The sequence below is a fragment of the Pagrus pagrus genome, assembly GCF_965226575.1.
Source record: "Pagrus pagrus genome assembly, chromosome: 15".
Classification (NCBI taxonomy): Eukaryota; Metazoa; Chordata; class Actinopteri; order Spariformes; family Sparidae; genus Pagrus; species Pagrus pagrus.
Genome location: NC_140199.1, coordinates 27,586,780 through 27,830,517, shown reverse-complemented (window position 1 = coordinate 27,830,517; position 243,738 = coordinate 27,586,780). Strand labels below are relative to the sequence as shown.

At 40.1% G+C, this 243,738-nt stretch overlaps 7 protein-coding genes across 12 annotated transcripts; 5 read left to right on the top strand and 2 right to left on the bottom strand.

The window, feature by feature from the left end:
- Positions 1-24,952: 24,952 nt before the first annotated feature.
- Positions 24,953-32,119, top strand: fgf8a (fibroblast growth factor 8a). Its single transcript, XM_084375905.1, has 5 exons — positions 24,953-25,593; positions 25,687-25,723; positions 26,606-26,786; positions 28,583-28,689; positions 30,960-32,119. Exons 1-5 carry the CDS (start codon positions 25,415-25,417, stop codon positions 31,242-31,244), a joined length of 789 nt encoding a protein of 262 aa, XP_084232031.1. The 5' UTR covers positions 24,953-25,414; the 3' UTR covers positions 31,245-32,119.
- A 32,195-nt stretch (positions 32,120-64,314) lies between these two features.
- On the top strand, positions 64,315-148,413 carry fbxw4 (F-box and WD repeat domain containing 4). Its single transcript, XM_084375994.1, has 11 exons — positions 64,315-64,683; positions 66,344-66,439; positions 67,311-67,493; positions 67,782-67,914; positions 68,200-68,285; positions 98,010-98,075; positions 107,067-107,207; positions 116,468-116,609; positions 131,291-131,393; positions 138,262-138,423; positions 144,725-148,413. Exons 1-11 carry the CDS (start codon positions 64,499-64,501, stop codon positions 145,201-145,203), a joined length of 1,776 nt encoding a protein of 591 aa, XP_084232120.1. The 5' UTR covers positions 64,315-64,498; the 3' UTR covers positions 145,204-148,413.
- Positions 148,414-149,806: 1,393 nt separating this feature from the next.
- nt5c2a (5'-nucleotidase, cytosolic IIa) lies at positions 149,807-179,235 on the top strand. Of its 2 annotated transcripts, XM_084375987.1 has the most exons (19): positions 149,807-149,949; positions 151,725-151,846; positions 154,031-154,069; positions 158,539-158,612; positions 159,427-159,544; positions 159,691-159,786; positions 161,156-161,247; positions 163,279-163,336; positions 163,986-164,079; positions 164,190-164,243; positions 166,383-166,466; positions 166,729-166,770; positions 167,018-167,125; positions 167,289-167,355; positions 168,366-168,536; positions 168,948-168,999; positions 171,960-172,020; positions 175,917-176,093; positions 176,211-179,235. In XM_084375987.1, the coding sequence occupies exons 2-19, from the start codon at positions 151,746-151,748 to the stop codon at positions 176,439-176,441; spliced, it is 1,719 nt and encodes a 572-aa protein (XP_084232113.1). In that variant the 5' UTR covers positions 149,807-149,949; positions 151,725-151,745; the 3' UTR covers positions 176,442-179,235. The 2 variants fall into 2 exon arrangements, with proteins under 2 accessions (XP_084232113.1, XP_084232114.1); XM_084375988.1 differs by lacking the exon at positions 154,031-154,069 and having other exon boundaries at positions 149,808-149,949.
- A 5,645-nt stretch (positions 179,236-184,880) lies between these two features.
- borcs7 (BLOC-1 related complex subunit 7) lies at positions 184,881-188,010 on the bottom strand. The gene is made up of 5 exons (XM_084375993.1): positions 187,846-188,010; positions 186,291-186,353; positions 185,500-185,543; positions 185,386-185,406; positions 184,881-185,266 (listed from the first exon to the last, which is right to left on the bottom strand). Exons 1-5 carry the CDS (start codon positions 187,975-187,977, stop codon positions 185,215-185,217), a joined length of 312 nt encoding a protein of 103 aa, XP_084232119.1. The 5' UTR covers positions 187,978-188,010; the 3' UTR covers positions 184,881-185,214.
- A 2,415-nt stretch (positions 188,011-190,425) lies between these two features.
- cyp17a1 (cytochrome P450, family 17, subfamily A, polypeptide 1) lies at positions 190,426-197,854 on the top strand. The gene is made up of 8 exons (XM_084375989.1): positions 190,426-190,804; positions 190,905-191,043; positions 192,524-192,759; positions 193,189-193,275; positions 194,585-194,803; positions 195,228-195,397; positions 195,577-195,680; positions 197,387-197,854. The coding sequence occupies exons 1-8, from the start codon at positions 190,490-190,492 to the stop codon at positions 197,662-197,664; spliced, it is 1,548 nt and encodes a 515-aa protein (XP_084232115.1). The 5' UTR covers positions 190,426-190,489; the 3' UTR covers positions 197,665-197,854.
- Positions 197,855-200,282: 2,428 nt separating this feature from the next.
- snai3 (snail family zinc finger 3) lies at positions 200,283-215,612 on the top strand. The gene is made up of 3 exons (XM_084375990.1): positions 200,283-200,565; positions 212,713-213,321; positions 215,193-215,612. The coding sequence occupies exons 1-3, from the start codon at positions 200,487-200,489 to the stop codon at positions 215,369-215,371; spliced, it is 867 nt and encodes a 288-aa protein (XP_084232116.1). The 5' UTR covers positions 200,283-200,486; the 3' UTR covers positions 215,372-215,612.
- A 10,607-nt stretch (positions 215,613-226,219) lies between these two features.
- Positions 226,220-241,766, bottom strand: rnf166 (ring finger protein 166). Of its 5 annotated transcripts, none has more exons than XR_014624304.1 (7): positions 241,150-241,766; positions 235,008-235,164; positions 233,375-233,487; positions 231,740-231,854; positions 230,180-230,287; positions 228,882-229,393; positions 226,220-227,611 (listed from the first exon to the last, which is right to left on the bottom strand). XR_014624304.1 is itself a non-coding variant. In XM_084375991.1 (6 exons), exons 1-6 carry the CDS (start codon positions 241,326-241,328, stop codon positions 229,328-229,330), a joined length of 738 nt encoding a protein of 245 aa, XP_084232117.1. In that variant the 5' UTR covers positions 241,329-241,766; the 3' UTR covers positions 226,220-229,327. The 5 variants fall into 5 exon arrangements, 2 of the variants coding, with proteins under 2 accessions (XP_084232117.1, XP_084232118.1); XR_014624305.1 differs by having other exon boundaries at positions 226,220-228,958; positions 229,244-229,393; XR_014624306.1 differs by having other exon boundaries at positions 229,244-229,393.
- Positions 241,767-243,738: the final 1,972 nt, after the last annotated feature.

The following is a 243,738-nucleotide window of genomic DNA, read 5'->3' as shown; positions in this document are numbered from 1 at the left end:
GAGCAAGTCCACCCTATTTTTTGGAAGGAAGAAAAACGTACAACAGGTGCACTGACCTCTGCGGGTATTGTTTAAACCTCGGAACACACCCAGCATTACAGCTTGTGCTTGTGACCACACCTAGCTGTGATGCAGCTATAATGCCACAGTCCAACACACAGAGCACAGTGTCAACACTACTGGACTATTTCTTCCTCAGTAAACCCATAAATCTGACTCTGGGTTCACAGCACACATTTGGCCTCATGCAAGAATGTTTTTCATATTCTTATCCTAAACCTCTCTGACTCTTTTTCTGTGAGTTTACTCATACAAGTTCCAAATCAGATTAACTAAACTCTCTTAGCTGGGCACAGTTGTTGTATTGGCTTGTTTCAGCCTGATGAATGCCATCTGTTCATGAGGGGATGATATTTGATAATTAGCATAGCTGACACCCCTAAAAACCTCTCTGGTCCATGTGTGGGCAGGTATCATTCACAAAAATGAAAAGTAAGAAAAAGAATTATGCGGAGTTTAAGTTAATGCTATCAGAAATCAGTCAACAATGTTAGCAGTGTCAGTGTAGTAGTATTGGAGGACCCCAAAAAATGATAGTGCGGCTGTCAATGTGATATATGGTCAGCTGTAACAGAAAATAAATTGGGGATTATTTAACATGAAGTCTCCACAGAACTGTGTTAGCGCTTGAGAAAGGTCTGGCTGCACAAATTGCCATTCTGGTATAGGGAGAAAAAAAGCTCTGGCTTGTTTGTGTTTTTTTAAACCAATCACAATCACTTTGGGTGGTTTAAAGCCCAGGATGCAGCAACAGTGCCCCTGCAAAATAACTTCTTTTGCAAAATCCCTGCAGAAGAAAAGGTTACAACTGTCAGCTTGTTTAGGTTCATACCATTAGCGACACAGTTAGTGTGAGGTTAATTTGCTATTTTCAGCACATAGGTTGCTAGCTCAGAGGTTGTTGGTGCTTTTTCCTACAGTTATAGGGATTTTAAAAATAGAATCAGACAGAAAGAATGAAATAGGCAGCCAATGGCAGACTTAAACATCTACACCTGGTGAGTGGGACAGAAGTTGAGTGTTTTCCAATAGGTTTCTGTATGTTTTTCCCCATTGAAAAGGCGGACCGTCTGTACATGACTTGTACAACAGGTCTAGACCGATTGTGAAATTTTGATAAATACCACAAATTATCATGAATCACTCATATAGTACATGCCACTTAGAAACAACTATGTTTGTACAGCTATCTTTTGTATAAGGCCCACTGTGTTTTGTAAAATGTTGGAGTGCTCCTTTAAACAAATTGTGATACTATAGACCAAATCATCGTGACGTTGTGCTAACAACAGTTACTTCCAGGTAGAAAACTGCCCATTGATTTGCGTTGTGGGATATGAGAAATTGTCAAACTTGTTTATTTCTGTCATTTTAAGCTGTAACTGTAACATGAAAGTGTTGTTATTAATGATATATAACAGCATCAAACATGCATTGAAGATGAATTAGATGCGCACACTTTGAAAAAGCATCTTTTAAAAAAGACAGTTAAACTGTATTTAAGCTAATGTGTGATGCATGGGTTTTCTACCCAGAAGTTGTTCTAAACAAACATTGTGATTCAGTCTATAAATCAGATATGGTAAAGAAAGGTGAAATCAGCTAAGATCAGGTTTTGTTGTAAACTCAGGTCAGAAATCTTGATGTAAGTTAATTAGCTTAGTGACCATTTCCAGGTGTTATTGGCCTAAAACTCCTGCCCCTTTTTCTCACAGAAAACAACTGAGCAGTAGCAGCTGAAGTGTGTGTTTGCAGTGATGGAGTGACTGTTCTCATTATCATACAGCTTCAGCCATAGATGGATTGTCCTTCTGTTGGTCTCATCGTACAGGTGATTGATCTGTTAACATCTATTTCCCTTACAGACCTTTGACTGAGTGCTGCTTGTCTTTGCCAGAAAAGGCCTGTGTGTGTGTGTCTGTGTGGTGCTGGAGGCCGGCCCTGAGAAGCCTCAGCTGGGTGTCTTTTAGCTCTCTATTTATGAGCTCTTCTTTACATATTCATTCTGCTACTGTTAAACAAAGCCCACAGGTTGCCTTTCTCCTCTGTGACTGTAGTGCAGTGTGCCAGTGTGTGTGTGTGTGTGTGTGTGTGTGTGTGTGTGTGTGTGTGTGTTTTGAAGACAGAATGGGAGAAAGGAGGAAAGAACAACAGGAGACCATATTGCTCCACATTTTTAACTTTCCTTCCATCATTCATTTGTTTTAGACTTAGACAGACTTTATTGACATTCAGTGAGCAACAAGTGAACACAGAACACAATTTCGTTTCAGAGGCTCAGCATAGAATTAAGATATGAAAGTATATCAAAAAAATACCACAATAAGAATAATAAATATCAAAAACAGAAACATACTGAAAGTGCAAATTTGTTGGTTAACTTGATTTGATACAGTCAGGTATATATATATATATATATACACACACTGTATATATATATATATATATATATATATATACATACATACATATGAAACTGTTGAATGTATTTTGATGTTAACAACAACAACATCATTTTAATAGGCAAGGTCAATAAAAACCAAATAGCGTTACAAAGTGCCAAACTGATTTATGCATATTTGTTTCAAGTTGTAATTTGATAAACATAGTCTTCCTGGTCACCTCAAGAGAGAGGCCTCAGTCTGTAAAAGTTAAATATCTAATGTATGTCTTAATTTATTGACAAAGTCTGTTTCCGTTGCATGTTGTTGCATTTTGTTTTCAATTACACATAAATGTTTCCACCTCAGCCAAGCATAAAAATATTTTTGTACTAGGGCTGACAATATAATGCGTTCATTTTGGTTATTAATTAGGCTATAGAAACAATAACGCGTTTTTTTTTTAAAAAGTAACGCAGATTAATCACATTCTATGATGCCCCTTGACTTTACATCACTTAACACATTCCCTTTAAGTTCCACAGGAGCTTTGTCAACATGATAGAGACAGATGACTAAACGTGCTGAGCATAGACCTATTGAATGGAAAAATTCCACTCCAGCCAGTGTTAAATAGAAGTAGCATTCTTTCTCAAACCAAGAATCGGTTGTGTTTAGTAATCAGAAGTTATAGAAGTTATACCATCGGACTGCCATTTTAGCATGATCAAGCATGGATATTCACAGTGATAGTGATAGCGATAGCCGTCACTCAATCATGAGGTCTTCTTGTGTATTAAGGAGCTGCATAGTTTATTCATGAATAAACTGTACTGTACATTTACTGCCACTAGACAACTTCATTGCTTTCCGTCTGCTACAGTGGTTAACAGCTTTCTGCTCTGAGCTCAACCGCCAACGTCCATCTCCACTCACTCACTACAAACTGACCTATTCTTAAAGGAGCCATGCCACTCCTAGAACAAGCTTGCTGAATGACATAAAAGTCCCAGATTCTACTGTAGTCCATTACATTTTAGCATCAGCTTAATTTTGTTTCAGCTTAAGCACATAATTCAGTTATTTGTCAAAAATTATAAAACATTGTAAAGAAAGATTAAAAAGAACCAAAACACACTGGAGTGGGGTTTTAAAGATAGCCCAGATGAAACTGTTGACAGGAGCACAGTTTTGTACAAACCGCACAGCAAGCAATTTTCATGCCATCGGAGTACTTCAACCTTGAAGTAACCCGCATTGTGCTGCCCATAGAGTGTGTGCAGTAGAGACTTCCATTAGTCGAGCAGCTCACTCAGTTTAGGGCTATACCAGTTAAATCCAGTTTTGTTTGAGTGGGAAAGAAATATTTTCATGGTACATCTCTTCTTAACTGACCAAAGGACTTCAATTCTGATAGTTGAAGAGTCACTTTACAGGGGTTGTGAGGCTTCTTTCACAATGTAAGCTCATGGAAAATCTTTTTGGTTCAGTGTGCATCACGTGATGTTGTTATTACACAGATTGGCCACTATCAAATTGGCTTCAAAGCCTGGTGCCCGTTCCTGGTGGCTTGTATCATGGGGGGGCATTATATCAACCTTAGCTGGAAAATCTCCATTAACTAGCTTTTCCATTTTCCTCATCAGCAAATAGAGTTTTCTTAGTTGTAAAGCAACTGGCCTGTGTTCAAACACAGGATTTAAATACACTAATGTTGGCATTAGCTCTGGTACAGTTAATGTCTTTCATCTGTCACATGATGAGAGTGATCAGTTACCCTGCTTGTTGTTATAGTTTTATCGGGATTTTCATTTACAAATTAAAATACTCAGAGGGATCATGGACCAATTAGCTTCTTCCCAACATAAATCATTCCTCAGTGAGTCTCTCAGTGTCGAATAAGATTTGATTGTATCTCTTCAAGGTTTATTATTTCCGGCCCAGATGAAGGCTGTCCCATCATGTTCTACATTTGGTTTCTGAAAGCTTTCTACCTGTATTAGCGTCTCAACCAAATCTGTTATTTCGTTCTCCATGTTGGTTGTTTTGTCCCGCACAGGTCCAAACTCAGGGAAAGACAGAAAGCTGACAGCTGTACTGTGTAGATAACAGGACCCTGGTTGCCATGGTGAGGGGATTTGATTGGCGGCTGGGGGGGGCGGGAGGGGGTTGATTGATAAGGACCCCCCTGCTATTCCAGTGACAGCTCCTGTCAGAAAGCCAGCTCGTCTCACATCAGATGTATCAACTGGTACAGCCCGCTCCCACCCCCAATACACACAAACACACACACACACACACACACACACACACACACACACACACACACACACACACACACACACACACAGTTTTCTAAAAGGAGGATGACACCAGTTTAAGAACACTACATTGTTACTTTGCTGCTTCAGCAAACTAATGGACAGCAAATGGATGCTGATACTGTAATGCTTCACTTTATCTTACAAAGAATGTATCGATGTGTTAATACATAATTCCTTGTGTTTGTATCAATACCCATTGTCTTTAAAATGTGTTTAAAGTATTCAGTGTTTTTCCCCAAAATGTTCTTCTAATCAGAGTACAAAGGCAGTCCATTCACACAAAGTCTATTGTTTAAGAGCAGGTGACCCATCATGGTGCAGGAAACTTTGCACAAATCACTGCACTTACATCAGTAACAGATGAGAGGCTTGAACAGTTTATCATTTGTGACTAAAATGTTCACCAAATGAAATATTTGCCATGTTCTCCAGGTGATTTTAGCTCAGCCATATTAGAGATTGTTGATACTGACTGAGCAATATCTAATGTTCAATAAAATAATCAATGTCCCAACACATCCAGCCTACCAGTCTCTCAGTGCACTAGCTTTGAGGTCAGGCAGGCCAGGTGTCAGACTGAGCTCCTGCGCTGGAAGCTATTTCAGTCTGCTGATAAGCACAAATATATGCAGAGGGTCCTACAACATGTTCTGCTAAGGTGAAGAGAGTTAACTGTCCAAATCAGAACAAATGGGCTGGATGAGGCATTCATAAAGTCACATCCTTTGGATTGTCACTGAAAATCTGACCCAAGTCCTTCACAAAGAAATCCACAGTCCTGCAAATGCAACAAATCATCCACAGGCTTGTGCTAGGCAGGACCCCCCTAGCAAGGTAATTAATAGACATAAATTGCTACAAATCGTTAAATGGAGCTCCTTTAATTATAATGAACTTTATCAGTTTCATCTTTGTGCCTCCAATACACAAACAGGACCAAGGTGTGTTTGGGTTCACCGCAAAACTAATGGGGTTTTTCCTCTGGCACCGAGTCAGACCAAGCCACGCTTATTCACTTTACTTTCGCAAGTTGAGAGGCGCCACACATAGGATGGGCCCTCTCCAGAGTTTGGTCTATGCGCACTTGGCACATCTCCAAGCAGGCTGTGGGGATGTCCCATGACCGCAGCCAGCCCATGACAACCCCCTTCTCTCACTCAACTCATGTCTGTGCAAGAAACCTGAGAGAAAAGTTTTTTAAATATCTGCTTTATTTTACTGTTTCATTGTGTTCGCTTTCAGGAAGTCATGATAAGCTTCCTGATTTTGCCGTTTCATCATAAAAGCTTTAAAATAACGAGGGAGTCATGCTATGCAGGGTCGAGGTGAAGTCTGAACAAGTGAGTCTTGAGTCTTTTGCGGAAGATGGCGAGGGACCCTGCTGTCCTGACATTGGTCGGGAGTTCATTCCACCACTGAGGCACCAGAACAGAGAAGAGTCGTGACTTCGCTGAGCAACCTTTGTTTGCTCTCAGCGATGGCGGTACCAGCCGGCCAGCTGATGTAGTGGAGCGAAGTGCTCACGCTGGGGCGTGTGGTCTGACTAGTGTAGATGGATGCACTTCCATTGTCATAGACCATAGTCATCTCTATGAGGCTGGACTGAAGCACAGTGGTGCTCTGAGCTAAATGCTGACATTGGCATGCTCACATGCTCATAATGCCATGCCATTTCATAATAATCATGCCTAAAAGAGAAAAGAAAGTACCTGGAAAATAATGCATGAATAATTATTATATTCATCACTATCATCACCCACTTATTATTACTGATTCCTGAGTTCTTGTGCAGTTACTGAGAAGATGCCAAATTTAAATGTTTCTTTTTTAAACAAGCCCAGAGTTTTCCAATCAGCTTCATGGTTGAGATCGTGTTGAATGCTGAGCTGAAGTCAACAAACAGCATCCTGATGTGACTGTGCTTTATACTCCAGGTGTGTGAGTACTTAGTGAAGAGCAGTAGAGATGGCATCCTCTGTGGATCTGTTGGTTCTTGTCCAGGCATGTCACATTAGAATCCATGATGGTTGAAACCATCATGGGCGCACCTGCTGCAGACTCTGCTGCTCACGTTACAACACGGGTAACAGATGAGGGCTGTGTGTGTGTGGCAGAGGTCCTGCTTCCAGCCCCTAACATAGTAGCAGTAGTTGGAGATGAAACGAAAGTCTGTTGGTGACCCGGGGTATGCCCTACATTCATTTCATCCTACGCAACCAAAATGTTTTTCCTACCAGCAGGACATATTTTGTGAAAGAATAGAAAATTCTGTCACCATCTACTCGCCCTCATGCCAGTTGAAAGGCAAAAACTCTGTAAGGACACACCCACACAGAGTTTAAAAGCCTGCAACTCCCCTCCAGTTGGTAAGAAGTACAGAAGCCTCTTGGGTGATAGGTAAACCACTTCAAGAAACTGAAACAAGTCCAATTGCCTACAATACAGCATTTAGAATTACCATTACCTGGATGACTAAGAACCTTCATCAACACGTTGCTTACCATTTTGGGAGGAATGCCCTTCAATTGGTATGGTAGTATGAAAGAACATCCAGAAAGCTGGCTGACTACAGGAACCACCTGCGCTTCAACTTGAGATGCAGGCAACACAGGATAATTCCTAAGAGCTTACGCCTGGGTTCCAGCATGAAAGGACACAGGGCCATAAGGATCCTTCAGAGGGCTCAAAACCAACTACTCAATGAAAAAGTGTGAGATTAATTTCACCATCGATGAACTCACTACTAAGACTGACCAAACATTTGAGGAACTAACATTACTGCTACCAAGCAATGTCCTAGAAAATATCTCCAAGTTTGTTGAGAAGGCACAAGCATCACAAAACACCAAAGCTAAAGAATGGCAGACACGAAAATTCCAAACATTACAAGCACAACACAGCACATCCGGACATACAATTGAAGTGGGTGGAAGACTTGTCCAACAGAGAGCTCACCCAACCAGATTAGGATGTCCTTGCCAAAGGACTGAACTTTGCAGTAACTCCAGAACAGATATCGGTAGTAGATCAGTCAGCCATCAGAAACAACAAGTTAGCAGACACAGAAGCAGAACAGCTACAGTTGAAGGTATCAGCTAATGGTATCTGCTAATGCAAAAGCACACCATCCTCACTACTGAGGAAAGGAAGGCCCTGGCATCACTCAAAAGAGGCCAGAACATAACCATCTTGCCGGCAGAAAAAGGGAGATGCACTATAGTGCCACACTCAGCGGACTACCACACCAAAGTCACTGATCTGCCTCGTGATACTAACACCTATGAGACACTGAGACCAGATCCTACCAGTAGCTACAACAACAAGGTTATAGAATATCTGCAAAAACTGGAGAAGGACAAAGCCATTGACAGGCCATTATATTACCGACTGTACCCCAGGGAAGCCATCCCATGTATCTGTGGACGCCCCAAGATACACAAGGAAGGAGCACCACTCAGACCCATCAGCAGCAGCATTAACTCAGTTACCTATAACATATCCAAGCACTTAGCCAGTATCCTAGCTCCTTTGGTCGGTAACACTCAACACCACATCAAAAACTCACAGGATTTCGCCAACAAGGTGAGAGAAATAACACTGGACTCAGACGAAACAATGGTTGCTTATGATATCACATCACTTTTTATTTGCATTCCTTCTTGGTGCCCTTCTTGGACTGGAGCACAAGCTGGGGGTCATCAGAACCCTAAGCCATCGGGCTGAGACTGTGCCCACAAAGAAAGAGGGGAAGGAGAAGGAACAGAAGCACATCAGGGGGGCACTTAAAACCTGTGGCTACCCAAACTGGACCTTTGTCAAAACCGCTTAAAGATCTAGAGCAGACAGAGAGACTCAAAACGCCAAAGGTCTACAATATGCACTACAATCTGACCAAACCTTAGTTTGTCTTGTCTCAATAGGCTCTGGACAAGACAGCAAACAAATAAATCAATCTCTGATATTCAGAAACCCATTAGCACTGCACCTCTTTGTTTAAGAGAGACTGTGTTAGTGTGAAAGTCAAGGAGGTGGATGGATGTGTAGCCTATGTCTTACTGTTAAACCAAGTGTTTTAGTTGCCTAACTGTAATTATACTTCAACAATAGTTTATTTGCTGTAATTGTGATCTTTTCTGTTACTGTAATGATACTGTAGTTGTGTGGCAAAGATAATGTAGAAAGATATTATTAGCTCAGCTATGGAGGACTCGTGTCCATTTGTTTTTTTGGTTGGTTGGCTGGTTGGTTGGTTTGTCTGCAGGATAAGACCTTTTTTTTTCATTTAGATCGATGCATTATTTCCTGAGAAACTAATCAAATGTAATAATAAATATTCATATATGTGAAGAGACTGTCTGATCACATGTTAATGTTAATGATTCCTCACAATTAACAATGATTTCCCATGGTAGGAAAAACAGATATATTTAAACATGCAACATTATTTATTTCTGTTAATCTCAATCTGTTTCAACATTTGAAGTCAGAGTTATCACATCTCTGATATTTTTGTGAATATCTTTCTTGACAGTTTTGTATTAATGAGCACATTTGTAGCATTTTATTCAAAAACACACCTATTATATTTTTCTACAAATAATCACTTCTGTAACATCTTTTAGGAAATCATTAACTGTCACATCTTCAAATCATGTCCCGTTTGTACAAACAACTACCTTTGTTACATTTTTGAACAAATCATGAACTCTGTCCCTTGTTCGTACAAATGATCAGTTCATCAACATCAGCTCTTTCACAATTTTAAATGAATCATATCACTTTTGTACTAATTACCAATCTGTAGCATTTTGACAAATCATCACATCTTTTACACTTTTTGAACAAATAATTTTCCACATATTTGAGCTCCTCCAATAGCACCTTGAATGTCCTGTGTTGTTTGGCTTTGGAGCAGATGCCATTTATGATCTTCACAACGGGAATCATCACATGATCAAAGCCGGTCACTGCACATATCACCTGCTGGTGAATGATGTAGTGGTAACGCAGAAATTTTGGGAAGTCTGTGTCACCTCTGCATAGCAAAATGAAGAGTGGAGATGACATCGGGACCATTCTTCTCGGTGTTTGCAATAATCATCATTGCTCCTTTCAAGACCTCCCTGTCCGAAAAGGCTTTCTTTAAATGTATCAAAAATTGTGTAGCTCTAAATTAATCTTCAGTTGCTTTTTGCGAATTTTACACCGGCCTTGTGAAAAAAGACTGCTGTTTGCCCAAAGCTGCCTTTAACTCACAGGTGTTTCTGCCTGCAGTGTGCTGCCAGGTGGGTAGCTAGCTTGGAAGTTTTTGTGACACGTACTGAAGTGTCTTTCCACATTGTGTCATTTTGCTGTCACCACAGTCACCCCACAAATGAGACACACACACTTCTCTAAAAAATAACTCTTCCTCCCAATCAAGTTTTCTTTCGCTTTTTCTGCCATGTTTTTCTTTAGTTTTCCGGGTAAAAAACGAGTCTAGCTCCCCATCATAGCTGTGTCCGCTTGCTTGTCTCAGAAACGACTGAGGTTTGTTTTGCGTGCAAAATTGAACTTTGACCCCAGACAAGGTCAGAGTTCATATATACATAAAACATTTTTGTTTTTAAAATTGTATATTTTATATTTTCATTTTCAAAACTACATCAATGCAAATGTTATTGATTAAAAAAGAACAGCAACACAATTAAATAAAATTTTTAGCCGAAGCTCCACGTGACTAGTGCTTTTTTTTAGAACATGCTTTATGTGTGACTCACGTGGTCTCTGCAGGCAACCAGGTGCCTGCGGGCACCGTGTTGGCTACCTCCGGTCTAGCTGGACAACATGGGTCTTTGCTCTGTAGGTCCTCGGGTTGTCAGCCTTTCTCAGTTATTAGCAACCTTCTCTGTCGCCACGCAGGCGTGATAGGCTTGCCGACAGGTCAGAGCAAAGATAATGCCTCCTTAACTGTAGCCCTCCTGCTACGTTAACCTCCGACACCCGCCAGGCATCCCATTACCACCACAGAGTATTCCATGGCTCTAGTGCTGCCCAAATACGGACTGGTGACTAACTAAGGCATCAAAGGCAGGTGGAAAATAAAGTATGTCAATATGCCTGTAGTATAAAGGAGGCAGAGAGGTCTTTCGGATGGATTTAATACCTCTTGGTTTCCTGTGGACTTTTTATTTCATTGCAATCAGTTTAATTTAATTACTTCTTCTAAAATAAGTCATAAAGCCTTAAGCAATAATTAAATTCATAGCAACAACAAACAGCTTGTGCAGAAAAAAAAATGCAAGTATACCACAAATTTGTATGTTTTAATTTTTAATATTATGTTAAATTATAATTCAAAAGAAGAAATGACACATTTTACCTCTTACTAATAAAATGTTGAATTTTGTTTTGAGCACACTAATGTACAGGTTGTAACCTGTTGGTTAGCAGTTACTGTGACCTCACCAGCCATTGAGTGATGTACAGAGTACTTTTCAGTTTTGGACAACCTCTGCAGCCATCCAAGTTTAGGTTTCTATGTTTACAAGGCATACTTGAGTCCTTTTCTGCAGCATGGATGTGAACTGGATACAGTGTCGGAGGTGGGGTCTTGTTAAGTCTGATCAAAGCTGCTCTGTGATGCATGAAGAAAAAAAAGTTCAACATCTGGGTATAAAATTGTTAATTTCTTCCGCATTATGCAGCCCATAGAGCGTGCGCACCACTGACTTCTGCCCGGCTGAGCACTTTAGTCTTACGCTAACTTGAATGCCAATAAAATTATTGAATTGTGCACCTCTTCTAGACTTTCCCAATGTTGTTGGACCGAATGGATAAAACATACTGATAGTGAAACAAGTAATTTTGCAGGGGTTGTAGAGCCACCATTTTCACTATGTCAGCTCATGGGATAAAGTCATTTAGGGACAATCAGCATCGATGCAAGTACATGGTTTGGCCACTATGTCAAATTGGCTTCAAAGCTCTGCCATACAAAGCAATGTAGATTACAGAGGCAAACCTGATTGCATGTGGTAGAGACGGAGAGCCATCTGAGATTTAGTAAATGTCAGACCACGTAATTATTTTGCCAGCCACTTTCTTGTTTTAACATTGTGTAACTATATGGCAGCTGTATCCTTGATGAGGGTTAGGGTTAATGAGAGATGAGAGACTAGATAGTCATTGTCTTCTATCAGAATTATATGCCCCTATTAGGAGTGACATCATGCCTATATGCTGTCTGGACTGTCTGGTCTCCACAAAAGGGTGCTGCTGGAAAAGGCGAGTTCATGCATGCACATATGAATGCATGTTCTGACAGACAGCTTAATTCACTAATGGTTGATGCTGTAGATTTGTCGAAAAAGCATCTTGCACCAGTGTTCATAGTATATACAGTTTGACATTCTTTACTCAGTATTGCAACACAGAAGCGAAATCTGCATGTCCTAGCAATGCGCTCAGTCGTCAGTTAGCTGTTGCTGTGGGGAACACCCATTCGGAGGCTCAAGGCTGAGGGGCTGTTTTCACAAATGTGTACAAAAATGATTTTATTCTCTTGTGAAAAAGGAGAGTATGCACAATAGCTGTAGTATCATTACAGTTTGTCTTTCCTTGCACAAAAGTGAGGAGAATTGAATTTTAGTTAACTTTAAAGCAAGTATATAAATAAATTCAAGATAATACAGATTTTGCTGAATGTGCATACTGTATGCCCTGTGATGTACACCGTGGAAAATAAAATGACAAATAAGTAACAATACATACACAATATTTCAAAAGAAATGGAACTTTACCACTTAAAACGGTGTGCAAAGTATGCTGAGAGCGTTTATAGCTCTACCACAAGCAGTTTCTCCAGGAATAGTTAACCAGTGTGAGCTGAGAATTTCACTCACCTGGAGTGCCATGCTGAAGCTGCCTGCTAAGCTCTGTCTGGACCATCCTTGCAGCTCCAGTTCTTTAGGTACTGTGCAGTGTTGTGCTCCAGCCTTAACCCCCAGAGCAGCGTATGGTAAAGCCATCAGGGCCAGCGTCCCTTTGAAGAGGGGGACCGAAAGAAACAACAGCTCTGAACACGATGCCGCGTCTCCCTTTTCTACAACTCACTTTTTTTTTCTTTTCCTCTTCGAAAAAATTCCTGCAAGACCCCATATTACTCTCTGCTTTTTCAATTTAATTCCTGTCTTTCTCCCTGCCCAAACTCTCCCACCCTGTTGGTCTCTCGTTCATTCCACTTAACCCTAAACTGCCTCTTGGTTCTGCTCTCCCTTTCTGTCTCAGCACCTTTCTACATTAACCCCATTACTGAAGGGTTTTCCTTCAAACAGATCAGTGTAAATAGCAATGGGCTGCAATGTGTCCCATTTTTTCAGTTACCATTTGGGGTATAAAATCACCTGACAGCATCACTATGGAACACTTTACACATGTACAGTCTCTCTTGTTCCTTTATGTACCGTAGCAGAAAATAGAATTGGAATAGCCACAGATTTCTCCTAAATGCTAGAAGTATGTGGTACTTCATAATAACAGAAAATTCCCTTTAATCTTCCTCCGACCGTTCAGTGTGTGTGTGTGTGTGTGTGTGTGTGTGTGTGTGTGTGTGTGTGTGTGTGTGTGTGTGTGTGTGTGTGACGTCTGTCAGAGATTTCACACATGCTGCTCCACTCAGCATCAGGCCCATTTGGTGGTCTTCCTCTCAGGAATGTGCAGACTGTCACCTGATGTTGTCCTGTGTGCTCACAAATGTCATTGTCATGAGACGCTGTCATATTAGCTTACACTTAAGTATGTAATTGAGTGGCAAATAATGAGATATCAGTATCAGTGCTAAAGATTCTGCTGATTGCTTGTTTTTTTGGCATTTTCATGCAAGAGGACAATAGTCAACCATTATTCATTTAACATGCTTTTTCTTTCAATTTTGGCATTCCATCCAATCGAATAGTGCCTACACCACATGTATGATGACTGTTCACAGTGGATTATTAAGAGTAACAATTAACTAAATGAAATACTAAATTCCTTTCATCTCCTTGTACCAGTGTGGAGGCAGAAATTCCCAGTCCTTGCTAACATAAAAGTCCTCAAGTGCCCAAGAAAGCACTAAGGAATAGAATTAATCAGTACAACTGCACTGTATTAATCAGAGAGAGAACAATAATTCATGAACAGCTGGAGAGGCAATTTTGATTCGCTTTACAAGGATCGGGTAATGCTCTGCATTAGCAGCTGCGCATTAGTAGCTGTCATACACACACAGGTGTTACAGTGCTTCTTGACCTCAGGTGCCATTTTAGGTGTACTTTCTCCTGGACACGCTGCAATCTGATTTCATACAAAGAGGACAGACAGGGAGGTGTTGAGTTGCAGGTGACAAAATTAATCTGTGACCCAGTTATCAGTGCCATGCTCATACAAAGACTAACTGAATCAATTTGACTCACCAAGGTGTGTGTTGATTAGAAACTACACATCTCCATCTCTCTCAATCCACAACACACACACACACACACACACACACGCACACATACACACACACACACACACACGCACACATACACAGAGCTGTGGTTGGGGAAATTTAGGACCAGTTGGGATTTAAATCAAGTGAATAAACCCCACCTCACATACACACACACACACACACACACACACACACACACACACTCCTCACACCATGAGTCCATCAGTGTGAACCAAGCACCTTCCGCCTTAAACCCACGCTGCTCGCCTCGCCAACTGTGGGAACAGTTTCCCATGGTGGTTTATACTCGTCTACCTCACCACCTTGCCCACGCATCAATGTGTGTTGGGGAAGTGGCTATGCTTAGTACTTTGTGTGTGTTTTTAGTTCTATATTTGATGAATATCTGGGTGCTGATGTAATGGCTGATTATTTCTAATTTGTGTGTGTTAGTGTGCATATTGTGGACACACATTTCCCTCTGCATGTGTGCATTTAAAAGCATAGTAGAATGTTGTAAAATAGTTCACACGTGTGTTTTAGTACATTTGAGTCTGTGTGTGACAGTGCATGTTTATGTTATTAAATGTCCTTGATTATGGATGTTCATTTGTGTAAATGTGACATTCACGTATAAGTGTGTGGTCGTATATGCATTTATGTGTGCGTGTACTCACAGACTGGTTGCTGCAGGGCTCTGTGTGTGTGTGTGTGTGTGTGTGTGTGTGTGTGTGTGTGTGTGTGTGTGTGTGTGAGTGTGAGTGTGAGTGTGAGTGTGTGTGTGCATGTGTGTGTATAGAATGTATGTGAAGCAGCCCAGCAACGTCCAGGGGACTGAAGTTAAGGCGGAGGCAGCACTAGCGGCAGGGGTGGGAGACCCCATTGCATTTGTGTCTCATGTGTGCTTACATTAGTGTAAAACATTCCAAAAATCAGGTGTAAGAGTGCAAGTGAGTGTATTTTTGGCTGCATTTTTGCAATGCACCAAAGCAGAGCCAGCCATGTAAACTGTACTGAGTGATGAATTTACAGTATTGGTTGGTCAAGTGTTAGAATTTCCCCATTGGCCGTTGCTCTTTCAAAATAATTAGGCGTGAACAATCCTAAATTATATCCTCAGGAGGCTTTTAAGATTTGTTCATGCTTGCGCGAGAACCCATTGCACAGGCCTCCACTGATGGTACGTGAGCTACGAGCACATACACAGGTATTTTTGCTCAGCATGCTGTCTGTTGTAGTATGCTCAGTAAGGCTAGGGACCATACAACAAAATGTTCTGTGAAGAAGCAAGAATTCAGCCGCTGTTACTAGGGGTACACTATATTATTATATTTATATATTCATGGACACTTAATTGCTGTTATTAAAGCCATGTAAAGAAATTCAATTCTGATAAAACAAAAGTCAAATATCTTGTAAACAATTTGATTTTGCTGTCAAAATGGTATTTACTCAAATGCCCAATTTTTTCATGGCTTTGAAGCATTCATTTGTGGCAATATTGTTCTCAGTTGTATTGTAATAGACTAATGTCATGTTCAACAGACGCTTATGTGAACTGTTGTTTTAATCAAAGTGAGAAAATTAGAATAGCACTTAGTAGCGCACCTACCTCCGCCAAGGTCCAACAGTCCCCTTTAATTCAATAATCCAATATCAAACTCGATAGACCTGTATCACTATAAATCTTAAATCACCCATAACTGCTGTACCTTAATTCAAGCTCAGAGGAGCTCAGCTTCAAGGATCCAATTACCATTTTTTAAATCCAGATCCATGCATTATTTCCTGAGAGATTGATAAAAATGTCTAGAAACACCCTCTCACAATGTTATATTAGATGAGAAAAAACTTGCAGGACCTTCACTTGCGGGACCTTCACAGAGCTTTACAGTGAGGCGTCTTGAATTACGTTTTGAAGAGCATAATTGCCATACATGGTCCAGCCATATACTCTATATACTTATTTACAAGGCACAGACTGTTGGAGCAGCATGCTTACCTTAAACAACAGTTAACACATCCAACAGCATTATGCATGGCTTTAATAACACGGCATTCAACACCTTTCAAAACGCATCACACACACCCAACAGCCAACAATTTGGATAGCAAGACAAGATAAGACTAGACAAACGAACAAGCAAAAACAAACTGGGATATTGCATTGTATGTTGAGGGTGTTGAAGGGCCATTTGTGTGTGTGTGCGCGTGTGTATGTGTATGTGTGTGCATGTGCATGCATGTGTGGGGATGCAGAAAAGGGGAGTATGGCTGTCCTCCACTACCCTCCTCTACACCCCTTAATTCAGTGGCATTCTTAATTCTTAATGTTATGAAATACTAATCACACACCCAGCCAGGAGAACCGCCTGAGCCAATGGGAGGCGGCTTGTGTATGTGGATGGTCAATTCATTCATTCATTCATTCATTCATTCGGGGGGTTTTTACTTCTTTTCTTCTTTCGTCCCTTCAGGGAAGAAAGAAACTGGGGCAGGGGACAGGACCCGAGAGGCTGGGAAAACAGATGAAAATAAAAAAACAAAATAAATATTGGAAAGGAACTGGGAGTGCTGTAACAATGTTCTGTGTATGTTGCTATAACGGGCTGTGTAAGGACCCAGTTGCAGCACACAGGATACAAGGAGTTGCTGGTAATGATGTTTAATGACAAAACTTAGCAGGAACAGGGCAAGACAGGTAATGATACAGAAAAGTCTCTGGTCACTGGTGTACCAGCTGATATGGCAAGCCGAATCTGACTGGGAAGCAAGTGAGTGAGCAGTGGAATTTGCCCAAACACACATACAGTTCAATACAACCTCAGACAGTGGTACCAGGCACGAGTAGGCAGACGACGTGGTGGTGAAGGCTGAGGATCAGAAAGCCAGCAGGTGGGTTTTCGCAGGGTGCACACATAATAGCAAAATGTGGCGACACAGTGAGAGTCTCTGAACCACAGGAAACCACAGGTAAACTGACTGAAACACTCACAATGTAGCGTTGTGGTGGAAAGGTTACGCCAGGCAGCCACAGGCAAAACACGAACCAAGGATGCAGCAGAAAATCTCAAGGCCGGGGAAGGAAGGTTGGCGCATTTACCAGTAATCAGATGAGTCGAGTAGGTGAGAGGTAGGCAGGGTCGACAACAGGAAATCAGTCAAGAAAAGTGCATGAGTGGTGAAGAACAATCTGGCAAGGAGTCTCTGTGAGGCTGGGGTATATATACTGGGACAATTGGTGATGAGGAGCAGCTGTGAGAACAGGTGAGTGGAGTTGGCTGATCACAGTGCAGGCAGAAATGAGCAAGTGACAAGTGATGCAGAACTGACAGTGCTGGTGTGCTGTGAATTTTGTTTGTATTGTTTGTATACAATCAAATAGTGTAAAGTTTAGATACTATAATTATAATGATAATATTTATAATAGAGAAAGTATCTTTAATGATGATGACGATGATGATGATGATGATGATGATGATGATAATAATAATAAGAAGAAGAAGAATATTTTCAGTTTCTTTTGTAAAATTGTAACGATACCATTAACTGCAATTATATTATTGCTATCATTACATCACCATCAACATCATCAACATTTAATTTTCATCATGCTATATGTACAATTAACAATAATCTTATCATACATTAAAAACTAAAGTGATAGTATAATTTATTAATAATCATAATAATAGTCCAGTTGCCTAAGATACAGCACTTAGATTTACAATGACCTGGATGACTGAGAACCTTCATCAATAATAATAATAATAATAATAATAATAATAATAACAACAACAACAACAACAACAACACCAAAAATCATGATAATAACATACCAATAAAAAAGTAAGAAGAGAGAGAAAAATAAATATAAATTAAAAAAAAATGTAACAAAACAAATATAAAAAAATATATAAATAATAGACTATAATTAAAAATGATTCACATAATCATATAATTATAATAATATGATGTAATATAATTCACAAATTATAAGTTTTCACCACTATGATAAATAGGTATATAGATAATATATATTAATATAGCAATAAAAGAAAGCGAAAAAGAAAGAAAGAGAAATATATATGTGTGTGTACATGGATTTTTATGACCTCTTATAATCAGTTTATATGTGAACGACCTGCCACTTGCGTGCCCTGAAGTCAAAACCCAAATGTATGTGGATGACACGACTCATTTTTGCATGACAGACAGACATGAAGTGGCAGCCAAATTAACATCAGCAATGGCTAAGATTTCCAATAGGCTTTCAGAGTCTTGCCTGGCACTTAATGTGAGTAAGACTGCTTGTATGTACTTATATATGAGGAAAAATGGAAGCCAATCAGATATCTTTGTAAAGGGTGAAATGATTCAGACTGTTTCACATTTTAAATTCCTCGGAATTATTACTGATTCTCAGCTGTCCATTAAGAAACATGTGAAACAAGTATGTAACACTGTAAAATGTTATCTGATGAATTTTAGGTTCATTCGAAACCAGCTACCCGCAAATGCAGGAAAGGTGTACATGCATTCGATGATTTTTTCACATATCTCATATTGTAACACAAGTTGGTCACAAGCTGGAAAAAGAACACTTGCTCCTCTGCACACTTTAAAGGCAAACACTCAAGGCTCTGGACAAAATGCTAACACTACTGTTTGTTACCACTACTGTAACATCATTCAGAGGTATAACCTCCTAACCTTTGAAAATTTTTTAGTGTCTTGCTGATGCTTGTTTAGTGTACAAAGTGATCAATGGTATGACTCCTCCTCCATTATGGAGCTAATGGCTAATGAATATAGGTCAGCACTTCAAAGAAACAGCCCCAGATGACTAAACTCTTGATGAGATGCTCTGTGGAATCATCTCCAGCAACAACCAGGTGAATATGGCTTCACTGTCAGACTCAGTGTTGATTAGATCCAGGCAAACAGGGGTTGCTGGTGATCTTTATTGGGTTTAGGTGTTCATATGGAATGGGTATTACTAGCACATGTTCATTGATGGAGGGTATATTGGTCAAACCTAGCAGGGCAATCAAAGGATTTGAGACTGGAAATGTTTGTAAGTTCATAGATGCCAGTCTCTCTCTCTCTCTCTCTCTCTCTCTCTCTCTCTCTCTCTCTCTCTCTCTCCCTCTCTCTCTTCAACCAGATGGATAAACAGTTGAAGGCACACACACACACACACCTAATGACTGGGCCCTGGGAAAGTGTCTGGAGGACCACAGAGTTACTCGGCTCTGGCTTTTATTTGGATGGTTGTAATTGTTTTTAAAGTAAAGCAGAAAAACAGAACACAATTCACCAAGTAAGAGCTGACAGCAACTGTGTGTTATTAATGAGATACATAGTCACACAGAAAAGTACAAAAATCATTACTATGGTTTCTCTCAGTCTGTTCTCAGTTAACTAATCATTATCTATCCAGAGTTATTCAGGAACTACTTGATAACAATTCATTAAATATCAGGTCATTCCTGATTCTTACCTCTCAAGTTCTTTTGTAGCTATTCACAATTTTGTGTGCTGTATTGTAACGTGTTACAGATGCCTGATACATATTGTTTATTTACATCTTTGCAACACAGAGCACTACTTTGTCTTTCACTACACTGTAAAACAGCATACAAGAATTTAGTGTTACCTAATCATCTTTGGTCTTTAACTCAATGTAAATAAATATGTTGTATTAATTTAAAGCTAATTTAACCTAAAAATGTCTGGCTCTTTCTTTCAGACCACTTCAGCACTTATTAACATCAGTCCACCTGTCTTGAATGAACCACTAACAGTACAAAGCAAATTTTGTGCATAATAGACCGTGTCTGTTCTGTCAAAAAGTAAATAGAGAGTGTCCATGTTACATTGTCCTTAAAGTTCAATCATTCCTGTACAGATATCTCAGCTCCCATCACAATCAGGTGTGAGCCCCCCATATCAGGGTCTTTCCAATCACATATAGACAGTTAGACTACACAAGTGGTTAGGGTGAATTAGGAGATAATGCTGTGCCTGTGATGTTTCATTATTGTATATTAAATGCAGGTGCGTTCACTTCTTAGACCTGAAGAAGAAAAATAGTCAGTCCTCATCCGTCATGTCCATATGAATTTTTTTTTTTTGGTCTCTACTTCTCTGTCTCCTTTCATCAGGTTATACCAATAAGCATGACTAGGTTATGCATGGCACGAGGTGTTCAAACACCGTTAGCTTGAAATTTTACATTAGAATAAAAGGCAGGAACAGTGGCAGTAGTTTTGAAGCATGATACACTGTGTGCATATTTTATCAAAATTATTACTACAACACTTACAGCTCTCTGTCAGGAATGATGTTCTACTGACTTCATACAACTGCAGCTGCTGCGCTGTGCCCTGGTAATTCATCTGTAAATATAAGCGGTTAGCTTGATTTGGAAGCCATACTCCTGCTGTTTTGAAATGAGTCATGTGTCACCTGGTCATTCCTAGCATCTTTTTAGAAGAATATAAAAATGTCCCTAAACCTTCAGCGATAAGCTGGAGCAGCCATTATCTACAATAAGCCACATGCAGCTGTGTTGAATTGTTGAATATGTCACCAGTTGGCCTTGAACCTCAACTGAGTATTAGTTCTTTGCAACAGCGATATCAAAATTCATGAGAACTTGTTTCAAAAAGACAAACAGGATTTCTATATAGTTGTACATCAATATAAATCATTCACAATAAAGGTTAATCATCTACTGACTGTCCATCCATCCAGTTTAAACTTTAAATTATCATTTATTTTGGTTCATTACAAAGCACAGTTGTAGACTATGACTTGAAGGGTAACACAACACCTTTCATGTCAAGTCAGTTTCTCCTTAGACCAGGGGTGAACATCTTTTCCATAGGGCCGCACTGACTTACAAAATGTAAGCGATGGTCCTCAAATTGGGAAATTGAATCAAAACATTAAAGACATAGTGCTGAATTATGATAAACTACATGAATTTGGTACACATTATATCTTATACCTTGCCAATTATCTGATATGTAGGCCTAGATCACTAATAAAACCCATTACATTACATTAGAGGACATACTTACACCAATAAATGCAGAAAATATTAATATTCACAGACAGTATTAATAAATGCATGGTCATATTCACGAAATATTCATTCATTTCACTTAAATCAGTTTCTGTACTGTTTTCACTTGTGCAACTGACTCAAACTTTAGCACCTAATGCAGAACAGACCTGCGGCACTGAATGAATAAAAGACCACATTAACTTATTTTCTGTTTTACATATATAACTATAACTAACCTAGGAGAATTAATCATAAGATATGTATGAATAGCAACATGAAAATCAATGCCTGCCCATGTAATTTAGCCTAATGGGAACAGTTGATACAGTCACCAGTTTTTGCAAAACCATCAAAGTCAAGCGTCATGTCTGATGTTGAAATGTGCAGCACAGAGGACATATGCTTATCAGTCAGTCATGACTTGTTGGACTTCATCACAGAAAAAGATTGTTCACACACAAACATGGAGCTAAACAAAACAAGCATCCTCTGTGCATGCCTGCGCAGGTTATTGAGTGGTGAGCAGTAGAAGTTGTCCAGTGTGGATGTAGTGAACTTTTCTTTGAGAGCAGGGTCGTGCTGTACATGTCTATCAGTTCTAGTAGCACATCTGGGGGCACTTTCTAACTGTCAAATGACAGGGGAGATGACACCAGCTGCAGTTCTCCTTCAACATTAGCAAAGTCAGAGAAACACCGGTGTAATTTGGTGTGGAGGTCTGTCAGAGTAGTGCCGTATCTGTCAGTGTGGCAGGGTGTCACATCCAGGGTAGACAACGTTGGGAAATGTGCAAAGCACTTGTTGACCAGTTGTTGGGAAAAGAGGGTCAGCTTGGTTTTGAATGCTCACAGCTTGTGCACGAACAAATTCTTCCCATGCGACTTCAGATTGAGGTCATTCAGATGGCCCATTACATCTGTCCCAAAAGCCAAGTCACACACAAGTCTAGGTCCTGTAACTCCGCGAACTCATCAGCTTTTCTGACAGTCACCAGAAATATCTCTATCTCTATTTTTAACTCACAAGTTTCACCACCGTCTTTCGGCGACATGATCAAGTTGCAACACAAATTTACACAGGGATTCCTGGTGAATGGTACAGAGAAGGAACATCAAATCTGGGTTAGGGCTGTCCTCTCTTACTGTATCCTGCGCAGGAGCCCGATGTTCTTCCCAGTAAAGTCTGGAGATCCATCAGTGATCACGTTCAGCATTTTAGTCCAGGATCAGCCTCTCCAGTCATCATGACTCTCTGTGGTACAGGTCCAATCCCTGTGTTGTCCCCATCATGGTCTTCTTTGGCAATTCAGCAGACAATTCTTTGTCATTTACTTCCACACGCCGAGTGACTGTGTGACGAGACAGACTGGTGAGTGAACAAAAGTCAACATATTGTCCAATCGAAATGAAGATAGTGCCCTTTGTTGGAATCAAACTAAATAGCAACACAGAATCACTGTATTTGTAGCGTTTTTGAGGACGTGAGATTGTCCGGGGGTTGGCCGCATTTTACCCATGTGTGCCTTAGACCCTCAAAAAAAAAAAAGGTGAAAGCCATAAAGAAATGAAAATTAAACCTCAGGAAGAGCAACTGAGGAGGGATCCAGTCATGGAGTAGATGTCATGTTGCAGAATGGCTGGTACCTATAAGTGACTACAATTTGATGCAGATCTCAATAAACATAAAAAATGAAAAGATCTAATCATATTTTAATGTGGCTTAGTCTTTTAGTCTTTTAGTCTTAGTGGTTGGCTGTTACATGTCTGGTGAGCTTAAGTTGCGGTTAAGCTGTTATGGGTGGTTTAAAATTCAGAGTGAAACAGGGCTATCAAGTTTGATAATGGATTAGGCTTGACAGATTCACCTTTATTTTAGCAGGATGTCCAATTGAGATCAAAATCTGGTTTACAAGAGAGATCTGACAAAGGTAGTGGCCATACAAAACATATTAAAATGCAACATTTTGCAATAAAACAGAAGAACTAATGCTACATAGAGAATTAAGAATGTGATTCTGGAGGAAATCTGAACGATGGACTATTCTTTAGCATTAATATTGTCAAATATGAATTCATTTTTAATTTCATGTGTAAATATATGTTTTTTATAGGCCCACACTGCTGATGCTGTGGTCATGAGTGGAGGAGCAGGGAGAGGTAGAGTTGGAGCAGAGGGGGGAAGGGTGTTTGCCCCCCATAGGGCTGCTGATGGATGCAGGGCTCCTGGGGTTAAGGGGAGGGCAGCCAGGCCCTGAGCCAGGGTACGAGTGGCAGCTACCTGCCACTCATCACACACACACACACACACACACACACACACACACACACACACACACACGCAGGCTCCAATAGCATTCATTAGAGGTTTTAGTCAAAAACCTTTTGCGCATCATCTAACACACACTGACCCACTTCATGGCATATGTTTTAACATGTTAAATGTTTCACTTGTATCCTCTCTCACACATACATGCGAGGGCAACTGACCCTGACTACTCCTAATCATCTCCTCTGGACCGCCCACTGGTGGCTCAACTGTGTATGACAGGCTGACAGTGAAAGCATCTCCGATGGTTGAGGCTGTTTGAGACAGTTTGATATGCTGGGGCTGTAACATGTCTTGTCACCGTTGGTCAAAATTGCTAATATGAACATTATTCATTAATAATTCTCTAGCCTGTAAAGTCGACGTAAAGAAACGCTTTACTAATAAAAAAGCAAAGAGTCGTCTTTTGTTTGGCCTGCACCTTCAGTCTTACCTCTGCACAATTACCTGGGCTGGTTTTACACTACAAACAGAGCTGAGTGCTGTCCTCAATGGGCCATCTCAAGCCTTCACAGTTCATTTAATGACACATTAAATTATTTATTAATCAGACTGCGCTGAGTTTCTGTGTCCTCACTGAGGCCGATACTGAAGACTAATTAATGGTCAGGTCATTCAGTGAAATCTGCTGGTCGCGTTTGATGGCTATAATAAAGGGGCGGTTTGCAGATAATTAATGTTTAAACTCAGCGTGTGAGGTGTGAATGTGCCATACTTAACCACTGCTGTCTGCCTCATGACGTGATGATTCACTTTGACATTCTCAGCTGCTGTTTTCCACGAGTTCATCTGGCCTGTTTCTGTGGATAAAGCCGTCAGTAAGTGTTCACAGGACTGTTTGCCTCTGTGGCTGAGTTAAACCTTTAGAGACAGAATAAGGCGCTCTTTATCAACTGAAGGGAGGGGGTGTTTTGAAAACGCTAATCGCCTGTAATCCCTTTAATATGTCTCAAACTTTACTCTGTCAATACACAAAACTGAGCAGCTCAACCAGCTGCATCCCAAAACTGAGTGAGTTTTAATGAAGGAGAGGAGCGCTGAGCAGGAGGGTCAGGAGGTTACAGCTGACCATTCATCACCAGCAGCTCATACACTCAGATGTGTGTATGGTCATGCAGAGATGTGGTCGTTTTGTGTTGTGTGTTCTCTACAGAGTTGTGGCGGTGGCAGTGCGCGGGGGACAGCCCAGGCTCCTCCTCGCCCCTTCTTCCCTACCAAATGTGGAGGGCTCCTCAGGTAGAGAGATGTTTTAAATCGGGGGAGGGAGGGGGGAGTGGGGCTGGGGCTGTTCGCTTTTGTTCTGCAGAAAAAGGGGGCTTGTTCTTTGCAGATCAGCCTGCCATTTTAACCGGGGGTGTGTGAGCGCCAAGCGAGAGGCTGACACGGGAGTGGTGTGGGATGGGAGCAGAGAGAGGAGAGAAGGAGCGTCCTGCCTGCAGTCCTGTCACAGCCGAGCGGAGCAGCAGCATCGAGCTACTGTGAGGAGAGTGAGGAGCCCGAGCCCGGAGCGCACACACCTGAAGGAGTACCACAGGGATTACAAAGCAGCAGAGCGGTCTGACAGCGCGGAGAAACTTGTTTTACAAAGAGGAGAACCAAACCCCGCAGCGCCTTTCCAAAACCTCACCTCACCGCACAGCTCCGCTTCTGCAAGTGCACTTAGACGCGTGTCTCCTTCCTACAGAAACACTCTTCATTTGAGTGATAAGTATCATTTATCACTGCTGTGTGAGCGGAGCAGGAGGTTGCCTGTGATGGACATTGATTTGATGAAGAATGTGTCCGCCGTACGTGCATGAGCCTCTCTGTCAGCACCTCTGACCTCTCTGTGGATTTCCGTGGACTTGTGTCTGGACTTGATTGTTATAAATCAGGTGGACTTTGCAGCTCTCAGAGGATCCTGGTCAGAATTAAGTGGAAGAGCTTTTCACCTCCATCCAACATGCGACCCATCCCATACAGATTCAGCTATCTGTGAGTACCACTCCTCCGTCACTGTTCCTCTTAGTAATGTTGCCTCATGCAGCTCCACAGTGACTTAATGCACGTACTTCTTCTTCTTCGCAGGTTTCTACACGTATTTGTATTTTGCTACTATGCTCAGGTATGTCACTTCTTTTATTTCTCTTTATATAAATGTTTTAGAATTGTTTTCTCTGATTTATTTTGTGCGCTAAAAGAAGGATTCGCTTCAAAAATAGTTTAACATATGGCAGTCAAAGCTGTGATGCACAGCGCAGAGGAGGAAAGGTGAGGGATCGGCATAACATTATGTGATACAAAAATATCGGATGGCTCCCACGGTGAGACGGGCAGCGGGGCGCGCGGCCTGCTGGCAGGTTGCTGATGAACATACCGGCCCTGGCACAGGACGCGCGGGCACAGGCGGGGCACAGGGGCAGAGGGAAATGCTTGCTAGTCTTGTGAAAAATGTCGTGGGGTTCAAAGTAAGCAGGGCCAATGTTTCCGTCAGCAGCAGTCATTCCATCACAGCGGAGCGCGGCGGAGAGAGAAGTAAAAAAATAAAAATAAAAACCGTCAGACTTTATAAGAATTGAATTATGCCCCAATATCTCGTCTTCTTCCGTTAAGACTAAGAAGTGGAACACGTTCCGTTCATTAAGTGTTTCTGCTGTCCGCCGTGGCGCGCATTCTCCTGTGCGCACAACCTGTAATCACACGGTGCGTCTTTTTCGGAAGCTGATCATTTAATTTGGCAGCAGCTCTCCTGGAACTTGTTACACTTGTCATTCGGGGAAAAAACAACAACAAAGCTGTTGCTGCGTTAGGATATCTTTCCCTCTGTGTTTAAGTGCTTAAACCATTTCCTACAGAAACCAGAAGACACACAATTGGCTTCACTCTCAGTAATTCACTCCGGATTTTGGTCTCCGTGCACGATTAAATGTCAGTAAATTAAATTAAGTAAGAAAAAAAGACAAATGTACACATACTGATGATTATGATGACATCTAATTTCTGACAGGTAACCAATCAGTCCCCGCCTAATTTCACGCAGCATGTAAGCGAGCAGAGCAAAGTGACGGACCGCGTGAGCCGCAGGTTGATCCGGATCTACCAGCTGTACAGCCGGACCAGCGGCAAGCACGTGCAGGTCCTGCCCAACAAGAAGATCAATGCCATGGCCGAGGATGGAGATGTGCACGGTAAGAGAAGCAACAGAGACAGCAGTTCCTTCTGTACTAGGCCCGAACTGAAAACTCGAGGAGGCGCTTTAAATAAAGGGAAACGGATCAATTTGATTTATTTTGTATTCATTTTTGTAGGTTTAGTTTTCATATAATCACGTTTTCTTTTCTTGAAACGTCCCACCAGTGCAGAGAATAATTAGGCACTTTAATTTTCCATTTATGCCCCTAATTCTTTTTAAAAAGCGTCTTTCTCACATTCTATTGTGGTTTGCCAGAAAATGTGTACTATCTAAGTATTCAGTTTTTATATTTAAATGTATTCTTCTAATTTTATGATGTTTTACAGTGTAGTTTACAGACTTAATTTCTTCTTCTTCTCTTTTTTACTTTGTTACTGAAATTATTCCAAGCATTTTTTTCCTAACATGGCTCAATGCCAATATCCTAATGTTATCAAGCAAATGAAATGGGCACTGCAACATTTTATTCTATTCTTTAATATGTGTAAATCAGCAAGTTCAATAACAAGGGATATTTCTAATGCAAATCAGTGTATCCATCTCAAACGTATTCCCATTCATTCAGTAGGTCATGTCTTGTATCAAGATGCTGAAATTTCCAGGCAAAGGTGAAGCCCCTCTATCAGCAGCATTTTCTTAAAGCTGTGATCTCTGAATTGAGACCTCTGAACTACTTATGATCTCAGTCTGTGCTGCTGAAGGGGAAAAGGCTCAGAGAAACTGTCGGTTGGATTGTAGATGGTGCTGGAGGTGATCCTCCAGAGATCCTGCAGGTCTGGAAGAGCCATTAAAAGTCATCTTACTTGTACCTCCTGAACATTTCCTGCATAGCGCCTTCTCCCCCCTCCCCCCCACCTCCAACCCCTCTACGTTCAGCCTCAGAACCGCCTGTCGAGCTGTGCTGCCAGACTGGCCTATACATTTTTTGCATTTAGAGTACAGTGACTTCCTTAAAAAACACCCTCGTCCACTAAGATACTTGATGATGACGGTGTGTTTGTTTGTTTTTTGTAGTCTCAAGAATCTACTAAGGTCACATGAAGTCATTTTGTATGAAATGAGAGAGAGGGGCCAGTTTTATGAGACAGTGTTGATTAAAATGGAAATTATAAAACATCATCTGCTATTGGCTTTTACTGTTCTGGATTAATATCAATGAGAATGTCAAATCATTGAAAACACATCATAAGTTGATGACTGGACATGGCCTGAAAAAATATGTACTGCCACTCAGAAATCTACTGACATTGTCTTTTCATTTTCTCTTCTTGAAAAGCAACGTAAATGCACAAAGATCTATTAAGTCATGCTCTGTGAACTGTCCGTATTTCCGGTTTCTTTCAGTGCTTCTCAGGATATAGAGATAAATGACCCTAACCCTTTATGTGTGAGGTCAATGCAGATTTATTTGAAAAGGAATTCTTGATGGGCCTGCCAGGATCGTCTCTTTAGCTTTCAAAGAATCAGGAGACACGTGGTTTTATCATTTTGCAAGAATTTCAGCATAAATCCCCAGGAATGGTCCCACAGGTTTTGGTGTGTGTGTGTGTGTGTGTGTGTGTGTGTGTGTGTGTGTGTAGGTGAGTGTGAGTGAGGAGAGAGAGAGAGAGTATGCATACTTGGAAACACACTTGAGCATTTCAGCGTGTGTTGTCGAGGCTTTTATGTCAACTTCTGTGCACTGTTAAGTCATTCATTCAGGACAGGCACCAAAGAGAGACATCACACTGAAATCATATTCTGCTCTCGGCTGTAGTTGCTAACCAAACTTTTTCTGTTTAATTTCTATAGCTAAACTCATTGTGGAAACAGACACGTTTGGGAGCCGAGTGCGCATCAAGGGAGCTGAGACGGGCTTCTACATCTGCATGAACAAGAGGGGGAAGCTCATCGGCAAGGTGAGGAGAAATATTGACCTCAGCCAACAGAGGCAGAGCCAAAAGGTTTGCAGCCTTATTGTAGCTGAGGTCAAGATGTCATCGGCTGGTTGTAGCAGCACAGCGAGAGGAGTTAGTGGAGAATTTAGAGTTTGTCTCGTGGACTTCTGTGTTGTAAAGGAAAAACTAAAGGCAACAATTGTTGAGCACAGAGAAATATAAATATAAAATATAAAAGCCTTTGGTATTAACATCTTGGATCACATTGTTCAAAAGGTGAAAAAATAAGATGTTTTAGAAGCATCAGAGCACAATGGAAAGTCATTTAGGAAGATTTCCAGGAGATTCCTGTTTAGGGTCAGTCAGATTCACATTAAACAGAGCAAATGAACATTATTTTGAACTAGCTGGTACTACTTTCCCTATGACCACACTAATCAAAAGTGGTGGATGATTGCTCAATATCGCTGCACAGCAGATGCATCATTACCCCTCAGCTAACATATAGTTCTATTTCAGCTTTCATGAGTTTCTGATTTCTTTTTAAACAAAGGTTGTTAATATTCTAAATGTTTCTAGTCTCAACAAATCCCTTTAAAATATCAAAACCCACAATGAAATGATCATACTAACAAGTATTACCGAGCCCTAATATTGCTCATTCCTCTTACCAAATGTGTATGTGTAGTCCACAGCTGAAAATAGTCCCCAACAAATCCACAATTTCCTCCTGTTTGTGTAACATTTGTTGAAAACTACAGTGACCAGCTGTTGAAGGAAATTACTGAGCCTTCTTTAAAGACTAGAACACAATTTAAAAGCTCAAAACAAGGGTTTGGCATCTGCACAGGCAGTGTAGAGAAGTCAGGAAGTACTGAGAGACGGACTGCCCCATTTCTGGTTTGGTGTTTTTGTGGGATTTGCTGACAATAAGAAAATTAAAGAATGATTCCAATGTCCAGATCTCATCTTCAAATCCACCAGCAGCTTTGGCTTTCTGTAGATCATTATAGTAGAAGATAATGATATATTTCTAGCATGATGTATGTTGTCATGACCAGCTATATAATGTAAGGTTTTTCCTTCATGCTTCTATTACCAGGAAAACGGGACTGTTTTGAGGCTAATGGACACTAATGACAGTTACAAAGAAGCCTTACATGATTTTTGTTTTGCAAAACAGAAGTTGTATAATTCAAGGCTTCAGGTTCAGGTTTACCTGTGCTGATGTTGCTGTTATGTGAGTGAAGGTGTCCATTTCAGGCTATCTCAGTGCCCCACTCTCAGGCTAACCCCCCCCACACACGCACACACACACACACACACACACACACACACACACACACAAACACACACGAGCACACACACACACTCCACCCACCCAGCACCCTGCCTCGTACACCATCTGCCTCTAGCTACCAGCCCAGTCACAGCCTGCCCTGGCCCCAGTGTGTGTGTGTGTGTGTGTGTGTGTGTGTGTGTGTGTGTGTGCGTGTGTGTCTTGTACAGAGAAAGAATGAACAGAAAGTGTGTCTTCGGGTGTATGTATGTGCACAGGGGAGTATCATGACTATTATTAACACACAGTTTTGTCCAAAAAGGTGGGTGCTTGTTACAGTAGGCCAGCACTGTGTCAAAGGCCAGCTGACCTTACTGTACATGTTATCACTGATGCAAACTGTATTATGTTTCATCTTCACCTCTGTCACCAACTGGAGGTCACACACCCATCTTTTCTTTTACCTCCTCATCCCCAAGCTGCACTGTTGACTCCAAAGTCAGCACCCTGATTTAACAGGACCTCAAATGATCACAGCAGAGGACTCGTTAGGTATATTTAAGGATATATTGATTGTTATTTAATTTAAGCAGACCTGGTCGATTAAATTTTGCCACAAATGCACCAGGAGATCAAACCAGGAGTGAAAGTGACAATCAGGGGCTGATTAAGGCTTCATGGCTGGAGGATCTGTCCTGCAGCTCCTGACACCATAAGGGCTGCTTTATGTTTTCTGAAGGGGGAGAAGAGTCATTGCTTACTGTCATCCCCCTCTCTCTGATCTGTAATGACTGTAGCATATGCTTCATGTATGAGGGGAGGGCTGTGTGTGTGTGTGTGTGTGTGTGTGTGTGTGTGTGTGTGTGTGTGCGCGCGTGTGAGCAGCATGCAGGGGGCAGGCTGCACAGGGGAATCTTTATACATCTGATATTTCCCATCTGTAAATCTTCATCGAGGAGTCTTCTCTGAGCATTCCCACTGACTGTTTTCCTGTGTGTCTGTATGTCTGCAGAAAAATGGACAAGGCCGTGACTGTATCTTCACCGAGATCGTCCTGGAGAACAACTACACGGCGCTGAGGAATGCCCGCTACGAGGGCTGGTATATGGCCTTCACACGCCGTGGGCGGCCAAGGAAGGGCTCACGGACGCGCCAGCACCAACGCGAGGTCCATTTCATGAAGAGGCTGCCAAAGGGGCAGCAGCCCGCCCATCCAAGCCACCACCGCCCTTTCGACTTCATCCACTACCCCTTCAGTCAAAGGACTAAACGTACGCAATACTCGTCAGGGCGCTGAGGAGGAGGAAGATAAAAAAGACAGAGAGAAAGAGGAGAGACTGAAAGACTGACTGAATTACCAGCAGCTGACGCACTCCTCTACTCTCCAAAAGAACCTCTAGAGACATTTTTTATACTGAGCATTACTATATCTTAATGTGTAGTTCTATTTTTCTCAAAGTAAAAGAAAAACCTGTTCATAGACAAAAAAAAAACATGAGAAATCTATTTTTGTACTCCAGACTTAGTACTGACCTGTGTAAAAAGAAAAAAACAAATAGAAAAGTTTGTTTTTAGATGCACATAACTCATTGTCTTACTTATTGGGGACATCTTAGTAGAGTGCATTGTGCTGTTGTTTTTTTTTTTTGTTTGTTTCAATTTGACCAGTGGAGTCAATTTTTGGACTCTTGCCTGCTGCTCAAGGAGACTTGAAGGGCCCTGATTGACCGCACTGCCAGGGAACACTGCGTTCAGAGTCACAAACTGTCACACACTGCGTTGGAGAGCGTTGGGGTTCAGTAAACATTGCATAAGCATGTGATGGCAACACTTAAGTGTTTAGGCTTTTTGCTAGATACTGCATCCTTTCTTGGATCCTTCTGTATTTTATTCACACAATTCAAGTGAACAGAGCTTTAATAGCATCTGATGGAACAATGTGGCAGCTATATTTGATAATCCCAGGTTTCCTGTTCTGACTGTAATTTTGATTTGTACAAAATGCATTGAAGTGTAAGGAACCCCTCGACACACCAACTACCGCTCACCCTCTTGTGTCCTTGTTGCCCCTGAATGTCTGTTTTTATACATATATAAATATATTTTTATTTGAGGATGTGTAAAATAATTTTAAGGATGGAATATTTATTTAAAATGTGTAATAAATGTATATTAAATACTGATATTAAACTCTTGTTTGGTAAGTGCTTGCTTTGGACCCATCTGTGAAACCCTGACAAATTTACTTATCAGCCTTATCGTCTATTCATAGCCTATGTACTTAGCTGTGTGTAAATACATTTTAGTTTACCATTAGTGTGATAATACCTGAAGAAAGCCTATGAGGTGTAGAGGAAATAAAAAAACAAATTTGTGTACACAAATAACTTATTTCATGCTCTCAAATACATTACACAGCATTTAATAATGTGAAGGGTTTTTGCGCTGTGCTGGAAGCCAGTCGTTAGTTTATGTTAGCGGACTCCATTTCTAAGCTAACGTTAGCTACTATTGCTTTCTGTTAGCTGAGCCGAGAGAGGCACTGAGACAAGACACTTGAGAACATGCATAAAGTCACATTCTTTGGACTGTTGCAGAAAATCCTTCACAGTCCTTCACGAAGAAATCCGCAGTCCAGCAGCTTTAAACAAATCCTCACCACAGGCTTGTGCCGGTCAACTGAGAGTAATGAATAAGGTCTCAGTTTTCACATCATGTTACAATCTGCTGACATAGAGCCAATAAAAATGTGGTTAACACATGTTAATTGCTACAAATTGTTAACATTTTAACGTTTGGTTTCATGATATAATATATTACACAACATTTGTACCAGCAAAATCTGAAATAAATAAATGACAGTTGTCCAACCACGGTCTATCTCATCTAAATGAGCTGCTTGGATTTAATACAACAAGATTAATGAATGACGCCACCAATCACCAATGATCTATACATATGTGCACATTCAATACTACATGGAGAAAAATTTAAATTGAAAAACTGAAAGGTAGCGAATTCATAATCAAGTTACTGGAAAGTACATATGTATTACATGTCCTTTACAATTACTATGCCATTTCTTGTCTGGCTTGTGATGAAGAGTCTGATGAAGAGCAATGATGCTCAAAACGTCACCACTTTGCTGCATTAAATAAGTAGATACTGCAGCCCTGCAGTGTGCAAGCCGTTTTTTTTTTGTTTGTTTCATTTTTTGCTCACTATGAACTCAGCACCTGCTTTTTTTGGACTGGATGTGCATGAAAACACCTATATTTGCAACGTTACCCTTGTGTTGCATGACAGGAAATAGTTCCAACATGTAACTCCCCCTTAAAATACAAACAGTTGATTTTACATTTCATTTTTAGAACAGATTAGACAAACAAGATATTGGCGATCTTTAGAGATGTAAGTAGGTGGATTTGAATGTTGAACAGCGCCAAGCTAGCTGTTTCCCCTTGTTTCAGTCTTTACACTAGGCAAGGCTTACTAGCCTACATCCTGACTCCAACTTTTTTCTTCACACACATAACACATTGATACCAACTTCTCACTTTTACAAAGAAACCAATTAAGCCTGTTTCCCAAAATGTTGAATAGCTCTGAATGGTGCACTGAAAACTTATTCAAGTAACTTTGTATTACTACGCTTCTTTGATTCTATGTGGATAGGAGTACCTGAGAATCAAGCCCCCAACCCTGTGATCAATGGATGACTGCCTATTATTATACTCTTGAGCAAGTCAGTAACCAAGCTAAAGTATGAATACTTATCTGTTCTGTGTAATAAAGATAGAATAGATATAATTAACCCATTTGTATTTATAAGTATAGTTATATACTAGAATAGGATAGAATGCTGTTATTTTCATTGCACACATTTGTATTTAACGAAATATGTTATGCAGTGCCAAAATAACACATTTCACACACACACAGCTCTTAATAATAATCAAAAATAAAGTATATGGGATGGAGGGGCAACGTTTATTAGAGTTCAGTTCAGTGATGACTCTTGATGGTGATGGTAAAAACAGTTTTTTGGTATCGAAGTGCAAGCTTTTAGGGCTCTGTAATGCCTTCCAGAAGGCAGTAGAGAAAAAAAATGGTGACGGGGTGGGTGTCGTCCTTCAGAATGCTGCTGGCACTGCAGAGGCAGCATGATCTGAAGATGTCATTCAGTACAGGCAGGTTGAGTCCAATTATTTTCTGATGTGTTTATGACTGAAGAGTTTTCTTATCTGCTTCAGTACAGTTTGCATACCATGTTGTAATACAGTATATCAGTACACTCTACAGAACAGTGATAAAAAAGTTTTGAGCAGCTAAGCAGAGAGGTGGGTTTTCTTAAGTGTCCTTACAAAGTAGAGCCGCTGTTGAGCTTTTTTGACCAGTGCCATTGAGTTGATGTTTCCCCTCACCGGAGCTGCTGACACACACACACCTGCAGCACTCTAGCACTCTACCTGCTGCAAGATGATTTCATCAGTACTGAGTGGTACATGGCCCCTGCTAGTGCTAATCTCTTTAAGAGTTTTCTTATGTTGTTCTCTGTGCATGTCTCAAAGATATCTGACTTAGTTTTTGCTTTTTTGCCTTTAGTGATCTACCTCGTTTCCATCTACCAGTGGCTCCATTTCCAGTGACCCATCCTTCATCACCTCTGCAGCCAACAGCCTTGCCCTGAGTTCTCCTGAGCTCAACACTCAAGGCTATCCACCAGCGCCACCGTGAGCTACCTGTCCGGCAGATTCTCCAGCCTGAGCCTCTCACTACTCATACCTGAATACTCCCTGTGAAGCATCAATACATTTCCTTACTACACTGCTCCCTGCCTTGTTGTCCACTTCTGGGTCCTACTACAGCTACGCATTGTAACAGAATCATGGCCAACAATGGACCCAGTGGATCCGGAATCCTTCCACCTGGCATTCAAGGCACAAGGCATCCTCAGTGGCAGGCATGAACACATGCTCTGGGAGGTAATGGAGTCTCTCCAAGCTTTATGCTCAAACATCACTCAGCTCAGCCACCAACTCAACCAGCTTACCTCCCAACCACCTGCACCCCCCTCTGCTACACCATCTACTGTGAGTTATCTACCTGTTTTGAACTCTGGCCGACCTACTAGTGGTCGTTTTTTGTTACAATGTTCACGTGTTTGATTTACAACCTTCCAGCTACGCAAATGATAGGTCAAGGATAGCTTATACAATGAACTTGTTGAGAGGAAAGGCAGCACAGTGGGGAACAGCCTAATGGGAGACGGGTTCAGCAGCTCTTGATTCTCATGCCACTTTTGTTAATGAGATGCAGAGGTTGTTTGATCACCCTGTACAGGGGTCAGAGAAAGCTAGTAGATTGTTTTCCTTACACTAGGGCTCCCAGTCAGCAGCAGCTTACTCCATAGGCGGGGGTTATCTGACAGCGTACAGAACGAGTTAGCCTCTAGAGAGGACTCAGACTCCTCCACGTCCCTCCTGGATCCCCAGAGCTCTCCCTACTGTCCTGGAGGAATCCTATGCAGGTGGGAAGAACTCCTCTGACCCCTGAGGAATGTCAGCGCCAGCTGGTGAATAGACTATGCATCTGCTGTGGCCAACCTGGACACTTCCTACATAAACGACTCCCTTGCCCCCTCGATGCTGGCTTCTTCTATGTGGGCAAGAAGGATGGGACCCTTCGCCCCTGCATTGATAACCGAGTCTTCAATGACATCACAGTGAAGAATAAGCGCCCTCTTCCTCTGATTGATCCCTCCTTCGAGCCACCGTGTCATGCGAGGATTTTCACAAAACTGGATCTTCACAACGCCTATCATCTCATTCACATTCAGGAGGGCGACGATTGGAATACTTGGCTTTTTGTCTACTTGGACGACATACTGATCTTCTCCAGAACGCATTGAGCAAGTGAGGTTGGTGCTTCAGAGACTCCTGGAGAATAAACTATTTATTAAGCCTGAGAATTGTGAATTCATCTCCACTGAGGTTAGTTTCCTGGGATTCGTGGTAACCCAGGGAAGGCTTCAGCCTGATCCTGCTAAGATCCGGGCGGTGGAGGAGTGGCCCAAACCGACTTCACGTAAGCAGCTGCAACGTTTCCTGGGGTTTGCCAACTTCTACCGAAGGTTCATCCACGAATACAGCCGAGTTGCAGCTCCACTCACCCAACTAACCTCAACCACCTCACCATTCACCTGATCTCCCGGAGCTGACGCAGCTCCAGAGGTTTATTCACAAATGGCCCCATTCTTCTGCATCCTTACCCGGCTCGTCAGTTTGTGGTAGAGATGGATGCCTTGGATTCTGGCATGGGAGCAATACTCTCCCAGCATCATCCTATTACGCACAAGCTCCATCCCTGTGCTTTTTTCTCCCAACGTCTCTCTCCAGCAGAGAGAAATTATGACGTTGGAAACCGGGAACTTTTGGCAGTGGTCTTGGTTCTTCAGGAGTGGCGACATTGGCTGGAGGGCACCAAGGAGCCGTTCCTCATCTGGACTGACCACAAGAACCTCTCTCACCTGCGCTCTGCCAGAAGGCTCAACTCCCACCAGGCTTGCTGGTCCTTATTCTTGAGTCACTTCAATTACACTCTCTCATACCGACCAGGCTCCTGTAATGGTAAACCAGACACTCTCTCTCATCTCTACTCCCCCGACTCACTCCCAGTTGACCCCGAGCCCATGGTGTCTAATCCTTGGATCGTCGGAGCCGCAACTTTGGAGATCAAGACCATCATGCGGGAGGCTCAACATATTCAGCCTGACCCTGGTACAGGTCCACCTAACCACCTGTTCGTGCCAAAGGAGGTCCGGTCTCAGGTGCTACAGTGAGGCCATTCATCCAAACTTACCTGTCACCCTGTAGTCCAGCGGACGCTTCAGTTTTTTTGCCAGCACTTCTGGCTGCCTAGCCAATCCAAGGATGTGAGTGAGTTTGTGGCGGCCTGTACTGTTTGTGCGTAAGGCCTCTCATCATCTTCCCGCTGGCCTTCCCAGACCCTTGCCTGTTCCCAGTCATCCCTGGTCTCATATTGCAGTGGATTTTGTTTCGGGTCTCCTGCTTTCTGATGGAAACACCACTATTCTCACCATAGTGGACTGCTTCTCCAAGTTAGTCCACTCCATTCCCCTGGTCAAGCTTCCATCCGCCTCCGAGACCGCCAACCTTCTCACTCTCCATGTTTTCTGGCTCCATGGCCTTCCCTCGGACATCATCTCAGGATCGCGGACCCCAATTCACATCTCAAGTTTGGCAGGCTTTTTGTAAGGCGCTTGAAGGGTGTGTGGAGATGCAGTCATATGTGTAAAGGGAGTATTGTAGTGGAGCCTTGTGGTGCACCTGTAAGGAGAGACAGACTTGAGGAGAGGTGTTGACAGAGTCTGACTGTCTATGGGCAGTTGGACAGAAAGTCCTGAATCTACATGCACAGGGAGTTGTTGAGACCCAGGTCAAGAAGTTTGGTGACCAGCCTACTGGGGACAATAGTGTTAAATGCAGAGCTGTAATCAATAAAAAGCATTCTCACATATGTCCCCTTTTGGTCAAGATGGATCAGTGCCATGTGTAGCGCTGTGGCGATGGCATCCTCTGTGGACCAATTTGCTCTGTAGGTATACTGGTGCTGGTCAATGTATGGAGGAAGGTTGGATTTAATGTGCTTTAAAACCAGTCTTTCACACCCAGCAAACACTGTTATGCTAGGTGTGAGTGCCACTTGCCTGTAGTCATTCAGACAGCCGATGTTGGTCTGTTTTGGCACTGGTATGATTGTGTTGGATTTTGGACAGGTAGATACAGTAGCCACGGACAGGAACAGAATAGAAATGTTTGTAAACACATTTGCAAGCTGGTAGGCACATTCCCAAATCACTCTACCTGGGATCCCATCTGGCCCCTCAGCCCTCCTAACATTCACAGTGCTGAGGGTTCACTTCACCTCCCGCTTCATTATCAGACCAAGTTGTTTAAAAGTGGGCACAGAAGCAGTTGAGCTCCTCAACCAAAGAGACATTGTTGTCTGTAGGAGATTTTTTGTTACTCCTGTAGTTGGTAAAATGCTGGATGCCATGCCACATCCGTGTTGGATCCCAGTTGGTCTTCGCAAATTTTTTCCTTATATGCAGACTTAGCACACTGGATGCCTTTTTCAGGTTATGTCTTGAAGCACTGTATTGTTCTCTGTCACCTAATCTGAAGGATGTGTTGCAGTCCTTCCAAGGGGTCTGGACCTCCTTTGGTATCCATGGTTTCCTGTTGGGGAAAACACAGATGTGTTTGTCGATGGGGACGTTTTGAACACAAGTCATGATGCAAGACAGTACTGTGTAGGTATAAGCCTCTTCATCTTGATCAGAGAATAGGTTCCAGTTGGTGCAATGGAAACAGTCATGTAGTTGTTAGAGATGCCCCTTCAGGCCAAGTTTAACATTTCTGGTGGTTTCTGTTTCTTAATGATGAAAACAGTGAGAGAATTGACCAAGACGTGAGAGGGGAGAGGCTCTATATCCTTTAGTGATGTAAGAGTAGCCACAGTCTAGCATGTTTTCTCCTCCAGTTGCACATTTAACATGCTGGTCATATATTGGAAGCACAGTCTTCAGATTGGCATGATTAAAATCTCCAGCAACAATGAAGACGTCCTCAGGGTATGCATTCTGTTTGTTTATAGCCGTTAGCACGTAGTCAAGTGCTAGCTTAGTGTTAGCGTCTGGTAAGATATACACAGCTGGCACAACACACACTGAAAACTCCCATGGCAGGTAGAAGGGTCTGCACCTTACTGCTAGAAACCGCAGATCTAGCAAGCAGTACATACCATCCCCACAGCTCTTACTGGAGGCATCATTCCAGTCGCTTGGGTGGGTTGAGCAGCCTGCTAGCTCGATAGCTGCCTCTGGGACTCCTGGTTTAGGCTATATTCAGACCAAATCCAGAGTCTAGGAGTGTCACTCCATGGTTCATGTGTGTGAGAACCCTCGCTGATCAGCGTTTGTCCAAATCAACAGATTGAAAATAACAATCAACAACCAGGATGCAAGGCATATCATTACTGTGTGCTTTGACCTGTAGCAGGACCAAACCAGCTGACCACAAGTTAAACATATCACTACGCAAAGTTGCGTACCCTCTGTAGAATTTATCCATGCTAAATAGCATGCTCCGCTACTAACCTATTCTACTCTGCCTCTGATTTACAGTCATGCCTCTGCCATCATTGACTGTTGCACAATGCCGAACTGAATGAAAACACATGACCAGTACATTCACGGCACTCTAGTTTGATTGCCTGCTTACATGATTGGCCAAACTGCCAGTACCCTTTTGCCTCCTAAATGTGAAGTCATAACTGTAAATACTGCATCATTCAGGTCTGAAAATCTGACACAAGTGCAACCTACACCACACTTTTAATCAGTATTTACATAATGTCAGCATGTTTGTTAGTTAGCTGTATGTGGTCAGCTATCCATCACTGTCTTACTGTCTTCAGAAGCTACAGTAGCACTAGCAGCATATCATTTTAGGTCTGAGGTCCCTGGCCTGTAAATATTACATCTGAAACAGGAGTAGTACAAAAATACAGACCCAGCTTGAACAGACCAACAAGAAGGGGACCAAAGCTGGAAACAGGAGCAAAACAGACCCAAAATTACCCCATACCAGAAACTGTGGTTAACATTCAAAGTGTGCTGATGCTCTTCCTCCAATTAGATTGAAGTCGAGCACTTGCTCAAAGACATTCCCTCATCTCGGTAGCCACATAGGTCACATGAGATGACGTTAAACATATTACAAGGAGTTTTTAACCGGTATGAAACAGTCTCAATTCAATACTGATGCCCTCATATGACCTACATAAGCAAACAAGACTATTTCTGTACAGTGACTGTTAATGCCTGCCACCGGGACAGCTTCTGAAAATGTGAACTATTTTTTATGGCAGCGTGCTGAGGATGAATTGAGGAGTCTCACAGAGGAAAGAAGCTGCTCTGTAGTTTGGTCGTATGGCAGCAGATACTTCTGTATTGTCAGGCAGCAGCAGAACAACTGGGTTATAATGTAACAATTTATGTGGCATTTGTTACTCATAACATTACTAAGGAATGTTGTTGTCATTAACTTGTATTGTACTTGTTGTAATGTAACCTAGGTGTATGAACGGTAATGTTACTAAAACAAAGTTTACGTTGTTTCACCATTAACATACCACAGTTATTAATCTTACATAGCCATAGAAAGATACATTACCTCATCGCCATGCATCCTGCAAACAGCTGTGTTTATAAAAGAAAAATAGATTTCAAAATATGTTTTGTCTTTCTTTCATTTGCTTACAAAACTAGAAAAAAGAAATAAATACAAATTCTCCAAAACAGATAAAAACAAAACTATCTCCATGGTGAGATATTACTAAAGGGAAGTCAGAAGATGTATTTTTGTAGTTTCAACCCCTGTCACCCAGAAGTTATGTTGACAACAAGTAATTATTAATATAATTGGAAAGAAACATCATGCTGCTGTTGAGGCTAGCTAATTCAAGGAAAAACTCAGTAGCGTCCGGGCCAAATCACTCAGTAATTTGTTGCATTTTGCCTCAAGAATCAGGAGGTTTGTTGAGAAATAAACATGCTTCTAATGTTGGTGTTAACCTTGTTAAACCAGCACCTCTGAACAGGACAGAAAGGAAATGCTGTGGATTTGGTTTCTACCCACATGAAACCTGACCAGGGAAAGCTAACAGGGAGAGTATTCTTAGTCTGATCCCATCAGGAATAACAAGGTCATTTGAAGTCATGAAGACCCCCCCCCCCCCCCTTTTTAGCAGATAGCAGCATGTCAGTGTCAGGGCACTTTGCTGTTGTATGGATGACACCGCTGTGTTTGTTTTTAGGCTTTAGCTTCCTTCAGGTTCTGTAACTCTTAGTATCTCCACTATCATTCTTTCATCTTGCGCCTTTTAACCCCACAGCTTTTGATCTGATTGGACAGCCTCAGCAGGTGATATCAGCCTCTTATTGCTCCAGTTACTTACTACATTACTATACTTTACCTGAACTAAATAGTCAGTCAAACAAAACACCAGTTTTGTTCAGGCAACCTTCCACTGTAGCCTTGGATGTATGTCTGACGTGTCTATGGGTGGATGTGTGTCTCTGTGTTAGTTTGTGTGTTTGTTTGCCAGCAGGAGAGCAAATAGTTCCAGCTCTGCTGACTGAAAGTTGGCCATAAATGTCCTTCAAGAGCACATTTGTTGCAAATTGTTTTCTCACACTGTCAGACTAGATTTCTGAGAAGTGCAGGACTGGCAATTTATGCTATGAATAGCATGAACCTGTTTCAACAATTAATTATACACTTTTTTGAAATCTTCTTTTAAAATTATAGATTTAAGTCAGTGTAACACCTTTATACTGTAGTGAACTTGTTTTAGTCTAACCACAATGAAGGTTTGCACAGAGCAATGTCTCATTCCTAGGTCATTAAATACCAACATTTTGTCACACCACCCCCCAGCATCTCATACATACAGACGCACAAGGTACCCTTTAGTGTCTGTATGAGACTAGAAAGCATTTCTCACACATTGTTAATGTGAAATCATCACAGTTTGGTTAGGTTAGGCATCAAAACTTGGTTAGGTAAGGGAAAAGATCATGGTATGGGCTAAAGTAAGTATACTGCGTTACATTACGTAACGTACATGAGGGGTGAACATGCAAACTCCACACAGAAAGTGAATCATTCTCACTTTAAGGCACCAGTGCTAACCAATTAGCCACTGTGCTGCCCAAGTATATTACAGTTAATTCACGTATTTAAGTTAAAATGAGTCAACATTGGCTTTTATTTTCATATAAACAGGACACAACCAACGTTATCCTGTGAGAAAGGACAGAATCATATATATATATATATAGTTATATACAGTTATATTGTGTGTATATATATATATATATATATATATATATATATATACAAAAACAACAAGTAATTGTAAACATTAATTAATAAATTACTATGATAAAATATAATTAATTAATTAATTAATTAATTAATTAAACAGCTTGGTTCCCTGAATTCTTCATCTGGTATAAATAATGTGGTGTTTATGGTTAACCAGACACAGTATTTCAACAATTTAACACAGGCGGAGAGAGAATAAGATTTGGGGAATTAAAGTTGTATAATTATAATATAGATTCTTTGTCTGTACTTAATGAAAGATAACTGGGTGTTTTCAAGTTTTGAGTTTTGTTGTTTTAGAAGAACCCAGAGTGTCTCATCAGTGATATATGAAATTACCATCTTTCCAACATGTTATATGCATGCTAATCTTCATAGCACATATGTTGTCATGCAAATTCATCTCATTTTTAGAAAACTATCTTTGTTGTGATAAAAACAATTTGTCACCCTGCACTTCTGTCCTGCTGAGAAGACAGAGCTGAAAAAAGAACCACTTCCTTCACTTGTTAATCCTGACCTATGAAAGGCTGTCTAACCTAAAGCACTAAATTAAATGGTCATTGACAATACTTGACATTAATCTGCTTAACTCCTTCCACATTGGATTAAGAGAGGGATCTTTTCTTTGGGACTTCCCATGTTAGCTTACAGACCCAAGATCAATGCATTCTATCCAGTGTTTTGTGATAACTTGATGATTTAACCTGATAACAAACATAAAATGCAGTGTTAACATTTTTAAATAGAGGATATAGCCTCCATTGGTGACTCCATTGGTTTATGATGTTGCTTCTCAGTCTCCATTGCAGCCACCATCCCTCCAGTGCCTTTAAAGTCCGACTAAACCTCAAGAACTGGTTTGTGGGAAAAATCACACCTTTTGTGTCGTCAATGCTGCCAAGCAAGTGTGGAGCAACTCCAGTGCAGAAAAAAAGGGGGAACGCTTTCATCCGTTTTAGTGAGCCTCAACCACCATCCTTAACCCTGAATAAACAAACAGAGCTACCTTCTTCATTTGCTTAGGGAGCAATTTAACCGCTGTCTTGAACCCCCCTGTGGAGGCTGTATAGCAGGGGTGAGCAGAGAACATGACCCTGCCTCCCTAAGCAGCCTCGAATGCCACAAGCTGACACAGAAACTGCCCTCATCAAAATGCACTTACAACCTCCAGCCACTTGTATCTGCTCTCAAACATTCAGGAAAATTAGGAGGTTCCCAGGGAGCAAACAGCCAATGTTGACCCTCATGGTGGTAGAGTCAGAGAGTAACATGAACCTCTTTCAGGACATTTGTCAAGAGTAAAATGTGTAAGTCCATCAGGTATGGTGATCAATTCAAATTTAGTGTATTTGGAATGAATGTCTTCCTTTTATGAAGTAATTACCTAAAAAATGTAATGTTTTTTACAAGTTTTACAGTAGGCTTTGACTTGGTATTGAATTATCATGATATTATTTTCTTTAGGTATACAAGTCTATTAAATGTATAATGAATAGTCTGGACTGGTGTCCAGGTAAATAAAAACATCAAAACATTCAATGTAAACTAGATGAGCTGTTCTTTTATTGGACTTTCTAAGCTTGGTCTCAAAGTGAGGTGTGGTCAGGCGCACTGGTGGCGGATTGCAATCTTGAGGCAGCAGAAACCGACATAGACCAACAAAAAGCTGGTCTTAAAGTCAAACGTGCAGTGTGTTTCCTGCTACTTAAAGAGCGCATTAGATGCGCCTACACAGGAGCGTTCACACCGTATACACTCTGATTTCATGATTTGAGAGGCTACTTTCAGTTATTTTAAACATTTCCATTCGCAGTTATGTACTGCGACAAATATCGTGGCACATTTAATCAGCAAAACTAAAAGCTGATGTTTTAAACTCTCCTAAGGAAACAGGTCAGGAGTTCTAAATAATCAATGAAGTTTATCATCTATTCCTCGTGCGAAAATGCGCATGTTATGTAGAGAAGCACATATCATTTCTGCTGCTGGAGGATCGCTGCAGGTAATGTCATTAATATTTTTCTCATTAAGGACGTATTTCACTCCTCTCATCACAGCGTTACTGATCAGGATGACCCGTCCTGCCTGATCCACAGACTGAGATCTGCACACACAGAGGGACACAGCAGCGCTCCTCCTCCTCCTCAGTTAAATATCAGTTTATGTTTTCATATGCAGTCAAACAGGGTTGTTGATGGGACAGATGATTGTGAAATGATGGGGCAGAGGGTCCAGCAGCCGAGGACCACATCCCTGTCCCTCACTGAAGACGTGTGACAATGTTTAATATGTGTCAGGTCCTGACGCACCTGGCTCTTAAAGGGAGTGGGAGATGACACTCGGACTGATGTGATTTATGTTCCACCCAAAACAAACCCATGACTAATTCAGAGTCTAAATACTACGTCTTTGCGCCCAGATTATCCGCCGTTTAACTAGCAAGATGGACTTGGACACGCCCTAAACGCACTATCGGGCTGCGCTTTAGACCCGTAGACCGCCTAAACAGGGCCCCATATGTTTCTCATCAGTATCTATACATTATTCTCTTAAAAATCAAGAACATTTGAAAAATGCCCTATTTAACTATGTTTAAGAAAGTAAGAAGAATTCTAGATCCAACCTTTTATCTTGATTCGCGCCAGAAGTTAATGGGTTTTTTCTGGGCTGAGACCCATTCTTCAAGTTTCGTGGAAATCTTTTCAGTAGTTTTTGTGTAATCCTGGTGTCAAACCAACAAATGAACATGTGCAAATTAAATAAATATTGAATAGCCTACTTAATGTAGAAATATCAGTAAATGTATTATACCATTTTACTTTAAAAACAAGAAATTTGTTTGAAATTCTGTGATCAGAATTTTCATCTGAACCTCTGTGTTTAATCATCCAATGGACATTACATAACTGATAGGGGTCCCATTCAGGCCGTACGGTGTGTATCCTTGGTTACTGAGACGTTTTTCATCTTGAATATCTGTGTCTGAATTTGCTCACTAAAATCTAGTTAGATCGAGTTAATTAATTTTTAACTTATCTTTTACAGATCCAAATATGACCAGTTGGAAACTTTATTTCTTTTCATTTGAATTTGTGGACCTTTAAAGATGCATATCTGTTTGCTTTTTTATTATTATTTCACAGAGAGAAATGTATTTTTTGTTCCATTGCTTACCTTCTTATTTTTACTGTGCCTACTATTCCACTATTAGTAGAAGTAGTACTATTGTTCTCATATTGACTGTTGACTATTGACTACTTATGCACATTTAGATAGTGTGCATGGGTTAAAATGAAGAATGAAGAAGAATCTTTATTTTGTCAGTTATTTAACATGCAAACACAGCTGAAATTTGTCCTCTGCATTTGACCCACACCTAGCTACACATTGTAAGTACACGCACACACTGCAAACTAGGAGCAGTGGGCTGCCATGTCAGGCACCCGGGGACCACATGGGGGTTGCTCAAGGGCAGTAACCCAGGAAGTGAACTGGCACCTCTTCAGCTACCAGTCCACTTCCATATTGTGGTCTGTAGCTGTGCGCCATCACTGTGCATCATAAAAAAAAAAGTAATAATCTGTAGTCTCAGTGTTCAAAGGTTTTCTCATGCACCACACTGGTTGTGTAGTCTTGTCATTAACCTTAAGGGTTTTGTAGCATGGCTATTGTTTGAACATTTCTAATATTGATAATAACCCAGTATTTTTTTCATACTTTCACACGGTTGAAAAACATGCACAAATTAAACATGTTGTATTTTTAAAGTCAAAAGTCAATTTCCTTTTTTTCTGCTGGAAATGTCATCCTAGCAATACAGAAAAAGCTTTGAATGAACAAGTAGACAACTAGACCCTTATATAGAGAGACAAAACTTACAGGTTAGTGGTCTTATAAGCTTTTCTTAGGGGGCTGTGATTCCACTGGCAGCCTTATTGCTCATGTCTTGACCTCAGTATTCTAAAATCCTGGTTACACCCCTGAATAATTCAAACACATTTCAGCCTGTGCTCACAAAGTATTGAATTCTTACATACCCAGCCCTAGTGTTTTAAAGTGAGAGTTGAAGTGAACAACAGAGACATTGTTCATATACTATGCATTGGTCAAATATGGTCCTTCCAGGTTAATGTATATTAATGTTAATTTAATTATACGGAACTATGGTAACACTTATAATAACCATCATTTATAAATGACACATTTCTAGGTAATTAAACATGAGTTAATAATTATATTAGTGGTAACAAACAATTAAATACTTTATAAACCATGTATTAAGCAATTGTAAAAGATCAGTTGCAACTTAATAATAAACAATTGCTTAATAAATGGTTCATGATGTATTTTTTTATTGTTTGTTAACAGTGATGTAACTTTTACCTTAAGTTTAATTTACTATTAATTCAACATTTATTAAGGGTTATTATAAGTGCTAACAGAACTACAATTACTTGATATTACTATAAATGACAAAACAAATTTGCACTACCAATAAAATTGGAAGGTGAAAAGAATAAATCCAATTTAGAAATAATGTAATATTGGCTTTGTCTCTTTGTAGCAGTTATTATAGAGGAACTTTACTTTAGAAATCAAACTCTGATTAGTGACTCCCGTACTGTACTATACTGAGCTGCTAACTTGATGTACAGACATAGTAAGGTGGATGGATTCTCTATCAAAAATGACAGACAGCCCATTATATCCAAGCCTCCATTCAACAGTATTAACCAAAACCACCAGTCCAACCAAGCCAGATAATTGAAACGCAAACAACTGATCAAAGTGAAGCTGCAGCTCAACATTGTTTATGTACGGGCCTTATGTGAGACCTGTTGACTTTTCCAATTGGAGCTGTAAACCTTTGTTTGTCCATGCATCTCCAAGACCGATTGTCAGTCTGATCTGAACAATTACTAGCTAAATGTGTTTGCCAGCTCAGGCAGAGCCCCCTCCCTCTTTGCTGCCCTAAAAAGATCAAAAAGAAAGACATCCCCCCACCCACCCCCACCCCCCACTTGAAGCACCCCACCAAAACCCCCCAATCATCCCTTCTACACCCCATATCCCTCCTCCCGACCTCTTCATTTCCTTTTAGCCATGACAGTTCAGCTGGAAAACCAACCATAAATGATTTTTTTCGACGGCCCAGTGTTTGGGACATGGCCTGTAGAGAGCACAGCTTTCATGAAGGGGACATGTCTTTAAAAAAGAAAGAAAGAAAAACGACCTGCATTTTTCAATTATGTGCGGTTGTGCTCAGCTGATCAAAGAGCTGCAAGGATGCCACTTCTTACTGAAGACTTAAGACGCTCATGATGTGAATGAGCCCAAATTGACACTACTGATGCTAAACGGTTAAGCACCTCACAAAATGTTATAAGGTCAGTCAACTTTTAGTATTCATTTGACCGTGACACAACCACAGGGTTGTGATGGACTGGTTTACTCTTTCATTCTGCTGCACAGTGTAAAAATCACAGTATGAGGTGAGAGAGAAAGCTGATGCTTATTTGTGCCAGTAAAGACATTTTGATCAAAGCCACTAAATCACAAAATGATACACTGAATTGTCATACACTGTAAAATATCATATTAAGATTTAGTGATATTAACTAACTGTCTTCATAAAGGTTAAATGTTAAAGGCTCCTTTGTCTGGAGCTTTCAACCCAACTCATAGTTTTCCTCAGATGATGATGTTGAGAGCCTTGGAAAAAGCTAGTAAGTGGATCTCAAATCAAGATGTTTTGTTTTTCAAGCTCAATAATCACAAAACAATCTTCTTATTTTGGTGAACTAGCCCTTTCAAACTTAAACTTTTTTAGATCTATTATCAAACTTTAAATGATGAGTGACTGTCCTGCTGAGTGCTCATTGAACTCTTGTCATGTAAAAAAAAAAAAAAAACCCTAGAAGCTTTTCTGCTTTGAAGAAAATAACATGATGAAAACTTTTAATATCTGTAACCTGTCAACATGTTTGTGTTCTGACCCATGACCCATGTCTCTTCAGTTGGGTCACATATCACACCACCCCCACTGAACTGTTGCCTGAAATTCCTGACTACCCATTTCGGAAACACAATCGTCGCATAGACTGCTCCACTGGCAGTATTCTGGGTTGGAGTAGTTTCCCTCATTCTTACTGCTTCAAACTTGCCTGGTTTACTGCACCATTGAATATCTCGTCTCCTGAGTTTCCAGACCTTTCTGGGTTGCCTCCAGAATATTTGGACTTTAAAGAAGTTTTCATTAAGTTTACAGATTTGTCCTTGCCCTTGCCAGAAAGTCCCTTTGACTGAGCTATCAACCCCTTTCTGTTGGTAAAGATTGACATCACCATCAAGAACAGGTACCAAGCTCATTTCACCTGCTTTTGAGCTGTGTCAGGGTGCCACTATTTTCACTAAACCCAGGGTCTGGGAGGTGGATGAGAGGTAAACAGCCTTTAAGCCACTTCCAGTGGACATTACAAGTATCTTGTTATGTAATTTGGCTAAACTAAAGCCCTAGCTGTCTGGCTTTGTCTTTATCTATTGGGTGACATTCTGATGTTCTCTTTGAGTGAACAGGAACATGAGCAGCACTTGAATCAGGTGTTGTGTTTGGCTCCTGGAGAACAAGCTGTTCATTAAGGCTGAGTTCCATGTCCAGACAGTCTCCTTCATGGGCTTCATCATTTCTGTTGGCAGCATCCAAATTAGACCCCACCAAGGTTTGTGCTGTCATCTAGTAGCTTACACCCACTCCAAGCAGCTCCAGAGGCCTGGGGTTTGCTAATTTATTTATATTATATATTTAACCATAACTACAGCTCAGCTGGTACCATGCTGCATTCCCTTACCTCTTGTGGGTCCTCTTTTCAATGGTCTCTACATTTGACTCTCATAAGTCAAATAGCAGTTTGTCACCAAAGTTGACACATCTGAGGGAGTGGCAGCCTGACCAAAACTCCACCTGTGTGTCATCATGATAAGGGTTAACCCTCTCTACCAATTTGCCCTAGCGAGTACTGTATCACCATAGGCCGGAGCAAAATCCTGCCTGTATCCCGCATCGTTCCCACATCCTCCAGTACGATCTCTCCTCCGGCCTACCTGGCTTCCACTGCACTTTGTCTCTTTCTGAAAGTGATTCTGGAGATGGTCCCAGGTTTTTGGCTTTCTGTGTTTAAGTTGAGAGTGACAGTGGCTCTCAACTCCAAGCCAGTTGATTTCTACTGAAGCCATAGATCTTAAAAAACAGCTCACAAAGGGTGAGTTTCATTTTGTGTGTGTGTGTGTGTGTGTGTGTGTGTGTGTGTGTGTGTGTGTGTGTGTGTGTGTGTGTGTGTGTGTGTGTGTGTGTGTGTGTGTGTGTGTGTGTGTGTGTGTGTGTGTGTGTGTGTGTGTGTGTGTTAGCTCATGTTAATGAAGGAACATGTGGCGGCTGTAGCTCAGGAGGTAGAGCAGGTTGTCTAGTAATCGTAAGGTTGCTGGTTCAAATCCCTGGCTCTCCCAGCAAATGCAAGCAACTCACTTTGCAGTATGAAGTGTCCTTGAGCAAGATACTGAACTTCAAATTGCGCAAAACCCCAAAATGAGCAGTTGGCACCTTGCATGTATGGGTGAATGTGACAAGTGTTTGAGACAAAAACGCTATAGAGATGCAACTCCATTTACACGTGTGACTCACTGATGTGTTTTTAAAAAACCATGGAGCTCTGGAGGAAGAAGATATATCAGGCTTGACATACACACACAATACTTAATTGGGCAAATTAATCAATTGTTTGTTTGGATCTGCACATGAGAATGTATTATTTTTAAGAAAAAAATACAATATCACCAGACATTTTAATTGAAGGCTGTCGACCTTGTTTATGATGAGCTGTAAGTATGAAAATGCTGGTTCTTTAATCTGCTTTTGTGAGACACAACAGGACCATGAGGAGCTCTCACACTCCGCTTCCTTTTCTCTCAGCACCACAGTCAGTTTGTTGGGTCATACAGCTACTTTGGCCAAAGCAAGAAGTGTCACCTACCGATCACACGCCTCTCTAATCTGCATTTCTTTATCACTGTGTTTGTTTGTGTCCACCAGCACAGTTGTGCTCTCTCTCTCTCTTGCTCCCTTGTTTTTCCTCCTTGCCCTCTCTATGCACTCCGGCATATGTGCTTAACTATTTGCCGTCCCTGGACCTGTCTCTTTGCCCTGGCTGTCAGTGCCACGTTCCAGATGTTTTGGATCTAGATTTTCCTCCTCCAGAAGATTCAGCCTCTCCTCATGACCCTCTTGCCCTCTCTTGGGAGGATGTTATGCTTCTCTCTCCCTCCCCTTCTGGGTTTCTCTGATATATTTCTCCTGCAGTCTGTAGCTAGCAACCTATGTTGGGTCACAAGAGACCAGGGAATGGGCCAGACAAACCTAGATCCTTAGCAAAAAACAACTTCTTCAGAGTCTACTTGAGTCAGAGAAAATGCTCAAGGCATATCACTTGAGATGTGCAGAGTCTGTTGCAAAAAAGCTTATTGTGTTCTCCAAGACAGCAACACCAACAAACCCGAGCAGGTTCCCGAATCCTACTAAATCGGAGCTCTCAGGGCACCGCTTTTATTCTCTCGGAGACCTCCTCCTATTTCTTTAAAAAAACACTCCTACTGAGACTCGTCTCCTTTGATGTAATTTGCAGCCCTAGACTCTGCCGCCTCCCTCTGATCATGGCAACAGCCCCAACAGCTCTTTCTGATCAGGGCCATCGGCCCAACAGCCTTTTCTAATGAGGGCAGTGGGCCCAGCAGCCTTTGTCTAACTAGGGCAGTTGATAGAAGATAGAGCAATGGGGCCCAATGGAGAGAAGGAATGGAAAACAAATACGTGATTAACAATACCTTCTCCTACAGGGTCAGGGCAATATACAGAAGCGATATGGCAATAGAAGAGAGCAATGGAGCATTTATGATCGACATTCCCTCTCCCCTTTCACCCAGTTAACATGAAGCATATATGATTTTCTTCACACAGAGTATATGTCTCATTAAAACTTGGTTACACTGGATTAAAGTCAAGTTTTTCACAACATTCCCCCTTTGGGACTGTAAAGTCCCATTCTAACTCAAACAACCAAACAATCAAATGTATGTATGTAAACCGTGTAGGGATCGGGGAACGTGAACTTGTCCAGGACTCGATCAGTTGAGGTTACTTTAGCACCTTGCCAGGTTTATGTAGCTACATTATTCAGAGTGATGGATATAGTAAAAAAGACTTCATATCTGCTGCTAAATTCATCTTGCCAGGCAGCAAGACGCTAGCCAATGGTAGACAATGATCATCAAGACGATACTATCATGTTGGGGTTTAACAGCAAACCTAAACATATACTACATCTCTATATGTACTGATTACAATAGGAACAAAATCATAATAACATTTTCTATATAATGGAACCTGCTCAAAATGAACCCACTTAAATTGGAGTATACTAAGTCAACAGTCAATGATTACATCAAACAATAAATCAGTTTCCATATAGTTTCAAAATGATCAACACCCAGGGCTTATGGCCCAATCATATTGCAGAATATGCTGTTTTTGTGACCTTAAGTTGTGAGTATAGCAAGCTTATAAAACAGGTTATACAATCATAGTTGACATTCGTTAGGGTTTACACGTTTCTTAAGAAATGATCATTACTCATGAAGCAGGAAGTCCATTTTCGTGAGGACCTTTTCCTCCATTTGCCAGGCTGTTTGACTCTAGACTGCCTGTGGCATTGTCATCTCTTCCAGTGCTGACAACAGTCTTTGATGCATATGGAGTAGAATTTAGGGAACATCCAACAACCTCTCACGCATTTAGGCCAACTATTGTTATTGGTCCCGGCAGCATACAGTCATACTGTACTATATCATGGCAGTCTTGAGTTTCACTGATTTCTTCAGCTCTCATTGTTCTGTGGTTGAATGAGTGAAACACAGACTACTTCGTCCGAAAAACATTCATGACATTTGGTTCAGAAATGATTGTATGTCTTCTGAAAATGTGACCAAATCTGCTGTGTTAACAAGTACATCCAATAATTTTAACATTTATTTAAACGTCCCTTGCCCATTTTCACCTCACTTAGGTGCTTTTGATAGCCATCCACATGTTTCTGGTGGTCCTCAGGCTGAACTTTTAACCACTCCTCTTGACATAATCAGTCAAGTTAGACTAAATTCATTAGCATCCTGGCACAGACTTGTTTCTTCAGCACAGTCCACATGTTCTCGATGGGGTTCAAGTCAGGAATTTGGGAAGGCCATTCCAAAACGTAAATTCTAGCTCGATTTAACCATTCCTTTACCACTTTTGATGTGTGCTTGGGATCATTGTCCTGTTGGCCGCACCAAAGACCCAATCTTCTGGCTGATAGAGAAATTTGGAGATAATCATCCTCCTTACTTAATCCATTTACTTTCTTTAGAGCAGCAAATCCACTTGCAGCCAAACAGCCCCACAGCATAATATTTTTACCACCATGCTTGGCAGTAGGTATGGTGTTCTTGGGTCACCCTCTTGCCTCCAAACATATTGCTGGTCTTTGTGGTCAAACAACTCAATATTTGTTTCATCTGGCTACAGAGTTTTCCTCCAGGAAGAAGGAAAAGTTCCTCTTGGTCAGGATGGTCAAGAGCAGACCAAAAAACACCAAAAATAAAATTCACAATGAATTAGAAACTGCTGGAAGACAGGTGCCAGTGTCTACATTCAAGCATGTTTTGCATTGCTACTGGCTGAGATGCTGCCATGCAAGAAAGAAACCCTTGCTCCAGACGAGGCCCCTTGAAGCTTGAATGAAGTTCTGGACGAAAACTCAAAGCTGCTGCAAATGCTGCCTCCCTTGTTACCCCTAGGACTGTCTGGTTTCCTGGTGTCACCTGCCCCTTTCTGTGGTGTCTCTGATTCCTGTGGGGCGGCAACGCGTTCCCCTTCTGGCCCAGAGGGAGCTCCCCCTGTTTGGTCGGGGCCGGGAACCGGGCCTCTCTGGGTGTGTGGTCTGCAACAGTGGTTGAGGTGAAACCAAGCACTCTTACCTTCGAGTTTTAGTGCTGTTGGGGACCTTTCTGTCTAGGTTGGTTTCACTTCCTTTTGAATACCTTGACATACACCAGTTCTCCTGGGTGTATCCCCTGCAAACTGTCTGGGATTTCAGCCCCTCTGTCTTCAGTGGCACCTTTTACCTTTGGGAATATAATTATATATAAATATAATTAAATGTTGCAAGTACCTACCCATTTTATTTTCCAGTTGTTCAAACAGGGACCATTTACAGGGACCCCTGAAATAGGGGCCGAGGCCTGAGTCAGCCGGGCCAATGGGGAACCAAAAACTGATGTTGGCTGTGCCATCGACCAAGGAGCAGGAACTGAGGTCGGCCGTTATACGAAAACTTAAAGCTCTATGGTGGTCTATGGTTGCAGCTACAGTAGAGTACTGAGTGAGTGCAAAATATGAGCACACTATAACACCAGAAAAGTTTTTTCAGCCCCACTAGAGCACATTCCACCACCAGATGACCCATTCAGACATCTCATGATGGATTATGTGGATATGGGAGCAGAGACACAAGTAAGGAAAATTAGATATATCCTGGTAGTGTTATGTAGATTCAGCAAATGGATACAGGCAATACCAACACAGCACCAAGATCTTAAACCAGTAGCAAAAGTTTCTGTGACTTGACGCTACGGCGCCAAAAGGTCAGAGAGGTGACATCTCTCCACCTGTTGGAGCAGCTAAACTGGAAACAGTAATAGTGGGCAGGTTTAAAGCAACAAGTGATCAACTACAAAAAAGTGACATTGGCAACTGATGTTGGTCTTTTGCGATCATTGCACTCCTATGTTACCATTTTACGAGACCAGTTTGCAGAGCTGGAAGAATCAGCACACTCTGTCAGTGCGACACAAGACTACCCGTTCGACACTTGGTGTGTGAGAAAAAGAAAGAGATTTGCTGACGAGTCTGATGATGACGGTAAAGTAGCTGTTACTGATGGTAGTCTGAGATTTAAGGTTGAAACCTACTATGTCATAATTGATAGGCTCAGTTCCTGCTTATCCAAAGGGATGGATGCCTACAGGTGAGTGTGGTGTGCATGAGAGAGCTGCTAAGCTGAGCTCCACTTATCTGACAGACCTGGACACGTCCTTGGCGGACGAACTCATACAGTTCACTCATTGTGTGCAGAATGAGACTTCCCCAGTACAGTTGCTGCATGTTCAACATTTCCTAATGTTTATGTAGCATTACAAATGTTTCTAACCTTGCCAGTCTCAAATTGTGAGGGTGAGAGGTCATTTTCCATTTTAAAACAGGTTTAAAATGTTCTAATGACAACAATGTAACAGGGATGGCTCTCTGCACTTTCCCTGCTGACCATCGAGCATGAACTCGTCATGGGTCTTGATTTTGAGGATATTGTACACCAGTTTGCATATTCAAAGTCAAGAGGGGGGGCCAGTGTGTAAGATGTGTTTGCCAAATGAAACTGAGCCATGACATGATTGTGCATTGCCAGAAAATGTATGTTAGGTAAATATGCTCTTACAGGTACTTTCTAATTATTTAGGAGAAAAGACTTTATATTTTTGCCAGATTTATGTTGATGCCGATGTGTTTTAATGCAGAATGTGACATGTGAGTGAGTAGCCTTTGCAAGACACAGTGGTGTTTGTGAGTGTTTTTACTTTACCCTGTAGAAAAAAGTTGAGACGCAATATACTTTTGAGTTTTGGACACAACTTAAACTCTGACATTTTTAAATAAACCAAAAAAGTTTTGCCATTCTCAAATCTTCATTAGATAGACTTTGATCTTTGAGTTCTAGAAACTAAAAAAAAATATTTCAAAATTACAGTGAGTTGTGACCTTGCCATTATTTGAGTGCCTGAAAATCAAATGGTATTAAATATTCAAAATATTAAAATGTTGGCCATGATTCATTTAAACTTCTGTGAGTTTACTTAATTTTTTTTAATTACATTACACAGGGGTTTCTAAAGCTCAAAGATTCAGTTTATCTAAAGAAGAAAAGTAAATGATTTTAACAAAAGATTTGTAGTTCAACTTTTTTGTTTTTACAGTGTATTTGGTTCTATGCATTAAACAAAGTTAGATTGACCATTGGGGCATTGGGCTTCGTTCATACTAATTTCTCTGGAATTAACTTGATGACTGTCAGATATTGAAGCACTGGATATATTTGTGCTGCTGTTCAGAGATCTATTGACAAAGACTGATTTGTTGACCATAATTTCATTACATTTCCGTCATTAAAATACTCTTGACAGTGAGAATAATGTCATTAATGTGATCATTGGCTTGGGGAGGGGCCCTTGAATGTTGTTGCCCAGGGGCCCAGTGAAGTGTTAATCTGGCCCTGGACTGGATTGAGAATGCCTGAATTGTTGTGTGGATGGGCCTCTTCTCCACCCTTCACACTGTCTTGGTCCTCCCCTTGGTATCGTTCTTCCTCGTCCTTGTGTGGAGAGGTTGTTGCTTCCGCCTTGAATGACATGCACATGGATTGGCAGCAATGATGTAGTGGGTTTGGGTGACTGGGTGGAGCTGTCTGCCCAGATCCTTGTCTGCTGGTGCTGCTGCATGATGGTGTTTTCTTCCCTTTGTTTTCCCTTACTTATCTCCTCTTTCCTCTTTTGTTGTTCTTTTGTTTTTCTGCCAGGATTTAAGTAGAGTTTCCTTCCAGCTGCCCATCTACTTCTAGCATGTCTGTGTCCTTTTTCCGTATAAATACAGGAGGCTGGCCTGTCTCAAGGGGAGCTATGTTCTGTGTATATGGGGGTGGCCCTGCTGGCCATGAGGGGGCTGTGGGGCCTGATCCCTTTTTCTCTATCTGCCCCTTGTCCTCCCTCTGTGGCATCTGACTTCTCTTGGTAAATTGGTAATTTCCCATTGTTCTTTCGTGCCACTTTTTCAGACAAAGCTGGATTTGCTTTGTGCGACAAAGATGTTGTTGCATTATTAATTCCACTGGCGCTGACTGTCTCCTTCCTCTTTTCCCTGTCCAGCCCACATGTAGCCTTGTCTCAGCTGTGGCTCAGGGGTAGAGCCAGTGTCTTGTTATTGGTAGGTCGCTGGTTCGTTTCCCCTGGTCTGCATGTAGAAGTGTCCTTGGGCAAGATACTGAACCCTAAACTGCTCCTGATGTGCTGCTCAACACCTTGCATGGCAGCCACCATCATCAGTGTATGAATTACTGTAAGTCACTTTGGACAAAAGTGTCTGCTAAATGTAAATGTGTCTTGGAATTTTTGGATAAATGGAATTTTCGTAGTATTTTTCGTATTAATACAATTATTTATTATACTCCAACCTCTCTGTCCCATCTCCTTCAGGGACTGGTTAAATTTGCCTGTTTCCTACTCAATTTTCCTCGGCATGATGGACATGCACAGCCACGGAGATGCAACCTCTCTGTATGCTCCCCTTAAATCTATGAATTGATTCAGATGAAGTGTGGCTACTGCACTGAGATTTCTGCCTTGTCCATGTTTAGGGCGAGCTTGTGGGATCTGCTACATGCTCTACCTCCATCCTGTATGCCGCCACTGTGTTGTTTCAAAACAGTCCTGCAATGCCTTAATTGCTTCCTGAGACTGGTCAAAATCTCCTGCTGCTATGAAGAAGGCATCGGGGTTAGCCACCTGTTGCGTGCTGATGTTGTTGTAAAGTTCAGCCATAGCCTCCTTCACATTAGCACTCGGTGGTACATAGCCTGCCATTATGATGATGGCTGACAGCTCCCGCAGCAAATAGAAGGGTCATAGTTTCATAGTTAGTAGCTCTATGTGTGGTGAGCAGAGTGTAGAAACCACCACAGCATCCTGGCACCATGACTTGTTGATATACATGGCCATAGCTTCACGGCTAGGGAAGATACTCTGTCTGCTCTGTGTAGTGTTAGAACCTCCAGTTAAACCTGGAGTCCGTGATATTCTGGTTAAGCCAAGTCTCTGTGAAAACCAAGACATGCGGTGGAAGGCCCTCCAAAGTCTGATGTAATCCAGTTTGCTGTCCAGTGAGCGGACATTTGCCAGTATAAGTGAGGGAGCTGCTGGCTTGAGTTGATTAGTGGTTAGCCTCACATGTACTCCTCTGCGCATCCCCCGCTTCCGTGCCCTGTTGCACCGCCTCCGGTGCCTGGTGCTACTGCAGGCGATGCCGCAGGCTCCTTTGGGCCCGCACAGAGCCGAAGACCAGGCTCGCTAAACACACTTGGCTAGTGCTCCTTGTGACAAGAGACAATGTTTCAGATGTCCAACAGAACCTGCCACTGTCTTTCCACACATTTTACTTTCACATCACTCGTTCCACACGCTAGCGCTGCATAATCGCTGGGAGAGGCCGCCTCAAACTTGGGTCACGCTGCCGAACAGAACTTACATACATACACTCATCCCATTACTCAGCCTGTGCTTGGCTGCATCTTACTAAATGCCAGATTATTCCACCCAATACAACATGACATCCAACAATCCAAATTGTTGTAACCACATTCAGCAAATGGTCATAGCTGCAACATGGTACATGAGTTACATAAATTACATGAATTGTACACACACGTTTGCAGCAGACTCTGTTATGCCAGTGATGCTAGTTGCACTTCAAAAGTGACAGTTGTCTGTGTTTAGTTGAATTCAGCAATAGTCAATTTTAATAACTTTAGCTTGGTTATTTATAGGAGAGATGATCAGATACATTTAGCCTGGGTGGGGTCCTGACACATTAGGATTAGACACATTTAGTATTTGCAGAAAATAGCTCTGCTTACCTTTAATTTTGGTGGCCATCGATGGACTTAGGTGCAGGCAGGTCCATCCTGGTGTCAGGCTCCCGTTTCTCTCTCTGGGCTGGGCTCACCAATTAATGTTGGGTCACAAGAGACCAGGGAATGGGCCAGAGGAACCTGGATCTTGGTCCAACACTTTTCCAAAGAACAACTTCTTCAGAGTCTACTTGAGTCAGAGAAAATGCTTAAAGAAAATCACTGGAGATTTCTAATAGAGTCTATTGTGAGTTTATTGTGTTCTCCAAATTAGAAAGACCAACAAACCCGAGCAGGTCCCCAAACCGTACTTAGAGTTCTCAGGGTCCCTGCTTTACTCTCGGAGATCTCACCCAATTTAAAAAAAAACCTACTGAGACTTGTCTCCTCTGATGTAATTTGTAGCCTCTGATCAGAGGGGGGTTTCTGATCATGGCAACAGCTCCAACAGCATTTCCTTTTCTTTTTTTAACACTTTGTTTATTGGGCTTTTCAATGGGCAAATTAGCAGAGGTGGGAATTGTGGAGTCATCAAGTCATCTCCATGCCATGTATTTGTTCTGTTCATGCACTAAACCAGCTGAGTCCAATCAGCACAGCTCTTCAGCCAGGAAGGTGAGCTAATTAGTGAATGCACCTGGTTCAGTGACTGAGCAGAACAAATACATGGCATGGAGATGACTTGATGACTCCACAATTCCCACCTCTGCAAATTAGTGACAACAGTAAACATATATACATTTGAAATAATTTGTCACAATTAAGATTATTCTAAAACCCAGTTTGAAAAAGAATAAAGATGGGGAAAAAAAGGCTAATCTATAACAGAAAATAACACCCTAACAAAGAAAAAGAAAACCAAACACACACACTTGGTGAACACCAAGAGCGAAAAAGGAAAGAAGACAAATTTATTATAAAGACTAAATCAAAACACAAAGAAAGAAATATAAACACGCATCAGACAAAAGATATGGAGAGAATTTTATTCTTTTGAAGTGTGGAAAAATAGACCCCAGATGTCATCATTTGAACAATTACATCACTTTTCTGATTGACGCTACAACGGCTATGAGGTTTGGTCATCATTGACACATTTATGTGAACGTAGCTACGTATTTAATGAATGAATGAATGAACATTGAAACACTTGAGTCTTACTCTGCTTGAGTAGTTTGAAATTTAATATTGAATGTTTTTGATGAATTATAAAAGGTGCATTTTTTACTTTGATTTTGATTTTTTACTTTGACTGTGAATATTAACATGGTACTGGGGTACTAGGGTAAGGTGGTTTGGTTACTATTGTAACTTTGATTTATTAAAGACAATTAATTAATGAAATAATTAATTAATGCGTTTGTATTTAGCATGTATGTTTATGCATACATTGATTTTATTTTTGATACTGACTTGGTTATTTCAAATGGAATACTTATGTGTATTTTTGGCTTTTTAGGTCAGGTTTTTTTTGGACCAACTTTGGATTTTCTTCTCATGGACCTTGATCCATTCATCTCAATTCACATGGCGAGCTAGATCAACGAACTGGTAGGACAAAGTCTCACACCCACCGATCTGGACAAACTTTTTTGGATTAAAAGGATATGAACTAAACAGTTTTCCTTGAGAACTTTATTGTGAACAACAGAACATTTGATTTATTATGGGTAATCCATTTTTTTGAATATTGGAATGGTGTATTGTTTGTATTGGTTGTTTTTTTGTAAATATTTCTCTGAATACAGACACTCAAACTGCACTACTGTCTCATCCATTCATTCACAATCCAGGCTCCTTTAAAGAACAGACTTCTGTTGCCGCTATTGTAGCCGTAGTCAACCGCCTAGCCCATATGCGTTACAACAAGCTGCTGCTTCAAAGCCAAGTCTTTTCCAATTTTATAAAATATAGAACATCTCTTAGCCAGCGGTGTGAGAGGGAGGTGCCTTTGATTTCCAAGTCATTAATATCAAACATCTGACTAAGAGAGTGGTAAAAATACTATGGACGAAGCTGCAAACTTGTGTTTTTTGGGGAGTAAACATTTTTCTGAAAGCTGCTGAAAAGATGCAAAGATATTGTTAAAGTAGAGATCTTTCAAGGTTTTCATTCCCAAATTAAACCACCAAAAAAGCATGATGGACTTAAGATGGCTGAAATACATGGTTAGAAACCAGTGGAGCATTGGCGGAAAAAGACTAAGGTCTAAAGTACAGCTTAAATTGGAACCAAGTTCTTAACCAACAAATTCCTTGTAAAGGGAGAAATACAAGAAAAAATGGGGGCACGTACTAGGGCCTTGAGAGAAACAGGATTGGCAGAATTGACCGCTAAAATCAGCCATAGTGGAGGGGGATCAAAGGCCTCATAGTCAAGCCAATATTTTAAGATCCTGATGTTGGTGGCCTTGCAATAAAACCTGAGGTTTGGCAATGCCATCCCCCCTTGAGGTTTAGGTCTCTCTTAGTATAGTTTGCACAATCTGGGAACGTTTTTATTCCAAATAAAATCTAGAATCACACTATCTGATTTACGAAAGAAGCTCTGAGTAAGAAAAATTGGCATACATTGAAAAAGGTAAGAGAACAGTGGGAGGATATTTATTTTCGCTGAATTAATCCATGCCGCGAGAGATAAATTGAGGACAGACCATCATTCACAATCATCTCGGGTATCGACCAGGAGGAAACAAAATTAGCCTTATATAAATCTGTACGGTTGTGAGTGACCTGAACCTATGTCTAACGACTTTATAAGGCAAGTTGTGTAGAGGGTAATTAACTGCAGCAGCATTAATGGGAAATATTTCACTCTTATTCAGATTCAATTTATAACCTGAGATTTGGCCAAAAGGCTTGAGAGTGTAGAGAGCAGCAGGAACAGATACTGACAAGTTTAAAATGCACAATAGTAAATCATCAGCATAAAGCAAGATCTTCAATTCAATACTGTACCTATGTATACAGAAAATGGGGGTTAGATCATAGTACCACTATAGGGGTTCAATAGCTATTAAGGGAATCAAGGGGCAACCTTGTCTAGTGGAAAAATAAAGACGAAAATAATCAGAGTGGATATTGTTAGTGTTGATTGAGGCTGATGGTTATGAGTAGAGCAACTTAATTGCTCTACTCAATTATTAAATTGAACATTTTATAAAATTGAGTAGATTATTAGTGGGGCCCTCCTGTAAGCCATGTAAACCTTTGCCATTGTCGCAGTCACTAGTGCTTCCACTACATTCCTCCCTCCTTTAACATAGTATGCTCCATCTGACAGAATATAAATAAGAAGACCTATACAGAAGAGAATGACATATAAACAAGCAATATTTAGCTTATTTACATCAAGCACTTTACTTAAGTACAAACTGAAGAAACTTTCACTTCACCTAAGTATTACCATTTTATCCAACTTTTCTTCTTCACTGCATCCCAGAGGCAAATACTATACTGTTTACCACACATTTGTTTGACAGCTTTAGTTACTAGTTGGTTTTGAATGCTGGAAGCATTATACAGTTCTTCTACGGACGGAAGGGTTTTATTATTCTTCACGTCATGTTTTCCACATTTTTCAACATATTCACTCCATTCAAACTTAATTAGGACATTATCGCTATCACTATTTTGATTGATAGCTTTCATAATTTTAGAAATATTCAACATGTTCTGCAAATTTTCCCCATTTAAATGAATGGGGGAATGTTAAAAAAAATCCCATTGTTGTTGTTGTTTCAAGCATTTTCAAAACATAATTTCTCATTCATACCTTCGGCTAGAAACATAAACAAGTCACAGGTCTTCAGACTATGACACTTGTATTCATCTTTTTAAAATCTTTTATAGTTTTTGAAATATTACAGTTTAGGTGTAATGGGGTTTTTTTTAGCTCGTCTTCAGATTTTATAATGTGTGTATTGGTGTCATTAAGGTGAGTTTCAGCACCTGTGATGCTGCACGCACTGAACTCTTCTCTTCTCCCTTCCTGCCTTCCTTCTTTTTGCTCTGTATGTTCCATAATTCTCACTTCTGATACACAAATTAATCATTAAATGTCAGGATCCTTCTCTTCTTTCAGCTGATGGACTTATTTCAGCAATAGGACTAAGCAACAAACCCTCCAACCAACTCCCTCATAAGGCCCAATGTTATGTCATTTCCTAATTTTTTACTCTACAAAAACAAAATCTACATGAGTGTGTCCAGGTACTTCTCCTGGCATTCGTGATGTAAAAATATAACCAATAGAAGCATTTTTTCCGCCTTCTTTATGCGGACTTCTTTCGGCTCTCTCCCCATTTCTCTCTCAATGACACAGCCATTTCAAGCCTAATGGTGTGTTCAGACCAAAGGCGAAAAAGTCAACGAAAACATATAAATAGGCGCAAATTCACAGTTATTCGCCATGGGTGGCGTGAAGTATGAGAATGACGCAGCGCAAAAGATGCGAAGACATTCGCATGAGTTGAAAATATTGAACTTATCAGAGCCTATCAGCATTGACATTCACACTGAGGTCATGAAGTTGCTGATGTCCGGACATTCATGAACAGCAATGGAGGAGAAACACTGGCTGGAGAACCACTGGCAGGATCAGTACTTGGCCGGACCTCCAACCGAGGGACAGGGTCAGGACTCAGCCGGACCTCCGACCGAGGGGCAGGAACTGGACTCGGCCAGGCTGCTGACGGAGGAGCAGGGTCAGGTGTCGGCCAGGCTGCCAACGGAGGAGCAGGAACTGGAGTCGGCCAGGCTGCCAACGGAGAACCACTGGCAGGGGTCAGCCGGACCGCGGACTGGGACTCACTGCCAGGAGTCGGCCAGCGGCTGATGAAGGAGCAGAAACAGGAGTCGGCAGGGTCACCGACGGAGGAGAAAGAACAGGTGCCGGCAGGACCGCCGACCACCTACAATGCAGTTCCCTCCCCAGACAGCTTGACAACCATTCACACCTGGGCTCACCTAGCCCTAGCAACCCACATGAAGGCTGGTTGGGTCAATGACCCACAGGTGGCCCTAATGACTCTGAAACTCAGAGCTCACATGTGTCCTTAACGACTCTGTAAGGACACTCCCACACAGAGTTTAAAAGCCTGCAAACTCTCCTCCAGTTAGTTAGAACTGAAGAAGCCTCTTGGATGAGAGGTGAAACGTCTTTAAGAAACTGAAACAAGTCCAATTACCTACGATACAGCACTTAGAATAACCTATACTGATGTTGGATGGACTTGAACTAACAGATTTGAAGTGTAATAACAAGCATGTTTGCTGGGATTTTGATAGAAATATTAAAACTGTTCCTGGAGCAAAGTTTTAAAAAAAATACCCTGCTAACTGTCTTAACTACCTATTTTTTGACTGTGAAATATCCAAATAATTCTGGAGAGACCTTCAGTCTCATTTTGTTAACCTACCTAGTCTACTTGCTTAATCTTAAAGATATTATTTGTCACCATAATAATCCAGATAGTAGCAATCTTGCGTATGTGATCAATTTCATCATACTATATGCTGATTTATTCACAAACAGAAATTCTCCAGATCTCTTCCCAAATGTTCAGTTTTTTTAAGAATTAAACTCACTACTTTAATGAATTAAGTTAATAAATAAGTTAAAATGCAATACATTTATGAGTAATTTCAAAACCTTATACCCTGAAACTTCTGACTAATGATATCTATATTAATCTATATCCATCCATCTGTCCCCTCATTTTATTTTCAACTTGCTTTATGTTATATACATATATTTATTTGTATTGTCCTTGTTTGATGTCCTATGCAACCTTATTTTCACTTAAATTCGATTGTATGTGCAACTGTTTGAGTTACCTGAACTTGTTGTAAATTTTTCTGTCATAAATAAAAGTTGTTTGTAAAAGAACAGTGAAGCACTGCTCAAGAAGTTATCCGTCTCCACCCAGCTGTCTCTTGTCATAAAGTTTAGTCAAGTTATCACCAACAAACCATCACGTTACATTATTATTATCATTGTAAGCTTGTGCGAGCCATTCAGCGTGTGTGTGCACTATACGTGTGTTGTAATGTGTTTGTTTTACTATGATATTTAAGCAGAAATAAGACTCCGGTTTGACTTTGATTCTGTTTCTGGAAGTGGTATTGCAGCAAGTACTTCAGTTAGAAATGTTATCACATAGGTCAAGCTGAAGAAAACAAATCATCAGCACCAAATGACATTTCATTAAAAAGATAGCCTGGTGATAATCTGGTGTAAGTTTCCTTAAATGACTTGACACACATTTAAATCAGAGATAGTTTTCAGTTAAATCAAATTACAATAGTAAAATAATGCAAAGTACTCTGAAAAATGATATCAAAATATGAATAAAATAGCTAAATACAATAATTTATTTCATATCATAAACACACATGAATTCACACAACAGCACTAAAACACAACATACAGGTATTCGTAACGTTCAGTGTCCTTGTTGTTCCAAATAAATAGAAGAAATCTATGTGTTTACTTGATGTGAAAACCACTTGCACCGGAACCTAGCACCATACGTCATCACGTCCAAGCACGTAGCGTCGTCGTCATCCGCTGTCACGTCTTTCCTATGATGGCTTCCTGTTTGCACTGGTCTGCTCCTGTCTGAAACATGGAATATTGTTTACTTTCTCTAACACCCGTTTTTAAAACGACCACCGCGTGCGGGCCAACACACCGCCGGGAGCCGAGCATAGGCTGCACGAGGGGGAGCGAACAGCGGTGCTGTCAGAGCGCTCACCATGTTGTTATCCCAGCTGCCAGAGGATGTTCTCTATCAAATCTTGTCTTATCTGGATTACAAATCTCTCAGTCGCCTCTCTCAAGTTTGTAAAACTATCTACCACTTTGTAAACCGGGATGCTGTGTGGAGGAAGATTGCTAAAGACTTTTTGAACACTGGAATTACCCGGAATGGGACGGACATGTAAGATAACCGTCACATACTGATGAGAAACCAGTGTATTTTTAGCGTTGCGTTAGCATTAAGTTGGCCACATATACTTTTGGGTATTAGGAGCTAGTCGGTTTACATTCCTATGTACAGCCACAGAGTGTTCGAGGGGACCCACCTACAGTAGTACTGCCTTCACTGTAGCTAGCACTATAACTATTACCTCTCTGAATTTTGGCCTCAGGCAGTTTGAAAGTGTTGTGGTTTGTGACATCAGGGCCATCACAGGTCTCCAGCCTAATTTTACAAGAACCAGTGAACATGACTCCTTTTAATTTGAAAAAGAATAAGCTGACTTCATAGACCAGATTTTAACATTGTAAATGGACGGATTGTGAGTAGTTAGCCTATAAAATAGAGTACTGTATGAAAATGAAGTTCTTTTAGCACCTTAAATGACAATTTATATATTTTGGGAACATACCAAACCAACATACCATTTGACTGCCTAAAGTCCCAAGGGCATTCTTTTATCTACAGTGACATCAGAATCCATGTTTCCTTACAATATCACCTGCCATACTGTTGGAGGTGCAAATGAACACGACAGGTGCCTTTTTGAGTGTCCAAAGAAGATATGGAGTTGATATTTATCTTTTTTGTGTTACACATGTCCACATCTCATCCAGCAAAGTGCTGTAGTTGCCACAATGTTCTTCTCTCATCCTCCAGTTTACTGTGGTTTTGCACTGGCACAAAAAAAAATGAATGACAGTGCAATCTCAACGCTGATGACCTCTTCCTCTGCACCTTGAACAACGTGGTGGATTGGTCACCGCCCCCAAATAACTCTATGTGTGTTTGACATTTTTGGAGCAGAGTTGATCAATTAATTAGTTAAAGACCAATTCTTGTTTATTATGACTTGTATCTAATATTGGCAGATATGTCAATCATTTCCACCAGGACATCAGTCTCAGGAGATCAGGAACATAAGAAGCAGTCAGACAATCACACAGGTTGTAAACAAACCTCCAGTTTAATCAAACCGATTTCGAAGTAGTAAGTGAAGGAGAGAAGTACAATTATTATCCAAACTGTCCAATCTAATTTGTGATGAATGTTGGAACATTGCATGTTTGACCTCCAAGTGAAGAAGTCTGGATCATTTGGATACATTGGGAATGCCTAGGATACTGCCTAAAATGTCAGATCAGGTATCAGCAACTACACAAGTCTATGCACTGTTCTGATACCACATCATTTATTTCTTAGAAACTGAATCCTGTTAAATTATATTTTTTTACTGCATAAGTACCCAATATCTAGAAATGGCAAGTGACTTGTGCAACTTCAAGCACATCCATAATATAACAACCATCCAGGCTTAGTAGTATACAGCCGTTAAAAATAATATACAGTTTATCCCCTATCACTGAACCATTATAGCTATGACATGACGCCTGTAATGAACATGAAGTCTTTATGTGTATGACTGTTGTCTGTTGTCATTTAGTGTCATTAGGTCAGTTCGGTCAAATATCAGAGTTAGGGTTAAATTTTATTTGTATATTTTACTGTTTTATTGTTGTTGTTTTTTGTCCCATTTTCATCATAAGTAGCACTATAACAAATATTAAGCCTTCAGTATCCACAGTGGCCACAGTATAGTAATGTTAAACTGTCACTGCAGATATCATCACATCCCACTGAAGGAGCGAGTCAAGATAGCTCAGAACTGGTGTGATGGGGTCTGCAACAGGGCTGTACCTCTCAAATGGAAAACGAAGTGAGTGAGTCATTTGCCTATACAGTGTTTAAGGCTGAAACACTATGACCTTTTGTTTTTACAGTACATCATCAAGACAGTAGACAGTGTACTGTAAGACACAAGAAATGGAATATGTTTAAAATCAGAGAATTTTTTTGTTTGTTACAGTGTTAATTTCGTCAGACGAGACGAAAAATATTCGTCAACGATGTTTTTTTTATGACGAAGACGAGACGAAGTCAATGCTCTTAAACACTGACTGTGACGAAATTAACACGCATTATTTGTTGACGAAAAAAGACGAGACGAAATCTACTTAATCAAATAAAAACTTAATAAAATGTCTCTTTCTTTTTTCGTCACAGACTTTTAAATTACAATCCAAAAAGTGCCTTTGACTAGATTAATTGTGATTAACATTACTGTCAATCTGCTTTCAAAGACTAAAACTAGACTAAAATACTTTGGATTTTCTTTGACTAAAACTAGACTAAAATGCACAGACTTTTCGTCGACTAAAATGTGACTAAAGAAAAAAAGAATACAAGCTGACTAAATATGACTAAAACTAATAAGGGCATTTGACACAAGACTAAGACTAAAACTAAATTGAAAAATAGCCGACAAAATTATTTTTGGTGTAAAGCTAGGCTAGCGATGTCCTGACAGTAACTCTTAACAGCTAACTACATACTTCACACACAGACACACTGAGATTGATATCAATCTTATTATCTTTCTCCATGAAAACATATATCCCCAAATGTTGAACTATTTCTTGAACAAACATAATCTATTCTTCGTCATGGTTACATTTCTTTCATGTTACCTTTACTGATCATATTTGAATCACTTAAATGTTTCTTCAATCGTGTTATCTTCTCTTCAGACTGTTGCCATGGGTACAGCTGGATAGAGACGTGCTGTTTCTGTCTCAGGCTGCTGTAATTGGAGGGTACAGTCTTTGCCAAGACGGGAGGCTCCAGCGTAACCCATTTGAAATCTACTCAGGCCACAAGGGTGATGTCTGTCGCTTTGTGCTGACGGACACTCATCTGATCAGTGGTGGAAGGTAGCTCATCCTCTTTATTCTCCTTGTGACTTTACTTGGCACTGACACCATGTATTAGTCATTATGTAATAATCAGAGGTACTACATAAACATAAGTCCTTGCAGAAGTAAGACTAGCTTTGGTCAGGGAAGAAGTACAAGGACAGGACAGATAGGGAAATGCTTCAACATGCATACTGGAGAATGATAGTATACAGAGCCTTTTTTGATAAAGTCTTTTGTCTCCATATTTTGTTTAGCTAAGATATCAGGCTAGTCCTAAAATAACTGCCCTTTGTCTTGTGTCAGTGATGGGAAGATCCTAGTCCACCACAGGAGAAGGGACATGATGCTGGAGTTATCAGGTCATAACCAGGAAGTCAACTGCCTGGACTCTAAAGATGGGCTCATCATCAGTGGATCCAGAGACCGAACAACCCGGGTCAGAACACCTCTTCAATTCAAATTGAATAATGTGATGCACACAGCTGTGGTGTTTAGAGTACACATTTATTTCACCAAGAATAATAGTGAAGGAAGTTAACCTCATTGCTTTGAAAATTTGCAATTCTTCAGAACAAGAAAATGTTATATTTCACTTCAGATTCAATTCATTACCATCTTTGTTGATGTTTTAGCAGAATGTCATATATCATGTCAATATCATAGAAAATCTGTTCATGAATGCATTAACAAACATGCTAACTGGTGGCTTTTGTTTCTCTAGATTTGGACTTTAACCTCCAGCTGCCCCAGAGACACAATTGCCATGCACGACAGAGTGTGGTCCGTTGCTATTAGCCCTACACTGAGGTAAGCATTTGCTCACTACAAGAGTTTGTTTAAATGGGAACTTGGGATTTTCAACAGCAATGTTGGTAGTTTTTGCAAATAAACAATGGTGAACCATTCTCCATTTTGCCTTCACACAAAGCCTCCCACTCTTTCACTGACAAAAATCCTTCAAATGACGTAAAATGTGTCATCTGGAGGATTTTAGGGCTATTGTATCAACTACAGGTTGTAGTTGATAGTCTTTGTGATATACTGTAACTGGAAAGGGCTGCTATATTGTTTTCTATATTGTGAAAACGGAGGCTGGAAACTGATCAAACTGTAAAACAATACAGTACTGATCAAATGTGAGACATGATCCAGTTAATTTCTCCTTAGTTATTATTTAGCTGTAATACTACATTGTTGTATAATAATATGATATTGCTACTACGGCCACTCGCAGTACATCACCAGTATGTTTCAGGGCTGATAAGGATATTGGTTATTAGTAATCAAGGGGACCGACAACCGATATTTGGAACCGATATGCATTTACAGTAAAAATCAAAATTTTGGTGTCAAAACTTAGAATTTAATATAACACAAAGTCCAACACAAAACGAGCTGAAATGCATTTAAGCATATGTTTAATTAGAATAGAACTAGTTTATAATTTAGTTTTCCAAAACATAAAAGTGCACTTCAGAATAATATACTACTGGAATATAATTACTAATGCATTACTGTGTTCATCACTTTAACTGGTTAAGGGAGAGCTCATATTAACTGCTTTTATATGGCTGGATAGCTTAATCTATAATAGTAGTACTATTATATTAGCTAATAAATTGATGTACTATTATAGTACATCAATTTATTAGCTAATTTTTGTTTTATATTAATAATCAGTATTGGCAAAGTAACGAGTAACTTAAGTCATCAAATTAATTTAGTGGAGTAAAAAGTATAATATTTGCCTCCGTAATGTAGCAGAGCAGAAGTATTAAGTATACTACTATGTTAGTCAACAGGCTAAATAATGGACCAACACATGCACTTGTTGACATTCGCTTACGCATTCAGAAGAACTCTAAGAGACTCCACATTAACATACTTTATTATCAGCTAACATTACATGTAACATGTAAAAACACCAACTCATATGGGCAAACTGTCGCTTTCAGACAGCCTAACGTTATCACTAACATTACACCAAATATTCAGGCTTTTGTGTTGCTGGGTAACTGGAAAACTGGACATGCTTGGAAACAGATCAAAGGATTGTGGCGTTTTTGGAACATCAGTGTAGAGGATTTTGATGTTTATAACTTCAGAAATACCTGCTGCTTTACCCTCTTCATGCAGCTCCACCAGCTCACCGAAGCTTGTCCCCCCTCTCTGCCGTGCCAGAGACACCAACCCTACATTGTTGATTGGCTATTACCCCTGTGACATGTAACCAGTTAGACAGTGTTGTGGGAGGGACATTAAGTGTGACCACAGAGGTGAATACAGATAGAGAGGCAGGGGCTGCAGCAAAGCCAAAGTAGCACACTTTTAAATTAATTAATTCTCATCGGCATCCAAAAAGATTATATGCCGATACACATAATGGGCAAAATGACGGATATCGGAGCAAACAATCGGCTAGGCCAATAACCGGGTGACCCATAGCAAGTACGTCCGCCATCTTGGATAGCTAGTTACGGCAACATGACTTACAAGCTACATACAGAACTGCACTTGAAGCAGAAATTTAGAAAGTTAGTTTATGATTATGATAACATTAGCTAATTTTCTCAGATAATACTGAACAAGAACAATTTTAACTAATAGAACAAACAAACAAAGTTTTGCTGTACCTTGCTGTCCAAGATTGCTATTGGGCAGCCACTCACATTTGGTGGTGACACACCCATCAGCAGAAGTGTTTATTTGTCTGGGACGGCGCATTGCATTTTGGATGTTGTATGGATGGTTGACCATCTTAACCAGTTTTCTCTCAGCAGCAGGTGATAGTTTGTGTTTTCTTCCTGATGGTGGCAGTGACACAACTGTGCCATGCACTTTATACTTACAAACAGTTGTTTGTACAGTTGATCTTGGGACCTGTAACTGCTGAATAATGGCTCAAAGTCACTTTCTTGACTTGTTCAAATCAATAATGCGCTCTTTCATATTAATGCTGAGCTCTTTAGACTTTCCAATTGTAGTGTTTTTGGCTAAGTCTAGTGGGTGTATCAAACGAGCCCTATTAAAATGGGCCTGGAAAAGTCATCAGCCGTTATCAATCAAAATCACTCAGAAGAAGTTAAGAAGACATGTTTTAAAGCAACTTTCTATAATCACCAAAATAGGTTAATTAACAAAATATTTGTTGTATGTATATTTTTGACCCAACAGATTTGGTCACATTTTCAGAAGACCTATAATAAATTCATCATTGAACCAAACTTTGTGAATGTTTTTTGTGACAAAGTAGTATGTGTTCCACACATTCCATCACAGAAAACATGAGAGTTGTAGAAATCATTGGAACTCAAGACTGCCATGATATACATGTTCTTTACAAGTGTGTGTAAACTCTTGACCAATATTCTCAAGTAGGTTGGAGACTGCCTGCTTGACTAAACTTGCACTTGCAAATCCAACACAATGCATTTTTTAAGTAATAGTATAGGAATTATTAGAATAGGAACTCTGCACTTCTTTGAAATCTTGGCTCAAAGTGTGTGTGGCATGGCACTGCACTACTAGAGTACTGCTGTAGAGAGGGCAGAAACACATTTGTTGTAGTGGTGATTTAGAAGTGCCTTTGATTTCTCAGCCATGTTTACACCCAGGTGCTTAATAACACACACTTCCACATACTCACTCACAGCATTGCTGACATGCAGAGATGCAGAGCGCTGTAACACTATCCGGACTATATCACCTGCTACTCCAGCAGAGAGGCAACATCACAGGTCCGGGGTTTCCCATCTCATTAAAGAATGACCTGCTCTGTATACAACTTGAGGATTAAGAACAGTAGTTAATGTTAGCTCCTGTGGTTTCAGCATAGCAGGACACTGACTTGGTTTTATGTATATATTTTTTCTGGTTTAGCAGCAGGGTTACTGTTGACTAAAGTACATGACAGCTGGTGATCTACCTAAAAACAATACACTAATTTTTCAAAATAATTAATGTTCAAGAAAAAGAAGAAAGCATATATTATTAATCCCTTTAGGAAAATGTTTTCACTCTTTTGTTATTTAACACACACAGGCACAAAATGCACACATGCACAAAAGTATCTAAACACATGCATTAATGCATAGAGAGATTTTTTTTTTTTTTACTCCTTGCTATACAGGACTTCCAACATTGGCATCGAATGTTAATTGATACATACTCGTCCAATATGAAAGGAATCACTATTGCTCTGTGCTGGTTTGGAACAGGATTTGGAACAAGATTTTAAAGACTTTTCCCAGCATTCCAGAACCCCTGAAATCTAATTGCTTAACTCTAAATCAAATAATTTGAATCCATAAAAACCTATCTTATTCCAGTCATAGCTTTGTCAAGCCCCGTAAATAAATGAAGAGCAAATTTCCAAATTTCTAACACTTTGATTGGATACACAAGAAGATAAGAAAGCCAGTATACCAGCATATGTGCTTGGGGGCTTGTCTGGCTGACCCAACCCTCAGATCTAAGAGGAACAGAAAGATTATCTACATCATTAATTCTCCAATTTGCTGGCTGAAATAGCAAACCATGCCTCAGCCCGCTGCGCTCTCATAATGGAAACCCATCTCCCTATTTCTCACTGACCAACGACCTGCTTAATTAAAACTCCTCTGGAAACCAGGTGTCAACTCACTGATAAACCTATTAAACCCACTGTGCCACACACCAAGTAACTAAACCTCCAGCTGGTTCATGAAAGGAAAATAGACTTTTCACCTCAGTTGTTGAAGCATAAGTCAAGCTAAAAGTCACAAAGGATATAAAAGAATAAACCATACAAAATCAATTGAGAGAATACTAAATAGGCAGGAGTGAAATTTCTGCACAATGCTGTGAATGATAATTAAGTCTGGATTAAAACAGTACGGTTACACTTCCAGCATAATGTGTGATAGCAATTGTTCTATGACACGATAGCCATTGTTCTCCTGATATTATAATGCAGAATTAAACAATAATTTTATAACGTAATGTTATTTTAGACTTGTTTTTAGATAATTATCCACTTCATATAGATATAGTTTTGATTCTTGCATTGCCCTCAAATATAGTTGAACCCTGGTCCCAGCAGCCTGTGTGGTTTCCAGTGAGGAGGCTGATTCTCTTCCCAGGTTTTTGACTCAAGACAGTTGTGATAATTCACTCTCTTTAACAGTTAGTGGCATGTGTGTGCCACTTTGACTGATTTGGGAAAATGTTTAAAGGTTAGTTCTGAGTGAAGGTGAATGGTGGCTTCCTCCATAGCTTGCCTTCCACCACAGAACAGAAGAAAGAGAGGGAGAGCAGCTTGTGCTAGAAATGTGTTTTTCTATATAAACAGTGATTCCAAATGCATCCCGTTCTATTTAAGTTTAACCAAGCATTTCCAAGTCCTACACAACAAATCCTTAATTAGGTAAAAACAATGAACAAACTGAGTTGTCATAAAAAGTAATAGTCTGCCCATTATTAAGTACGTTAGTATTAGCAAGATACACTGCTGTTCTTATTTTTGGCTTCAGACCTCCCCGTCTGTCCCCTGGTCTTTGTGAATTGTGGGTTGTGTTGTTGAAGATGACTGGATTTGTCAATGAAGATACAATCAATTGGTGCTCATTTGCTCAACAGTTTTCTCCCTGGTTGATGTATGTTTCAGCCATATTGACCGAACCAAAGAATAAAGGTGAAATAAATGGGCACAGACCTATTCAGTCACACGGTCAGGGTTCTATAAAATCCTAGCAAACAGATTACAATGCTATCTCGTATCTCTCCTCTACTCTGTCCGTGTCATGAGCTGCAGGTCTGTGTATCTGTTTGACCAAGGGCAGTGCAGAGATGCACACACACACACACACACACACACACACACACGTACACACACACACACACGTACAGCAGATCAGCAAAGAGCGAACAGGATTAAGCTTTTAGTTCAGCTGAATTCACACAAAATCCAGCATTGCGGCACCTTGTCTGGAGGACGCACTTGTTTGTATTTTGGATCGCAACCACTGTGAAACAAAAACAGAAAAAAAACTTTAATTTCTTTTATTCACGTCTAGCTTGTTTGACCACTGCTGCTCTCTCAATGTAGTTGATATGGGGAGTAGGAGCGAACTTTAGATGTTTTGTTTTCGAATAGCAGTTGACAAATCCCAAACGCAGACACACAGGCAGGAAAGTAACTTGAATGAAAAGCGAGCTTTAATAACAGATGCTGAAAATCCAAACTACAGAATGTAACTAAAGGCAGATAAAAAAAAACAGGATGAACTGACAAAGAGAGGGGAAGACAAGGACTTAAATACACAGCGTGTGAAAACTAATAGGTTTGGCTGAAGGCTGAGGCTTGGGTTATTGAGGAAGTCTGTGAAAAAGGATGGTACAGAGTTTCTCAGCCAGGGCTTTGAAAACATCTTTTTATGTGCCAGTGACAAGGCAGCATCTTCCTCCAAAAGTCATTTATGCATATTAAGTCCTCAGTAAATCTAAACACAGACACACATGCAGGCTGCAATTTGAATGAAAAGCAAGCTTTAATAAAAAAGGCTAAAAATCCAAAATGTAGCAACTAAAAGCAGATAACAAAACAAGAGAATTCCAAGAAACAAAGCAAAACAAGTACAAACCAGAAATAGTGCGAGGAATTAGGAACCAAAAGCCTGACAAACTTGACGGGAAGATGGGACAGGGGAAACAGGAACATACGGGCAAGACAAGGACTTAAATGCACAGGGGTTAATAACTTATAGAACACAGGTGAGGAGCAAAAAGGTCAGGAAAAACAGACAAAGGGAGGAAATGAAAAGCATAACATGACACATGACAAACACTTGACCAGCTGAACTTCAGAATAAAACAGGAAATAACAAAATGAAAAACTTAAACTATGACAAGGACTCCACTTCACTGTGAAATGTGTGTAAATTTGACAAACTTGAAATTTAAATTGATTTATTGAAAAAAATATTCCAGTGATTTAGTTTTCCACTTCCCGAAAGTTGGGGGACTTGCAAGAGACAGATCCTCTTTTAGTCACTCATATGGTTGAAGCTCCAAAAACACTGGGACAGATTGGGACTTTAGTCATAAAGCAACTTCATAGGGTCTTTGGTTAGTTCCTGCCCACATGTTTTAAACTCTGCAGCCCCAGTTTGCAATGTAGGCATTACCCATGTTTTTGTTATTCCACTAGATATCATCTCAAGTTCTGTTACTGAGGACAATTGTGGCTGCGATGAAATACCAAGGCTTGCACAGGATGGCTGCCCTTGTCCACGCTCCCTGCTGCCTCGGAAAAGATATGGATCCCATCAGTAGCCATGGACCATGCCTTTTTACATTTTTTTTTTCATTATTTATCCCCATTGAGATTGCTATCCTCATTCATAATCGATTCCAGACCATACTGAGGGCTCACAGTCTCTGATCAAGCTTATATTGGGCAGGGGCAGTGAAATATGACGAGGCACAACAGCAGGTTGCTGAGGTACAATAGGGTTAGATACATTTTTCTCACATTGTTTTGTCTTTGTTTTGTCCGTTTTTGTCTCTGTGGCTAAATCTCTACTGTACATGGTTTCTTCTACCACAATATTGAGAGACTGACCATGCTAGAAAACGCAGCGTTTTCAAAGGTTTTATTTGATTTAAAGTTGATCTGTTGTTTCTCCTTTCCTTGTTTGCTATTTTTGCATCAAAAATGTTTGGTTTCAGACCCATTTTGTAACTTTTTGATACTTTTTTAATTAAATAAACAAAAATAAAAATAAAATCTTATTTTTCAGTTAACCAAACGGGAAATAACTGAAATAACGTGGGTCTAAGAAAGAAATCTAAAATTACAAAACTATTGATACAAATGTCTCTTTTAGGTTTGGTTGAAGAACCCAACTTTATTGTGTCCCCCCAACCAACCCTACACTTTTGATTTGAGTCTGTTATTGAAATTGCATCGTTGTCCTTTATTGACCTCTACTGTAGAGAGAACAGACAAATTGAAACGGTCCTCCATGTTTACCTGTCAATCTATTCCATGGTGTATAATGAACATTTTCCACAGCACCAATTTCACTTCATACTCACCACTCTGCTTCTCTCACTTTCTCCTTTTAACACGAAAAAAATTTGTATTCAATAATTATTTCCAGTCACTTCCACTTTAACACTTTTTGGGTAAACATCTGCTGCTGCTTCTGTTCATTTAATGTTACTGGAATCATCTGATGTTTTGGGACTTTGAACATGTTACATCATCCTGAAAGGTGACCTAGCTATGGGCAGATAAGACCTAAGCTTGTGTCTAGATGGCTATCTATACTTGCCCTATGGGTCTCCTCTATTGCACCGCAGTCAGCTTGACTGTCTCTCTGCCCTATCTCTGGTATGGTGTGTTTCTCCCTCAATACCCCAGGTACTGTAGACTCTGGCCAAAGATCACTCCTCAAGCCCCTGCATTCAACTTAAAACGGGAAGCACCTTGCTCTCCGGGCACCATGACTGCTTTTATCAGCCCTTGGTATTTGAAAGCTTCCTCTGGTAGGCCTTAAACCCACCCATCTTTTCAGGGTCAATGAACTCAAGCATATTGATCTTACCTCAAGGATTTGGACACAGTTCAGAAACGATATCCAGTCTGAAGGTGGTGAATCCCTGGCAAGGGTCAAGGTTCCAAGCTGAGGGTCACGGCAGCACCCAGTTCTGAGGAAGGTGAGGGCCTGTTTTGAGGGGTGGAACTGCTTGCTGAGCTCAGAGTGGTTCTGATGGTTTCCAGAGTGACCTTCAGGGCTCCCTCTCCTTGGTAGTGTCATGTGGTTTTTCCAATAGCACTTTTGGCCGCACCGAGTCAAACCGAGCTGTGCTGATTTGCTTTTCCATTACCAGTTGTACTGCGCCAAGTTGAGCCGAGCTGCGCCAGCGATGTACCGGCTCCGGAGTAGGGCCAAGGGCCGCCCTGCCTCCAAGAAGGTTGCGGTGACATCTCATACTGCAGGCAACCCATTACAGGCACTGATCTCCCCCTAAAATCGATACTCAACTAATGTCTGTGGAGGAAACCTGAGAGAAAGACGTTTTTAAAAGTCTGTGTTCAGCTCTCAGTACTTTTGTAGCTTCTAACTGAATCTCTTTACTTTCTCTCGTCCTGTTTATTCTTTCAAAGATCTGCTGTGTTTTACTGTTTCGTCGAGTTCGCTTTCAGCTGTTTCAGGAGTCATGTTTAGTTACTGCTGCTGAAAACACAATGTTTCCTTTAATGCTGCTTAATAATAAAAGCTTTTATATGACTTAATAATGTGAGGCTTTTATTGTGAAGGAAATATGTTTGTAACTGAATTAGTGGAGCCACTTTGTTAGTGGTGATTCTTCAATAGTACTGCGGGGATTGGGACAAGCGCATCATTGTTTTAAGACACACCTTCAAACAGGTAGTCCAGTTGCGGTGGAAATGCAAATTCCAGGCCGCGCCGTGTCAAACCAAGTAGAGCCAGGCCGGCAGATGTAATGGTCAAGAAGTTGGAAAAGATCCCAGACCCACTCTGCCTTGAGTCACTCCTACCAGCTTGCTTTGGTGCAAGCAAGCACTCTGCCTGTTGAATCCCTTCTACTGCTTGCCATTTCCTCCTAGCCCTGTACGCAATTCTGGCTTTGCCACCTTGAGGGTAACAACTTCCTTGTTCTACTTCTGAGCTTGAATTTCTCTTTTAAGGATCTGATAGTTGCAACTTGTTGTTATGCCCATATAGTGCCATGCTGGCCAAACTTCTGGGTAGCCCAAACCATCTTCTGAGGAGAGAGCTTTTTTTTTCCTCTCCAAGGTCTCAGGTGAGAGACTGGCACCCCTTACCCCAGGAGTGGCCACAGGATTTAGGGCAGAATGCCATGGTGGTAGAGCCATGCCTTAAACTAATGATGATTTATTGTTGAGTCTCCTGCTTTTTTATACGTCTTAAGCTCCATCTTGTCTCTCACACAGTCTTTCTGCTTTCTCTCCCATGCTGTGTATCTGGTGTGTACGGGTTGAGGATATATGAAGTGGGGCAGATGGTTAGTTTGTAGTTGACTTTGGGGATTTCCTGCAGACCCTACTCTGATTCAAACAAGACTCAACAGGTTAAAGTATGGGCTAGGCAGCAGCAGATGTGTAGTAACAGGTCAGCTCTTTGAGTCATGGCTGGTTTCTTGCACAAGGCTGTGCTTGTCCAGCTTGTACTGTGGACATGAGGTTAGGTTCAAATTTGCATATTTCCCATGACCTTTTTCTTCCAGTGCCAGTGCCAGTGCCCAGCGCTTCCATGGTTTTGCTAACTGCTGCTAAATATGACAGTAGAGGAGATGGGTTTTTTTGGGGTTTTTTTTGTACAATTACAGTCCTGTGAAATAAGAAAAGGTGCAATCCTTCTCAGCACAATGATATAGGCATTAATGTTGCTTTGATGGTCCCTCATGCCAAGTAGCAAACAGCCAGCAATGGGTGTGTTAATATGAACATTAGTATTCCAGTTTTGAGGCTTACCCTGGATTTGATTGTATTCAGGATATGGTGTTTACTTGGAACATATAGAGACCTGATTATTAATATCTTTGTGTATGTGATCATAACAGTAGCCAGGTTTCATAATAAGTTCTTAGTTAAAAGAACCAAGTAAAACATGTGAGTGCTGTGATTTTTTTTCTTACATTGACAGAGAACCTTCAGCAGCCTTCATCAACTTCTTACATTGTATCAACTTTGTTAACCTGGCTGTCTAAAGAATGTTGCATTTTTAACGCTACGATTAACTTTTCCAATGAGTGAAAGCTACAATTGCTGAAGTCAGACATTCACTTTGTTTCAATGTGTTGATCATTATTACGTAATTTACCAACATATTTGTTGTATTAATGACTAACTTTTATATTATAGACCCCAACTTGTAGTCGATTTTTGGGGCTGATACTGATATAAGGGAGTAAAAAATTATATATACACTGTTTTTGCAATAATCCCTCAAGTTATAAAATACTTGACAATGATATGTACTAGAGGCACAAGTATTTTACAGTGTTACAATAAACTTTATTTTCTAAAATTACACCACTGCACTGAAACAGTAAACTTGCTGTAAAAGTAGGCTTCAGTTCCTTTACCAGTGACTGTTGATTTTGTATATTCTATTTAACTTTTGCTCCTAGGTATCTTTGCCTCTTTCTGCTCTTTTAACTGTCAGTTTGTTTGATCCATTGTAGTCTTTTTTTTCCATGTTGAAAACTACTTTTTTTTTGCTAACCATTCATTCGAACATCTTCTGGTAGAGAGGACTTTTTACAACCAAACAGCATGAATCATTGTTTAAAAATAGATGTCTGTACTGAACTGAACTTTTGTGGCAGAAGATACCAAACTTTTCAATGGTACTGTGTCAGAATGACAAGGAGCCACCACTTTAACAAATACAGTCGTGGTCAAAAGTTAAATGACAGTTGTAATTGTAATTACATTGTAATTGTAAGGGTCATGGCAGTCTTCCAATGATTTCTACAGCTCTTATTTTTCTATGATGGAATGAGTGCACATACACATACTAGTTTGTCACAAAAAACATTAATGAATTATGATTCAATAATTAATTTATTATGGGTCTTCTGAAAATGTGACTGCTGGGTCGTAAATATACATACAGTAATTCCAATATTTGATCAAAAGTACCCCCGGCCATCTTCACCTCAATTAAATTGCATCCACAAGCTCCTCTGGCACAATTTTTAACAACTCCTCTTGACAGAATCAGTGAAGTTCAACTGAATTTGTTGGCTTCCTGACACAGACTTGTTTCGTCAGCACAGTCCACAAGTTGTCGATGGGGTTCAAGTCAGGTCTTGGGAAGGCCATTCCAAAACCTCAATTCAAGTCTGATTTAATCATTCCTTTACCACTTTTGATGTGTGTTTGGGATCATTGTCCTGTTGAAACACAAAACTGCGCTCAAGACCCAATCTTCTGGCTGATGAGTTTAGGTTTTCCTGAAGAATTTGGAGATAATCCTCCCTCATTATTCCATTTACTTTCTTAAGCGCACCAGATCAACTGGCAGCAAAACAGCCACACAGCATAATACTACCAGCACCATGCTTGTAGGTAGGTGTTTTGGGGTTAAAGGCCTCACCTTCTCGACTCCAAATGTATTGCTGGTCATCGTGGCCAAACAACTACACTTTTGTTTCATCTGACCACAGAGTTCTCCTCTAGGAGGTTTTTCTTTGTCCATGTGATCAGCAGCAAACTTTTAAGGTGCTGCGTCTAGAGCAAGGGCTTCTTTCTTGCACGGCAGCCTCTCAGCCCATGGCGATGCAAAAGACGCTTGACTGTTGACACTGACACCTGTCTTCCAGCAGCTTCTAATTCATTGCAGACTTGCTTTTTGGTGGTTTTTGGTTGATTCTTGACCATCCTGACCAATTTTGCAGCAGCAGGTGATAGATTGTGTTTTCTTCCTGATCATGGCAGTGACACAACTGTGCCATGCACTTTATTCTTACAAACAATTATTTGCATAGTTGATCTTGGGACCTGTAACTGCTTTGAAATGGCTTCAAGTGACTTTCCTGACTTGTTCAAATCAATAATGTGCTCTTACAAATCAATGCTGAGCTCCTTAGACTTTTATCATTGTAGTGTTTGTGGCTGATTCTAATGGATGTATCAAACAAGAGACTATTAAAATGGGCCCAGAAAAGTCATCAGCTGCTATCAATCATGATCAGTCAGAAGAAGTTAAGAGGCCATGCTACAAAGCAAATTTGATTGAAATGACTTTCACCAAAATTGATTGTTCAAGTTCAGTGTATATTTTTGACCCAGCAGATTCTGTCATATTTTCAGAAGACCTATAGTAAATTAATTATTTAACCAAACTTCATGAATGTTTTCTTGTGACAAAGTAGTATGTGTTCCACTCTTTTGACCACAACTGTAGATGAAGCTAGAGGTGTTACAGACTGAGCATTTCAATGGATTAACAATTAAAGTCCTGTTAAAAAAAGAAACATTGAAATCCTTCTCACATTAAGAAAGCAGGGATTTGCCTGTTAATTTGACATTGATGGCTGCTTGTGCCAAGCAGCATAGAGCCAGTAATGTCTGCACATTGCCTTGTGCCAATTTCCAGACTAGGTGGGTATCCTGACTTGGAGCTGGGGTGGGGTTTTGTATAGGGGGTACGCTACACTGACCACTAGTGTAGAGAAGGGGGGCTGGCAGAAGCCATTCAAGGGAGAAGCTACCCTGAAGAGAGGTGAGAACAGGGAGGGGGTTTTGAGTTGTTTTGTCTAGAATTCCTCAAGCACAACTACAAAGATGTTGCAGGGGCCAAAAACGCTTTTGAAAGTTTCCAAAAGGAGAAATATATTGTTGGATAAACCGTCCCCAATTCGGCGCTTTCTCACCACCGCCGGGGGAGGATGACCTTTGACCTTCAGTATCAAAGTACAGGGTGACGCCACAGCAGCCACCCAGCCAGCCAGAGCCATCCCTCTCTGACTGGACCCTCACCACCACCACCACCACCCAACCTCACACACTCCAATTTCACCCCCACTGCTCTGCCCCACTCAACCGCAAGATAAAGCCTGAAATTCACGTCTTTCTCTTTGGTCTCTCCCGAGCTGTCCCTGTGGCTCAAGAGTCAAGAATTCAATTAGTTAAAAAAAGAGAAGAAAAGAGCGAGGCTGCAACAATGCAGCAATAAGGGGGCAGAATGTGCGTTCCCACACGCTAAATACAGGGCGCTTTCCCTGGGGCCCACAGAGCCAGAGGACCCACACCGCAGGAGGCGAGAATAATCACAGCTCCCTCTGAACCCCCTCATTACACACACTCTCACACATACATACACACACACACCTTACATTCCTTACACACACAGATAGCTTCATGCAGACATGCATTACAGGCAGACATTCTCTTGAAGAGAGACACACCTTGCAGACGCCCCACACTTACTACACACATAAACACACCGAGAGAAACTTCCAACATACACACGCACGCACACACACGCACGCACGCACGCACGCACGCACGCACACACACACACACATAAAGACCTCTCATTATATTCTGGCCTCATACAGGTGTTCTCAGGTCTCAGGTTTACAAGGGAAGAGTGTTTTCATGTATTCATTCTGCAAGACAAACTGTCTCATTTTAAACATGATTCAAAGGTAACTGTGGACAAACAACTGTCCAAGTCTGTTTCCAAATGTTCAAAACAACGAATACTTGCAGAATACTATATAATAGAGATGTATTTTACATATATATATACACATACATGTATATAAATATATACATATACAACAGGTCACACAGAACTATAAGGATAAAAAAGGACTAAATTTACTGCATAGAGGTAAAATCCCAAAAAGAGGACAAATGTTATTTTTCTGCCATTAAAGCTTACTTTTACTTACTTTTTGTATATTAATGTTCTTTAGTATTTCTTATTTAACACTGAATAAATCAAATACATTTTAGTAGATCTGCAACTAACTAACTAAAAATTATCCATTAATCTACTGATGATACATTTTTCAGATTTATGCTTTCATCTATAAAATAAGGTTGGGTTGTATGGTCAAAACAATATCACTGTTATGGTTAAACAATACGTTTTCATTTGAGAGAATATTCAACAATTTTGTTCATTTAATCATTTAAGTAGTTTATCAATTTTTAGTTTATCAAATATTAATGATTTATCATGATATAACAGGTGATATCACAGATTATCTGAGAGAGAACACAATCATTATCTTCAGCCCTTGTCCCAATATTATCAAGGATTAAAGCCGAAGATATTGATCTATCCCATATAGATCGGTATTGCTGTATGTATTGTCTGTTATGCGCCATTATTAACAGAACATAATGCCGAAAAAGATGCTTGGGGTAATTCATGATTATAAAGTTTGACCAATGAAGTTTGAAGATTGATGTCATTTTGGACTATGAAGTATTTTGTTAAACTGTAAAATATCCGGCCTCCATTATGAACATATCTTATTCACAAGCTTTTGAAACCACATTTGAGGGATCATTGTAAAAAATATATGTTCATGTATATATTCAATGTATATAAGAATATTGCCCGATATATCGATTTTTCTACTCCCCAGTGTCAGTATAATTGGCATCGATCCAAAAATTCTAGTATCGGTTGGGCTCTAAAAAGAATATCTCAATATGTAAAAGAAAAGTATAAAATGTCATATATAAATTAGGGGGGTTAAAGGAAAGTGTTTACTACATTACATATGCTTCCTGCATACTTTACAACAATATACTTGGAATCATTGTAAAACAAAGTGTTGTACAAGTACAATTTCTTGGATACGAAATGATTTAAATGACTATTGAATTATCAAATTTGTCCTGAATTACTTTGGACAACTGTGTAAGCAGTTAATTGTTTCCACCTCAGCTGAGTTTTGAGTTTAAGCAGCAGGTTATCTTTCCAGTGGAACATATTGATGAATCTCTTCAATTTGTTTAATATGTATATTTGGTTTACATTTTAAATTATCAACAAAAATCACTGGACCCAAAGTGTTTAAGGAGACGTGTATTTGATCCAGGCACCGTGGAGGCCAAACAACGTGGGAGTTTGTGATGTGTACTGGCGGCAGTGTTATTCATACAGCACATTATCCTAATGAGCGTCACTCCCACCACATTTTGAGCAGGACAAAGCTCTGTGATCACTGAAGCTCTGCTTCTAGTGCTTCCCAATTTAAAACTTGTCAGTCGCGCTCCTCACTGACCCCTACCATACAAACACTTATTACAGAGACCTCCTTTCACTGATTCAAACCAGAAATGTCACCAAATCATTCTGGATTGTTACTTTAACTCGTTTTGGCTTAAAATACTGTTTTCTCATTTGCTTCAAAGGGTCTGTGGTTTTTCAATCTCTTTCTAAAGCACCCACTAATTGAATTGCTTGTTCAAAAATGTCCAAATAGTTTTTCTTCGCTCTGGTCTTTATGGGGAAATAGTTCAGTGCAGTGAAGTGTATTAGTTCCTGAAGAAATCATTAGGTAATTTATAATTATCCATCAATTAGTATACATTAATCCATTAATCAGTCAAACCATCATATAGTTAAAGAAATGGAATGTAGAATTTCTGCATGAAAATGTCCAAAAACGACTAGATCTTTGTTATATATATTTTGTTGAGTTGTGTATTTACATTATACCTTATGTTTCCAGCCATGTTAAAACCCAGAAAAATCTGTAATTTGATTCAGTGTAATGATTTCATTTGAATGCGTGTTAAAGTCAGAGAGGAAGGAAGTTGGCAAACGAGACTAAACATAACCTAAATAAACTAAAACATTACCACGTCAGATAGATTTTCATTGGCAATGATGACAATAATGAGGCCAACAACTACCATGAGCCCACCTTTCTTCACAACATCATGAAACTACGTCTTTGGTAGGGGTGTGAATCTCCTGATTCAAAATTGAATTTCGATTCAAAACTATTCTCAATTTCAAAATTGACTATTGATTGAATGAATAGAAAAAGGGGCACTATTTTCAGTCTTTTGCTCCATTTTATTGTGTGCTAAACTATTAACTTGGGTCCTTAATCTGCTGAAATACAATATGAGACACAACTGGAAATTAAGGTAAAAAATATGCAGCTTTTTTATTTTAAAATGTCAATAGCATTAATAAATGAATTATTTGCTTTGAAAGTCGCTTGCAACTGTGACCTTATTTGAAGATGAACTTCAACATAACTCTGGCATGTGCAAGCTGTAAATTGTCCAGGTGCTGCAATACCCTCAATGTTTAGTTCTGCCTTTTTCATTCCATCAGCATCATGCTACTAATTAACATTTAGAAAATTGATTTATGACTTATGTGAATCGATTTTTTTTGTTACCCACTTTAGTTTTTCATTGTTTTGAATGAGGGACCCCATAGCAGCAGAAATTACATGCTGTGTGTTTAATGATATCGTAGTAATGATTTATTTATACACATCTGTATCCAAGAATAAACACATACAGTTGAAGTATGACGGTATGGCAGACAGAAAATTCACAAAAACAGTGATGAGATTGTGTTGTGCTGCTCTACTAATCCATCAAATATGTCAGCAACTTGACATCTAAGCAGGAAGTAAAGTTTTTTAGCTTTACACGAACACTAAGCTTCAACTTGCAGGATTATTTCCTGATATTTTTGGGTACGTTTGATGACATTTGCTTGACAGCCAGCAGTACTGGATTGCCTGGAATCTCTCAAGACACTTGTTGTTGTGCAACAACTGAAGGCTGTGATCAAAGAAAAAGAAAAGAAAATTGAAGCCCTTGACAGAAGAGTGGAAGATCTGGAACAGTACACAAGAATGGATGACCCAGTGATATCTGGACCGGAGACAACCCACCACGCCTATGGATGGATCACAGCAGGTGACAAGGAGGGTGAGGATGCACCAAGAGGTGAATTGCACTCACTTGAGCAGCAAGTCATTAACTTCTTCAACAACAAAGACATTCCTTTAGACAGTAAAAATATAGCTTCTTGTCACACTATACCCCCAAAACAAAACAACAAGCCAAACATCATTCGATTTGTGAGCAGGAAGCTTAGAATTGAGGTGCTAAAGCTTACAATAATGCTGAAGGGCACAGGGGCATATGTAAATGAGCATCTTACAAGAGAAATGCTGAAGTTGCACGACAAGGAGGAAGGAAAAGCACAAGACTGAATGGTCCACCAGAACAGGCTATAGTATAGTAATCAGTATAAATTAAATTGATGAATATCGTGGTGGAGCGGTGGAGTAGGGGGGAATTGGCATGCTACTTTTTTTGTTGTGAATTTGAGGCTGAATGTGTGAATATACAGATTTCAAGTCTTTTGACTTTCCAGATCACAAGCATTAGAAGTTAGAAAATTTAACTGATCCAGACACACTTCTACCAGAATATTAACATGACTTGTGAATATTATTCTGCAGACAAGTTCAGTTCCAAAATTAAGGTTTTTTTTCTGTGACTCACTTTTAATTGTCTCTCAACAGTTTCAGCAAATATTGAGGGTAACAGCCATTTCAGAGACTTGGCTGAGTGGCGATAAAGAACTGCAGGTTGGAATAGAAGGCTATGAAATGTTTTGGCAAAACAGGGCCAACAATAGGGAGGGGATGTTGCCCTGTTTGTGATGTCGCTTAAATGCAAGGTTAAAGGTTAAAGATCTTAAAACATATGAATTAGTTTTTTATAGAACACCAAGGTCCTGCATTGATCGACTAATAAGAACATTTCTGAGTTATATAAAAAAAATAATGATAAAGTGATTTTAGTTTGCGGTGACTTCAACATTGATTTGCTAAAATCTAATCAATATTAAAACTGTAGAATTTGTTTATACCATGTTTAGTTTGAGGTTTTTTTTTTTTTTTTTTAATATAACTGATGGGAAGATAAAATGTGGACTATTAGTGACTGATCATAAGTGATCATTTGCCTGTTTTTGCAGTGTTAGAAATGAAGAACAATGAAGAATGAATAGGCAGATGCATAATTTGGTTAGAATAGAATCACCAGAAGCAATTATGGCTAAGTAAAAGTAAAACTTATAAATCATGAGGACACCAACAACTCATATGATGCATTTTTAGATTCATTTTTGATGCTTTATGACCAACATTGTCTGCTGAAAGAAATTGGACAAAATTCTAAAAAAGTGGGGGGAAACCATGGTCGATGAAGGGGTTGGAGAAAGTTTGTAGGAAGAAAAATAGGCTATACAGGGAATTTATTAAGCGTTGAACCAAGGAAAAAGTATAAAACATATAAAAACAGATTGACATCTATTATAAGATTGAAAAGAAAGACTATTATGATCAGTTTTTACACACTCATAAAACTAATATTAAGGCTACCTGGAGTGTGCTTAATAAGCTGATTAAAAATTGTGATAAAAAGGAAAAAAGGAAATGTTTCAAAATACAATGAGTTCAATGACTTTTTGAGAATGTAGGCCAAAATTTGGCAAAATAAATGAATCTTCCTAGAGATGAAGACAATAAATTTGATTTTGCTTCTGATAACAGCAATTGAGTGTTCCTTGGTGGAGTCTGTGAGAGTGATGTGTTAGAAGTGGTCAGAAAATTTTAAGAATAAAACATCTACGGATGGTAATACTGTTTGTATGTCACTTACAAAAGAAGTTATTGACTGTGTCCTCAAACCATTTACTTACATAGGTAATAAATCCTTTCTAACAAGTGCTTTTCCTGATAAAATGAAAATGGCTAAAGTGGTTCCAATCTATAAAAATGGTGGCAAGCATATTGTATCAAATTATAGACCTGTGTCATTGCTACCGAGTTTTCGAAAATACTGGAAAAACTTCTGTAAACAGACTTGATGAGAAATATGAGTTACTGAGTGACCATCAATATGAGTTTAGGAGCAATCGATCAACATCTTTAGCAGTGATGGAACTTTTAGAAAATATAGCATCAGCAGTAGATAAGAAAAATCTAAATATATTGCTGTTCTTTATCAAACAAGGGAGTTGCTGAATAAGAAATGTCTGTATACAGTATATTGTGATTCACTTGTAATGCCATATATGTCTTACTGTGCATACAAAACAAATATAGACCCTATAATTAAACTTCAGAAAAGAGCTCTGATAATAATACATCAAGGTGGTTACCATGGATCTACTAATCAATTTTTTTTATAGGATCCTACACCTTAAAGTTTCTAGAAATTGTATATTTAAAAACATTGGGAATACTTTTTAGAGTTGTGAACCAATGTCTTTCTGTCTGTATTTAAAAAACTTTCAAATTAAAGTTGTTTATTTTTGAAACAAGTAAAGCGAGAACCAATATAAAATACAGGTGATCTCATAATGACATGTTTTTATTTTGTTGAAGTGTGTTGAGATAAATGTGACACTAAGACACTGACTTTTAAGAAAGTGACTCATCATACTTTTTACAAATAAAATACCAGTTCAATACCAGAGCTGGTGTTTGACAGCATTTTACTGAATCTTAATCAGTTAATATTTTGGAATTCCTTGCGGAAGCTATTAGAGCATGGCGAGGTTAGATCAGGTGGACTGTCAGTCTGAAAACATTGATTGAAGTGAATCCATAATGGAACCAGCTATCAGACACCAGTTCTGCTCAATACACTGGTTTGCCAGCCTGTATTGGTCTGATAGGACTCACAGTTTTTGGTGGCAAATGTGTTACATTCACTGTACCATTATCATGTAAATATCACTTGTGACAGCAGTAACCATTGTTCACCAAAAGTTTCATATTCTTGCTTTAACAGATGTATTTATTTATTATTTATTATTTATTTATTTATTTATCTTGGACGGTTGTTGTTTGCATAAACAAATGAACAAACGTGATTCCAGAATCAGCTGCCTCTTCTCTAACTTTAGCACGTTGTTGTGTCTGCTGTGTGTGTCCGGTGTGGAAGGTTGTGTTGGTCCCGGTCTGTTCCAGCTGGATGAACAGAGCTGAGGGGCCGGCTGAGGAATGTCCTGGTGACCCAACACACAGGAGACACAAACAGAAGCCAAAAGGACCACAGGGGGGTGGGGATGGGACAACAGAGTCTGGGCATACGTGTGTGTGTGTGTGTGTGTGTGTGTGTGTGTGTGTGTGTGTGTGTGTGTGTGTGTGTGTGTGTGTGTGTGTGTGTGTGTGTCCAAGCATAACATTGTGAATTTGTGAGAGAGAAAGTGCATGTTTATGTGCATGCTTATGTTTGTCCATGCTTATCAGTGTGTAAGAAAGGGCAAGAGGGAGCAAGGGAGAGGAGGCTGACAGAGAGAGAGCGAGAGAGACAGACAGAGAGAGTCAGCAGGGGTCAGCAATTGCACCCTTTGACCATTAGCCCATTTCAGACAGAAATTTCGCAATAGCACCGCAAAGAAGGCTCGCCTCTACGCCACCTTTGTTTGTTCACACTGAACTAAGCAGTGCCGGCATAAAGCCACTCAAGTGTGTCAGTTCATACAACATGCTGGTGTTGCAGAGCCAAAAGAAGCATGATGGTTCACATCATAACTTTGAGATCAGTGTTTTTTTTTTAGCATGTTTCCACCTGGTTTCCACCTGTAAATCTAAAAATGTCTCAGCAAACTGTTTGATATGGATATTTTAATGTCTTGTGATTTGAAATCCTGACCCACCATGAGTCATGGAAAGCGACAAATATAAGTTTTATGCTCTAAATTTCCTCCCATGATCACCACCAGTAAAAAGCAGACCCTGTCTGGCTCTCACTCGCGGAGAGGGATGCTGCTTTCCAGCAAGAAGTTCACTGAAGACTCGTTAGGGTAGGCTGATGGGTCACAATGACTTTTCCACATTAAATTTGGTGATTTAATTGTTTTATAAGTTGGCAACTTAGGTAGGTTGACAGTACCTACAATAACACAACAGTGTAAGCAACAAAGACATTAAGAGTTTACATTTATTGCGCAAAATCACTTATAATCCCCGCAAGTCAACAGTGAGAGCTTCCTGGCTATTGCTGCTGGGGACAGATGCTGTCTTCCATGAGAAAGTGTGATGAAGAGTTGATAGGACAGACAGGGTGACAGTGAATTTTCCACATATAAATTTGTCATTTTTTTCCTCATACAAGTTCCTAAAGACCCTACCTGCTACTATATTACCGTTGTTTGGTCTTGTAACATTGCTTTGTGGGTTGAAGTGTGGGACATTTCTCTTTTATTTAGAGCGATATCAAGTGAATGATCTCTTCAGTTGTCAGACTGTGAATGCCATCAGACTTCAACACCCCATCCCATGCTGCCGGCTTACCCTTACACACAGAGGTCGATTCCCCTTTATTGCGGCTCTGTTACTACCTCTGCTGGCGTATAAGAGGCGGGACGAAACTCTCCCACTGTTCTGCCTCTGTAACTTTCATATGAGGCGGAAGAACAGTGCAATATTCTTGCCTTGAAAAGGCAGTGTGAATGGGACAATCGTCTCCCTCCCTGACTAATATAAAAACATCATAACCCTTTGAGCTCAGACATATTTAGAAAGCAGATAAAAGCACGTACAAACTTCACTGCTCCAAAAAATTAAGGGAACACTTAATCTTTGCAGTGTAACTGAAGTCAGTTAAACTTCAGTGATATCAATCTGTCAGTTTCGGAAGCACAAGTGACTGTGAATCAATTTCACCTGCTTTGGTACAAATGAAAGTGACAACAGGTGCAATGGAGAGGCAAAAGCAAGACAACCCCCCAAAAGGGCATCGTTTTGCATGTGGTGGCCACAGACAATTGCTCTCTCCTTATCCTTCCTGGCTGAACTGAATCTTCTCTAGTTTTGTGTTCTGACGTGTTTAAAGTGGTTAGGGGTTAGGGTTAGGCTAACCCTAACCCTAACCCTAATTTTTCTGAGCAGGTACAAAGCCTGGGGTCAAGCAAACAAATTAACAACCCTCTCTCTGACGGGAGGTGGGGGTGGTGGTGACTGGGCAAATCTAAACCGCCCCTGGAGTCCAGAGCCAAATGCCTCCACATTCCCAGAGCGGGGATGTGGGCTGTTCTCTTACATTCATTTGTAATTGGTCCTCGGGGCAGAGGCTGAGATAAATACTGACTTACTTTTTGTGTTTGTATTATGTTCTCTTAATGGAAGACTTCTTCGGAATTCCAACAAAATTCAAGACAGCCATTATGAAACAGAAGAATTTTAATCAGGCTCGCAAGTTCCATCATAGCCAGGTTATACACATTCGCATCCCAACCTTTCACATTCTGAGCAGTTTATGTAAGCTTTTGCATTTTACACACACACACATATATATATATATATATATATATATACACATATATATATATATATGTATATATATATATATATATATACATATATATGTGTGTATATGTGTATATATATATGTATATGTATTTTTTATTTTATTTTATTTTTTTTTTAAAGAAAATCTGTTACATGAACTGGGAAATGTTCTAAATTGTGGGTGAGAGGGTATGGAGGGACTTTAAGAAGTAAATGATTCTGATATCGAGATATTGGCTGATATACAGCCTTTTTTTTTGCAATGATCCCTCAAATGTGGTTATCAAACACTTGTGTCAAAGAATGGGACAGAGGCAAGATATTTTACAGTTTTAACAATAAATTTTATCGTCTAAATTGACATCAGTGGACTGAAACAATAAACTTACTGGAAATGCATTCATTCTAAATTATCCCAAGCACCTTTTTCTGCATTAAAATCTCTAAAAAAAAAGATATATTAGACATAGATAAATATGAAAAGATCAGAGTGTATTGGACAACATACATGCCAATACCAATATATTTGTGATAGGCCATTATCAGCCAACCAATATATCGGTCATACTCTAATGGATAATATTGTATTTCAAAATGCATCATTAATAATGTATGACAAGTTATAGGAACCAAATTACACATACACATATGACTACATATTTTGAGGGGTCCCCGACCTGTAGAAGATGGTACTGAGTTGGGATCAGAGAGTAGTTACAGTCTGGACAGCAGCAGTGAATCTGTGGTGGTCTTGGGAAAGTGGCTCCTTGTGCAATCAGCATGTTGATTTGGAGCTAACAATGTTGGTACTGTTGGACTCAACCCCCAGCAGGGGCTCCCACACTTTTTATGTGTGTATAAGTATGTTTGTGTGTGTGTGTGTGTGTGTGTGCGTGTGTGTGTGTGTGTGTATGTGTGTGTGCGTGCGTGTGTGTGTGTTGGGGGGGGGGGGTAGATAATACAGCCAGCTGATGAGGTTATCCAAACGGCAGCAGAGGCCCAGCATGTTGCTAATAATGAGAGGAAAGGAGGAGAGAGAGGGGAGGCAGCACAGATTGGGTAGAGGAGGGTGACTCAGTTTGGTCAGCGATATGACCGTATGTGTGTGTGTGTGTGTGTGTGTGTGTGTCTATGTGTGAACAGTTGCCCCACATTAGGCGAGAGAGGCTCTGACCTTAGCAGTTATAATATCAGTGCAAGCTCTGACCCCAGATCAGGCCTGGTTGGTGCTTCAGAAAGGTTGAGAGAGCTAGGGGAGATGGGGGGGGGGGGGGGGTTATTGTATGGCCTGTGTCCCCTGCCCTGCCTCTGCCAGCATCGTGGCCCAGTGAGGGGTGAGTAATGTGAGTAATGGAGAGTAATAGGGTCCAGATAGTGAGTGTGACCGTAACCCTATTGTATCCTGTGTCAGCAGGGTCAGAGGTCACCGACCGTGCATACTGGTCCTGGCCCTGCCCGACCCATTTGGACCATAAATGAGTTTACCCAACACTAATTACCGGGGGGCCTGGCAATGGGCCGCGCTGTAAATGGGTCTGACAGCTGCCTGTCAGGCCCATTAAGCTGCCCCCCTCCCCTCCTGCCCTGTCTTGCTGCCACTTTAACCCACCCCCCATCCCAAACACACCTCATCCCTGTGTTTTGATGCCAACAGCATCCCTCAGTCACTGCTCTGTTTGGTGCTGTCTGGTCTGCTGCGTAGCCTTTGTCTATCAATATTTTACTAAGGATGTTGTTGGAGTATTACATAATAATAACTACACTTTGAATAGAACATGTATATAAATACAGTCTACATCTCCAACCATTTTGGTCCAAGGCAGGCATGTTTCATATATGCTGGGAAATGATAGAGTGGCTCTAGCATTTCAAGGTTCAGGGTGATTAATTTGTCATTATACAACACAGGGTTGCATAACGAAATGAAAAGTTAGCTTTTTTTTTCAATTTTCATGTCCTGACAGACATGAAAAATGAAATGAAAACATTGACTTGGTAAATTTCAATACCATAGATAAGCAATTTAACATAGTCAAATAATCACCAACGGTATATCGCTGCAACCCTATAGTCGGCTTGGAACACAGTCCACCTATATTTCCTCCGACAGTTTGATCCAGGATGTTGGGTGGAGACAAGTCTCTGTAAAACTGTTGGCACAACAGTCTTCCTGTTGTTTAGCCAGCTATTTGTCCATTTCATGAAATGATTGAAATATGCTATAAGCAGTCTATAAATCTGCTGCTCTTAATCCAAAATCTGTGCTTTATTCTCTGAAGTAGCGAAGGTTGAAGGAGCTACTGGCAGCCACATCTACATGCACAGCCATTGCCATGGTATTTATCTATTTATTTATCTAGATAAATAAGACACTTTCATGAAATTAGTTACTGTGTTGGGCGTCTAAGGGCATTGTGCTTTAAGGCAATTACCATAAACTGCAGCATCCCTGGTTTAGGTCAGGCCTTGGACCTTTTGTTAAGTCATTGCCTTTCTCTATCTTACCTTCCTGTCAGCTACTACTGTACTGAGTACTACCACTATCTAATAAAGGCATAAAATAAAAAAAACTTTAAAAATACCAAAAATGTACCTTCCTGGCACCAAATGGCATTCCAATAAAATTTTATTTGAAATGCTATGTTAACTGCTGTTTTATTAATGTGTAATTAAAATCATATTTAGTTTCAATAATAGAGACCACAGTCCTCTGAGATTAATTTCAACGATTAACAGAGCTACTTCAAGACAACAGTCTTTGTTTAGTAAACTTCCAGCATAGACAGCCTGTATGGATAAGAGGAACAATTACAGAGACCAGTGAAGCCTTCTTCACTCTAGATTATTTTTAAAGTCATCAGATCACACTCCAAAACGTATGTCATACAATCAGGAGTCTTGCGGTCTTTGTGATTTGCACACTACATAAATGATCAGCGACAGGGGGTCTCACATTAAATAATTACATAGGCGAGATGAGGAACAGGATTTACGCAGTCCAAGCAGTCTAAGTTCTTTGTGCTTTGATTTGCAGTGAAAATGAGTTTCTTTTTTGCTGAAAATCAGTACTCTCTGCTTTGATTGAATGTAGGTTGTTCATGACCATCCAACCCATCCCCAGTGTGACAAGATATTTAACTTGTTAGATATCTAGCTGCCATCAGAGGCATCTACAAGCTTTTGGATCATAGCTTAACAGTCTGTACATAGGGATCGTAACTCATGGGACCGAGCCGATTTGCCTCTGAGCTGGGGCTTTGTGTTGGCAAGTGGAAAATCAGGTCTAAAATCCTGTAGTGCAAACAAGGGGTGTATATTACCAGTTTCATCACAATACGACTTTATATTGATTCTCTGGACAACAATACAGTATTTTCTGATACCACAAAGTCTGCCACGATATAGGTTCAATTCAGTCCACTTCAGGGGCCTGAGATTGATATGAGACAATATCAACTGCCCATCTAAACCATCATTTACAGAAGAAGCTGCCACCACTTTTGTTTATGCTTAGGCTATAACACATAAATAATAATAATAATTCTAACCTAACTTAAGATCAAGATTAAAATCATGAATGTGTTACAGTTTAGGGCCTTCAACAGATACAGATGAATATTCCACAACTAAAATATCAGTAAATTTAAATGTCTTCCGTGTCAGCAACATAACATTTTGGCATTGCACGTTTCTGCAAACCACCAATATATTTAATGTGTATGTTTCATACATACCATGTCAACATTTCTACAATATTTGTCATATCATGTTCAAATTACATATATGATATGACAGCCAGGCGAGACTACTGCCAAGCTAGAGACCAATGTTCCAGACATTATTTTAAAATTAATAGGCGCCAAACCACTTAATATTTTAAAAAATGTGGGGACAATTCACAATTGGCTTTGTATCAGTTAAATTAGGTAATTTAATCGAAAACATGATCAGCAGATCGTTTTTACAGTGCTTATAGAAAATATTGACCCCCTTAATTGTTTTCTCGTTTTATTGCTTTTATAAATGGAATCATGGTTAATATACAAAAAATTTATGAAACAAAAAAATGTACAAAATAACCCTCTGTAATGTCAAGATGAAAACGGATTTCTACAAAGTAATGTCAGTTAATTAAAAATATACAATGAAAATATGTGATTGTATAAGTATTCACCCCCTTCAAGTCAGTATTTAGTTGATGCACCTTTGGCCTCAATCAAAGCACAGAGTCTGTGTGGATAGGTCTCAATCAGGCTTGCACATCTAGACACTGTGATTTTACTCCATTCTTCTTTGCAAAACTGCTCAAGCTCTGTCAGGTTGCACAAGGATCGGACATGAACAGCCCTTTTCAAGTCCAGCCACAAATTCTCTATTGGATTGAGGACTGAGCTTTGACTCTGCCACTCAAGAACATTCAAGTTATTGTCTTTAAACCATTTCTGTGTAGCTTTCGCTGTACGCTTCGGGTCATTGTCTTACTGGAAAATAAATCTTCTCCCAAGTCGTAGTTCTCTTGCAGACTTAATCAGGTTGTCCTCCAGGATTTCCCTACATTAGGCTGCATTCATTTTACCCTCTACCTTTACAAGCCTTCCAGGGCCTGCTGCTGAGAAGCATCCCCACACCATGATGCTGCCACCACAATGCTTCACAATGGGGATGGTGTGTGTGTGGTGATGTGCAGTGTTTGGTGTCTGCCAAACATAGTGTTTAGTCTGATGACCAAAAAGCTCCATTTTGGTCTCATCAGACCAAAGAACCTTCTTCCAGTTGATCTTGGAGTCTCCAACATGCCTTTGGGTGAACTCTAGTTGAGATTTAATTAGCTTTCTTCAACAGTGGCTTTCTCTTTGCGACTCTCCCATAAAGCTTTGACTAGTGAAGAACCCAGGCAAAAGTTGTTGTATGCAGAGTCTCTCTAATCTCGGCTGCTGAAGCTTATAATTCATAGGTGTCATAGTAGTCATAGGTGTCTTGTTGGCCTATCTCATTAGTCTCCTTTTTGCACAGTCACTCAGTTTGTGAGGACGGCCTGCTCTAGGTAGATTTACACATGTGCCATATTCCTTTCATTTCTTAATGATAGATTTAACTGAACTCTGGAGGAATTTCAGTGACTCGGAAATGTTTTTGTATCCATCCCCTGACTTTATACTTTTTTTTCACAGAGTTGCTTGGAGTGTTATTTTGTTTTCATGGTGTAATTGTAGCCAGAAATACTGATTTAACAGTTATTAGACCTTCAGACACAGGTGTCTTTATACTACAATCACTATCAACTGTGTTGATGCTGAAATGTACAAAAGTAACATATCCATGGTTTACAGAATTTTGCGTATTAGTGCTGAAGTTGTGTTAGTTCACGGTCAAGTTGGATCACAAAAATTCAAACAATCATAAATCTGATCATTTATCGTTTTAAGTAATTTAGCAGAAAAAAAAAATCAAATGTTTGGTCTAATCCTGTCAAATGTAAGACGTTGTTCCTGTTCTGAGTTTATAGGTTTGGGTTTTAGGCCAGCCCTTGTAAAGCCCTTACAACATCTCTTTGGTTCAAGTACTAATAATTGATGTTTTCATTATTTATGATGTTTTAGATATTCCTTAATTTATCTACAGAATAATTGATTAGATTTCAGGTTGATTCAAAATGTTTTTATGGTTTTGTTCAACAATCTTTTCTTAAACATGTTTGTGTTTTGAGGTCGATAGCCTTTGTTTGCATTTTAATTTTTGTCTCAGTTAGCTTTAGTATCCTGTTTGTAGAGACTATATTTTTAGGGACAGTGCTGATACAGATACACAGGAGAAATTCAGATATCTATATATGGGACAATATAAACACATCTTTGCAGTGATCCCTAAAAATGTGGTTTCAAACACTTGTGACAAAAATATGTAACAGGCAGGCTTGTTTACAGGACAATAAACTTTATTTTCTAAATGACATCAGCGCACTGAAACAGTAAACTTCAATTACCTTAAGCATCCTTTTCTACATTATAATCTCTTCTTTCATATCAAGGCATATAGGACAACATATGTTGATACTGATATACATATCTGTGATATGCCAATATCAGTTGATAATATTGGCCAACAGATCTTTCAGTCTGGCTCTACCCTTTTGCATTTGTCATGGAGCCTCTAGTTATACACCACTCCTTTTGGTTTACCAACCCATTGATCTGTTGGGGCCTCATCTTAAAAATGGAATATATGTCTAGCAGTGTTGCTCCAGATGGAAATTACAACCAAGTTTCAGAGGTGTCAGTGTGTAAAGTGTGCCATCAGGGCTGCACAACCACCTGTAGAATTCAACAGGTATGACTTCAAGTGAAGATAGTTTGAAGTGTTTTTAAAACACTGAATATCAGGACACTTTCTACCCACTTTATAATTACACAGAAATGGGATTGAGTGTTTGTCACTCTGCCTTTGTCTCTGTATCGCCATCTACAGTATTCTACTCTAGCCTTCAGTATTTGCCAGTAACTATCTCTCTGTTTGAGAAAGTCGGGGTCCTCCCCCCTGTCCGTCAACCCTGTAGGAGGGCACTAAGCCCTGACACTCTGGCCCGGCCCAACAGAAGCCCCCCTACCACCAGCACCCCTGGGCACCACCACACCCACTACATAGCTTCTAACACCCAAACACACCTCGTCAGCCCGCTCCCACAGCGCTCCTCCCCTCTCCTTTCACAGCTCCCCCACCTCTCCACATGCAAGGCATTCACTGTGCATACCTAGGCTGCTAATTCCAACCTGCCACTGCAGTCAAAGGATCAAGACTGTTGTAGTTTTCTTCTCTTTTCTTCTGCTGGGAAACAATGTGTGGTGGATGGAGGCAGGGACGGGTGTGTGATGGTTGAAAGGTTGGACAACAACAACAGATGTGTTAACATTTTCGGCGAGTTGTCCTCTAGAAAAGAAACTTCAATGATGACACAAAGATGATCTTGTTTCTCTTTGTATAATGTTAACTATTAATTAATTAAGTAAATGCATGCAATGCATGCAACAGTTAGTGGGGCTTGATAAATCAAAAACACTTAACACAAAAATACTGCTTGTGACAACATGAATAAATGTTTAAAACTGTAATATTTATGATATATCCCATATATTAAATAGATATATGAAGTTTAAAACATTCTACTGTGGAAATCAATCCATTCCACTGTATCTTTATATTATTTGTAACTGAATATATTGAATATTTTGATTGTTGGAACTATCGTACAGACCACAACAAGGCTTTTCAAAATGTCACCTGGATAGATACCTCTCACAAACTCTTGGAAAGAAGATACTGAGTTAACAGTTGGTCAGGAGTTGGTCAGTTTTTGGTGATGGTTTATTAATCAGTGCTAAATGAGGTTGTGTGGTAGCTGGCATCTGTGTCTTGTATTCTATTATACACATCATGAATATATCATATCTGATTTTGTTTGTGGCACACTGTGAGTTTTAGTGCCAGGACACTGACAACTTATATTGACTCATACATTTGCCAGCCAATGCAATCAGATTATTTGAATGACATACTTTCAGTCAGTATGAAAAGCTTGAGATATGACTTATAAGGTCTAGATGATAACATATTTATTCTGCTGCTGTTAACACTTTGGGTTTTAATTTATTTCTGTCTCCCCTTCTTCCTCTGTGTGTACAGCTCTTTTGTAACAGGCACTGCATGCTGTGAGAACTTCTCCCCTCTTAGCATCTGGGATGTTGAACGGTAAGTCGGAATGCTACACTGATTTACTACAATATTAACCACGTTTTCAAGTGCAACTGTTAGTTCCAGGAACTACTCCTCAAGGAACAGAGATTATAAATATCCTTGAAGATTAGGTAAAATAATCTGCTGATGTCTGAAAAAGCAATGGTTGTTTTCACACTGTAATATTTTCACACAACTATACAACAATGACAGATGGATAGACTTTGGCGTTGGTCCATCCATCTGTCATATGCTTTCTCCTGTAACTCCATTGTTGATTTGTGAAAGTAAATTGAATGAAAAAACAAATTGGTTTGCAGCTGCAGATTTGTACAAATTGTGGCTGAAATAAAATGCAGCAAGTACTCGACCTGTCAGAAATGTTCTGGGCTGCAAGCCTCACCCCCACAGTTCCTGTACTTTTGGGGAGTACCGCATCGAGCATGGAGTTTTCAGGGGTTATAATAATATCCCAGTAACTTAATTTAGACCCTAGTCCCTGAGATGGAAAGGCAAAAGTTTCCCTGTCCCTAAAGGAAATGTCTTGCTGTGGAATCGCAGCTAATGCTGTATTGTAACACATAAAAAGAATTTTGTTTGCTGTACATGGGATGTTTTGTCATTCCACATGCTTCTGCGAGCATGCACTGCAATCCTGCTGAATGATTCCTAGTTCCTAGTAGAAGAGATCAATCCATCTGGGTACTTTGCCCTTGCATCACTTCCCCGCCCCCTTTTGGGTGAAAACAATTCTACTTATTTGAATGGTGGTCAATACAAATTCTAAAGATTCTGCTAAATTAACAGCATAAAATAAGAAAACTGTATGTCTTTTAAGGTATTAGGGGCAGAAATACTATGGCCAGTCGAGCAAGCAATTACATTATGTCATTCATCGATCAGCGTCGTTACATTGAGTAAAAAAAGAAAAGAAGAAATAGTGGATGATGAGTGTCCTTTCAGTCCTAGTCTCCATCAAAGTGGATGAACCTGACACACACAACTACCTTATTAAATGTCTAGGTCATTTTTCGGTCATCTATCATCTTTTCTGTCATTAAGACTCTTTATGTTGCCGTTTTATATTCTGTCAAACTAAACACATCGCTGTGGTGACGCAGAACCGCTGTCTCTGTTTTGACAGCCATTTGTGCTTAATTATATGACCGTTTACTCCGAGCTGAGAGTAGGTGAAAACAGGTCAGTTTAGCTCCACTTCCAGTGTTACTTTATGTTGTTTACAAGGTTCATTATTAGAAGATGGGTCAGCTCAATTTCTGTGTATTATTAACATTAAAACACCCTCTGTCAAGTGGACAGACCAGTAAACCAAACTCCATTCTAAAAGCAGGTGTTTTATAGTAGGGCCTTATTATTTCACCGTCAAAACTGTAGTTACAACTTTACAAAGTCTCTTTTTTGATTCACTAAGATCTACAGACACCATTGGATGTCATTCACTCAGTATTGTTAGCTAACCTGTGATGAAGTGTTTGACACAGACGGACACGTATTGACTGGCCGGGTCCCACGGTTTGCAATTTTCATCCTCTCTGTGGATGACCTGAAGCCACATATCTCTTCTTCAACTGCTTTGCTTTTGGATTTTTTATTGTTTGACGTGAAAAATGCAACACAGCGGCTTTTAGGCACGTCACTACTAGCAGTTTTCCGTCTGGAGCTTGCACTTTCACAGTATTTGTTTTAACCCAAAAGGAGGGCTTGGTCATTCTGGAAAGACTTTTGGCTGATCTCATCTATTCCCTTTTTTCTTTTACCTGGCAACAACCAGCGCACAGCAAATGTAACCTACTGTGAACAGTGCTGTACCTCTAACATTTAGCCTATTGGGTAATGGCCTTGTAATCCAGATGACACAAGTTGTTAATTGCATGAGATGGCAGTTGATGATATGGGTGGGAATAAATTTAATATGGCAGGAAATTGCATTCAGAATTATCCTAGTCATGTCTAATGCAAACAGATAAGACATAGCGTGTGTGCAACTGCATTTGTGTGCACCAAGATGTAAAAGTTAGTCTTTTCAGTCTTTTAAGATGTTGCTTAATTGTATCAACAATTCCACAGTCCACAGAGTAACATTGGTATCATTGAAAAGATAAGTGATATACACTTGCCAGCATCTTTTTGTGAAGCGACCCAGCATATCTGTAGTATCATTGAAATGTGTAAAATACTGTGTAACGTTTCAATAGTAGAGTGTCTTTAGGGCTCTGAGAAATTCTCTGTGATGTAGACTCCCAGGTACTTGAAGGTACTCACCTTCTCAACAAGTGTGATGTCAATTCCCTCTGCTGCTTTCTCCCAAATTGTAAAACTAGCTCCTTTGTTTTGCTGATGTTCAGTAAGAGCTTTTTGGCCTTTGACTCTTGAATCTAGATACACTTAGAGATACACTACTACTACTACTCATTCATGAAGGACTTTTTCATTCCTTTCATCTTTCTTTTACACATGTACAAATTCTATACAGCAGCAATATTGGCCCCATAAGCTAATCAGCTAAACCAATAAAAATAACATTGAAGTTGTGTATCTTATTTTACAGTGTCACTGGTAAGGCTTACTAAATGTATTGAATAAAAAAACAGCAAGTAAAGCACAGATTTGAAAACACCATGGAACGCACTTGTTTTGAGCAAAGAGCAGTTCAGAATGAGGGGCCTCAGAAAATTCCTGTCTCTGAAAGGAGAGGCTTTAACCTGATACATCCCAGCCAAGGCTGTTTGATTTTACAGCTTTACCTGTGCCAATTGAAACAGGCTGACATGACACAACACAGGGTCGCCCATAAAAAGCTGCTTTCTGCTCCCAAATGATCAGGAAGTCTGAGGAGAAGACAGGAGATACACAGGGAGAGGGCGTAAGGAAGGGATGGATGGGCAGATTATTCTGAAGGTTGCAGGTGGTGAGGGAAATTGACATGGTCACAAGTTGTAAAAGAACATGTGTTCTTTAAAGTCCAAGTATTTTTTTTTTTTCTCCCTAGCCAGATGTGTCTGTCCTGACATGACACGAAAAAGTATTAGTGACGAAACAAGATCACAAAACCATCCATGACACCACAATAATGTTAAAATCAATACTATCTCGTCAGATGCAGATCTAGATCTGGTTAGTTTAAATTAAGGTTTAATAGTTATAGATGGTTTAAAATAGGGATGCCCAGATCGATTGGCCACTGATCAATATGGGCCACATTTATCTAGTGGTATGCTCATCGTTTCTGGCAGAAAGCCCTGAAGGCAAACAAGTAGCCAACTACACGTCTGTGGTTAAACACTCTGGCACATGTGCGTCATGTAGCCACGTCGTTTATCTCCAAATTCTTCAGGAAAACTTAACATCATCAGCCAGAAGATTAGGTCTTGAGTTGGGTGTTCCAACAGGACAATGATAAATCAGGCTAGAATTAAGGTTTTGGAATGGCCCTCCCAAAGTCCTGACTTGAATCCCATCGAGATTATGTGTATTGTACTGAAGAAAGAAGTTTACAAACTTTCCCTGAATGGAGTTTGGATCAATCAGAGCCATGCTGTGCTGAATGTCATGACGTCAGTGTGAACGTTAATGCTGATAGGCTTTCACGACACAGCTTCGCACAAAATATTTGAGTTCAATATTTTCAACTCATGTGATTGTCACCTCACCTGACATGGTTTTTTCATCATCGCTTCAATCGCGTCATTTCAATCACGTCATGTCAATTTCGCCACCCGTTTTATCATTGACTTTGTATGTAATCTAGTTGCGTGAATATTTCACGTTGCGTTTGGTCAGACTGCAGCAAAGGTTCCTCGGGCAGGGAGTTCCAAAGTTGTGGAGCTCCAATGGAAATCGCCCCGCTTTCCTTTTGCAGCAAGTCAGGCTGAGGGGACAGTTAAGAGGGTCTTGCCTGAGGATCGAAGGCAGTGGCTCGGCTCATAGGACACAAGTAAATCTATGATGTATTGAACAGTTAGCCAATGAAACATTGCAAGGATTGGGGTAATATGGTCATATCTCTGTTAAAAGTCTGGCAGCAGAGTTTTGAATGAGCTGGAGACAGCTTGCCTTGTGGCTTACACATTTCTCAATAGATTTCTTGATATGCTCATTTCTCAGTTGTGCAGAATAGTAACTTGAAGGCACTTGTAAAGAGTGACACAGACACTACAGGCTGTATACCTTCTCCTTCTACTGTAGGACACATTACCATCAGCACCCACACCTTCCAGCACAACCCACCATTCTTGCGCATTAGCGTAACTGCATATCTCTTTGATTCAAGATCAACCTGAGTCAACATTATGAACAAGACACTTACGCCTGTGGCAACAGCAACAACAACCAGTGAAGCAGCTGCCACAAAAAAGATACTGCAAGCACTTTCTGTCTGTGTGGAAAACAGTGACAGTATGAGAAATATTCACAGGCTGCAGGGCAGACAGAAGTCTTTCCTTTTTGTCATAATCCATTTTAATCAAATCAATCAAATCAATCAAATCTCCTTAACATGCTGTTAAGGAGTTGGCTCACCATTCATGTAGCGGGAAGTTGAATTTAAATATGGTTGATGCTGAAGGATAAATAGTCTAATCAATCTAAGTAAGTGTTATATTAACATGGTGATTTGAGTGCAATTTTCAAATCCAACGAGATGCAATCAACTTTATTTTCTTAACAACTGTGATAAGTAAATGGGAAGTTTAGACAACAACCATCAACTTCAGAAATAATTATGGTTGTATTAAGGGAAATCTGGAGAAGCGAGTGACATCACAATGTCCATGGCCCGAAGCTAGACATGTTTTCTGCATATGCACCAGGCGAGCAGTTCTGATTGGACTGAATAAGCAACATCTTTGCATTCGATATATAGTTCTCTTTATAAATGTATGAAAATTACCTCAATCGTTCTATAGCTTCCGCATTGTGGTGCCCATAGAGGATTTACACAAGAGACTTTCACCTGCTGAGTGGCTAACTTCTGGTTAAGCTCTCAGCTAACTCTAATGTGAATTCAATTATGTAATCGCTGTTCTAGACTTTCTAAATGTTATCTGCCTGAATGGATCAAATTCGTCATTTCGCGTGGTTTGTGATGCTCAAAAATATTTATCCACCGTTTTATGACAAACCCTTTCACAATGTAAGCTTATGTGGAGAAGTTTTTTTGGTCAGTGTGCACCACTAATTCAAATTGGCCTGGATTGAACAATTTTTTTCAATAATTGAATTTATATCACAATCACAATATCGTTCAGAAAAAATGCAATTACATATTTTTCTCGAATGTTCAGTGCTATTTGATGCTTTTCATGACTGTTATGCTCTTGTAACATAATTTTCTTCTGGTTGGCGCCAATATGCTAACTGCAGGTTGTAAAGCTTGTATGGTAACGCGTAGAAAGGACAGGGCTCCCATTGAAGCCAGGGCTCCCATTGAGCTCTTGTGGCTTTGATTTCAATTTCATTGAACACTTTCTCTTTTTCCCTCTATTGCAATTATTTCTGTATTTTTTTTTCATCTCGGCTGTACAAAGAGATCGTATGATCAGCCATATAGAGTGGGATCCAGCACAAGTGGCACCATTGGAGCAGCACCCGAAGTTTTCACAGCGTCTTCGCTCATGGCTAAACACAGAGGGGGAAAAAAGCATCAAAGAGAAGGGACCTAACCATCACTCCCAAGATTCCCCTCTGTTCCTTTAGGAAGGGAGCCCTCCTTTTTTTTACAATCAAATGGCCAGGCTAGGATTCCTGACATTCCTGAGACTGAAAAGAGCGTGGTGATATGTCTGCATTGAGGTGGACACTGTTATACGAAATGCAATGGTATTGTCTTGGCAGTGCTCACATGTATGTGACATTTTGAAGGTGGTATTGTTGATGGGTCCCAGCAGCCAGTGCCCCTCCTCTCCACTGCCTCTCACCTTCCTCCTGTTTCAGCAGGCTCAGAGGTGCAGGATAAATTGGGTGGATGTGCAGCAGGTTCCATGGCTCCCCTCTGTTTGTTTTAGGCTTAGTAAAAACCTCAGCAGGGCTTCTTTTCTCTACCTGTCTGATGGCTTTTGACAAGACAGCCTGTTCCCAGCGCGTCCTCAGGCTCCTGTTTAGGGCTCAGACTTTACAAGAGCCTCCAACCATCTCTGTCACACAAACACACACACATACTGCTTTTTTCAACAATGTCATTAATTAATGATTCCTTTCACAACTTTTGTGTGTGTGTGTGTGTGTGTGTGTGTGTGTGTGTGTGTGTGTGTGTGTGTGTGTGTGTCTGTGTGTGTCTGTGTGTGTGTGTGTGTGTGTGTGTGTGGTCCCGTTAAGCCAACCTGACTCCTGCAGTGAGACCAGACAGGACTTAGACCTTGTATGTCACACAGCCAGTAGCCACTCATAACAATCCCAAAGTCTGTGCCCCCTAGGACCTACCCATCTCACACAGTTGCTGCTGCACTGCAGTTCAGACTGCTTTGTTCTCAATCAACAAGACTATTTCTTTAAAAAAACATTTGAATTGTTGTCATTTGAATAGCAATTTTGGAATCAGACTTAAAGGATCATTCTCATTAGGGTTGGGCTGATGGTTACAACCTCTGTTCTCTTTCGTGTCACTTTGACCACTTGGGGTTTTTGACATGATTACATTGTCCATCCAGAGTCAATAAGTTGCATATTTTCTGAGACTGGCGCTGGCCTACAAGCATAGGCATCAATTTGCGTATGGACAGTTGGGACATGTCCCAAACAATGTAAAGGCAATATTGAATTGTCTCTTAATCAGATCAGTCAGAATATTTCTCTCAAAAGAGTCATTTTAAGGCTCAATCCCATTTTCAATATAAACCACTACCCCTCATTCTCGAGTGCTCCCTCAGAACAGAGTTATGATGGGTAGTGGTAGAAATGTCCCCCTCTGAAATGAGACAACCCTCTAAGACCTTCATACATCATCAGTTGTCGTAGATTGTGATTACGTGCGCAGATAGGATCAGATATTTCCCATATGTAGTCTTTAGCTGTGGTGATTTCTCTTGAATTACTGTGACAATCCTGATATTAATACGATGTAATTTTGCCATTTATCTGATGGAGATAGAATTAATTAAAATACACCAAAATGTGGAATTGTCGTGCTCAAATCGGCAATAACAATGTACCGTTAGCTAGCTGGCTAGTTAGCTGCTGAGACATCAAACTAGTACAGATTGAAATATTAGACACATTGATATCAGTGCAGTGTGTCTAAGGGCTAATGAGTCACCATTAATTGTATGCATTTTTCAAGATACATAACAAAAAAATATTTTTTACTTATAACGCCTGCATGTTCCACATGCAGTGTAGCATTACTACATTTCCACTGATTTTAGGGTTGATGACTTATCTGACACAAGATTGTTATGACTCAGCCAGTCAGCTATGTTTTAGAGCCATGTGACACTTTCCAGTAAGGCATGCTTGAGGCTAGACTCGGGTATTCAACATTATGGAACCAGACAAGCCATAGAAATGATGGTCAGATCAGAACATTGTGCCACTGCTCACTAACAGATACAGTCATTTTGACAGATTACATGCTTATGCCTACATCCTGTAATCACACGCTGCCCATAAAAGCCAATGACCTACCAATTTGAGTATCCCTGCTGTTTTGCACTGTGCAGCTCATCGTGTGGTGCTATTACTGAGTTTAAGATCCATGTACAATTGTCAGGTTCATTTTATTGAAAGCTAGCTTTTATTTTCCTCTCACATTTGTTTTATTGTTATTTCAGAGCAGCATAAGATTATACTACTATACTATCTCCTTTAAAGCAGGCAGGGTTATGAATTGATGATCTCTTTTTAGTTAGAGTGGTGGTACTGAGATGGAGACATTATTTAGTTATGAATGAACAGGCTCATACCCCTTCAGCTTGAATGAGCTTCTTTTTGTGTGGCATGTGCTAAGCTACTTGGTTTTAGTGGTGAGGGGGAAACGAGGGGTCACTACCCCACACAGACACAAACTCAGCCTCATCATAGACTCCCCATTGGCTCAGACTTAGTCATGAGACTCTGGCAATGAGAAAGCTCTCACCCAATAAGGCAACCTGTGGGGAAAGCCCTGGTCCAATAAGAAGGCCCCCTGGGGTAAGGCTGGGGGATTACCAAACTGAGCCTGCAGACTGAGCTCCAGGGCGAGGGAGGGGGGCACGAGTCGAAGCACAGGGCTGCTTGGTCGCCAAGGCCAGCGGCCTCCCTTAAATGGTTGCTACGGGGCAGGTATCAAACATTCAAGAGTTGCACACAGTCACGGTTATGGAGGGTATTAAATGGCAACAAAGAGACAGTTATTCTGCAATAATCCGCCCTGCTGACTGCAAGTTATTCTCCAATAATCAAGAGGCGAGGAGCAAGCGGGACAGCACTGTGATCACAAGAGCATGGTGCTGCATGGAGTTTGACATGCACACACACTGACACACACACACACACACACAGGTCACACCACATCACACCACATCAACCAAGCCACACAAACTTGATTCATCACTTGTACATACACACAATTTATGTATGTCCCCAGTCGCGCATAAAGAGCCATGTTCACTAATCAAGGCTCACTGACAGACAACCCTCCAGGTCCTAATAACCACCTTTTCTTTGAAGTTGGAAAGTGTGTCTTGAAATGCTGTAATAAAGACATTAAAAACTATCATGGCACCAAAAGGAATAACAGATAATTAGAAAGAAAGAAAAACAGAAACATTATTTTATTTCAAAATTATGCTTATCTCAAATGTGTCAAGGCTTTAGTGCAGGCTTTCACCCATTTATGGTGGGATAACAATACTATAAATTTACATCATTGTGATGAAGTTTCTTGATTTGTTGATTATTTAATTCACTGGAATAGACAGAGTAGACATTGCCCTTTTGGCCTTTTTTCCCAGTGATTTTCCAGAATATATATCCTTTCATTTCATCCTCTTCTATCCCTCTGTCCTCAACCAGGTCGGAGTGTGTGTGCAGTCTGGGCTCACAGTTTCGACGTGGGGCTGGTGTGTTGGACATGGTCTTTGAGTCTCCGTTCCAGCTCTTCACCTGCGGCTATGATACATACATCCGACTGTGGGACCTCCGACTTAGCCCACGGTATGTCACCATCTCTCTTTTGTCAGGCTCAACTCAAACAGTCAGTGCTCTTGGCACCAAAAAATCACATTACATCCTGTAAAATATGGTGCAGTAAACCTTTTTTTTTAACCAATGGTCCTCATGTATTCTTCACAGCAGTGTATGTCAGTGAATGTGGGATCTGTTAAATAGGGACACCTATAGTGCATCTACTGTATAGTGCTTTAGATCTTTATCACAATATACCATTTAGAACACCCTCCTCTGTCTAGAAATCAACAGGATTGTGACATGAGCAGGTGGTGAGCAATGCAATGCATTGTGGTATTTTAGAACAAGGAAGCTACATTGAGCCTGTTAATTACCTTAACTTTGATGAAGTAGTGCTTCCTTGTTCAGCTTCTCTTATCTTATTATTATCTTTTATAAGGAATCTTGCACTTGATCTTTGTCCAATTCCAATAATGTATTTTTTCTCTGTTGATTTGTTTTTGTTGCCACAGTGTGTTCATAGTTGTTGTAAGCAAAATAAAGGTAACCCAAATTAGGCGTATCATAAATTATGGAAACCAACACCCAGAGCGCAATGCACCATTACACCAGTATTTGTCCTTTCTCTATATCTTCTGGGAGTTTACATTCCTTAATTACAAACTAAGACATGATGTTTTTTCTTTATTTATGGTTGATTCCAGTATTTTAGATTCGGTATGTTAGATTTAACTACTTTAAGCCAACAAAATGAATGAACTAAATAGAAAAAGATTTGGGATTTTTTGGAGGAAAAAGGGCAAAGCTTTCTGGGGCGCAGCAGCTTGGGTGTCCCATGGAGGCCAGTAATAATCATGTTCATTCTAATATCAGCAATGACATTCAGATTTTATTTTGAACCAAAATACTCACTGACTTATTAAAACAACAAAATAAAGCATTTTATTTATTGTTGCTTTAGTAAAATGTAGCTTGTTTTATCATTTAAAAAACTCAGAAAATGGAATCAGTTCTTTTTTTTTTTTTGTTAATGCTCCATCAAAAGTGCACCAAAGGCAACTGGCCTCATGACCTGAGAAATTCAGTGATATTAACTAACTACAAGCTAATGGAGTGAATGTCAGAACCTGCTCTCAGCCAGGTTAAAGAGGCTAATTTTACAGCTAGCTTCCAGCTTCCAACAGCTTACTATCCAAGAAATAGCTAGTGTCAGTGAAGAAGCCACCACCATCTGTGTGAAGGAGGATGATGTGGTAAGGAGAGCACAGGCACACATTGATTTGTAAAGCACATTTGGGGAGGATCCATCCACTCGACCTTTTCAGGGGCCCAGACATTTCTATAGGATTTTTCTGAACAACACTGTAAGCGGGTTTAAATGTTTTTGGGTTTTTTTTAATTTCTTGTTCTCACAATGACTGTGAGATGTTGTTTGGGATTGCAATGTAAGTCAAAGCACACAAAGCAGCTGAGGTATAACAGGCTGGCCACACTGGATGCTTGCATAGTGCATGGTGCTGCGTTGCTGAGCTGCCGATGCTCACACGCATGTTTGGTTCACATAAGCAGCTTTGCTTTGCTCTTGTCTGCCCTGTCTGTTTACAGGGAGTTTGCCTTTGATAATTATCTGTCATAGTCCTATCATTTTAGTTTTATTGTACGTGTGTTTCATATGTGTTTATGGGTTTTTTGCCCTTTTTCCAGTGTTCTGTTTTCCCTCCTGTTTTCTTGTGCTCCTCACCAGCCTGATATTCCCTCCACACTTGTCTTGTATCTGTTTGATTAGCCCAGCCCTGTTACCTGAGTTCTCACGCAGTCTGCTTTACTGTACCTGCACTGCATCTTCCTCATTAGCCCTTCCCTCCTTCCAGTGTTTTTCCAGCCTTTTCCAGCCTATCAGCCCCTTCTTTCTAGGGTTTTTCTGTTCCTTTCCCTCACCTGTGTTTCTCTGCCTCACTCTACCTGCACCTCATCCCCTCGTTAGTTTATTTTGTATTTAAGTCCAGTCTTTTGTTCAAGTCAGTGTCGAGTCATTTGCTGTGTTTCTGAGATCCTGCTGTTCCCATTCCTGTGAGTTAGCTTCTGGTATCCTGCTCCTGTGCAGTTTCTGTTATCCTGCTTATCCGTTTACCTGATGTTCCTCTGTGTTTGCCTGTTCTTGGTATTGCTATGATCCGATTAAACCTCATCGAATGCATTCCTTCCACCCATCTCATGCATTTGGGTCCACCTACCCTGCTCCAGCTTGACAGAATGACTTGACCAGCCATGGACCAAGCAGAGACTTACCTCTCTGTTTTCCGGCCTCTCATCCATCCTTGAGACCCTGATAGTGAGTCCATCGACAAGTCTTTTCGATCCATCAATGAGGAGGATCCAGCCCTAGCCACAAGGATGATGGCAGCTTGCTGGGAGTCTGTTGAGTTTGTGCTTTCCTGCTACCAGTCCAAGTCTCAGTCCCTGGCACCCAGCGCTCAGACCAAGCCTCAGTCCCAGGTTTCCAGCTACCAGCCCAAGCTTCAGCTTTCGGCCAAGCCTGCTAGAAACCAGTCTGCACTCCCAGTCTATCTGGCTGGGTTTTGTCAGCCTCCACTTAGCTCCTGCCTCTGCTAGCCTCCAGCCTGCTAGCCTCCCGTCAGCTCCAGCTCTAGTGTCTGCTAGCCACCAGCCTGCTAGCCTCTCTGCTAGGGTTGAGGTGTTATATGAAGTGTAATCACTGAATGCTACTGGGCTTAAGTAGGGAGTTGAATTATTAGTTTGTATGTAAACCATGCAAGTAGTTGAGCTAATAAAGTAAGCACTGAAGTCATTTGAATTGTCATATAAGACTAAGAGATGAAAGTGTCTTAAATGTATTCTGTATCGTCGGCAACTGGACGTGTTTTAGTTCCTTGAAGACGTTTCACCTCTCATCCAAGAGGCTTCTTCAGTTCTAACTAACTGGAGGGGAGTTGCAGGCTTTTAAACCCTGTGTGGGAGTGTCCTTCAGAGTTGTTAAGGACACAGGTTAGCTCTCACTCTTCTTTCAAACCCTTTGTAAAAGAATCCATCTATGTCAAACTGAAACGGCCGTTTATGAACAGAGGAGGTGGCCTATGACATTACTTATCACCCACCTACAATGCTGGTTACTGAGTTCCCTCCCCAGACAGCTTAACAACCATTCACACCTGGGCTTACCTAGCCCTACCAGCCCACATAAAGGCCGGTTGGGTCAACGACCCACAAGTGGCCCTAACGAGCTCACACATGTCCTTAACAACTTCTTAAGGACACTCCCACACAGAGTTAAAAAGCCTGCAAACTCCCCTCCAGTTAGTTAGAACTGAAGAAGCCTCTTGGATGAGAGGTGAAAGGTCTTCAAGAAAATGAAACAAGTCCAGTTGTCTACGATACAGCACTTAGAATTACTATGACCTGGATGACTGAGAACGTTCATCAACATGTATAAAATGTAATTACAACAGATAAAGCATTACAAAGTGAAAGCAGTATATCTAAAATTATATCTACAGCATGGCCTCAGACCACTATACAGTTAACCTTAACTCCAAACACTTGATCATATCATTGTGATATAGAAATAACATTCAGACCACTGTGTGAAAATCATTCCAGGCCTACTGTTTTATTTTGAGCAGTGTGAGCACATGTAGCTTCAGCCCACTGTGGTTTCCATATTAATGCAGCTTCAGTATAAGCCAGCAGGGTCCCTAATATGGTTGGAAAGAGCATTTTTGGGGGGGTTAGAGGGGTTTCACGCTGTATTTCTGGAGGATCAGTCAAGTACGACAAATCAGATCTGATTGTCAGATTGCTCTTGGGACTTTGAAAGGGGCTGGGTTGGGGTGAAGGTTGGCAGAGGGGGGTCCCTCTTTAGATATCAATAATTCATACGGTCAAATCTCACCAGCCTCAAAAGGCTCCAAGGGTCATCCAGAGTGTTCAGGTTGTCTGGAAGTTAGGGCTCAGCACCAAAGAGAAATGCACTGTGATAAACAAAAAAACAAATGCAGATTGTTTATGGTCCCATGGTGCTTATCAAACCAACGATCAGTTTGATTGTGAATTCTATGTTATCATCTCTTCCATAGGAAGGATGGTCAGATACAATTATCGATCATCATATGTCATTTTATATTGTGATATCAATATATTTTACAGTTGTGAAAAATATAGTTGTGACAGAGTAGATTTTTTGAAAATTCAATTGAGAAACTGTTATGTAGATAAACTAATCAGACATGAATGTCTGTCTTTGGAAAATAATGCAAATTGAATATCTGACAGTTTATATTCAGTCATATTAAAGGAAACCAACAATATTAATTGCAATAAATATTTAATAAAATAAAATGTCCTGCTCACATATTTGCAACATTGGTCTGATCTAATTGGATATATTAAAGGGACAGTTATCATAGTATGAACAGTATTTCTGTCCCTATGCTAAAAAAGTTTTTTGTTTTTTTATCTGACAGTTAAAGGTACAGTGTGTTATATGTAGTGGCATTTAGCAGAACAGACTTGGCAGAAATGGAATATAATATTCAAAAGTATGTTTAAATTGGTATATAATCATCCGAACATAAGAGTCGTTGTGTTATCATTACCTTAGAATGAGCCATTTATATCTACATAGGGAGCGAGTCACCGTCAACAGAGGTCACCATTTTGCACCGCCATGTTTCTACAGTAGCCCAGAACGGACAAACTGAGCACTAGTGAGGGCCTCCAAATGTAGCTGCCGGAAATTACTGGGTTGGAGGACAAAGAATAAGAAGAGCGAGTGGCTGCTGTTCCCTGCGTATTTAATATTAGTAATACTAAACTTACTTATTTACCTTTAAAAAATGTATATTGTATATCACCATAGCCTTATAAGAAAAAACATGATGGCTTTTGGGTGATAAATACCAGATATAGTGTTACATAACTCTTAATTAAAGTCACATCTTCACACATAACTTTTAATAAGTGGAATTCTGCTCAATGAAGGAGAGAAATACCTGAGATGATTTTTACATCATACAACATTGCTTTGATAATATCTTCTAATACTGTGAATATACCACTAAGTACATGTTAGTTTCCATCTAGTAATAAAATCAATGACAGTTCTCTTACACAGTCATTACACTCCATATCCTCATTGTCCTAATCATAATGCATGCCAAGTTCAATTTTAACAAAACATAAATAAATAAAACGTGTTCACCTATCAAACTTCCATTTTCCAGTGGCTCATTTCTGTGCAATTACATTCATAAGGCCCTATGCATTGACCATTTATGGTTGGATGTCGGTATGGAGAGTGCAAGATAAGGGGCTGATGCATGTGCGTACATTTCCAAGTTGATTTGGGATTTATGAAAGGAAATTGCCCATTGTTGGGCATACGCCAGGGTTTTTTTGCTGTACATTCGTTTGTACGTACGCAAACATTTAGTATGGATTCTCCGCAAAGTTTTATAAATGAGACCACAGGTGTTGCTCAACCCCTGCTATGTGCCTCTAGTGAAAAGGCAGCCTGCAACCATAAAGCCAATGAGGAGATGGTCAGATGAAGACTATGAGACATTTCAGGGATGTTTTGAGGTAGCCGACTGGCATGCACTCTGTGAGCCCTATTGAGAGGACATTGATGAGCTCAAAGATTGTTCACAGATTGTAAAACTGACTACATGTTGACTACATGTTGACTACATGTTGACTGCATTGTCCCAGCTAAAACTGTACACTGTTACTTAAATAACAAGCCATGGGTAACAAAAGACATTGAGACCATCCTGAATGCTAAAAAGAGGTTTTTTAGAGCTGGTAATAGGGAGAAGCTGAGGACTATACAGAGGTAGCTGAAAGTGAAGATCAGGGCGGCAAAGGATAAGTACAGGAGGAATCTGGTCCGGAAACTCCTGCACAATAACACGAGAGGTCTGGAGCAGCATGAGGAACATCACTGGTTTTGGATCGAATGGCAACAGAGGAGTTGCAGGTGTGGACAGGGCCAACAAACATAATCTGTTTTTCAATAGATTTGACACTGCGGCCCGACTCATCGGTTGCCTGCTCCCAGTCAGCATCTACTCTACTGCCCACCTCTCCCCCTTCTTGCAACTCCCCACCCTCCCAAGAGTACCCCACTAACAAAAATCCAAGAAGAACAGCAGCTGGCCATTCAGGAAGGACTTCAACAGCCGTAGAGTGCTGTGTGTTTATTGGTTAAACTATAGGTCACAATCCACCGCTGAGCACCAGAAGAGAAATGGAAATGTGATGCTTCCCAGCGGACAAATAACAGTCATTGCGGCCCGTGTCACTGTGATGCGCATTTACATTTCTGGGGAGGCTATGATGAATGCTACAGCATAGGGCATCACCTACACAAAGGTTAAGCCGTAGGTACGGCGTTGATTCAATGCAGAAGCCTAAATCAAGCTTCATAGCCCACTACCACATTTTTTGTTCTAAAAGAAGCAACTGTAATGTACACAATTTCCCCCTCAGGAATCTATAAAGTATTTCTGATCCTGATTCTGATACTCCTCTGACTATAAACTATACTAGTTTTCACTTCTGTAGTGCATTACTGTGGGACATGGTTTATTGTTTTAAACATCAGTTTGATTGTTTTGTGGTTATTTCATACAGTGAGAGCCTGTCCTCATCAGAAAAATGACCATATAGGTCAAAAATTAAAGCAGTTTTTTAAACAACCCATATTGACGTCTCTTGTTAGAAGGCGACCTCCGGCAGCCATACTAATTGTTACAGCTGCAAACTAGGAAGTGAGGAGAAGTAGAATAAAGGGTTGAAAGGCCATACAGGATAACATTAGTTACAGAGGTAATGTAGGTACATCTGTAATGGAAGTTACAGAAGTAATGTAGTGATTTTAACCCCAACCATGATCTTTTTCCTAAACCTAACCAAGTAGTTGTCCTGCCTAAACCTAACCAAACTGCGACCGTACAATGAGAGTCCTAATTGTTTTTTAGACAATCGACCTATTCAGTCGTTTAAGTATGAAGATGTGTTGATCAGTAAATATCCTTATGGATATCATGAAAATAATTTCACCTATCATCCAAACATACTTCTTAGATTACTATGTATATATAATGTTTTAATAACATACATATACAATTTGAAAAAAAAGCAATGCTATCAGTAAAATTCTTCTTTGTTTTATTTTTGTGTTTACTGTGTGTTCTGTCTCTTTTTTGGCAATCAAATTGCATGACAGCTACAACAGCTGTAACTGTGCGTATAAATTAAATTCAAAATTCAAGGAAAATGTGAATGTGTGTGTGCATGTGTGTGTGTGCAAAATTGGTGTTTGTGTTTGTCACTTTCAGGGTGCCGTGACAATGGATGACCTCCCAAATAAAGGTTTGCAAGAATTAGAGTGTGCATGCGTGCATATGTATGTGTGTGTGTTTGTGTTTGTGTGTGTGAGCGATAGAAAGACCTACAGACATCTCTGCTGCCCCGTTGTCTGCCCCGGTGTCTCTCCATCACTTATTGATGAGGCTGCACTAATGGAGGATCGATGTCTATTGGCAGAAAATACTTATCCCCGAAATACTTCCCCTCTCCTAACCACTGAAACTCCGCTGTTCACACAGTCTGCTGCCTTCACGCACGCTCACACACACACACACACACACACACACACACACACTCTCTCACCTCCTTGGTAACTACAGTTTAGGTGTTCCTGTAAACAAGAGATGGAGTTTCAACATACACACAGAGATGTAATCTCACCTGTACTGTTTCAGTTCAGTTTGTTATTTTTCAGTACTTTCTATTAGTTTTACTCTTTCACTAATCTTTGATTTCAACACATCTTCATACCTAAAAACTGAATAGGTCGATCGACTCTGTCTCCCAAAACAACATTTATCACCGTTCCCAAACCAACACGGCTGTTACAGCATACCAGCGACACACAACAAAACTATTTGGTTAGGTTTAAAGTCATTCACTATAACATCATGGTTTTGATTCGAATCACTATGTTACTTAACCCAAATAACTTACGTTACATTATGTAGGTGACATCACTTCACTCTTTGTTAGGTAAAATAACTCACCGTTGACTTTTGGTCTCACTACAAAAGTCCTGTCCTCCTCCGCCATCCCCAACACATCACTATATGGAGCTGTCGCTCCTTATACTACTTCTTATTTCCTCTCCACCTGTAATAACTACTACAGTGGCTAGAGGTAGTCGCCAAAATGAGCTGCTTGAATTTTCAACCTATATTGTGGTTTTTCTGATGAGGACAGGATCAATATTTTTGTTTTGTACATTTTGGGAAATCTTACTATTTTACCCCAAACACTCAGATTTTGATTTTGAGGCCTTTCTCATGGGTTGGAATCATGTCACTTTCATGATTTAAAATATCAAATATCATGACTTTATTTGAGTTTTATCTTAATTTGTCCAATGCATTTTGGTCCCTTGCAATTGGGAAACTATCATTAAAGGTCTAAAGAAATGTCTTGGTGGCATAGGGTTAAAGCACAAACTTCCTCACAACCTTCATGGTTTGATTCCAGCCTGGTACCTTTGTTGCATTTCATTCCCTTCTCTCTCTATCAATCTTTCATGTCTATATCTACCGTGTCTGTTAAAAAATAAAAAGGCAAACAAATACAATTCTATCTCCATTCATCTATTATGCTGTGATGCAAAATATTACATAATAAAAATAAAGCTGACAGTCAACACTTTAAAATAAAAGTCACTGTTTCAATTAAAATCCGGTGTGCAAGAGCACAGAGCTAATTAAACAAAAACAAATTCTCAGTTATAATTAAAATCTGTTTGGTAAAGAAATGAAAAAGTATACTTTAAATGGTTCCATTTACAGTATATATCACTATCACAAGGTTACACACACCAGTGGCAGAGAGCTGCTGGCCTGACCATCGGGAACATTTTGAAGTTTAGTGTCTTGCCCAAGGACACTTCAGCATGTATACAGGAGGAGTTGGGGATCAAAACACCAATTCTGTGATCAGTGGACAACCTGCTGTACCTACTGAGCCACAGCTGCTGTCAGACAAGCCCTTAAAAATATATTTCTCTACTTTCGAGAAGAGCTGCTTCATGTACATTAAATGATAGACAAACATACCTTCAGTCTGCATATGAAGGATCGATGCTGCTGGATAAGAAGTTGAAAGGAAAAACAGAAAAAGGACATCTGCAAATAAGAAGCATCTCCTGTTCATGTCAACTCGTGTGTAAACCCTCCCATCTGTTTCCACAGGAAGTGTGCGATGGAGTGGGAAGAGCCTCACGACAGCGCTCTGTACTGCATCCAGACTGACGGAAATCACATGATAGCCAGCGGTTCTTCATACTATGGTGTCGTACGACTCTGGGACAAACGGCAGACCAAATGCCTGCAGGTGTGTACAGTCTATCCTTAAGATGAAATTGACAGTGGTAAATACAGTGTGATTAAGTTACGTTTACCCAAATCCTGTTCAAATGATTTTCATGAGCTGATCAAAATGTGAGACAATAAATGTAATGTTGTTGTAATGTGATTTCATGTTGTGTTTGTTGTGCAGTTCTTCCAGCTGAGCTCACACCCAGTGAGCAGCCCAGTGTACTGTCTGAGGTTCAGCAGCTCTCACCTCTACGCAGCCCTGGCCACTGCCCTGCACTCACTGGACTTTAGCCAGAGCCCCATGTACATCAGATGATAAACACACACACACACACACAGTTCATAAATATCTGATCTGCTCAATAAAGCTGTCTATTTTCACAATAAATATTTTCACATTTTCAAAAGAATTGCTTATTCTGAGTCAGCAACCAATTCAGTGCACTGCTTTTGGTTTTAGAAGAACTGAGCATTTCTACATGTCACTGACACTCCAGTTATATAGTACCCCATAGAGTTGGGTGACAGATAAGTTTGTACACCCCTGGTGTTTTGCAGAACACTGCAGCGAACAGCGACTTGAGCGTAAATGTTCATACTCATAGCTCTCCCGGGCTATGGTGTCTGGCACAAGCCCATCTAAACATGTCTTTCCCACCTAATCAAAAGTTTAAAAAAATGGGGTTTTTTTCAGCCAATGGACAGATAGCACAGAAAATGCCAGTAATTACTGCAATTACCACAGTACAAGTTAAAGGAACTTGGGGCATTATTTGTGAAAAAATAAACATGCATTTTCAGTTTTTTAATGCTAATGGGTGGTGAAGTGTTCAAAACCAAAAAGAATGAGCCCACCCACGTATCTCTCCATTGCCTTGAACAGGCTGTGTGCTGCATAATGTTCTGCAATTCGGGCCCGAATTTGCCGCGCAGTCTTGCGTCCGATGACGCTGAATGCGCATCCTTGGAAACGGGAAGAAGACAAGCGCAGTGGACCCAAACCAGTGTTTGGGTAGTAATGGATGCTGCTACGGCCAGCAAACGACCCACCACCACACAAAGTCCACTGAAAAGTCATACTAAGAAGAAAACGAAGGTTTTATCAGCGGCATGTCGTGAATTACAACCAAAAGCCGGGCTGGCACCTGAATAAACATCGGATACGTGCTCCACTCATGGAGGCAGCTTCAACTTGAATTGGGACATGGCTCATTTCCTAGTAACCAGGTGAGAAAACATTACAGGTCATGTTTAGAGCTTGATTTGAAAATCATATGAGTTCCCAAGTTCCTTTAAAGATCTGCTTTATGCTCACAGACTGCAGAAAAGAAAGGTTTTTTAAATTTTTAGAATGAAGTGAGGAAGACACAACAAAGAATTGCAGGACTCGTGTTGAAAGAACAGAAAACAGAAAATTTTCAAGATCTCATTGATCTTGAAAATTCAAGATCAATGAGAATCTACAGAATAATAACCCTTTGTGAAGTTAAACAGCAATACATTTGTTAGCATTTCAAAATTGAAGCTCCTGTATGGAACATCTGCATTAGAATCTGGGATGAAGATATCAGTGGACAGAGAGAAACTGTAACACAGAGCAAGCCTGAAAGAACTCATTTGTTGGACATGGGAAGCATGCTGGAGCCTGTCTGTAAAGGGCTAATCTGTTAGCTGGAGGCACTGGGACCACAAATGCTCAACACATAAAAATCATGTGCACACACTGTCTGTTGAGCCAGTGAGTAAGCCCCAGTGAGGAAAACACAGGCCTTTCCTCTCCGAGTTGCTGCCTGGACCCAGCTGAAGCCTTTGAGGGGATTAGGGCACATTAGCCTCATGACAAACCCATCTTATCACTGTGGAAACGGTGTTTGAGTTTACATACATTTGACCCCTGCACCGGAGATCACACAGCAGATGGGTTTGGAGTGTTTGACCACCCATATCCACGGTGTACAATGTGAGGATCCATTTGATGGACAGAGATCAATTCTACATAATCACACCTCTGGATTATCAAACCACACATACACCTGGTGTTTCACACACAGGGATGGAACAGCTGGAGTTCATGTCCTAGTAGGGCATGGTGTGTGTGTGTGGGTGGGTGTGTGTGGGTGGGTGGGTGGTATGTCAGTTAAGAGGTCGACTAGTAGCTCACCTGAAGCTTATACTCTGTATCAAGGTTTAGTCCTTACTGTAATGTCCCTTTGCTGCATGTTATTCCCTATTAACATTTTTTTATCCATCTGTTTCCACTGTCTGATAAAGTAGAAATGACAAAAAATCTTAAATTAAAAAAGAGGCAGTAGAAAGGGACTCAAGAATAAAACTTGTGAGCAGCAGTTGCTGTGATAGCAGTTGTTTTGTTTTGTTAATATAACAAATTAACCATTAATAACTTTATTTACGTATATAGCACTAGCAACAAAGCTGTTCAGCTGCTCATAGCCGGCCAGCGCTGGAGGAGAGAGTTAGGGGCAGAGCCACACCTTCCAGAGGAATGAACACATTGGATTCTGCACTGATCTGGAGACATTTACTAATCAGGAGCTCAAAAATAACTTCTAACTTTTTGGATTATCTTCAGTCCCGTATGTCAACCTGACTACATTAGCAATCCATAGAGGTGACCTTGATTGTCAGGTGCTTATGTACTGTAATGTTGACTACTGACTGGAGGGGAAATGTACTTTACTTCATGAATGTAATGTTACAGACAGGAAAGGGGAAAAAGAAGAGAGTCTCTGGTGAGTGCTGAGTTCAATGAGAGGTTGACCTGAATTCTCACTGACAGACTCTCCCCCCAGGCCGTGCCATTGCTCGTTAGCTTTGGGCAACCAAATGAAACACCCCATTACCTTGAGTAAACTTCTCTGGGTGTGAACATTTTTGGAAACATTTGGGATAATGTACACATCTCAACAAAATGTATAACAAAGGCGTAGTCTTTTTCAGATGGTCTTACATATAATATCTTTAAGATGATATGGTGAACCCAAAGCTTGTTTACACATTCACCAGTTTCAGAGAAATATTATCATTCATTTAGATTAGTCTTCAGTGTAATATTCAATCTCTTTGCTCTCTGTTTTTGGTCTCTAACAATTCCTAAGGGGAAATATCCCACTCTTCTGCTGCTAAGATGCTCCACTATGTTCACCAGCTAGTCTTTAACTGTGTTTGTCTGCTGCTTGTTGCTGAACAGGTAGTGTACAGTGGGTTTTTAGAGCTTTTTCTGAGAGTGAACAAAAACAGTTAAGATGTTGCTAAACAATAAGCTGAATCTCACCAACCTGTCTGATCATCTGACCCACTGGAGAACTGTGTAGCAACGTTGCTGTGTTACCAAATCTCAGAAATTACTTTGGTGAGTAAAATGTAACAATTAACAAAAATGATAAGACTAGAATTATCCTGTAATTAATGCATTCACTTTGAAGATGTGTATGGTCATTGCTTAAGCAGGAGACATATACAGTAAAACTACAGTATAACAAGGCTGTGTGTTAGTTTGCACTTGTGTGTTACTCTACCAGCCACACGTGTCCCAGGATGTCCACTGTGAGTCTGGGTAGTGACCTTCCCTGCTGGCCATTAATGGCATATATTAGATCATATGCCATCCATTAGCTAATATACCAAGCCACTTAAGAGCAGTAGCCAGAGTGCGTACAGACATTGCACACCCATGCAGGAGATGTGACCCCTAGGGACTCCTGACAGTTGAATTAATCATAGAGGCCAGGAATGGGGGCAGTCTTCACAACAACACACAACACACTAGGTTTTATGGGTGTAAGATTTTGTTAAATACAAGTGCTTTAGCCAAGTCTAGTAATTTGAAGAAAAATATCTTATGTGAAAAACAATGACTCCAGTCCAATCTACTGTCCACTGACTAATAAAGCATACGGGATAGCATTAGAGGTAACAGCAGTGATATGGTCAGGATCGTACTGCAATCGCTGAATGATTTTTACAATTTTGATACAGTAAAGAATGTCGAAAAATACAGATGTGTACTGGTGGCTGAGTGATTAAGATGCAATGTGTATCTGTCCCTGGTTCAAATCTGGCCAGAGAAATGACTGGAGAGAATCTAACTTTACACAGTCAAATAAAGGCAAGAACTGACCAAAAGTCAGTGATTGGTGGGATGTCCCCATAACAATTTACATATAAAGAAGGAATAAACAATAACAGGTGTTATTAAGTCAGTAAAATGCATTTAAAATCAAAGATTGCACAGGACTATTTTCTCACTGCAAAAGTATAAGTTCCAGAAGAAAACCTAATTTAAAATCCGATTTAAAGGGGTATTTCGGTATTTTTAACCTCAGGCCCTATATTTACATGTTTTGGTGTGTAAATTATTCTTACTTACAAAAAGTTTTGCAATCTGTCCTGTAGATCACCTTGGCTGGCAGTTGTGACATGACTGCAATGGCTGCAATATAATCCTTTGGGTTATGTCCACTTAAAGTTTTTGGATGAATTGTTGAGAGGTCTGGCCAAACAGCCTGAGTGGTACTGGTGGTCTAAAATTTAGAGTGATGCAGGGCTATCGAGTCTGATATTGGATTAGGTTTGATTCAGTCGGGCCATGTCAGAAATATGTGCTCTACTGAGTGCCATTCTAGTTTGGTTTTGATTTCCAAGACCAAACTCTATCCTATGAATAGCTGTCTATAGGAAACCAACGGAATCACTTTTTTGATAAAGTATGTTCAAGTTAACTGTAGTTTCAGGTGGATGACAGTGATTGGCTGGTGAATGATGTTTGGGTCCAGTATCAGCCTGTGTATAAATGGGCCACGTAGTGAACAATGTATTTTCTTGTTTCTACATGTCTCTCCTTCTCTGTAGTGTCACTCAGGGTTTGGGAGCTTAGACCACTGCAGGAGAAAAAAGCCTCCTGCTTTGGCTCTCATCCCTAATACCCATGTCTTGGGTGACATCATCCATTGCAGAGGGTGCTACATCATAAGGCACAAAGCTGCTGTTGAGTGTTGGCACTGTGAAAAATGCCACTGTTTATCCAAACACTTCAGGTTTTAGTTTCAATGTCTTCTCCAGGCACTGTGTCGATTATTTTTAATTTCACCTGAACATCATTGAGCACACTACTGAACAGTTGTCATCCTTAATTTTAGCTGTGAGCCGGCCATAATCCCAAAATATGAAATCCTCTATAAGCAAATATTAGACCACGTCTTTTTAAAAAAAGGCAAACAAGTCCACCAAATTACACCACAAAATATGTTATTTGTCCATGCCCTCCAGAACGACACCTTTATAAGCAAGATGACGTCATCTTGTCCATAACTGTTGCGCATCACTGTTGAAAATGTTTATGTTGTGATAACACTATGGGTACAGTTTGGTTAAGCTGAGGCACAAACACTGGTTGATTATGTTTTAAGGAATGATAATAGTTTGGGTCAGTATAGGCACTATCCTAAAAACAACCCATTTTGCCACCATGGTTACAATAATAAACACCACAATCCCACTAGAAAACACTGGACCACGTTTACACAAACAAATCTTCGGCACTTAATGATAACTAGTCTTCTTTTTATTGCAAGTGACTAAACAGATGTTATAAGCCATCAGTGCTGCTATTCTTTCATGATCACAAGGACAATAAAATCATGTGGGTGTCTCACCAGACAAATGGATGGATGAAGGCTCTATAGGCTCTATCTGGAACTAAAACAATTTCCCCCCGGGATTAATAAAGTATTCTGATTCTGATTCTGATTCTGATACAGAACATACACCAACAGGACTGAAAGCAGTCATCAAGGAGGCAAAGTAGAGAAATAAGCAGAAACTGGGAAGAGACCTCAACATTATTAGCATCAAAGATATGTGGCATGCAATCCAAAACACCAGACGCTCCAAAAGCGTGAGGCCACGTTGACAGAAAAGCTTAATATATTTTATGTTTGCTTTGATTCTCCAGAAGATCTACCGCTGTCAGTATCCACAGCGGATAAGAGAAGAATCCTCCAGACAATTAATGTGAGTAAAGCTGATGGGCTTGATAACATCCCTGGCTGTGTACGAGGAATTGTATTACTATATTATTACTGACATTTTCAACATATTGCTGTCACAGGAGAGTATTCCCACCTGCTTCAAGACATTGAACATTGTTCCTTACATACAAAGTCTGCAGTGTCAAGTCTAAAAACCCTGTGGAGCTCACGTCTATTCTGATGAAGTGCTCTGGTTTTGGTGGTAGTAATGTGTTGGAACTATTTCTTAATTAATGATAGCCCTCTGCCTTGCAATGTGCAGTGGCTCCAGCTGCATTGTGGGTTGTAGGACACAGAAAAACGTTTAGTTTTGGTCACTGTAGGCACGATGGTACAAATTCTTGCAACCTCACTGTGACTACAAGACACTGGGAAGCTGCATGTAGCCTGAAAATCAATGTTTTCACATTTACATGTCAATCAGTGAGCTCTAGAAGTGATGGTAGGTGTATATTTAAACATTGGACAGAGCCGGACTACGTGTTTCCAGTCTTAATGCTAAGGTAGGCTAACTACATACTGTAAAACGTTTTTAAAAAAAATAAAAACCTGAAGAAGTGAAGATCTTAACAAGATTTTGACTCAGTAATGAATAGAAGACCTTTGTCTTTATGTTTTTCTGTCCAGCGAAAGAAAATATGTTGGGGACCCCTGCCAGAAATCCAATAGGGATTTCCACAGCATCAGCTCAGAGGACTGCTACAGCTAGCCTAAACAAACAGAGTAACCACTGTAGGCACCTGTCACACGTCCACCATCCTGTGACCCAGTCCTTTTCACACAATGGCTAACCTGTAATTTGCCCCAGCACTTAACAAGACCATCACTGTAACTTGAGCAGATGTGAGGAATCGACCGCTGTTTTCTTTGGCCAAGTTCACTGGAGCTGAATGCAGCTTCTCTTGTCACTGGATGTGATGGTTGTTTTGTTATGCTAAGATCTGGCTCCTAGCTGCAGTGGTGCCAACAACAATTAGTAGGAAGTACAATCTACAATAAGTAGAAGCACCTCACTGCTTGAGGTTTGTGTGGTTTAAGGATAGGTTATTGTGCTCAAAGTGTTGGTGCTATGAGCAGTCTGCCTTTTCTGTGACCTGGGGAGCTTTGGCTGCAGAGAGCTCTCTCACTGTGAGAGTCCTGCCATCTGGTGTTAATAAGGTGAAGTCCACATGATAATCATAGCAGTAAAGGCATAGCTATTGAAAGGGTAAAACATGACTACAGTCAAAAATGATCTTGATATTATGCTACTTTGTATGCTTTTTTAAAATTTGTGCATGGGTTGTATGATTTTGATACAAACCATTTTCTCCATTTCCAGCTTTTTTCTTTGCTGTATTATATTATTTACTGCCACAACAACCCTATTTACCATTTGGATGATTGAATCACCATCTGGTATAATTTATTATCATGAGAAAACCCCTACAAGAAAGCACATATTGAATTCACATTTCTAACTTTGAAATATGAATATGTGCTTCTGTAAATACATTTTATATTCAAAATAAATTAACACTATGTGTGTGCATACATGCAAGTTTATCTAACTCACCACTGTCCAAAAAGATGCTTACCTTCACTTACCTTACCTTGCAGAGGAGGTTGTGTTTTCGAGTCCATTTTTGTGTTTTACAGTATGTGTCAGTTTATTTGTTGGTTGGTTGGTTTGTCAGTAGGATTACACAAAAACTACTTTCCACTAAACTTGAATGGAGGATGGGTCTAGGCCTAGAACTGAACCCATAAACCTTAGTGCGCATCCAGATAAAGGGAGGGATCCAGGATTGTTTTCTCACTTTCTTTAACTCTTTAACTTCGACATTTCTCAGGGATTAATGCATGGATCTTGATGCAAAAATATCAGGCATATTTAGGTGGCTAGTATATATGAGTGAGTATAATTTCATGCAGATCGAAATAAAAATCAGGCTTAGATATGTTTTATTTGATATTAGATTAGGCTTACTCTAATTAAAGTGGACTGTTGGACCTTGGTGTAGGTATGGCTCAACTGACGGCCAAGTATTATATATGACATTTTGACAAAATGAAAAAGGCAGAACTGCAAGGGTAGTGCAGCACCTGGACAATTTACAGCACACGTTAGAATTACCTTAAAGTTCATCTCCAAAAAGACAGCAGTTGCAAGAATTTCTCGTGGTTAATGAAAGATTAATTACCTTTGCAAGATGAACATAGGCCATATTTTTGTGAATACTTCAATTCGCAATCAACCAGGGACTAACGTTAAAGGTACACTATGTAGTTTTGGGGGATAAATTTTAATCAGAAGAGAAACATCTTCTTTGACTGATTTTCAATGCCTAAACAAACTAAATAAACAAACTCTGTGTTGTCATGACTGAATAAACTGAATAAACAAACTGACCTTAAAGTGAAACTCTCGCCAAAATGCAACCTAGGCTTTTTTTGTGAAGGAACCCGAGTCAAACCTTCGTGTAAAAGCATAATTACGACGAAAAAGCCACTTTTAAGATTTACTGTAGTTTCGTTTCGGGTCAAAATCATTTTCAATTGCATGCTAGGGGCAACATTACGGTAGCATCAAAATCGCTATTTTTAAAACACAAAGAAGACTCGACACAACATGAAACTTTGCTCGTAGTATCACCACGGTCTCTACACATGAACACGAGCATTGAGAACATTGTTTGTGTACACAGAGTTTACTAAAAAGAAGGTTTTTGAACAACTCACGTTAGTAGTAGCAGTACCCGTCCTGCCAGTCGAGATGCGTCGATCCCCGAGTGCGGCATAACATGGAGCTTTCTCCTCCATGTTACGCCGCACACGGGGATTGACGCATCTCGACTGGCAGGACGGTGACGAGCGGAGCAAGCTACTGCTAACGTGTACTGCTTTACGTGTAACGGTAAATCTTAAAAGTGGCTTTTTCATCGTAATTATGCTTTTACACAAAGGTTTGACTCGGGTACATTCACAAAAAAAACCTAGGTTGCATTTTAGCGAGAGTTACACTTTAAAGGACAACACAATTTCATACTGTTTTACTTTGTTTATATTTGCCGGACCCTGCCACCGTCTAGCTTCAAACTGTGTTCTGGGGAACTAGCTTGTTTATTCAGTTATGGAATAAATAAATATTTCTGAGTTTGTATTATTACCCCACCAGTATTGTAAATAATACAATTCTGAGTTTGAATTTCTTCTCCAATACCACATAGTGTCCCTATATGGAGCAGAGCAGCGAACAAAAAACCAACATCACACACGACATAACTTAGAACAACTTAGTCAAACTTCGTGGTGGAGAAAATAACGCAATGTTCAGTCAGTTTTACCTCAAAAACACTCTGTGTGCCTGCTCAGCGTCTTGGATGTGATGGAATCCCCGGAGCTAACAGTGCAGCAGAAAGGCTGCTCTCATTGCTGGATTTTGTGCACATATAGGCATGAATGCTTTCAAAGTATCAATTAATTAATGCTGTTAACTACGTAAAATGAAAAGGCTGCAGATTATGGGGAGGGTCTAAAGACAGAGGATGTCGTTCACTGTACAGATTATTGTAAAGCCCACTGAGGCAATGTGACTGTGATTTTGGGCTATATAAATACAATTGATTTGATTTTAATTTAGATAATTTATCTTAATTTCCAGTTGTGTTTCATATTTTATTTTAGCAGATTAAGGACTCCAGTGAAGGGTTTAGCACACAGTATACTGGAGCAAAGGAGGCAGAAAATAATGCCCCCTTTTCTTTTATTAAATCAAGAATCAATTTTGAATTGAGAATCGTTTTGAATCAAAAGACTATTTTAAATTGAATCGGACAACCATTATTCAGAATCAAATCGAGTCATGAGATTGCCAAATATTCACACCCCTACAGGCATGGCTGTGTGACGCCATCTGTCCCATTAAGAATACACACTAATTTCTCCTAAATTAGAAACGAAAAACATGAGTTGAAATCAACTGCATCTGTGCCACCCCCTAGCCCATACTCCCAGACACAAATTTCCCAGCCTTCCTTTCCGAACCCTCCCAGCTTTGACCACTCACCTGTCAGTCATTCCTGGGTCCCTGGTGCTTAGGGGACCACAGGCCTGTCAGACCTCCAGCAGCCCCTCAAAGAAATATCCTTCCTCCTGTCACAACCCACCCGTCCCTCCCCTACCTCACCCCCATCCCTCTCGGGCCCGCCAAACAAAAAATAAAGTCACATTGATGAGAGAGTGGCCAGGGCTCCTGCTTTGCAGATCAGTCAGTGGATACCTGATTGTCACTCACGGGTTGGACCCTTAATCCTATTGTTTCACTGACAGGATTACTCTCTGTGTTCCCTCTCTCCCTGTGGCTGCGTGCGGGAGAAAAGCCAGATTAAGGGGATTAGCGTGTATCCTCCTGACTTGTCAAACTGGGATGTAAGAAACCATTGACTCTCTTGGGGAAGCTGAATGAGGAGAGGCAGAGTGGTGCCTAAAGAAGAGGTCATGAAAGGCAGTGAACAAGCCAAAATTCCTGAAAGGACAATGTGATTTGTTTCTTTTTGTTCCCTCAAACTGGGCTGAATGGTTCAAAGGGCTGGCCCTAAAGAGAGGAGTTGGAAGAAAAGAGGGAGAGAGGGAAACTTTACTTGACGTTTGGCAGGCTGATTTCATATCACTGAAAATAAGTTCACTCTCACTCTGATGTATTAAACTATTAAACAGGTCAGCTTGTGCAGGTTGAACATTGAAGAGGTGTAGTATAAGAACTTAAATTTTATTTGTAATGTGTTGTTTAAAAAGTGTATAAGATTATAGCATAAAAAAGACTCATCTTGTAGAGGGGCCCTGAGTTATGGTCAGGTTTTTAAGCCTGTATTCTTTAGCTGTACTTCGTATACCGAATGTTGAAGTCTAATCCTCCAAGTGCACTTTAATTTTCATTCTGGAATCACATGCCCATGCATTCCTTAGTCCGTTTTCCAGATTTTTGTCTTGTCATGTCATTATAGGCTAACATGACTAAGCCTATAATTAAACATTTTCATTCCTATCTCATAATATATCATACTTTGATCCTTTGTCTGCCTGCTCATCCCTGTGTCCAAGGCCATTCGTTTATTTTAAAAGATCTAGGCTATTAGTACATGAACCATGTTGTGAAGCATTTGAAAAGCATCAGTCTGTATTCACACCTCACATTCCATGGACACTGTGGCTTCAGACAGACATGCAGGGCAGCAAGTGTGTGATCAAGGTAACCACTGATGTCTAAACCAAAAGACGCCAATATTAAAAATAGCTAACAGAGGTTTGAGATTATTTTAAGACTGGTGAGTACATTCTTGTTGAAACTGAGGTTTCAATCTGTGGAACAAAAAACAGAAAGTTACAGTTACTAAGGATAGGCCTACTGCAGAAGAGCTACGGCAGCCATCTTCTCTGTATTGGGGTGGGAGAAATATCACAGACAGATATCTCAAAATGTGGACAAGTAAAACCTCAAGCTGGCTAGATACCACAAGAGTTAAGTGACAAAATATGTCACAACGTTAGAAATCTGGTTTAAACGACCCTTTAATTATAGCTTGCCTGGTTACAGATGATGCACACGTCAACGACGCATCGTTTGAGAGTGACAACAGCAAAAGCCAATCACCGTCCGAGAACCCCCTCTATTCATGAATGGACCAATGGCAGAGGGGAAGAGCGATCTGAGGGGAACAATTGTTGAAGTTTAGCTGGACGTGTTTTGTTTTGGTTAGCACCCGAGGCCGAAGTTTCGTTAACAATGCGACTGTTAATCAACTGCTTTGTTGTAAAGAAATACTAGTCTCTGCTGTTATTGGCAATGGGGTCTCTGAAGATCAACGTTGGAACAGAACATTCAGCGACGGCGGCTACAGTCGCAGAGGTAGTGGAACAGCAACTGTTAACTGTTACCCGACGTTCTTACCAGTACGGCAGCTAGTTAGCTAACTACTCAACTAAACTGGTCTGTTAGCTGAAATGTAATAACCCGAGTTTGACTCTCCAAATAATCTAAGTTCATTCTTTGGTTGCTGGATACAGACTTCTTGTTTGATATTTTTAAAAGCGCTTCCTGGTAACCTTAAGGCAGTTTTCGTATTGGCCCCAATAGGCACGAACACGGGAAAGTTCCTAAAGTTGGCAGTGCTGTTTAAATAGCCAGTTAAACCAGGCGTTGTTATTTTAGGTAACACCAGCAGGGATCGACGACAACATTCATTTTGATTTCTCTCTCACACCAAATGGTACCGAAGAGTATTGATAGCCTAACACACTTCCTAGACCGGTTTGGGCTGTTAATTACAATGCTTGCTGTAATGTTATGTAATGGCATAGCAAGATTTAAAGTAGCTAAACGGCACCTTTAAACTCAAAGGCAAGCTCTGAATAAACGTATTTAATTCGTTACTCACATCATTCAACCAAAACATCCAATTAATGATGTGTTTACTGTAGTGATAGCTAATGTTACTGTTGTTGCTGCTGGTGATAATACTGTGTGACTATGTAAGAGGTCTGCGCTAAGTGTTGACAGAAGAGCAATTAACAGTAATATATAACAGACTTGCATCATTCAGTACCGGTCGCTCATATGCCATCACCGTACAGGCTTCAAAACACAGCGTGAACAGGGTGAATATTCATGCACTGGCCGTATAGCTGACATTCAGCTTGTGAAATGGGACAAGTAGGTCGGCACTTTATACAAATGTGGTAAATCGTGATAAAGGAATGGGACACGTTGATCATAATGACTGATTAACTGTGTTAGGTATTGCAACAGGAATCTGCAGAATTTGACTTTGCTTGTAGAGTATTATGACTACTGCAGATAGAAATGGTAGTTCAATATGACATTTGCAGCAGTGGCTGCCTGTGTTACATACTTCCAGTGAGGTCACAGTGCAGCAGTGTTTATTTTATCTTATTCCAGAGGCTCTGCTCAGTCAGATGAAGTGTTTTGGGCCAGTGAACACAGGTAGTTTTCTAAAGTAAGAGAAGCAACTATATGTAAAACAGAGACATTAAATTTGAAACGATTGTTCCATTAATTAGTTTAGTTGATTCACAGAAAGTTATTCAGCATCTGTTTTGATGATCACTTAATCGTTTAAGTTGGGGAGGGCAGGACTACATAATATATTTATTGTGTTTTTTCAACATTTAACACCTTCAGTAAAACGCTATCATTTACATTGTGTATATAAGGTTGACTTATATGTATTTCTCAGGGCCAATAGCGATTATTAGTAATAATCAAGGAGACCGACAACCGATATTTGGAACCAATATGCATTTACAGTAAAAATAAAACCTGAAGAACTACACCTCTCTAACGTTACAAGGAAGAGTGAGACAACTTCAGGACACACTTCAGTAACGTTCCTACAGTTAACTTGTTGAGATTGGGGGTTTGACTGTCCCTAGTAATTGCAAGAAATATCATTAAGGCCTATCATTGTTTTGCTAGTCAACAGGCTAAATAATAGACCAGCACATGCACTTGTTGACATTCGCTAACACAGTCAAATTAGCTCTAAGAGACTTGACATTAGCATAAGTTATTATTGGCTAACATAACATATAACATGTAAAAACACCAACTCATATGGGCAAGCCGTGGCTCTCTGACAGGCTAACGTTATCACTAACATTACACCAAAGTGCATTATTCAAGCATTTGTGGTGTAACTGGGACACTGTTCATGCTTGTCACGGAAACAGAAACGGAAACAGATCATAGCATTGTGGTGTTTTGGAACTTCAGTGTAGAGGCTTGTGATCTTTATAGATGCCTGCTGCTTTACCATATACCTTTGACATGAGGGTTGTACTTAGTCAGCAACAGTGTTTGGGTGGGTTTGTGTGTCAAAATGGAATTCAAATAAATGGCAGGATTCAAGAGGTTTTTTTTGTAATGAGATGATTAGTGCAGGGGTAGACAATAAGGGAAATTTGCCACTGGACCTCCGGGTCAGTGGCTTTTGAAGATCATTGGCCCCACCATTGTAACCACTGGCCCAGGAATCGATCCCCATAATAACGAAAAAGAACAATTTGATTTAAGGTGCGCACACGCTGTTAACGATACCATTGGCTGTAGAGTGTGACAATCTGTCAATAAACATCAGCCAACAGTTCTCCTCCGATCTACATTGATCTCACAAGTCGCCTCTGTGAAGTTTGAATGACGGAAATCTGTCGTAGCGACGGAGAACTTTAATCCATGCTGGCCCCACCGGGCCAGTGCTTGGAACGTTCTGGTGGCCCTGACGGTTTTAAAAGTACGTCCGGGCCACCGGGCCATTTATATTGTCGACCCCTGTAGTGTTATTCACTTCACCTGTCGGTGATTTTGATTGTTTTGATTTTGATGTGGCTGATCGGTGTATATCTACAGAGGGAGCGGGTCCTCTTCCACAGGGTCTGCCTACACACTGGACGTTCATTGTAATTTTCAGAGGTTTTTTACCGAAACACATAATTAATTCATCTGACCTAATGACTATAATGATCATGCATTGCAGGAAATTGATATGTTTCTTTAAATCTCAGGTCTTGTTACTGTGTTAGAATGCTGTGTGTTGTTCCAGCAGCTTTGTCAACCCAGTGTGTGTCACAGAGTGGTGTGTTTGTGTATTTACAGGCCAAGTTGGTGTGCCAGGGAGTAAACAACCAGAGCTACATCTGTGAGTCCGGTCACTGCTGTGGGGAGACACAGTGCTGCAGCTACTATTATGAACTGTGGTGTGAGTAACCCACCTCTTCCTTATCCATTCCTAGTGTTTGAAAGATCCTTTTTCATGTAACTTCTTAAATGACATAAAGCAGAAATGCACTCATACATAAGAATGTGTGTGCCATTTGTTCTTTTGAGATTGAGAATCCAGAATCAAAAAATGATTGGTTTATTTAGTTTTTTAGGGGGGTATGAATCCGATACCAAAAAACACGCTTTATTTTCGTACTTTTAATTTTATGCTTAGATCAAAAATAGTAATATGATAAAAAGGGCCACGGTTAGAATTTGATTTTGATATTTAATTTGTCTGATTTGTGTTACCCAGAAGTTATTTATCATGGCTTCATTGCCTCACACAGTAAGTCTGATATGAGCTGTAGCTTTGCAATCTCTTCTCCTGGTCTTCTGCTGCTCCTCTTGGGGTCATTCATCCTCTAGAGCCACTCTCCGCTGCAACTGGGCTTGTTAGGTAGAGTGGACAGGCCGGATTGCGGAGCAGCGGCAGGGCAGCCCAACACTGCCATCCGGCCTGTACGTCATGGTGGCAGGGCAACTGGCTCATTATCAGCTCTGCCGCTGGCTGGTTCTTTTTACATGCCAAACACAGGAAAAATACTTGCACAACCCACTGACCCATTACAGAAAGGGTACAGAAAGATCGGTGGGACCCCTGCCCACGGCTGAGTGCCCGTTCTTGGCTGTCTTCTGGTGTCGCACCCCCCACCAGTGCCCTGGACAACCAGAGGGAGGGTTGTGGGCCATGATGAATTTACTGTTTAATAAGACCACAAAAGAGACAATAATTACCTGACTAGCATGCTAAAAGGTAGGCTGCCTTGCTGCTGCTCCACCATCCAGCCTGTCCACTCTACCTAACAAGACCGGAGACAATGCAGTTGCAGTGAAGAGCAGATCCGAAGGATGAGAGAGCCTGCAAAGCTACAGCTCACGAATCGCCGTAAACAGAGCAGTTTATGAGCCAGACCTGCTGTGGTAGGTTAGATCTCAAATAAAAATAAATTAGATATCAAAATGAAATTTGCCCATTGCCCGTTTTTTAACTCCCTCTTTTTGATCTGAGCATAAAATAAAAAGTACAAAAAACAATGGTTTTTGGTATCCGATTCATAAGCAAAAAGGAAACAACTAATCATTTTTTCATTTCTGATTTTGGATTCTCAATTGAATATCAAAAGAACAAATGATACACAGATTCATAAGCACATAAATTGCACTGCACAACTCCATACTGCACTGGGTTATACATTGTGCATTTGCAATATTTATGTTCTATCCATCAAATTTCACACTATGAAATATAGCAAGTGTGAAATTCAAGAAATGGAGGAAGCAGAATGAGGAGCTAATGTTTGATTAAGGTCAGGAGTTGCACCAGTTAGCTGAGTAAGGCTGGGCCCTGTATCTAATCTTTCTTTACTGTTGGTGCTGCTGCTTGGCTGCTTGGATGTCTACCATGTTACAGAAGCACACATATGCAATTTTAATAATAATTCCAGCCTTTTAGAGCAATCTCTGTTTTTTTTATATACAGATGTGGCCCAAAATACTGGTACTGTTCTACCTACCTAAAAAAATGCTTTTCTCTGTATTAAGTTGAAGCTATTAGAAGTATATGGTATGGGGCATCAGAACAGTTGTTAAACATCACTAAACCTCCTTCTTTGTCTGTTAGGCATGGTGTTCTATTCTTTGAAAGCCTCATTTTATAATAATGATAATAATAAAATGTATTTATATCCATAACACATTTAAAACACAGAATAAATTAAACTAAAAGCCATACCAAAACCACACTAAATGTATTCAAGACATACCTCAGACACACTAAATGCGTGATAAAATCACAGAGGGTAAAACAGGATAAAATGTCCTGAAGCAAATGAAAACACTGAAAATGTGTTTGTTTGTTTTTTTTAATAAATGCTATTTAAAAGCCTGGACTGAGTTTGCAGCCCTGAGCGCCTCCGGCAGGTCATTCCAGAAGTCAAGGAGTCCTGACTGCAAAGACTCTGTCACCTTTCTGTATTAATCTGGGCCTTGGAATGACCAGGAGCAATGCATCAAGGGATCTCATTTAGCACAATGTCACTGTCAATGCTGAAGAAAAGAAAAGTCGATGCTGAAAATCGTGAATTCAAAAGCGACTGTACTGAGAAATATGTATTCATCGAAACTGCTGAGGACAAGCCAATGTGTTTGCTCTTGAATGAGTGCACTTCCATTGCAAAGTATCACAACCTGCGAAGGCACAAAACACCCCACATTTATCCGGCCGGTTCAGAAGTTCACCTGCAGAAAATCCAAACTCTGACAGCAAACTACAAACATAGCTGTGTTGTATCTTGTTCTAGCCGGCAAAGAGCACCATCACCATCTCTCCAGGTGGCATTGATCCTTGGTAAAAAGAATCGGCCAGTCACTGACGGTGAGACAGCAAAAGATTGCAGGCTCGCTGCGGTTGAGGAGGTGGTTATGGATCATCACAGAGACCAGGGGCCAAATGTTTAAAACTCTGTGTATATTCAGGTGTAGAAATCTGTGTACACACAAAACAGGAAACATGCATAGGCAGTCTTTTTGTCAGATTTATAAAACCTCACATACGTCTTTTCCCACGCATCTTTTCCTCATACATGTCAATCATCCTGACATTTTACGCATGAGCACATGCACGGGCATGGGCACGGGCACGAGCACGAGCTGTCTCACTATCCCCAAAATTCACTATAAATGGCTCTAAACAAGCCCCCGATTACCTGGTTTGCATATAAAGGGCAAGAATTTAGTTTAATGTTGAGGAGAAGTGTTGGAACCAAAGAAGCAGTTGAAATACAGGAAGCGAAATGCTGCGGAAATGCATTTAGAGCCACAGACTTTGGAGAAGTTAAAAGTGATCTGATTTCAAGTGAGAAATGGCCAAGAGACGCATCTCTGCGCACAGTGAGAGTGTGTGAGCTAAGGGCTGTAGCCGTGCGTAATGGCTGTGCCACATGATGCAAGACAGGACATTGCCAATGCCCAATTTAGGCTAGAGTGAGTTTTGAAGGACCATATTGATGTTCTGGCCCATGATGATAACTGCTCTCACAATAATCAGACTAACATCAACTGGAAGAAGAATAGATGTATTAGCCACAGACGTTTTTGCAACTCTTTTGGTGAATCCACTGACAACTCCGACACAGCTCAACTTTATTTATTTGTGCTTTTTTTTTTATGGTGGCTGCTTAAGAGAGGACAACAGCTTTTGTTGTCATAATGTTTCAAATGTCCAACTAGTGTAACTAGTGTGTTGTGTGGCATCAAATACACTGGCAAATTGAGTTCTTTAACTTTTGCAATGTTTGTGCTTATAGGAAATGCTGTGATGTAGCTGGGTAAGAGATGTCAGAACTGAACAAATTATACCTAATGGCCACCAGTGTTGGGGGTAACACGTTACAAAAGTAACGCGTTACAGTAATATATTTCTTTTAGCGGTAATGGAGTAATAGTATAATGCGTTACTAATAATATTTCAGCAATATATTACTACAGTTATGTCATGTAACGTGTTACCGACCAAAGTGAAGTGTTCATTGTTGTTTTTTTTAAAGAACCCATCCACACCGCTAATGACAATATTAATATAGGCTATGCTTGAGTTTAATATAGCCGAGCCTATAAGTTCTTTGTTCAGTCTCTGTGTGACTGAAATGAGCCGTATTTTGTAGGCCTAAAGATGAAGCCTTATCCTCCGAGTACAATTTTCATTGTTGAATCACATATGCCCATGCATTCCTTGTTCTGTGGAATAAAATAAAAAGGCATAGAAGAAGAGATTTTTGTCTTGTCATGTCATTATAGGCTACATTATAAAAGGTATAGGTCTATTGTTTTTTTAATTTGACTAAGCCTACAATTAAAAATATCTATGCCTATCTCATAAAACAAAAGACTTTGATCCTTCGTTTGGCTGCCCATCCCTTTGTCCAAGGACATTCAATTAGTTAAAAAGATCGAGGGGTCATTCCATGCCAACTGACCCAAAACCCAGAACTTTCCCCAGTTCCATGGATTTTCTTGAAAAAAATAATGTTGTCTATTAAGTTCATGGCACCATGCAAAATCCTATAGCTGTACTTCAAATAGAGATTCCTTGTATGTGTATTCTAAACCTCACCAATTGTTTATTTTTCACTGAATTGGGTTAAAATTTTTCCTGAATATCCAAGAGACCATAAGGAAACTTGCCAGAATCCATTCATTTAAATAATTGTTGCAGAATAGTTACAGTAATCAAATTAATAACAGGTAGTCATTTTTTACCACAATGAAGAATCTGGCATTTTAAAAATTTATTATCTCCACTGGTTTTCGCTTTCTTGCAAGATGTTCTATCACATCTAGAAGTTATCTGGTCCTGCATAAAAAACTCAGCTTTTTTTGTTATTTTGACGGTAGATTTTCCCAGGAAGGATTATTTTAATGTGCTTGAAACTTTAGTGCGTGGAAGTGTTGATATTTATTGCAGATATATGAAAAAAATAAAGGATGTTATATTACTCCATTGTAAATGATTTTTTTAATCACCTATATTTTTGTACGTTTCACTGGCTGTAATGTTACATTTCTGTGGTTTTATTTCATCAGTAGATATTTGTACTGTGTTGACCTCAAGGTTTTCTATCTGTCTGATTCAGTCCCCTCCAAAACTATTGGAACAGCGAGGCCAATTTCTTTATTTTTGCTGTACACTGAAAGCATTTGGGTTTGACACCAAAAGATGAATATGAGACAAGAGCTCAGTATGTCAGCATTCAACCATTTGGAATGTCCTGAAGAAGAAAGACACCACTGGTGTACTCTGTAACTGATGTTCAACTGGTAGACGAAGGAAAACATCAGCAGTTAATGACGGACACATTGTGAGAGCTGTAAAGAAAAACCCTAAAACAACTGTGAGTGAAATCACCAACAACCTCCAGAGGGCAGGAGTGAAGGCCACACCAGAAGATGCAAACCACTCATTAGCAATAAGAATAGGAAGGCCAGATTGGAATCTGCCAAAAAGTATAGAGACAAGGCTCATAAGTTCTGGGACAAAGTTTTATGGACTGATGAGACAAAGATGAACCTTTACCAAAGTGATGGAAAGGCTATTGTGTGGAGAAAGAAAGGATCTGCTCATGATCCCAAACACACAAGCTCATCTGTGAAACAAGGTGGAGGTAATATCATGGCTTGGGCCTGCATGGCTTCTTCTGGGATGGGCTATTGATCTTCACTGATGATGTAACACATGATGGCAGCAGCAAAATAAACTCCGAAGGCTACAGAAACATTTTGTTTGCCAATTTAAAGAGAGATAGAACCAAACTGATCGGGATATCCAAGGAGTTCATCAGGGTTGCCGACCTGTGACATGAAAATGTCTTCCACAACCTCACCTTGGTAGCAGACTTTGGCTTTGCAAAGGTAGTAGCACCAAATATTGATTTGATTTAGATTATTTTTTTGTTCACTCACTTTGCAGTTTGTAAATTGATAAAAATAAACAATTATTATCTATATTTTTGAAAGCATAATTAGTTTCCAGCATTTTTTCACACCTGCCTAAAACTTTTGCACAGTACTGTATATGCAGTGAATATCAACACTTTCACACACTAAAGTCTAAGGACATTAAAATAATCCTTCTTGGGGAAAATCTACAGTCAAAATAATTCAAAAAGTGTGTTTTTCAGCTCTGAAGCTATATTTAACTAGATCTGTGGCTGTCAGTTTATGCAGGACCAAATAACATCTATATGTGATAGAACTACATTAATACTACAAAGAACCAGGATTTGGTTGCAAGAAAGTGAAAACTAGTGGGGATATGAATTTTTGAAAATGACAGATTCTTCATTCTGGTAAAAACAACTTCCTGTTACTAATTTGATTACTATAACCATCAAGCAACAACTATTTAAATGAACACATGTTGTAAATGATCCTTAGGGTCTCTTGGATATTCAGGACAAATTTCAACCCAATCCAGTGAGGTTTAGAATACACATACAAGGAATCATTAAAATGCTGAAATTTAGCTCAGAGGGCCAAACTTCAAATTCATTACTTAGAAAGTACTTAGCTTTAGTATTTTGCACAGTGCCATGAATGAAATGAATTAATGACATTTTTTTAATATAAAAAATAGCCATGCTCTAAAGGGTATCAATAACTTTATCCAAGCTGTTGTAGAATGACCTTGTATAATCTGCATGAATTCAGTCATTTGCACAACTTCTTTGTTTTGTTCCACTTCAGACCAACACACTATCTACTAATGAGAAAAGGTCTTACAATATCAACACTGTTCAGGGTGAATGGTGCATTAGTTTTAATAAAATGCAAGGGCACCATTATTTTCAGCCATGTCTTTAAAAGTTCGAGGGTTTTGATACGAAGAACATCAAAGCCAACGAGTGGCAGTAGCCTTAGATTGAAGAAGAACCTGAGGGCCATAAATAGCGATGGATTGTTAATAGAAACTAAGAAGAAAGTTACTTAAAAAAAGTACTTTTTCAGCACTGACCTTGTGTTTAAAAACAAAAGATTTTAAATAATGTTTAAACTTAGGGTTGAGTTTGTATTGCTTTTTGCGTTACAACAAGGGATGCATTTAAGTTTGGATTATTTGTCAATGAAAAAGATTTAATAAAACCATATCTATCAGCAGGCGAAGGTTTCCTTAAGGTAAGGTAAAAGGTTTCATTTTGGGTGTCAGTACTGAGGCTCAGATTATGACACACTTTGTCTTTGTACTTTGTACCATTTGTCTGGATATATGTTAAGTGTGTTTTTGTACTTGCTCTGTGGGCTCCCTGCAGGGTTCTGGTTGGTGTGGACTCTGATCATTATCCTGACATGCTGCTGTGTTTGTCATCACTGGCGCTCCAAGCAGCGCTTCCAGCAGCAGCGCCGGCAGAACGAGATCAACCTCATTGCCTACCGAGAGGCTCACAACAACTCTAATCTACCCATCTATCTCAGTAAGTAGCTGCCACCACCACTACACATTCCCCACTTAGTTAGTTTCTGTGTGATTTGAGCCCATCAATTTTTAGTTTGATGCTAAATTTATAGTTTGAGCCAAACCACATAATACTGTTAACAGAATGGTTGATGCTGACAAATAGAACCAGTATAATTTGCTGGTGCTGCAGCATCACAAAACTCATGATTTGGATGTATAACATTAATTTTTTGGATCCGCCCAAAAAGGGACTGGCTGGGAGAGGGGACAAATATAACTTTATAACCTTAGCACCAAAGTGCAATAACAGGGTGGCCGCAGGTCCTTAAAAGTCTTGAAATGTCTTAGATAAAGTTTTTCTAATAAAAGGCCTTCAAAGGGAAAATTATGATTTGATGGATCTTAAATATTTTTGGTCACATTACTGCGAAAATTTCTCCAGTCTGACAGACCAAAGGAGAAGAATGTTTTTACTGTATGCACTGCGTCATCAGGGAGAATTGAGGCAGTAAACAGTCAAGCTATAGCTAGCTGACCAGCCTCCTAGCCAGTGGTGTGCTGGCCATCTGGCGCCGGGATGGATCCCAGTGAGCCGTCGCATTGTTGGACCAGTCAGGCACTTTCAGTCACATTGGCCTGACGTTCCTCTTCACCTTTTCATCCATCATCAACTGACTGTGTTAAAGGATCCAAATACATCATATAAGCTAGCAGCTATATATCCCACTTTCCCTGGTTGTATGTCACTATTACGGTTGGTTTTGAGTTACAACCTATTTTTTATCTATTTATATTTTACTTTAGGCTATGGGAATGTCCGAAAACTGCTATGCTATCCACCATTTATTTAACATGGTTGTTTTCTTCCCAAAAGTTACAAAGAAAGGCTTGCTGGGAACTGTGTTTGACCAATGGCCTTGCTTGCCCCCTGTTGTGTTAACAATCTAAAGATGTGCATCAACAATAGCAAGATCAGATTAAATATCAAGAAGTAAAGGAGGAGCTGAAAAGCTTAGAGAGAAAAGGAAGCAGGCATTATAGGCTAAGCCTCCCAAATACAATGAAATCGACCAACTGTTTGGCTATCATGAGCCTCAAGTGGCTCATGATGGTCAAGTGTTGATTTTGAGGAGCACGCAGATGTAGTAAGATTGACGTTTAATTAATTATAGGCTATGTGTTCGGTTAAAATTAGCTTGAGCTTATAAAACGAACCTACTGACAGACAGAAGTTGGTATTAGCCTACTATCTAATGCAGGGGTTCTCAACTGGTCTCACTCTAGGACCCACATTTTCCCATGGTCATTAAGTCGCGACCCACTTTTATAGTCCTTCAAACTAAGCAAATGTATTTTTTAAAAAACCTTTGAAAACTCAAGTCTTTAACATAAATATACTCATTTTTATTGAGCAAAGTGTGTTTCAAAACACCAGAGAACCATGACAACTGCATACAGAATTGAATGAAATAAGTATCAAACATGAAGTATCAAAATGGAGACCAGCAAAATGAGGTATTTGACATCTATCTCTGCATTCAAAGCACATTCAGAAGGAGGAGGACCATGCAACTGCATGCAGACAAAAGTGAATATCAAATTGCACAAGACCCACAAAACAAACTAGGTCCCTGCATTCAGGCCACATGAGGAATACCATGACAAGTGAATAAAATAATCAAAAGTGCACAAAGTAAATATGGCCACAAAATTATATATTTCACTTATATGTAGGCCTATTCAGAAATAATTATGAACTTAGGAGGATCATTACAACTGCATGGACAAAAAGTAAATAAAATAAATATCAAACAATAATTAAAGATCTACAAAACAAGATCTATTCACCTAACCTGTCATTTGGGGAAGTCAGTGAGACAGCTGGGCATGTGGTTTATTCTTGATGAGAGTTTCAAAGTCTGGGAGGACAGTAGACAGAGCTTCCCTCAGATCATGCTCAGTGTCCAGTCTGTTTCTCTGCTTTGATTTGAGCTGCAACAAGGTGGAAAAGCCACTTCCACACAGATAGGTTGTGCTGAATGGTAGGAGCGTTTTGACTGCAAGAGTCGCGAGGGATGGATACTCACTCATCACATCGCTGCACCAGAAGTGGGAAAGGGTTACCTCGCCAAATCTCTTTTTCATCGTCTGCTTCTGGAGTTGTCTTTGAAAAAACTCCACCGACTTGTCTTTACATGCAGGATGTTTAGTATCCAAATGGCGCTTCAGTTTCGATGGTTTCATGCTCTCATTTGCAAGCACTTCACTACATATAACACACTGGGGTTTCTGTCCCTTATTATCCTCAATGTACGAAAATCCGCATTTTAAATACACCAGGTCATATTTACGCTTCGCCATTGCAACACAGACAGTGAGCGTCAATCAAATGGCAGTTACCATGGCTACCGTGCCTAGGCGGCTGCACGTGTCTGACATGTGCCTTTCAAAATAAATCATTTTTCAAAATAAAAGACATGTCAAACGTCAGATACGCATTAAATATTATTTACTTTTTTTGACCAGCTGTCCGCGACCCATCCAGAACGGGTCTGCGACCCACTTTTGGGTCGGGACCCACCAGTTGAGAACCACTGATCTAATGCATATTGATGCGTTTTACAAGTTTCCTTTCCAGTGCCTAATGAAATGTGTCCTGGAATACAGTTAGACTTTCCAAACTTTCCATTTCATCACCTATCATTATAAGACTATGTATGAACAAATAATGCTCATCATCGTATTGTAAAATTCTGCAGGATTGTCTAAATGGCCCTAAAGTCACATTTCTTTTTCACATTCATTCATGTAAATACAACAACAAACATTTCATAATAATTATAATAATAATAAATTTTGGTTCTACATTAAATGTTGTATGTTGTAGTTCTATATTGAATACCTCTGTATACTGCCCATATCATGCTTGTTTAGTACATGATAGGACATCATCATTGTATTTATTATAGGACATCTTTATTTTTAATAGGATCTTTAATAGATCTTTAGGACATTTTGTAGGAAAGACAATAATAGTAACAGTAGGAGTGTTATTTACCTTAAAAAAACAAAAAGCAAAAAAAAACCCAGCCTGGTCAGGGATGGAAAATGCCAGGGCCAAATTTTACTCCCAGTACACCCCTGCTCCTAGCAAAGATGTTACCGCAGATGTTGGGAATCTACAGCCTACAACGCCATCATCTGACCTCTGAACAACTTTTGGCTCTGCACCAACTGAGGTGATTTGGGTGCTAATAATCGAGAGTCTGCAGCTTATGTTGATAGTTGATTGTCCAGCCTCAGCTGGACAATTAACTTACATCGCAACGTTGCTCCCATGCTTTGAATTGTGGGCAGACATAAGGCTGATGTTACTTATGTAGGAGGTATGTCAGAGGGAGGCAGAAAACATCTGTGAGTGATGGAAAAAAAACTCACCTACTATTTTTCAAAACGGACAAGTCGTGGGAAGTCGTCAGATTTTATGAACTTGCTGGGAAGCACATACAGACAAGACTCCTGCCTCACCACAATTACTAATCACGTTAGCCATTTTCACCTGAAGCTAACATGGCAAGCAATGATCTGAGGAGGCGCTTTACATATACGTTTTTTTGGGGTTTTTTTCACTTTTGGTGTGTATTTCCATCACAGATTTGGTCTTAAATTTCATATAAAGTGGTATTAACAAGGTCTTAAAAAGTCTACATCTACAGACACCCTGAATAAAACCTTATTAAGTGAAATTATTAACACGCCAAAAGAAAAGCTGTCTGTCTGTCTTCTAACTGTTTAAAATAGTTTGCCACATATATAGTAGTTATAGTTTGCTCCATACCTGGAGTCACCTCAGCAGAGTGAAGACGATAGAGGACAGGAAGAATGACTGAAAATGATACATTTTAATGACATTAGACTGATACACTGTATAGTGACTTTGCTGTTGAAAACATTACTGTTGCTACCCTAGAAATAATGTTTGGTTATTTTTAGAATATATTTAAACCAATCTTGTTTTTCAATCTTTCCTTTTTTTAAATAATGTATTTTTAAAAAAGCTATTTCATTGATGCCATTGAACTGTGCAGATATGATTTTGGCCGAATACACATATACATGAGCTAAAAAAACATTTTCTGGAATACGGTGGTACTCAAAAACTTTCTTCATGGGCTGGCAGGTCTGATGTTGGTTACTGGTTGGCCTGACTTAGCAAGGGATTGACGTCCTGTTACTGTTGAGTTGCTCATCCTCAAATAGAAGAGAGGACACATGACCGTTGTTTGAGTTCAGTGAAGCACACAGCTCCGTTTCATTCTGTAAACTTCATGACGTTTCATAACATTTTAAAGCAGCAGCAATAGTATTCATAAAGGGATGCTGCTGTGTATGACCATTTAACTTTTTGCTAAATAGCACTGTTCACACATCACTGTCTCTTCACTGTTCACTTAAGGCCCAGGTTTAAACTGTAGATCAACATCACTGCTTAACCAGAGTCTCTGTGCTCTACAGGGTAGGGTAACCATCATTAAAGGGATTGGTGAAATCTTTCTATGCCAAAGTACTTTCTGATCTCCCAACCCTGTTGGTTTCTCTCTTGTGTCCAAGCCCATTGGTTCCTACTGGAGAAATTATTATTTAAAGTTCAGTTCAAGTCAAGGCTCTGGCTGGGCCACTCAAGGACACTTACTGTCATTATCCTGTTGGAAGGTGAACCTGTGTCCCAGTCTGAGGCCCTGAGCGCTCTGGACCAGGTTTTCACTAAGAATATCTCTGAACTTTGCTCCGTTCAGCTTTCCCTCAACCCTAACTAGTCGCCCAGTCCCTCCCACTGAAAACACCCCCAAAGCATGATTTTGCCACCACCATGATTCACTGTTGGGATGATACTGGGCAGGTGATGAGCGGCGCCTGGTTTCCTCCAGACATGACACACCAGACAGTTCAATCTTGGTTTCATCAGACCAGAGAATCTTGTTTCTCACAGTCTGAGTGTTCTTTAGGTACTTTTTTACTCCAAGCAGGCTTTCATTTGTATTTCACTGAGGAGAGGCTTCCTTCTGGCTTCTCTGCCGTAAAGCCTAGATCGGTGGAGTGTTGCAGGGATGGTTGTCCTTCTGGAAGTTTCTCCCATCTCCACACAGGATCTCTGGAGCACAGCCAGAGTGACCATCCGGGTCTTGGTCACCTTTCTTACCTATGCCCTCCCCTCCCGATTGCTCAGTTTGGTGGGGCGGCCAGCTCTAGGAAGAGTTCTGGTTGTTCCAAACTTCTTCCATTCAAGAATAATGGAGGTCACTGTGCTCTTGGGGACCTTCAATGCAACAGACATTTTTTTGTAGCCTTCCCCAGATCTGTGCCTCGACACAATCCTGTCTCTGAGCTGTGCAGGCAGTTCCTTTGACCTCATGGCTTGGTTTTTGCTCTGATATGCATTTTCGGCTGTGAGACCTTATATAAACGGGTGTGTGCCTTTCTAAATCAGTCCCAATCAATTGAATTTACCACGGGTGGACTCATTTCAAGGTAGAGAAACCTCTCAAAGATGATCAAGAGAGGAGAAACGGGAGGCAACTGAGCTAAATTTCAAGTGTCATTGCAAAGGGTCTGAATACTTATGTCAATGTGATATTTCAGTTTTTCCTAAAATTCTGTTTGGGCTTTGTCATTATGGTGTGTTGAGTGTAGATTGATGAGTGGAAAACCTTAATTTAAACGATTTTAGCATAAGGCTGCAACGTAACAAAATGTGAAAAAAGTGAAGGGTTCTGAATACTTTCTGAATGCACTGTATCTGGCTCTATAGCAGCTAGATGCTCCACTATCTTCACCAGCTAGGCTCTAACCGCCTGTCTGCTCTTTGGTGTTGAGCAGGGAGTGTACAGTGGATTTTTGAAGCTTTGTCTTGTTAAAAAAACAGATGTGTTACATCTGCTTTCCAGATTAATGAAAGTGAAATTTTGTGGCTGGAAACCAACCCTTTGAACTAAACTTGGCCACAAAGCTTCATAGTGCAGAGGGGAACTGCAGAGTGGGTGATATTTCTCTGAAGGTTGATCACTACAAGTGATCTCTTTTCACTTTATAAAGGACATTTAATCCGGGATCGTCATTTAAGAAAATGTTATTTTGTGTGACTTCAAACTATAATCCTGTTTGAGCAACTTGTTTGTGAGCATGAGAGTATTGAGTAGAAAAACTGAAAATGGAATAGTCCTCAGCTACTGTTAAATGCTGTCGTTGCACATGGGAATGACTGACACACTGATAGACTTGTCATCTTTAATACTTATCTGTACTGTGTTATTCTCCAGGATTCTTGCCCACCTACCTGCTACCAGCTTATGAAGAGGTGGTTGATCGCCCAGCTACACCGCCTCCTCCCTACACCCCTGTTCAGCCAGCACCTCCACCCACAGACCCACCTGAGGAACCTCCTTGTCCCCGCCCGACTGTTTCTGTCCCTAATGATGCTGATGTAGCAGTCCCTGCTACTCCAGAGGTCACGCAGAGCCACATTCAGAGTGCTTACAACCCTAGCAAGGACTTAACGCCGGGCAGGTACCGGCGCTTCACGGGGGATTCTGGGATTGAAGTGTGTGATGGTCATGAACTGTGGGATCAACACAGTTTTTTAGAAAGAGAAGAAGAGACAGAAGAAGAGGGCACGGAGCAAATGGAGGACCTCTGTGGTCCCCAGACCTGTGAACACAGCCATAATAATGATGAATTAACTACTGAAAACATAGATGGACACACAGCTGTGGATACAGAGCCACAGTCTCTTAGGTAATCCAGTATAAAGTCTTTCATATCTGTAGTCACTGATGCAATATTATACCTTTGGTGCTCAGGGGTTTGGTCTGTTTGTGCATGTGTAACTTTGTATAAAAGTGTGTGTGACAAGCGTGGAGACAAATGAAAGGTATGGCTAAATATTTAACCTATATCCAAAAACTTTCAACTACATTATAACATTTTAAAAAGTTAAAGATTAAGATTAAGTCCCTTTATCCTACAGAAGAAAGAAAACCTTTTTATAGAGCACAGTGGAGGATGAATTGAGAAGTCTCACAGCCTGAGGAAAGAAGCTGCTCTGTACTCTGGTGGTATGGCAATGGATACTTCTGTATCTTTTGTAAGACGTCAGCCAGGTGAACTGTGGTCGGGGTGGGCGTTGTCTTTAAATATCCTTCGGGCTGTGTGCAGATATCTCACTTCACTGATGTCACTGATGCTCTGATGCTCTGTAGATGGTACCAGTGATGTTCTGGGCAGTTTTAATCACCTACTGTAGAGCCTTCCTGTCCAAGGCTGCACGAACCATGCCAGTTTGTGATGTTTACAGTTAGAGTGCTTTATTTTAATTTTAAGGTATGCAATACAAGGCAGTAAGTATGTTTTAGCCAAGCTCCACTCCTCCTCATTTTCAAGTTGAAGTTTGGACAGTTGTGTTGTCAGAGGCGGCACTGATATTCATGTTTTGTTTTTTGTTTTTTATCACGTTTACTCACACGGTTCTTTTCTTTTACTTGGTTCAATGCTTCTCTGAGTTGTTGTACTCTGTGTAACTAATGGGGCTGTCACTCTGTGACTGATGCAGCATTAGCAGCAGATAAGTGTTGGCTAGAAATGCGTGACCAGCAAGACTGTTTTTCTATAGTACGGCATGCCTGACAGGTGCTCCTCTCCTGCACCACATGTCCTGTTTTTCATTTCATTTCCAATGATTACATTTGATCACCCACAGGCGCACCTGTCGCATGTTTCCAAGGCATGAACGGCTGTGCCTGTAGCAAAGGACTATCGGTGTGACACGGACCTTTGTACACCATTTACCTGTAATATATTGGTAGCTAGAGCTTGACCAATGCTGAATTTTTGCTTACATTGATACTTCAATAAATATAACAATTTTTTTTTTACATAAATACCTAACATGAATACTTTTTATAAAGATGCCTTCAAGTTGATTATCTAAGAATTGTGACTAAGATACATACTGGCCAGAGATTTTACTGTGTAAAACCAAACTTGTTAGTGCCCTCTGGGAGACAAATTGCGGAAAGAAAACATTGTTTCTAAACCACTTCTAACATGCCTTTGACAAATCACACATCTTGGTGATTCTGGCAAATAAGATGATAATTGCACATTTACAGATGACTCACACTCCACTATATATCGCATTGCCATAATGATAATAATTATAACTAGGGATGTCCCGATCAGGTTTTTTTTACCCTGATCCCGATCCGAGTCATTTAATATTTAGTATCTGCTGATACCGAGTCCCGATCCGATACTTAGCCCTAACTAATATTTTTCAAATCACCATCCTCCTTGCGTTAGCGAGTGAGTCTGTGATGCTGCGCTGTGACAGCAGACCCTTGTGTACAGCCAGCTGAAGTGTGTGCGCGATGCAGTCCACACTTGGGACCTGCATATCATCCATTGCTCTTTTCATATTCCTCGCGTTGTCACGTAAAATGACATCGACCCCTTGCTTGTCTACTTCCCATGCGTTCAGCATTTGCTTGATTGCCTGTTTTACATGCTCTGCTGTATGAGACCCACGAAACTTGTGAGCATGTACAGTAGTACTGCACTTTGTAACTCGAAAGTGGAATCAAAATGTTCTGCTTTTGTTCCTTTCATATTGATGCTGACGATTTGAACATGCACTGATTTAACGTCACCTCAGTCAGTGAGACTTATGAAAATAAATTAGAATCTGATTCAATTCTGATTTGATTTGTACAAGTAGAGGTTTTTTTAGGTAAAACAGACTGAGCACCGAGGTATTTTCTTCACAACAAAGTTTGACTTAGTTGTTTAATGCCGCAGTGTGTGTTGGTCAGCTGGTCTCGTTTGTTAATGCTGCATGCTGCTCAACACTTTTTTCACTGCTCCACTCCATTAACGTTAGTTAAGCCCTCCACCGGCAACCGTGCAGTCTGTGCAATTAAACAGATTGTTGCAAACAAATTGGAATTTCTTTCTTTACTGGAATAAACTCATCATAGAAGATAGCTTCAAGGTGAAATATTTAATGTTCTGAACTTTCTGATGGATCATTGACAAAGGTGTTGGAACAACAAAGACCATGTTGTGTTTTTTTACTTTTCCATAATTTAGAAAATGCACCAGTTAGTGAAGAGTGATACATCAAGGCTTAATGTGTATATGAATAGGCTGCAAGTCTCCTCCAAAGCATGGACTCCATCTTTTGGTAAACCAGGACGGGTGTGACCTGACAAGCCAAAATAGAAACAGGAAACGTGGCTAAATTTCTAGTCACAAACAATGTCTACCTGCAGAATACTACAAAAACTCCAATCATACTGAAATGTTCTTCATAAAAATGCTTTAAAAGTTATTGATTCATCACCAGCATGTTCGTACACTGCTCGAGTTCTCCTCAGAGGATGGGTTCTTCAGTCAGTCTTAAGCTCTCTGCTCCCTGCTGATGACCATTAGCCCTTGTCTTCAGTGGCCTGTCACACTGCTGTTATATGAGGGGGTGTTTTCTGATGGCATTGTGCTATAAAGTGTATCCTTTGAGAAGAGAATATTTAGGTGAACTTCAAATCTTCAAAGCTCTGGAGTCTGTTTAAATTAGAGTTGGTGAATGAGTAGCTCATCAGTGTGCTCAGTGAGTTTGCCAAAAAGTTATGCACGCAGCAGATCTGGATTAAATACTGCACAAAGTATGTGCATTTAAACAAGAATATCTGAAAATATTACCACAAGGATGTTAATTCTGAAAGCACACATCAAGTTTGTTTTGGGCTGTCTATAAAGTGTTTATATAAAGGGAATGGCTGACTTTGGTGCAGGTTGACAGTATACTCAAGCTGTTGGGAAGCTGACAGTGCACTGAGTTGAATCAATTGAGCACTTTCCGCATATGCAGAATTGAACAATGGTCTTGGGCACCTTGTGCTACACTCTGTATATATGCTCTTTATTATCTGCTGAATAAAATTATATTTTTCTTTCACATGTTGTATAAAATATGGTTATCAAAAGTTACAGAAAAAACATGGCTACATTTTTTTATGAGAGTTTGTAAATAACAAAATGAGATAATTTAATACAAATGCGACATTTTTGGCAAAATAAAGCTATTTTTATATGCTACATTTTATTCCAACTGAGAAACATGATATTATATATGCACTATACTGAATGCAAGTATAGACTACAATAATTGTTTGCAGTTTTAATCACACCAAAACTAAATTAATCACATTTGTCGTGTTCCCAAAAAAGACCCCAGGTCGAAATGTTGCTCAAATAAAAATTTGACAGCTTTGAAAAGTGTGTGTGAACAGCCTCTCCATCCCTGATGTTGCTGGTGGAAAAGTTATATTCTGACCCTAAGTATGACATTTGGAAATCAGGAAATAAATATAGAATATAACCAACCTTGTATACCAGCAATACTGTATATGAGTGTACAAAGCATTTAATTAAAGTCCCCTCCAGTCAAAACTGTTTTTGTTCTTGTTCCTCGAGTTGAATGTTTGAGCTTCACTGTGTAGAAGATGTACGTGCAGAGTTTGACATGAGAATAGGCTTGGACCGATATTAGATATTATCCAATATCGTGATATTTTCAGTAATTTTGCTATATTTTCCACAATACTGAATATTGAACAGCTGTTACAGCACCTTCAGGTATTTACTTTGGGGGAAAAAATGCACGCTGAGCTGTCCTGGCAGTGTCAATAATTGATGAGGTGGGAATGAGACCGGCCCAGTGGAGGTTACTTCAGGCTGATTGGCCTGATGTAGCGGCATGCACCCAATAATCAGAGAAAGTATTGGTTTGTTATCCCAATCAGCAAACTCTACTACGGTAAGAAAACCATGTGGTTCAGCTCTTAATTCAGCCTCCACTATCTGCATTCTATTCTATTATTCTAACTAAATGAAATGAAATGATTATTAGCATAAGTTTAACAAATACCAAGACTTAATTTACTCAATTAAATCACTTATTTATCTCAAGTAACACAAACAAAATACAGACTGTGCACTTCTTGCATAAGGAACTGCAGCTGGAGTTTCATAATTTGTGTTTTGTGCTGTAAGGCCTCTGGCAATTAAACTAATCTTGAGTCTTTGGATAACGCAACAGAGAGGTCTACACTCAATCCAAAATAAAGTAGGTAAAGTCAGAAGTAAGTAAGATTGAGGAGACAGATAATTGGACACAACTCATTATGGGAAAACAAAGCAGGTTATCAAGAGAGTGGAGCATATTTTAGAAACAGGCAGGAAATGTGCAGAGGGAAACAAGTGATGATCACACAATTAGCATACGAGAGTGTGGAGGAAAGAAAATTGGTATTTGTTGTTATAGGAGCGATTGGACCAATTACAGCAGACTCTGAGGTGAAGGAGGACTATATCCCGAGGGGGGCAGTAATGTCACATTAAGGATGCAACATGCAGTAAAAGAAGACGAAGAAGAAAATAGAAGAAGAGGAAGAAGAAGAAGAGCAGGAAAAGAAGAAGAAGAAGAAGAGCGGTGAGTGGTGTTGTTTGTCTGCAATGTCCGTGTGCTTCATAACAACTATTGAACCCTGTTTTAACTGAAATTCAGAGCTTGTTACAGACGACACTTGCTCACTAATGTGCTGATGCACACGTCTAATTAAGTTATGTCAACTTAGTTTGATTTGTCAGCAGGCTATGTTAACATAGCAGCTGGTTAAAGTAACGTTCCAGCTGTCAGAGCGATGTCACATAGCGAGATGATGTAAACCCAATGGAGCATTCCGTCGCTGCACTCGCTAATATTAGCCAACAGCATCTTAAGTTACATGTCACCGAGTTAACTTTAGCATAGCCTCGTTGTTTCTGCTCCTGTTTGCTAGCATTGTCGTTCTGCCAAACTCTGTTTACTTACCGGCTTTGAGTGTATAGTGAGTAAACTCTATATACATGTTCCTTGGTGGCTCACATTTAATTGCTACGTTTTGAAATAGTCAAAATGATCGTTGTTTGCAGCTATCTGGGTAGCCGTGTGTTTTATGCAGTCTCTACCTGTTAATCACTGGTTTAGCATACGGGAAATCCATCATGAGTCAATCATTTTCTGTCCCCGCCCCTTTCAATTGAACACATGTCCCCTACATGTTCACCTGCATTAATGAGGTTTAATTAACCAGAATGACCAACCATTCAAGACACGAGAAGAGCTTTCTCTATGCCTACATGAGACGAGTTCTCTTAACAGTCATGCTGATTTTACAGTATCTGCTGTAAACAATAGGATGCGATGCCTCTTCACATGCCTTACATCAGAGGTTAAAAAGTCCAAATATAAGTTCAAATACATCATTAGTAAAATAATGTTCTCATGTAAAATTGTAACCACAATTCCCCCTTTTGTGTGTGTGTGTGTGTGTGTGTGTGTGTGTGCATGTGTGGCCATAAATACCCCCATTTCTGACATTTTTATATGTCCCACTTTGAATGTATGGGGACAAACACTTTTTGAGAGCCTCTGCTGACTGCCAGCGTCATCGCAGCAGCTGTAGCTCGGAATTGTGGCTGCAATAGAGCTGTGAATGAGAAATTTAGGAAGTTGGTGTCATTCGAGGCATTTGTAAATGTGTGAGTGGGGTTTCCACATTGCTGCTGCAGTGTCGTCTCTGCCCTATGAAACGAAGTCTGCTGTTCCTAGATGGTGCTTGAAAATGCATAAAACATGAGACTCAACAGCCAACACAAACTCAACACTAAGTTGATGAAGGTTCTCAGTCATCCAGGTCATGGTAATTCTAAGTGCTGTATTGTCGGCAGCTGGACTCTCATCCAAGAGGCTCTTCAGTTCTAACTAACTGGAGGGGAGTTTGTGTGGGAGTGTCCTTACAGAGTTGTTAAGGACCCTTGTGAGCTCTGATTTAGTGTCATAGCGTTACATAGTTATAATTAGAAGTGAAAGACGAAAATAGTTCACTTTTTAGGACAGCTTGCATTTAAATGCAAAGGATGGCGACTTTTCTGGATTAGTGTATATCTCCTGAGGTTTTCATGTTCTGCCCACTATCATTCTAGCAACAGCAGGCTTCTGAATCTATTGTGTAGGTCAGCGATCAAATACATTTTTATGTTGCCTGTGATTTGTTTGTTTCAACTAAAACATTACTTCAGTTTTCCCAACTTTGAACTCTGTTACTTCTCAGTTTGTTCACAATATTGTCTCATCATGTCACATCCTGTGAGTGGACTGAGTAGAAATCTATAGTGGGTGAGCGTCACACTACCTGACTGACTGTGTGGTTCTTCTACTTCCAGAAATAGTTTTAACAGTTAAAGATGACGACGTCGTGGAGTGACCGCCTGCAGAACTATGCTGACCTACCAGCCAACATGGATGGTGTGGCAATGAAGAAGTATCGACGTGAAGCTCACCACAGGTACATCTTTGTCAGACTGCAACTTGGAAAAAGTCTTAAATATGCACCAGTCTTATACTCAGTCCCACTGATCTCCCTCCCTTTTGTTGTCCAGCAGACTAACGTAACCAGGGCCACAAAAAAAATTGTTATTATTTTTATTATTATTATTATTTCTTAACTGTATGTTCAATGGATGTCTGGTGTTAATGATAACTGCTGTACAGTATGTACACTGCAGTGTACATACTTAATCGTCGTTGTACAACACCAAGTCAGTTAAAGTTCAGGGAGACCAATCTGTCCATTTAGGAAGCACAAGTACACTGCAGTGTACATACTTAATCGTCGTTGTACAACACCAAGTCAGTTAAAGTTCAGGGAGACCAATCTGTCCATTTAGGAAGCACAAGTGATTGTGAATCAATTTCACCCCCTCATCACAACAACACTACCTGATGGCAGTGGCCCCCCAGCAGGACAATGTGCCCTGACACACCACAAACACTGCTCAGGAACAGCTCGAGGAACACAATAAAGGGCCCAAGGTGTTGACCGGGCCTCCAAATTCCCCAGATCCCAATCTGCTGAGCATCTGTAAGACGTGCTGGAGCAGGTCTGATCCATGGAGGCCCCACCCCCAACATACAGGACCCAGAGGACCCACTATAAAACGCCCTGGTGCCAGACACCACAGGACACCCTCAGAGGTCTTAAGTCCATGTCTTGACAGGTCAGAGCTGTTTTGGCTGCACAAGGGGAACCTTCACAATATTAGGCAGGTGGTCATAATGTTATGCCTGATCGGTGTATATGTATGTATATGTATATGTGTATGTATGTATTAATGTATATGTGTGTGTGTGTGTGTGTGTGTGTGTGTGTGTATGTATGTATGTATATATATATATGTATGTGTGTGTATGTATATATATATATATATATGTGTGTGTGTGTGTGTGTGTGTGTGTGTATATATATATATATATGTGTGTGTGTGTGTGTGTGTGTGTATATGTATATACTGTGTGTATATATGTATATGTATATATATGTGTGTGTATATATATATGTGTATATATGTATATATATATACATATATATATATATATATGTGTGTGTGTGTGTATGTGTGTATATATATATATATATATATGTGTGTGTGTGTGTATATGTATATATATATATATATATGTGTATGTGTGTGTATATATGTATATGTATGTATGTGTGTATATATATGTGTGTGTGTGTGTGTGTGTGTGTGTGTGTGTGTGTGTGTGTGTATGTATATACTGTATGTATATATGTATATATTTCAAGCAATAATGTCAGACATTTACCGGTTCCTGCTTCTTACATTCTTTGTCTGAATCTTTGGGTTTTGGTCTGTTGGTTGGACAGGGTCTGTGAAATCGTGACAAGCATTTTTACACCTTCACGTGGGTCATAGCCATGGCCAGAAGCATTGTGTTTTTCGGGTTGTCCCTCCGTACCTCTGTCCAATTATTTTGAACACGAGATCTCAAGAACGCCTTGAGGGCAATTAATCAAATTTAGCACTGAAGTCCACTTGGACTCAAGGATGAAATATAATTATGACATTGACATTTCATAGACTAAACAACTAACCGATCAATTGTGAAAATAATCTGCAGATTAATCTCTAATGAAATTATAATTATAATTCGCACCTCTTGTTTTTTCCAGATCAAGATTGAACTGAGCTTAATCACCAGATGGAGCTTGTAAAGTGATTTCAGTTTAGATTCAAATGTACAGAGCATGGTAGTTTCTTCCTTGTGCTAGCTTTTACTAGCTCTAATTTCAAAATAAAAAGACATTAATCAAAGTTCACTTTTCTCTCAGTTTCAGTTCAAAGAACATGGAAAGCCGAATGAGAACCTCGATGCAACTGTATCATTTTATTCACCTGGATTAGTTCATTGCATACAAAGAATGGAGCGCTGGTCCCACAAAATCTATTGAGATTTTTTTTTTTTTTTCAAATGCCCCATACGTCTATGACTTACCACAATATAGATTTTGTTCTATAGTATGTAATAGAAGCAAGTGTTATTGTTTGTATTGTGTTTTAACAGGGTCCTGTTTTGCAATAGAATATAGATTATCATTGCCATTATCAGCCATGTAGCAGCAGCCATGAGTTCAATGGTAATACTACATTTATTCTCTATTACAAAGCTTTCCAAGGGATCTGGCTCAAAACCATCCTGCAATGAGGTATGCCATCTTTTTGTCGTTGAAACAAACTGACACAACTGACTTAATGACATATACGTTTTGATGTCCATGATGTGAATTGAGTCTTCATCCAACCCTCATGGAACTCCATGCATACTTACACTGAGTGTTTGGTGGGTTTCTCCCTGTGGAGAAAGCAGCTGGTGGTCATTGTGATATCTTACTGTGAGCTCCCCTGTTCCTGCATCTTTACTTTAATCCCCATGCGTGACAGTCAATCTGACATCATCTCTCACACCATCTGAATGGAAACTCGAGGCCAGTGTGCAGTGTGAGTCAGAATATATGCCCCCACTAGCGCTCAAAAGTTTGGATTCATACCCAAAAAAATGTTTGTTTTCCATTAAACTCAGACTGAAAATCATCAATTAAGTTGTCTAATGAATAGAAAATATAGTCAAGACATTGAAAAAGTTAGAAATAATGATCAAAGAAACCTCCATTTGAAGCATCTCTGACAGATTGGATTAGGATAAAATAGGGTTGAGATGTGGTGACTATGCTGTCCACTCCATTATAGACAGAGTACTAGCTGACTGCTTCTTCATGAGATAGTTCCTTCAAGAATTTGGAGCTGATCATTGAACCATTATCCTGTTGTAGGATAAAGTTGGCTCCAATCAAGCGCCATACACAGGATATGGCCTCTTGTTGTTATTCTAGATCCCTCTAACCCTGTACAAATCTCCCAGTTTATCAGCACCAAAGCACTCCTCCAGCATCTTTTCATTCATACGGAACATCTCAAATGTAAATTTGTCCGTCGATAACATTCCTTTGTCCAATGTCTGTGTTCTTTTGCCCATCTTAATCATTACCTTTTTTGGCCAGTCTCACATATGGCTCTTTCTTTGCTACTCTGCCTATAAGAGTTGAGTTGCCTCTTCTCTGCTGACATTGAGACTGGCGTTATGCAAGGACCATTTAATAAAGCTGCCAGTTGAGGTGTCTGTTTCTCAAACCTGAGACTCAGATGTACTTGTTACCTAGCTCATTTGTGCACCAGGTCCTCCCACTCTTCTTTTTATTCTAGTTTGAGCCAGTTTGCGCTGTTCTTTGAAGGGAGTAGTACACACCTTTTTTATGAGAGAGCAATTGTCTTTGGCCAGTACATGCAAAACCATTTCCTTTTTTGGGGTTGTCTTGCTTTTGCCGCTCCATTGCACCTGTTGTCACTTTCATTTGCACCAAAGCAGGTGAAATGGATTCACAATCACATGTGCTTCCTAAATGGACAGATTTGATATCCCTAAAGTCTAACTGACTTGGTGTTACTGTGACGATTAAGTGTTCCCTTAATTTTTTGAGCAGTGTATTTAAGCTTCATTATCTGATTGTAATCTTCAGGAGATTTTGAAATGGGGTATGTTGCTTTGAGGCAGGGAAGAGTTTCCTCAATCTCTTATAATCATGCTTCTCTCTTCTTTATGGCAGAGGATTCATATGAAATTATGTGGCTACGAATGACCACTTTCAAAGTTTCCCAGAGTGTAGAATACAACACCTCGCCATTATCGTCAAGTTTTTCGATTTGGTAGTAAAATCTTCTATAAATTTCTTCAGAATCACAATCACAATCAGAATTCCTTTATTTGTCCCGCAAATGGGGACATTTCTTTGTTACAGCAGCCAACGGTCAGGAATATTACAATAGACAATAGTAAAAATAAAAAATAAACAATATAATAAAATAAAAAGATAAGAAATAGAATAGACTTGTATAAACATAATATTTACAATATGAACAGTGTAATTACACACAGTGTGGGCTATGATCAGAGATTCATATATTGTGTTTTTTCATACTGTGGACATGGGAAATTGGATGAGAATCTTGAAGTAACTGAAAGACCTTTTCTAAAAAATAGCCTCGTTTATGTTTGGGCTGTAAAATATTCAGTATGGTTAAAGGAAATTAATTATTTACACCACCAAAATGTACCTGCCATAAGGGACTGTGGTCATGGCTGTACAGTGCTGTGAAAAAGTATTTCCCCCCTTACAGATTTCTTTTGTTTTTGCTTTTTTGTCACACTTAAATGTTTCAGATCATCAAACAAATTTTAATATCAGACAAAGATAACCTCAGTAAATACAAAAAGCAGTTTTTGAATGATGATTTAATTTATTAAGGGAAAAAAGCTATCCAAACCAACCTGGCCCTATGTGAAAAAGTAATTGCCCCTCCTTGTTAAATCATGAATTAACTGTGATTAACCACATTTTTTGGAAAGCTGATTTCAATTTCACCAGCTCCACCCAGGCTTGATTACTGCCAGACCTGTAGAATCAAGAAATCACTTAAATAGAACCTGTCTGACAACATGAAGTAAGCTAAAAGATCTGAAAAAGCAAAAAAAAGTTTCCTCCCATTGTCTCGTCATGTACGCAGGCACAGTTGCTGTATAAACAGGGTGAACTGATTTAATATAAATGTCTACTCCCCTCCTTTCCAAAAATGTTGCAACCTCCTTCGGGTCATTAAACACCTCCTCCTGTTGTATTCCCACAATCTTAACATGGTGCCTATGGGAGTGGGCCTCTTAAGTCCAGCAGTTTGGTCTGGAGCTGGCTGTTATGCTTTGCTAGCTCCAAGTACTTAGCTTCCAGCTCTTTTATGTGTGCTTCAAGGTCACTAGTGGTTTGCTCTTGGTTAACCATACGGGCCTGTAGGTCAGTCTGTGATGCGACGAGGGACTGAAAGTTGACCTCAGAAGCGCCAAAGCGTTCATTAATACCATGCAGGACTGACTTGGCCATCTCTTTGTACAGTTCCTTGCATATAACATACGTTTTGTCTGGTGGTGTCTCCTGCCTGGAGAGAGACCTGTTAGCTGAGCTGTTGCTAGCATCCATCCTTGACAGTGGATGGATTTGTCTTTGTTGGAGGCATTTGTTTTCCGAGTTGTTGAACTTGCCCGTGCCCTTGGTTTGTTCAGACTTCACCTCGACCCTGCATAGTATGACATGACGACTACAAACCAACTTCCAAACACACATACCCCAATTTACAAACGAAACGACAACAACAACAAAAGACAAAAACCCCAGATACTTTTCATGGATTTCATGGATACTTGGAATTTTCCCAAAACCCATGTGAGCTGCTACGGAGCCTTTCAAGATGTATCCCTGAGACAAGTTCCCTAATCCATCAAGAAAAACAAGGAGCACTAGTAGCAATTCCATTCCTTTATAATTACTGTCTTTGCCACTCACAAACCGAGCATAAGAGTCTGCGAGTGAAAGAGAGACTTCGGAACAACCAAAAAGGCAATCAGTGCATCAGATTCAATATTTAGATCATACATTTTACAATACCAACTAAAGATATCCTGCCAAAAAGGGACAATCTAATGATTTTGATTAATTATAGGTAACATTAGGATATATTTTGTTCATGTTTTTCTGTAGAACAGTGTAATATATGCTTAACTTTAAACTGGATCAGTTGCAACCTTGCATTACTTGAACCTTGATGGATCCTCTCCATCCCTTCCCTCCACTGCACCTCAGGCAACTCCACACCAAGATCTGCCTCCCAGGCAGATTTGATATATTCAGATGATGCAACCGTCATATTGGAAAACAATAAAATACATTTTGACACAAGGTGTTTGGAATCAGGTTGTTACCTCATTATAACGGAATAAATGGGCTTGCGGAAGGGAGTGTGTTTATATCAGCTCCATAAAAGATGCAAAGTGATTATTTATGTACAAGTCTGCAAATGTTTTCAGACCTTTATCCCTCCAGTGAATAAAGGCTCGATCTGATTGAGATGGAACAAAAGTATGATTGGAAAAAATACGAAAATATAGAAAATTCAGGTGCTTGAACTACCAATTTGATTTGTTTTAATGTTTTGATTGAGTTTTGTAGGACAAGGCTATCTTACACTAGATTTAATGGATAATCTTTTTCCAGCTGAAAAATAACTGTTTGTCACTACAAGACTCCAGTTGCAGCCACTTGGGTGTAGCAGGGAACACACTTGTGAATGTCCATTTATTCATTGATTCACTCATCTACTTGCTTATGCCAAATACAGGTGTGTGTGATTAATTTCGATTGATTAATCACAAGGCTTGTAATTAATTAGAATAAGTGTTTTAATTGCTTGACAGCCCTAGTTTTAAAACAAGTCCTTATCTACTTCAGTTGTTGAGGAGAATGCTGCAACACTGTTTTACTGTGAAGCTCCTGAAATATGTTGTGGACTACAAACTTTAACTGACTTTACATCAGCACAGAGTTACGTAGATAATGACTGAATTTTCATTTTTGCTGCAACTTATCCTTAACTTAAACATTAAGTTTTCTTTTAGTATGGTAATTCCCTCAAACCCAAAAAGATGTGTGTTGTAGGAGGTCTAAATGGTGCAACATTTAATGTTAACTGCCTGCTGTCCTGCACAGCTTGACCACACATTGTTTTCCCCTCCCAGAGTGTTTGTCAACCGAAGTTTGGCCATGGAGAAGATCAAGTGTTTTGGTTTTGATATGGATTACACTCTGGCAGGTAAGTGCAATCTGATCCTTACTACTGTATATGAGCCTTGATGAATACAAAAAGGTCAAACAGTATTGGTCAAAGTGTACACTCTGAGCACTGATTGTCTCATTTGTTCTCACTGACACAGTTCACTAAATGAAGTGGGATCTGTTTGCAAAAACGACATTGAGTGGAATAGGATATATTCCATACATACTTTTTCAGCCCTACTTGATTCTTTTCTGTCATACACACTATTAGTCCTCACACTCTTCACATGTTTGCTCACCTTTCTGAATTTCCTCAGTCCCTCCTGGAATCTGAATTGTAGCACATTTGGCAATATTTTTACATCATTACATTATTCTATAATTCCATCATTTTTCCCAACCCACAGTATTTGTGTAACAAAAGGTAAGACTGGAATAGTGTTTTCCAATTTTCTGCCAAATTGAGCAGGTCTAGACCAAGTTAAGAGGCCATGATATACAAAGCAAATTTGATTGACACAACTTACTTTCATACTGCTGTATGAATACTTTTGACACATATTTTCAGAAGACCTATAATACATTCATTATTGAACCAAACTGCATGGATGTTTTTTGTGACAAAATAGTATGTGTTCCACTCTTTCAGTCACAGAAAAATGAGAATTTATGAAAATTATAAATAAAGATGATAAAGATTGTTTTGGGACAAATGTGTTTGGGTAGCTGTCCAAGAAAATGTAAATGGACAACATTGCTTCATGGTGCAGGTAATTTAATGTCAGAGAAACTCTTGTTGGGTCAGGTTTTGTTGCCTTCATTTTTATGTGTTTGTCTCCCTGTCTGAATAGTGTATAAATCTCCTGAGTATGAGTCGCTGGGCTTCGACTTGACAGTGGAGCGCCTGGTGTCAATTGGATATCCACAAGAGCTGCTCAACTTTGTCTATGACCCCTCCTTCCCCACCAGGCGTGTTCACATTTGGAATCAGTTTGAACACAAGACATGATATTTGACTACTAGTGCAACAAACTGTCACAGTCTCTCAAATTGTGTTCTCTCTGCTTTCGGTCTCTGATTTTCTGTCTTCTCTCACCTGTCTCCTTTCTTCTCAGAGGTCTGGTGTTTGACACAATGTATGGCAACCTGCTCAAAGTGGATTCCTATGGAAATATCCTAGTGTGTGTGCACGGATTCAACTTCGTGAGAGGGTGAGATCCACTACTCCTGCTGAGCTGTCATCATAGTCCACCATATCACTTAAAAAAAAACTGCAATTTACAGGCCTGTACATTTTTGTGTGCATATCACTGGTCCTACAGAAGACTGAAGTTTTGCAGCACAAGCCACGAAATTGTGATATAGAATGAGGTGGCTGTGGCTCAGGAGGGTAGAATAGGTCGTCCAGTAATCAGTAATCGGAAGGTCGATACCCCGGCTACACGTTAAAGTATCCTTGGGCAAAATGTGAATGAATGTGTGTGTGAAAGGCTGAAATTGACAAGTGTTGTAAAGTGAGTGAACAGAAGACTGGAAAAACGCTATATCATTTTCCATTTAACACTGACGATGTCTAAAAACAACCAGAGGTGGTGCAGTTCATCACTTAATCAGGCATGTGACTGACAAAGGACATTGAAAAAACACAAAATCCAAACCTTAATATTATTTGCACATAATGATGAATTGCTTAACACCTTTTGCTGTACAAAATATCCATATTTACACTTCACATGAACAATTCTCACAACATTTATATCCTCATCATACTTCATATATTATTATATATAATATTAATGTGATAACATTACATTTATTATACAGTATACACAAACATGGGAAGCAGTGCAACTAAAAACTAGAATTCAAAAGATTATTTGTTTTGAACAGAATACAACAGATTTAGGTCATTGGCCGCTTTCTGTGGGAAGACATCATTTAAAGGGTTACTCCTCCAATGTTAGACATTAAAGTGTGTTAACAGGTCTTGGGAAGTACTACGGCATATGTATAAAGCCTATGGTGGCTCCAGAGGAAGCTGCATGTAATCTGAAAAACTGCCTTCAGTGATGTCAGTCAGAGGCTAAGTTGCATTGTGGGTAATCAAGGCGCCATCCTTTGAAAAGGAGGAAGAATGCGTGGTCAAAAAAAAGGTCATTGACACTGGCATGGTTATAATGTCACAATAAACTACAGGGAAACACTAAAGGTATCAAAAATTGGACACTGCCTAACAATAGGCATCTGGCCTATAAGCAGCCTTTAAAATGCCTTCTACATACATACATCATACATACAGTGTAATCAAGATCATTTGATAGGCCTCCTTTAAACTTGCTAAATAAGTTTTTACCCACTGTTGGCACTTATAGAACACTGTCTTCGTGAGCAGACCAGTGATGTTAGTATCTTGTGAATCTAACAAGCACAGGAGTGGCAAGATAGTCTTTTCTGATCTCTGCAGAGGGAGCTAATAGAAATGTAATGCTATGCTAAATAATTCACTGTATGTTTCCTGGTTTTTCCTCCCTCGTCACTTGTTACCCTGTGTTTGTATGTATCTGTACTCACTCTACACAGACCTGATATCAGAGAGATGTACCCCAACAAATTTATTCAACGTGGTGACACAGACCGCTTCTACATCCTCAACACACTCTTCAACCTGCCTGGTAAGAAAACAAATCCAAAGTCCTGAAAAAAAAAAGGTTATTACCCTCGATACCAGAGCAGAAATTGATTTAAATTCCATTTTTATAAACCCTGTTGAGACTGAATGGTGTCTAGGGCACACTCATAGCTTAACATAAGTGCATACATGAGGAAACAGGCTGACTGGCAGTGTATGCGGTCAGCAAGCAGCAATAAGCTCCGACCGTCAGCTCTCCACGAGCAGCCAGCCCCAGTCATGTTGATACAGTGTCTGAGTTCAAAATTTTCGGCGGTTGAAGGTTTTCAAAACAAAACAAGAAAGTAATGGGTGTCAAAACGGATGCTCCATTGCCAGGTCTCACAAAAGTGGTTCACAATGGTTCAGCACCAACATTTGCGATGTCCTGGTCTACAAATCTTGATCTCAAGATTTAGGACATGTTTGTCACATGATCATGATTTTGATAGTCAGATTTTTCAGTCAAAATGAAAATTGTGATGCAAAAAGGACCATTCCCACTATTCATGAATCACATCGAAATATGAAACCAACTATTTTTGGGTTTTTTTTTGTTTGTTTGATTGTATTATATTGTGCAGTACTGACTGACTTTGCCTGTACTATATGTTGATTAATCCAATGTGCAAGTGGGTACAAGAAATAGATTCTTATAGTCAAACAGGCAGTTTTGAGCTCACCGGTCAAAAACAAGCTGTTGCTTGATACAGATGCCTCACATCAGCCAAAGACCATCGTTCTGTGTTATTTATTCCAGATTTAATGAATATGCTGTTATTTTCTTTTAATTCACAGTATTTAAATCCTGACCAAGTCTGTAATCATATATCCTTAGTACTATGGTTAAATGATCTGCTGAAATATTGAAATAACATTAAAGTAAAAGTAATGTCTGGTGGGAATCAGTGCCAACGTTATCGAACGTTAACCTTGGATAGGCTAACTAGTGTCAACAGTCACCAATTAACAGACGGCTTAAATCACTAATGGTTGATGGCTGGTGTTCAATCTATTGTGGACTTTAAATAAAGGGGGAAAATGTATTGGCTACACAGTATGTCAGTCAGTAGAACAATCAAAGATAACTGTGTGTTTCTGAGTAATGCCTGCACTTATGTGTCACTCAGATGTGTGAAACACTTTAAAATGTCCAAAATCCTCTTACGGGCAGCTCGCTCAAGAGGTTGAGTGGGTTGTCCAGCAAAGGTTGCTGGTTCAATTCCCCAGATCCCCTGGCTATATGTCAAAGTATGAAAGCTGTATGTTTTATGTCTTACATGTAAAAGCCCACCTCGGGACAACAGTTGAAAATTAGCAATAGCTTTAAAACTCTGCAGCACATTATTCTCTTTGTGTAGGAACTATGTTAAACTGTGTTGTCCCTATTAAATAAATTCAAATAAATAAATAGCTATCCTTGGGCAAGATGATGAACAGGGTGGCACCTTGCAGTGTATGAATGTGCATTTGAATGGTTGAGTGTGTCTAGCCATACAGGCTAATTTTCAACTGCAGTCCAATACAACAGTACAATAACAATACTACTACTCCAGACCATGACAGCTGTCCCTGTCGGGTTGATGGCATATGAGAACACAACACATAGGAGAACAATTTATCACATAGCATATAGGCACTGATAAAGCACATAAGCATATAAGCACATTTAAACATAAGCATTTGAACACAGACAAAAACAGCATAAGCGCACATGGACACAAAACATTAGTAAAGGCAAAAGACATAATCACATCATCCTTACACAAAAAGTGAGAGGAATTTAAATGTTAGTTTGACTCACATTTGCTTTACTAAGCAGTTGTCCTGTGAAAAATGTTAAAAAGAAAATTTGTTCTGCATATTCAAAAAAAATTGATAAAAATATTTATGCGTAAAATGCAGTTCACTGACGAGGCTTTGCATATGATTTCACAGTTTTTATTAGTCTTTATATTGTTGATTTGTCAATACATATTGATGTTTGGGTCTATAGTCAGTCTCACTGATTCTAGTCTTAATTCTTCTTCCTCAGAAACGTATCTGTTTGCGTGCCTGGTTGATTTCTTCAGTAACTGCCCGAGGTACACAAGGTACGGCATATTGAAGCTGTTTGAATTTTATGTATCATTCTCCATAAGAGCCTGTTTATTGACAGTGATCATGTTCAGCAGTGTTGGGGCTAACACGCTACTTTTGAAGTGTGTAACAGTTATGTATTACTTTACACAGTAATTTAGTAATATAACGCATTTCTAATATTTTCCGTAATATTACAGTTACTATGTCCAGTAATGCACTTTAACCTAAAATCTATTTATAGATTATTTTCAACCTGGTCAGACCCACCAGGTCGCCAGCGACCCGTTCCAGCTAGTTCAATACGGCTCATCACGATATACGTACTTGCTGACTTGCTCTAGATGGTTAGATCAGTTAGATTCTCCACATTTCAGTAGTTCAGTTCATTTATTGGAAACCATAAGAACTGAAGCATAATTCATTCAGATTTGCCAACACAGTAAAGCAAATAGACATAAAAAAAAGCAGTCATAAAGTCCTAATTTGAGTCCATTCCTCAATTGTTTATATTCCTTTACTCTGTAAGGGTCCACTGATCAAAAGAGTCGGAAGGGGTTTTTCATCAAATTAATCCAAGTTGTGGATATTATCCTGTGAAGTACATCACTCACTGTCTACTTTATTCATCAAAAACTTCTTTTTTTCTTTTCTTCTCTGTAGTTGTGAGACTGGCTTCAAAGACGGTGACCTGTTTATGTCCTACAAGAGCATGTTCCAGGATGTCCGAGATGGAGTGGACTGGGTTCATTTCAATGTAGAATCATGTCCTTCTCCACATTAAACCTGTTTCCAGTCAGCTGTAGGATATCTCCTGCAGCCAGTTCATTCACAGTCCTCAGTTCACTGATTTTTGTGTTTACACAGGGCTCCTTAAAAGAGAAAACTGTTGAAAACCTGGAGAAGTATGTGGTTAAAGATGTAAGTACACCAACATAATGTTTTTCTTCCACCCGAGTTCTAAAAAAGTTGGACGCTGTGTAAAACATAGATATAAACATAATGATTTTTGAAATCCTTTTTATATATTTATATTTAATGTTAAACATTATTGTGTTTTTGTAAATATACACTATACACATATACACAATTTGATGATAGCAGCACATTTCACAGAAGTTGGGACAGGGGCAACAAAAGACTGGGAAAGTTGTGTGAATCCTCCAAAAACACCTGTTTGGAGCATTCCACAGGTAAACAGGTACTTTGGTAACAGGTGATGGTATCTCAATTGGGTATGAAAGGGGCATCATTGAAAGGCTCGAGCAGGTACAGCTGGCACAAAGGAGAAAAGTGTACTGTGGTCTGATGAGTCCACATTTCAAATTGTTTTTGAAAAAAAAACTGAACTTCTTCAATTGCATTAAGTAAATTTAAGCGTATAAGCTTATTCAACGATGTTGGGAAAGCAAAAAAACGCATCGCAAAAAGGAAAGGTAGCACTTGACCCTACCTACTGTAGCTAGCTGAGCCTGGCGACATAGCAGCCATGGCGGGGAACTCAGAGGAGGACAAGCTCCGCGCTAAAATCAAAACTTAGGAAAAAATGGTCAGCTGTCATTTTCAAGATTTAAGGGTGAAATTCTCCTAGGATAAAGAGTTTTTTTTGTTCTTTTTTATGTATTCATGTGTTCATGTGATGACGTAACAACCCCTAAAATGCCAATGAAATATATTTATTTAAAAAAAAGTCTGCCAAAACATGTCATCTGGCGGCTGTAGGCCTGTTGTATCAACTACAGATTGTTGTTCTACATTTCAAAAGCATGCATCCATGAACGCAGAGAATGTAGTTGGATCTCAAGAGGGAGAACCTCCGGCTGTTATAGGTTTTCTAACGTTTGGACAAAAGAGAATAGCACAGCCCTTTTTCTCTGTTTTTTATGGTCATGTAGCACACATTTAAAAAATATTTGTGTCTTTCTACTGCAGAGACAGCCCAATTATGCAAGGGGACCATCTTTCCAGCTGTGAAATTCTTCTTCCCCTTTAACACTAGCATCTGTGATGGTATGGAGGTCATCTGACTTTCAGAGTGGATAGAAGCATTCTCTTTCTGATTCGCTATCAGTGTTAGGGTTTTCAAAATCCAAGTTTCTACAGGAAACCGCAACAAGAACCTCCTTGCTAGCAACCTACACACTGAATATGGCAAGTCACACTTGTCCTGTCCTGGTCGCTAATGGTATAAACGTAGACAAGCTGCCATGTTGCCTTGTCTTTCGCATTGATTTAGCCATTTAATTGCCTGGGCTTGCCTACCCACGTGCAACTAAACCACCAGAACAAGTCCCCCTATTCTGCAGGGGCCTCGTCACTGCATCCTGGGGTAGCGCTGCTTAAGACTACTGTGTTTTGTTTAAAGAAGTAAAAAGTGTTTTTTCCCCTAGACCAATATGACATACAGGTTTTGGAGCCACATCTGCTGCAAGACAATGTCTTATTCACTGTTGTCCTATTCAAGAGGTCTTACTATAGCATGGCTTCTTGGCATAAGAGTGTGGGTACTATACTGGCCTGCAGTTCAGAGCTATGTGCCACTGAAAATGTGCGGGGCACAAATATGGAGACCATGGACTGTTCAGCAACTGAAGTCATATATCAAGCAACAAATGGGAAAGAATGTAACTTAAAAACTTTAACAGTTAGTGTCCTTTATTCTGAACACTTACTGAGTGCTGTAAAAAGAAAAGGTGATGTAACACAGTGGTAAACATGGTCCTGTCCCAACTATTAAATTCAAAACGAATTGCATTTCTTCAGTGCTTTTTCCCAATTACTGGATGATCTGCTCTACCTCCTGAGCTACAGCCACCCCTATGAGTGTATATTTACTATACACAATAAAGTTATTTGTTTCGACATTAAATATCTCTTCTTTGTACTCAGGCTGAAAAGGATTCATTTTTGATTTACATTCTTATTCATTTACATTTTACACAGCGCCTCAACTATATACCAACCTGGACTTCTACTTTGTAGTTAAGTCAACAAACGCTGTATTATTCAATCTAATTTTTTTCTGCTTTTTGATGGTTGTTCTGTTTATCCTCCACCAAGCCAAAGCTTCCTCTCCTCCTCAGTCGAATGAATGAAGTCGCCAAAGTATTTCTGGCCACCAACAGTGACTACAAGTACACAGAGGTGAGATCAAAGTTTATAGTCACTGTCTTGATTTATCTTTCATTGTTTCTGCAGAAAGCACATAATTCATTGATTAATATTTACAGTTGCATGAATAGTTGCGCTGTTAGAGGCCTAATGAAGTATTTATGCCAGGTGATGTTAATGATGTGAGTGTAGTGTGTCTGTGTTGTGTTGTGTTGTGTTGTGTTGTGTTGTGTTGTGTTGTGTTGTGTTGTGTTGTTGGGTCAGGATGTTCAAAATATTATCTGTCTTCTTACAGAAAATTATGTCCTACCTGTTTGATTTCCCTCACGGCCCAAAGGTAACACTCAATAACGACTCAATAACGTTTGCGCTGTCAGGAATCTTAATAGATTAGAATTAAATCACTTTTCTTAAAAATTTCTGGACAGACATTGAAGGATGATAGTGTTCAAGAGAGAAAATACTTTTATCATGAATGATAAATGAGATGAAGTGGTAGTTGGCATGGTACTGTAAATCCAGGAATTACTCAAATGCCATAGAAATCATAAATGTGCTTGTCTGTGTGTCTGTGTTTATTGCAGCCGGGTACACCCCACCGGCTCTGGCAGTCCTACTTTGACCTGATCCTGGTAGATGCCCGCAAGCCTATGTTCTTTGGAGAGGGAACAGTCTTGCGGCAGGTCGACACTGTGAGTCTGTACTACAGAAGCCTGCATGGACAATAAAATATACTCTGCTTATATTTGCATATAGCCATTCAGAAGAGTAGAAGTGTAGGCTGAAATATATTTTTGCTGAATACAGATAAATAAAATTCATATGAGTGTGTGAGTCAGTCTTGGTTTGTTTCAGACCACAGGTCGGCTGAAGATCGGCACATACACCGGACCTCTCCAGCATGGGATTGTTTACTCTGGAGGTAAATAAGGTCTGCCAATATTACAGGCCGATATTGACTGATCACAGATATATCAGTATCGGCATATATGTTGTCCAATATGCACTGATAGGAAAATTAATGTTATTACATAACATAATGCAGGATAAAAATAAGTGGGGTAATTTATAACTATGAAATTCCCACTGATATCATTTTGGCCAATAAAGTTGAACTGTAAAATCTTTTGCAGTTGTTGTGACAAAGATATGTATGTAATGAAGGCTGGATATGTGTGATTATGTAAATATTCTATGTATATTTTCATACAAAAGATGGTCAGCCGATGTTTCGATCAACATTTATTTAGTCCCCGATATTGGTACCAGCCCCAAAAGTCCAGTATCAATCAGGCTCTCATCACACAAACCACCTAAGTGTTGTTAAGTGATGTTTGCTCATGAATTTCATCATTTCCCATTTCAGTGTAATGTGGCAGATTTGGGTTTGAGTTACACCTTTTTTAACTGATTCATGAATTACTATGTACTAAAAGCTGAGAGGGCAAATTCTCTGATCACTTGGGGGGAAAAATGTGTCGGTGTATCTGTATATTTTATAATGGTGAAAATGTGGTCTTTGAAGTGACAGTAATAGATTTGTAACTGAGACACTAAAAATAAATATTCCATGAATGACAACTTTGTGCAGCGCAGGAATAAAAGACATGATACACTGACTGAAGTTTTTACAGCATTAGGACCACCAGCCTGTAATGTTACACCATGTGTACTTATGGTCCCATGTTATGGTCCCAAAGAATTACTGTAGGCTGTATATAGAGAATGCTACAATCATATCTGCAGTTACAGAGCTCCAAGCCTTAAGTAGGTTAGGGTTATCCTTGTTCCTGGAAAATTCTCACTCATCATCACACACCTTTCAATGGAGGATTGATAATTTCAAAATGATTATAACCTCATGGATTATTGCTTTAATAAGTTTTGACCGTGTCATTATAAGTGCCCAAAATGTCATATGTGCACTCCCAGGTTCTTCAGACATTGTGTGTGACTTGCTGGGTGCTAAAGGAAAGGACATCATCTACATCGGAGACCACATTTTCGGTGACATTCTTAAATCCAAGAAGCGTCAGGGCTGGAGGACCTTCCTGGTGATACCTGAGCTGGCCCAGGAGTTACATGTGTGGACTGACAAGAGCTGTGAGGCTGGACACATACTCATACATACACATGGCTTTATACCTGCACTGTTTTAATCACTGTGTTATTTAGCAGCAGCAGTATTTCACTGTTACTTTATAAACAATCTACTAATATGTTTTATTAGGTGTTAGAAAAAAAAATACTCATGCATTACCACATAAAACAGATTGTGTCAGTGGTAATAAGTTATCAGTTTATTCCCAGTGTGTATTTCACAAGGTGCAACCAATTGTAAAAGTGTGACCATGAAATAATTCAGTGAAGCTCAGAGCAGTGCTACTACTACTAGTAAAAGGTGCAAGTCTGTTTAAAGTAAAACTATTGACATATTTTTGACTGTCTGGTTATTTAAGACTTAAACCATTATACATGTGATGTGATTAACTAATGCCAGGTGTTGTTTTTCAGCAATATTTGAGGAACTTCAGTCCCTGGACTGCTTCCTCGCAGAGCTCTACAAGTGAGTTCCTCTATGTTAAATGTACAAAATATAACTTCTGCCTGTAGATTCTGGATTACAGCCAGACCCTCTGGAGACTCGACACCTGGAGTCACTTCAGATTCTGCTCTGATCCGGAACCGTTTACTGAAGTGAGGAAAGCTCAGAGGTTGCTTTTAAACTCTTGGGATTAAAAATTGGATGATCTTCACTCCAGTTCCAGCTGGCAGTCAACATTAATGTTATAGTACATCTGAAAATGGAGAGGAAATGTATTTTGTTTCATTAACAACGTTACAGACAGGAGAATGAAAAGAAAAAAGACAGTAGGATACTGAATTCACAGAGAGTTGTCTTGAATTTAACCAAACAGACACACACCCTTGGTGCGTGCCTTTGCTCGCTAACATTAGCTTACGTCTAGTGTACAGTAAAGTAAACTGGCCGTTGGGGGCAGATAAACACTGCATGAGTAACGCAAATAAACACAAATATTCCTGCTGTCAAAACTTCACTGTTAATGTATACACCATTAAACAGCCACAACTGTTGATGAAAATCGATCTGATGTGACACAGGCACAAATGTTCACAGACAAGATAATGTTGCTAATTATGGTAGACCTTAAATTTAGTCTTGTTCATTGACTTAGCTATTCCGGATGTAGTGGCCACGGCCTAATAAAAAACACTGTTAGTTTGAGTAAACTTATGGGCTTCTTCGGATTTAAACATTGTTGGAAACATTAAGGATAATGTATGTACACAACACAACAAATTATATATCAAAGGTCTAGTAGTTTGTTACATACTATACTTTAAAGTCAGCTGTTGTGTCTTATAATGTCTGCATGCATCTTTTACAGACTGGTGGGCCAAAAATTGCCATGGGATAGCATAACAAATAATTTAAGTTATTCCTACCTCTATTGCCTATGCATGTTTTCCAGAAGTGATTTATTTTGTCTCTGCTTTTAAACTTACACATACAGGTAGCAAGTTATGGCAAAAATAAAGTTTTATAGAGGTGAATATCTACTCTTTTTTTCTACCATGACTACAGAAAATACACTGCTCAAAAAACTTAATGGAACACTTAATCATCACAGTATAACACCAAAACAGTTCAACTTAAGGGAAACACTAACCCAATCTGTCCATTTAGGAAGCACAAGTGACTGTGAATCAATTTCACCTGCTTTGGTGCAAATGAAAGTGACAACAGGTGCAATGGAGTGGCAAAAGCAAGACACCCTCCAAAAAGGGAATGGTTTTACATGTGGTGGCCACAGACAATTGCTCTCTCCTTATCCTTCCTGACTGATTCTTCGCTAGTTTTGTGTTCTGCCAGTGTCCTTGTCACTACAGGTAGCATGAGGCGGTTGCCCAATCAGGTTGCACAGGTAGTCCAGCACCTCCAGGATGGCCCACCCAAACATGCGGTCGCAAGAAGGTTTGCTGTGTCTCCCAGTAGTCTCAAGAGCATAGAAGAGACCGGCCTTTACACAAGGAGAGCCGGCCAGGGCTGTAGAAGGGCATCAACTTCCTCCGACGTCTACTAGTGGGACCTGTGCTCACAGCCCAGCACCGTGCAGTTCAACTGGCATTCGTGAGAGAACACCAGAAGTGACAGTTCTGCCTTTGGCGCCCTGTTTTCTTCACAGATGTGAAGGATGACCGGTTTGGCAGTGAGTCAGTGATGGTCTAAGGAGGCATATCCTTGGAGGGTCGCACAGACCTCCATGTCATAGCCAACGGTACCCTGACTGCTGTAACATACCGGGATGAAATCCTCAGAGCGATTGTCAGACTTTATGCTGGTGCAGTGGACCCTGGGATCCTCCTGGTGCAGGACAATGCCCAGCCTCATGTAGCCAGAGTGTAGGCAGTTCCTATTCCAATTTCAATATTTTACTTTGATTTTTCGGTGTGATTTTGAATCCAGCACTCAATGGGTTGATGAGTTTGGTTTCCATTGACCATTGTTACATAATTTTGTTCTCAAGAAATGATACAGCGTAGGTCAGTAAAGATTTTCAACTTGAATAATTGGTTCATCAAGATGTGATGTGTGAGTGTTCCCTTTATTTTTTTGAGCAGTGTACTTGGTCTAAGGCTGCCCCTGGCTGATGTCTGGTTGCAGGAAAAGGAAATGGACAGAATGGGACTGGTAAAACAACGTGAAATCAGAGACTGTTGTGCCCACTGTCCACATCTCAGATCAAGCTGTTGCTCTCGACGGGCAGACCGCGTTCTGAGCCGACAGAGCACAGGACTGTAGTTGGATGGGGAGAGGTTGTATTGTAGCCACACACAGTTAAAGTTGATTGACAGTGTTGCCCCAGATGTCTTTTGATATGAAGATGCGAACCACATTATCATGACCATCTTGTGGCTTCTGTTAGCGTACACCTTCAAACGATGCACTGTGTGTGTGTGTGTGTGTGTGTGTGTGTGTGTGTGTGTGTGTGTGTGTGTGTGTGTGTGTGTGTGTGTGTGTGTGTGTGTGTGTGTGTGTGTGTGTGTGTGTGTGTGTGTGTGTGTGTAAATAACTACATATGTTCTGTAATTTATGTAGCATTAAGGTGTTTACAATTTTTAATTTTCTTATGCAACCCTGTGTTGTATTATGACAAATAAATTAACTTGTACCTTGTACCTTTTTAATTGGCTTGTAAAAGTTTCTAATGTTCTTGTTCTTATCACATTAAACTCAATTTTTATGCTGAATTAACTACATGTAACTACAATAATAGGTTGATAAAATGATGAACAATGTAAAAGTTGAGCTGAATGAAAAATCCCTTTTTAACCAATTTAGATCACATAATCATCAGTCACGGTGTGCAGCTATTTGACATATATATGCCAAAACAAATCAATTTATTTGATTCATATTAAAACCCAGTCATATCTTTGTCTTGTAAAATAAAATGTCTTTGTGATAATGTAACCTTGAACCAACTTGTGTTTTGTCCACAGACATCTGGACAGCAGCAGCAATGAGAGGCCAGACATCAGCTCGCTGCAGAGACGCATTAAGGTAGAACTTCCTCCAGTGAATGCAGATTTCTTCCTCCTGTTTTTCACTTTAAAAAAAAAAGCTCCATTATTTATTTCTTTTTTACTCATCTATTCAGCCATTCTGTAGAAAGATAGTTAGGGCCCGAGCACAAACCGTGCAAGGACCCTATTGAAACTGAAACTACAACTCATTCAAACTCATTCCAAATTTTTCTTTTAATTTTTTTCAGCAGTTGATTGGTTAGTCATCCGGTAGAAAACTTTCAAAGAGCGAAAGACAAATTATACAAGCTTCAAACCAACAAACTAAACTAAACATTTCCACTGTTGTGTGTGTAAAAATGAACCATAATTCTCTCTTAATCAAAAGTGAATGAGGAATTTGTAAACTTCCATCAGCAGCATTTGTGCTCAATTAACACACATCAATCATCAAATCATTTTCCAATTATCATAGCTGGAAATTACACGCACAACAAAACCCAAACTGATATGCTGCTTGAGCTCATCAATTATACTATAAATATTTATTTTTTTATATACTATAAATTACTATCAGCAACACAATCAAGTATAAATTTCAAAATGAAAGTCGTTGTTACCAGTGGCGTCTTTGAGCAGAATCGAGAGCTGACCCTGCTCCTCTGTCTCCCTGCTCAGATGCATGCAGTGGCTCAAGGTGCTCCCACTACAGTGGTAATGAGCAGCCTGGGGAGCATCATGGGAACTGTTGTTTGTTTTCGGTTTCCACTGTTTTTTCACCTCAACACCTCCCACTTGAGCTCCTGGTTTTTCAAACCCAGGGAGGTCAAACTAGTCCTTTAAACCTCTAGCTGTTTTTCAGTAGGAAGCAAGGTAACCAGGCATCTGACATCCCTATGAAGAATTGTGGCAGAGATTTTAGTTAATATCTCCTTGGTTCCTTTCCTGTGTGTCACTCTGGCCCCTCCTTTGTTTGGCTGTGTGACTGGGACAAGGTAGCTAGAAAGGTCCTCACATCTGCATCTCTTACAATGCCTCTCCTGTCAGCATTTAGACCGACTACCCTGGCCAACTTGTACTGATGTCTCAGGGCATTTTGATCAGCCAGCCAGACCACACCTCCCACGGCAACATTTCACTCTAGGTGTGCCACTTGCTTCTTACAAATAGATTAGGACCAGCCAACTGGCACCACTTATTCCAGAATTAGCTGTCCTCTTGCTGAATACCGAGTGTTTTATATGGGTAACCATCAAACTGAAATTCCCCTGGGTCACCTCTTGGACTGGCCCATCCTAATAAGAGAGAATAAGGGGTGATGTACTCCACACAGTCGTACCTGCTTTGAGTTCTGGCGTCAATAGATATCTAATTTTCCAGGTTGGCTGCCATAAAAAGGAATGTCTGGAATTCTCGCCATGTGAAAACTCCATCTCCACCAAGGTTTTTCAAGGCCCGCTATCCTGGCAGCTGGCTCTGCTGCTCCATTCCTATGGGGAGAGTCTGCAGGGTGGATAATGCTTGGCAGCTTCATCTTCAAGCTCAGACCGGTTCAGTTGGTCCAGAAATCTGTGGAGCTTTTTCAGTGTAGGTTTGGCCCTCACAAAGTTTGTTCCAGGGTCTGACCACAGTTTCCTGGGGTGACCTCTTAGTGAAGTGAACCTCTGATACGTTAGCAGGGATCCTTCAGATGACTGGTTACTGACTACACCAGTGTGTATGGATCTGGAAGCCATGCAACAGAAGATTCCCCAGACTTTGAGCTTTACTCTTTTCTTTACCTCATCCTTCACTTCATAAGACCCGAACAGGTCCATGGTGAATTCAAATGGTGCAGCTGGGCCCGGTCGCTCTGGTGGAAGGTCACCCAGGATCTGTTGACATTGCCTCGCATTGTTTTTCCATCTGAAACCTGCCTCCACAAACCAGGAGTCCAGAGTCCACATCTTTGTATACTACTCAACTAATGTAGTTTCCGGAAATGGAAACGTAACACGTTCCAAGAAAGAGGTCTCTGAGGGCATCCTCAAGCTCATCCACAGTACAGTACAGTTTCCTTAGCCTTTTGTTTGAGTGACACTGCCTCCCACTTTGACTGTCCTCTGGCTTGGCCCTTCCTCTCCAGCCACATCCTGGCAGCTTGCCACAATGTTCAAATCTGGTCCAGCCTTCTAGATCTCACCCACTCTCTTTGCAAAGAAGGTCTGGTAACCATAGCTTGCTCTTTGAATGGCACCCAGGACTGTTGACATTTCGCTATGCTTTTCCACATACTTTCTGATCCTGGCAGCAAAGACTGCGCCAAAGATCTCCGCCTTGACCGCTTCTCCCTTTTGACCCAGTGGTGTCAGCTTGGCTTTTGATTCGACAAATCGGACTTAAATTCCTTGCTTTGTCTCCCACTTCAAGAACATCACAGCTCCATAAGTTTTGCCACTTTCATCTGAGAAGGTGATTGCCCATGGTTTACTTTTCCAGTCAGCTGCTGTGAGGCTTCTATGGAATTCAATCTGTCCAAGCTGCACATACTCTTCAAACAGCTGAATAGCTTCTTCTCTGAGGCCCTCTGACAGCGGTTTATCCCAAGTTTCAGGGGTCAGCTTTCCCCCCGTCCTTCCTGGAATGCTTTCCTGACAAGGATTGCCCCCCTCTGCTTGGCAGGTGTAACTAAGCCAATTAGGTCGTAAAGTCGAGCTGTTTGGCTTAGGAGTCCTCTTCTAGTCAGCGGGTTCGTTGTCTCAGGTCTCACCTCTTCTTTGAAAAGATCCTTGCCCACTCTCACCTTTTTATCCTTTTGGAAAAGTTAATTGAGGTCCTTATGTACAGTTTGTCTTCCTCCACTTGGTGCCCAATGCCCAGGGCTTTATTGTCTTCACCCCTCATTTGATTTGGAGGTATTAGGGTGTGCTTTGTTTCACTTCTGTTTTCAAGACGTCTGCTGCAGCTCCTTGCCTCCCACTGACCCATGGTTTCAGAAAGAATCCTCCTGCTCTCAAAATTTCCTCAATTCCTCCTGTGATTTTGTCCAGTTTCTCCAGGCTGTTTTGGGAGGTTAAGAGGTCATCCACATAACTATCCTTTTCAAACACTCTGCTCACTTGAAAGATGAATGCAAAGGTGGGCAGGCTTGCCGTTTCCCGCATTGCTAACTATGCAATGCAACCGGCCAGTTTGTCCCCGATGTTGACCCTTGTGATGGCATACTCACTGATGTCTTCATCTGGACTGTCCCTCCACAGAAATCTGTGTAGATGCATCTCTGACATAGGAGAGGCCTTCCAAAGGTGAAGTGGGAGTCACTGAACAGGGGGGAAACAAAATGCATGTAAACTGGCCAAAAGAAAAAATCTCAAACACACTCAACTCAGATTTTCCCTCAAATAGACAACACAGAAAGTCTACTTATGATGTTGACTCCCTGAAGACGCAAAGCCAACTGAGCAGTCAGCTGAGGGAGAACATCACAGGTGCACCCAATAGCTCCTGATGACCTGTGACCTAGATCTTGAGAAATCTCTGCTCACATCAGGACCTTGGGGAATCTCTGATCTCTGTCCATAACAAGTCCATCCCCAGAATCACTCAACTTTCGCAGGGCAGTCTAGCAGCAATTTAACAGCTGCATTAATTACATTTATTTAACCAGAATAACAAAAAAAACTCTTTCACCTTTAACACTAATATATTTAATGGCTTAATCCGATCGAGGATTTTTTTGTGTTTTGTATTAGAATGACATCATAAACAATGATGAAAGACATGAATGTTTCTGGTTGTGTTTTCTCATTATTTTCTATGCACATTGATGAGCTTTTAACATTCACATGAGGAATGTTTGGTCTGCTGCCAAAGTGACTGATCTTGGCTGCTAAAATCCTCAAGACTGAGGATTCAGCAAGTGAATATTGTCATGATTGTCTCTGTCCTTTTCAGAAAGTGACCCACGACATGGACATGTGCTATGGCATGATGGGAAGTCTGTTTCGCAGCGGATCCCGACAGACACTGTTTGCATCCCAGGTGATGCGTTACGCGGACTTGTATGCTGCCTCCTTTATCAACCTGCTCTACTACCCCTTCAGCTATCTGTTCCGAGCTGCACATGTACTGGTGAGATCCACTCATACTTCTCACTCAGGGCAAAGTCTATACAGCCTCAAATGTGTGTCATCTGCTCTAGCTATATTTTTTGATTAATGGCATTACATTAAAACATCTCCCTCCCAGATGCCTCATGAGTCCACGGTGGAACACACACATGTCAACATCATTGACACAGAGTCGCCGCTAGCCACAAGAAACCGCCACGACATCAACCTCAAGGAGATGGAGTGCAAGCGGCACCAGCTGACCCGCTCCATCAGCGAGATCCAGCCCCCCCACTTCTTCCCTCAGGCTCCACAGGAGATCACCCACTGCCATGACGAGGATGATGACGAAGAGGAGGAGGAAGAGTAGATGGAAGGGAGAAGAGCAGAGTAGCATGCAGATGAGACTCACATCCAGTACATCCTGTTTTTATGTTTTAAGATGATTTTTTCTTCTTCTCTTTTAAAAAATAACTAAAGGGCTGTAGCAGCTTGCTGACCTGGTCTTGTACTGACATGGACTACTGTTGATTCAAGTGACTGATAACTGTATCTGTCTATGGGTAAAAGAGAATTTTAGAGAGAGTTTAGATCTGTCTGTTAGTAGTATAAGATTCAGGCAGTGGGATGGTGGAACTGAAAATGACAAGGGAAGAGAAGATCTATTTTACTCAGCTAGAGCACCTGTTCTTTGTTTGATCATTGAGCTCTGCTGGGTTTGTTTGACAAGGAATTTTCTCCTTCTGTATGGAGAGCGCTCAGGTGATCAGTCCAGTATACATTTATTAGTTTGTAGTGTAACAGTTTGCTGCCATGCTGCTTTCTCCTGCACCTCTCACTTTAAAACATACATAAAACTTAGGTCAAGAGGTTCAATATAAGGGAATAATCTGAATAATCCAAATTGCCGTCTAATGTGACCGTCTAAGGCCACATTAGTCACATACTTGGCTTTTTGGGGACCAAATTATTTTTGAGGTGATTTTTTTTTCCGCATCCAAAGAATAATAGCCAAATGTGGAGATGTGATGATATGTTTAAGGTTTTCAACATAGCTAGAATTCAACAGAAGAAGCGGTTAAATCTGTGTTGAAAACCTCCACTGTATATGTCTGCAGGCACAAGATGAATGTTTCTTTACCTCCAGTGCAGCAACACGGCAAGATGTTTGGACCAGCTTGTGTTAACATCGACTTGCCTCAGTGTAGAAAAGCAGCAAGCTGTCGTCCCTTCTTTGGGGATTTTTATTTTTATTTTTTTTAAGAAATTTGGGGAAATTTAGGATTTTTTTAATAACAGCACATCTGAGAATGAACTTTTTCCTGAAGAGATTTGAACTGTGGTTTTATACACAGCTGATGAAACTAGACTCAGTCATACAGCAGCTCTACAACAGAAATGTTTCTTTGTACCACAGAGTTCATAAAGCTGCTGTGGTAGGTGACATTAATAGGAAATTGCTAACATCATATCACATGCTAACAGCTCAGAGAAAATTAATTTACTTATTTACCCAGTAATTCCTTCACTGTGTTATAACAGAACCATATTTCCCATATCCTACAGAATCCCAGCGACTATGGGGCCAAGGTTATCACTCTAAGTCCTTACTGTTACATTATGTGTTTTTAAAAAGACTGCAAAACTAATGGAGATATCACAACCTGCACAGTGGACTGTGAAACAGTCACTGCCTTATTCATCTCGCATTGAGTTGATATAGTGAGTATGAATGAGAATTCTTGTTAAAAATAGATTTCGAACATGTTGAATTTTTTTCATCTGAAGAATGAAAGGTGAAAGTATGGAAGCCCATTTCTGCATGGGAAAAAAAATTATTTAAGATTAAAATAATGTTTTGGTAGCTAGAAAAGTTAAAATTATAAAATACCAAGTCAACTTTTGACTTTAAAAGTCAGAATATGAAATATTTTTCAGATTTCAAAGACAACATTATGAGAAATCAAATTTTTGACTTAGGACTTACTATCTCCTATCATTTTCATATTTTTCAACTGTCGTAGGTTTGAATTAAAAGTTAATTTAGTCAGTTCATCAAACTTTTGACCCACATAGCCCCACCTCCTCCTGTGGCAAAGTTACGTGTCAATTTTTCCCTGTGGTATCAAACATTGATAATTTTCAAGTTAAAAAATTCCAGTATCTTGACAACACTATAAAATATTTAGTCATAATTCTAAGAGAAAGCAAAATTTTGATTCCCTAACTCAAAAGTTTGTCTAAGTATCATAATTTCAGCCAATCAAAATGTTGTTTTGCTTAATATCTACATTTGGCATACTAGCTCATAAGTTTGAATTGAGTATTATTATTGAGTTATTGTATCTTGGTCATTTTGACAGCTTTGTGTATATATTTTTGCTGGCAGTAATGGTCTCCCATAGACAGGTGAATGTCCTGCTGTTCTCTGACTGTAGTTTAAACCTGATCGGTACTGTCACCAGTGCTGCCTGCTGTAAACATGTTGTTACTGTAATTTGAGAAGTGGACTGTACCACTGTGGGCTTGTTGCCATATGCATGAATGTCACCACAGATACTGTCAGCATAATGAGGATGCAGTAGTGTATTTGACTATACTTTAGTGCTCATAAGGTTGTATGATTTTTATCATGTTTTTATGTTACTGCCTTGATTTAAAGAACCTGTGAGGAGGACATGTTAGCAGAAGTATTGATCCTCAGATGAGGTAGACTGGCCCTTTAAAATCTCTCAGATTCACAGCAGGCCTTTTTCAACTGTATGTGTGATTCTGCAGTGTGTGGTATAGCCTCACACAACTTGATACAGAAGGCAACAAATGTATTTTTGAAGCTGCCTCATCCTGTTTTGACTGAAGAGACATATTTTTACGCTCGTCATCAGAAGGACTGTTAATAACGTGTGGTCTCAAATGGACAGTTGATTGTTTGATGCTGCTGGTTTTGAAAGCTAGTTTAGACTTTAGTAATCAGACATAGTCAAGTGTAAATGGAACCAAATGAATGTTTCTTTTTTTATTTTTAGCAGCAATAGTTAATGCATGTGTTGCATTTCTTTGCTGTTTTATTTGAAATATTGCCTTTGTTTTGAAGAATGTTAAGTTCATGCAAGTTGAGATGGTTTGAGTCATGACTGATGTTTGTAATAAACTTTCTGATTTGATATTTTAGCCGAGTTCTGATTTTATAAAATTCCAGTATTCTGGAACCATTTACACCTGTGGGTCATTACTTTTGACATGCTTTCATACCAACTGGATTGTCTTTCAGCCTGCTAACATCAGGCCTGCTGTGAGTTCATGTCTTCTGTCACCCACTTACACATCTCCTCTTTGCTGTGTGTTCTTTTACCGCGCTCATTCACATCAAACTGAAAAGCTATATATCACATATCCTGTTTTTGTCATGCATCAAACCAAGTGTTCCCAGGACTCCATTCTTGTCTCCAAAGCTGATCAAAGGTTTTGTTTATGCAGGTCTAAAACTGGTGATTGACAGATGATTTTACAATACCTCCCTGCGAATCACTGGTGATGTTGGTTTAAAAGCAAATTAGAGTGGTAAGGAAAGGAAGTAGCATTTTGTCAGTTTTTGATGAATGTCACCATCTCTCCTCCAGTATCTAGCCTAGGAGGAGTTCACAGTAAACACCCATGAGGGAAGAACCATGTGCGGATTTATGATTGCATTAGTGATTATTGACACATACATGCTTTGAAATAAGGAATACTGTATGTTGTCAGTGGTAAACTCAATTACAACAAGATCCCAGCAGAGGGAGCTGAGAGCATGAAACAACTAAACTGCTGTGATAAATACATTTCAGTGGTAGTGTCCTCATGGAACCTTTGATTACAAATGATGGTTGCACACTTTTTGTGTCCTTGCCTGTTACCAGACAGACTTGTCAACTTGTTACACTGCTGCCACTATCAGAATCAGTAACCTCGGTGGAGTGGGTGGATTCAGATGTCTGGATTCAGGCTACGTCAGTCCACTTTGCTCTGGTTTTATGCATATTGTTGTATACACTTGTGTTTCTGCTACAGAAGTGTTCATTTAGTGTTCATCACTTTGGACTGCACACAATGTGGATTCAGAGCTCAGCATACCCAAATCTAAGGAGAAGGAACAACCCTGTAATCACCCTGTAATTTGCAGTTCTAAAACAAACGCCTGCATCAGATTAAATCTGCTCATTGGTCTGCAGTTAAAAAAGAGTGCTCACACATTGGAGAGCTGTTGCACCAAGCGGATTGACATGAATCATGGCTCCAACACGAGAGATGTCAGTTGAACAATGGAGAGGATTATAAACCTCCAAGAAGGTAAATCATCACGGAATGTTGCAAAAGATGTTGGTTGTTCCCAGTCAGCTGTGTCTAAAATCTGGACCAAGGGAAGCATACTGGTGGACCAAGGAAGACATCAAAGCGTCAAGATAGAAAACTGAAAGCAATATGTCTTGAAAACAAAAAATGCACAAGAAAACAAATGAGGAACAAATGGGCAGAAACTGGAGCCAATGTCTGTGACCGAAGTGTAAGAAATATTTTCTTATTCCATCAATTGAAAGGATGTTTGGTGATGATGACATCATTTTCAAGATGACAATTCATCTTGCCATAGGGCAAAAGCCGTAAAAATGTTCCTTCAAGAAAGACATATAATGTCAATGGCATGGCCTGCAAATAGTCCCAATCTCAATCCAATTGAAAATCTATGGTGGAAATTGAAAAAAAATGGTCCATGACAAGGCTCCAACCTGCAAAGCTGATCTGGTAACACCAGTAAGAGAAGGTTGGAGCCGGATTGATGAAGAATACTGTTTGTCAATGGTTAAGTCCATGCCTCAGAGAATTCAAGCTGTTATAAAAGCCAGAGGTGGTGCAACAAAGTACTAATGGTGTAGTGTTTTTTCATGATTCCATAATATTTGCCCCAGAATTGAGTGATTCCATATTTTTTTCCTCTGCTTGATCTAAAAAAAGGAATTGTGACTGACTACAACAATTTTCTTTCTTTCTTTTTCTAAATGTTTCTTAAAGTCAGAAGGTTGGCATTTTGAATAAAAATAGTTCTGTTCCATGTCTGTGATTTGCTTTCTTATTCTACAAAATAAAACAATGAGCATCCTCCGAGAGTGGTGATTCCATTGTTTTTGCCATGGGTTGTAATACAGATGCTATACAGAACAAGGGCTGGTTTGAGTATGAAAATGATGCTATAACCGTCACAGTCACCGGATCCCAATCCAACTGAACTATGGGAATTATGACAGCATTCCTTACCACCTTCATCAAAACACTAAATGAGGAATTATCTGTTGAAAGAATGCTGTCCATCCCTCCATTACAGTTTTGCACTCAGAGAATCCACGACAAAGAACACTGAAGCTGTTGAGATGGCTTGTGCTAAAACTTCACCTTACTCACACTCAATATGCTTACTTTGTATTTGTCACCTGTCTGTACACATTTTTTATTTGGAAAGTTACATGAAATGGTGTCTTAGTGGATGCTGGGATAAGTATCAGCAAATGTATGGACCAAAATAGGAAAAGGCAGTTTTCAGAGTTTAATCTTATAATGCTTATGCATATAGATAAAAGACAAAATAACTATTAGCCTGACCAGTCAGCACAAAAATAGTGTTTAGTCTTGAAGTCCTGTGGAGAAGTTGTGAAAGGCAGATGTGAGGTGTTCCCTGATGAGATGCTGTCCCTGGACCTGTATCCTCGCAGACCTCAGGGATCTGATAAGACGACATGCTGTCGTAGGGGAAGATTATTATTTAGACTCAAGGTTTGAGAAAGGGGCTGAAAATGACTGTAACTCCCCTCAGCTCTGTGTCTGAAACAGTGTGAACCTACTCTCATCTGTGAAGAGAACAGGGCACCACTGGCGAACCTGCCAGTCCTGGTGTTCTCGCAAATGCCAGTTGAGCTGCACGGTGCTGGGCTGTGAATACATGCAAAACCATTCCCTTTCAGGGGGTTGTCTTGGTTTTGCCTCTCCATTGCACCTGTTGTCACTTTCATTTGCACCAAAGCAGGTGAAATTGATTCACAATCACTTGTGCTTCCTAATGGACAGATTGATATCCCTGAACTTTAAGTGACTTGGTGCTATGCTGTGATGATTAAGTGTATTTTAGTCATTAGAAATCAAGAAAAATGTGATATAACAACTCCACTGTAAAATAACGGCAAAAATGTTTTTCTCACAGACATGACACTTGCAATGTATTGTAACAAAATTTTCCACTAACATTAAAGACTGGAGGGGACCTCTAAAAATGGGGACTCATTACATTGGTCTAACATGAACACCAAAAACAAATTAGTGAAAGAGTCAACCTTCCAGGTGGAAATGTTTCACTAATGTTCAATAGCTGTGATGTTTCAAATTTACAGGGTCACAAAGGAGAATTACTAAATGCAGTGCATTCATGTTTATTTAGCATCTCTATTGGCAGAAATATAAAAATAATGTTTTCATTACATTAGAATGAGCCTTTTATATCTACAGAGGGAGCAGGCCTTTTCCACAGATTCTACCATTTTGCCATGATTTCCAATTTAAGCCAACCTGGATGAGGTCACCATGTGACATTATCAAAAGCTCCAGAAAGGCTTCTAAAAGTACCCTGTGGTGATATTGCTTTGTCAGCTGTTCCCAAGATCAGAAGAATGTTTGTCCAAAGACAATGTTAATGGTTTAACTGTGGCTTGGATCATTCCATTGATCGTAGTAACAGAAACTGTTAGGTATACGGAGGTATACGGTATGCTATCTATAAATAATTGATCAACTATTTTTTAAAAACTGGCATGGTCCTTTAAGCTAATGCATTCAGTGTTTCTGTCTGATCTACAACAAATACAGCATCCTGAAGCGGTGTCATTATTAATCTCTATGACTACAGACATGTTTCTGCTGACTGGCTGAGTTGTCATGGACGGCCAGTATGTTCCTATGTGTCCAGTTTTGCACCCTCTTAGCTGGCTCATCAGCAGCAGACTCTGTATATCCTGCTGTGGAACCAGCCAGCATGAGCTAACAAGACTCAGGGACACGGCCAGGGTCAAGCAGCTGTTTGGCCTTCACGCTGCTGATAAGTTTGTCCTTTTGCTCCTTATCCTGAGTCTGAGCTGCTGATGCAGGAAGGCTCGTTGCTACAATTCTTCAGCTTAATGAAATATTCTTTACATTTATATACATATATAAATATATATATTATGATGAATTGTAATATACTTTTTAATTTCTGTTAACAGGGAGCTGAAACTGTGGAGTCTGCCACCAGAATAATTTTAGTCTTTCTTAATCTTTAATTATTTAATAACTTAAAGGGCCAGTGTGTAGGATTTAGCTGAATTGAGCGGTGTCCTTACAGATTGCAACCAACTTAGTACCCTGCGCATCACCCTCTTCTACAGTGGTCACTAAAAACACCAAAGCCCCTCTCGATAGCTGGTGTCTACTTTGCCCGTTCTGGGTTAGTGTAGAAACATGGCAGTGCAACACATTATTATTCATAATACTGAATATTATATTCCATTTATGCTGATAGAGCCTCCTAAATCCTTCACACTGGACTTTTAAATATAATAAAAAATACATTTTTAAAAGTCCAAGCTGCTGCTGCTATGTAGGTGGGGCCTCATTTCATTTTTAGACGGCACACTGCTAACACATCTTTGTTTCTTGTCCTCACAGTCGTTTTGATACAATCATTAAAGCAGTCATCACTGAAACTGTTGGTGTTAAAGCAGCAGTCTTTTTTGATGCAAATTAAACTAGATTTGTAAGTAGATACATTTTGGTCAAGTGTACACAAGTGCAATGTACAGAGCTGACACCACTAAATAGGACTTAAGTTCCACAGTAGTTTGACATGCATTTGTACACTTGGGCAGGCTGAGGCTCTCCTACACTGTGTACACTGCCAGGAGCTCCATCCTTGAACCACAAGGACTACGGACTCTCTGTCCCTGCAAAAGTATTTCCCCGATTCATCATGTTTTTTTACTTTATCAGTGGAAATCAAATCCCTCCTCATTTAATTACTTTCTTTTCCAAACCCAAGTGCCAAAATTGAATATATACAATGAAATCCCAACAATTGTCAGAAGACTTTCTATTTTTAGGACCCTTGCACTTAGAAATGTATGGACCTGTCACATCCAAGCTTTTGATGCAGCCAAGAGTTGCAATCTTAACCTGATCCAGTCATTAAGAGTGCTGGACTCTTCTGCTCTGGTACACGCTAGGGCTGAGCAATATATATTGATACTATTATTATTATTATTATACATTTAACTATATATGGTCTCAGATTTTGGATGTTGTTATATCATGATACAATATATAAGCTCTGTCTTGTACTGGTTTTAAAAGCTGCATTACAGTAAAGTGATGTAATAATCTGAATTTACCGGACTGTTCTATGTGTTCTTATTGTCTTTACCCACTTAGTCATTCTATCCAAATTACTGATAATTATTTATCAAAAATCTCATGGCAATATTTTGTCAAAGTACTAATAGTAACCAATATTGCTGCCATATTGCTATGCTGTAAAAAATATCCTGATATTTGATTTATTGCCCAGTTCTAGCATTTATGAGGCGCTTCTGAAAAGATTTCAAAATATAGGTCTCAATATGGCCCTAAAAAAATATTATTTTAAGGCCATATTGCCCAGCACTAGATTTAGATTTCATTCTCACACATTTTATGCCATTTTTCCACTCACACAGTTGTGTGCTGTTTGATTTGACTCACAGAGGGACATTATGAGGAGTCAAGATGAAACAAGGTATTTAATAAATTAATGCAATACAGTTGATCAAAACATTTTACATAACTCAAGCAAAAACTTCCCATGCTCCTTGCTTTGCAGTGCAATTATTCAACACAGGCACGGTGTTTGAAACAGAGCAGAACATCACTTCCAAAACACGAATTGATGACGGTCCAAACTTTTGCGGCCAGCATTGTGTGATGAAGTGGAAATATGGCAGATTATTCATTTGGCCCAAAGTAAAACACTACAGTCACTTAACATCCTGTTGAGACAGTGTTCGTTAACACAGGAGCCTCCTGAGGTTGGTGGTTTGACATCCCCTGCTCTTCCCTCACTTGAGCAGGTGTCTCAGCTGGTCCTGCAGGTTTTTAGAGTGCTCCACACTTGAGGATGGAAATGAGGAGTCAGTGCACACCATCACTCTGTGTTATGGCTTGCTGTGGAACAGTGATGTCAGCTGTTTCCGACTAAAGTATAAACAGGATAAAGAGTTTAGACTTACTTTTTCTGGATGGCCTCCTGCCTAAGCGTCACACAGACAGAGAGTGTTTCAATATTTATTTCCAGTTTGAACAAGTTTCACGCATTTGTACTCATAAACATGATTGATACTCACTGGTACTGTAAATGTGTGGTGATAATAGACATTTTCCTCAGACTCTGGAAGACAGACGATAATGTTAAATCTCTTGGACCACACAAACGAGAGCAAACAATTAACCTCCTATTACATCGTTTAGTGGTCACAATCACATATTACACAGCCCTGTATGAGGGAATGTAACTCTTGTTTTTAAAGGATAACTACCGTTTTTTACAACCTGGACCTTATTTCTAGCAAAATATATGGTCATTTACTCACCCAGATAACTTTGGTGTCATTTGAAGTTGTTCGGACGAAATTAGATCCAGTGGAGCGCCGATATATCCATATAATGCGAGTGACGGGGCACCGAAGCGCAGCCTCTATAAAACGCATTATCTGCCACGAAACTAGTTAATTTCACCAATATTTTGTCATGATACACTAGTGCTATTCCCCTCTGAGTCCGGGCTCGTCCGCTATCAACATCCGGGGTCAAACTAGCAGTAGCAGCTACAGGTAAACAAGCCGGCTGTCGCGGGTGCGCGCGCAGCTCAGAGACGACATCTTCCAGGTCAGCGCTCCACTGGATCTAATTTCGTCCGAACGACGCCAAATGACACCAAAGTTATCTGGGTGAGTAAATGATCATATATTTTGCTAGAAATAAGGTCCAGGTTGTAAAAAACGGTAGTTATCCTTTAAGGCTGTAGTTTGTGGTGCCATTGTCCTCCTCAACACTGAATAGTGTTTCCACTTTTTAGTCCTCCTGTGGCATGTAATTGGCTGTGTATTCACTGACTGTATATTTTGATATTACTCACATCTTCAGAGTGCAAGATGGCATCCTCCTGAATAACCATATTTCTTGCTGCTTGACCAAGAAGCTGGAACACATGAAACAGTAGTAACAACATGGCGATTAAAGGTGAGAAATGGAAGAATTTTGGTTTAAAACATTCAAAAATGAACTCATATTATCAACAGAATGTGAAGAAATAGCCATTTTGTCGTCATGTCAAAGACATATGTATGTACTAGTTGCAGAGGTATTTATTGAAGTTAACATGCTAACCAGCTGCAACCTTAAGAGGTGATAGTCCAATAGTAAACAACACCAATGCCGTTTGTCCATCACATCTGCCGGCCTGGCTCTACGGTTTGAGTCGCTGCGGCCGGGATCTGCATTACCATCAAAACTGGACCACCTGCTTGAAGGTGTGTCTTACAACAATGTTGCGCTTGTCCCGATCCCCGCAGTACTGTCGAAGAATCACCACTAACACAGCGGCTCCGCTAATTCAGTTACAAACACGTTTCATTTACTATAACTTCTTCATAATAAAACCCCCATTAATTTGTCATTTAGAAGCTTTTATTATGAAGCAGCATTACAGGAAATGTCGTGTTTTCATCAGCAGCAACTAAACATGACTCCTGACACAGCTGAGAGCGAACATGACAAAACAGTAAAACGCAGCAGAAGTTTGAAAGAGCAAACAGGACGAGAGAAAGTAAAGAGATTCAGTTAGAAGCTACAAAAGTACTGAGAGCTGAACACAGACTTGTAAAAACGTCTTCTCTCAGGTTTCCTGCACAGACATGGGTTGAGTATCGATTTTAGGGGGAGACGGGTGCTTGTTGTGGGCTGGCCGCAGTTATAATTTGTCACCACGACCCGCTTGGAGGCGGGGTGGGCCAGCTTGGTCCTAGTCGAGAGCAGGTCCATCGCTGGCGCGGCTAGGCACAGTGTGACTGGTGATGGTAAAGCACATCGACCAAAAGTGCTGGTGGAAAAAGGAGACAACACTCCCCGGGTGCTCCCAGTCCTGCCAGAGTCCCCTCGTACAACAGCTAGCTGCATGTTAACTGAGCTCACTGGCGACTGGCAGATACAGTTATCAGGTACACTGGTGATGTGCTGCCCCCTACTTGTTTGGAGTATAAATTCAACAGTGGCCAACTCTTACAGCACCTTTAAGGCTGTAAGTTACTGTATCTGCCAAAAGCTCTCAACTCAGATAGAATGCGTTTAATATCACATGGGACAAAGAAAAACAGCACATTCTTCTTACAACTGAGAGGCTTGCTGGAAAATTACTTTTCCTGTCCAATGACTGATGATATTCCAATGATATTAATGTCATTAGATTTCTACTTCATCTTTAGCATTGAATTCGAGTTGGTCCTTAGTCATTACAAATGTTATGCAAACGTTAATTTTTAGTTTCATTGCACTCGGAATGCGTTTATTCTGAAAACAAAACTAGGGGTCGGACAGTGTTTCCGTTTGTTCTCTGTGTTAGCTGGCTAGCATATTTTGATGGAGCTGTTGGTAACAGCTATGATCTCTTGATTAAACCACTCGTGTCGTTTTACCTCCTGACTGCGGGATCCCTTCAGCACCTGGCGGGTCAGTGCAATCACATCCCCGCTACAGGAGCCCACTTTATCGGATAATAAACCTTTGACAGACTGGCCGAAGCGCGGTTGGGACTCAGCTGACGCCATTTTCTGTGTGTTGGCTAGCGACGGTGGCTGGGCAGGGCCAAAACAGACAACAACGCGTCCACTAGACTGATAATGCGAAGTTGTCTCACTACATAATTCACAGTCCTTCAGAAAACAAATGAATTGACTTTCATGACGCGCATGACTTTCCAGTTATGCGCGCTACTTTGTGCTAAAATGGATTATATGAAAACAATAGAACAAAAGAAGTTAACAGTAAGAACTCACCATCAGTGGTGAAAGACAATCAGATACTTTAAAAGAAAGTAAAGTAGTAGTACAATTACTCTGCCACAAGTAAAAGTCCTAAAATTGTTTTCAGTTGTTGTAAGTAAAGTGTAATTAATTAGCTTTCAAAACTATTATATCACACTGTGTTGTATTGTAAGTATCTGTTTGGAATAGAGCAAATTGCAACTCCTCTTTATATACAGGTGGGTAGTTTAAAGGACCTCTGTGTAGGATTTATGGGATGAAATGGGAAAAAATTCTCATAGTTAAGTTTTCATTGCTTTATAATCTCTAGAGTTGAGCAAGTACTTGGCTGAAACAGGTATTCAGTACAGATAATGTACTTTTTTACAAGTTTGTGTGTCATTCAAGTAAATGGCCATTCCATACTTGTGATAAATGAAAATCCTCACAGGGGATGTGACTGAAGTTTATCTAGTCAAGTTTATAAAAAAAACTGCCTGTGTAAATACTGTAGTTCTCTCACTCTTGTGATCAGAAACATTGATCTTAAGCTCAATTCAGAGGCCATTCTGTAAAAAGTTTTCTTAAAAATAAGAAATATAGCAACTTCTGATCAATGCACATTCATTTCAGGCTTAAATAATACATTTAGTCCAGCTCACTTTGGGTTTAAACACCACCCGCTTAAGTCCCGCACATTGTTTGCAAGGATAATGACCTGCCAACAACTTTATGCTGATGAGGCGGTCATATGTGCATCAGCTATGTCACCAAGCAAGGCAGCAGAGATCCTAACTGCATACCTGGTCCATCAGTGGCAGCAACGCAATCATACTGTACTGAATTTGAAAAAAGTGTGTGTTTCTCCATTAGAAAACAGAGCTCACCTGAAGATTTTAAAATCCAGCCACAAAATGAAGAAATACAGAGGTCAATACTTTCAATAGTTTTTAGGAAATTTAGGAAATCTTAAATTTGATAGACAGCAAAGACCAACCTTAATTGTTTCAAATTAATCAGACACTACATACCTACTCAGGCAACCCAGTTATTCACGCACCCAATATTTTTTAAAAAAAAATTCAGATTGCATGACAGTATAGGATCAAGCAACACCGTCCACAATGAGACATATCATCTTTATTTAATCAGGCACAATAATAGACAAAAAGCCTGTCCACTGGCATCATTGTCAGATATTATAAAGATACAATCTATTTGGCTTAGAGAGCTTTACTCTGTTCTGTTTTCTCAAATAATTTTTTTTTTTTTTAAATGTATTAATAGTCTAGCCCCAGAGCCTCTTTCTGGGTGTATCCAAAAACAGGACAGTAACAGAGTAACTAGGTGAACGGCAACTGTGAAATACCACATCATACATCTAAATTTGGACAATCAGCTTTCTCCATAAAAGGCTGTTAATCCTGGAACACATTACCAACTGAAATCAAACTAATTTCAGATATAAAATATTTTACATCAAAGGTTAAGTGCTGGTTAAAACCAAACCAATATTTAGCTTATTGTACTTTGATGTAGGGTATATGTGTATTGATGAAATGTGACGTGTGTAAGTGTGGTATGTGTGTTGTAGTATTTGTATTTTATGATACTGACCATTGAAAGCTGTATGTTTTAACCAGAGGGACGAGAGTTGAACATTAGCAATGGCTATAAACTCTGTGTGCAACACAACAGTTGCATTCTCTGCACGGCCTCTGTATAGTGAAGGCACGGCCTCTGTACATGGGGCGCACACTCTACCACTCTACTCTGGACTACAGTGGCACCCCGAAACTAAGAGTTGTTTGTAGTGTTGTAACCTTCGAATGAGCCTTTTAGATCTCCGGAGGGAGTGGGTTCTCTTCCACAGAGTGCGCCATGTTGCAGCGCCATGTTTCTATTTTTTTTTGTACCTTTTCTATTTGCCTTTAAAATATGCGTCTGCTGAGTAAGCACTGACAACAGCTGTGGGAGTTTGGAGCAGAAAATATAATACTCAACTAGAACAAATATCTCAAAACTCTATTTCAATACAGTAATGCACTTCCCACTATTGCTAACTTAACTTTACCAGTGTCTATGTTGAGTGGATATATTTCATCATGGTTTTCTGCAAGGATATGCTGAATCGAGTGTGGTCTTATCTTGTTTGAATTGGCCCAACCTTAAATATTCACAGTGAAGGACTTGACATTGAAGGAGGTGCATAAAAGCTTGGATCTGCAGCAGCCCACAGCCTTCCTGCTTAGCTCCCCTCTGTGATGCTTGGCCTCTGCTGAACCAGACCCCTCTGTCAGGGCCCTCCTCTACAGATATGGCTTTGTTTCTGTGTGTGTGTGTGTTTTTGACCATTGTCCTGGCTTTGTTAGCTTTGCAGTTGAAGCTCAGGATGTCTGCACATGGCCCTCAGGAGCCTCCACGTCTCCCATCACTACCCGTGATCGGCAGTTTGCTGAGTCTGCGGAGCCCCCACCCTCCTCATGTGCTTTTCAAAGAACTGCAGAAGAAATATGGACAGACATACTCTCTGATGATGGGTTCCCACTGTGTCATCATCGTCAACCAGCACACACACGCCAAAGAAGTCCTGCTGAAGAAGGGAAAGATATTTGCAGGAAGGCCCAGAACAGTGGGTACACCTCTTCTTCATTGTCAGCTACTACATCTTCTTAGCAGCAGTTGTCAGTTATGTTTTCTTCTTTTCCATCCCTGTGCTGTATGTGATGAAGGTAACCACGGATGTTCTCACTAGAGATGGGAAAGACATTGCATTTGGAGACTACAGTCCTACCTGGAGATTCCACCGAAAAATAGTCCATGGAGCACTGTGCATGTTTGGGGAGGGCTCTGTCTCCATCGAGAAGATCAGTGAGTATAGTTCACTCTACACTCCTTCTATATCATTCCTCTGACTCAACATGAGGGTTATGAATTGTGTTCACTTTTTGGGTTGCAGCCCTGACACCTCTCACTAGAGTTAGCTTGCTCTTTAGTGGTAGTACCCATGCAGATAGTTTTGGTTTACTAGTCCCGGTTCTGAGGTATATGCTTCTTACATTTCTGCATCATGATATTAAAAAGAAAGAAAGAATAGAACTACTTGAGCAACATAATAAATGTGATGTGTACAGCATGTTTTGTTCATATACAATTTGTTTTTACTTTTCACTTGAGGTCCTTCTGCTTTCCTTCTTCAGTAAAATAAAAGTAGCCAGCAATGACCTACATATGTGTTAAAAGTAGCCACTGGACTATGTACAATTGCGAAACAATACAGCAGCCAGTAACAATCCCTTCTTCACTCTAGTTGTACTGCGGGACTACCAAGGCACAGTATGACAGGGAGGCCACCGAGAACAGGCACTTGGGCGCAGGTCCGACTGATCTCCCGCCCTCTTGTTGTCCAGCGGATGACCAGGGCCTCAAAAAATCGATGTCATCGTCACTGACACGTTACTATTTCCGAGGTGTATGTCCAGTGGTTGTCGGTGTTAATGCCGTTGTGTTTTTCTCGCGGTTTGTTTGTATAAACAAACAGCCAGCGGCAGAGCTAATGCAGCCGAGTGTGAGCTGTAGTTTCCCCCCTGGTAAACACACCGCCTGGCTGTCGCAGCTGCAGTGTCTTTGGGCACTCGGTGAAGCAGACAGGACCCTTGGTAGATCCATGAAATTTTCATGAGCAAAATAACCACATGATATATTGGTAGATATCATCACAGTCCGACAACGGTATCGCAGCATTTTCTTTTACTGCAATATCACGAAATTTGGTGTATCGTTACACCCCCACTTGCTACCAAAAAGAAAAAAGTCCTGCTTTAGAGGCTTCCTGTCCTGGGCTGTGCATGAACCATGCGAGTTTGTGATGTTTCCGGTCAGGTTCTGACTTCCCTTACCCTGTCCCCACGTCATTGGTTATACAGATGTAAACTTTTTAAAAACACCTCCCATATATATAGTTGTTATTTATTTTTTAAATTTTTTTAAAGGCTTAGTAATTAAGTAAAACAGCTAGAAACTGTAGTTTTGTCTATTTTCAGTGGCGGAGCAATACACATCTGGTACTCTAGTGCGCACTGTATTTGGGGCAGCAGGACTTTGTGTGTGGGGTTGAGTCAAAATAAACTAGTGTGTGTTTTCATGGTAATGAAAGAACACATCACCCAGTGCAACAGGGAGGCTCACTGATGTGTTTTTAGTAGATGCATATAGTATGACAAAGACAATAAGATATATCAGGCTTAGATACAAACATAATGTAAAGAAAAAATACATTTCAGTATCATTTTTAAAAAGTGAGCAATGTTAACATGTCAGTAAGATGGTGTCTCGCCTGTGTCATGCTCAGTCTGTGCAGAGGCTCAGTCTCTGTGCTCCGTCCTGTCTGAGGCAGCAGCTGCTGGACTGGCCCTGGATCTTTCTCCTGAGCTGACTCGGGCCATTACCAACGTCATCTGCTCACTCTGCTTTAACTCCTCCTACTGCAGAGGAGACCCAGAGTTTGAGGCCATGCTGCACTACAGCCAGGGCATTGTAGACACTGTGGCAAAGGACAGCCTGGTGGACATCTTCCCCTGGTTACAGGTAGACCACATGAACACTCTGAACGTAGAAGAGGAGGAACACACAGGAGAGTGTACTAGTCAAAACAGTTACTAGCTATTTAAAGGCTAAAAAAAAACTTTTTAGATATGTATTACAAAAGCATCTTGTGTTATGCAACTTGTGTGCTGAGTAAAATGCAGCATCTAGTGTCTTTGCAGCAGATATACTGACTTAATTGGATTTAGATATTTCTTTGAAAAAAGAAAAAAAAACTTCAATGCTGAAACAAGGGTGATATTTAAACTTAATCTGACCATCCTTAACCCACATATCCTAGGAGGATGGATAAGAGGAGATTGAGAATTACAACATATAGTTATAATAATATTAAAATGTTTGCAAAATATATTACAGTAACTATTGTCACAGTGTTTATAAAAAGCAGTGACATCTGTCTCTTTGTCACAGATTTTTCCCAATGCAGACCTGTGTCTTCTAAAAGAGTGTGTTTCGATCAGAGACAAACTTCTACAGAAGGAATATGATAAACACAAGGTACAGTTGGCTTCTGGCTCTTTATGCTCTGTGCTGTCACTATCGAGGTAAAGATGGCTCAAATTTAAGGGTGATATACTATAGCTGGTAGGGGCCACATGTGCCCACAAAGCTGTAACTTTAATCTCTTGGGAAGGGAATTGGTCACCAATTACAGTATAAGGAAACTGGCACATTTTCAATTCATTCAATTTAAAGGACCAATTTGTGAGAAATTAGATTTTTGAGTCTCACAACTCGTGAGACATTCACAACTCGTCAAATAGTTACGCTTCAGGAGTGTAGGTTGGGTCAGCCTCCACCCCAAAGTGTCAGTATTTGACAAATCAGGACTTCTTACAAATTTGGACCGTTTTTGGAAGCTTGTTTTACCTGAGTTAGGCCAAAGGTTATTTGAACATGCAAAAAAAGACAAACATGCCTTTTGGTGTTGTGTAAATATCAGACAGGCATTCAATTCAACAAATAAGTTGGATAAGGTTCCCAATAAGAAAGCAATACTAACTGGTGTTTAAATGGGTCTTTGCCAGTTTGTAAATAAGATTTTAGCAGCTTTCAAGGTAATTTCTCTGAAAATGAACAGCAGCTTATGACATCAACCCAGCTATGTCACTGCTACTGTGTGTCATCAACTGGTTCCAAACTTAAAGGCATAACCCTAATATGCAGGATTCTCCTAAAAAAACCAGCAACAACAACAACAACAACAAACTATAGACTCACACAAAAGTGATTCCTCTCAATCATCACTTATGACCATGTTTGGGAAGTTTCAGTGTGTCAACCTTTGGCCAGTGGCGTGCAGCCAATAACAGCATGCAGATTATGAACATTTCAGGATATGAAAAACGTAGCGACCAGGTTATTTCACTGTCTTGTCTCTCTTCTCTGCACGTAGTCTGACATAAAGAGCGGGTGTGGGTGTGTTTATTTGTGCTTTAGAATGCAACGTCCGTGAAACAATCAGAAAATGACATTTTACATCTCTGATTCACTGCTTTGTTCGCCGCTCCCTCTCTTCATTCACTCTCTAGCTCGCTTGACCACCAGTATAACTGGATTGCCAGTCAGCAATACTTTTCCTAGGAGATTTCATGTCTGGTGGCAGACAAAATAGTACCTGGAAAGTCAGGTTTCTAGGGAACCAGTCAAAATGGAGATGGTGACATTATTTTATAGCCACGCAATCAACATTTACTCCATAACGATACATTAAACAAAAAAATAAATAAATAAATACAGTATTGTACACAAAGACAGTATTGTGCATCACGATCACACCACCACACTAACACACCACTCCCCCCAGGCAGACTACAGTGACCATGTGCAGAGAGACCTGCTGGATGCTCTGCTGAGTGCCAAGCGCAGCGCTGAGAACAACAACACAGCAGAGATCAGTGCAGAGTCCGTGGGCCTCAGTGACGACCACGTCCTAATGACTGTGGGAGATATCTTTGGAGCTGGTGTGGAAACAACCACCACTGTGCTCAAATGGGCCATCATCTACCTCATCCACAACCCACAGGTAAGGGATGACTAGAGGCTACTCTGATTCCACTGAATTTTTAACCTAACTACAAGGACCCACTAAACAAATCAAGTTCTTTATTACAGATCTTCATACCGCTTTTGTCCATGGGGGCACCAGAATCAGGGGCCACTCTCTGTAGTTAATGTCAATTCTCCTCATGCATGTCTAAAGTAATTATTCCATTGATAAAATAGTAAGACTGAGAGAGCTGTATTGTTGATTGACAGATGTCTCAGCAGTTGTGGCTGCTTCTCTTATTATTGTCACATTTGGATTTTCAAGCCCCAGTAACTGAAATCATTAAAACATAAAAATAAAAATTCTGATGGAAAAGACAAAAACACATGCAAATTAAATTAAAGTATATTCTCTGTATTGCTCATTATAAATATGTCTGCTTGTGTTTGTGTGTGTTCAGATGCAGAGGCGTATCCAGGAGGAGTTGGACAGTAAGGTGGGGGAGGACCGGTCCCCCCAGCTCAGTGACAGAGGTAGACTGCCCTACCTGGAGGCCACCATCAGGGAGGTGTTAAGGATCCGCCCTGTGGCCCCTCTGCTAATCCCCCATGTGGCCCTCAGTGACACCAGGTACACTCAACACTGCCATGACACGCAGTCAGAACCATTCCCTACCATCCAGCTAGTCCACCATGTTTGGAATATTTGTTTCATGCACAGAGAAGAATTAAATATCAATTAAATAATAATCATTATGAGAGAACACTGTTCCTATAACCTCCCTTTTTTGTCTCTATACTTCTCTGTAGCATTGGAGATTTCACAGTGAGGAAAGGAACTCGAGTCATCATCAACCTTTGGTCTCTGCACCATGATGAGAAGGAATGGAAAAACCCTGAGCTCTTTGACCCTGGTGAGAAGAACCTTTCCGTCCAATGTGCCATTTAGCCTGGAAAATGATGCACTGAAGTGTAACCGTTAAAGGTCCCAAATGCCAAATTGAGCACCAGTAGTTGTCACAGTTCAGCACCAGCATGGTAGACCGAAAAAAAACCCTGGCATTGTCTGCCACACCTCCCCTCTCCCTTCGCCCCCACACACCCCACCCTCCATACCTCTGCCAGGCACAGAGGGAGCATCCCATCAACACAGGAGATAATGGAATAAAGTTGCCCCTTTGTGGACCATGTCAAATGATGATGTAAATACATTAGGCAAGCAGGAGGATGTAAACCATGGCTATTATTTGCTTCAGTAACTTGCAGAGTTGAGAGCAAGAGGCACAAGAACACAAGCAATCCTGCTTGCTGTGTCTATAAACGGGGTGGTCCAGTGGTTCCGAAGGGAGGGGGCTCACATGCACTAACATGCACACGCTGCCAGACCAGCTATCCAAAACAAATAACAGAAAAGCTCAATAATAGTAGGCAAGGCATGGCAAGTTTATCTGTAACACACAGACAGGGAGTGTGAAGTCACTCTGCTCAGGACGTCTTTACTCCATTATATCTTTACATAGTAAATAGTTCTCTGACATCTAATGAAGCAATGTCATCATCATTGTCAAAATGGTGAAAACTGAGCTCCTTCATCTTGTGGTTAGTAGTCTGAGGGTGTCAGGTCAGGTGAATAGGGTGGATGGCAGTGCTGACTTGTAATTTTCAATTACCTGAATCAGAAACACCACAAAAGACATACATTTCATATTTTCTGCATAATCACTCAAAGAGCTGAAAGTGCATGGAGCACGAGCCGTCCTTCTACCTTAGGCCATGAGCTTATCAATCAGCCCTCATAGAGGGATTTAGGGGGATTTCTGGGTGGAAATCAAATACAGTATAATATTCATAATTATGTTTTCATTAGTTTATGATCACTTCAAAGTAAGAATCATTGTATATTTGTTACCTTAGAATTAGCCTTTTATATCTACAGAGGGAGCAGGTCCCCTTCTTTTATAACGGTCAACAAGATGGAGGGTGCGACAAGGGTTTTTCAGTCCACTGCAATCTGCAACCTCACCACTAGATGCCACTAAATCTACACACTGGACCTTTAGGTGTCATTTATGGAGCAAATACAACTTTTTCTCATGCCAGCTTGGAAAAAGGACGATTTTTTAATGGAACTCATTGTAGAATAGGAATAGGATGAATGGTGACACAAAGATATAAGCCATCTCTGGTTACTGTGCTGTTATGAATGAATGGAAATAGAAATAGAAAATACTTTATTCTCTACCTTCTGTTTACAAAAAGGGTACCTTAAAAAACACAACATATCACATTCAAACCAGGACACATTAAACACATCAGCATAGAAAAACAACAGGAGCTACATTAAAAAGAACTTCATGTGGTTGATGTTTAGGACTGAAGCAGAAAAATAAAGATATGCTTTGCGCTGAGGTAGAAGGCTCGCTTAAAAAGTGTCTGGCCTTACCGATTGAGATATTTTACTGAATCAGGGACAAATTATTTTCTACTGATGCTTTCTTTGCACAGGGGACTCTCCTTAGCCCTGAGGGTGCATTGATATCTGCACTGATGTTGGTTTCATTGGAGGCTTGTAGTTATGCTTGTGTATGTTGATTCCTATTCCTGTGCTCCTCCTCTGCAGGTCGGTTCTTGAACAGTGAAGGCACAGGTCTGATCATCCCATCATCCAGTTACCTGCCGTTTGGTGCTGGGGTCAGGGTGTGTCTGGGTGAGGCCTTGGCCAAGATGGAGCTCTTCCTCCTTCTGTCCTGCATCCTCCAGTGCTTCACACTCTCTGTCCCACCAGGGGACTCTCTGCCCAGTCTGGAGGGCAAGTTTGGTGTGGTCCTCCAGCCAGTCAAGTACAAAGTGAACGCCATGCCCAGACCAGGCTGGGAGAGGAAGTGCCAGGGCTTGTGAGGGCGGCAATGCTCGACAGCACTGGCTCTCAGCTGTGACCTTTCCTTCCATCATACAGGCAGATCATCAAGCAGTTAACTGGACATATCAAAACATCTCTTTGTATGCATTTATTATTATTTCTTGACAGTATAATGAAATCTTAACCAACAGTTCTGAACATCATTTATAAATAAAGGTTTGGGTCTAATATACGGTATCTGACAAGTTCTGTCTGCTGTCATGAAATACTTGACAATGGACTGCATACCAATAGCCACGTTACTTTGAAATGCAGTCAATTACTGAACACAATTTGAAAGGCAGTTTTTCTAATAGTAATATAATCCACAATGTTTCTACAAATGTAATCTTATCTGAATTATTTTGGATAACCTTTGGATTACATCAAAATCAAACATTGAAAATATTGCCTCAGGTCTCAACATACATCGGAGGGTTTGTGAGATGATTAATGTAAAGTAGAAAACAAAGTTCTGCCACATTTACATCCATTTTTTATCTTTTCCTTTCCTGTGAAATATTGAATAATTTGACCTCTTTGATGTTTTTTTGGAGGAGACATGTCTCTTTAGTGGATCTACGAAAAACTCAACAACAGTAGTAGACACTAGTCTTTTGTAAGATCACTAGCCAGTTTAACTGCTTCTTTTTATTATAAACAATGTATTGTGTTTTATAAGCTTATAATAGTTTTTTAATGCAAATTCTAAATCTTAAAAGTAATAGTATCTTCTGTCAGATACATGCAGTCTAGTAAAATGAATTAATTAATAGAATATATACAGTAAATAATCAAGTGATGCAGGAGCATCTCAAACTTTATTGAGTAAAGGTACTCAGTTACTTTCCACAACTGGCTATCACAATGGATCTGGAGAGACGCTGGTATTTCATGGGTTTTCTGGTAATCTTCAATGTGTTCTACACTTAATGAAACATGTTAGCTTGGATACTGTGTATAGTAGAAATACTCAAGTAAGTACCTCAATATTGTATTTCACAGTATTTAAGAAAATGTTCTTAGTTGCATGCCACCAGTGTATAATATCTCATGTGGCACAGTCATTATAATGTCCATTTCCACAGCATTAATTCAATCAGTACAACAAGAGTCATGTGATACTCATGCAATCTGCTGGTCTGGCATTGCACTGCTATAACACTGTTGGAGTTATTATGGACAGCAGCTGTACAGTTGCTCAGGAGGTAGAGAGGGTCGTCCAGTAATCGGAAGGTCACCTCTGTCATCAGTGTGTGAATGTGACAAATGTTGTAAAGCACTTAGAGTGGTCAGTAGACTGGATAAAGTGCTATATAGTCCATTTACCATTTAAAACAATATGATCAAAATTAATACAGCAGAACCAGAGATATCACCTCCTTCCTTTTAAAAACCTTTCTATGGAGCCACAAAAGGCTTTATACTACTTTTGCTCATATGCGGTAATACTCTCCAAGACCTGTAAACACACTTTAATGTCTAAAATGGATGGAGTTTTGTACAGTTTTGAAGTACTTTAACTTGAGTATTTGTATTTTCTCCTACTTTAAACTTCCACTCCAGCACATTTTGGAGGCTAATACTGCCATTTTCACTCAACTACATTTATTATAACTTACTAGTAGATTGGAATATTGGATCCGATAGTCAGTCAAGTTAATCCCATAGGTCGACCCATAGGTGTCATTGACATTGACACAGCACTGCATGGAGACAGCACTTTTTGATATTGGCTAATTTTGTATCCATCATTTTTTAAAATCATACTTAAAAATACCTCGCAACAAGAAAAAACAACAAACGAGATGAAGTAGATCTTCATGTGCCATTATGCAATTGTTTTCCCGCTGTATCTACTCTGAAATCTAATGATCCCCCATTACATTGCCTAAATTTGCATATGATCAAAAAATATCCCCCACTTTACAACGTAAAGTGATCCTCTTGCTTTAGTACATTTAATATCAGATACTTGAAGACTTTTCCTATTAATACTAGCCTGTTAGAATGTGTGTGTCATTTTTTAACAAAGTAATATTTTAACACTAAATCTTTACCTTTACATAAGTATGACTTTTGTGGACAACACTGAGTCTATTTCCAGTCTCTAAAAGTCTACTCTGTGTAGTTAATAGAGGCCTCGTCTACTGTCTGATGCTAACCTTAGTACAGATAAACAAACTACTTGTTGTGTAGCCCACACTATGTCTCACATCACTTTTTGCTGTTGATTTCACATTTAGTCTTGAAAAATACAACCAGCAAACTGCCAACCTTGTGTGCTTCGGTCTCCTTGATGTTTTTGTCTCTGATAAGTAGGCTTGTCTGTGCTGTTGTGTTTCATGTTGAGACTGTTGTGGCTGGGGGTAAATAGACTATAAAATGTACAGACAAGGGGTGTCTTTCTGCTCCTTCAAGTGCTGGAGGGGAGTGGTGGGGGGATCTCAGTGTAGAAAGCTCCCCAGCTCCAGCAGTGTAAAGCAGCTTGAAGTGCCTCTGTGCCTCTTCAGTGAGCGACTGTCACCATTCATACACCTGTTTTGTTGGGGTACGCTGATTGACACGCATGGCCCGCCCCCTGCACTTGTCCGTTTATTGTAATTGGTTGGACACTGGTGTATATGGAAATTCCCCCGCGCGACCCTTGGCTCACACCTTCCCGCCGCCAGTCAGCAGGAGAATGCGCGAGGCCACTGGTGGACTGTAAACCCAGCACGGTCCCTCTCACGCCACTAGAGACAGCTGCTGACGGTAACCGGCCGCTGTAGACCACCGTCACTCCACAACGACCCACAACTCCTGTGAAGAGGGCGACAACATGCCGCGATCCTTTCTAGTGAAGAAACAGCAGAGCAGTAAGAAACCAAAGTATGGAGGACTGGTCTCTCAGACTGAGGGTAAGGCTCTTTGTGCTCTCTGGCAGTCTCACTCGCATGGCTCGTTTTAGAAAAAAGTAACGGTCAGAGGACGAAGAGTAACAAAGTAGTCCAGAAGTGCAGTTTTGGTACATGGACACTTTATCATATTCATGTTGCCTGTGGCGAGATCTTTTCATTTTTCAGAGGGAAATAACTGTTTCCTGGATGAAGATTTTAACAGCAAACAGCCTCGAGTTAGGCCTAGATATAAATGATACAATGCAGTTGTATATACTACCCAGCACTAGCTACATTACACCTGCTATATAAAAAGACTCCTTACATATGCTTATCATACCTTATGACGCCAAGATTTACAATGGTTTATTTCATTTTCTAAGCACATTTTACTGCTTAAACTGTGAATGCATGACTTTTACTTAACATGTTGGCTGAGTACTTTAATGTCATGTTTAAAGGCACACAATCATTAGGGACAAATGATTCACAGAGATTAGAAACACCTGTTTTGTTTTTGTTTTTGTATTTAAGGTGAGTAGTTCTGATTTAATTATTTTATTATGGTAAATGTTTTAAATCAGCACAGCCTTTCAGAGTTGAATACATATGTTTTGTCTGTAGCAGGTAACAGGAAAGTAATGCTGCAGAAAGAGAAACAAGAGAGTTGTGTGGCCACAAACCAAAACGTAGTTTTGTGTTTAGCAGGTGCAAATTCTGTCCCCAAAGAGTTATTGCATTGTCCTCAGGTCCTTGAGAGACCAGAAGGGCCCCATTAAGCAGCCTCAGGACCCTATGTAGTGGCCTTCCAAGCTCCTCCTGATAAATCCCTCCTTCAACCTTTGTATTTGTTCCAATACAGCCCTTAAAGTGAGCTTGAGCGTCCCCCCTCCCCATCACACTGTATTGATGAACTACCATTACCATCAGAATAGAGCCAAGAAACAAGAGTTGGGAATAAGACAGAAATAATAATCCGTTTAACGGAAAATATACATGCATGTGAGCTGTACAAACTTGGCCAACCGGGTTAGATTTTGGCTTAAAAGGCTTTTAAAGATTCTATCACAGTAACTCAACCCAATTGGCAGAATTAGCATTGGGTTAGGAAAAGAGCATGTTTTTGGGTTATCTGGTTCTGTCGTTACATACACGGCTGAAAAGCTCCCAACACCTCACCACCCTCTCTATCTCCTGACATGAAAGTCAGCTCATAAATGTGTAATGTGAATGTGATATGACATATATTGTAGAAATGTTGATATGTCCCGTATGACATGTACAACATTTGAACATTGGTGTTTTGCAGAAAAGTAAATGACAACATTTTATTCTGGAGATTCAGCTGAGTAATTGTATTGTAATTGTGTTCTTGAGTGAAGATTAGGATTAGAATTTAAGATCCTGAAGACAAATTTGAAGTTTTCTTTTTAACAGCAATTCAAAAATAAAGGGAAGACAGTACAGATGAAAGCACCACACCTATCGTCATGCTGTGCCTATGCATGCAGTGATTACTTCAATTAGAGAATCAATTAATATTTTCCCATTAAAATACTTGCACTTACACTATGTTCTGTACTACTTATTTAATATTTATAATGCATTTTAAACTCAGAAGCTCGGCTAATGTTTCATCAGGGCTGTGAGGGTGTGGTTTAATCAGATGATGGTTTAATCAGTGATGAAAGAGGGCAGCAGTGAGTACACTAATTCGAGACATAATATCTGTGCCAGTATATGCAATACACATTTGCCTTTCTAATTTTAAACTGAAAGAACATTTAAAGTTAGCGATAGAAACATACATATGTAAGAATGAACTAGTTTTTAAGCTTCTAAATGTAGCTCATATAGCTCCTAATTTCAATTGATTTTAATGTAATACACCCACTTCTACAGCAAATTTATAGCCCAACATAAAGCTGTCATTCCCAGCTACAGAGGCTCGTACGATAAATCTAAAAGTTGAGACGAGCAAGAGATTGTGATAACAGGTTAATTTGGTTTGTCATCTCTAGAAAAAAACAGAAGATTTCTCGATAAAACAAATTAATTTATCACAAGAAAACAATTTCATAAGATTCCTAAGAGAGGACCATTACATAAACACACTACTCTGTGGGTTTCAAATAGGGATCCCGATCAGGTTTTTTTTTTTTTTACCCTGATCCGAGTCATTTAATATTCAGTATCTGCCGATACCAAGTCCCTGTGGCTCTTTCTTATTCTGCATATCCTATTGCAACATTGGTTTGTTGTTTTTTCCTTTTACAAAAACAACCTAGTAAACAAGTAAGTAACTAAAAAATGTCTTTGGCTCTCATCAGTTCCATTTCCCAGTGAGCAAAGAGTGGTCTAGATCACGTCTTTTAGATGTCATTTAAGATGTTTTGTATTGTTTTGTTTTGCTTTTAACCTCTGTGAGGCACTTTTTGCTACTGAAACGTAGGAAAAGTGCCATATAAATAAAGTTGATTTGATTTGATTTGACATCCAAGACGTCTAAAAGACGTTCTCTGGGGAGCCAGAATGAAAGTTTTTTATACGTCTTTTCTGGACGTTGTATAGACGTTTATATGTGGTTTATCGACTAATTCTGGCTGTCAGTGGACGTCCAGATCATAGCCAGTATGAACGTCTATTCTCAACTAATTCTGGCTGTCAGTGGACGTCCAGATCATAGCCAATATGAACGTCTATTCTCAACTAATTCTGGATGTCAGTGGATGTCTAGATTATGGCCTGACTATTGACATTGCCAGGCCATGATCTGGACGTCCATTGACAGCCAGAATTAGTCGATAAATGACGTTGAGAAAAGACGTCCAGTCAGGCCATAATCTAGACACCCACTGACATCCAGAATTAGTTGAGAATAGACGTTCATACTGGCTATGATCTGGACTGCCACTGACAGCCAGAATTAGTCGATAAACGATATATAAACGTCTATACAACGTCCAGAAAAGACGTATAAAAAACTTTCATTCTGGCTCTCCAGAGGACGTCTTTTAGACGTCTTGGATGTCCATAAATGATGTCTAAAAGACGTGATCTAGACCACTCTTTGCTCACTGGGTTAGTGCAGCTTTGGAGTAAAACTATAACACTCAAATGAAGAACATCACAATTCCACTTCAAAGTGGTGTAATAGCTTTATGTAACTTTGACATTTGCAGTCACAAAAATCTAAATCAGAATTCCACTTGGTGCAGCTTTATAGTAATACAAATATACTTGAACAGAAATCTCAATTCCACTTAAAAGTGGTACAAACTGCTTAACCTGAATATTCAACAAAAAAATTAATTCAATAAAAGAAATTCAATAAATCACTTCCACTTAAATGCAAGACAGCAGCTTAACCTGAACAACAACAAAAAAGACAGTTTTTAGCAGCATTACAGTAAAACCTAAATATCAAAATACAATTTGAAGGCAATTTCTTTCTTCCAAGTGCTATTGGAGCTCTTTCTCAATCTCATTGAGTTATCTATCCTCTTACTCTCACTTACAAGATTCCTGTTATGGATAACCAGCATCTCTACCCTGTTAGCAGACAGGCGGTTCCTCTTCTTATCAATGATCTTTGAGACTGCACTAAAAAGTATCTCACTGTCCACACCTGTGCTCACAGAGAAACTTGGTAGCAACAGCAGCCAGTGATGGAAATCGTGTGGCATTTGCTCTCCACTAATGTAGTGGATTGTCTGACCTTAAGATGGTTTGCTCCGTGAGGTAAGTCTGCACCTGAGCAACTGCTGATGAGGTGCTCACAGACCCTGTCTCCGTCTCACTCTCCTCCAAGATCTCGTCAAAGACACTGCCCAGGCTGCTGCTTGCTGTGTTTTGAGGTGGTGCCTTTTCCACAGGCTCTGCCTCCTCTGACACTTCACTGGTGGCCCTCCTTACCTCCATCTTCTCCACCTCTTGAATGAGAGCATCCTTAGCAGGCCTCAGGCTGTCCGATTTGGTGAAATATCTGAAAATAGATACATGATGTAAAGTATCAAACCATTCACATAACTAAATCTACATTTAAAAAAAAGAATTTGGCTTAAATACTGTGCTGACTTACATTTCATTCATTATAAAGTATTATATCGGATTCATTATGAAGGAAAACAGGCTTAAAACAGGAAACCATGTTTAAAAAACCTGCGTAGACCCGCTAATGTTGGTGGGAAAGCGGTATAAGAGGGTTCCTGATTCCCTGGTCAGTGGTCTGCTCTCAAGAAAGGACACATTTCTGGACTGTTATGGCAGGGATCACATCAGCCGTAGTTGCAGTTTCTGCACACACAACCCTTATCAGCTCTTCAAAGGCAGCTAAAACCTCCACTCTCTTCAGTCAGTGTAGCTGGGAGGTTGTGGTCAGCAGCATAGACACTCAGGGGCCACTTTTTCTCCAGTAGGCTCTGGATCATGTAGAGAGTGCTGTTCCATCTAACTTGCACATCTTGCTGTAGGTGTTACAATTTGTTACGATTTCAAAATAAAACAGGAAACACAAGAACAACAAGAACCGGGATCATGACAGTAGGCGCTTGACAGGCATTTTCATTTCATTCTGGATATCTTCCAGGCATGAGTAGGCCTGTGGTGAGTGCCTGAAAGGGCCTACCATCTTCCTTGCATTAGCGAGTGGGTCTGTGATGCTGCGCTGTGACAGCAGACCCTCGTATACAGACAGCTGTGTGTGTGCATCCATTGCTGTTTTCATATTCCTTGCGTTGTCACGTAAAATGACATCGACCCCTTGCTTGTCTATTTCCCTTGTGTTCAGCATCTCCTTGATTGCCTGTTTTACATGCTCTGCTGTATGAGACCTGTGAAACTTATGAGCATGAAGAACAACACGTTTTAACTAAAAAGTGGAATCAATCCAGTGTGCGTTGAGGCTAAGCAACGACATGTCCCCATGTCACTCCAGATGTCTGTCGTAAAGCTAATAGCAGTCACATCTGTTAAATCACCTTGTAGGTATTCACAAACTTTGCTGTACATCTACCAATATGTAGACAGCTAACATAGACCCGAAACATTGAATAGCCAATGCCCACTGAATAAAGAATGAAATAAATTATTTTGAACATGCTTTTATCGAACAAACTGCACATGAATACCCAACCAATTAAGCAGAACATTAATTTAAATAAGACATTATAATTATATGAAATTAAAGTTTAATTTCCCCTGCTCCCTTTAAATTATTTTCTTGTAAACTCAACCAAAACATCTCTTACCATGCAGAGTTGAAATAAATAAAAAAAATCCAGGGGGAAATAACTTACATAATTAAATAAATATAAATTAAACATGGCACTTTATATTAACTGTAATGTCTCTCATCACAATCATCAAGGCCCTTGACTGCCTAACAAGGGGCAGAGATCTATAGTATGAACTGAAATAGAGTAGGGCCAGCCCACTAAATCAAGAGAAAATAAAATCAGGAAAAAATATCTACCCTGTAGGTCAAGTTACAACCTTAGTTATTCCCTTAACACAAGTTCTTGGCCCAGAAAACCAGCATGTTAACTTTGTTAGGTTTCCATTCCATTCCATTCCCTGATGTGCTGAAGATGTGCTGATGTACTTACACAGTACCTGTCTTTGTAACACGTTGTAACAGTCAGAGTTATTTAATGTAGCGCCACTAGGTGGCGCCTCCTTTTGTTTAATGGGTAATGTAACCTGTACGATGAAGAAGAGCAGGTGTACTTCCGCTCCTCATGAGAAAGGATACCGCTAACAGAGCGATGTGTTTTTATTTTGTAAACTGTCGGTAGAAGAACCTCGGTGTGTTCGTTTGCACGGATGCCTGTAACATTAGTGCCTTAGAGACCTGGCATGGCATGGTCAGTGTTATGAATAAAAGTGCCGTGCAGAAACCCCCAATGTTGCCTGCCGTCTCTTGAGTAACCGGAGCTACCCGGCGTTGCCGCACTAAAGTGGACCATCACCTTCCCCTTCACCAGCCCACGTTACAACGTCGTCTCTCCTGAATCCAAAATAACTCTATATAGCAGAAGTGCTGTTCTTCGTCGACCATTTTCATCGCTTTTCTCTCCTCCCTCAGCCATCATAACCTGGCAATCACCACCAAACTGATGCCAATTAATTTTGTCAGGGTAGCTAACAGCTAGCTGGGGCTTCATCTGATTGGCCCTTGTATCCAGGGCTCCGTCTGATAGGCTAAATGTTAGCATGCTCACGGTGCATGCATGCCGCATGTAAACAAAATGATTTTTCTTATTCATCGCGTGTCAGGCAGTCTTTTGCGATGTGTTTATCGCACATGTTCATACCGCGATGACGATGAAAATTCGATTTATCGTGCAGCCCTAGGCAGTACCCTTAATGCCCACACACTTTTCAAGATGGGATAAAAGAATCAAGTGATTGACAGTGTCAAAGGCAGCATTCAAATCTAAAAGCACTAAAACAGCCGAGTTTCCTTAGTCAGCAGTTAAGAGAAGATCGTTTAGCCCTCTTAGGAGGGCAGTTTCAGTACTGTGGCGATGTTTAAAACCAGACTGAAACTTTTCATAGATACTAAAGAAAGATTGCAATTGATTAAAAACAATTTTCTCCATGACTTTAGCCAAAAATGGGAGTTTTGAAATCAGCCTAAAATTGGAACAAACCAAATTTCCAGATTTTTCTTTTTTAAAAGAGCCTTTCTTTAATGACAACAAAGATCATATCAATAGTCACTGTTCCTGTCGCCGCGGTGGTTAGCGCAGCCCGCTAGCGCGATAGCTGCGTCTGGGACTCCCGAGTGTAGCCAGGTCTCAATGATTATAATCACACAACTCTCCTGGACGAGTGACCGTGTTGATAGGTGAAGTCGTAGTTCATCCATTTTGTTGTTAAGAGACCTGACGTTGGCAACGAAGAGGCTGAGGAGCGGTGGTCTCCCGGGATTCCTCTTTAGTCAAGCTAGAGCGCCGCCCCGGCAGCCCCGCTTCTGCTTGCACTCCCTCCGCCGGCTCCGCTGCCTGCCACTCGGTATGATCATCCACGGAGGCCCCGATGGTCTGGCTATCTCCGCTGGTATCCGGTGACTATGTGGGAAAGTATCCATAGTGCGATCAGAACAACAACAAACATTTATACTCAGCCAGCAGATGATATTGTGGATGTATCTCTCAAATGCATACTGAAGACCCTTCTGTCGGCTTCTCTCTGATATCACCGAACAGTTTTTCCAGAAATTTGTCGTAATTTCCTTTGGAATATCTCATTGATATCACTGAAAACTCCATATTTCTTATGGTAGGAGCGAAAGCTTGACAGACATAGTAACAGTAATTAAGGGGGGCGGGGCTTAGCGAAGGGTCAATTGTAGCGGAACAAACTTTCGCACGGATGATAAGCTTGGCGTATTTCATTAGCATTGTGTTGGGGCGATGGGGGCAGGTAGGGCTTGAAAATTCCCCCTTGTCCAAAGTGGGGGATGACCGAAAAAGTTTGAGAACCACTGGGTTAGCCTAACTTTACCATGGTAACATAACAAACAGATAAGCACGACACAACGAAGCACGTCATGACTCATGGACAAGTGGGTTGAATTGAAACGGGAAACTTGTGTCAATGTTTATTTCACAAACTAGTTATAAACTTACTGTTTAAGTTTTGATTGTAAGGACAATCTTTTCTCAGGAGAATCAAGGCATATTCCCTGCACTTTATTAGGAAAAAAGGATAGGATAAGGAGATTAGATCAGGATAAAACTGATAACATTGGTGTCTATCAGCCAACTTTTGGCTGATAATTATCCTCAGATAGGCTATAATTCATCTATTCATCCATTCATCCATTCATCCATAGGGGCGCCACAAATGAGGGACGAAAGAAAAACATCAGAATGATTAACTTCTGCTATTTTTTACTAATACTATTTTGGTACTGTTATTTCTAAAACTTGCCCAAATAGCACACAACAACCTATTTAATTAAGTTTCCTGCCACATCAAACGGTGCATCACCCCCTCTTAATTAGTCTCACCCAGTGTTCTTCCTGGAGTTATCTGTGACTGAAACGTGACATGAATAACAGCTGATCAGCAATCATGTCAAAATCAGAATCAGAATCAGAATTCCTTTATTTGTCCCGCAAATGGGGAAATTTCTTTGTCACAGGAGCCAAGGACAGTAATTACAATAAACAATAAAAAAAGTTAAAAAAAATAAACAATATAATTAAAAGATAAGAAATAGAATTGACTCGTATATACATAATATTTACAATATGAACACTGTAGTAATATATGAACAGTGTAATTATAAACAGTGTGGTATTTTTATTTACAAATAATAAATATGAGTATTAAGAATTGTCCAGTTAGTGCAAACCAGAATGTATATGGGATATGTGTAGAGTTTTTTATGGCATAGTGCACATGTGAGGTCTACTGGGAGCAGTGCTGGTTGTACAGTCTAAAATGACCAGGTCCCTCTGGTGCCCAGGCAAGAAAAATTGGGAAAGAGACAGCGATAATGTGATGAATTGCATAGTAGTTACTGTTTGAGCAGAGTGTTGCTAACTTACTTGGAAGATAGTAACGTTTGATAATTTAATAAACAGCTAGTTATCATCAGTTACCCCCACCTTATATTCATTAGGGCATGTTGGAAAGACTAGTCCGGTGTTTGGAAAATATCCTACAAAATCATTTTGTGTGTAATGCAAGTGTAATGCACTTACCATCCACTGTCTGGCTCAAGAAACCAGGCATACATTTTTATTGACATCTCTGCTCCCTGCTAAGTCAGTCAATTAAAACAAGAAAATAACAGCTGATACTTTTTAGCTAAAGATATGCACCCTATCGTCTGTCTTATTTGATTTTCTTAGTATATTTATTTTATTCATTAAATGTTTTATAGAAATTTAATATAATATTTGTACATTATATTCGATTTGAACATTTCATGTATTTTTTTTGAGAGAAATGCTGAATAAATGCATCATGTTTACGAACTCAAAAATAATCGTTTAAATAATCGTGATTTCAATGTTGACCAAAATAATCGTGATTACGATTTTTTCCATAATCAAGCAGCCCTAGTGGATAATGTAACAATCTTTTAAAATGCAAAACATTGTGCACCAAAAAGTGCTTTTTCCCACTAAACTTCTCACATGGTTTCATTTCAATACATTTTCAAATGATCCAATATCTCACCAAAAAGCAAGCTTAGTGAAAAAGTCCACAGAACTTTTTTTTTCTTCTCACATTAATCATCTCACGACCCCTCAGATTTATCTGATGTCCCTGTACATAAAGCTGTATATAAAGTAGTTAAATCTAGCTCCACCTCCAGCAGCGACAATGGTAACATGCTGCTTACACAACACAAGCAGACCACGAGGTCAGGCCGAGGGGCCGAGCAAGTCCGGGGGGCAACCAGAAGTTCAGGCCGATGGGCAGAGCAAGTCTGGGGGGCAACCAGGAGGTCGGGTCGAGAAGCAGAGCAAGTCCGGGGGCGACCAGGAGGTTTGGTGGAGAGGCAGAGCAAGTTCGGCCTTTGGCACTGCTGAGTGTTGTGGTATCTAGGATGTCAGGCTGAATGCAGAGCAACAGAGTCGGCGCAACGAGAGCTTGAGTTGGCCAGGCTGCCATCGGAGAACGGCCAGGGCTAGTAACTGGTTTGCTGATCATGGGATTACTGTGCTTGATTGGCCAGCCAACTCGCTTGACCTAAACCTCATAGAGAATCCATTGGGTATTGTCAAGAGGAAGATGAGAGACACCATACCCAACAATACAGACGAGCTGAAGGCTGCTATCAAAGCAACCTGGGCTACCATAACACTCAGCAGTGCCACAGGCTGATTGCCTCCATGCCACGCTGCATTGATGCAAATATTTGTGCAAACAGGAGCCAAATTATTGAGTGCATAAATGAACATGCTTTTCAGAAGGTCAACATTTCTGTATTATAAATCCTTTTTTGATTGGTCTTATGTAATATTCAAATATTTTCAGATACTGGATTTTTGATTGAGCTGTAAGCCGTAGTCATCAAAATTAAAACAACAAAAGGCTTGAAATATTTCACTTTATGTGTATTGACTCTAAAACATATGAAAGTTTCACTATTTGAATTAAATTGTGGAAAAAAGAGAACGTTTCCAGTATATTCATATTTTTTGAGATACACCTGTATATTGTTCAGAGGACCACATTTTCCTTTATTGTGTTATGTAGCATTTTTGGATCACACTACCTTGCTCAGCATGATCCGCCCTACTCTGCCTCTGATTGGCTACATCCTGCCTGTTAAGTAATGCACAAGTGCAACTCTCACCAAAGACTGAACAGAGGCAAGAGGTCTCACTATGTAGCTAGAATGGAGCGTTCAAGACACATTGTGAAAAGGGATGCTGCAGCAATGCACCATATGCAAAAATGAATGTGTTTTTGAAAAAAATATTAAAAAATAGCATAATATGACCTCTTTAATATTACAGACAGGATTTAGTCAATATTTCACACAGATGATGTCAGTACTCATATGTACATCACAGCACCATCTGCCCTTTTTTAGGGAGAAAGTAAGGAACAGTTGTGTACAAAACTAATGATTTTACCTGGTCGTTCCTTCAACAGGGTTGAAGCCAGAGCTGCTTCTTGTTTGTACCTGGAGTAAGAATTTCATGATTTACTAACTGTACACAATATATAACAGTGGCATTGCTACAGTTAGACACATGTAATAAACCACGTAATGTTCTCCTACTGGGTCCATACAATTGCAATTTACAGTCAGCTATTATAAATAAAGGCAACTAGTAACTGACAGCAGAGCAAGAATACATCAAGTACTTATTGTTCTTTGCAACAAAAGCTGTGATATAGCCCCAAGAAACAAATGTATTCTACACCACATCATGTCAGCCATTTGGTATAATTTGTTAAATTTCGACATCTCTTACCTAGCTACATCACAGTATTTCCTATGAAGCAAACCACAGAAGAGAGCAAAAAGATTGCAAAAGTTTAGGATTAACTGAACTTGCCAGAGTATTTGATGCCACACAACACTTAGTTACACGTCTACTCATACCGAGAGGATGAGGACAAAAAAGGAGCCGGTGTGGAGGAAAGTGAGCCAGGAAGTCGGACTACCTGGTAAGTCATGGAAGTAGTGTCTCAGCACAGCATAGCTCTGATTGATCCAAACCCCTTCCAGGGAGCAAGCAAGCATAGGGCCACCAGTTGAATAGGCCTGATCAATATTAAAAAAACATTTATAGGTTTCAAATGAACACATTCTTGTCTATTTTTGCCCTCCTTAGGAATAAGGGAAATGATTGCTGTTTTGACTGCTGTGTTTCTATGGTATACCAAAATATAAAGTACCCAATTATAAACCCTTATCAACATAGGTGCTAACTTATCCTTCAGCACCTTATACCATTCAGAGGTGAAGTTGACCACACCAGGGACGCTCCCTGCCTTCAGTCTTGTAATGGCCATATTCATTTCTTTAAGTGTCACCTCAGCTCTATGAATATTATTTGGGGTTTCTGTGTATTCTATAATAATATACATTTTTATTTTATTTTTATATTAACAATGGATCAAATGCCAATGTTTAATTTCAAAATCGGTCTTTAGCTCCCCTCAGCTTTATTTCTGAGCTTTATAGTGCATTTCAGCTCATTGTTCAGCTGCCTGACCAACTTTACGGTCTTGGTTCACTCTCACTGCTCTCACTGCTCTCAGAACCAGGCAGACACATTTAGAGACTAGCTGATGAACATAGTGAAGCATTAAGCACAGAAAGAAACAGATATTTCCCTCAGGAGTTGGAGGAGACCAAACAAAATATTGAAATGTATATTCATCAAGTGGACACAAACACCACTACAAATGAATAAGTTCTTCATATCAATGGTCAATGTTAATTCTCTACTTATTGTGTTCTCTGCTTGTTTCTGCTGAGAACAAATGGTCAACAAAGATTATTGCAGGTTGAAGTATATAAGGCTCTATATATCCAGCATCGAGAGGAAGAATGATCACAACAACCTATAACCTGCAATGACTACATTAATCAATGGACCTCACAACTAAAATTACCGTGTGTGTGTGTGTGTGTGTGTGTGTGTGTGTGTGTGTGTGTGTGTGTGTGTGTGTATTCCACAGAGGCCCCCTGCAGCACCCACGAAGATTTACTGCTGCACAATGACATCACCCCTCACCATCATTGTTCAGCCCCGAGTCCAAGGCACTGGCAGTCTCTCTCCTCCTCTTCCTCCCTCAGAGCAGATCGACTGCATCTTTCATCTTCTCCAAACACCTTCCCTCTCTCCTATTTAGGTCACTGTTCGGAGGCGTTCAGTGGAAGCCCTACATACACCTATAAACCAGTTGAATCTTTTACCAAAGTAAACCTGGAAATCCAGTGTGTCACAGGAGAACACAGGAGAAGTGAGAGCTTCCTCCCTGCATCCCTCCCTCATCTGGCCCTCTTTCCAGCCATCCCTCCTGGCGGTAGCAGCCAGGAGAGCTTCGAGTGTTTGGACTGTCATAAAGAGCACTTGAGCTTCTCAGGCCTGGCCAAACACAAGCAGCTCCAGTGTGAGTGGAGCAGCAAGAAGTACTTTAGCTGTAAGTACTGTGAGAAGGAGTATGTCAGCCTGGGAGCACTCAAGATGCACATCAGAACACACACACTGCCCTGTGTGTGTAAACTCTGTGGCAAGGCATTCTCCAGACCCTGGCTGCTTCAGGGACATATACGAACACACACAGGTCAGTAAAACACCCACATTCCCACGTTTAAGGGTGTCTTCTAGTGTGCAAACAATACTCAATTTTGGGGACTGATGATGATCATCAGTGTGCTGAAACAGTAAACTTCACTGGGAATCTAATAATCATAAACTATCCTGAGCATCATTTTCTACATTATAATCTCTTAAAAAATCATGTAATATTGGCGCATACCAATATATTTATATCTGTGATAGGCCAATGTCAGCTGATAGTATTGGCCAACCGATATATCAGTCAGGCTCTAGTGTGTCTTAAGTGCATTAGAACATTTATTTAAAAAAAAAAAGGGGCTGTCAAAGTTAACACGATAATAATGCGTTAACGCAAAATCCTCTTAATGGCGTTAATTTTGACGTGTGATTAACACACACGTTATGTCTCCATAGTTTGAGAAACAGGAAGCGATGCAGCAGTAAAGTTGCGGATGGCAGCAGAAACAAACCTTCTTAAGCAGAAATGGATAAGAAAAGGGTCTTTTGAATAGCAAGTTCAGCATCAAAGCCCTGCCAGATGGTTCTCAAGAACAAAGGTTTCATTTACTATCGATGTGAAGTTACCACCGGAGCAAAAGTCGAGTCTCAAATACCACTTAATGACCAAGCACACAGCTGATACAGAGAGCCCTCCTCGCCAAAGGCAGACAAAGCTGGATAGTTTGCAACAGAGACGCCTGGACAACTCTACACGCGACAAAGTTTCAACAGCGATAGCTAAATGGGTGGCTACAGCTTGCAGGCTGATTAACATTGTTTAGTTAACCTCTACAAGTGTAAAGTTGGACACTACATTGTGTTAGTATTACTAAGGAATGTTACATTCAGGTCAGTATGCCCATCTGTTGTTGCTTGTTGGGCTTGAGTTTGCCATGTTATGCTTTCAGCATAGTTTTTGAGCATGCAGTACCTTTGAGGTTATTCTGGAGAATACTCTGGACAGCATTTGTCATTGTTTTGAATTGTTGCAATAATAATAAACATACATTTGCATAAAGCAAGCATGTTTGTCCATTCCCATGTTGATAAGAGTATTAAAAAATTGAAAAATATCCCTTTAAGGTACATTTAGAACAGATTAAAAATGTGCAATTAATTTGCGATTAATCAAAAATTAACTATGGACAATCATGCGATTAATCCCGATTAAATATTTTAATCGATTGACAGCCCTAATAAAAAAAAAAGGAAATAACCCTCCTGAAGTCATAGTGATGTCATCTGGGCTTGGACACCACATTTACATAGAAAGTTGTGTTAGAAAACTGCAGACATGATGCTGAAAGGAGTGTGCATTTACGAGCAAGAGGCCTAGTAGTATATGCTATTGGTTGCGTTATTGGAAATGTGGGATCCAGTGTTTTTGATTTTCAACTATACTAAATACATACTAGATATGTCTGCTGTTTTGATTTATGACATTTGAGTCCACTGACTGTTTGTTTCAGAGAATTACAAAAAGTCTGATGTAGCCTTAAGTCAGGATACTGTGTGTTTAAAAACACATCTTACATCTGGCTTGTCTTCTAAGGATCAAGTCTTACACCACCTTCGCCTGTACAAATGCACACACCAACTCTTGATCGCCCACTCTCTCCTTTCCTGGTAGCAATGCCAGTTCACCATAGCCAGGCAACTTCCAATTTGCATACAGCCATGGTCGAGTTGAAGTTTGTGACATAGGGCCAGCTGACACGTGTTGACCCATTCAAATAGACCCCCATTGCGGGGTCTGAATGGGGTATTGTTGGGAATGTGGTTGGGATTAACAAGAAGCTTCATAGATTTCCAGAAACAGGAAACAACAACCCCCAGTTATTATGACTGACATGAATGTCTGTGTTCCTTCTGCAGGAGAAAAACCATTCTCTTGCTTTCACTGCAGCCGAGCCTTTGCTGACCGATCCAACCTGCGAGCTCACCTCCAAACCCACTCTGAAGTGAAAAAGTACCAGTGTGCAAGCTGCTTCAAGACTTTCTCCAGGATCTCACTGTTAGCCAAGCACCAGGAGGCAGGCTGCCCGCTGTCCTGACAGCGTGTAACCATCAACCTGCTCTAGAATACTGTAGATTCTGTAGTCACTTTTGGCACAGCCAAAAAAGACCCGCTAGGATCTTTGCAAAACTTAGTGTGTGGACCACAAAGCCCCATGCCTGAACAGTGGACAAATAATGTGTCATGTAAAGACACTTTTTTCAAAAGAATGATTTTTCACAGCAAGCCTGAAACAAAATGAAAAAAGCACCCATACACTTAAATCTGTGTTAAAATGTTTATAATAGAATATAGAATATGTGTTGCTCTTTTGTACAATAATAATATTAAACATATTTTTGCACAGATTTGATTGTGTGTATGCTTTTTTATTCAATTTGATTGTTTACAGCTCCAGAACCGCAGCTAAGTCTGATACTGACTGACTGGTGTTTGCGCTTCTCTCTTTCTCAACAGTAGAAGAAGCTTGCTCATGAACATTTGTGTACAACCCCATTCCAGAAAAGTTGGGATGCTAATTTGCTAATCCTTTTTGACATATACTCAATTGAGAACAGTATACAGACAATATATTTAATATTTTACCTCATTAACTTTATTGACTTTTGGAATATATATGCTTATTCTGAAATTGATTCCAGCAACACATTTCAAACATTTGGGACAGATGAGATACACCACTCTGTGATACACATGATTGTATAAATCATACTTGGGCTCAAGAACCCTTGCCTGTGATTACTATTGCTGGCATGGAGGCATAATGTTTTCAGGTGTTCTGTCTGTCTGATCTTGTCTGTCTGCTTCTTGTGAACCCCTTGAGGGAATGTCTTCAATGTCAGAAACCAGACTGACTACCACAAGCACTTTCAGTCAGGCCAAACACCCACTGACTGTCTCAGTCTTTATAGTCTTGGCGCTCCCCCACTGTAATGGACACTCATAACTAGGCCTGTCTCATTTATCACGATTGCCTGATTGCGATTACTTCAAGTGACCGTAATCATTTTACAGAATATTCAAGGGAACTTTAGGCCAAGTTCATGAAAAAAACATTAAATGCCATATCTCCATCACTTATTCCTCTGTTTGAAATTTGACTTGCGCTCTTTGAAACTACATCATCTCATTGTGACCTCTTCTGCTACTGGGTAGGGCATTCTCTTTCAGCTCATATTTATTGCCTTCCAAAGAATGATGACTGCAGAAATGTGCCAATAACAGGTCTCTTGTAGCATTCAGTGCATTTGACAACTCTTGATGCTGAATTTTAGTATTTTTAAACCCAGTTTGCAATTGTAAATTAATTTATTCAGTACAGGTTATGATTTTTAGTTATTTGTCAGATTTCAAATTTTAATATCATCACCACAATAATAATACTACCATTATGATCAAGGATCCATATGGTAAGGTCTGTCTGGACAACAGGCACTCCTGGAACAATGAGCAAAACAGTGAAAAATTAACATGTTCTCACTTACAGTGTAGTCAGGGATTATTGAATTCAGAGGAGTATTATTTTTGTGCTACACCTTAAAGTCACCAGAACAAACAGCTGACTGAATGTTAAGGTTGCATTAATGATATTCCTTCTTCAGGCAAACATAGTAAGACTTGATGGTCAAAGTCAAATGGGAAGCAATCCAAAAATACACTGTGTTTCAGAGAAAACAGAACACCAAGCTTAAGTGGTGTTCCATGGTACATTTGTTCAGAAAGGGCCAGGCTTCTGTCTTATCAGCTGGAGCAGGTAGCAGAGTGAGTATTCAGTTACATTAGGATAGTACTGAATGACATCAAGATAAGGAGATTTGTCATGAAGTTGTCTTGTTTCTGTATAAAAACTGCATTTTGTTTTAAATAATCTCAAGCTGTCTTAGAGACCAAAATGTTAGTGTTAGTACTACTGTAAAAAATAAACTTGTTGTATGCTCTGTTTAACACTGCACTGTAATGTATATTTTTGTATGAAATGCTTGCTGACTTGATAAAAATAACACCCTGAGCTTTTTATGTACAACCTGAGGGAACAGATGAAATACTGGTTTTATCTTTACACTGGAGGTGATAACTCCAAACTTAATTTCACTGTTAACTAATTTATTTTCACATTACTTTTCATATAAAACATTTGCAGAACCTTTTTGCTTGCTCTTGGTGTGCATGTGTTAGCCTGTAGTGCATTTGAAAAAATCAAACATTTCCTCAGAGGAACAAAGATTCCTATCTTGAATTTAATTGCAGCAAAAGTTGAGCTTAAGATTAGTTTAGAAACTCATAAATGTTATCCCTATTTAAAGACTAACCCACTGTCTGCCTTCTGTATTGCACTCTCTCGCGTTAAATGAATGCAGAAGCACAGTTAGGCAAAACATATTTTTACTGACAGTAAAAGCGTGGATAGGCATACAGTATGCTGCTTAGATCACATTTTACTGCGTCTGATGACTTCAAGTATCTCAAACTGTGATATATCACTAATCCAGAGATGGTTATGACTTAGGAATTGTTAACACAACAGTGGTTTTGCATACCACAGAAACATTTTGTTGGGTTCTGGCCATTTGTTTACGCAACAAAAGCGTTTTTGGGGGTCTTTTGGGGGAGCAAATTCTGTAAAAGTCTTTAGACAGTAGCGATAACACCAACAACAACCAAAACACTTAGTTACAGAAGATGTGCAACAGATACTAGTGTGGACATGATTTCATGACTTGGGCTCTCTATAAGAATGCATAAAGGTAACATGTACAAGCAGAAAAAGAGTGGACCCAGAATGCTGTCTTAAGGAATTCCAACATCTGTATTTAAATAATCACTTATTATTAGTCAGTAGATTAGAGACATATATAGTGTCTCGACAATGTGCGGTTTAATAAAAAGATGATCCACTCTTTCCAGCAGCAGCAAATAAACTTGAATGGTGTCACAATGCTGCAAACACTTGCCCTGCCCTACACCTGTAGTACAAGTCTGAGCACCTGTTGTTTGCCCTGCAGAATGGCTCCGTTGTGATGTAATGGAATGCTATGAATAGGAACCGTCTGTGGAACAAGTCTAAATATTCCCAGCAAGTCAGCCAGGTTCATTTTCAGAACACACAGATGCTATTCTGACTCCCTGCAGGCCTATAAATACATGGAAAGCTGTTATATTAGGCATGAGAGCAGCTCTCCCTCTCACACTGTGTCAGTAATACAAGACAGCACTGCCAGATTTAGCTGCTGTCAAGACATGAGGCCTATTATTAGGCTGCAATATTACAGGAGGTAATGCAGTAAAAAAGTGTGTGTGTGTGTGTGTGTGTGTGTGTGTGTGTGTGTGTGTGTGTGTGTGTGCTGCTTGTTAATTAGGGCTGAAGGATAGAGAAGGTCAGATGATGTGGTGAAGTCAGATGAGGGGAAGCAGGAGGAACTTTAAAGGTTCTGTTTTGATTTATTTGTTATAGTGACATGAATGACATTAACATTACATTTGAACATTTCCTTTCAGTCAGTATAGAATTAAAATAATGAACATATGGCTATGCAAGGACTGTTTGGCTTGTGTGTCTACTAACTATTAAGAGACAATGACGACACAGAAGTACATGGAATGTATTATAAGAATGCATGCATATGTGTGTGTATGTGTGTGTATATATATATATATATATATATATATATATATACACATATATATACATATATATATGTATATATATGTATGTGTATATATATATATATATATATACACATATATATAATATAAACGTTATATATGTATTAGGGCTGTCAATCGATTCAAATATTTAATAGTGATTAATTGCATGATTGTCCATAGTTAACTTGTGATTAATTAACAAAAGCAAAATGGTTCAAAGTGCCATGCACAGACAAAGAAAGACTACAAACAAAATGGCTGATTAAAAGGGACAACAAGATGGTTGATCAAAGAGTTGGACTCGGGTCCAAGATGGTGGATCACCACTTCTTTGATTGAAAAAACTTGCTTGGTAGTATAGGGCCCTGATTTGGTCAATATCAATACTCACTTCACAGAGTAACATTTGAAAATATTCTGTTTTCGCCCCCTCCTGATGCCCGACTCTCTCCTCTGCCGCTTCATGGTTCTCCTATCCCTGTTTGACGTATCTTCCTCTCCCCGGTGTCATAGTCCTGATCAGAGCTGCTGTAAATCACCTCAGTACTGTATCCCCTGTCCAGCCTAGTCAACTGGGAGGTGGCTTAGCCCGGTTGAGCTGAGCCCAGTTGCCCACAGTGACTCCAGAGGCCATCCAAGGTTGCAGTGCGGGCAGACTCCATTCAGTTAATATGGCCACTTAGCTGAACAGCTAACTGAGCAACTAGCTACCGGGCAACTAGTCATTAAAACCAAAGATATAGCAGCAAAGAGTATAGTATGCAGCAGTAGCGGTTATATTGCCTCCTTTAGTTTTGGAGTTGCCTTCAAATTTTGTCAATTTCTCACAAATTACACCTTTTAATATACTGTGCATGACTTTCCCATTTGTAATAATGAGGTAATTAAGGTGATAATATGTCAGAAGTTGTGTTTCTACCTTGCACACGTAATTTTCATTGTTTTATTTGTCCGAGTTGAGACATATCTGTGAGATTTTTTGCCTCCACCCCAGTAATATGGAGATAAATAGAAATATTTAGACAGTGTGAGTGTTTCACTATATGAAAATAGAGATAACTGCAAGGACTCACACATACACACTCCTCCAGTCATGGTGGAAAAAGAGGTGGGGGTGTAATGGCTTGGTTTGACATAGCTGGAAATGTTAGCACCTGACTGAGCTGCTTTTTCACAGCGAGTGCACAAATATATCCAGCTCCATCTCTACAATGCCCCCCTCTCTCTTTCCCTCCCTTGAAAAAAATTCTCTCCATTCTTTGAAACACTGCTACATGTAAGGCGTTTCAATTAACAACAGGTTTTCAATGCACATATCTGAAAACTTACAAAATGTTCATTCTATTATCTATCTACTATCCACTTAGTGAGTGGAGTGCCCTGACTTTATGTGAGGTACAATAAGAAACTGCAATTAATATGATGCTGAAACTATTTGCTGGTCAATGACCAGCTGTTTTAGGGAATAAAAATATATGAATATATATATATATATACATACACATATATATACATACACATATTTACAGCCATATATTCATATACACCGATCAGGCATAACATTATGACCACCTATCTAATATTGTGAAGGTTCCCCGTGTGCAGCCAAAACAGCTCTGACCTGTCAAGACATGGACTTAAGACCTCTGAGGGTGTCCTGTGGTGTCTGGCACCAGGGCGTTTTATAGTGAATTGCAAAGTGCAGCAAAAAGCAACAAAAGAGCCCGAAAGGGCGGGTAGAGGTGGTCTGGAGGAGGGACAGAGTCAGTCCGAAGGGGGACCAAGAGGTCAAGGCAAAGGACAGAACCAGTCCAAGGGACGACCAGCAGGTCATGGCAAGGGACAGACAAGTCCTCTGGAGGCAACGAAGGCAGAGGTCGGCCAGGGCACCAACTGGGAACCACTGACCGAGCTGGCATCGGCCTGGGCTGGAGTGGCACCGGCCGAGACCCCTGATGCCGGAACTGTAGTGGCATCGGCCAGGAGCCCCGACACCGGAACTGGAGTGGCATGGGCCGGGACCCCCGATGCCAGAGCTGGGGCGGTTGGCTGGTTTGGCGCTGGGCAGGCTTGGCTCTGGGGCACTGGGCAGCAGCAAAGACGTGTGGCTTGGCAGTGGCGAAAACGAGCAGCCCTGGGAACTAGGTGTCAGGGAGTCAAGATGTGTTTTAGGGGCCTCGCTTTCTTAGAGGAGGCACCTTGAAAGCTAGGCAGGTTCCCCAGAAAGGAGAATCTTGGGACCTATCTGAGGGTCTCCTCAGTCCTAATGCCCGTCAGCTCAGAGACGGTCTTAGGCTCAGGACTAGTAGTTTACGGGAGCCTAGCAAACACTGGAGCTGCTGGGAGACTAGCAGCCTGGTGGCTAGCTGACACTGGAACTGATGAGAGGCTAGCAGGGTGGTGACTAGCAGACAGTGGAGCTAATGGAAGGCTAGAGTGCAGGCTGGTCTATAACAAGCTTGGGTGATGAGTGAGGCTTACGGCTAGATTCCACCAGACACGTGTCCGGTCCTGCTCCACTCCGTCACAGCTCCACCACGGCAGCAGAGCTGATAGGTTTCACTCTAGTCTATGTGTTTACTTCCACTGGCTCCACTGCGTTGCGTATCTGCTCCGTCCCAGCTCCAGCAGTCCGGACCCTGCCGGAGCAGATACGCAGGACTTCTATTTCTGCTGGATGCCGAAGCACGACGCAGCAATTCAGCCAAATTCAGCACAGAGCCGACAGGAAGTCACACACCGAAACAATAACATAACAGCCGGTACATTTTCAAAATAAAACACTGCGTTAACACCAGCACAAAAATCTCAAAACAGAGACAAATACAAGCACTTCTTTCTTCTTCTTCTCACTTCTCTTTCTTTAATTCTTCGGTTGGGAACACTTGGAGTTGTGTTTATAACACAAACTTATAACTGTAGTCGCGTGTGATTATGTAATTATCGCGAGAACTCACCGGTCAAGCAACTCCAGCTGTCTGGCAGTCCTGCGCAGTGCCGGACTCAAAAAGCAGCTGGTGGGGGTTGCAGGACGATGGATGACGGAGCGAAACCGTACCGGAGCCAGAACGCATCGGACATGCATCCAGTGGAATCTTAGGGTTAGGGGTGTTGAGAAAGTCCATTAAAAAAGATGGTACCTTGTTTCTCAGCCAGGGCTTTGAGGAAATGTTTTTGTTTGCCAAATATATGACAGTAGTAAGTTACAATTTGGTTAAAAAGGTTGTGAGGACCCAAATGCAAAACACCAAGGAGGGGGGCAGGAATAAGAATAAAAGGCGAGTATATATATATATACTGTATATATAGTGCCTATAAAAAGTATATACCCCCTGTTTATTTTTGAGTTTAGTAAGGAAGATAGATGTAAAAAAAACGCAACAGTTTTTTCTTCACATTCTCTTGATAATGTTAATTCATTTTTTAAATGTTTTTAACAAAAATTCTTATGCAATGTCTTACATAATGCCCCTTTAATACTAAATTATTAGTAATAATGGATTATATTCAATAAACTACAACCAATCAATCAAAAATGAATGATTGATTCACTGTTCACTATTGTTATTGTTTTTGTTTTTTTTCTTACTTTGAAAATACTGATGTCAATTTTATACCTCATCACTTTCAACAGTTTTTTAGCCTAATTCTTCTCATAGTTAATGATACATTTACTCCTTAACCACAATTCTGACAAAACCACGTGACACAGTTACTCAGGCACATAAATTATACTTCTATTTTACCTTATACAGCCTTAAACTATAATAAGATAGAGCATTCATTTATCGGCATTAATTTTAAGCATGGTGATATTTTGCAATAAAGTATTTCACTTCCCATTTATAGAACACATAATAAAAATATGACTACAATTGTTGTGTTTTTTATTTGATTTAAGGGGAAAATAAGAGAAATGCTACAAGACATCCTACATCCTAATTGTATTTTGATAAAACCCCAGGCAGTGCAACAACTGGAAAACCCAAACATCATCTTCATCATCTCCAGCAGCAGATATATTTCCAACAATTCAACTTGACAACATCTCGTACTTTGTACCTTTTTGTCATTACTTTCAAATTTCATACCCCAGTTTGCCACACAAGTTTTCACCTTTAAATCTGCCAATCCAAGCTGAGACAACCCTGACTCCACTATGACATCATCAGGGTTATATTTTCTAAGACTAGACAAAGCTGCTCTGGAGCCAGAGAAGATAGTTAACAGCTGTTTTCCCAGACTGAGTAGGACTCACCATAATGAGTAAACTGACCTTCATGTGGAAAATCTAGTTCCCCTTTAAAGGCTGCTGGTAGGGCAGGATATGGTGGTTCAGGATACATAGGGAGTCCAGTTAAGGTAAAAACATCCAACTGAAAATCACTTTAGCTCTTGAAAACCATGTTTATAGAGTCATACCATCTCACAGGCTGTTCAGTTTGGACCCTGTTAGGCATTTGGTGGCTTGGTTCAAGCAGGCTACAGTTTTACTCATTTTGGAGTTCTTCAACAACCGGGCAACCGTGTTTTTTTAATGTAAATAGCAGGCTTAACACAGTATTTGCTGTGTCAGTATAAAGTAGCATTTGCATGTTGGTGCTAAATGAGCCTGCAGGCTTATTAGCAAGCTAACTGTCAATGTGAATGCCACTATGTTTCCTGTCCTTCATGGTGCAATACTCACGTCATACAGTATGTACATTGAAAGGGTTTGTGGTCACTGCTACTTTGTTCCTGCTCACCAGTAAGAGTTGTGTAAATAAATTGTTGCCCTTTCTACCCAGGCCACCTTGAGGAACCACCTCAAGGACCCATTAGTTTTAGCTAAATGGAAAGAGAGAGGAGGAGAGGGGGAATGATTACAGCAACTGATAATTCTTTAACGTACATGTAGCAAGTGAGTATGGTTTTGAGATAGTCTCTAATCTTGACCAACCCTTTAACATCAGACATTTTTAATGGACGTCCGTATTTGCATAACGTGGTTAAAAAAGTCAAAAGAGTGTTATCCATGTACGAAGCCTCTAGAACAGGGGTCTCAAACTGCTGGCCTCCAGGCCATTTCCGACTCTGGTGCTGGCCCTGCTGCTGCACAGAGTAATTGTAGCATCCGTCGTCAGCCTATTGATTTTTTCAAAAAGTAAAACAACGGTGGGGGCAGTGGCCAAGTAATGTAATCTGTGTAAACCTGACCACCATCTAACACTGGGAACACCAGCTACTGGCCAGGTGATAGGTTTAAATATGTTATTTATATGTTTTGTTAAATATGAAGAAAATATGAGCAGAGATGTAGCAGGTGTCTGGCAATAAATAAATTACAAATATATTTTATTTAATTTGTTCATTCAGTGCAAGGTTTCAATAACTTATTTTAAAGCAGGGATAAAAGATTTGCACTGTAACAACTGTTAAAAACATTTGCAGAAATATTGCACTTTCTTGTAGTAATTGAATGCTGAAGTGGCCCTCCTATGAGATGACAATATCAGCAGTGGCCCCATCTAATTTGAGCTTTGAGACCCCTGCTCTACAGTATTCTACACATTCTAACACACTTTGCTGATGGCATTTTTTCCATGTATGTGACTGTAGAGCTACTGTAATCTGTACAGCTGCCACAAAAACAAGGATATAACACAGATTAATTACATTTTTGGGGAAAATATGTTAAACTTAAGAGTTGAGAAAGAGGCAGATAACATTAGGTACACAAAGTGTAACAAAACAAGAATCAAGAAATTGTGCTACAGCCATAAGGAGGTAACAGACATTTATAAAAGATTACTATTATAACATGGTTATAAAAATCAACAAACAAAATAAATAATTGTTTTGTTTGCGGCAAGGGGGTTAAAATTTGAAGAAAAAAAATTATACAAAAATAGCTTTCATTGATGTGAAAGATTTCCATTTATATATTTCGAGCAAAATATGCAATTTCGGGAAGAAGAATAATAGGAAAAAGACTCACTCAAGACACACTCGCTGCACACGGTCCACTTCACTTGCAATTAAGTTTAATGACAACAACGTTTCGGTACTTGGACCTTCATCAGGTTATCTATCAAGACGATGGGGGAGGCTGTCTGTCTTAAGTAGGGTTGTTGACTTGCGTGGCCCAACCAGGCTACACCACAGACATCCCCCAAAATCCCCTCAAACACACCTGGACCAACAAATCTACGCCACTGAATGAAAACCTTTTTTTTTAAAAAACATCATAGCCTGATTGGGCCACGCAAGTCCACAATCCTACTTAAGACAGCCTCCCCCATCGTCTTGTAAGATAACCTGATGAAGGTCTAAGTACCGAAACGTTGTTGTCATTAAACTTAATTGCAAGTGAAGTGGACAGTGTGCAGGGGTCTTTTCCTGATTTTGTCGGCCTTCGGTCTTCTCCTACACACCTGTCGATCTTTAGGTGTGCAAAAGCTGTACTCTGTGAAAGAAGAATACTGAAAATGAGATATAAAATTTTGTTTAGTGTAGAAATGTATCTTTTCACTGTTTATGTGCTTAAAGTCATAGTCAGTAGGTCAGTTTTTCTTTACGATCATTTTGAAGAAAAGGGACACATTTTAGCTAAAACAAAACTCTTAATTCTGAAATTAAAGAAGGATGGGCTTTTTTAAATATAGTGTTTACATAATATTCATACTGAACCTAATTTCAGAGGTGGTGTATCTGATCAAGTCAATGCAAAAACGGCATGTTTATGCAAATTGAAGAAGAAAGAACATGAGCAATATATTTGCACTTATCCCGAGGTTTCACAGAAATAAAACTTAAAAGGAGTCTAGTGGAAAATAACAGAAACACTTAAATCCTGGTGAATTTTGACATCAGACCAAGGCTATTTTGTCACAGCACAGGCACGCTGGGATGCATACTTTGCTAGCTTCCTACAGCTAGCCTCTGCACAATTATTAGTTATCTGCGGCAATATAAATGACTGCAAAAACACTCCAGCAGTCCAATTTGAGCCAATTATATGAATAAAAATTTACGTTGCAAAGTCATCTTTGTCATCTTTGAATTTCTACAAAATTTTGAGATACCATAATAACCAGCTTCAGATGTATTGTTCACATTGTAATTACAACTGAAAAATTCCTTTTTTTCTAAAAGTTTTGATTTAACTGACATGGCACACAAAAATATTCAGGCATTAGAAAACCAAGCAAGCCAAAGTCCATTGTTCAAGGTAATTAAATCCAATTTGAAAGAATGTAAATCTGTGTTGTCAATGCAATTTTAATCTTCAGATGTCCAATTCTGCAATCATACAGCCGCATTGAATCATCAGCTGACGTGAATGGTCACAAGTCATATATATAGGGTTTCCCCCTTTAACATTAACCACACAATGATGTAAACACAGGATCATTTCTTTTTGTTCACATGGCCTTAATTGTCCTCCGTAGAATTTGTCCTATACATGTGATCTGTTTCTACTGTGGGTGCATGTTAGCTCTGGTGTCAATTCAAATTGAGAAAAAAAATGGCACATGCTGTCCATTTAAGTTAAGTACTCAGTCAACAAAGATTTGAATGTTTTCACACAAACAGAACTAATAGTACATTTCTATCAAGTAACTTCTAACCCTGAAACCTTTTACAAGTTACAAGACCTCTGTCAGCTTTTTTTTAACCAAACACAATGAAATTTAATAGCAAAATCATTTAACAACTGTTAAGATTATACAAATAGAATTCCAACTTTATTAAAAAACTGAGTGAATTAAAGTGCAAATGATGAACGCATCCCTCTGTGGAAACATTACCACCTCCATTTTCTCCACAACCTGCCTCCACAGAAAGCATGACTTCCATGTGTGTTGGTTTCAGTATGGTTCTGCATGCTCTGCATGGCTGGAAAAGGACTGCCATCTATTGGCTAAACTATAGAAAACATCTTTGTTAAATCAGTCCAATTCACTCTGGTCCTGTACAAGTTCTATGTATGTGTGTGTGTGTACATGTCTGTTAACAGAAATTCAAGTTTGACCACTTCATTGTCCCCAACAGGTTGCAGACACATATCTGACACATGTCTGATGTTAGTCCAGTGGTTTGAAACGATTATTATCCAAAAATATATCTTTTTATAATCGTCTATCTTGGCAGATGGATCGTAAAAATATTCCTTGTGGCAAGAGCTGAAGAAGAAGATAACAGTAAAATGGAGTTAAGACCTCAATCCAGCACTTCCATCCTGTCTGATGTTTTTCCAACAAACATTGACAGATCAATCTGGTAGAAAACAAATCGATAAGTGCAAACACTCACATGAATAAAAAACATGAATGGTCTGACTTTCCTTTTATGGGTGATGGTGAACAGGGTGCTAGTGTCGGTTACTGTAAATGTTAACATAGTATGGAGTTCATGATGGTATTATTGGCCTTCTGAGCGGTTACGACAAATGATCCTTTCTTCATGGGTGCACTTAGATCAGTTCAAGCTGCAGATGAAGCTTTGAAGTCTGTCAACTCTTTAGGTCTCCTGTTGTCCTCTGTGAAGCTGGGCTGGACAGTGATGGACAAGCTACGGCTCAGCTTCCAGCATTTGCACCAGATGTCGGCCTGTGAACCTTCCATTTGGTGTTTCCATGGTGGAATCTTGACTGAAATACAAATGTATCATCTAAACATTTAAAAATAGTTCAACACCACAGGTATCTGTCTCTGACAGCTCTTTTAACTTGAACACTTCCACATTGGGCCCTTGGGGTCACTCTACCATTGAGTCCAGCTGGTCTGAAATCTGGTAAACGAACCCTGACATATTTTCAGCACTGACGCCGACTTCTGTAGTCAACTGACAAAGACACTAAAGTGTATGTAATGTTGAATTCAGGCTTGCACAGAAGTCATGGAAAACCTGATTTTTCCGACTATGGTGCTCCCTCTGGAGGATTATTATATATTGCCAAGTCTGACAACCTGCCATTAGCCTCTGATATCAACACTAACCAGTTCTCAGGTGAAGCTTCCACTTACACTCTACACTGACTTTAAGCTTTCATGTCTACAGTTTATGAACAAGCCTTCAGGAAAAGTACTTATATGCACACTTGAGCCAAGGAAACTAGGGTCTGTATGTCTGTAGTCAGTGTATATTTGGGTAAGGGTAATAGAGAGCAGTAGTAAGAGGCTAGGGCAGGCTCGAGGGCCAGGCAGAGGCCCAAATGTAGACAGTGGGTAAGGTTTTGTTTATACTATAGTGTACAGTGTATCACAACCAAACATGTCGTCTCCGTGTAAATGTTTGTGAATAGACTACATGTTCTGAACTTCTTTTTAAAATAGAAAAATGGGAAATTATCTGTAATCTTATGGTTACTGGCCATGAGAAGCTGGTGACTCAGGTGTTGGCTAAAAAAAATCCATATTGTGCATCTCTAAATTAAACTTCTTCACACAGATGCGGAAAGAATAAATTGGTCTCAAGTCTCCCCTAATTGATTATGGAAATATTATGCTGATATTTTTTGTAATTTACTTGGTCTTTACAAGCCTGCCAGTCGAATTGTATGACTAACGTATGACTTTGTTTTCAATGGTAAGTACCACTTACAGACTGGTGAACAGAGGAGCTGTTGATTCATTGATTGCGTTTTATATTTTAATTTTGTCTGCTTACCTTTGCAAAACATTTCCTAACTACACCTTGTGGGCTAGCTACTGTATATTAACTCATCAAAAAAAAAAAGTCATTTGTTCAAACTGCACTACACCGCAGACCACTCTGTAGAAGAAACTGGAACATGTGTCAGTGCCCACTATTACTCAGACTGAGCATTGGCCAAGTTACTCACAGTGAGTGCCAGTCAGAGATCTGAACCACAGATGAGGATTTTAGAGTCAGCGAGCTTCAGGATTTTTCAAACTCACAGAAAATATATTATTCCATGGAGGTAGACCTGCATGTTGTTCTGTGGTCCAGAGTGCAGCAGTCTGGTGAACTGAAGCTGTGAGGGAACAGAATGCTTTCAACGCTTTAGGTTGGAATATTTTAAGTCAATGTGTGATTAACGTAGTTTCTCTTGATACAGTCACTGGATCCATTCCAAACCTACAAGATGTCTTCAGATCATCAAATTGAAATGAAGCAGACAAGTTGCCTCCAAATTGCTTTTGTTTGGTAGCATAGCAAACTGGCTGTACTGCTACACCAGGAAAAACATCCTTGGGGTAAAAAGGAAGTAAGAGACTGTGTGAATCTGGGTCAGGTGTGTCTGTTGGCTAGATGATACCTTCTGAGTCTTGGAGGAAGAGCAGCAGTGCAGTAAAGGTGGAGTTGGTGCTAACGTTGAGAGGATGATGTGGTGTGACTGTTGTCAGTTTTCAGCCAGTGACAGTGCCAGAGCTGCCTGCAGTGCTGCCTCTTCATCAATACTGTAGTCCTGAGAAAAGACATAAAACCACAGCTGCTAGTCACTGTAAACACACAACAAAACCCTAATATAATAAAAACTCCTGACCATCAATGATTTAGGCAGGCTGATCTACGGCAAATTTTTATTTATTTGTGCAAAATAAATGTAATTTAATTTGACCATGGCCCCTTTTAGACTTGATATAACTATCCGTCCAGAGTTAACCGAACACAAGTGGACAGATCAGATCTCAAATCGGTCCTCAATGCATCTTGGGGGCATTCATGCCTGCCTTAGAGCTGTCCGGGTGATTGGATCACAAGTAACATTACACAAACCTTACACTTAGATTAATCTAAATAACTCTATTGGAAAATTTGACTGCCTTGCAACAAAAGCTACACTAACATTAAAATGTACTACAAGGAACCTTTAACTGGTTATGAGACATGAGTCTCAGTTTAATACTGATCCTTCCATATGACCTACAAGTGAGACCATCAGTCAGAAGAATGGCTGTTTCTGTATAGTTATTATAGATATTATGAATACCTGTCAGCAGGTCGGATTCAGACTTATCAGGGTTGGCTATGTCATAAAAGTTAAACTATTGTTCATGGTGAAATGCTGAGGATGAACTGAGGAGTCTAAGGACAAGCTGCTCTGTAATCTGGTGGAACGACACTGAAACAAAGTTTACTTTGCTTCACCATTGTCATCTTTTGTCCACAGGGGCCACCAGAATCAACAAAAGATGAAAGCTCCTTATAATAGCTTTAAAAAGACAAAGAATCATGACAACACTTCACTTACAACAAAGGTGTCATAAGAGAACTTGTGTCTGTGGAGGAGATGCTGGAGGAAGTTGGAGCTCTTATAGCTGGGGTCACCCCATGGCATGGCTGAACACACCGGACACACCTGGTGATACAAACACACAGCTTAGTTTGACATTCACATGCATGTGTAACAAACTGTGAGTTGAACATAACAGCTGGGTTTTGACGACTTCTGAGGTACAAATAAGACCACCACTACACTCGTGTTAACTCTGTGGGCCTTATGTGGTTTGTTAAGGGGCAGACAGTAGCAAACAGTTAGGAAAAGAGAAGAGAGAGGGGAATGGCATGAAACAAAGGTCCCAGGCTGGACTCAAACCTGAGTTGTTGCATTGTGTAAACCCTCTTCAACTTTTTTTTTAGATGATCTTATGACTTGGCTATACAACTGTTGTTTGAATATTAACATTACATTGCAATTTTAAAGGTCCTGATAAGAAACCTGGTTCCGTGTGACCTTATACTTACATGTAGTTAATTCTAAGTGCTGTATCGTAGGCAACTGGACTTCAAAGATGGTCGACCCAGTGTGACATAGATGGATTCCAGACCATCTGTCTTCTCTGGCCAAGATGTTTACATTATTGTCCTCAAAATAATTATGTTTCTCCTTCAGATGTAAGTGGACAGCAGAGTCTTGACCTGAGGAGTTGGCCCTCCTGTGTTGTGCCATTTGTTTATGGAGAGGTTGTTTTGTCTCCCCAGTGTACAGATCTGTGCAGTCCTGGCTGCATTGAACAGCATAAACTACATTACTCTGTTTATGACTGGGTGTTTTGTCCTTAGGATGGACGAGTTTCTGCCTCAGTGAGTTGGTAGGTTTGAAGTGAACAGATATGATGTTTATTAAAGATCCTCCTGAGTTTCTCAGATGTTCCTGCGACATAGGGAATGACAATGTTGTTAAGTTTTCTTGTCTCCTCCTCTCTGTCTGCTCTGGATCTTTTAGAGGCTTTGACAAAGGTCCAGTTTGGGTAGCCACAGGTTTAAAGTGCTCCCCTGATGTGTTTCTGTTCCTTCTCCTTCCCATCTGTCTTTGTGGGCCTGGTCTCAGCCTGATGGATTAAGGTTCTGATGACCCCCAGCTTGTGCTCCAGTGGACATTACTTATCACCCACCTACGATGCAGTACTGAGTTCCCTCCCCAGACAGCTTAACAGCCATTCACATCTGGGCTCACCTAGCCCTAGCAACCCACATGAAGGCCGGTTGGGGCAACGACCCACAAGTGGCCTTAACAACTCTGAAACTCAGAGCTCACACGTGTCCTTAACGACTTTTTAACTCCCACACAGAGTTTAAAAGCCTGCAGCTCCCCTCCAGTTAGTTAGAACTGAAGAAGCCTCTTGGATGAGCGGTGAAACGTCTTCAACAAACTGAAACAAGTCCAGCTGCCTACGATACAGCACTTAGAATTACCATGACCTGGATGACTGAGAACCTTCATCAACTTTATACAGTTAACTGTGCTGTTTATAGACTAACCTTAGTCAGTCTAGACATTAATGTAACCTAGTGTATAGTTCAGTCTTACCACTTTATTGGGGTCATTACGGTGGTTGTCCATACAGTGCTTCACCAGTTCTTGTTGGTCCAAGTTTCTGGCCCCACAGAATGGACACACAAATGTTGACCGGTTCGGAATATTGCTACATATGGGAGGACACACACGCGCGCGCACACACACACACACACACACACACACACACACACACACACACACACACACACACACACACACACACACACACACACACACACACACACACACACACACACACACACACACACATACACAAAGAGCAGACCTTTCTATTAAAGACAGCCTGCTTCTAAAATTACTTGCTTCTGTGATTTCAGATAGATAGTTTCTTTAAAGCAGCTACAAGGAGTTTCTAACTGATAATGAAACAGTCTCAGTTTAAGACTGAAGCAAATGAGACCATCAGCAAGAAGACTGGCTATTTCTATATAGTTACACTTAATGCCTGTCACCTGGTCCGATTCCCTGCAAAATCAGATGAAGCGATTTACGGCATACAGACCATAGGAGCCTATGTTTAAACGTTCCCCAGATATGTTCTACAGTGAGCAGTACATTAGTCAGATAAAAAGAAACAGGAGGAGGTTTATCTTTCCAGAAATGTATTTTTGATGATATATTTTGTGGTTATGGCTGACACTGTTGTAGGATCAGAAAAAAGAAAAAGAAAAGAGCTGACAAAGGTAAACCTTGGTTGATCAGATCAAGGGAATTGCAGGATTTGAAGGATTCAAAGCCAACTGTGAATTAGCCATCGAACAGACAGATATTTAATGTCTATTTTATTTATGAAATGTATTGCAGGATGGGAAGTATAGGTCACAGTGGACATCACTATAATAAAACTGGTTTGTAATGTAACATAACATTTTATGTTGGCATTGTTACTGAGATATACTTTGCTGTTGACTTATTATTATGAAGACATAACATTACTGTGAAATGTTGATAACTTCTTAACAACATTTCTAGCTTCTAGATTAATAAAAATTTCTATGTTACCACATCTGTTAGCTGTAGGCTGATCTAGGTATAGAGGTCGCGCTAAAATAAATCGTCACATTACAGTTAATAATCTTACATAGCCATTAGCAGATACATTAGCACATCACTATACGTCATGCAAACAGTTGTGTTTAAAAAAGAAAAACAGTATTATTTGATTTATCTTACTTTGTTTTCGCTCTCTTTCACATGCTAGCAGGATCAAGATCTTTGCGACATGAGGCAGTGGTACTCATGGGAAATGCAGTCTTTATTCCAGTTAACACCACTGCAAACCCCACCCACTTTTGTCCACAGGGGGTGCCAAATCAAGACAAAATAATAGTTCCTGTAGTTGCTTTACACCAGAACATGACACTGGGGGATTTCTGTACACATGAGCTGAATGAGAATCTTTTCCTTCACTTGGCATGAACATGTGAGCACCTTGTCATTTTAACTAGGAATAGACATGGGTAATTTTGTTTAGTACTACAACTTATAGCTCCAATGAAGCTTTGGTTGTGCCTTACTGTTGAGACTTACTGAAAGGAAGGTGTTAATGTAAACGCAAATTTTTGAGTCTAAAATGCCTTTTTAGATTCAGTCAGCTCAGCATGGACGTGGTCAGAGTGTGTGTACCTTGGTATAGGTTGCGAGGTGGGTACCACAGGGACAAACTTGGGGCAGTTGGCTATCTGTTCCTGTACTTTAGAACAGGAAGCAATGTGTGATCTCATCTTTGCCAGAGCCACCTAAGAACAGACACACACGCACAGTGAAGACTGTACATCAATAACGATCGTACAACAGCTTTACATCTGAGGTGTGAGCTCATTTTGTTACATCGGCCTTGTTAGTGCTACTTGATGCCATCAAGTAATCGAGTAATGACTCATTTCCTTGACATTTAGACAAACGTTTAAACCTATGGTGGTCAACTAGAAATGGAAAAAAACAGACACATTTGAACATAATGTAATCTTTTAACTTAAACAGTGATGGGAAAATATTGCATACAGGAGCTATTTGAAATCATTAATCATCAGATTTTTCAGTGTTATCATGTATTAAATGGCGTTGAAATGTGTGCTCTTTGTGCCGTGCATTATCAACATTGCACATTATCCTATAAGCATCACAACAACTGAATAAATAGAAGTTAACAATTAACATTTATTGAAAATGATAATCAATGTAACAAAATATCTTTAGGAAAAGTGCCTTATTATTACAATTCTAAGTGCTGTATCGTAGGCAACTGGATGTGTCTCAGTTTCTTGAAGACCTTTCACCTCTCATCCAAGAGGCTTCTTCAGTTCTAACTAACTGGAGGTGAGTTGCAGGCATTCATGTGGGTTGCTGGGCTAGGTGAGCCCAGGTGTGAATGGTTGTTAAGCTGTCTGTGGAGGGAACTCAGTATTGCATTGTAGGTGGGTGATAAGTAATGTCGTAGGCCACCTCCTCTGTTCAATGACCGCTTAACAACCATTCCCACCTGGGCTCACCTAGCCCTAGCAACCCACATGAAGGCCGGATGGGTCAACGACCCATAAGTAGCCCTAACGACTCTGAAACTCAGAGCTCACACGTGTCCTTGACGACTCTGTAACTCCCACACAGAGTTTAAAAGCCTGCAGCTCCCCTCCAGTTAGTTAGAACTGAGGAAGCCTCTTGGACAAGAGGTGAAACGTCTTCAAGAAACTGAAACGAGTCCAGTTGCCTACGATACAGCACTTAGAATTACCAAGGCATTTTTATGACCTAATACAATGTAAATACATCTCACACACAACAGTTAACAATGTTGGAGCGTTAGCATTTCTGATGAATTAATAATTTTTATAAAGCAACATCTGAATAGGAAGACATGACATTTCAGAATGAATTGTGTCAATATGTCTTAATGTATCTGAGCTATTAAATTCTATTGTATTAGTGTCATTAAATCTATGTATTTCATGTTTACATTGAGCTTCATATCTGTCAGGACATAATATTTTGTCATCATAAAAAAGCAATTGTTCAACCCCAAAAAACCCCTCTGTTTTCATTCCTTTAAGGGTCAACTGATAATAATAATAATTGTGTAATACTGTATACCATGATACCATGAAATCGTGATATTTTCTGAGATGGTTATCGCACCGTTAAAATCAAATTCTGTTGCAACCCTAGCCACAATAAGATTACTTACTTATGTACTAAATAATGAACACAAACCCATGTTGGCATGTTGATTTTCTAACGTGGGTTATGGATGGTCAGTATCTACCTTCTTGCTACAGCCCCTGCAGGGTGCTTTGTATGAGGCCAGCTGCTTCTCCACACTAGAGGAACGCTCCACTTTCTTGGGGTCAAAGGGCACACGACAAAGAGGGCAAAGGGGTGAGGTCACCTGAAGACATGGCTGCAGACACTCCCCACAGAACCTGGAACAGCAGACGACAAACAGCAGAGCAGAAAAAGGTTCAGTTCCGGCTCAAAGGAACCACAATGATGGTAATGAGGAAAGTAAGCCCTCTCTTTCCCATTCAGGATTTATCCTGCTGGTCGAGGGAGTTCCTCTCTGACTTTTAGGACAAGGTTAGAGAACAGCTCATTTAATCTTTTGAATATTATTCCACATAAATCTATTAACTGTCAAAAGTAATAACAAGTTGACATGACAAAGTAACCACAAGTGATGGAATGTAACAGTACATTTACTCAAGTACTGTTCTTGGCCCACCAAGCGGGCCACAGTGACGACTCACGTCTGTGACCAGCCCGTAACAAGCACACATCTCCCCCTAAAATCGATACTCAACTCATGTCTGAAGGAAACCTGAGAGAAAGACATTTTTAAAAGTCTGTGTTCAGCTCTCAGTACTTTTGTAGCTTCAAACTGAATCTCTTTAGTTTCTCACATCTTGTTTCTACTTTCAAAACTAGTGCTGTGTTTTACTGTTTCATCGTGTTCACTTTCAGCTGTTTCAGGAGTCATGTTTAGTTGCTGCTGGTGAAAACACACCACTTCCTGTAATGCTGCTTCATAATAAAAGCTTTTAAATGACTAAATAACAAGGGGCTTTTATTGTGAGGAAGTTATGGAAAAATTAAATAGGTTTGTAACTGAATTAGCGGAGCCATTTTGTTAGCGGTAAATCTTCGATAGTACTGCGGAGCATCATTGGATTAAAATACACCTTTAAGCAGGTGGCCCAGTTGTGGTGGAAATGCAAAATCCCGGCTGCGCTGGTCTGCTGCACCACGTCAGACTGAGTACATCCAGGCCGGCGGATGTAATGAAAATACGGCATAAGTCACATCTGGTTGCTACAGTTCCACAGGTTTGAAACTCCTTTCTCCAATTTGATGAGAGTGCACCTGAACGTACTGTCAGTTCCAGCATGACTGCACAGCTGTACGCCGCAACTCAGCGTAGTCCCATCGTAATGTGTTGCTGGAAGAAGTAGCTTTTGCCTGTGCAGCTGTTACAAGAAGGGAGCAACCAAACATTTGGATTTTACCTTTGCCTAGGCCACAGTCTTCAACCTCGCTTGACGAGCCACACACTGCTGCATGTTTACCAAATACGTTCTGGATCCGGAAACACTGCGCAATACAGCCTCTCATCACTGCAGAAGTAGGGCCTCCTCAGAGAAGTGGACTGCTGCTGAGCCCTTTTTTCTTCGCTCATGTCTACCCTTCGGATGCAGAAGTTCACCCACGTGGAGAAACGTGCTGGATCAACGAGGTGGAAGGACATATGCTAACATGACTTGCATGACTAGCCCACGTCCACCATCTTGAACAGTCTCCTGACATCATCTCCCCCAAGATCAGGTCCGCCATCTTGTCTCGCTCTCTCTCTCTCTGACCCACACACACACATATACACTCACCCCAAATGCTCCTTTGTTTGTTTGTTGCTTGAGTTGTCTTAGTGTTTAGTGTAGTTGCTGTATTTGAGTAATGGATCTTTAATGATTGAAGTATATTGATTATTTATCAATTTTGCTAACATTAATAAATTCTATAAAATTGTACAGGGCAGTTTTCATGGTAATGGGTGCATAAGTTGGTTGTAATGGTCAGTGTTCAGATTCATGTCCATCACTGTTCCCTTACTTTGAAATATTTTATGAATATTTACGTTTAAAGTGAACATCCTTCTCTTAAGACTTTCTGGTCTGGTTATTGGTCCCTGATTCCGGGATGGTGCTCTGTATCATTAATTAATAATGTGTTTTTATTAATAATTTTAATAATTACCATTAGTAATGATTAAAGTACTATTCATAATTAATAATTGTTAATAACCAAACCTTTGTACCCAACAACAGCATGCAGCCTATTCATAATACCCTTGTCCATGAACTAACATTACCATTCCAAAATTTTTATGATCCTTAACTTAACTTAGCCCTTTCAGATGACAGTGTCATGTGTTTTGGGGAGCTCTTGGGAGAAAACAGGTTTTTAAAAATTTCCAGAACAACACGTGATTTTCCAGGATATTTAGCTTTTTCTCATTTTTCATGTGTAGTGCAATGCTTGACCAGTGGATTGCTTTCTGAAACTTGCTGCCTACATTATCTACAATGCAACTTGGCCACCGAGTGACACCACTGGAGACAATTGTCATATTACATGCATCTTCCTCTGCAGCCTCCATACTACTTTTTTCACATTGCAGTAGAATTCCAAAGACCTGCAAACACACTCTAATGTTGGTAGAGTTACCCTTTAATTGGAGGCACAGGGAGTCTGGCATACATACACTGTAGTGGGGTGAGGCTGTCAATGGCCAACTGTTTCCCTGTATAGTTGTGTGTGTATGTGGGCCAGTCAAAAGCAAGCATTAGCGTCAGTTTCCCCTGAAGATTTATCCATCCCCATCAGCAGTAGAGGAGTAAAAATAGCTGCATTTTTCCTTTAACTAGAAATAGAACTGAGGCTACCTGAGGTCTTCTCTTTGTTGTTCCTTTCTGCTCTAGACTGAGACAGATTAGAAATGCACCCCTCTGGCTAACTCCTCAAATTTAATTTGATATGAGGTAAGAAGCCTGTGATGGTAAGAGCTGATAATGTCATTATCCCATCAGTTATACATTTCACATGTCACCATTTGCGAGACTGCACATTTTTTTTTAGATCACCTTGGTCTAAAGGGGCCTGTTTTCCCCACAGCAACCATTCATTCAGGTATACATTATCATATGAGCTAGTTAGAAAACAAGAAATAATACAAAGTCAATGTTGGTATTGTTGCCTGATCCTGACATTAAACCCTTATTTTTCTTGCAATTTCATTTGTGTCATGACTGACAGCTTTTTCTTTTTTTTTAATTCTATTTGATTCATGTTTGCTGCATGTTATGCTGGTGCTTTCCCTGTGCACTGCAGACAACTGAGGAGACCTGTGTAGGGCTGCAGACAGATAGATGCTACCTCCATGTCATGTGTTGTCACCCATCAGTGAGGAGCTTCCCACTAGTGTTCAATAGACACAATATCAGGCCAGAGGAAACACTAGTGGTAATCAAGCCCAGGTCACTGCAGAGCTGAGTGGCACCCTACTATATCTGTGTTTGACTAAAGGTGTCAAAAGCATACACAAACACATTCACTTGAGCTGTCTCTCTCATACCCAGTACATGACACAATGATTTGAGATCTGTCTATTTTGAGTTGATTGTAATAAAATAATGAGATACTACACTGGTATATTGGTGTGTCTGAATTTTTCTGTTGATTTATTAAATAACTTGGTAATAAATGGCATACAAGTATATCAAATCTAGGGGTGGGAATCACAGTCTCTCTCACAATGTGATTCACAATACATTGCCCATGATAATGACAGAATTACAATACAGCCATTCTGAATTAATCCATACAATGCAAGAGAATCGTCTAACAATACATCACGATATCTGTCTAACTGAAGAATACAAAATACCCCTCAATGGGCAAATAGTGCAGGACATAAGTATTAAGGACATAAGTATTTATTCTTTGCATTGTGGTTCATTCATTCGACATGAACTGAGATGAAACAATGTATATAAGTCTGACAACAGTCTTAGCTTAGTGCCTCTTTTTCACACACACTGAGTGCAACTTGTCCATGTCCATGTGTGCCATCATTTTAACGTAAAACAGCCATACACTGGTGAAAACCTAAACTCTTAAAGGAAGGATACAACTATGGCTCACTAAATTATGGCCCTCGGCCCACTCCATAGTTTGGGAATTTTAGGAACTGATGCAGCAGTCACAATGTGAATGGCAAGCAGAAACAAACCTCCTTGAGCAGAACTGGATGAGAGAAGCATCTTTTGAATGGAAAGTTCAGCTTCAAATCCTGCCAGATGGTTCGCTTGACAAGAACAAAGTTATTTGCATTTACTGTCGATGGGAATTGAGTTACCGCAGGAGTACGTCGAGTCTCAAATGCCACTTGCTGGCCAAGCACACAGCTGATGCAGAGAGCCCTCCTCCCCTCGCCAAAGGCAGACCACGGTGGATAGTTTTCAAAGGAGACGCCTGGACAACTCTACATGAGACAAACTTTCAACAGCGATAGCTAAATGGGTGGCTACAGCTTGTAGGCCTATTAACATTGTTTAGTTAACCTTTACAAGTGTAAAGTTGGATACTACATTGTGTTAGTATCACTAAGGAATGTCACATTCAGGTCAATATGTCCATCTTTCACCATATTTTTTGAGGATCGGTACCTTTGAGGTTATTTCTGTACTCGGACAGTATTTGTCATTGTTTTGGATTGTTGTAATAATAAAAAACATACAAGCAAGCATATTTGTCCACTCCCATGTTGATAAGAGTATTAAAACCTTGAAAAATACTCCTTTAAGGTACAGTTAGAACAGATAAAAAAATGTGCAATTAATTTGTGATTAAATATTTTAATCGATTGACAGCCCTAATAAAAATCTATATTTGGTGCCAATGTATCGATAATTGTGTCGCAAAAATAAACAATACAATATACTGCTATTCCGATGTTTTGTTGGCTGAGAAACAGTGCTGAAAGATATTTTCTAAAGGAATCCACAAGTAAATGTGACTCCACACATGCCATACATGCCTACAATGATTTCGTATTGAGAATCTATTCTTTACACATGACATCAATTGCATGTCTGCCTGCCCTGGCCAAGGGTTCCCTCCTCCTTGGCTCTTCCTAAGGTTTCTTACATTTTCACCCTGTTAGTGTTTTCGGGGGAAGTTTTTCCTTTTTTGAATCGAGAATGTAAGGACAGAAGGTGTTTTATGCTGTACAAAGTGTAAAGCCCCTTGAGGCAAATTGTGATTTTTGATACAAGGCTGCATGAATATAAATGAATTGATGATGTCAGATGATGGGTAAAGCTAAAAACATTTGTATATACTGTATGAATAGCCTGACCAATTCTGGACTTTTGGGGTCGACATAAATTCAAATTTCTAAACTTTGATCATAATATATCAGCCAATTATATTCATTTTTACAAAAAAAACACATAGCATGAATAAAAATGTTGTTGTTATAATACATTTAATTTGCTTAGTGAGAAATTGGACCAATCTATGTACCAAACAGAACATTTCACTGTGTAAACGAGGGCTGGGTAATATGGCCTTTAAACAACACTGCAATATTTTTAGGCTGTGTCATGATATACAATTTATAACTTGATATTTTTAATTCCCCTCAAAAGCACTTCATAAAGGCTAAGACTGAACAACAAAATCACATCAATATTTTTGAAATACCTTGATATTGCGACAGTATTGTAGGGATGACTATTGGTACTTTAACACAATGAGGTTTTTTGTAAATAATCATCAGTACTGTGGATATATTGACTAAGTGAATAAAGACAAGTATTAGAACAAGTAAAACACTGGTAATTTCAGAAAATAATATCACTGTTGCAGCATTTAAAACTAAGACAATTTACTGTCTCTTATCATGATAACAAATATTTAATATCGGTATCAATATATTGTCCAAACATCAACTTGTTTGTGCCCTCTGATGTGTCTTCTATCTTGATTGTGAGGATCAAATTAATTGCTAGAAGATTTGTACCAAATCAACCTTATACAAGAGTATCCTAATGTCTGCTAGTTTTACTAGCCGTTCAGATCACCTGGGTATCAAAACGGTAGTGATGGATTGAACATCGGTCGAAGGTGTATCACAGTGTCGTCGCCTGGTGATGCTGCTAACAAACGTTAAAATGCTGAATAACAAACAGTAAGCCAGGTGAACTCAGACATGGCACCTGTTCTGTGTAGCACATTACAGAAGCTGCCAGCCTTTGTGAAACATAGCAGATCTACAATAAAGGGCGAAATGTAAGCATAACTTTCTGTCCACACACAATGACACACATTCAAACAAGAAGTAGCTACTTTACGTATGAGCACAGCTGGCGATGCTGACGGGTTTGTGGTAGACCTCCAGGCAGATGGGACAAGAGAACTGGCTTTCGATGCCCTCAGTCGGGGCCATCAACGAGCCTGAGCCGCTGGTGGGCTGCTGCTGCTGGCGGAGCTGGGTGCTCGCAGAGACAAAGCTCCGAAACATCGCCATCATGGAGCCGGAGACGATCTGCAACTGTCGACAACAGCTCGTTGCCCGAGAGGGGAAGCGGTCCGACTGCTCTAACTGCGGTTAGCTAAATTAACCGTGCGTTCCGCACAGCATATTGAATACATGCCGTACAAACATGGTGGCTTTTCAATCCACTTATCATTAAATTATCCTCATTAATCCAAACATTACTTTTCTGTGGCTGGAGAAGACATGCCGGAGAAGTAAACATTGGGAGCAGTGCTCGTTGGCGAGTGTCAGCACGGTGCTACAGAGATGACCTGGATAAAAAACACGAATCTACAAACTCGTGGAGAGCGGCGAACACTACATCCACTTGGTTGTCGGATTAGCGCTTTTGGGCCAGCGCCATGAACGGTCGCGAGCAAGAACACAGGCTACAACACAAGCTCTCCACGCGCTTTGCTTCATGGAGGTTGAAGTACCTCTGTTCATTTACTTACAGTACTCTACATTTTTGTGGAACTACAATCCCAGAGGCCACTTATAACGGTTATAGTGAGCGGTCTGGGCCAAAGATCCCGGGGAGAAAAAAAGCTGCCCTAACATGCAAAATGAATTTTAGTGTAAACTGACAGTGAAGTTGTGTGGTCGTATTGCACCGTGTCATTAATGTGATACACATTTATTCATGACAGTTTATGAAGGCAGTTGATGACATATTGACAGAAGCTCATGAACTTAAAGGAAAAAACAAACAATTGGAACAAATTCATGGGATTCATACAGGTTTGTACTAAAGGCTACTGTAGGATCCCACAGAGAGGGGAACAAATCATTAATGAGAGCAAACATAAAAGCAATTTTGTACACATGCAAAAAGACATTATTACAGTACTGTTAAAGTTGTATTCCAGTCATTTTGTATTGCACTTCCATCAAAGGATAGGTTCACCCAAAAATGAAGATTAATTTCCTTCTCCCCTCCATGTTGATGGAAATTTGGGTGACGTTTCATAATAAGAGTGCTGAAGTCATGCCCCTCATGGGACCTTATTTCAGAAAACCTTTGTGTGGTGGTGACTGGAGAAGACAAATCATTTTTCGATCTCATTAGAATTATGCCATGAACTACACATATGATGTTTGTTAATTTAAAAGATCATTTTCAAAGTCAATAAGGTCACAGTTTGTCGTAAAACTAATGAAATATTAGACTGTAAAAATACATAATTATAAAGACTACACAGCCAACAGTGGCGTTAGTGACGTCATCTTGTTTAAGGGTCACCAAAACACATAACTACTGAGAGTAGCAGACGCCAACAGACTCAACAAGCTGATCAGGAAGGCCAGTGACATTGTGGGGTGCAGCTGGACACTTTGACAGCAGTGTCAGACAGGAGGATGCTGTGGAAGTTGCGGGCGATACTGCAGTATGGCTCTCACCCTCTCCACAACGCTCTGGTCAAACAGAGGAGCACCTTCAGTGAGAGACTAATTGCTCCCAAATGCACCACTGAGCGCCACAGGAAGTCATTCCTACCTGTGGCCATTAAACTTTACAACTCCTCCCTCTGATGTTTGGACTCAAATGGCTATATATATTTTAATATGTATATATGTACATCTGCCATACATATATATATTTATATTGCACTGTATATTTGTAAATACTTGGAGTGGTCATTGAACAGTTCAGATTGTCTATTTTATTTTATTTTATTTTATTGTATTTTTATTTATTTTTTTGTCTACTTTACTATGTTATCTATATCTTTATCTCTTGTTTCCATTCAGGCTATATTTCTATTTCTACTTTGCACGGAGCATCTGGAACAAAAACAATTTCCCCCCGGGGATTAATAAAGTATTCTGATTGAACTTAAACATTGTACAGCTGGTCCTGTATATTAGCAGCTCACAAAACTGACGAGCTAACCTTTTACATAACTGCAGTTGTCAATATGAGCAGATTTATTATGGTTTTCAACTTACTTTATAACCTTTTCTGTCCCAAGATGGCGTCATGTTGGTGTTGGTGACGTGTGCTGAGCGAGACGATGCAGTTCACTGACCATGGGAGGGCGAGGGAAGCTGTGGGAGAGACTGGAGGAGGGGGCGATACAGCAGCCACAGCAGTATTAACAGCTTTGCTAATTGAGGCATGAATGTTAATAATACTAAAATAATAATAATAATAGGGCTCTTCTGCACAAACACAATTACCCTCCTCCCAATTGTATCCTATGGAATAACGCTTACATAAAAACACAACTCTATAAACTCTATTAACATTTCTCCACAAGAGTTTGATATGGTTAGAATCAACACCCCATAGTGTAGTGTCTTCAGCACAAAGCACACATCTTGATGAACTGACTTTAAGTGAATGCCCTGTTTCTATTAGTGGGGTTTCTATACTCCTATACTTTCTATACTCTATACTATA

Bases quoted from the DNA above. Each gene is read 5' to 3' on its own strand.
- fgf8a (XM_084375905.1), top strand. From the start codon at position 25,415: ATGAGCCTCTCTGTCAGCACCTCTGACCTCTCTGTGGATTTCCGTGGA. The intron at 25,594-25,686 runs GTGAGTACCACT...TCTTCTTCGCAG, and splicing joins CCATACAGATTCAGCTATCT to GTTTCTACACGTATTTGTAT. The intron at 25,724-26,605 runs GTATGTCACTTC...AATTTCTGACAG, and splicing joins TATTTTGCTACTATGCTCAG to GTAACCAATCAGTCCCCGCC.
- fbxw4 (XM_084375994.1), top strand. From the start codon at position 64,499: ATGTTGTTATCCCAGCTGCCAGAGGATGTTCTCTATCAAATCTTGTCT. The intron at 68,286-98,009 runs GTAAGCATTTGC...CTGTGTGTACAG, and splicing joins GCTATTAGCCCTACACTGAG to CTCTTTTGTAACAGGCACTG. The intron at 107,208-116,467 runs GTATGTCACCAT...CTGTTTCCACAG, and splicing joins GACCTCCGACTTAGCCCACG to GAAGTGTGCGATGGAGTGGG.
- nt5c2a (XM_084375987.1), top strand. From the start codon at position 151,746: ATGACGACGTCGTGGAGTGACCGCCTGCAGAACTATGCTGACCTACCA. The intron at 164,080-164,189 runs GTAGAATCATGT...GTGTTTACACAG, and splicing joins TGGACTGGGTTCATTTCAAT to GGCTCCTTAAAAGAGAAAAC. The intron at 167,356-168,365 runs GTAAATAAGGTC...GTGCACTCCCAG, and splicing joins TGGGATTGTTTACTCTGGAG to GTTCTTCAGACATTGTGTGT.
- borcs7 (XM_084375993.1), bottom strand. From the start codon at position 187,977: ATGGCGTCAGCTGAGTCCCAACCGCGCTTCGGCCAGTCTGTCAAAGGT. The intron at 186,354-187,845 runs GTAAAACGACAC...CATGTGTTCCAG, and splicing joins AGGGATCCCGCAGTCAGGAG to CTTCTTGGTCAAGCAGCAAG. The intron at 185,544-186,290 runs GTGAGTAATATC...TCTGTCTTCCAG, and splicing joins CCATCTTGCACTCTGAAGAT to AGTCTGAGGAAAATGTCTAT.
- cyp17a1 (XM_084375989.1), top strand. From the start codon at position 190,490: ATGGCTTTGTTTCTGTGTGTGTGTGTGTTTTTGACCATTGTCCTGGCT. The intron at 192,760-193,188 runs GTAGACCACATG...TCTTTGTCACAG, and splicing joins ACATCTTCCCCTGGTTACAG to ATTTTTCCCAATGCAGACCT. The intron at 194,804-195,227 runs GTAAGGGATGAC...GTGTGTGTTCAG, and splicing joins ACCTCATCCACAACCCACAG to ATGCAGAGGCGTATCCAGGA.
- snai3 (XM_084375990.1), top strand. From the start codon at position 200,487: ATGCCGCGATCCTTTCTAGTGAAGAAACAGCAGAGCAGTAAGAAACCA. The intron at 200,566-212,712 runs GTAAGGCTCTTT...TGTATTCCACAG, and splicing joins ACTGGTCTCTCAGACTGAGG to AGGCCCCCTGCAGCACCCAC. The intron at 213,322-215,192 runs GTCAGTAAAACA...TTCCTTCTGCAG, and splicing joins ACATATACGAACACACACAG to GAGAAAAACCATTCTCTTGC.
- rnf166 (XM_084375991.1), bottom strand. From the start codon at position 241,328: ATGATGGCGATGTTTCGGAGCTTTGTCTCTGCGAGCACCCAGCTCCGC. The intron at 235,165-241,149 runs GTAAAGTAGCTA...CTGCTGTTCCAG, and splicing joins ATCGCCAGCTGTGCTCATAC to GTTCTGTGGGGAGTGTCTGC. The intron at 231,855-233,374 runs GTACACACACTC...TCCCATATGTAG, and splicing joins ACCTCGCAACCTATACCAAG to CAATATTCCGAACCGGTCAA.